General features: G+C 39.9%; 11 protein-coding genes and 1 long non-coding RNA gene across 17 annotated transcripts; 5 read left to right on the top strand and 7 right to left on the bottom strand.

Moving 5' to 3' along the window:
• The first annotated feature begins 3,025 nt into the window (after window positions 1-3,025).
• pcolcea (procollagen C-endopeptidase enhancer a) lies at window positions 3,026-8,157 on the top strand. The gene is made up of 9 exons (XM_085175356.1): window positions 3,026-3,314; window positions 4,954-5,062; window positions 5,150-5,408; window positions 6,491-6,615; window positions 6,716-6,852; window positions 6,945-7,246; window positions 7,335-7,412; window positions 7,498-7,668; window positions 7,811-8,157. Exons 1-9 carry the CDS (start codon window positions 3,226-3,228, stop codon window positions 7,939-7,941), a joined length of 1,401 nt encoding a protein of 466 aa, XP_085031482.1. The 5' UTR covers window positions 3,026-3,225; the 3' UTR covers window positions 7,942-8,157.
• Window positions 8,158-8,789: 632 nt separating this feature from the next.
• Window positions 8,790-12,365, bottom strand: tmem88a (transmembrane protein 88 a). Of its 2 annotated transcripts, XM_085175363.1 has the most exons (3): window positions 11,721-12,365; window positions 10,408-10,733; window positions 8,790-9,955 (listed from the first exon to the last, which is right to left on the bottom strand). In XM_085175363.1, exons 2-3 carry the CDS (start codon window positions 10,714-10,716, stop codon window positions 9,668-9,670), a joined length of 597 nt encoding a protein of 198 aa, XP_085031489.1. In that variant the 5' UTR covers window positions 10,717-10,733; window positions 11,721-12,365; the 3' UTR covers window positions 8,790-9,667. The 2 variants fall into 2 exon arrangements, with proteins under 2 accessions (XP_085031489.1, XP_085031488.1); XM_085175362.1 differs by lacking the exon at window positions 11,721-12,365 and having other exon boundaries at window positions 10,408-11,714.
• Window positions 12,366-15,478: 3,113 nt separating this feature from the next.
• Window positions 15,479-38,477, bottom strand: kdm6bb (lysine (K)-specific demethylase 6B, b). Its single transcript, XM_085175342.1, is given in 25 exon segments — window positions 15,479-18,251; window positions 20,155-20,174; window positions 20,177-20,324; window positions 20,727-20,853; window positions 20,965-21,106; window positions 21,241-21,250; window positions 21,252-21,429; window positions 21,513-21,627; window positions 21,721-21,869; window positions 21,956-22,024; window positions 22,110-22,279; window positions 23,937-24,142; window positions 24,533-24,638; window positions 25,084-25,210; window positions 25,307-27,861; window positions 28,983-29,261; window positions 29,339-29,494; window positions 30,778-30,912; window positions 30,915-31,028; window positions 31,110-31,314; window positions 31,582-31,638; window positions 33,268-33,391; window positions 33,872-33,930; window positions 35,941-36,105; window positions 38,324-38,477. Coding segments are annotated over 22 exon segments (5,211 nt in total). The 5' UTR covers window positions 33,387-33,391; window positions 33,872-33,930; window positions 35,941-36,105; window positions 38,324-38,477; the 3' UTR covers window positions 15,479-18,227.
• A 4,049-nt stretch (window positions 38,478-42,526) lies between these two features.
• On the top strand, window positions 42,527-44,125 carry LOC146509587 (endonuclease domain-containing 1 protein). The gene is made up of 2 exons (XM_085175361.1): window positions 42,527-42,919; window positions 43,120-44,125. Exons 1-2 carry the CDS (start codon window positions 42,614-42,616, stop codon window positions 43,726-43,728), a joined length of 915 nt encoding a protein of 304 aa, XP_085031487.1. The 5' UTR covers window positions 42,527-42,613; the 3' UTR covers window positions 43,729-44,125.
• Window positions 44,126-48,031: 3,906 nt separating this feature from the next.
• Window positions 48,032-114,025, bottom strand: nlgn2b (neuroligin 2b). 2 transcript variants are annotated; one of them, XM_085175348.1, is made up of 9 exons: window positions 113,020-114,025; window positions 89,178-89,925; window positions 81,846-81,899; window positions 75,686-75,835; window positions 58,835-59,020; window positions 56,403-56,668; window positions 55,938-56,091; window positions 55,263-55,629; window positions 48,032-53,355 (listed from the first exon to the last, which is right to left on the bottom strand). In XM_085175348.1, exons 2-9 carry the CDS (start codon window positions 89,692-89,694, stop codon window positions 52,425-52,427), a joined length of 2,625 nt encoding a protein of 874 aa, XP_085031474.1. In that variant the 5' UTR covers window positions 89,695-89,925; window positions 113,020-114,025; the 3' UTR covers window positions 48,032-52,424. The 2 variants fall into 2 exon arrangements, with proteins under 2 accessions (XP_085031474.1, XP_085031476.1); XM_085175350.1 differs by having other exon boundaries at window positions 55,263-55,623.
• A 37,569-nt stretch (window positions 114,026-151,594) lies between these two features.
• Window positions 151,595-186,892, top strand: fgf11b (fibroblast growth factor 11b). Its single transcript, XM_085174329.1, has 5 exons — window positions 151,595-153,098; window positions 171,540-171,650; window positions 172,630-172,733; window positions 183,359-183,557; window positions 183,655-186,892. The coding sequence occupies exons 1-5, from the start codon at window positions 152,906-152,908 to the stop codon at window positions 183,789-183,791; spliced, it is 744 nt and encodes a 247-aa protein (XP_085030455.1). The 5' UTR covers window positions 151,595-152,905; the 3' UTR covers window positions 183,792-186,892.
• A 17,445-nt stretch (window positions 186,893-204,337) lies between these two features.
• LOC146509584 (claudin-7-A-like) lies at window positions 204,338-207,870 on the top strand. The gene is made up of 4 exons (XM_085174332.1): window positions 204,338-204,819; window positions 206,666-206,830; window positions 206,920-207,004; window positions 207,107-207,870. The coding sequence occupies exons 1-4, from the start codon at window positions 204,597-204,599 to the stop codon at window positions 207,273-207,275; spliced, it is 642 nt and encodes a 213-aa protein (XP_085030458.1). The 5' UTR covers window positions 204,338-204,596; the 3' UTR covers window positions 207,276-207,870.
• Window positions 207,871-210,784: 2,914 nt separating this feature from the next.
• On the bottom strand, window positions 210,785-217,499 carry npm1a (nucleophosmin 1a). Its single transcript, XM_085174328.1, has 11 exons — window positions 217,330-217,499; window positions 215,940-216,019; window positions 215,584-215,703; window positions 215,337-215,430; window positions 215,111-215,226; window positions 213,727-213,818; window positions 211,930-211,987; window positions 211,745-211,840; window positions 211,520-211,630; window positions 211,362-211,436; window positions 210,785-211,088 (listed from the first exon to the last, which is right to left on the bottom strand). Exons 1-11 carry the CDS (start codon window positions 217,373-217,375, stop codon window positions 211,044-211,046), a joined length of 933 nt encoding a protein of 310 aa, XP_085030454.1. The 5' UTR covers window positions 217,376-217,499; the 3' UTR covers window positions 210,785-211,043.
• A 5,039-nt stretch (window positions 217,500-222,538) lies between these two features.
• kcnip1b (Kv channel interacting protein 1 b) lies at window positions 222,539-249,191 on the bottom strand. 2 transcript variants are annotated; one of them, XM_085174330.1, is made up of 9 exons: window positions 248,974-249,191; window positions 248,340-248,569; window positions 229,133-229,257; window positions 227,917-227,986; window positions 227,765-227,835; window positions 227,561-227,668; window positions 227,367-227,471; window positions 226,184-226,246; window positions 222,539-225,419 (listed from the first exon to the last, which is right to left on the bottom strand). In XM_085174330.1, exons 2-9 carry the CDS (start codon window positions 248,425-248,427, stop codon window positions 225,372-225,374), a joined length of 678 nt encoding a protein of 225 aa, XP_085030456.1. In that variant the 5' UTR covers window positions 248,428-248,569; window positions 248,974-249,191; the 3' UTR covers window positions 222,539-225,371. The 2 variants fall into 2 exon arrangements, with proteins under 2 accessions (XP_085030456.1, XP_085030457.1); XM_085174331.1 differs by lacking the exons at window positions 248,340-248,569; window positions 248,974-249,191 and adding an exon at window positions 234,631-235,332.
• A 10,116-nt stretch (window positions 249,192-259,307) lies between these two features.
• hrh2b (histamine receptor H2b) lies at window positions 259,308-261,017 on the bottom strand. The gene is made up of 2 exons (XM_085174333.1): window positions 260,176-261,017; window positions 259,308-259,920 (listed from the first exon to the last, which is right to left on the bottom strand). Exons 1-2 carry the CDS (start codon window positions 260,794-260,796, stop codon window positions 259,444-259,446), a joined length of 1,098 nt encoding a protein of 365 aa, XP_085030459.1. The 5' UTR covers window positions 260,797-261,017; the 3' UTR covers window positions 259,308-259,443.
• Window positions 261,018-270,674: 9,657 nt separating this feature from the next.
• On the top strand, window positions 270,675-275,015 carry LOC146509580 (uncharacterized). The gene is made up of 3 exons (XR_014876482.1): window positions 270,675-270,707; window positions 272,611-272,754; window positions 274,749-275,015. It is a non-coding gene; the product is annotated as an uncharacterized LOC146509580 (long non-coding RNA).
• LOC146509579 (uncharacterized) lies at window positions 274,743-287,332 on the bottom strand. Of its 3 annotated transcripts, none has more exons than XM_085174985.1 (4): window positions 285,686-287,332; window positions 281,356-284,665; window positions 279,795-279,869; window positions 274,743-278,256 (listed from the first exon to the last, which is right to left on the bottom strand). In XM_085174985.1, exons 2-4 carry the CDS (start codon window positions 284,592-284,594, stop codon window positions 278,058-278,060), a joined length of 3,513 nt encoding a protein of 1,170 aa, XP_085031111.1. In that variant the 5' UTR covers window positions 284,595-284,665; window positions 285,686-287,332; the 3' UTR covers window positions 274,743-278,057. The 3 variants fall into 3 exon arrangements, with proteins under 3 accessions (XP_085031111.1, XP_085031112.1, XP_085031110.1); XM_085174986.1 differs by having other exon boundaries at window positions 281,356-284,618; XM_085174984.1 differs by having other exon boundaries at window positions 281,356-287,332.
• Window positions 287,333-288,358: the final 1,026 nt, after the last annotated feature.

Below are 288,358 nucleotides of genomic sequence, written 5' to 3'. Positions count from 1 at the left end.
TTTTTGTTTCCGGTAACAGATAGATAATTTCTCTTTTAGCATCTGGTAACCAAGTAAGTATCGAAAATTAACTATTTTATCTTATTGTCGACAATTTTATTCCAAAATCAAGCAGTATTTTACCTTTATTCTCGAATTTTCTACTTAATTCTAATAAATGCTCAATCAAAAAAAAAAAACAAAACGTTATCATCGTCGTTTCCGGTGGCTTTTATTTTGAAGAGTAGCTAAAGCGGTCATATTTCTATTGCTATCGTTTCACTAAATATGAATTTCCTAGCCCACATATGTAATAAAAGAAGAAGAAAAAAGCTCTCCAGCAAGCGCTAGCTCTAAATTAAGCACATAAGAGCAAAGCTTCATTTTGCACATTATTATCATGGCGCTCTCGAGCTGACTCTTTCCAATTGCTTCGTCAGCGCAAAACAGGCTTTCTGACAGAGTGGCTAAATGAACGACTGCACACGCTTCAAATGGAACAACTTGGACGAAGAAACAGAAAATGAGCTGCTATCACTCCGAAGATGATGAGACAGAAAGAGGGGGGATAGACCATTGTTGTTACACGACTTCACCATCTATTTGTGAGGGCGGCGATAAGAAATAACACTGCGCCCAAGATGTAGCTTCACGTTTTCACCGCTGGGTGTCGCCCTGTCCTCTACTTTACTCACACTAAACTACTTGCCAGCATGCAAAAGCATAGATGCTGGCTTGCAACACTTCGTTTATATCACCTCTGCATGCAACCAGCTACATCGAAATCTGTGAGGGTAACCACTGCTCTATTTGCACACCTAGAGTTTTCTTTTCAGATGTTTCCTCATGCAAGCGTCTTGTTTTTGTTTTGATGGTATTTATTGTTTGAACTCATTTCTACAGATGGATATAGTTGGCTATTTTCTAATCTGTCTAACTTGTGCTTTTTATTTCTGAAAACCACATGTCTGCCACTGCAGCATGAGGGAAAAAGCATGCATATGAAAAGGAATGAACTTTTTCTAGCTGAATACTGTCATTACCATGACTCGGACTTACTGGCAAATAAAGATGTCTCCTGAGCAGCTACCATAAAATGTGAGGGAAGTCAAGTATTAGGTGTGACATTTGAGTTGCCGTTAGATCTGACTTCAGTGAGACATCCTGTTATTGCTGTGAGCTTTTTGGCTCATTCACTGGAAAATCCTATTTTCCCCATAAAACGCACAATGAAGTGCATCCAGGAAAAAGGCTATTATGCCTCAACGACTTCCCTCCTGAAAAGTGACAAACTCAGACAAAGCAGGACACATTCATTCCAAGTCACCTCTGCATGTGCTTCCATCTAGTTATCACTGAGATCCTATGAGAGTTGGTCCTTACTGCAACGCACCACATGATTTGAGGAATGTTTTTTTTCTTCTTTAAAAAAAAATGTGCGGAGTGAATTTGTGAGGAACCATATTTAAACAGAACAGATGGCTCTACATTTGCTTTAAAATCATCAGTTTGGATCCATCACCTTTACAGATGGATTCACACAACTGCACGCATTCTGGTTTTGGTTTTTTTCCTCACCTCTGAAGCACAGTGTCACGTTAAATTGTGTTTCAGAGTTTTAAAAGAGAGGGAGAGAGAGATTAACAGCTTGCAAAAGGAAATGTGTGGATGTAATAACAGTACTGTGCTGGCTCAGGGAGGCATGGACGTGACCTAACTCCAGGGTGCGTACCAAAAACAACTTTTCACTTCTCTGGGACTGTCTCGCTGTCAAACTGTTTTAAGTTTGTTTTCCATTTTTCTCAGTCAGCGCACCCCTCCTCTTTTGCCTCAGCTGTCCGTTCACTACAAGTCATCTCCTCCCCCGCTGCTGTTCCCTCTTGACTCCCCAGCAGGAATGTGGGGCCAGCTTGGAGGACTCTTTCAGGAGTTGCAGCAGAAACCTAGACTCTTGCCTCGGATTACGGCTTAAAGGTCACTGTTACTCCCACACATATTGACAGCGGCTGCATGGTTGTGCAGATGCCGTACCCCCCCCACACACACACACACACCCCACCACCACACTCCTGTGCGCCTTTGCATTCCTTCCCCCGCTGACTCTTATCAACGTCTTTGGGGTTAAACACAACACAGCACCACTGGGGAATGCTCATTTCTCTAACTGCAAAACAGACAAGCACCAAATCTGTCAAAAGTTTGGAAAGCATGTGGCACAAAACCTCTTTCAAGCAATCTGGAAAGCCACAATGAGATCTGAGCTATAAAATCTTACTGAACATAAAAAAAAAGAAAGAAAAGAAAAGAAAAAAAAACTTCTTTGTGGAAACATCTTTGTGATTTTACAGACTGTCTGGACCTTTTCCCTCACAGTTTGATCAAGATGTCTACCTTTGTAGTCCATAAAAATTTATCATTTTACATCAGCGTACCCTCCACAGGCCTCACTAACGCAGGCGAACGAGTTGGCTCATTACTGAATCTCAACAGAGAAAGCATACTCCCTCCTCTCAAGTGTTATTCTTGCCTTGGTGGCAAATAAACAGTCCTTGAGTCAATGGAGCCAAAGGAGCTCCTGGGGCTTGGGGAAATAAGAGCATCAGGTTTATTATCATTCCTATTAGAGCTTATTTTGACTCCCACATGTATTTTTGATTCAACTAAGGCTTTTTTTTTTTTTTTAAGAAAAACATTCTGTTTTGCAAATTAAAGGTCTGACATCATGCTGTGGAATGTAAAGATTTACGGGCCTTCCTGTGCACGTACAGCCCATACAGCCTCAGGCTTTGCCTCTACCTGTGCCCCCTCTGTAATCAGGAGTCAGACACAAGCTGGAGTTCATTTTTCCTGAACTTTTAAGCATTTAAAGGTCCAGAAACATCCAGAAACAAAACTTTCCAGACTTCTGATACTGGAGCCTTTTGCTCCTCCTTCCTAGATGCTCACTGAGACTGAGACCAGACTTACTCTGGAAGAAACATCTGGCTCAAATTAAAGCCTTCTCCTCCGTCCCTCCCCACTCACGTCATCCCCCCTTCATGGTTATTTTTTGCAACTTTAGCCCTTTCATCCTTATTGTCCATCTCTTCGTCCATTCTTGCCCCCCTACTCATTCATTCTCTCCGCCCATTCCGAGCCTACTCCTCCTTCTCCTCCACTTCCTCCTCCTCTGTCTTTCACCTCTTGCCTCCTGTTACCATCTTCCTTTTCTGCAAAAGGTCTGGTTTGCTTTTTGTACGCAGCATCATGAAGCCAATGAGCCATATCTGGGGTCTCTCCTTGGTCTTGTCTCTGAGTTTGGGATGGACAAAGGCCCAACAGACAAATTTCACCAGGTGAGGTCGCATTTTAAACCATTTGTGATCGAGAACCTGCAGAAGAAAGGTTCTTCTTGAAATTCACCCTGATCCTCATATGCAGATATGTGAGGTGAAGATACTTTTGTTTGTTTTAACAAATATCAACCGGGATAAAAAGGTTTGAAATGATCTTTACTATGACATTTTAATTCAGTCCTGCTTCTGTACATTCTTTCCAGCTGACTGTTTAATTGGGCACAGAGCTGTCCTGTTGGTTTTGGGCTCATGATGTGTGGCGCACTGAGTCTGCAAAGGCTGAGGTGCCACAGATGTTAATGCTTTCAGCTCTGCCTGTGGGGTTGAATCAGAGAAACTTGGCTCTGACTCTGTGCATTTAAGTTGTAATCAGCAGCTGTCTGACTTTGCTGGGGTTCTGCGGTCTGAGTTCTAGTCTGTGAAAACAACAACGTTATGTTTCAATCTAATTTTAGTTTTAATTATAGTTTCCAACACCAAAGATAACAGATAATGTTAACTAGCAAGAAGAAGGAAACACCCACCTCTTTCTTGTTCATGTAAAGTGTTGTTTTGTCCAAGGAACACATTGGGGATCAAAAGACACAAACATGATAACCAGTTTACATTAGTTATGCTAGCCCAAACTCAAAACTAACCATGGCTGGTTAGTTCAAACTCTGTTAAGTTTGAAAATCTTTTACTGTATAAATGTACTAAGAAAAAGGCAGTTGTGTGACTGGCTGGATGAGGCGTGTATAAGAAAGCCCTTTGAGTGCTCAAATTGAATAGAAAAGCAGACTATAGGTACAAGTCTATTTAAAACACACAAATAATGACAGGTAATTTGGGAGCAATTTATCTTACCAAAATGCTATTCAACATGTGACTATAAGATCTGCGAATGAAACCACCAACCTTTAGATTAGTGGACCTTGGCGTCTCCTATTGGTAATGGAAGTCCAGCTGTGAAGCTTCAACATTAGCAAAAAGCTAATGACTTCAATCAATCAAAAGTTCAGATTCCTATGGGGATGATAATTGACAAAAGAAAATCGCTATGTAAACCCACACGTATAACCATTTAATCAGAAGTCTTTTTGCAATCACAAGATTTTCCTCTTGCTGGACTTTAAAAAGAATGCAAAGTACTTCTGCGCTGGCTTCTGTCTTAAGAGCAGAAAGCCACAGCCATCTTTTATATACAGTCTCTGGCTCTATTTCCTGAGGTACAGCCAAGCTAAGACTATAAATCGATTTATAGGCTTTATAAATGGCTGATATAGAGTAAACAAGGGTCTGTCAAAAGAAGTCATCTTAACTTAATTATGATCCTGTTACAGAGCTCAAGTGCTGACTCCAACTTGATTGAAGTGTGATTATTGTTGTTTTTTTCATGCTTTCCCTGTTTTAGTGTCAATTAAGCAGCAGACTTTAATTAAGAAAAAACATTGCAAAAATACATGTAGCAACATCTGCACCCTGCGATTAAATCATCATATAATGAAAATTTCCATCTTCTTACACTAATTTCTTCCAGTAAATTCCCACAACAACAACCACAACAGCCAAGAGTTCATTTAGACAGCCAGCTAGAGGATGTTAGCCTCTTTAGGACTCTGCTTGAGATTCCCATTTCTCACTGTCTCCTTTACCACAGGCCTGTGTTCTACTGCGGAGGAGACATGGTTGCTGAATCAGGCTTTGTCGGAAGTGAAGGGTTCCCAAGCTTCTACAAACCAAACAGCAAATGTGCCTGGCGCATCACCGTGAGTCAATCTCCCTTCCCGAAGCCTGAGTTCTCCAGCTTTTCCAAGCTTTCTGTGTCTGACTCATGTGATCTCGATGCTTTCCAGGTCCCAGAGGGAAACGTGATAACGCTCTACTTTCGCATTCTTGACCTCGAGGCTGACTCGCAATGCCGCTACGACTATCTGGATGTTTACAATGGACATTCCAACTTGGTGCAAAAACTGGGTCGCTTTTGTGGAACTTTCCGACCCGGAGCTCTCATTTCAACCACAAACATGATGATGCTGGAGATGGTGACTGATGACGAGACGCAGAGTCGAGGATTTCTGGCCTATTTCAGTGCAGTCAGACCCTACGTATCTGGTATGTGGTCACATGATGAAGCTGTTTAGTTTTTTTGTTTTTCATTATAATGCCATGTATGCGTTCCCAAATAATCCCAACCATTCATTATAAACCAGTGCCTGAATGTAGCATATATTTTTGGTCTTTGTATCCATGACCACAATTTCTAATGAGGTCATTTTGCCTTAAATCAAAGTTAAGCTTAATTAAATAGTTAATCTCCTCTTCTTCTTGGCCTCTTGCCTCCTCAGCTTTAAGTGGTGGCAAACCTAAAACCACAGTAATAATAATAATAACAATAATAATAAAACATTTGAAAGCACTGCAGAGGTTCTCAGTACACATTATTTTAACAACATTTATGACTCCTAAAATTTTTATAAATCCCAGTTTAAGCCTGTTTTGGATTTAAACTATTAAAAATGACTATATTCTTTAAAACGATTGGCAAGTGCAGCTTTCATAGTTTAGGAATGAAGTGTTTACAGTGTTAAAGAAAACAGGAAGTTTCCCACCTCACCCAGCTTTCACAGTACTGTAGGGAGCAGAATAATAAGTAGTAAATTTCTTTGCATTAAAACCGTCATTAGCAAATTATTACTGGTAATTAAAGTAACATCTGGCAAATGATCTGAAACATATCATTAAAAGTAACAGGAGGCAGAACCATCGACGGTCTGGATTCAGCAGATAGATGTTGAGTATCAAGCCTGAGATTAGTCTTCAGACTTTTCTTTTTTGTTTGGAAGGGCTTATAATTAAGCTTCAATAATATGCTTCAAATGTGACCCTGAGTCATGCTGCTCCAGCGACCTCCAGCAGTACCCTGGGGGCTCATCAGAAATTGTGTAATAATAGCAGAAGGGGGGCCGGCATAGAGGCCAAAGTATGATGCTACACCCCTGAGCTTGCACAATGTGTTTTAAAAAGTGTTCAAGCCAACAGGCTAGATTATTAATATCAGCTCAAAATGTTGAAATGTATATCTTTGTTATAAATGTGAAATGTCTTATTTGATATTAATGGTGCAGACAGCTTTAAGAAAAATTTACAAGTCTCTTCATTTAGCATCCTAATGGAGTGTTTACGGCTTGTTTCAGACGAACAGTTCTGTGGGGGGAGGATAACAAAAGCCCAGGGAGAGATCAAGACACCCAACTGGCCCGACAAAAAATACGAACCAGGAACAAGCTGCTCCTGGCTCATCACTGTGGAGCCTAATATGGTCGGTGGCAAGCTGACTCGCAGTGTGCAGCCACTGTATAGTCCAAAGTTCCTTACTTTGATTAATTGAATCTTTATACTTGTGTCTCTTTGGATACCAGGTGATCCACGTGAATTTTGATAAGTTTGCCGTGGAGGATGACGCTTATTGTCGCTTTGACTATGTGGCATTCTTTAATGGCGGAGAGAGGGATGACTCACGTCTGATTGGAAAATACTGTGGCGATCAGGTCCCACAGTGAGTGATAGAAATTTCTGAAGCCTTTAAAGTCGTTTTAAAATAGCCATTTCTAATTTTACACCTCATCCTTTTTCCTGTCTCGTTCCTAGACCTATTGTTACCAGCGGAAATGTGCTACTGGTTCAGTTTGTGTCAGACCTCAGTGTGACGTCTGATGGGTTCCTCGCCCACTTTACCAGCATGCCACGTGGTTCTCAGATACCAACAGTCAACTCAGGACAGACTACAAGATACACTCCTCCAGTACCTTCTGTCAAACCTGCACGTCCTTCTACCCCCATAGAAACAACCACCAAATATGTGCCAGCTCCTGTCCCTAGGTCCACTCCGAGCCCCAAACCAGTCAAGCCCACTAGAGACCGTAATGCAAAGCCAAATGGAAAGAGGCCTGGTAGGTAAATGTACAAAATAAAAATTAAAAAGTTAACAACTAGTATCACTAAAAACATATTATTTCTTTTTCACTATTTTCTTATTAGTGCCTCAAAATCCACTCTGTGCCAAAGCCTGTAAAAGAAATGGAACAATCAAGACTAGTTTCTGTGCCAGTGAATTTGGTAAGTTTCCTGCTGTTGACATATATACACACACATGCATTATCAATCAGATGTTGCGTTCTGACTGACCCCACCTTTTTTCCAGTATTAACCGGGAAGGTGACCTCTGTGGCCCCGAGGCCCCGAGGTGCTATTCAGATTACTGTGTCGCTCATCAAGGCCTACAAAGCAGGCCGGCTAACCATAACACAAGTTGGAGAGACCATGTCAGTTAAGCTGATGTCGCAGTGCAAGAAGTGTCCGCTGTTCCGCAAAGGTGGGTTGTTGCTTATTTTTTAATTCGTATTATCCAGGTGCTGGAGATCAGCAGTGTCGTCTTTAACTCAACAAACATAACCTCATTTAATCTTAATGTTTGTGGGGTTGTTGGGTTTGTTTGTTTTTTTTCATTCTCACAGGTGTCAACTACATCATCATGGGTCAGGTGAATGAACAAGGACAAGGTACCCTGGAACCTGGTGCATTCACAGCTCTCTACAAAGCCCCACACCACAAATTGTTAATGAATATCAGCCAACAACCCTGTTAACCTCAAATACCCGTCCAGACCAGAACATGGAAACACAAATCCAGAGATTTTAATGTGAACTGCAGCTCTTTCAAAGCACTATATTACAGGAATACATAACTTCAGTGTTGTACCGCAAAGTAATTAAAAGGAAGGCAATTGTAATGTCTTATTCAAAACTCTGCCAAACCTTATGTTTGTAATTTATAACTGAATAAAGGTTTTATATCTCTTTCATTTTATCTGACTGGCTACTTTGTGTGTGTGTATATATCAACTGTGACACTTAATATTAGAATGATGTCTCTGACTCCACCTCGTGGATTTAAAGAGTAAGAGCAACCTGCACATTATGAATCGGATAATCATGGCTCTAGATGAAGAAAATGTATTGTCATTCATAAACACAGAGACCAGTTTACCTTCAGGAGATCCAGACCTCTCTGAATCTCTCTGCATAAAACAATGTTTTACAGGGAAGAAACTTTTAATTTTTTAATTGGAAGATTCTGAAGCCAGGAATGAAGTCAATTTAGAAAGATATATCAAGAAATTCCTCAATTTTATTAACAAAGGAAAAGGAATTGCTCATTTTTTCTCTGCCGTTTTTGTAGCTTGCAAAACCATTTGAACCACTGAATACTTTGAGGGCCAGGGTCTGGCAGACTGACCTTATATTTGAGACCCGTGGTTCCTATTAAAAATCTCAAGAGGTGATAAAGTCTAAAGTCTCTGGTCAAAGAGTCTAAATCAAGATGTCAAGTTTTTCAAAAAGGTTTCTACAAATTCCTGTTCTGACCTCATATAACTAAAGTGCAACCAAAAAATGTTCTGTACTTTTAGTACGGAATTATAATTCAAAACCTTGCTTTTTTTAATTATTACTGAAGTTTATTAGTATAAATGTGTTTCACGCGGCTATACCAGAGCATCACAAGTTGTAGAAATAACAGAAGGAAAAATAACAGAGTACTTCTACCACCAGTGACACAGCAGGGATGTGGCTTTTTATGTCCAAGTGAGAAGTCCAGTGAAACAGACAATCACCTGTGAAAAAGCTGACATCTCCATATACCCTCTTTGCTTTCCAGCAGCTTGTTATGTGGGTTGTTGATGGCAGTTTGTCCATTAGATCTACTACCCAGTCTTCTCCTCATTCTTAAATTTTATCTTCAGTTTCATCCCTAGCATCCTCTTCTGCCACACCAACACTCTGCATGTCCTCCTTCACCATGTTCAGCATTTGACCCACATTTGTAATTTTCTTTGGGCTACCTTTGGCTTTGACTAATGAGGCTGAGATGCAGTCTAGCTGCCTCAACTAAGCCACAGGTCTACCTTATGACCCCAGACACTTGCCGTATCCTAAGTCAGTCTCAGGTCATACCCTTTGAGCCACATCTGGCCCATACTATATTTTATGTAGCTCGTGTCATGAGTTTTTCCTGCATCTGGCCAAAGGTATATGTCACTGAGTTAACTGAGCTATCAGGGGCAGTTTTTTTTCTGTGTAAAAAAAAAAAGAAGAGCTGAGTGACACTTTATTTTTTTTAAAAAAAACTTTACTGTATAAAAGAAAAGAAATTAAATACATTGAAAATGTATTCAAAAAGACTCTTAAACAATGAATATGAATGATTAAATGTGATGGATTTTTACAATGGCTACAGAAAAAGGACATATAAAAGTAGATTTTGTTATAAAGCAGGAAACTTGATAATATAACCATATAAAGTCCTCCTCTCATCTACACCCAGATGCTACCCTTCCCCTGTCTCTCCATTGCATCCTGTTGACTAAAGCAGCTCCCCGGACCTTGCTTCTGATTGCGTTGGTTGGGCAGGTTCTTGTACACAGCCCGGCTGTAGGGGATGAAGCACAGGCCCAGCTGAAGGTGTCGGGCCAGACGGCAGTAAGCCGCCAGCGCCAAGACCAGCAGAGGGGTGAGCAGCAGAAAGCCCACCACCAGCAGGGCTACGCAGGCTGTGTCGTCCAGCAGGTCTGAACAGTACAGTGATGTTCCATGGGGCTGCACCTGAAGGAGAAGGGATGAAGGGTCACAGAGGCCATTCACACCAAACCATCATCAGCACTAACTCTAAGAAGTGTTTGTGTATTTAAGGTGCTCACACTAGTGATGTACAACACGGTCAGCATGCAGTGTGCTGTTTGTGAGGGCCTAAGTCTCACAGTGACATAGAGCAGCTTAGTAAATGAGCTCTGGGAGGCTCCAGAAACAGCTGAGAAAACAGCGTCAAATCTCCGGATATAAAGGAATTCCTTTCTTTTCTTTGGCATTCCAACATAAGAGTTTGATTAAAAATCGACATCAAGAGGTGCAACTCCAGTGGTTGGTTTTATAAACTGTCATTACCAGCAGAATCTAGTTTTAACCCCTTTCTTTCGATCTTTTAAAACAGAATTTTCTTTCACTAAATCAAAGATAATTATATAAATATACATATATATATATATATATATATTTACTGTGGAGTGGCAGAGAAAGCCGAATACGATCATGGTCAGCGCAGGGGTGAGGATGATGCCGAACAAGATGCTGGCCAGACTGAAATTGATCAGAGCGATGATCATATTCTGTGCAGTGACCAGCACGGAGCACGCCCAGCAGTCCAGAGAGCCCCTCAACTCCACAGGGGGGTCAGCGGCTTCGCTCCCTCTGTGAGAGTAAGGAGGCGGCACCACGACCCCTGACCCCGATCTGGAGGAGAACCGTGCTTCGGAGCGGGCTTGTTCAGACATCGTCTTCTCCAGCGTCCCGTTCCGTGAGAGGCTCATCTTCTTTGTGGTCTGTTCTGCATAAAAAAACCCCCACACACGAGTCATTCACGCAGCTAGACAATCCACAAAACAACCTGGATCAGCATGACTTTGTTTTAATCCCGGCGTTATCGATCTCATCTTGGGTCTCTACTTGTCTTTGATTGTCTGTTAAAAACCTTCCCTCCCCCTGCATGCTCTGATTCTGATTCAGTCTGACCGCTACAAAGATGGAAAGTTACAGAATGTTAAACCATATTATGCAATAGGTCCCTGAAATATTGTGGCGAAAGATATGGAAAGTCACCGTGAGATAAATGCACAGTTGTAAGTGCAAGGAAATTAACTTCCCTGACTCCACCTCCGACCCCCTCCCAAAACAATGAGCCAGGAGCATCTGGAAAAGTTTGAAAAAAATTCCACTACTCACCGAAGTGTCAGAACAATGTCACAATTTTATTCATGAAATGCTGGGCGTGAGCTTTTAATTCCTACATTTCAATTCATTCAAGTGTTTCCACGCGATAAAGAGGAGCACTAACACTACTTCCCTCTGATCTGTGCTGCACTGACAGCTGCTGGTATTCACCAGTGTGAAATCTTTCACTTTGGCATTTCAACCTCACCCTCCAATCGACTGTCCAGTTAGGTGTTAAGATCATTAAAAAATATCTCTTCTAAAACTAGATTATTGTGCATTATATGGAAGTCAAAGAGTACAACTTGAGTAACAACTACCACATAGATTAAAAGGGTTTTTTGAGTATTAAAAAAACATATCAACGGCTTACACAACACTTTTAACAGGTAAATCTTTCCTTCGATCTGGGATGGCCTTTTGGAGACATCGGAGAAAATAGGCTGTTTGCTTCCAGATCAAAATGAACCCTACTGAATGGCACTGATTTAGTGTGTACACATTCAAATAAAATGAGCTGTTTTGTTCCAGCATGTTTTTATTTTTGGAAAAAAAGAAAAAAGAAAGGAAAGCAAAAGTAAAGGATGGATCCTGTCATACTTACTTGCGTTATAAACCTGATGACCTTCCCCGGTGCAGCTCAATAGTGGCAGCAGCAGATGAAGAGAATTTCAAGAATTTCCTCCTGATGTGCGTCTTCTCCGACTAAAAATCCAGATTTGGAACGTATATCCAAGTAAAGGTGGAGTTTCTATCTCTCGGCTAAGTCTTCTTCTGTGCTCAGGGCTAATTATACAAGCTAATAATAATAATAAGAAGAAGAAGACGAATCAGGAATCTGTCAGCAGTTTGGTCTTTAGAGATGTCACAGACGCGGGCAGAAAAAAGCTCTACAGGCTGGTGGCAAATTGTGCTTTCCTACTGGCTTCAGCGCTTCCTTCTCTGACATGCTTTTCCTTCCCTTTTTAAGATTTTCACTCTGACTCCAGTTTTGAGATCTGAGCCAGTGAGCCTGTATCCTGTGTTGCCTCGAATGCTGTGCTAAAGGCTGATGTTAGGTTTGTTGGGCAGAGGTGCAGTGGAGGGGTTTATATATGATAATCCCTGAGAGGAAGGGGGAGGGAGGAAGAGTGTTTATTTGGATGGATTAGAGGAGTTATATGCAGCCCGGTCTGCAACACATTACACCTTCACTGAGCTTTTTCTTCACTGTCAAGTCCCGATAAGGTTCAAAATCCAAAACAGCTCATTTCATATCAATTTTCATACCAAAAGAAAAAAAAATTATAAACTCATTCTGTTAGAAGTCAAACTGAGAGTCTGACAGAAGACTTGATGCAGACCTGCTATATTTACATTTTCACTGAGAGCTTAATTCAACCACTTGGCAATATAGCCTGAAGTAAGATGTTAAAGGCACAGACAGACTTACATAAGGTTTCTTCCCAGTGCGGGAGTGACAGGGGTTTGGCCTTTGACCCTGTGATGAAAAACAGATCTGCTCTTTCAGAAAACATAACGAAATGAGGAAGCGGGGGAACACTTGCTAATTTAGAGGTGGGGAAAGAGGCTATCATGGGACTGATAAGAAGCCAGAGGGGCTCAGATCAAAGGGTGAAATTAGTATTTTGATATGAAGTCTAATTTTATTATGTTTTTTTTAAAAAAAAAGCTCACTGTAGACATCTATGTTTATTTATTTTTTAACAAGGGGTAGATCTATAAATTCCCCAAAGAGAATGAGAGTATTTTAATGGCTGGTACAAAGAGACGACTGATCAAAGAACTCTTGGCGTTTAATCTGTGGGTTTAAAAAAGAAAGAGGGGATGGGGAACAGAGAAGGTGACGGGGGTCAACCAGTGTTTTCGCCATTAGCAGTGCCACAGTGTGTGTTGTTTGCATGTGCATGTGAGTGTATGAGAGGGCTGGTAGAGGAAGACCAGTCTTCCTGTCCTTGGATCCGGGATATCCGCTGCTCTGTCCACGCTCGACACTGTGATGTGCACAGGTCTGGCAATCTCATACCCGTGAGACAGAAAGAATGACACTCTCATTGCATGTGGCGCCTCTTTTCAAACAGTTTCATGTAAGTCTACATCTGTTATATTATTTTGGTTCGTTATCATTGTATAACCAATATGTAGCGTTACTTCTTTTGATCACTTTAGGCACTGACGTCACTGTTTTACTGTATGACTTAGTTGACTTATTGCTACATTTGAATTACTTTCCTGCTGAACTCGAGAGCAGCTGCAGCTTGTAGCTTTGACAAGATGGTATCAGGAAAGTGTTGGAGGGAAAAATAAACGAGCTGTGTGCTCGCCTCCCTCAGCATTAACTCTGAGGGAAGCACAGTGTCCAGTGGAGCCACTCAGTGGCCATAAGCAGACTGACAGAAGTGCAGCTGGCACATTTAAACGCTGGATCAGATCCTTCAAGACCACAAGACCTCATCGTTGCACAGATATGCCTTCAAAAGTGAAACAATTTTGTGAACTTGGAAAACTAAAATGAAAATAAAAAATATTATCCTTTGCTTCAGTATTTGTTAGTTTGGCTTGATAGCTAACACTTTTTAATTAATACTGAGTTTGACAGGAATGATAGTGGAATTTAGTAATTAATGGATAATGGATGGTGCGTAGTGAGATTATTTGAATTATTAGAAAATGGAAATTTTGATGTACTGGTTCTAGAAAAAAAAAAGGGGAATTGCATCACCAATAACATTAGGTTTTATTCTCCTGTAAAACTAATTTTTATTCAAATTAATAAAAGATTCAGACAGAAGCAAGTTGCATGCAGTTCAGTCTCACTTTCTTAGAAAATGATACCATATAAAATAAGTTGTGTTTTTAAATGCTTATAAACTTCTGCACCTCCACACTGGAGTTGGGTTGCAAAGCAGCTTGCCGAGCCATCTACAACTGTGGGCGGGCAAAGCTCTTTTTAAGATTTTCTCATAGTAGCTTACCCATCTGGTAAAAGACATCCGCTCATATTGAGCTAATCTCAAAGAGAGCAGAGAGGGTTAGCCAGTTAAGACTGAAGAAGGTACTCGATGGGACTCCAAAAAAGAAATGAAACGTCGAAAAAAATCATTGTGGGATAATTTATCAAAACATTTTATTTTCTTGAACAACCATACAATATGTCACAGAAAAATCACAGAGGGATTTAAGACAGGTCTGGCTCAGGTTTTTTCTTCTATGTGAGTTCTTTTTCAAACAGTAAGTGCAGCATAAATCAAACAAGTCAAGAGGGGGAAAAAAAAGAAGCATTATTACACCTCTCCAAATAATCCCAATAATGAAGACAAGACACGAAAAACCTCGACGCCATTAAAAGTCACATCCCTAAAAGTCTCTGCAAAAGTGTCAAGAGTTACAACTACTGCTAATGCTCATCATAAAATCACTAATGCCTCACAAGATTATGAATTTCATACAATGGAAAAAAAATGTTAAAAAAGATCTCGTATTTATCTGTTAGATACAGTACAAAGACATCATTCCATTTCTGTTACCAGTAAACTGTGTTGAAATGGTTCTGAGCACCAAATGGTTGGTTTGAGTTGTATCACTGACTTATGTTCATATTTCATTATATGCTGTTTAATGAGGGGGCACTGAGGCAAGGAGGGGTCTAGCACCATGAAAATTAAACCACCCCCCTGATTGCACTTCCCCTATCAACACATTATGACCATACTACATTTTTAAAATACCTTGTAGCCCCTTGTCAAGTGACGTATCCTTTGATATGCAATAAATATATACGAAAACGACAATGTACAGTATAAATAATGTCACAATTTACAATTTTCCATTTTCTCTGTGATCCAAAAAAACGAAACTGACAACAAAAAAAAGAGGTATAAAAGCGGGAAAGATTTCCCATTGCAGTTATTTAAACTACAGTGAAACAAGATATTTTTAGGGTGTGTTTTAATATAGCAACAACAGAAACAAATGACTAAGGTGGACAAGTCCGACCAAAGACGAGTTAAAATTTCTGATTGAGAACAAATCTACAGTCTTCTAGCAAACCTGAAAACAGATACATTATGTACATTGAATGGTGTGCACAGACTAATGAGGGGCAGAGGTATGATGTGGAAGATGTCATTCGTGGGCATTCTATTATAATGGTTATACAACAGTGAGGTTGAACCGCCATCCAAATTCAAAAACAGACCCGAGCCTGTGGAGCGAGCGCTAAAGACAACGGCAGGAAGAAAAGCTGCTGAATGTACTTTGAAGCAGCGCTAGGCGCATACAGCATGGCAACCAGCCTCCCAGCGTCACACTACATTACAGAGCACGCGTGAGATTTTTAGCTTGTAGCTTAGAATTTTTAAAAAAAAGTGTCTGTGACAAAATTAGTTGTGTTCATAAACAAAAAACAACATCATCATAGATTGCATTAATATGTGACTTAAAATCTCAACATGTGAAGCTACATCAACTTTGGCACATTTTGTAGCCAAGTAAAAGTGAACACAAAATAAAAGAAGGTCATATGAACAATAAATGCGCCATTACTAATATAAGCAATAAAATTAATTAATGACAACGAAAATCATTTGATGTGCTGTTAAACAAAGAAATCTGGGTCTTTCCTGACATATTTACATTCAGCCGCTCTTGAACATGCAATACTGTTCAAAAGTTTTGGTGCACTTTTTTCTTTTAGAATAAAAAAGTAATTTGTTTTTGGAAAAAATTTTAAATTACTTAATAATTATTAGTTTAAATTAGACACATTGTAAATGATGATCAGTGACCACCGGAATCGTTAACTATACATCATTAGTAACTATTTTAATGGAGGGCTGTTTTCAGGAAGCATCGTGTGTTCCAGCGGTACACTGTTACCTAATACAAGGTCATTAAGTTAAAAGGCTAAGTGATCATGCTCGGAAGCTGCAGCATTGGCCTTTGTTTGACTGATTGCAGCTGCTTCATCAAGAAGGATTATGTTCTAAATAATATTTAATAAAACAGCGTATATGATAGCTTTCTCTGAACCAGCACAATCTGCTTATAACCAAGAAAAGTCAGATGTCCTTGTGTGCAGCCAATAAAGTATCCAAGTACATCTGAGTCTCCAGTTTGAAAAATAGATGCCACATGGCATCTTCTCTGGCAGCTTCAAGAGCGCCCATAAAATGCCTGTCTGAACATCTGCAGTAAAGAGGCGTCTAAGCAGTGTCACAAAGGAAAAAAGCCACAAGACGGGCAGAAGACTAGCCACCGAACAGCAAAATATGGCTTTTTCCTCACAACTTTGCTTGAAGGCCAGAATCCTCTTCACTGCCGACACTGAGATGGACGTTATGTAGCTGCTGTTCACTGAAGATGCCAGGTGAGGACCTGTGAGGTACCTGTTTCTCAAACCAGTCTTTAGTCAGTGATGGACTTTTCCTCTTCCTCAGCTGTGCACCAGCCTCTCCAAAATCTCTTTCCATTCTGATTAAAACTAGTTTGTCAATTTCTTTTTGGCTCCAACTGAACTAGCCGAATTTACTGCTTCCGTTACTTCAAAAAACATTTTCACATGTACTCATTTAATTTACAAAAACACTCTTCTGACGACCACATAGCCTTTTAGCACGATAAAGCTGTAACAGGAAACACCGCAGAACACAGAAGTGATGGTTCTCTTCGAAGCAATGACGACTTTGTCCATTAATCAGAAATTGTTTTGTAGCATGTGACACGTCTGATCAGCACTATGCCTCATTAGACAAAAAACAAATATGCTTCTATTTCAGAAACAAAAAATCTTCCGAAACCAACCCAAACTTCTGAGCAGCAGCGCACCGTGCTGGACCCTTCAGGACCGACGATACTGACGCGGCCTGCAGTCTGACCTCACTGGTTTTTGCATTATAACATGATTGTGTGTCCCTCCGGACGTTTCACTTCACGAGCACTTCACTGACATAAACCCGAACGGCGACCCCTGCTCTCTCGCACCCCATCTATGCACACCACTGCGTATCCCATAAATTTATTCACAATTTACAATTATTTATCTTCTCTGTCATCTAGAAACAAGAATATTGAAACAAAAGAGGTATAAAACTGGGACTGTTTGCCCATTCCAATAATAAAAAAAGAGAAAAGAAAAAGACATCACAATGCCTTTTTTCCTCCATGTGTCATAGAACCACACCCTAACACCATTTAGACCTGTGAAGAAGCCAAAAACAAATCAAAAAAGTTCATTTTTCTTTCTGCACACTTAATTTTCAAATAAGAACAAAACTGTTTTAGTCCTCTGCTAAACCCGTATTTTTGAGACACTGATAAAAATTTGTGTTTTTTTCTTTTTAATGCTTACATAAAACCTTTGTGTGTGTGTTTAATCTTCTAATTATCTCTCCTCTAAAGTTCACAAGGCCAATGTGGTGTACTTCTAGGCTGGTAAAACTTTTTTTAAGCATCTAACGAGCATAAATAAGATTGGAATAGCACCTCAGAGAGTTTACAGACAGGAGTTACAAATGTCAGAGCTTTTACCTGAATATGAAAAAAAACAAAAAACCCCAACAACAAATAAACAGAAACAGAAACCAGTACGATGCCAAATGTGACAATCAGCTACTTCTCTTGTGAAGCGTTTCCCCTGCTGGTACATTAGAATCACAGCAAATTCATGGACACATAGAATAACTAGATTGGTGTAAAAAAGTTCTACTGAATTTGCATAAAAGTACCTGAATCAATACACAGAACTGGCTACTTGACGCTTTTGAATCACAGCAGTGTCCGTTGAAAATACATCACCTGATTTTCAGTGCTAGCAGTGCTCACATTGTGTTTTTTTTTCTCCTGTCCTTATCTAAAATGCTTCTTGTGAAAAGTACCAGTCTAGTCATTCTATTTCAAAACACATGTCCAATCAGCAGCTGGTATGGGGAAGACGGTGAGCTATATAGTTGGACTGGCTGAGTATCCATACCTTACAGTGTGATGTAAACAATACTGAGTAAACGTGATTGGCTGATTGAGACAGTGTTTGCAGGAACAGATTGCCTTGAAGGCAACATTTGTGCTGCCATTAGAGTTTTGGTTATGGCTGAAAGACACTGTGGAGGAGTCCTTACTTTGAGAAGGGAGTTGGAGTCTGAAGGAGGAGGTGAGAAAAAAAAGAGGAAGAGAGACAGTTCAGCTGGGGGTTTGGAAAGAGCTGTTATCAAATACTCATTGCATTACTGCAGACTATTTTTCAAAGCAGACAAGTAGTATCTGCAAGTATGCGCCAATAAGGATGTTGTTTATTTAAAAGCACCAGGACAGGGAACCTAGAAGACTCCCTTACTGCAGCAAGAAATCATAATGTGAACCCCAATTTTACAAAATGGCCAAAAGTAACATCAATTTTAGCCAAATAACACATGACTTATTTGGTATGTATAATGGTAGATGAGAGCAGTTCTAGGGAAGGTTAACCAAACCCGATAAAAAACAAAAAAAAAAGAGAAATTGAGAGAAATAAACTCTCATTCACACATTTCTAAAGGGAGAAACTCTAAAGGCTGGATTAACATAATAGTGTCACATTTGGTTGGTTTTTGGTTGTGAACTTCACAAATTTGCTAGCTCAGTCTGTTAAAAAGAAAACGTAGAAAGGTAATTTCGCTAAAACAATACCATGAAAAAGTATTTGACCCCTTCCTGATTTCTTAGCTTTTTGCATATTTGTCACACTTACATGATTCAGATCATCAAACAAATTGTAATACTAGACAAAGATAATCTGAGTAAATACAAAATTTTATCTAGACCTACCAAGCGAAAATGTGAAAAAGTAAACTTGTTGTGTCACCCTTGGCAGCAAGAACTGCAATTAAGCATTTGTGATAACTGGAAGTGAGTCTTTCACGTCGCTGTGGAGGAACTGTGGCTCACTCTTCTTTAGAGAATTTGTTTTAAGTGAGCCACATTGGAGGGTTTTGGGGGATTTAAATCTGGACTTTGGGCACTCCAAAAACCTTAGTTCTGTTTTTTTGAACCATTCAGAGGACTTGCTGATGTGTTTTGAATCACTGACCTGCTGCATAAGCAAAGTGTGCTTAAATTTCAGGGCACAAACTAACGGCAGGACATCCTCATTCAGGATTTTCTGGTAAAGAACAGAACTGATGGTTGTACCAATTATGACAAGTCGCTCAGACCCTCAAGCAGCAAAACAGCCCCAGACGATCACAGATCCACCCCCATGTTTGACTGCTGGTGTGATGTTCTTTTTATGACATGCTCTGTTACCGTTACATGATGCAAAAAAAAAAAAAAAAAAAAAAGATAAATCAACTTTTGTCCAGTTAGTCCACAGAATATTTTCTTGAGGGTCATCAAGATGTTTTTTGGCAAACATGAGATGAGCCTTCGTCTCTTTCTTACTGTTGATTCATGAATGGGGGACGTGAGGCTTGCAGTTCCTTAGATGTTGTTCTGGGTTCTTTTATAACCTACTGGATGAGTTGTTAAAAGCTTTATGGAGTAATTTTGGTAGGCCGGCCATTAAAGTTTTCTCCATTTGTGGATAATAGCTTTCACTGTGGTTTGCTGGAGTCCCAATGCCTTAGAAATGGCTTTATACGCTTTCTAGACTTACAGATTTCAGCGACTTTGTTTCTCAGTTGTTTCATGATAATGATGTGTTGCTTTTTCAGATCTTTTAGCCTACCCCACTTTGTCAGACAGCTTTTTTAAAGTGGTTTCTTGATTAGACATGTCTTGCAGGCCTGCGCACAGTCCATGAAATTGAACTCATTTAAAAACTACAGTTTGTATTTACTTGGGTTATTTTTGTCAAATACATATTTTTATGATCTGAAACATGTAATTATGACAAATATGTGAAAAAAAAAATCAAGAACGGGGGAAATACTTGTTCACAGCACCGTAGCTCCAAATGCATGATAGAGATGCCATCAAAAACAAAAAACAGTCTGAATAGAGACATTTAATTCATTCCAGATGCCAGATTAAAAAGTGACAATTAGAGATGATAAAATCATACTAACCAGCACAAAACCATCATAGATTTCATCAGCTCCTCTGTCCGATACTGTTCCAGCACCACTACTCCTGTCAGCAATGGGCTCTTAGCTCTGGCACAGTCCTCACAGTGCACCACGTAGGTCGTCTTACTACTGTTCTCACTGGTCACAAACAGCAAGTTAAACACCTCCACCTGCACAAACACAGTGTAGTCAGCACCACTTTAGTCAAGCAGTTGAAGGGAACCTTCCAGACCCTTCTATATACAGACATATGGAGAGCCAAAGCAAAGCCCCAACACAGGACAAAGCAGGTATCAGCGACTGCAGATATAACATCGCTTATGCCAGAAACAGCATGAAAAGGAGCAGCTACAGCAGAGGAGGGTTACAAAGCAGCTTGCAGGTATGCAGCACTGAGGGAAAGCTAAAGCAGCACAAACAGCATCTTCTAGGATGGATTTGCCAATTGGATGTGTAAAAGGGTGTCAGCTGAGCGACCTCATAGCCTGAATAAACTAACGCCGCGCTCGACTTTTGAAAGTGGGACTCGTATCATGCTTTCACTTCTTTCACACAACAGAAGAGTCACTCACATCACACTCGTTGCAGTAGTAGGCTGGCTCGTCTTTCACGCGGCTCTGGTAACAGATTTTCTTCCCTGCAGCCACCAGCTGGTCTCTCAGAATCTGGATGTGCTTGATGGACTGCAACAGGCAGTGTCTGAGTGTTTGAGAGAGAGAGACAGAGAGGGAGGGGAAGACAGTGAAAGATGTAAACTAACGCCCCTTCACATACACACATGTATTCTGTAGATGCAAACACACATCTTACTTGATCATCTTGAAGGTATCCTGATCTGTGATTTTAATTGTGCGAGCCACATTCCAGGAAACGTGGATCATGGGAACGATTGACTTAACCTTCTTCACCTCGTTCCACTCAAAGCGCTCCAGGGCGAGTTGATATTGGTATGCTGGAGGAGTGAAAAAAAAACAAACACAAAACAGTGGCTGAAAAAAGGCAACCGCATATTTAAGTAGTAACTTTAGACAAAGAGGTTTGAAGCTGCTGCTTTTGGCTTATTTTATTTTTGTCCTTGTAACTCACAGTTGAGCGGGTCCCACATTCCAGGCAATGTTGTTGCACCAGCCCACAGCTTGGACCCAGTGCACAGTCCCTGCATTAATCCACACCAGGTCGCCTGGCCTCTGGATGAAGCGGTACACAGGGATGTTGGAACTGTAGAGATCCTCTAGAACTGGCCACCAGGAGCCTGTAAGGTAGTCTACTCCATGCCTGAAGGAAAGACCAAAGCAATTCAGGCTACAGTAACATCTTTTGTATCATTTTTGTTTCAACTGAATAAGTTCTTAACTCACTTTTCACATAAATTATTAATAAGTTCCCAGTAGTGCTCATGGACTGCGAACCACTCGCAGTCACCGGGCCCAATGTTGATGTTAACTGAGCAGAAGTTGTTGTTCTCCTGATGACCTGATGAGAAACACAAGCAGTCCTTTTAATTTGAAAAGCTTCCCTCATTTGAAACATTAAAAAACACCCTCCTGAGTCAAGACACGCACTTACCTGGTGTACGGCTGCCCGGCACCTTCATGTAAAGCTGGACAGTGTTCATGCCCAGGATGGTGTGACCGACGTGACTCAGCATGTTGTTGCTGGATTCCACTCGCATGAAAGCTGGCAGCTTCAGCAGCTCCTGCAGTTGGGGCTTCCACCTTGAAAAAAATTAAAAGTCAAAAAAAAGAAGAAGGTAATGTGAGACATTGTGGATCCTCGATTAGGAAATTTAACATGATCTTACCTTTTAGGATCAGACAGATCTATGTTGGTCCCGAATTTAATGATCTTTCCAACAGGTTTTTGCTCTGAGCTGGGAAGAGACACAAGCCTAACATGAATATGCTTCGCTGTATGCTTCGCCCTTTTACACGAACAGATCACAGTTTTTCACTAACCTCAGAGAGCTGTTGGCATGAGGAGGCTGAGCTTTGCTCAAGATGGACGCAGAACTGGCTTTTGAGGTATGATTGCCTTTACTGTTGGATAATGTCAGAGCGGCTTTTGTGGCCGCCGATTGGTTTGGAGTCTGTTCCTCATCTTCCTCATCCTCACTCTCCTTCTCCTCCTATAACACATCTGCATGAGCTTAGCTTATAACTGATAACAAATGCATGATTACATAAATTACATAAATTGGAAAGAAACATCTGTTAAGTCAATCACGTTTTTGCCTGCATGTGTTGATTTCCTCACTTCAGACACTTAAATTGTTAAACACAAACTACTACACATCTGCTTACTAACCTACAACCTTCATTTAATGTATTTTATTCAAATAACCTTTGAACAAAATACCTTAAAATACTGTTAGTTTCCCCCTAATGCTTTAAACGATGGACAGACCTGCATCAAAAGTAAATACAAGTCTAAGAATATAAAACAATTCTGAATTATCATTCACAGTGGCACGCATCACACATGTATACTTATTTACAGAAGCATGGATCCTTTCTTGAAAAATATACATCTCACACATCTGAGATGATAAAAACAAGCTAATCTCCAATTTACAAAACATTAGTTTCCATACAACTTTGAAAATGTTTTTAACACACTTCAAATCACTGTTGTTTATTCAAGTAAACCAACATTTAAGTTCTAGTTCATGGACCACACTTCAACCTAATTCCAGTCTATAGCATAGCGGTTAACACATTTGTCTAACACAGAAAAGATCACCACATTGTTTCATGATAAATAAGGTTCTCTTAACTACGGGACAGGACTTTTAGCTTTGAGATAGCTTTGCCTTTCTCAGACAGAAACATGAACTTTGCGATCCTTGGATGCTTTGTTTTATACTGATATCAGATGAACACATTAATAACGTGCCTATAACTGCACCCAACAACCTTCTGTTTCATTCAGACATTATAAACAACACTCCCAAAATGTTCCCGCTTGTCTTATATTCAGACCTATGATTACATTCATTTATGACCTCTTTTTTTGTTTGTTTGGTTTTTTTCTGTGCTGATACATGAAAGAAGAAGCATTCAAGAAGCATAGAGGAGGAAAAGGACGGCTCAGATTTCTGTCCCTGGTAATATATGCAAGACGATCCAAAACACTGCCTTCATATTCAAATCACAGCTGTAATCTGTTTCTTTTTTCAACACCAAAGATAGTGCTTATTTGTTTTGCATGTGTAGCTTCCTCCATATCGGTCACAAAACAGGTGTAGTAAGAAAGCTTGCATTGATGCGCACTTCTTGTTGGGAGGGATTTATAATGCACTCTGACTAAAAGCCAGTTGGTTTAAAATGGAGCTTAATGCAGTGGACAGACTGTAATGATATAGGAGCTTTTTGGAACTGGGTCACATACTGTTGCCCATGTCCTCTACTGGTCAACCCCCTTTCCTCTTTAACAGACAGAAGAAATGACCTGAAGCCACCTGGCCATACACCCTATTTTGAACTTTTTTTGTTTGCTTTATTATAATACCCTGGTCTAGCAAATGCTGCTGAACTTCCAACCTGAAGTGTCCGTTAAAAAATGATATTCAGGGGTGAAAAGACCCCAGCAGGCAAACAACAAATTTAGCAATGTCAGCAATCACATTAGAACATGTGATACGATATTTTAACGTGTGATACGATATTTCTTTAAAATCTATTTAGCCATGAGCTGAAATAAAAGCTGGTGCAACTCAATTATTCAGTCAGTTATTTAATTACCCAACATTAATTGGCATACAAGTAACATGAGAGGATGCCTACCTGCAGGCTCTCCTGAAAGGTGGAGGCCTGGTACTGGGCGTATTTGGCAATGGTGGTGTGTGAGCGGCTGCTCTCGCAGGGCCATGTCTGACTCGCGCCACTTGCATCCCAGTTCTCATCAGCAGGCTGCTGAACCTGAGTCCTCACTTCCACTGCATGGTCCGAATTGGCCTCCACCAGAGATTTGGTTGAGAACAGACCAAGATCTGTGATGGAGAAAGAAACAGAGAACGATAATTACCAGGTAATTACAAAACAAAACTTTTTTTCCCCCTGTTCAATTGCTGAGATGTAGCTATGCAAATGAATTCAAAGCGGCAATCATAGAAGAGTGGTTGCCAAGCCATCACATCGCAGTTGAGAATACATGTTTTGCATTCAAATGTGAAAGATGAAGCAGGAAGTGTTATGTGGCTAACAAAATTTAAATGGGTTATATAGCAAGATACAGCACTATTAAAATATCCACTACTTCTATGACAAACAAGTTTTTTTATCTGAACAATCTGTGCCTAATTTTACCTTTCCTGCTTCTTGTGTGATGATTTGAACAAAACAATAAAGTAAAATAATTTTTTAACAGTAATTAAACTTACTAAGGCGGAGGGAGCCAGCGAGGCCTCTGATGACCGTAACAGCGTTTTTGGGATCAGTGCAGAACTGAAGCAGAACCGGAGAAAAGGCATCCCTCTTGCTCTCCAACTGTGAAAACAGCACGGGGTAAACCATGATGAGATCTGAATGCAGTGTTGGAGAACATTTCTCTGGAAACCAGGGGAAAAGTCCTCACAGTAGGTTTGAAATTTGCAGATTTCTCAAACAAGGTGTGTTAGGTTAGCTCTCGCTTGCTAACCAATAAACGGGCCAAGAAATAGAACTGAGCTAAATGTTAACATGGGGATTTGTTGTATATCCATAAAAACTAATTGAACTGCAATCCATCCAGTTTTTTAAAATTTCCAAGAGATTTCATTCTTAACCTTTCAAAAGTTGAGAATGGCTAAGCTAGGCTAGAAAGGTTAGCAGGTTTTTGAGTTTAGGCTTAGCCTGAGAACATGATCCGCAGAACTAGCCTGTTAGCGTGGCTAAAAACAAGATTACTTTTGAAGTCTGGTTACTTGAGTTCCATTAATTAGCACATACTCACATAGATGCTTGGTGTAGGAGGATTCAGCTTATCACGAGGAATGGGGGTCTCGGCTGCAATGTTGGGTTTAACCGAGAATGCGGGAGGCAAATACGACTCCTTGAATTTCCCTTTCAGACTTGCCCCCCTAGGGAAAAAAAATGATACCAGAGCATTAACAGTTATTAAGAGTAGTGAATAACACTCAGTGAGCTGGTAGCACATTTGTCAGCTTTATACTCACCTGCATGCTCGGATCACATCAGCGGCTGTGTTTGTGATGCTGATCTTGGAAAGTGGGATTGGGATTCGGTGCTCCTGCACCTCTGATATGTTGAATGTCTGCCTTCCGCCGCTCTCCACTTTAACCAAGAGGATCTTCAGCTCCTTAGACAAGCCCATGGACAGCGCTTTCAGTTTCAGTGGGTCCACTTTACTTGCTGGTGCAGGACGATCTAATTTGGTTGGACTTGTCGATACAGCTGATGTTGAATTTGAGGTGGTAATGTCTGTATTTCCGACTACACAGGCAGTCTCATTAACGAACCCTTTCTTCTCATCTGTTGTTGCATTTGAATTCCCAGTGTCCATTTTTTGTCTTTTTATATCTTTGCCATTTGGGGTTTGATTTTCCTGAGGAGTCTGGCCCTTCATGCTGTCTTTGACCGGTCTGGCTGAGAATGAAATAACTGGCACTGAAGATAAAGCATCGCTGTCTTTTACATCGGGTACTCTACTTGTTTTAATTTTACAGCTGATGACCTTATTTTCTTCTCTCTTTATCTTAATCTTGATCGCTCCCTCTCCTTTCCCATCCTTTACCTTCTGTTTTCTCTTTTTCTCTTTGCCTGCACGTTCTGTCTTTGTGCCGTTTCCACTTTCTTCCTTGGTAGAGGGAGCTTGCTTTACCATCTTCATTACTGTATGTGTTGTGGTCAGAGTCAGCTCCGCACTCAGTGCCCCATCCAAAAGAGTCTCCGTCCTCTCCATTGGGATTGCTGCATCCTTGTTGTCTTGTTTCATCACATCTTGTACATAACTCTCATTTTCCTCCGCTTTTTCCTGCACCATTGAGCTGGTGGCTGGCTTACTCACATCTGTCCGACTACGGAATTCTTCAAGTGTGTCTGAGGTAATGTGAACTGGTGATTGATTACTGGGTTCGGAGGATTCTGTGGGATTTGATGTAGGGAAGAAGTCCTGACTCTCGGGGCAGTGGATATCTGGGCCCAGCTCAAGAGAGGAAGAGTACTTCACTCCATTGGCATCACTAGCAGGAGGACCGCCGAATGGACCACCTCGGCACGCGACCCTCTGGCTGGCAAGTAAGGTGGCCAGGCTCTCAAAGACATCATCAAGACCTGTGTCATCATTGTGAAACTCATGAAGGGGAGAGCCAGCCAGCTTCCTGCTGCTGTCCATCATCGCTTCCTTTTCTTCCTCCAGAACTTGTTCAATTGTACAAGGTAGATCGGAGAATTCAGACATGCTGCTGTGGGAATAATCTTCTGCACTCATATGATCAATGCTTTCACTCTCTACAGGAGGGGGTGAAAGACATTGAGTGGGGCTGAGCTGGAGGACAGGTCTGCTTAGTACACCTTTCTCTAGCTCCTCCTCATCATCTCCAAGATCTGATACTGGAGATCCCTGCCAGCTAAGCACAGGAGGTGTGTTGGCAAGGTTGTCTCCCGTTTCCCTTAAATTTCCCATCACAGCCACAGGCTGAAGGTCTGGAGCATTGAGAACTCCTCCCTGCCCACCTTGCTGCTCTAAGCCAGACGAGCACACTGTACTGAGAGGCGCTAAGGCTTTAAATAAGAGGGAAGGGAGTGTGTCATCTGGCTTTGCTTTTGGCTCACCTTCTAGTTGGGTTGAGACGATGGTGGAACGCTTGCTGGCCTGGTGGTGGCTGGTTTTCTTAGGAAGAGGGGTTTCTGGGGCACTGCTGCTCTTTTTGAGCATTTTGTGATTTTCAGACTTTGAGGATGGCTGCTGTGAAGTGGGCCTGGGATGAAGGGTGTTTGTGGATGACCTATGCGTAGTCTTTTCTCCTTTTTCACTCCTGTCCCTGTGCTTGTGTTTGGGTGGTGACTGGGCCTGATTCTCTCCGTTCAAAGTCTGCATTTTACTTATCTTGGCCTCACTTAGACAGGTGGAAACAGAGACGGAAGAAAACATTTCCTGTTCTGTAACTTTCATTTTGAGGGCTAATTTTCGTTCCTTCTTAGATGCTTTATCGCGTTTCTTTTTCTTCTCGGCCAACCTTTTCTCCTCTTTTTTCTTCCGCCTTTTTCTGTCCTCACCCTTTCTGCCCATCTTCGGAACGTCACCCTTCTTCTCCTTTTTCAGCAGCTTATACTTTTGTTTGGATTCAGACTTTTTATCTTCTAACTCCCTCTCAGGCTTGTCCACTCTTGATCTATCGTGGGGAGACTGCAGTGAGCAGAGGAGCTGTGAGGTCTTCCTGTACTTGAGGTCCGAAAGCCTAGATTTTGAACCAGCGTGGGGTGTCGGAGATGTACTTGATCCCCGACTGGGTCTCGGGATGACACTGGGACTTTCTTGGAGCTTTAGCTGCCCACTGAGGCTGGGACAACGCGGCTGAATGACTGGTGAATCTTTTCTGCCATTGAGCATTTTGTCTGAAGAAGGACTGGAAGGAGCACCTGTACTGCTGGAAGTAGAACCTCCATTGTTCGGACCACAGAGTACAGATGAGTACTGAGGAGAGTTTACACCAGATTTCGAGAGGGAGGGGTCCCTTGAATTTGTCCGTTGATGAATGCGCTGATTCTCCTGCAGAATTAATTTTACATCAGTAACTTTAAGCTGTATTGCACTTACACTGCTTGTGTACATTTAAGGCCTTTACACACCAGACATGTAAAATTGGTTAAGTGTTAAAAATATCTTTCAGACTCACTTATTCTTGGTGCACGTGACTGTGCAAGTGACCGTGTAACTTTACTGGACAAACTTGTCATGTATTTTTTGGGACCAAGCTGAATTTTTGCCGATGCAAATAAACATTCTGACCAATCAGATCACTGAATCTGGCAAAAAGTGTGATTGTAGCTCAAAGCCCGCAACGGTACTGAATATGCAATGATATGTAAATAGTAAAATGATACTGTTTTACCTGTTTACACACAGCTAAACACTGTTCAATCTGCTCTCGGAAATTACTTCTCTGCCTCCTCAGATGTGGTCCAAACTCTGTCAACAAGAATTCCAACTACCCCACTGACATCCTGAAATATGTACGAAAGTGTTCGCGATACAGCTTGAACTCCCGGACCAAACCAAGAAATTCTCCCTGCTGCTGCCTTTATGTGAGAATTGGATGAGCTCAGAAGCTCCTTTTCTTGTTTAGAAACATCAAGATCAGCTCATCATCGCTTCATGTCAACTTTTTGCACAGTGGGTTTTTTGAGAATTAATTTTCCGCTAAAATTCAGCGCTTCGACAAGCGGTCGACAAGTTTGCATCGGAAAAAAAGTGGAATGTGTCACTTTTCCGCAAAGTGCTCGTGTGTAATGGTCTTTAGGTTCACAATAAAACTGGGGATGTGGAAGAAAACACAATTATACTGACACTGATGAGAATCATTAATAATCGATTTAACTACAGGGTACTGTAGCTAGGATATACAGATCCCAAACATTCTGGAGGATCCTCAGGATGGGTGGAAAAAGACCAGGTTACTTTTTCTTTCTTCTACACAACAAATAACATCAAGGTCACCAGAGCATGACCCCTTTAAAAACATACTGTCTCCTGTCAATTCTGAAGGTGATAAAGAGCAACATCTACCCACACTTTATGAGCATATGACTTTGCAATAAAAACACTCTACCTGTTTAATATGTGTAAAATAGCATACTGAAATAAAAGTGTGATAATAGTTTATCTCTTACTGTGCTTTGTTTGTGATAATGGTTCCAAGAGTCCTTATCCTCCAGAGGGTGTAGTGGGGCGTTGTGCTGAGGTGCTCTAGGCTGGCCTGTGTGCCGTTGATGGTTATAGTGATGGTGTTGGTGGCTGTAAGGCACACGGGTGTGGTCTGCTGGTGAAGATGAGATTTTCCGTTCGACCTTCCCTCTGCTTCCATAATGCGGTGGCCTCCTGCCGCAGCTCTGGTTGGATGGCACTGGGTCACTGAAGCCGTGTTTCCCAGCTCGCAGTTTAGAGGTTTCCTGGAAAAGTGAAAAACCAGATTTGGAATCAACGGTTGTGCCAAATCTGAGGAATAATACAAATTGTACATGCTCACCTGTTGCTGTTTTGTTGAGGTCCTGTGTTCAGAGTAGTGGCATGGACCCGCTCTGTCACTTGGAGGCTTCCAGTCGTCCTGGTTGGAGCGCTGTTGGTGAGGTGGTGATGGGGCATGAGCAAGTAAAGGTAAGTGCCTGGATCCAGTGTGACAAGCCTAAACAGATAAATATCCTTTCTTTTAAAAACTGCATTACACCAATAGGTGGGGCTGTTACACAGAAATGAAATGCCATGTAGCATATAAATGTGTACATGTAAACATAGTGACAGCAGTTGAAGTTGGCACAGTAAGGTCAAATGAAATTATCTGACTAAGTTTAAGAACGCTGCTGCAATGTGTTTATTGCAAAAATATTAGAAATAAAAAGCCTTCAACAGTCCAGTGCATTTGGTTATCAAGCATTTTCAGGCATCGGCTTCAACCACCAAGAGTAAATATTATTCTGATGTCCCACGTCCAAGTAGGCAGAGAAGACAGTCCATTATCTTTAGTGTTTCCAGTGTTTCCAGAAAAACAAGACTTGTAGTCACCATGATGTACAGGTAGTGTTTAAGTCAGTTGGTTTTTGAGGTTAATAGAAAAAAACAATGTTGTATTCATAAATAAACATTGATTAGTGAGTAATTATGGCGTTCAACAAACTGATCCATTCACGTGAACTTAAAACGAATCCATTAAACATACAGTGTTTGAGTGCCCGAGATGGACATCACCGATCTCGCAAATTGAGTTTCCTGTATGTGGCTAGATGCTAGCTACATATGTAATAGTCAAAGTCCTATGTTTTATGGTCTGAGAAGGCTTCCCCTTCAACAAGCTAAAACACAAGGGAAGGGGATAACACAGCATCTGTATAAAATACCATCCTCTTCTTCCTCACCTCAAGCCTCTGCTCCTGAACCAAAGTCAGGGCTCTAACACACGAAGATGTACATAAACTTTACTTCCAGTTTTTGAGCCACTTCAAAGAAAGTTTCACTGGAGCCAGCTAACAGTAGCCAACACGGTAAAAACCGCCGCTAACAGCAGCCAAAACAACAGCGCATTGTGACAGAAAGCCTTTGGATATCCTCAACAACTTATCTCAGCATAACTGCCATTGAACAGAAGTTTTACACAGTTTTACAGACATGGATACATATTGCACTCACCATAGATGAATTGAGGCCAGAGGTTTTGAGGTGACTTACGGGGTAAAAAACGTAAAACACTTTCCTGATTTCTTTCCGTGTTATTCAAATATGTTAAAACAAAGCGTGTACAAAAATGCTTTTATACACAGATAGTAGAAAAAAAGTTGACCATAGCAGCCTATGGGTTACTGTTTACATTGAATGCTTTTGATCTCTCTTGGCTGACCGACTGCAATCTCCTGACATCTAGCAGTGACAGGAAAAATGAAATACAGGTTGTGTCTCCAAATCAAACACATTTACCTGATCAGGTCCCAAGTCTCTTCTCCTTTTAGCTGGACACTCATCTCGGGGGATTAATGGGTGCTCTGGGGGTGAACTGTGATGATGCGCTTGCTCCCGTCGCTGGTGGAGGGCTGGCCGTTTTCCATGGTCCTGTTTCTGTTGTTCACCATCCTGTCTGGGAAACTCCTGCGGGGGTCCGAGTGGGCCCATCTCTCTGGCGTGGTTCCCTGAAGCTCCCTGTTGTTGCGATGCAGGCGAGGACCCCCGTTCTATTGGGAAAGAAAACATATACAGGTCAAGATTCATTAACTAATGACTTATCGGCAACACCTCACCACAAAGTTGCTGACATTGTTTTGCCAGTTTTGCGTAGCGTTCTCTGGTCCTGGCAGATAACCATTGTTGATGCCATCTCGGATGTGGAACGAATGGATGGAGTTGTGATGCCAGTTCTGGACCTCAAACTGCACCTCTTTACCATCCCAAATTCGCAGCAGCTGGCTATGCCCCTTTGAGATACCTTTGTCCGGGACATGGTTGATTGTTCTGTCACCCCTGTCATGAAAACAACTAAACTCAGGACCACGCTGTGGACAGGCATTAATGGTAATTACACCACAGTACAACAGAAACCTTTCTGGTCAATACTCAAATTCATGAGGGCATCAAGAGCTGTACTGTTCGGTTTCTCAATACGAGTGAAGCCAGCTTAGAGAAAATGACACTGACAAAAGCAGTTTCAGTAACAAATCACAGCACATAGCTCTGAAAGCTGGTCAACACAAACCCCTTTTAAGTGTGGTATTAACGATAAATACTTACCTGCTATAAATACGACTTGACAGAGAATGATATGGCTGTTTGCGCCCTTCTTGCAGCCTATAGTGGGGGACAAAAAAAAAATTGTGTTGTCTTAATTCGGTTCAAAAGAAGTGACGCTTTTACTCGTAGCCTGAAGTCAGATTAAAGCTAATTTCTCAAATGTTTTCTGTAAATGAATGTTAAATGTAGCTCACTGTTGCTCAAAGTTGCTCACAACTTTGGACATACTCAGAAATGAGGTTTTCCTTCACAGCGACTCTAATCCAGTTTTTTCCCTCATGCTAAACTTCCACAGCTTGTTCATCAAAGTCTCTGCAAGAATAATTTAATCCCACTGCTTCTAAAATTTCTCCTGACATGCCTCCTCTTCAGAAAATGAAATAGTTTACGGCCCACACCCCACAAGAAAATGTTTTCAAGGTGTTTTTTTTCTCTGTGAAATAAATGCTATCACCACAACATTAGCAGAATTTTGTTTACTTATGTTAAATAAAGAATACTATATTAGCTTTATGTTTTTACCTACAGCCCTGCAGTGGCTCTATGCTCCACCAGAGGGGCCTGATTAAGAACCACTAGTTTAACCGCACACGGTAACCACTATGACTCAACCAAACTATTTAAACTTTAAGTGGTGGATGCGCATAATAAACACATCAAATAAGTGTCAGTTATCAGTTATCAGTTAGTTCAAACTGCTCTAAAACACTATATTCAGGCAGTATGTTTTTAAACTCTTGGCTTTGTATGATGTGAATAACAGCTGATATCCCTTATATGGTCATCTCATGCACAGTGCTTTGTCTGCAAGAACACACTCTCTACCTACCTGCTGCTATGAGAAGCAACCAATCAGAAGCCAAGTTTGCTTGAAGGTAGTGGAAAGAAAACTAAAATGACTTGTTTCAGACATTAGATGAACTTGGCTGCACCAAGGCTCCATATAAAATGCATGAAGATTATTTTGATCTGGGAATCATGCAAAGCTACTGTAGCAGCTTTACCCTAGAAATAGGAAGAAAACTATGGAGCTGAAAACGAGCGCTTTCCTTTCACTTTTATTATCTATTTCTCGCCAAAAGCCGCGACTGCACATAGCTGCATGAGCGACAGTCGCATTCATCAGCGCGTACCCTCAACTGTTGCAGCTGAATAGCGAGACTTGAGTCTTGTGCCAACTGCAGCTGAAGATGCTGTAGTTTCATTCACCACAAGCCTGTCTGTTGAAACCGCACACGGGTTTATTCCCACAGCTGCACATGAAGTGAGAGCTTTTCATGAATATGCTCATCAGAGTTTCAGTTGATCAGTCAGCCACATAAAGTGGCTCTTATCTTGAGTCAGCCCAGACTACAAAAGGCTCAGGTCTCACGTGCTCAAGTGACCCTTGCTTGAGGAAGTTCGAGCATCGAGTTGTTCCACTACCAACGGCTGCAGTGAGCTTAAACCCAGAATCTTTTTTTAAAAGTCACATTGGCTTTCTTAACTGATGCAGCCTTAGTGGTTAATGTTTTTCACATCAATATGATCAGAGACATGAAAATAGAAAAAAACGAATGTAGTATGGTGAGGCACATGCATAGCACATGTTATCTGCTGCAGGTGAATCACATGTGTACCCCTTAAATGAAATACTGTCCTGCAAGTGTTGCGTTTGTGTGTGGGTTTGGGGACGGTGCTGCTGACCTCTGTGTGTGGCTCCAGGGGCGAGCATGTACAGGAGCCCATTGTCCTTTGTTAGGTCCTCCAGCTGAGTAGGAGTCCCATGTGTTACGGCCAGAGTAGAGCTCTGCTGGGTGATACATGCAGCCTGGAACACAAACACAAACACACGCAGAGTTTAATGTGTAAGTTGTGAAAATGCTGAATACACAAATCAACCTGTAAATATTTAAATACCCTGACTTCATGAAATGCAATTTCAAAATGATGCTCCTTTAAACTTTTAACACAAATTTCAGCATGCACATCCCAGGTATATGAAATGCATATACTGCATACATGCTGTATATGGTATTCAGGGTCCACTGCAATGACTTGTGCAGTAATTTTCATTTGAAGTTAATTCCTACATTCATACCACGTATATAAAAAAGGGGAGCTTTAGTTCCATGATACTTATACCTCAGGTTGATGCAGCTCTGGGTTTTAGTGCAGTAAGGACTTTGGGTGATAATAAACTCTGTACGGTAGCGGCAAATTGTGAAGTATGTCTGCTTTTAAATAGTCACGCACAAACACACCCACACACAGAGAGCACAGAGACAGACAAAAATATTTATGTGGTTACCAGTCTTGGTCTGTGTTTTGGAGGCCCTCCACTTCACACCTGAGAGCAAAAAAAGCAGTCTGTGGACAAAACACGTGGTTAAGTGAAATGTTCCGTTCAAGGCATTTTTCCACAACACTTGCATTTCTTCTGGCGTTATAAGAAGCTTTTTTTTTTTTTTTAATCATGTGGGTTTGTGACTGAACTGATGCCACACTGTCACTCTGTGTGCTCCCGGTAGATTTAATTCTGCTCGCCGAATTTTCTGCTGCTGCACTGTATCTGCTCAGTGGTAATACCATCACTCAGCCAGAGCTGCACTGTGCACTCAGCTTCTCTCTAATCACAGCCACCACTGCCAGTGGTCACCCAGTGATGGGAAAAAAAAGCCCACTGCAGTGAGACCATGGGCCATGGCAACCTCACTTTGAAGACAAAGAAAGAAATAAAACCCATGGTGGCCTGCTGCATTTATTTTATCACCATTCCCTTCAAGCCATAAGTCCCTAATTTACTGACAGAGCTGGTGGTAGATGTGGCTCAAATCAGCAGCAGACATCCACAGTAGGAGTTCATTCTAGCCAGCTTTATCAGCCGCTATTCCAGGAGCTCTGCGTTTCCCTATATTCCTCCTAAGCCACAATCTATATCAAGTCAGGAGCTTGCTGCACTGTATCTGTCTTTTACAGTGTCTTACAGCCTCAATTCTTATTTCCACTTTTGTGATTGCTTTCATTGCTTACAACAGGAAAGTCACACATACGTCTTTCATTAGCGTGGACCGAAAAGATCACTTACTGCCTCTAATGATGACACACTTTTCTTGCTGAAGAAAGCTTTGCTGTTATGGTGAGACATTGGCTTCATTTCTCACAATGAATGATGAACTGGCATGCAGCGTTTCACCACTTCCCTCACTCTGCATTAATTCTACTATAAGTAGGGTTTTTTTGTTGTTTTTTTTCATGGTTCTGTGCGTGGTGAGACTGTTGCAGCTGTGTTATATTAACCTTTCTGTGAGTGCTGAATGAGTGAAGTAAGCAGCCTCTTCAAGGGACCATTTCCAACCAGTTGCTAGAGCAACTGAGGCCAGACAGTTCCTAATGCTGTAGCTCCAGGCTTTTCAGACTCAACTGCATTTAGATGTATTTTTAGAGCACACTGAGAACACAACAGGTCTTTAAGCGTGCACACAACGTTGCACTGCTAGCATGCATTACAACAACACTGCATGCTTTCACTTTCACATACAGAGCTGGGTGACATCAGTCATCGCTGGGTTATGCTGTGCAGCAGATGCAACACATCTGGCGACATCCACCCCAGTCCTGCTAAAAATCTGCTGTTTCAAACGTACGCAATTCCACTTTTATCAGTAAAAATCTCCTTAGTTGAGATATGGCTTGGTTCTGTTAATGTATTTTGAGTGTTTGTAACTGATCCCAAACAATTACTTGCATACAGCAGTTTCTACTTTTTTCCTACTTTCACAACATTTGCGGACAAAGTGCTGCGGTTGCTGTGCTTGCAAGTGATGGGGCAACGGTATGCAGACCCATCTGGTATAGACCCTCCCTGCTTACAGTGTTGTAGGGGGAGCCGTCAGTCAGCACCAGCTTGCATTTGACTCCACACAACAACGGCTCTGTGGCTTCAATATTAAACCCATGTGTGCAGGAGTTAATTCAAGACATATGGGCTGTAGCTGCGAGGCCACATGATGTCATGTGCAGAATGGGTTAAGTTGCTGCAGGTTAAACTCCCTTCACAGCAAGGTAGCCCAAAAGAAAGCGCACGCAATTCCAAAAGTGTAGTATGTAAGAGCTGACTGTATGAAATGCCAGGTGCATTCAATTACCACTGTACCTTTGGCCACTACAGTCCCCTCTTTGCTTTGGCAGTGTGTAACGTTTGTGCGCAGACAGGTAAAAAGCCTTCATTTGTTGACGCCTACTATTCACTTAAATCCACCATCTCCTTTCTCGTTCCATGCCACCAGAGAAGGACAGCCATGTAAACCCACATCTGGCTATTTGAAACCAAACGTAGAACCCATGTGTGTGTTTGTGCATCTCTTACACAAGTCTTACCTTCAAAATAAATGCTGAGAGAACAGTGTTGTTGGTGGAGTTGGGGGTGAGCGGGAGTGGGGACTTTCTGGTCCAAATTAGATGATGCTGTCAGGCCGGAATAGAAAGACAGCAGACCCGCGGAGTCTCGGATCCCTCTAAATAGACATCCTCATCCTTGGCTAGCTGGTAAACACATACACACAGACAGACACACACAGTAAAAAAGGACTGAGGAAATACCATCGCCAGTTGGTGCACAGATGTACAAGATAAGGAAGGTTTTGTTTGTTTGTTTTTTTAAGAAAAAGGGCACTTCCATCTCATCTGTCCCCTGGGTACACCTGCCCATTCTCTTTCTTTCTGTTCTTGTTTTTTGCAAAGATCTACATTGCTGCAAACCTGATCCCCTCTAAGACAAAGAGATAGAGAATTAAATGAGCTGTGAGCAAGAGGGGAGAGGAAGCATGGTTTGACAAGCCGGCAGGCATTCTTTCCTCCTGCCTTCCCCTCCTTGCTGGTCTGCCCTTTTGCCTTTGCTCTCTTCCTTACTTGTTTCAACAAGGCTCTTTTTTTTTCTTCTCCCTCCCTCTTGATATCCAATATCCCACCCTTTCTCTCCCAGGCAATCTGTACAGCTCTGCCCATGCCTCACCCTTCCTTTTCTCTGCACGCTGTGTCCTTGTATCCCTGGCAACCAATGATATCATTTAGTCCAGAGCTGGGAGGAAGGCCTCGAGCAAGGAGGGGAGTTTTTACATTTGTGTGTGAATTTTGACATGGAAAGAGAAGGGGGGGGGGGGGGGAGCAGTAGGATTTAATGGATCCTGCCACATTTCTCTGTTCGCTCTCTTCAGGCTTGGGTGTTGTTTACACAGCAGCTCTGTCAGCTCCTGAGATCTCCGGAGCTTCAGAAACAAGCTGTCAAATTCATGCAAATCTTCCACCACGCCGACTGCAGTGACCCCGCTGCAGATGTGCAGATCTTTTTTTCCACCGAGGCTCCATCATGTGCATGTGTGTGCGTGTGTGTATATGTAGCACAGCTCCTATACCATAAAAGGAACGATGGGCTGCCTCTGGCGGTCTCCTATTGCTAAGCTAACACAGAGCAGAGACGTGAGGAGAACAGATGGAGGAGAGCAGACAAGCAACAATGTACAGACGAGAAACAAGAGACTGGGCAGGCACTCGTGCACATGCGTGATTTTATCGGACGCCGGCCTTAAATAGTGTCACCATCGCAGAGAAAGAACGTACAGTATGAGGCGAATATCAATCACATTTCTAAAAATAACCCCCAACACACACACGCATACACACATACACCCCTTCTTGCTCTATCCCCCTTCTCCCTTTCTGTAACAGCAGCTTCTTCCCAGTGTATGCTCCATAAAGCACAGCTCTCCGAGGGGGTGCTGGAATGTACCAAGGCAAGGTCAAGAACAAGAAAGAGGGGTGCCTTTTGCAAACAATGCAAAAAAAAAGAAGCTTTTTTGTACAGCTTTCCCCCCCCCCCCCTCTTTAACAAAAGACTATGAACCAGGAGTGAAGAAGACGCTGGATGCATGCATGAATGCGTGTGACAAACAGCTGGGTTTGTGGGAGAATGGTAACCTAGAAATGCACGTGCAGGTGGTTGCTTGCACTGATCCTTTCAGCTGAAAGCATACACCAGGTTCACATTACTGACAGTAACGTCAGACTGCTGCTTTTCCTTTCAAAACTCACAAAAAGGGATTGCTTCTGTTATCAAACGTGACCCAGATATTTAGATGGAGTCAACGCATGGCCAAAGAACCACTGTGTGAAACATGTTGAGGGAAGTGAACTTTGAGAGGAGCCCAGCAAGTGACACAGTTCAGACCTGAGCTGAAGCCATAATTACAGCACTTGGTTGCACTAAAGAGCCTTACTACTGTACGCCTCTTTCCCTCCCTCCACGCTCACACAAGAGGATATTCAACAGTTTAAATGTGCCGGAGAGCACCGATGTAGCCATAACAAGAGTGTAACTGCAACAGTTCCCCTATCTTCAACCTCCCCCTCCCATCACATTTCTGTTCTTGCGCATGCTGTGTGTCTGCACGTGAGCATGTATGTGTGCATGTATGTGTATGTGTGTGTGTGTGTGTGTGTGAGAGAGAGAGAGAGAGAGGGAGCTTCATGCATGAACGTGCGGCAGTCTGCAGACACCACACACACTGCAGTATGCTCATCCAAGGCAGATTGTTCAGGCATAGTGACACAAATAACAGCAACAATGCACGGGGACAGAAAACAGTTACACTTCTCCTTCCACAGTGCTGTACACAAAGCGACACATTTCCACTCAGACATAAATGCACATCCAGTCCCCCCTCCGCCTCCCTCCTGCCCACCCGCCCGCGGTTCTCTCCTTTACCTTCTTTTTTTTTGTTGTTTTTGTTTTGGTTCTCTCTCGTCGCACGCCCCTCTGTTCCCCTTTTTCCTCCCTTTCAACTCCTGGCCACCTCGTCTCTCGCACGATCCTCTCCTTTCTTCCCTCTTCTCCTCCTCTTCCTGTTTCCACTCCACTCCGATGCTGGTTCTCGCTCTCGCAGCAGACCCATCCATGTGCACAGAAACGACGGGGGCGGGCCGGTCGACTGTCAATCACGCGGTGCGAGCGAATGAGGCGCGCGAGCTTCTTATCAAACACACTGTGCAGGATACGCGAGAGGAGAGGGGAGGGGAGAACGGCAGACAGAGAGAGAAATAAAGAGCCCCTCTTTATTTCTCCTCCCCTGTGTGTATGTGTGTGTGTATAACCTGGAACACTGCCAGTACAGTAGAGGAGATATTTAAATCTCTCCACAGCTGTAAAATAATCTTCGGAAGCAGAGAAATTGGTTATACATGCGTATTTATGCATAAATAGACTGGTAACTCGTTTACCGTATCATGTCCCCTTTTCATATATATATGATCTCTCTCCATATATATATATATGGAGAGATATCTATATATATGGAGAGAGAAAGAGGGGGAGAGATATTACACCAGTATGACATATCTCATGTGTTCTTGTTACAACATTTTTCCTCCCCCAAAACACTGAAAAACCCCCGCAAAGGCTCACAGAAGCACAGTTTCAGTGTGTACCGTGTAAGGGCTCAATACCCGCGGTGTTGTCTTTCTGGGTGCGCTGGAAAGTGAAGCAGAGCGAAATGGTGACAGAGAGGCTAGCCAGCGTTGGCTGAGCTCAAATGTCAAGTGACAGGATAACTGAGGGGAGGTGGAGCTACAGTTTTTGGTTCGTGAAGGGAGGGTCTTGTCTTTGTGGCTTTAACAATGCAAAGCCACCGCTCACTCCTCTCCGCTCGTTTCACCCGTCGGCGACCAATAACGAGCAGGCAGACCTCTCAGCTGCGAGTGAAAGTGAGAGGCAGAGATGAAGAGGACGAGCAGCCAGACAAATGTAAAGAGTGAAAAGGTGGAATCAGACTGCTGGAAGATTTTTTTTTCTTCCTTTTTTCCCCTGAAGTGCCTTAGCAACAGTCCCTGATCAGCTCAAAGTCTATTGGTCAGGGCTCAACCCCATGTGGGTGTTTGGACCAATGAGCGGTCTTTGCTGCAGAACTAAGCGGGGAAAGTCTCACAGGCTAGCAATACCTGCTAAATTGTGCCCCCTGGTGGTTTAATGAAGGTCTACAATCTGTTCTCAAGTGGTTGGGAGCATAAACTCTAAGTCCTGTAACTTTTTTCTTCTTTGCAGTCTTGTCTGTCATCTTCAAAGTAGTTCGTGCAAATGTGGATGTAATTTAAACTTTGTGATGCATTAGTTTACCGTGACTATAACGGAGCAATAATACACTGATGCACAAAGTGGAGAAACAAAAGCAAAGACTGGAAATTAAAAACAGTTTGTCATCATATGACCATATATATAAACGTGATTTCATGCAGTTATCATGAGAGAGGGCACGAGGAAACAAAAGAGACGAGTCTGTAGTGCCTCCATGTGGCTAATATGTAGTATTGCATAATGGCAAAACTGCTGTGCGTTAGAGCAGATTGGTGCTATAAATGCATTATCACTAGTAAATATATGTGTGTCTATGTTTTATGGAATCACTCTTGTTTTTAATATGATTGTGCAAACATTTTTAACTACTTTAGTCTTGTAATTTATTTACGTTTGTTTAAAAAAGGTCTGCCTTGTAAATGAGACATTGAGTCTCAGTGGGATTACCTGTATCATAAAGGTTAAATAAATATGTATTTAAAAGTGTGTCATACATTGAATTGCTTTAATGTACTGCATTATATATTTATTCATCAATAATACGGCATCATAAAGCACTTCATTTGTAATTAAATTGCTCAACAGCCATGCACATTCTTCCTGTATTCTGATCACATGTTCATTGCCTGTCTGAGCATCATTGAAACAGAGTGATGCTTCATGTTTGTAAAGAACTTTGTATGAAAAGTACTCTTGCCCTCTTTGATCCACCCCAAGAGACACACAGACATGCAGTCAGGCAGGCGGAAGGATGCCTGCTGGCTGAGATCTAGCACTGTTTCAAAAGCTTTTTATTTTTTTTTAACAGTATCATTTTTGGCTGATAAGATTCTCTGTTAAATGGGTTTCTCTGCTGAACTAGAGCCTTGTTCAAAATTCACAATCTGACAGCACAGTTTCATCACACTGACCATTTTTCTATGAAGGGAACCAGACCGGTACTTTGTAGTTTCTGTTTCTTTCGAAGAGCAGCAGAGGGCAGTGGAGCCGGGACTACACACTTGGTCTGGATTTATAATTTTAATTGGTAAAAATGCTGACAGCTGAAAAATGTCCGTTCACATAACTGCATCATCAGCCCCGGCTACATAAGTTATGATTGTCATAACTCAAGATTAGATCAGAGAGGCAAGCTGGTCCTTCAATGAATAACAACACTCGGTCACTCAAATTGACTTATTAGGGCAGTGAAGGATTGTTGCTCCGGCTAATCTGACAGTTTCCATTTGCATAACACCGACTTTGGCAGAGGGCAGTATGGACAGCTCCACAAACTCCCGTCGCTGATGTGTAGCTCCTTTTATTTGCTTTGCATCGCACATTATTTATATGTGTGGTTCCCATCACTTCATATTGGACATACCCCGAAAGCCCAAGTGTGTTCATTTGAACTGATTTTAATGAGAAAAAAAATCAATACACTTGTCTATATTTAAAATATGAATATAACGAACATTTTCCATGAATTGCTCTTTTTGTATGCTTTTGTATTGCTATAACAGAATCCGTCACCATCTAGCTCCTTGGACTGGTATTTTGAGATTATTCAAATTGTCATAAAAAAAAGGCAGCTTACAGTAAATGTCAAAGCTTTTAGATGCCTCAGCTGCACATCCATAACTTTGAGCTTTTCACACACTTTCCAGTTCTTTCCATCTGCAAAAGGTGGGTACAGGTAACCCTGAATCAAATGTTAATCTTCATCCTAGCATGGTTAATTAAAGCAAACAACCTCTGACAAGACACATGGGCGGTGGCTTGATATGTTTATGAGGTGGAAAACAAGCTCAAGTGAGCTTGATAAGAAGGAGAGCCTGTCATCAAATACTGGCTGACAACGAGTTGGATGAAGAAAAATATACAGTAAAAAATAAAGAATATGCAATATAGGTTCAAAAGTTGTTATTATAAGTGAGAGGACAAAGAGGAAAAAAAAACTTTGGAAAAAGGACGCCGTCTTCAGATGGATTACTCGCTCTGTACACAGTGAGCTGCCAAAATAAGTGCCGAAGCCGTTTTGGCAGAACACTGAGCCATTTGCTAAGAAATACTTGCACTGTACTGCAAGGGAAGTTTCTTGAGTTGCTATGAAGTACTTTTGCTCCAGTGTCCTCACAAAACTTGCATTTAGAATTTTTTATTCTTGGCTATATGTATTAAAAATACCATCATTGGTACCAAAGCTTATAAACACTCGATTATCCGTGTCCAAGTCATTATGCTCTAGTTTAACTATTGTTTTCAGCTATACAGGAGAATGACATAGTTACCAAGTGTCACTATGTAGCTGAATTTCCATCCTTTATCTGTTCATGCCTCTGGCTTATCCTTGCTTCACGGTGAGTAGTACTTTACTGCAAAACGTGTACACGTAGTGCCTTTTTCTGGACTGTGAGCCTTTTGTTCATCGCCAACATAGATTAGATGGATTTGCATTTTAGGATTCCTCCAGTAGCATCTTCCTGAATACATTCCAGTGTCCTCTGTTTCATTATCGTTCAGCAGACCTCGGGCTTATGCGAGAGTGAATACCAATTACAGTTTTTCTTGTGAAAAATAAGTCATTGTGACATCCTAGCTATCCTCTTTGAATTTATTTGATTATGCCATCAGTATGATATTGGCCTCTGCCTCAAAAACCAAGCCACGACCTCATTAAGAACATTAAAAAAGTTTTGATAGTTAGCTTAAAAGTCAATATAGCTGATGCACTTAACCTAACCACAACAGGTCCATAAGCTTTAAATACTGTATGTTTGAACTATACTGCAGCAAACCTGCATATCAATGCCACCATCCATTAGGAGGCCTGTCTTTGGCGCACACACTTCCTGCTTTGCCTATCTGCTGTGTGACATTTAAATCCTAACCGTACACCCTACGCTGTCATAGTTCTGCAGAGAGCACAGTGTGAGACATTGAAGAGACATGTTGACCATGGAGATCCTGCAGCTGCCTTTAGTTTGTGCTCTTATAATCAGTAGTCTCACATCAGCAACAGTTGTTCAAGATTTTAATCATGTGGAGAGATGCAAGGACTCCCTCTATATGGGGACTCCGCCACGGGGTTTTGTCGACACCAAACTGAAGAAGATCTGCCAGCGATATGCTGACAAACCCCGTTACGTGACCTTGTACGATCCTTCTAAGAGGATCCCAGTTTACTCAGCTTATACTTTCAAGAAAACTGAAGGAGACAGACGTGTGGACTACCCTTGGATGTACGAGCCACAGGTTAGTCTTTCAAAAATACTTGAATTTTAACCATTGCCATATGAGATATTCCACACTTGTTAAAAAAAGAGGCTTTCAAGGAAGCCAAAATTGGAAAGAAAAAGGGACATAAAGGCCTTGCATAAAGAACTTTTATTGGGTATCTTGTGCTATTTCTTGGCATGTTAAAGACTGCTTTAAGTTTTATTTCATTTCCCCAGCTGGCAGAGCTCGATGGCAATGGGAACATGTTGCCCTTCCCAACTGGCTACCTGCACATGAAGTTTGAGGACAGCCAGGCAGTGCTGGATGACTACTCTGATGTGGTTCTTTATGAAAGAGGTCACCTGAACCCAGACCAGCATCAGTCCAGTCCGCACGACCGCGCTGCCACTTACACACTGACCAACGTGGTCCCAGAGATACGAGAGTTTAACATCGGGCCTTGGCGAGAGTACGAGGAGCGGATCCGGGTGCGCCTTAACAACTTCTGCCGTGGCACTGCCTACATTGTCACCGGAGTGACCACCAGGGGCAACATGATTCGTCGCAACAATCAGAACCGCGTGGCCATCCCCGAAGATGTGTGGTCTGCTTACTGCTGCACCGAGTATGACCGCAACGCACCCCACGACGTTCGCGTTCTCTTCCCATCCCATGCAGCCCTAGCCAAAAACGCCAAAGAGGGCAACAGCATCCACGAGATGACAGTCCTGGAGCTTGAAATGTTTCTGAGAAATAACATCGAAGTCGACACCAACCTTCAGATCTTCTACGACAACTGTGTCTCTCCCTCACCTCTTCCTCTTTATCTGCAGCACACCATCTGAATGCTATCTCAGCTACATCCTCTGTGTGCATATGGGTTTATGTAGCCTAACAGCAGCCATTAACAATAATAAAAACAATGATAGCAGAAGTAAGGTAATTCAAATTTTGTCCTGCAAGATATTATCTAGGAAAGGAGTCCGTATCAGAATAAAATGAAATGAAATGTTCTTCATTCAATAAAAATGTTCTGGGTGATGGTTTTCAGGCTTTAGAGGAGGACTACTCTATTTAGAAAAGGATTGCAATACTGTTATGTAATCTTGTGTGGAAGGCTATGGGAATTGGCACATTTAATAAATTGTCCTGATCTAATATCCCAAACTGAGTTTGTGTTGCTTTTGTGTAAAATACTAATCTTTGAACCACACTTTCAAAAGTATATGGACACATTTGCGTTTGTTTTCAATAAGGCTATCATGAACTTTGGCATTAATCCGGATGCAGATACATGAACTTTTCAAAAAGGATTCTTTACCCAAATCCTAACACTGAACACTGCATGTCATATCCAACTGCAATAAAAACAACTGGAATACATGATTTTGATGTTCTCAAGAAATATAACACAAATATCTGCTCCTGGACAGCCTCGTAGATCGCGGCACTCATTCATGGTGTAGAGGGAATTTTTCAGCTTTTGCAGAGGCATTCATTATCAGACTGCTCTTGTTTTAAAGGTGACAGCAAAAAGAATCATAAATGTGCTTTCAGACATAAAGGCTCCTCTTACACTACAACAGCTGTCCACTGGAGTCATTTACTTGAAATTCTTGTAAAATGCCAAAGAAAGGGTGTTGTTAGATCAGAAATAGCCTCCCTGTGGTATATTGTGGAGTAAGTTTCATTGTCTGTCCAGATATAAAAACTGGATTTAACTTTTATGGGTGTCTGTTGGGTTTTAGTGTCTTTAATCGGTTAGTTAACCTACAAATAATAAAAGACTTTTGAATCTATATATGTTTTTTTTAACCCACATTTGTAGTAAAGTTCTCAAATTGAAAACCAGAACTATAACAATCTAAATTTGATCATTCTGAGGACATTCAAAAAACAAGGCAATGCTCTGTCTATGTGTTGGTAAAGATATCCTCGTACAAGATGCCCTTTAAAAAAAAGTTTTGATGTGTTCTCTATAATTTCTAGCTCAATGCTGCCATCTAGTGTAGAGGAAAAAAAACGTAGGGTTCAGAAAACATCGTCCAAGACAGTATATTCAGAGAGCAAAAGACCTGACATTACATTAACATGCATCTAAACAGTTGTGATATGTATTTATGAATTATACTAAACCTTGTGGGGTGTATTCATTAAAGCAGTTGTTAAAGTATAAATAAGGATGTGGTGTTTCAGATAAAAGAAATGATGAAGATGATGTTTAGTAAACCTGTTAAATATATTGTATACCAGTTTGAGTTCTCAGGCTTTTCATTATATTGATCCAAAACTGTTGAACACGGAAGCCTGTACACAGCTGCAGGAAGCATTATGCGCAACAATGATCTGTCCTTTTTGTTTGTCCACTGTAAAGATTTTGAGGTCTTTCACGTAGAGTGCCAAAAGTGGAATTGGAAAACAGATGATCAGTTGATTGGAGTATAAATCTGACTGCGGAGATGTAAAATAGAAGCAACAAGTTCTTAAACCATTTACTGACCGCTGATCCCAAAGAAATTTACCTTTGGCAAAGGAGGTTTTATTTTCACATAAGGGACCTGAATGAATGGAAAGCGTTCTGCTAGCTTATCCAACTAAAGTAGTGCATTAGTCTAGTGTATTTGCTGTAATAAACAAATTATTGTGTACTAGCAGCTGAATAAACAGATGAGAGGACAGTTCCTAGCATGAAACCCTCACTGCCAAGTTCTACCAGGCTTTGAAATTAGAATTATTTGGATGTGAATGAACTGAACCACAATCAGAGCTCAGTTTGCGTTCATTCCTGTTTATTTAACATAATGATGAGTAGCCTTATACTTTTAAGAAGAAGGTTTCATCAGCTATTGATGGTGTGGTGAGACTGGAAGCATTACTGCAAAAATGAATGACTTTTTTTTTTTTCTTCAAATGGCGGATACCAGTAGGACATTTTCACGAGGATCTGAATATTACACAGAGCCATATCTCTGCTTGATGAGCATTCTGCAAAACCAAGCCAGCGAAAGGCAATGGTTTTTACACCATGTGCTGGATAAGCATTGGTTTATCTACCAGAATGCACAGAATTAACTGGAGCTCTAATTTTGGTGCATGTGTGGCACGGCTCGGGAGTGTTGTGGCAGAGCTAAAACATGTCAAAGAATTGTGTTTTATTTTTCGACTCGGGTACTATTGCTGCCACACACTGTAATCTATCATAATGAAAATCTTCTTTGCAACTAAGAAGTAATATGATGGTATGATAGTCTCATCATCATTATGTTTGAATAAAGCAGAAATCAGGGGTTGAAGAAATCAGGTAGAGGCTGTGTGATGTAGTTGGGGAATGAGAAATGAGCAGGGAGGGAGACACTGAAGGTTGGTTTTAAGGTATAAGACGAATAAAGAGTCCTTAAAGTTGGAGACACTCCATTCTATGTCCCCAAGGGATGGGAAAAAGCACATTACCCTCTGAGGTGAAGTTAAATCAAGCATATTGAAATGGCTCTAGGCACTTATTTGGGCAGTTATTTTGAAGCACATTTTTAAATGAACTTTGTCACAAACTGACCACACAGGCACGACAGAAAAAGAGATGCATACAAATGCCAATTAGCAAACTGCTCCTTTGAAATTAAAGAAAAAAATGAAAGAACTTCAAACCAACCATGGTGAGTGATGTCAAATACTGCAATGATGTGAGTGGACATTCTACATATATAGAATTACCTGTTAAAATCTTTTTCGAAAAATGCTTTAAAAAATTAGCTGACTTCATCATCTTCCCCTATTTGGTTTTATGCAAGTCTTACTTATCTTACTATCTAAAATTCTAAAAGTGCTACTACTTTTCAATTCTTCTGCAGATTTCAATAAGAATTCTATGAGTGCAACATCTCTCTGCTGCAATACCCCTGGCCAAGATCACTAACACTACAGTGTAGAAAGGGACATCAGCATCATCAAGTGCAGTGGAAAACAGGACTGTCGTCAGTATGTGTCACAAATGACTCACTGGAGAGGCAGCTGAATGACACCGAGGACAGTTTACACCACAGAACTGGCCACCCTGCAAGTACAAAAACACGAGACAGGGAAACAGACTTGTGTCCGAAGTCTTTAAATAAAATACTTACGTAACCTTGAAAACACCCTAAAGAAAATCAAGTAGTTTCTTGGTACCAGAAACAGAAAGGAAACAATGAAACAAAATATAGCTAAAAGAAGACATAAAATGCTAGGTGACTACAGATGAAAAACTAGCCGTATGCTAAACCTGATACAGGGTCACGAATGGTAATATTATGTCCAATATAGATATATCATAATACAATAGAATCAGAAAATAATGCTTTGCATAGCCACTTTGATAAGCTTAAAGAATACAATCAAAATGTTGGGACTGGAAGAAGTGAGAAGGCAAAAGACAATGTTTTTAAGCACATTTCTTACATTCAATTCATCTTAGATGTAGCTTTTCTTACCAAACATACATTTGTTTTCTCCTGATTGAGTCCATTAAAGATAAAATTATATTTATCCACCCTGGTCTTGTAGGCAGTTCTTAAAACCTACAAATGACTGCAGGACCCAAGTGAAGTTCTATAGGGCATGTTTGACCTGTTCCATTTTATTGTTCTAGTGGGACAACACATGCCTTCAAAAACACTAGCAACTAACTCTGTAATTTTTTTCTTTCTTTATTTTTCTTGCCTTCTTAACCCCTTTTTGAAGTTTTACATTAGTCAGATTCTTTGCATTGTCAAATTCTTTCAGCAGGAGTTCTGCATCTGTTAGCAAACATTAAGTACTGTAAGCTAGAAAACTGAGCTAGCTAGCATGAAACTAAGCTAGCTTACTAAATAACTACTAGCTAAATAGCTTTCTTTTTTTTTTCTTTTTTTTTTACCAGACCAGAGGTACTTGGCAGTGACTAAATCTGAAATCCAGGAATTAATTTTTACTCACTCTAACCATAGATGATCTAAAACGTGGACGAAACTTTGAAGTTGAAGTTCAAAATATGAAGGCAATGAGGAAGTGCTTTAAATTCGCATTTTATCTGAAGGTCAGCAGGTTGCTGTGGTTGCAAAAAACAGCTTCTGGTCCTTTCTATCTGACTACTATAAAACTCTTTCCGGGCAAATTTATTGGCTCATTTATTCATTTGGGTCAAACCGAATAAAAACAAACAAAACTGCTCATGGTCTACTAATTTGTAAACCATAAACTGGAAGCCAATGAGAATGCAGATTACAGTTACACCCTGCCTGTCCTTGCCACATCCAATTATTTTTTACAACAGTGGAAACAATAGCAGAAATGCTTCTCTCCAGACTTCAAAATGGACTTCGGAAACTTCACATCAGAGTAACTAACATCTTTTATACACTAAGGCTAAAATGACGCCATGTTTTGTCTTTCTGTAAATTAGAATTTGCCTGCTAACGCGATACTTAAATACTTAGGAAGCCAAGTTTGTGTTCACACGCTGCAGAATTCCTCTGCCACCTGGTGGCCAAACCACAAACACCTTTTTAGCAGTACAAAACCCAGCCATGTCATAAAAGTCGGGATGGCACAGCATTTGTTTAAGAATGTCTTTTAATGTTTTCCAGTTCAGATACACAACATACAGTGTGTAATAGCCTCTATTTGAATAAGAAATATTAACTTTAATTCTTTCAACCCCTTCTGGTCATTATGCTCCTCACAGTCTCTTGAGCCTCAAGCAGGTTTTACTGAATCAAATGAAACAGACAAACAGGTGCAAGCCTTCACTTTACCTTTCTGGCATTAAATCTTATATAAGAAGAAAGAAGATATTTGGATCAGTGTGGTAATACTTCTTCTCCCTTACCTTAAGCCAACATCAAAACTGTAGTGTAAACATGTAAACTTGGTGAGTGTGCTTCCGTTATCTGTTGGCTCGTCCAATCCCTTGTTTCCAAAAAAGAAGGAAAAAAGAAAGAAGGAAAGAAAAACACACATTTTCTTATGCTGTGGCTAACTTAAACTCACTAAAACATAACAGCCTTGATAAATCATCCCCAAATTACAATGTGCAGATAAGATTGGCAAAAAAGGTAGCAAAACAACCACCGTGGTTACTAGAGTTTGAAATTAGCACTAAAAGAATACAAAGGATTTCACAACTTCCCAATTACAGGTTATACTGTAATGACAATGCCCGAGGACAATGTGAGACACTAACAAGTAAATTCAACAGCATCACAAAGAAAAATAAAAAAAATAATCTTTTTTTTCCTATTTTTGAGCATATTTAAAGAACTAACATGTTGTTTTTTCCAAGCCTCATTTCACAAATCTTCTCAATTTCCTCTTTTTTCATGTGTTCTCCGCAGCTGTTCTTTGGCTTTTCTTTTTCTTTTTTTAAACCAATGAAGGGATTCATTTCACTCAAAAGCTGCCTTCATGATTGATGGAATAGTGTCAGGCCTGTACGTCACATTTTAGGCAAGACTATTTTTATCACAATCTATGCGAACCTGAGCCGTAGACATTCCTTTTTCATGTTCATGCTGCCCTCAACCACGCTGTGCCCATACAACCTACTAGAACCTGACCTTGAGTTCAAGGAAACAAAGGAGAATCGAACATATTTGAAAACCATGTAAGTCACCGAAACTTGCACCTGTTGTCACAAAGAAAAGATCCGGCCAGTCAGTCAAACCAAACGACAAACATAATATTTACAAATTCCAGTTTTGTTCGCTTACACTTAAAAAAATGTACAGTTTGTTTTTATGTGTTGTTGGGTTCTTTTTTTCCTTTTTTTGTTTTTTTTTTGGGGGGTTCTTTTTTTGTTGTTGTTGTTGTTGTTCTTTTGTCCTCGCAGCTTGCTCCAGTCCAGCGTGAGGGATGGCAGTCTGGCTCCAGAGTGTGGTTATCCTAAGCAGACGGGACATCACAAGGAAGGAGGGGGACAAGAGAGAAAGAGGACGGGGGATCCTGCTCACCTTGCGTTCACGGTTTATGTTGTGTGAGTAATGTCTGTTAAACTGGGTTTTCAGAATGTATCCTCTGCGCACTGACGGATCGTACTGTCGCTATTTTTGTCATCTGCACCGTGTTTGTCCAGCGTTTGTCCTAATGTCACCGTTTCTGTTTAGTTTGCTTTGTTTTTTTTGTTTTGTTTTTTCCCCCTCCTCCTCATTGTCCAGAGTGTGACCCGTGTCCGTGTTGGATTGTGCGAAAGATGTGAAATGCGCATACAAGGCTCTCTCACCTTTTTTTTTTTTTTGACCATAAATACATCTCATCCTTTCTCCTGCCTTTTGTAAAAGCCAGAAACATGGGACAACAAAAGAGCAGACGGAAAAAAGATAACTGTCGGGCAGTCCTCAAAGACTTTGAAGCAGGAGGGAGGTTAATGTCCAGTCACAGACAAAGACCTTATTTAGACTCTCTGTGTAGTAGTCATTTCTTTTTTTCCCTAACTTTAAAAAAAAGTGCTATCTTCAGGTTGATTCAGAGACAGTGACTGTGCAAGCTCAACATTGCAAAAGATAAAGAGAAACAGCAAAAAAAAAAAAAAAAGGAAAAAAAAGGGGGTGGGGGTTAAAAAGGCTTTCATCAGTCTTTCCTGTAGTTTTTGCAGCACAGCCTCGGTGTGTTAGGGAATGAAAAAAATAAAGAGGAAATATTTACTCTCTTTGTTATAATCATAGTTTTACACAATATTCATCTCTTAATACTTTAATACTTTCTGAAGTACCACAAAGTGCAGCTGATATTGAAACGGGATATTAAAAAGAAAAAAGAAAAGATTTTCAAAATAAAATAAATGGCAAATCATCAAAATGACAAGCTAAGGGTGATGGAGAAAAAAAACAGAAAAAAATCCAAACATGCAACAAATATCCCACACAGTAAAGTTGTTAATAAAACTCCTTAAAAAAAAGAAAAAGAAAAGAAAAAGAGGATATATTGAATCTGATTTCCCTTTAAAGGAGAGACCAGCCACAGTGCAACATTGAGTGGAATTAAAAGAAAAAGTTTTAAAAAAGTGTGTGGTTCAAAACTAAAGATGAAGGGGTTGGCACTTTTTTTATGGTAATTCCTTTTGTAAGATACAGTCAGGGTGGACCTCTCCAGGCGGTCCACTGGACGCCAGTAAAAGAGGAACTTTATCACAGTACTTGGCACCAAGAATGCTGGTAAAAACGAGATATCAGAATATCTTTTTTTTTTTCATTCATATCCTTACAATTTATTAATAATACATCATTTACACTTGTGTTTTTGTATAAAAGACTCCAAAAGGAAAAAGAGAGTCTAGAAGTGATTGCAAAAAAAGAGGAAAGGAATGCAGATGGTTATGTCGATGGTTTAATAAAAAGAGCTACAAGGGCAGAAGATGCAGAGCGAGAACGAGAGAAGCGGTTAAATGAGCTGAAGTGGAAACACAGACAAAAAGAGATTGTGGGTTATGAAGATAAATAATGTAATGGATGTGATTAGAGTGTGTGTGCTGAAATGCAGCGACTTCTAATGGGGCAGCCTGGATTCCAGGTTGCATCCCACAAAGTGAGTGGGATTCAGTAATTTCCTGTACCCCCGCCCCACAGTTGAGGCCTCAATCTGGAAATGTTTTGAAAGCAGCAGTGGTGAGTTATGCACTTTTGTTTTTTGGTTGGGTTGTTTTTTTTTTAAGCGTGAGCAACTTAATCTCCATGGGAATGCTTTATGTTATTCAGCTAGCATCACAACCAAAGAAAAAAGAAAAACTCAAACAAACAAACCAGTAAATATATGTCTAATTAATAAAATCGCATTTTAAAATTAAAAAGTCGTGATTCTCTATCCAGTGGATTCCACCCCTTTTCCTTCTAGGCCCGCCAAATACATTTCACGCTAAACAATAATCCCCAAAAATCACAATGGAGGGACAGCTGTTGGGACAGAGTGCTAAACACAGGGTGCCAAATTTCACTTCCAGATTGGGCCTTTAAAGCTGCAATTTGTAAGTTTCAGGGAATCAGCGCTTCATGACAGGCAGCTTGTCGGGACATATGTTGCCTCAAACAAAGCTGCTCGCTACTGTTTTATCTTTTTCGCTAAATGAGTGAAAATGAATATTTGCATTCGGCGTTAAACATAGTTTTTACACTGACACAACAACACATGCGCAAAACAACCGAGCTACCACAATACATGTCTGACTGATTGTTGATGAGCCTGAGAACCCTCTGCGAGAGCTACAAGCTTAAAGCTGCGTGTTTGGTGGCTCTCCAAAGCACCAGATGTTGAAAGCGCGTTGACGGGGAAAAGCGGTATGCATCTAGTATGACGGTGTTTTGGCAAAGGACCTTTCTTAATCAAGTCCCCCCCCCCCCCCCCCCACCACCTTGAGTTACGGTTACAGTTTAGAGGTATTTCACTGCTTCATATCTTACAAACTGCAGCTTTAGTTGAGGGCTTAATGAGAAAAGAGAAAAGTAGAGTAAAGAAGAAGAGAAGGTGGAGTTTGGATGGAGCAGTTTGTGTGGTGCATCTCTGTAAGCCCAGAGTGGGGTAGCAGAGCTTGTGCCTGGTCCTATACACGGGTGGTGGAGTGTTGGTGTGGCAGAGCATTGTTGCTGTGGCTGGGGACGGGTGTAGTAGACGGGGCTGGGACAGGGGGATAAGTGTTGAAGGGGTGAAGGGGCTGCATGCTGCTAATGGTGCTGGGGATCATGGTAATGGTGTTAGCTGTCATCAGTGGCACATCTTCGGGCGCTCGCCGCAGGGCCAGCGTGTAGTCAGGTGGGCACACGGGAGGCCGCAGCGGTTCCAGGTCGCCGTGGACACCGCGGGACGGTAAGGGGGTCCCGTGCTCTAGCTCCACCCTCTGCTGTTTCATCTGCAGTGACATTAGCTCCTCCTCCTGACTCAGCGCTAGGTCGTTGTGCGGTGGGGCCCCTACGACTCCCATGCCAACACCCATGCCCATTGTCGTGCCGCGTTGCGGAGAGAGCCGGCGGTGGCGTCTCTGCATGAGTTCATGGCGCTTGTCCCGCTTATAGTAAAGTGCAGCAAAGGCCAGCACGTTCAAGAAAAGAAGCGAGGCGCCGACAGCTACCGTTACGCTCAGCTCGGTGGAGTAGTCCCTCGTCTCGCTGGGGAAGGGAGGATAGCGGGGCCTCTCTGAACTGTCAGGGTCAGGTTCCGGCGGGTAGGTAGAAACCACAGGGTGCCGTGTTGAGCGAGTGCCAGGAGGAGAGGCCTTCCAGCGGCTGGTGCCTCCAGGTGGCAAACGGGTGGTGATGGAGTTAATGATTTCCTCGTGAAGGCTGTGGAGGTGCGGTACCAGCTCCAGCCAAAAAGCCACCTTGTTAGCGCGGTAGTTATCTCTGACACGGGGCTTCAGGCCAATATGCAAGTACTGCTTGTCCTTGGAGCTGAACTTGGTCCAGATGACCTCCTCAAATCGGTTAGGCTTAGTGTGGATGAACGTGGTGTCCTGAGGAACTGGTAGGTTAGGGTCTCTGTAAGACACAAGACACAATTATTAGGCTATAAACCTAACCTTATATTTGCTTTGATAAAGTCAGTCAACCAAAACAAAGGAACTGATATGACATTTGAGGGTAAAAGAGGAAGGAATAGCAAATTACTAGGCACTCTAAAACCTTCAAGTGTTTTACTGCAGGTGGTTTATGCTTGTTGTTGTCATCCTTGTGCTTTTGTGTTGTCATGTACCTCCTAAAGTTTATAACCTGCCATTTTAGCTGGGATGGAGGCACAAGTCACCAAGGAACTTGGCCTCTACAGGCATCTCTGTGAATCAGTGCAGGAGCTTAGGGATTCCAAAATAGGCACACAGGCAGAAAAAGTTGGATAACATGATATTCTGCAGAAAACTTGTTTTGACATCTTCCTTTTGGAGAGGTGAAGTTGTGATTGTAGATGGTATTCTTTTGGGGCATTAATGCATAATGTTTTTGGGGGGTGGTGCCTGTGCAGCAGACTGGTATTTATATGGTGATCTAGTGATCGCTCTGAGCACTTTATGGTGCTGTTTTGTATATACTTCAAGCATTCTATCTACCTCACATTCATGGCCAGTTTAGAATCACCACAAAACCTATCGTGCATGTCTTTGGAGAGTGGGAGGAAGCTGTAGCACATACAGGACCAAGAGACTACATACTAGAACCTTTTTTGATGTGAGCCAACAATGCTAACCACTGGGCTGCCACAGTTTGCAAGAGCAGTGAACAAAGCATTGATTATAATGGCAGCTTTACAAAAACAGTAGTACTAGACCCCAAAAACTACCCTCAGCACCTCACAAGCCTGGTATTATGACTTCCATGATTTTTGAAAACATTCCTTTGAGATTTTAGTCCTTGCTCACATTCTGACTGCATAATCAGTTTCTTGCAGTGACGTCCCCTGAACTCACTGCCATGTTTATAACAATGAGTCTGATTTGCCTTAGCTAACGTTTGCGTGTGAAACAGTCTTACCATAATGCTGGAAATAGCAATTAAAAGATGGTAAATTGTGGCTACATGGGCTCTCTATTGATTTTTTATTGCGACAGTAACTCCTTGTCCTTCTTGTTATGTGACAACGGTACTAACCGGTGCCCTCCCCACATACAGCAAAATATGATGCTTTTAACCAATTAAGAGCATTTGCAGCATTTCAGAGCTCAGCAATGCAATGTGGGGCCAAGTGTTTTCCCCTCCAATGGGTGTGATTATGACATAGTGTTTCACATGGTCTGCAACAATACTCAGGCAGGATGTGGCATTCAAACCATAATTAATTCATAATTAATTCTTATGGTGTGCCAAAAAACATTCCCTGCACCACTGAACCACCAGCAGGCTGGACTGTTGACACAAGGCAGGGTCAATGGATTAATGCTGTCCTCAAGTGTCCTCAACTTCTGACCCTATTATTTAGAGAAAGCAACGATCAGTTTCCAATTTTCGGGTTTTGATGATCTTGTGCCCTCTGTTGCTTTAGATTTCTGTTCATGGCTCACAGAAATGGAAACCCAGTCTCTTCCACTGTGGGGGATTCCTCTGTGTCACTATAGGTTTTGTGACAACACCAATTCTCCTCCAAACTCTTTTAAGGTGAATTTCTGTGAGTTTCTAGAGATGGCTGTGTGTGAAAATTCCAGGACGGCAGTAGTTTTAGAAATGTCATGTTCTATGTTAGCGTTTACTGAAACTCTTGTATGCTGTGTGTCTTTCAGAATCTCAACACAGAGGACTGATCCATAAAGCTTTACACACAAAAATGTTTCATCTGTAAAATCCCCAGAAATATCACTGGGCTTGTCTTTTAAAAGTTAGTCATTGTGTAATATGTGACAAATATAATCAATACTTTATACACAATTCATAATTCACTTGAAATTAAGTGTTATACTGACCCTGACTTGGCAAAGTTGGTCCAATATGTCATCACAACAGCACTGAGCATTACGTCATTCTTGGAGAAGTTACAAGGAAACAAGTCAGTGGCCCCCACCATGGGAATCCCAAACACATAGGGGATCTCATCTCCATGGGCAGCATCTGCCCAGTCTGGCCTCGCCTCGGTCTGACAGTGGTGGTGGAAGGTATAGAAGTAGACGGGTGACTGGAACTCAGCGTGGAGTTTGGCAGTGGCGACAGCTGGGGCCACCCACTGGTGGTCTGTGAACAGAGCCAGGAGGGTCTTCCTGCGCATGTCGCTGTTGTCTCTGTCAGCCCAGTCTGTGTACATGAACTTTATGGTTTCCCTGAGGATATCTTTACCTTGGAAAAAACAGAAGTTAATGTGAGCATTTATGCCGTGATAGAGTCCATGTTTGTCTGCGACATTATGTGAAAGCATGTAAGGCTGAAATCTTTTAGATTTTTTGGTCAAAACATGTTTTTTGCCACAGGTTCCGAAACATAATTTACTGTGAATACTGTTGACCAGCCTGGCTTACGAAGGACTGTAGTCTCTATTCACAAGCAAATCAATGTCATTTTTATAAATGCTTAGTGCTGTTGAGGCCAACAACATTTAGAAAGAAACACATCGTAATAGTCTAGACAAAATAGGGATAGGATCTGACCATCAGGGTATCCATACAGATTGTCCACAAAGTTGGAGATAGTATAGTCAAATGAGGCAGCTGATATTCCATCTTCTCCTTCACTGTCATCCACAAACTTCAGGCCCTCTCCCTGGTTGACACCCAGCAGTATGTCGTAGTTGAGGAACTCGCCCTGGTGTCACGACAAACACACACAAAGCATGACATACAAAACAGAACGGAGCAGTAATGCTTGTCAGGAATGTATTATATATGTATATGTATAGTATAGGGGAAATAATTATTTCATCCTTTGCTGAAATTGTAGGTTTGAATTTCTGATTTTATGTGATTTTCATTATAATGGAGAAAAATGAAATTGAAAAATCAAAGTCAGACTGTGGAAGCCAGAATTCTGTCTGGCGCAGCGGATCAAATACTTTTTGATATTCTGTCTCTCACAGTATCACACAGTGTACGGTAATTGAAGAATTCAAAGCCGACCTGCTGCATGAGGATCTCAGGGTCATCAGGTACCACGTCCCCATCTACCACAGGACCAAAGGCGATGTGGTATCGGGCAGGCTGGATGTCTTGGTCCACCAGCTCCCTGAAACTCTTCCTACGCAGACAGTCCACCAACTCTGCATTGTCCCCTGTGGTGCAGCCAACCTTCTTGGCCAGGATCTTGGTGTAAATCTGCGGTCGGTAGTTCACCGACCAACTGGAGATGGCTGAGCCACTCTGAGCAATGGCCCTCTGGAACAGCCCTATACAAAAACACATATACACCAGATGTATTAAAACATACAAACACTTATTCTCCATCAGCTTAGCTGTGTCCCCCCCCGACACACTTTTGCTAGCAGCTGATGGTGCCTTCAAGGCCTTACAGTGAGAGCACGTTAAATAATGCATATGTTAGAGGAGGAGCAATTGTAGAGTATTACAGGGGCAAGATGAAGTAGATATCCTGGTGCACTTCTTAGCTGGAGAAAATCTTTATGAAGACCAGAGTAAAAAACATTAAGTGTTTCATTTACATGCAACGAGAGACAGCAACAAGAAAAATGGCGGCAAATCTGCGCACGGCTTGTTGGATAAAGCAAAAAGGACTGAAAGAGAAAGAAAACTGCTCGCACTGTTGCACCGCTGCACTGTTATGTAAAGTGGCTTGCTGTCCCTCTGTTTTATCTGCAGATTCTGTCATTAATAATTAAGCCCCCCCATATTCTGCATGTGCCCCGCCCCCGCTCCTCTCCCTGTGAAATCAATTAAGAAGCCTCTCAGCTGCAACTCCAGCGCCTCATCTCATCTCTCCTCGGCATACACACACACATACAGACACACGCACACTGTACCTTTAAAAACTGTTCAGCCTCCAACTTTTTCTTGACTTTGCGTTGCTTCAGCCTGCTTTCAAAATGGAGTTGGGCTAATCTATGCAAAACAACCAGTTGTGTTTTTCTGATATTGCACCCACTATTAAACCTGCCATAACACTGACCAACAGTCACGTTCTACAGAAGAAATTCTCAGCAATGCACAAAGCACATAAAGGAAAGTGTGATCAGTGTTGATGTAATATATGTGTTTTCAGTGGAAAAAGTATATAAACTGTGTGAGCCTCTGTTCAACCTGGAAACCTGGACTATTAAAGTATCCATGCAATATGAGCTGGTATCATAGGAACCTTAAAAACTTAGCAAATGACCTCCTGACTTTTTTCCTGACTCAATCCCTTGCATCAACCGAGAATCTGCTTCCTACAGTACATGCAGTATTTTTATTTGTTTAATCTGTCCAAGATTAGTCTCTCTGTGTGAAGGTTAATATCATAATCTGAATTCTTGGTAAGGAATGAAACGCTATTTGACTTCTCAGCTCCACAGACCAAAATCATAGAGAGTATTAATGACACAACATCTGGCGAGAATTTAGAGATCCGCCATTCAAGAACTAAACGGTCCTTTTCTACTGACGAGGTGCAGATGCTAGTGCCTAATCCAGAATCTGTTATGTGGATGGTTACAGGTCCTACAGAATGAGGAATCTAAATTTCAAGTTTCAGGCTCAAATCATTTTCATGGTTTGGGGCTGCATCTAGACACTTGTGTTGGGGGGCTTGTCAAAACTGATGGGGAGGGGGAGGGGGCAGCCAAGAGCCAAAGAATACCTTTAAATGTCCTTCAAGAAGCCTGGAGAACTATTCCTGAAGATGGCTTAAAGAAATTACAGCAACATATAAAATAAAATGTTGGATGTCTTAAGCCTTATATAACATTAAAATCACATTAAATAATAAAGTACACATTTATTACACAGAGCTTGCACACAGGTGCATCTTAGGCCATGCTTATGACCATGCTTTCTAGCAACCACCTATCAATGGGCTATGTTTGGGCTAGTTTATGCACCTATAACACATAGTAAAAGTTTAGATTCACAACACTATATGTAACTCTGTAACATTTAAAAGCCCAATTTGACAGAAAAGTGATAAGAAGACACACTCATTCATCTCAGTGCTTTTTCAGTGACTGTAGTTTCATGTGGAATGATGTTATTTGGAATTACTAAAGGGTTTTTGTCCCAAGGGGAGTCATGGTTTTAGAGCAAAAACCTACTGTCTAAAACCATTTGTCAACTCCAGAACTCACAACCTCGTTTTCTTTCAAATTACTTGATCTTTGGAGTTTTGTCCTGCTTATTGAAATAATACCATAGTGCCCCAAACTGTAAGTGACTCATCTCTGAATCCCTTTCTTCGTGGGAATAATACTGCAGTGCATTTTTATCTGCTTTAGGCTTTTCACTGAAAAGCACCAACATGCTCTGTAAAGAAATACATTACCCACACACTGTCCTGAAATATTAATCCCCATTGAGTGGAGTATGTGACTACTAATCGGTCAAGGACAGGGAAAGAACCTTACCCTCGGAGTGGTGGGAGAGGATGAGAAGGTTCACACAGGCGGCACCAGCTCCAGAGCCAAAGATTGTGATTCTCTCTGGGTCTCCTCCAAAGTAGCCGATGTTTTCATTGAGCCAACGCAAGGCCTGGATCTGGTCCAACAAGCCATAGTTCCCCTTAGCAGACTGATCCCCGGTGCACAGAAACCCTGCAGGGCAAATTAGAACAAATACAGACAGGAAAAGAATGAAAAAACATAGATTTTCCCAAATGAAGGATCAGGGCCCGATTTAAAGAGACGGGATATGTGTATATCTTTTTCCGTGTCCCACACAAACAGAAGATGGCATCCTGTCATTGTCAGGAACTTCTAAGCCTCCAACTCACTTCAAGTCTGTGGAGATTTCACACAGAAAGCTTGCCAAATTACTAATTTTTAATACCCACGCTGAAAATACAACACAGTTAAGAGAACTTGTCAGCAGAGAGAGGAGGAGAGCAACAGAAGGCATGTTTCACCTACTTCCAGGACACACATTTACACAGTTGGTGCACACCCACAACAAGATAAAATAAACTGAACAAAATGCCACACACACACACACACACACACACACACACACACACACACACAGCTCTGTTCTTATGAGAGTGAATTAAAGTACTTTACATGTGTTTCAAGCAGCTTCACTCCGTAACAAATGTAGCAGTTCAAATTTTCCACTGTTTGGATGACTTCAATACCCGTGAAACAACTAAAAATGATTTCAGTTAACTGCACACTTCTCAGAGCTGTGGCTGTAGAGGTGGAAGATGTACTGAAAAAGAAAATCGTGTTCAAGCATGTTCACCCGACTTTGATTTAGCCAGCTCTGCTTAGCAGTATTTACTCAGGCGCTTCCTGTGAATAAATACAATTTCCTATCCGGTCGTTAAGTCTGACGTCACTAGCCGTGTCTGGGCCTAAACTCCGCTGCAGGTCCATATATCAAACGATCACTATGGCATTACTGAGAGTTGAAAAACTGTCTAAAGTCTTTCATCTTTAATAAAATGATCAGCATTCTGCTCTACCAGGTGTAACAATTGAGTTTAACATCCAGGCATCCATGAAAACGGAATTTATGACATTTAACGGAGTTAGAAGTTAGCAGGAAGTTAGCTCGCTAGCTTCTATCTAAATACAATATAGCATGTCCTGACTGCGGGGTTTTGGAAACAAATTAAAATGTACAGCTCTGTTATCACTTCCAACATAAATGAAGACAGAAAACTAAACAGCAGTGACATTTTGTAGGGTTACTGAAGTTTGGCTAGCTGGTATATAATGATGTGCTACGTGACCGCTAGTGACACAGCTATGTTAGCATAATATAAACAAGCTAACTTTTTTTCCACTCGATACAAGTTAACGTGAGTGTTCTCGGTGGTCAGGAACAAATGTAATCGCATGGCAGGATGCTGTAAAAGGACCAAACTTCAGCCAGGAGAACAATTGAGATAATCCATCCACAATATGAGGTTAGTCATTCATATACTGCTGCATGGGCTGGGCTGTAGTTACATCTTAAGGTTTTAAAAACTGAGCTTAAATAAATGATTAGCAGTAATAAAAGCCGAGGGAGGTCAACAGTAATCACTGACTGTTTTAGGAGCTTTTTGAGATTAAATAGAAGAAAATACAAAACATTAAACATGTTAACAACACGAAAGCCATATTAAACGCAGACTACTTTAGGCCCGGAAGTAGGATTCGTCACGTCATCATTTAAGGACCGGATTGTTGCCTATAACTAATACTGGGGGGCAAGATTTATGGAGAGAGAGTTTTATTATGGCTTAGATCTAAGGGTCATATAAGGCACAAGGCTGTTTTGATCTCAATTATGTAAAGTGGAGTGAATTTTTAGGGGAAAAAAGGACAAAAAATGGCTGACCGTGCAAGTCGGTAACCTGCGGCAAACAAAGATGCTCAGCTATCTCGTCATGCTAATGTGGTCGCTCTCTGTTCTGACTGTTTTCTCCACAACACTGTTAGCAAACAGTAAATTACCCTGTAGGATAATGTAGTTATTTGGTGCCACTGGTCACTCTGTGTCAGTGACTGTTATCACTGAAACATGGATCTCAGTTCAGGCTGAATCTGGAAGCCAGCTTGCTAACTTATTAGTGTTAAAAAAAATCCTGTTAGTGCAATGTTATAACTTTTTAAATAACACTTAAAAGCCACTTTGCTAAGACTTCACGATGCATGGAGACTGCACTGTTATGATACCTACTGTATTATATACTCAGTGTGAATACACTGACCTATCCACACTGAGCCTGGTACAGCATCACCACCTGCCTATATGCACTGTGTTAACTTAGAGTCTGTAAACAAAGCCAATGACAGCTTAATGGGCTGAACATGGTTCCCTGTTGGCAGTGCCTTAGTAGACCGTAGGGAGCTATGGACAGCCCGTCTACCTGCAGTGAGCATCTGCTGCCAAAACAGTGTCCAAAGTTTGTGGTAAAACCAGCCTGTGGGCTACTCTTACTTGTGCTGTTCAAACATGTCAGGAGAAGAGCAAAGTCATAACATATGAAGAGCTGAAGTGAAACTGAGTGTTAAAAAACAATGAAAAGTGTCCACTGCAGCCATCATCTGTGCTCTGCTGTATTTTTAACTTTTGATGTTTTGCTTTAAGCTTGTCCGATTACTGGTGAACTCCCTTCCCTGCTCCAGTCCACTTGTCAACCACTCAGCATCTCATCTACGTACAGCTGAACTATGAGGTGTTGAGCTTTTGGAGGCTTGCATGAGACCATGTTTGCAAAGGTTGAAAACCCCTCACTCTGAAGGCAGTCTGAAGGCAAACCATCACTACAAAATCACAATATGATGCATAAACATGTGTGAGATGCTTTGCATTGATGGTTTATATCTGAATGTATATTTTAACATTATATATTTTTGGCGTTCTGAACCCTGTGCTGCCTTTCTAACGAGGTGACGAGGTAAAAACAGCCAATAAGATGTAATGTTTAACTGGTAACAAGTTTTACAATACTTGCAATGTGGCAAATGTGTTGGCTTTGATATATTAGAATGATAATAACCCATTTTCAAGCCAGGACTGTTCATTCAAGAATTAAAACACCAGTCTTTGAAAACCAGGCCTGCGACATCAAAGCAAAGCCTTGCCTGGCTAAACTAATCAAAACGAGCAGGTCGATCATCTGTAGGCGGGATCTTTAGTGTCCACCACTTTAACATCAATTGTCAAGGAAAGAACTCAGAGGGAATAGCTAGACTTGGAGCATGAATGGGGCAGTAAAGCTCTCATGGCTCTAGGCTTTTCCGATTTCCAATTGCAAGGCTCAAATTGTCACTTAAAATGCAACTTAAAATGTGAACGTGAAGACTGAGGAAGCTTTAAAAAAGACTTTTAGAGTTATCTGTGGGCGATCGTGGCTCAATAGTTGGGAGTTTGCCTTGTAATCGGAAGGTTGCCGGTTCGAGCCCCGGCTCCGACAGTCTCTGTCGTTGTGTCCTTGGGCAAGACACTTCACCCATTGCCTACTGGTGGTGGTCAGAGGGCCCGGTGGCGCCAGTGTCCGGCAGCCTTGCCTCTGTCAGTGTGCCCCAGGGTGGCTGTGGCTACAATGTAGCTTGCCATCACCAGTGTGTGAATGGGTGGATGACTGGATATGTAAAGCGCTTTGGGGTCCTTAGGGACTAGTAAAGCGCTATATAAATACAGGCCATTTACCATTTTACCATTTATCTTTCTAATTTGGCAACCCTCTAATATGTCAGATGTTCTCTGTCATTAAGAATGTATGTACCTCTGTTAGGTCATAGCCAGCTCAACACAGCCTTTTCTACAAGAAAGTGTATCCCTTCCAGATTCACTATTCAAATAGTTATAATAAGAGTTATAACAATAATAATAGAGCTTTAAGGTATGGGGCCAAGGGCAGTTGGGGCACAAGCACTTGGGAAGGGACAAAAGGGTCAGAGGTCAGGGAGAGGTCAAGGAAAAGCTTTCAAAAGCTCCAAGGTGCTTTATTCTAGTTAGACCAGGGGTTCAAAACATAAGGCCCGGGGGCCAAAATCCACCCAGCAAAGACTCCAACCCAGCTCCCTGGACTGGATGTCTTTCACTAAACAGAGCAGCATTTCTCTTCATTTCTGTAGAAAAACTGTAAAAATTCACTTATTTTTCTTATATTAGGATATCTAAAGATTAAAGTTCTTTCCACTGACAGAAAGGGCGGCTTTACTGGTCTGGCCCGCTTAAGATTAAAGTGGGCTCTATGTTTCCCACAATGTAAAATGAGTTTGTCATCCCTAAATTTGACTAAGTGAAAAATGAAGGCTAGCATAATACTAAAGGGTAGTCTAAATGAACTAAAATGTGTTCCCAGAGTTTTTGGGTCACTTGGCTTCATCCAAACAAAAGTATGACATTTGATTTACATTTTAAAATGGTATGACTTTGCTTACACATACAGCTAGTCATTGAATGTGCCTATCTTAAGCATTCAAGTATTCGCACATCCACAGGAAATCTTTAAGGAAAATGGAGATCTCTGCTTCTATCCGACAATAATTTGTGACTTCACCTGCTGGATTATATGAAAGCAACCATGGTAAATGGTAAATGGCCTGCATTTGTATAGCCATCAGACCTAAATAACCCCATCCGCTGGTTGGCTTTCCAGATTGGCGCCTGCTTTACACTCTGAGACAGTCCATATATAGTTCAATAAAGATGACTAGTTTATGACCACATGCTACTTTACATAATGCAGCCAAGTCTCAAATTGGTTTCTGAGCAACATCATCAAAATGTACCAGGAGGTTGAACACAAATCAAGATGACTGGGAACTTCTGGGCTACATGTAAAACCCTTTTTAGTGGTTTTAAACTGCACAAAGTGACCAGAGCAAACTACTAGCCACAATCCTGGACTTTGTACTGAAATTAGAGGAATATGTGCACATTTCAAGTCAAGACAATGAACCTTGTTGCTATGGGGCTTTTTTCAGGGGAACAGTACAAACATCGTTCTCTGTGATCAGTGTTTCAGTAAGCAGTCTGATGTGCAGTGTCACTCCAGTCATCTTTAATAGAAGACAACAGTCTATCTGGCCTATTTTTGAGAAAAAAATCTTTTCACAGATGTTACGAACAGAACAGCTGTTATTACATATTGTTGCTTCCTGGCTTTTGCTCTGATTTAGGACAGAGCTCCAGATTTATTACTAATTCAACGACAAACTGTGATACGATGCTCCCAGCATCAAGTTTCAAATTATCTTACCAAAAACCGACAGACGACTGTCAAAGGTGAAGTGTAGTAAACCGTGAATTGCTTTGGATAAGCCACTGGTGACTGTCACACCCAAAATAATTATTTTTCTGGTTTCCAGCAACTGAACACTGAAAATAACCATTGTTGGTTTCATGACATTGCATTGGCATGTTTTCCACCTCCCTGCTGCACATGGATCCTAGATTGTTTGTACAGTATGTCACCTAAACGTGCATAGTGGCTGAATAAATGTTTACCGTCGCAGGGCAATGCACAGCATAACCTTGCGTATGCAACTATATACAAGGTCACAGCCTCAGTGTGTCTACATAAACTGTGTTATAATTCTTTCTCCTGAAGCAGTATTGTTTTGTGAACTAAATTCCCATTCTAGATGTTTTCTCGTTCGGACAAAAGAAACACACTGTATAAGAAACTGAGTTAAAGGGCAGTTTGTAAAAAAAAAAAAAAGGGACAGATGGTAGGAACAGACAAAGCACACTTTCAAGTGTGTTAAATAGCAAATTAAGTTTTATTGTTGATGATTATTAATGAAAGTGATGGCGATGCTGATGAAGGTAACAGCAGCCATGATGACAGTGGTGATGATAACCTGCCAAATTGACCTTTCTACTACAGTCAGTGTGACACAACACAACTCTCATTCCACACTCTTCACTGTACTTACACTACAGTCAACAAGCACATGAAGCCTGGAGTGTCGTGTTGGGTTAACCCGGCTTAATTGTGATTCACATTACAGAGTGCACAGTTATTTTGCTGACTTTTGGGGGTTTTCTTTCAATATGACTGTTTGCGTTGGACAAAAAGTGCAAATTCCAGCCATGATGACAGCTGATGTGTCACTTTATCATAGCTTAAAAAAAGTAAAAATCTACATTAACTTAAAGTCAACATTTGACTTGTAATGAGGATTAATTAAAAAGTTTTTTTCATTCATTTTTATTTTTGAATTTAATCCTCAAATGCTGTGACAGGATATTTCACATTCAAAGAAAACATGTAGAAGCCACTGCAATCAGCAAAGTAAGCAAAGAATATGCAAACTCAAAGAGTGACCTCGTCTTGAGCAGGCAATAATGTTTGTTATGAAATGGCTGTAATGTGATAATGATTTTGAAAAGAAAAAAGTATGATTAAACTGTAATCTAGAGATAATTGGATTACCAAATTTATAAGAAACCACAGCTGCTGCCTGTCTCTATAGTGCAGTGTTTAGTGTTGGATGGATTATTAAAAAACAGAAATCATGTCTCAGTGGTGTAGCAGAAATATTACTTTGAAAGGATTAACTCCACTAATCAAGATATAGTTCACATGTTACTATGTAATTGTATTATCCTTGCATCATCCCAGCAATTGACTGGTTCTTAGCCTTATGTGGCTCTGACCTGGTAACATATTACCACTGACCTGTGCCGCTTATCAAAACCATGGGCATGTGGAAGTGTCTCCTGCCCAGCCAAGTGCTGAGCTGCCTGCCACAGTTGCCTGGCAACTGTCTAGGACTTCAGGCAAAATGAAATGGACAGGCACTCACGAAGGCACTCGGATACCCACATTCAAGCACTTCCATATTCAAGTACGCAAACAGCAGCATGCAAATGCACGTGAACTCCAAAGTCAGTGCATGCACATGCAGGCAACTTCACAGTATGTGCTAGCATGCTAGCTCTAGTGCCGCTCTCTTTGAAAGGCCGACATGAAGGGAGGGAATTCGGTTTATCTTCCACCATTGAAGATAAGTCAAACAAGTTACTTCCTCTCCTTTCTTTTTCTTTCAGTAAGTTTTCTTTCTGATCCACCACCCACACCCCTCCCATCTGCTGAGTTGGGTTTCCTACTGACTTTAGCGCTGAGAACAGCAGTTTATGAGGCTGAACTCATGCATATTCAACACTTGCTTGAGGTAGCAGCCAAGGAACTGTGAGGAGAGTCATCAACCTCTAAAGATACAGGTTGAAGACAGTGAAGTGAATGGATGAAAGAGAAACAGAGGAGGAGTGAGGAAACCATGGAGGGAAATTTAAAAACAAACTGTATGATAATAACTGGAGCTTCCAATACCTCTGGGATTGTTACCAAAAGTTCTTTCCATAATGCACCTACTCTTTCTCTAATGTATGCCAATGAGGAGAGTCATTATAAAAGCTATTATTCCCAATAGATATCGTATTGCATCTACAACAGGATGAAATATTTGCATCAGCTGGACTTTTATTCATTTTGGGACAAGATACAAAAAAAAAGAAGACCAACACAAAGATATTGTTATTGGTATGTTGTGTCTTTACTCTAATTCTCTCTTAGTGAATTGCCCCATTCAGAACATCCTCTGTTGTCACCCATATTTGTAAAAGTCATTCACACATTTTAGCCCTAAAACTACGCTCAGCCATATTATCGCTTTGCAGAGATAGGAACATCTGCAGAGTAATTTATAGGACTGAACGGAATAACTGTAGTAGGTCACTGAACATATTTCTGTGAACAGAGAAGAAAGAACAATAGGAGAGGGAGGGGGATGGAGTTGAGGGTGAAGGATTAAAAAAGGGGAAAAAAAAGAAAGAAAGACATGAAACAGGTATTAAATCAAATATTGCCCAAAGCTACTGTCAGATGTTAACTGACAGACAGTAGAGAGGAATATAGTGAAGGACGAATTATGTAATTTCATTGTGACGTCACGCAGGAGATGATCAGAGATGTCTACATTCAGAGGAAAGATGTTGATTTTTTTTATACACACAGGAAAGGTGATTGAAAAGAGGAAACAAAGCGTTCTTGTCTCTGTATGTGTGAGTCACAAAATTAATCAAGCACAGGTAGAGGCATTATTATACAAAAAAAGGAGCGGGGGGGAAAAAAACCCTTAGCAGATGGTGAATGTCTCTTGCACACTGAAGACTCTGTTTAGATGAGCAGAATAGAGTGGATTGGATCACTCAATACTGTGCACCGGAGTCGGGGATTATCTGCTATGTGTGTATGTAACAGTAGATTAATATGACAGGAGAAAATCACAATAGAAAATTCTTTAACTCAGAGAGATGCTATTGTAGTTCACCTCTTGCACATTCTTGCTGGATTATCTTTTTTTTTTCTTTTTTTTTTTTGGTTACACAAATCTGTTAAATCTCCTTGTCGGCACCAAGGGTTTGATTTGAAGACTAGCTGGCAGGTCCGTTTCAATTATGCATCATTCTGTATGTCAAGTATACCCAGAAATGAAATTATAACGCAATTGGGCTCCACTTCCACTGAACTAATGCTATTTCAGTACACCGCCCATAGGCCTCTGATGTCATTGTATTTATTACCTTACTTATCTCGTTCAATTTTTCCTCACAACTATCCACTCAAATGGCACCGTGCCGTGCAATAACACCAGGCTGCCATGCAAATTTGAAAAGCAGCGGTTCAAACATCATGTTGCCTCCCAAGACTTTTTAAAGCTTTTCAAAGTTCTGTTTCAGAAACGCCTGATTGCTCATGACAACTGCAGCCTGCCTGAATAAAAAATCAAGTCAAATTAAACCTCGTCTGCAGAGGGGACGCAATTTTAATCACAGGGCTAATATTTCAGACATGAAGCTATTTTAATTAATGATATGGAGTCATTAATCATACTTGTTACATGTATCCACTCAGCCTCTTAATATGGCAGTTCAGGTGCCCAAGTGATTGGCAAACATTTATGTAATTTTACATTTACTTACGCATAATGGTATTTAAATGTGGATATTTCACTTTAATCACTGCCTCCACTATTAGGTAACAGTCAGATTAAGGCTTTAGCACTGAGTAGATGACACAAATGAATGCTAACACCAATTATGGCACGAAACGGGAACAGATTCATCAAGCTGAATGAAAAATCTTGCCATCAACCGAGATCTATCTGTCATGTAAAGGGGCATTTAAATTATTTAAATAAATGAACCTTTTTTACATTTCGCCAGTATTAAAAATATCTCAGTTAGTTTTACAGTTAATTCTGTCCTGAAATCACGAGTTAATACTGATAATAGACACTGGAGCAAAGTTTTATCTGAAATGTGTAAATCGCCCTGAAAAGAAAAAAAATGTGTGAATAATGTCTTTCACTGCCAGAAAATGTTCCTCTTTTCTTACTTGTTGAATTCCTCCAAGGGAGGAGAGACGCACAGTCTTAAAATCTCAGATTTAAATTCAGAACAACTGTGAGCAAAGACACAGCTTGAATATCTCTGATGTTATATCATAAACATCTACGGGATACAAACAGAGGAATGGATTTCAGCTGCATACACTGGAAAGCAGCGCACAACAGTGACTGCCCACTTTTTTAAGCGCTCCAGTTCTGTAAGTGAATTTTGTCCTGGTTTAAAAAAACAAACAAACAAAAAAAAAACACGTATAAATGTCTTGAACCAAGCCAATAAGCTACGAAGTGAATTATAACCATAAAAACATTTGATTTGATTGTAAAATAAAATGTAAAAAAAAAAAAAAGGAAAAAAAGAAAAGGGCAAAGACACATCATTACTGTGTGATTGTAATACGTGTGGAAGAAATACTCATCCCAAAATACATTGCAGATGCTTTGAAATCCCACATTACACAGAAAACCACATTTGAGCTTCTGGAATTTAATCGTTTCTCATTATTGTAGTCCTGTAAAATAATATGCTTGAATATATTTGGTAATATGTGTAGGGTACACCGCTCTTGTGGCTTCTAAAGTTTCACATTCACTATGTTTGCAGCAATCAGAGATGTAGCTGGATTCTGGGTAGATTAGTTCTGTAAAAAAACAAAACAAAAAAAAAAACAAGCTTGATGTCATACAGACCTGTGGTTTTTACAGGAGAACATGCCATTGTTTTACAGTGTTGTAGCTCATAGTTAGTCTACTTTGGATGATTACAACATCACAATCAGTCATAATCGACTGAAATTTAGGTACACTTGAGGCCTGGACAATTTAAGGTCCCTTATGTGTGGCATGTAGGTTGTATAGCATAGAGTAAGGGGAGCTGCATAAATGATCCTTCTGTTATTTGATTGGTGCAGCTGTGTATTTGGCTACCAGCCTGCGACACAGATTGGTGTCAGTTTCAGTCAATATGCCTATAAGTCCTTAGGGTTCACTGAAAACTGTCTCTGGCTACTGATCCATGTGTCAAGAGCCTCATGCACGTTATAATACACATTATAAATGATGTCCGCAAAGCATTAAACACACTTTTGCAAGGAACAAAAATAACACGAAATGTGAAATATTTAAAAATATGTAATTTGTAGAGTGTAGATAGAGGATTTTATAGCTGAATCTACTCACAAACAGATAATGTTAGTTTTTGATTCTGTTATTACAGTGAATGCATCATCACCAGGCAAAAAGAAAAAAGAAAATGAGGGTTGTGAGAAGACTTTGTCTAGATGCAAAGAGTGGGAGGTGTGTTTTATTTGTATTTAGAGAGGAGCTGAGTGGTGAGAAGGCAGCAGGCTGAAGTTAATTGACAGCACTGGCTAAAAATACTGTTTATGTCATATTTAAAAGGATGTGTTTGAAAACAACAGGCAACACAATGTAAAGTGATTCCGAAGGCTGACTGAGCTAAGCACTATTTATGGATGCACTGACACTGTTTGACTTGACTTTTACTAAAAATGTTTCAATGCACAAGATTTTAAAATAAAGCATATTAAATAAAAGATAAAATGATAAAATTACAGGAGTGTCACAAACAGAGTACATGAGCACATCATTTTTAAATGCGTCATTTTTACCTACCAGTCTCTAATTAATGAACAACTCAACTAAGCATAATACAGTTGAAGACATTATGAAGGCTTTTCTCTGCATTTTGTAATTATAAATACAAAGTAAGGACATTCTTTTCATTTCTGGGTAAGATTAGTAGAGCATTTTAAAGAGTTAATTATACTGTTATCAATGGTCATGACAATTTGCTTATTAATGATCAAGGAACTGACCTCACAACCTATTTTATTCATTCTGTGGGCTAGTTTCAGTCATTGTGCAAATGTACTATTTATAAAGTTGGGGAAACCTGCAGTCAGCTGAGACCGAAGAAATCAGTCGGATGGGTGACATAGTGTTTCTCCCACTGAAAATGCTATGTCCAGATGAACAGAATCAACCATTTGGGAGTTAATTAGAATTTTTTTTGTATTTAATACACATGCAATTCAAAAACGCAACAGATAAAAACATTAGTAAAGACTTGCTAGCTTAAATTGTAAAATGACTGATTTGATGCTACACTACTGTGGTACTGTAAGTGGTTTCAGATATCTCTCTTTGAGCACTAGTGTTCAGTTCAGTGTCCATTTGTACATGTGTTACCAATTAAATCTTTAACAAGCAACCTTTTCTGATGCAAAACACCAATAAGCTAATGAACTGTAACTTTAAAATAGCAAACATTATACAAGCTAATGTAACTAGCTTGTAGTTTAAGCTAATGTATACCTCGTACCAACTCTGTTCTAACATTTCAGTCTGTCCTCTGCCAACAAAATATATTGGTAACATTTTAAAAAATGGTCTGACGCCACTGTGTCAGGAATTTAAAACAATTTTGTTATATAGAAGTTTGTGTTTAAGTACATAGGATTTTTTTTTACTGTGGTATCAAACTAACGTATTCAGAATCCATGTAATTCTACAAGTACTACTAGAGACGCCTACATTTCTGCTATTGTGACAGCCCAAGCAATATGTTGAACTTATCTCAAATTGACATAAGTATATGATATATGATGAGTATATGAAAAACTCGAATGTTTTTTTGTGGCAGAACACATAAAACACAATTTTCAGGGAATTTACATCAAATTTACCATGTTTTCAAGCAACTTTAAATCATATACATACAACATTTTTATGCTGTGAATAAGATGATATTAAACATGGTGGAATTTACTCCTAAATAGGTTACTTGCTTACTTGCAAGTAAAGAGCTGAAATTGGGAAGAGAAATGTTTCCAGAAGAAGCGTTTCATCTCTCTTCCTGCGGTGAAAAATGTTCTCACTCTCAGAGCCCACGATGGTGGGCCTTTCCCCAGAGTTCATTAATTAGTTAATTAGTTAATTAGTCTAAACAGATGGCTATGCAACACAAATCAGAAGGCTCTCTGGGCCTGGAGCAGGAGGAAGGTAGGAGAAGGTGAGCTGAGCCGCGATCTCAAATCACAACTGTCACTGAACCTCTGAACCGGGCTGTGTGCTGCAGACATTTTCTTCTGGTTCACTCATTTTATTCCACCACAACGAGGCGTATGATAAATTAATATTACAAATCCATAAAGTATATCATTTGCTGGAAATTGACAGACGCACGTGTTGTACTATAATGAAACCATTAAGTCATGTGCAAGGCTGCTGCGGTCACAATGCAGGAGGGTTTGTTCGAATGAATACTTTGCATCACTGCAGATTTAAAAAAGCATTTCTGAAGGTTTATTTTTAGACTGCTCCCATCTCCCCCCTTCTGTTTCCTTTTCCCTCACTGTCTCTCCATGATTCTCCCTTGCTCATCTGTCTCTGTTTCCTGCACTCTCTGCTTCCCCTATTTCTGACTCCCTATCACTCTTTTAAAGGCGCAGACATTGTATGAAATGAGGTTGGCATGTGTAAGCTCCTGCGAGTGTAAGTACGGGATAATACTTAAGACAAGAATGTAAAACTATTAAAATACCAAATGCCCGTGTTTCTCACTGTGACTCAAATGCACAGTGTCAGTGAGGAGTGCTATTAAAATTGCAGATGGATGGTGCATTATTTATATATATATTTTACGCATGGCACGCAACCAATTGCCTACACACACTCTATCACGTGCAAAAGAAGGACTTGGTGTGCACACAGACAAAAATGCATACATGCTTGTGCCACACAGAACATGCAAAAAGACACACACGCACACATACACACAAGGATTATCGCCTTAGTACAGTAACCCATTTAAAGCATATCTGAGAGTCAGAGTGAGAGAGCACACATTCGCCCACATACCGAAATTTTCAACAACATTAAAGGAATCGAGGACACTGCGTCATAATCACTCAGCAGGATCTATCTCCACCTCTCTCTATGTGCATCTTGTATACATTAATGATTATGTGTGGAGGTTCTGTACAACACATGAGTGCACTCCACACATCTCTAATGTTGATCACAGCAACAACGTCAATGTAAATAAACTACCTTTACGGTCCGGAGCCAAGGTCGAAGTGAGTGTAAGGAAAGCAAACGAGGATGCCAATGAAGAGCATTTGGAATAGCTTGTAATTTTATGCAACAATATCAGTTCCAAATTGTGAACTCAGTCTTTTGGCTCGGCTTTTTAATGATCGTGATTTGTCAGGCAGCTGCAAAGAAGAACGCGCAGAAAGGTGAAACTGAGCCGGGTAAAGCAGCAGGTCCGGGCCCTCATTTCGCTAACTCTCAGTTTGTCCTTGTCCCTCTGCCTCTCCGCTGGCATTGTCAATAACAGTGTGGCTCACGTTACCCTCTGCTAATACTTGCAGAAACTCTTGGACTCCATCCTAAACTACTCCCATTTCTCTGTTTATCATTATCCTGATATGTTGAAACAGGCGTGATGCAATAAACAAGATCTGATTACCCAACCTGGCAGCCGCAATGAATGACACGGGGAGCCTGTGTGCAAACACCTCCAAAAGATGACACCAAATGTAAATACTTGACTCCACTGATATCCAGCAGCAAAAAGGGTTAGGCGTACACATGCACACAGCTCAGCCCACACTCACTGGCTCATGAGCTCTATAAAAATGAACAAACAGAATACCCCTTGATACAAAAATACAATGACAGCAACAGACGCAGTTCTGTTTTCTGTTGCTGAATGTTACACCAAAGGCGCTAAGTTGTTGTTTGTGTCTTTTGAAGTACAGAGACTGTGATCCTGGCTGTTGTCTTTACAGAAAGGCATGTTAATACAAAAATTAATGAATTACTCTAAAAAGGAAAAGCCAGGATGTAAGAAAACAGAAAATACACCTGTTTGTGTTTTAATGCAAAGTGCCTGCTGCAGGAAGACATAGAGTCGCTGGTGAAATGTGAGCAACAGTAGCCAAAATGATACCAAGATTAGCCAGAACATTTCAAGACTTGTGGAAACACAATATGGCTGTTTAGGGATGAAAAATCAGTGATACACTTTGCTTAGGATAGTCTATAAGATTAGATTAGATATCTTATTGTTCTGCTACATGAGCTGATACTTCATCAGAAACTGTGGATATGTTTGCATGGAGTTCTTTTAAGCTATAATCTGTCAAAAAATATCTCCGACATTTTTTCAGGCACAGTTTCCACATAGTGTAGGCACTGCATTGCTAATTCCATCATCTGCAATAGATGAAATTAGGCTTTAATGCTTGAGTTGGTTAAAGTTCCTAGATTTAGCAGTACCAGTGAGGCACAAGAGGGGGGGACACACAAAAATACTGCTGCTCATGTACCTGTCAGGATGATCCAGGTTAAACCCTAAAGACACTGGCATTTTGAAGTAGTAACGCAGAACACTTAAGTCACGTCTCTGAGTTAGGACATGCTATTTAACTTTATTAGATTGTTTCCGGAGCCTGGTTCCTTCTGGATAAAAAAACCCTCCAGAATCCTCTTTCCTCTACATCCCCAAACATGGGAAAGCCCTCTACACCACACTACACCACAACTCAATTCAACTAATAAATGTATTAATTTGTAAACTGCAGTTTTATGAATTAGTTTCGTGGTCTAAAATTTGATTACACGTTTCAATTTGTTCTGGGGGCATAGTCGCGCATAAACAGAGCATGAAGTTGCTATTCAAGTCAAAACACCACTTTAATCTTATGAACCTTCCTAATCTTAAGAGGTGCTCTTAAAAATGGCCGTAGATTAATAAGTACCTCCTACACAAGAGCAGATGGCTCAGAGAATCTTAAAAGATGCAGAACTTACTCAAACATGACTTGTATGACTGAAGCTTTTTGCCCGGTGTACTTATTTGCCTGCACTTTTTAAATAAGCGCTAATGGTTTCTATTAAGCATGAAAAAAAAAAAGTTAAAGGGACAATAAGAGCTTTGTTTTTGTTTTTTAATTTGTGCTCAAAAGATGTTTTCTTTATCAATTAATTAAGAATAAAACATACTTTTAATTATACTTTTTGTAATTATGTGTTCTCATGTTTGGATTTTAGCCACATGTCTGTTTTACTCTTTTTATGTTTTTCATAATTTTTATATTTGTGCGTCTTTAGAAGAAAATACAAATAAAATATGGAAAAAACAGAATAAAATATAAAGACAGAGGAAGAAGTGTGCTATTTTACTTTTTATGGGACACTGTAGCTCCTTTGAGATAGTATTTATATTTATACCTGCCTCTTTTTCACACATGCTGCCATCATTTTCCCTGACATGTCTTTTCTACTGTGGCATGTCAACACTGCTAAAAGAAATAAAACTCAAATGGCATCTTTACAGTGTATGACATTACTGGCATTAATAGGAATTCACACACCTTGTGATATTAACTCAGACCATGCAAGGACTTCTTTAGTGCACACAGGAGTACAGTAACAGGAGTTCTGATTTTTTCAACAGATTTACAGTACTGGGCAAAACTATTAAGCCAAAACCCATGTTGTTATGTTTTCCTAGGAAAATGGCACATATGTGCAGGGATTTATTAAACATGTGCAAACACAAAAGAAAAGATGGCATATAGTGCTAAAACAGAGTTCGCACAATTCTAACAAGCTTGAAAGTCAGTATTTGTTATGACCAATTTTATTTTTCAACATACTCCATATCATCACTCCATAAGACCTGTTGCCATGGGTTTTTAGGCCTGTCACTTCTTTGGTCCTCTACTTGTCTAGTTTCCTTAATTTTTTTTAACAACATACTTTACACAATGCTGAGCAATGCCAAATGTTCAGTGAATAGCTCTATGGGAATCACTTTGCTGGTGTAAAAATCTTATTTTATGCCTGTTAAACTATGTTATCTTTGGCAGTTCTCACATGTTTCAACAAAAAAAATGAAAACTAAGGGTCTGCAGGTAAAGGAGACAATGAAAGGACTTCTTTAGCACACACAAGACTACAATAGAAAGAGTTCTGATTTTCATTCATAGGTCAGTGTTGAGTTGCTTAACAAAAAAAAACCCCTCTGAAAATGGTCAAATACAATAACTGGACTGAAAATAAGTGAAAAAGCAAAGAAAAGACTGTCAGAAAGCCTGGAGAACTACTTGTTATGACTACTTTCACAGATTACAGTACATTTTGGCTCATAGGAAGCAAAATATTTTTTAAAAATGGGGTGTAACTCAAGACGTTTACACAGTAAAGTATGAAGAATTTCAGAATGTTATTTTTCATGCATGTGAATGCTGTCATATTTAAATACAGTTTAACATAACACACAAGGCCTGGTCTAGCTGAAATGAGGCAGACCAAAACAAAGGTTGTAAATGTATAAACGGTTACATCAAATATCTGACACATCAAACTTACCGAGCACGCCAAGCCGATAGTTCATAGTGACCACGATGACATTTCCATAGGCAGCAAGGACACTACCATCAAACATGTTCCCTGAGCCCTCCATGTAGGAGCCTCCATGGATGAAGAGCATCACAGGCTTCTTACGGCGATCCCGAATATCTGCATAGCACAGATCAATGCAGGTGTTTGTTAGTTTAGAGTTGATCCACTAACATATGTTAAAGAGTTGAAATTCAACTCCATTAATCACTGGCTATGGTTTGAAATTTTCTCCTGAAATAGCATCTCTAAAATCAGTCACTAAATGGAAGAATCAAATTGTCTATATATAAGAAACAAATCTAACCTAAAAACAAGTAACAAGGATAATTAAGTTCAATTACATTTTATTTATTGATGACTATTTAATTTAGTCACCTTAAGGCTCTTTATATTGGAAAGTAAAGATCTTACAATAATGGAGCGTAAACCGCAGCAATCATAAAACCACTTGGTGCAGTTGGTGACAGTGGGAAGGAAAAACTCTCTTTTAACAGGAAGAGACCTTTAGCAGTACCAAGGTGAGGGAGGGGCAGCCATCTGCCATGACTGGTTGGGGGTAAGGGGAGGAAGAGGTGTCCTTGTCCTTGTTATTAGTTCAGAGTGAACAAAGAACACTTCTTTTACCTCTTCCTTGTAACAGTAAAGTACAAATCCACTGATAACAAAGGATTTATCTGTTGTGGTTGTTCTAGTACTAGGTATTTAAGTTAAAAAAAAAACATCCACATGCAAACTGTGGAAGAAGGTGAAAATACAAAGCACAAAACACTTGTGTCTGGGTTCATCTTCTATGTTTTATTCTGTGATGTTTGTTTCCCCTGTCCTGAGCCCTGATGGTACCTTCCCAAACTGTTATACCCCTCCATGTTTGGAGCAAATGGTGCAGGCAGTTCTGATGCCCTCACTGTTATTGGTGTCTTTGTGTCCATCAGTGTGTTGCTATGGTTCACTCTGTCAGCCTCTGTGCCTCGCCACCACCCCCTTCCTCGTCTGTGGTACGGCCTGAGTGTCTGAGTGTGGATGAGGCTGAGGGAGCTGCCAGCGCAGCCCAGTTAGGCTGAGCGTCTGCACTGTGCAGGGCCTGTAGATAATTTGTATGAAAGCCAGACCAAGTGGAAACATAAATAACAGCCACAGCATCTGTTTACCCTGATGAGCTTCAGCACTCAGAGATGGAGGAGACGGGGAGATAAGAGGAGAGAAAGAGAGATAAAGGAGGGGGGGGGGGCAGGAAAGAGACAGAGGAAGGAGATGAAAATAGGGCAGCATGAGAGAACTGACGGGGGTAGAGAAATGCATGAGAGCTTCACACCAAGAAGAATAAATAAATAAATAAGATTTGATAGCATAGATGGAAAAGAAACCTATGAAACGTTACAAAGCAAGTCATACACAGTGAGGTGCGTTAATGAACATTCACACAGGATTCACACAGACACACACAAGCACACATACACACACAAACTCTTGCATAGGCAGCTGCGATGTTGAGTCGCTATGGAAACTGCTTCTCGCTAATAGAACTGCACCAGCCATTCCATCGCACCGACTCACTGAATGCCTGTTGCCGTGGTAACAAATTCCACTCACGTATTTGCACACCCGCCTGCATCACCACCTGAATCTCAGGTTACACATGCACTTGGGTGCGTCACTCACAGTCGTGCGTGCAGACTCACACACACACATACATGCAGACAAGTGGATGTGGTAAAGCGGCACGTATGGCTTCAAACACGCAGATATGTTTTATAGATAGCACGCACGACACAGGCAGGCTGGCTTTAATTTAAAAAAATTTAAAAAAAACTTTGAGTTGCACACTCTGATGTGCTGCTCTTTTTCCTCTCTCTTCTCCGGTGTATTCAGAACCTTGGCTGATTTCCCAGAAGATACGTAAACAAGTTCAATTATCTTGGCGTCACGAGGACAGTAGAAAGGAGTGACGTTTCAGCCGGCGTCACGAGCAGCGCTCACAGCCACACTCCGTATCTCAAGCAGAGAACACATGCAATGGGATTTATCTACATTTTTTAAGTCCCATTTAGCAGTGTTAAGTTTTTACAGCTTTCATATGTGACTTTCAGACCCACAGTGGGATCAACCACCCAGGTTCTGAAAAATTAAACCAACCCAGAAATGCCAAAAACTGCAGTTTTTCACATGGCCACTTGAGGCGAGCTCCAAAAGTGATTTAGTCCCCTTAGACTGTCACAGTAAAGTGAACAGCACAAAGAATTCGATTTATAGCCTTGTAGGAAAAATATATTTTGCCTGAATGGAGGCGAATTTATAACTCAAAGGTGGGTGTACATTTTCATAACTCACTGTAGTTATACTAGTAAGGCTTTAGTTTAGAGTCCATGGATGCTTTGATTGATAGGTGTGCTAACATAGGGACCTGTAGTTGACTGTTGTGTGTCTTAAGCCTCACCTCTGTCAATAAGTCACTAAACTGTATCTTTTGTTAATATACTTTGATATTGGTCCCTTTTTTTGCTATTTTTATGGCAAATATGCAACGGGATAAAACCCATCTAAGAAATCTGTGCTTTAGTTTTGATGATTGAAATTCTACTATTTTAGTTGTCTCTTACATTATCGCTGATTCTGATTAGCAGACATGTGCCTGTGCATCTTGTGCACACATGGTAACTTCTGTCAATGGTGTCAGTCAATGTAATCGTGGCACCAGCTAATGTAGCCTAATGTAGCCTCGAGCAGAGGTGAAAATTGCAGAGGTCCGGTAACAATACAGTTTTTAGCCTCAACAGACACTAAGTTGTGTCTGTGTGTTAAACTGCTATTCAACATCTATCATTAATCCCTATTAAAGTTTTACTTTTCTCCCTGTACATAAAGCATGTTGACCTATCTCTGTAGATATATCAACTAAGATAAGATAAGATAACATCAAATTACATTTTTGGGGGTTGTGTAAGGACAGATTCTTTTCTTTCTACTTGTGTCACAGATTACATCTTTAATATTACATCTTTTTTTTAATAGAAAAAAGGCTTAGGGATAGTTATGGGGCTTGGTAATTCAAAATACTGCAGTGGTACTTAAACCACAAAATAGATATATGTGGGCAGGTTGCAACCATAATAAATGAATATTGTTAGTATAATAACTGGAGCTACAAAATTCATAACAATACACACTAATGCGCAAGTATGTATCAGAGGAATTAAAAGGTAAAGTACTATAGATGGTACTGCTAATCAAATGCACTTGATTAATTGCGTGAGCACAGTGTGAGGACTTTTATAAAAGGAGAAACATCCCAGTAAATAAACATCCACACCAAGGTCAGACTCTGCAATACTCCCCAAAACAGCAACAACAACAACCCCCCCCCCCCCAAAAAAAAAAAACCCAAAACAAAACAAAACAAGAGCTACATCTCAGACTCTATAGGCCTCAGTTAACATGATGTTAACGTTTATGAGAGTATAATTAGAAATAGACTCAAATATATCTTGTTGGGTTGCCAGGAGAAAACCTCCACTCTAAAAGGAACTGTAAAAAGAAGATGACAGCGTGGCTTAGATTTGTGAAGCTGCATCTAAACAAACTACACGACTTCTGGAACAACTTTCCTTTAGATAGATGAGACTAAAGTAGCAATATTTGACCATAATGCACCACATAACAGCTCATACCAACTGTCAAGCATGGTGGTGGATGGATAATGATTTGGGCTTGTTCTGCAGCCTCAGGACCTGGGGCACCTTGCAGACATTGAGTTGACCATGAACTCCTCTGCATACTAAAGTATTCTAGTCAAATTTGAGGCCACCTGTTTGAGAGCTTGAACACAATTGTGTCAAGCAACAGGACAATGATTCCAAGCACAGCAGCAAATCTATATAAGAAGGGCTGAAAAAAAAGAAAAGAATCAATGGCTAAGACCTCAACCCAGCTGAAATGCTGTGACAACCTTAAGGTCTCAATAAAGTGAAGCAACTATGTATAGAAGAGAGCTCCCAAATTCCTCCACAGTGATGTAACAAACTGATAAAGTCATACAGAAAATGATTAGGTCGAGTTATTGCTGCCAAAAGTGGCAGTCCTGTGAAAACCTTCTTCTTCACATGACTGTATAACCATTTTTGCCGATCTTATCTTGTTTTTCTAATAACAACAAAGGCGAGAAAATATTCACTATCCTAATAAAGCTAAAATTTAAAAAATAAAGATAACAATGAAAAAAAAATCATTAATTTTGAATAAAAGATCATACGCGCATGCACAGTCACAATTAAAAGTGTGCATTTGCATAATTTGGGGGGGGCTACAGGCATACAAATGCCTAGCTATGCATTCTCTGGAGATTTTGTCACACAATATTTCAGTTTTAAAAAGCTGGAATATTTGAATGTGTTTAAGAGAGGGACATGTCGGAACAATTGAAAGAAGCTCAACACAATTGCAAAAATGATGAGACGATGGAGGGTGATCCACTCAGTCCACATTTGAGCCTATAAAGCCAATAAGGAGCTGGCTGTCTTCCCTTCCTCCCCCCGATAACACTGGCACATTATTCGCTTCTCTCATTTCCACCTAACCTGATACTGTCCTACTCAATATCCACCTTTGTCCTGCACAGACATTCTCACATTAATGTCTTACTGTTTCCAACAGATACTGCCCACTTTCCACTTTTCCATTCCTCCGGTCCTCTCTCATTCATTCCCTTATGGAAATCTTCATTGATTTGGGTGTAAAAGTTTTCAGCCTGCCTCAGCACTTGAACAATTTTCGTACCCGGACCCACAGCCAAGACTCTACACTTTCACAGAAAAAACTTTCCAGCAACAAAACGCTAATACTACTGTTTTACAACAATGTTTAAGAAACTCTGTCCAATCCATACCTAAACAATTAAGGGAGGAATTCAGCCATGCCCTAGCCCTCCTGATCCTGTCAGGATCCATCAGGTGTCGGCATAAATGTCAAGCTCTACCAGTCTCCTACTCATCCACCCTCTCACTCTCTCCTTCTCCACATCTCTTTCACTTTCAAAGCTCTATAAATGTCATTTCATAATGCACTTGTCTTCATTATGACCGTTTTTTCCCCCTCCTCTCCCCCACCGGTGCCCTCACCAGTGCTCTCGCGGTGTTCAGCTTTTTTCTTTTCTTTCATCTCTATTCAATCATTCTGCTCCTCTCCTTTACAATCCTGCATGGATCCTTCCTTCTGTTTTCACCGTTAAGAAACCACACAATTGGATTAGCTACATCTGTCTCTTTTTAAACCACAGCAATTAGAAATGCAAGGAAGGGAGAATTCAATACTGAAATAGCACAGAGCCTGAAATACAAAAAACACACAAACACACACTGAGGCGCAAACTGGAGCACACGCGCTCGTGTGTTGAGTTGCACATGCGCTGTGCTCAAGTAGACACACGTGCACGCACACACACATGCACAAATGGAAATGTGGAGCACTGTATGTGTGTATAATACTATGCAATATACAGTAAGCCTGGGCACGTGTACAAAAACACACGCACTAATTGTCTGCACAGATTTTGGTGCACCAGTAAAGTGTAGTGCGAGCATCTCCCCTTGTCTGCAGTGATCTTGAAAATATACTACAGTGGCAGAAATATGCAGAAGTCCTTCACTTTTTCCCACTTTAAAAATGAAGGATTGGGTAGAGCCCAATAACATTATGAAGGACGATAATTTAGCCGAGCAATTCACGAGAACTTTAGTCCAAGAATAAAAGCGCAGGTGAAGAAGGACTGAATATCGATTTTCAGTGATGCGTCACGCTGGATAGCCAGAACATCAGAGTGTGGTTAATCAACCACACAGCAACCAAGCAAGGAAAGTTAATTAGCTCCCCGTGCAAGCACACAAAACGCAGCATTTGTGACAAGGGCGGAATAAAAAACAAATACTTTGTATGTGGCTTTTATACGAGCAAAATGCGTGCCTGTGAGAAGGAGTGACAGATTTGTATGCTAATAAAGGCAGTTAACACAGGACAATGTAATGTGCACATAGGGTGATTACGCTCAGATGGTTATTAACACAGATGAAAACACCACAACCCCCCATGGAGTTTGAAAAATAGAGCATGAGGGGAAAAAAACATGCAATTAAAATACCTTCATCCCTGGGTCTGTTCATTGAAGACTCATCGTGTTTTTTTGTGAGCGGACCTGAGGTTTAGAAAAAAGACAAAAGACAAAATTCAAAAAGGTTGCACTGGTACAAAAAAAACAAAACAGAAAAAAAAATCAAGAAAAGGATTAAAAGAGAGGAAAAAAATATGCTGTTTCTCGGTTTTCATTTCAGTGGCTGTGTACATGGATTACACACTGTTTCCTTTAAAAAGATAACCCCCACACTCATCTGTTTCATCTGCTTAAGATCTAGTCACGGACTGCCTCGCAAATGACCCCAGAGGCCACTTCTCCTCAACCCTTCTCCCAATCAGTCTTGACACACTGCTGCTTTGTAAAGAAAAATCAATAAACAGAATCAAGCCATCACTCTTTTGGGTCAGAAAAAGCAAAGGAATGCCAAGATGCTGCGTGTCCTGCTCTCAGGACTCAAAACATAAGGTGCATCCCTACACTCCTGTATAAATGTGACTGAATATATATTAGAAACACCAGCCTAAACCTAAAACATGACTTAAAAGTCTTTCCTACCTAATTTGCCAAGAGGAAGTTGGGGTTTTTTTGACGGTTATGCCACCTGCATGGGTTTGTGACAGGATTGGCCTCATCAAGGTCAAAGAGGAGCTCTGCATTAAGCTTTAATGGTGACACCAGTTAAATGCACTATAGGGGAGAGCCAATAACAAGCATTTATCACCGTGACCAGCCAACGCCCTGGCGTGTCAACCTCTGTAAGTCTTAACTGATAAGGATCCCATTAATTTGTTTTTTTTTCTGGGCTTCTGTCAGTGGGGCTTTTTCATCAGCAAACACTTAATGCTGCATTTTGTGTCGTCTAGAGCTGCCGCCTGCCCGTTTGGAAGAAAGTCACAAAATACACTAAAACACCTGCAGTCCCACACACATTTAAATCACACGCCACGCAAGGAATGTTAACAGTTTCCGTATCAACTTGTGCTGTCGTCCTTGTACACACCCAGCAGCAAATTTCCCTCTTTCCAATGAAATATTGTTGCAGTATTTTAAATTTGCTCTATACTGGATTGCCAAGAGGGTTATCACTCTGCTTCTGTGCTGCTGACATGCCTGTTTCTACCCTTTTGCTGAAAACCTTCTTGTAAAGTTATGGCATATATACCTTTCACAGTACTTCTCATCTATTGACAAAAGAAACACCCAGCACTCCACTATTATAATGCAGCATTTTCACATCTCTATCTGTATGAATATGGTTTCCTGGTATAAAATGTTTATCTTCCATTTAAATGGGACAGGATCAATGCTGAATGGATTTGCTGCATCCTATGAACACTATTATCAGGCGCCTGATCCAGAGAGCACTTAGTGCCAAAGCGGGAGATGGTATAGTCGTAGGTCCTGGACTACAGAGCAGGCAGGTAAGCAGACCAGTAATGGATAGAAGGGCACATTACTACCCTGTCTTGTCGGCACTTCCTCACTACTTATCACCACTCTAAAACCACACCTTCCCACTTAATGGATGGACTACTCGGATTTCAGTTCAAAGTCCTCATGCCTAATAAGACTTAAACTTTATGTGAAGATGAGCAGCACATCGACACTTTGTCATGGAGCAGATATCGTCCAAAGATATCCACAGTAAATTGGTTAAAAAACAGAAAAAACACTGAAGAATCTTTTCTTCTTTAGTATTATTTTCACTATGAAATAATCAGTTTAAAAGCCTAGCACAGCTAGCCAAAGCCCAGTGTAATGGCTACAGCTATGCTAGCAGTTCTGTAACAGTCCCCAAAGACTGACATTTCAGACATCTCAGGATGTCTGAAATGTCATTGAGAGTTCATTGAGAGCCGCACTGTGATGGTTTGGTGTAAGATATCAAGTTTGATGCCTGGAGACTATATGACTGATAATACCTCCTGAATCCCGGGGTACATTTATGCGCATTTATGAATCCTTTGCTACTTGCAAAGGACAGCTGGATAGCAGCTGGATGTTGGACTACTGTTGTGGAGCCAAAACAGAAAATTATCCAAAGTTGACCAGCACAATTCAATTGTGGTGTGTGTGGTCATCTTTCATCTGCACCAGCCCAAAATCACCTAAGTTGGCTAAATTGGTTTAAGCTACATGTCAACATGCTAGCACTGACAAGCCTAACCACAAAGCACAGTGCAGATGAGGTTGATGGGAATGCCACTGGTTTTGCAGGTGTTTATTCATACACCAAATTACTTGAGTAAAAAAAACGAGTCACCAAAATGACTCAAGTCTGAACTTAACTTCACAACAATCCATCAAAGAGATGTTGAGACATTTATTATACACTACAAATTCCACAGTGGCTCTATGAGAAACATCACTAAATTATCTAAGTCACTGGATAAATCATTTTAGTAATGGTAGTGTATTTATTGTAGCTATTTTTCATCACCGTTAAATGCTACAGTGGCTGCGCTTGTGTGTTTAATATACTGAATTTGCACTAAAATAAATGCTCATGGCAGTATCTAGGTCTTGCCTGACTTGACTAGGGTTTGAAGAAATACTACAATGGATTACACAAGACAAAAAGTAGGACCTAGCCAAAGGGAAAAACATACGCTTTTTGGGTCAAAAACATCCATCCCATCTGCTTCCCATCAGCAGAGAAGCCTGCCGGTAGGCTGAGTGCCACATGATGTAATGGGCCACTGGTCAGTGAAATGCTACGGCCTATGCAGGAACATTTAGCTTGGGTTGTCCCAGTACTGTTTGACCTAATGCAGCTCCATCTCTCAGTCGACAGCGTTTCTGTTCGGTTCAGTGAGCTAGTGGCCAGTACGCAAGCTGTCTCCCGTCCCTCTCCATTTCCTCAGTGCAGTAATCGGGATGAAGCTGCAGTATGTCATGTCTGTGGTGGCCTGTCTGCTTGACAAGGTGTCAGACACAGCTTCAGATCAACACCCCCACTTCCTGCAGCTTCTAGCACATGCAGTCCTATCCTTTTGCTCTCTATCTCTTCTACTGTGGCCCCAGCCCCCAGCTCCATTCTTGCCTCCGCTGTCCTGCCTCCTGAAATATGGTTTTTAATAAAGAGCACGGTAAATGCCTGCTCTAGCGGTAATAAAAATGAAGAATCTCAGGCTTTTGGCTGGGGAGTGTCTTGGGGAAATAGGAAATGCGATGAGACAGTGCTCTTGCCTGACAGCCTGACCAAATGCTAAGAGTTAGGGTGGAACACTAGAGAAGGTGGTAGAGAGCAAAAGAGAGATAAAGTGAGAGTACAAATCTCACTGTTCAATCGGGGAAAACATTTGTGCTATTTACATGGTACTACAAAGTTGAAGAAGTAGCAGGCTACATAGTGGCCTGTTGGGGAAGGGCACCGAGCTCATTTGCATTCAGAACAGTGACCTCTTCTACCGCCATCTGCATAAAGATGGAGGAGTGAGGAGAGCAGAGAGGAGAAGGGGTAGGGGATGGTTTTAGGGAGGAGAGAGAGCAGGACGGGTGAACGGATGCAGAAAGAAAGAAAGCTTCTTCATGTCCAACCAATCACATGACGAACATGGTCAGAAAGAGTATTTCTGGGTATGAAATAAAAATCCCAGTCAGAAGGTGCATGACTAGAGGATACTACATAACACTGAACTCTAAAAGCTCTTTATGAATTTGTGCTGCCAATTCATTTTGGCCCACCTACATCCGTTGTGCGTGGGAATGCAACTCCTCGTTGCCAAACACAGCACAATATAGCCCCAGCAGCCAACCTTTATACATGCTTGACCATCACTTTAGAAAACAAACCTACTCCTGTAGATAAAAAGCTCAGTCTGGCTGAAACATCACTAAGAGTCTACAGGAACAGATGATCAGTGAGGCCAATGTGCTTCCACCAGTAAATCTTAAAACTTAGCTTTAAAATGCCTCTGGGCTCTTATTTGGGCATTTGTTTAAGGAAAAAACGCAATCAAATTTAACTTTAATTTCTGTGGTTACCAGGATATAATACTGCATGTATATAATCACTAGTCACATCTGATAATTCTGACATTTCTTTGTTAATTTTGACCACAAATAACCTTTTGTTAGGCTTTTTTTAAACAATGGAATGCAATTATTTTAGTCTTTTCTGAAAAGACTTTCGGTCCTTTGAGCGCGATGTCCCTCTGTTGTATTTACAAGTAGTATAAAAACGACAGCTGATGTCAATATAAACCAAATTATCACGGGAACCAAAAATCAGGGCCAAATAATAGCACAAAAATCTAAAGTGCTATTGTTCCAGAAATCCTATTCTAAGCTATAAATGTAAATCCAGTGGAGGCCCCATGGGATCACTAATGAAATGGACATGCACTTTCTTGGAAACATGACAACAATTAATTTTACCGAGGTCGACCAATTATAAATGTCTAAAGGAAAACGTTTCGTGACATCAGGATGGATGCTTTGTTTGTGGTTGATCTTTCTGTTTTAAAGTTTTTGAGTGAGTGATCCCAAAAATTTGATCTCAGATTATAATAAAACGTTAAATGTCATAGTGAAACACTTAAAAAAAAAAATCTGCTCCATCCGATAAAACCACCAGTTTAACATCATATAAGCAATTTGAGAGATTGTGACAGCGGCAATATGTGAAAAATGTATCTGATTCCTGGGGCATATCACTCTCCTCCCGTCTCTATTTCTCTCTCACACACACACAAGGCAAAACATATCCTTGGGGAAGGCATTGGCCTTGTGTAAGTGGTGACCCGTGACAATAAGTGACAGATTCTGACAAGCAGACAAGGCTACATGTAAAATCTGTCTCACTCATTTGCACACCTTTCCCCATGGGAATAACACAGAAAAGTCTAAATAATCCTTTCTGTAAATACATGTATATAGCTTAGATATTCCACACCTATGACCACTAATTCTGTCTTCATATGCACACTTTCCGTCATGTTAAGAGGAATTTAAATCACTTAATAATCTCTGTCATCGCTTTCTACTACGCTAACGTAGTTTTCCACTTGAAATTAACATTACCATCTTCTCTGGGAGGGGGGGCATGGGAACACTCATCAATGATATATAAGTTTTCATTCCAGCTTCATTGTTGAAACAAGAATGTTTTACACCACTCTAGACTAATCCTCGGGCTAGGCTTCATATATTTGCAACAGCTGTAATGCATAAACATGTGTTTTGCTTGAATACTCTCAGGTAAGTCTCAGGTGAACCCATTAATCATAGGCTTTTTAACATTTTATCATTAGCCTTGCTCACTATCATCAGCAGCATATGCTTTGCCTCCGAAGTCAGACTTTGATCCTGTGTTCTCTTACCTGCCCATCTGCTTTCACAAACGCTCTCCGCTGGATCATTAATGCAAGAACTACACCCAGGTAGCCCATGTGGAGTAAACAAGGTTATGCTTGGCAATGTATTGTATTTGTTATATATTTTAATAACCTAATAAAAAAAAATCACCATATTGGCAGCGCAACTTTGAGGAGACAGTTCCTATTACTGCATGAGACAGTATGAATGTCAGTCTCAGAGCTCAATATTATACAGGCATATTTTTGACAATTATAAGTCAATCATATTGTCTTTATATGTAAACTCTTAACTGGAGCAACCTATAAAGGGATAGACAGCAAATGGGACATGAGCTAAAAGCTCAGTCATGCTAGAGTAAAAATATGGAACAAGCAAAAATCAATGATTGTGTTAAATTTTTTCGCATTCGGCAATAAGACCCAAACAGTCACAGTGACCCAAATGTTGAGTATGAAACACCCTCAACCTCTGGGTGACCACTTTCGATGGCTTGCACAGGTTGCCTGGTGGAAGGCAAACTATTTCCAAACAGTTGTGGTTAGACTCAGACTGTCTGCAGTCGCTCTCAGGCAGGTTGTTAAAGGTTTCCAAATAACTGCCATCTAATACATAAATGCAGACAGGTTGAGAACACGTTGCAATCATTGTGAGTTACTCTGTGCCGATGAGCGCAACTCATTTGTGTCTCTTTGCAACAGCGTACTCGGCTTGATCTGTGGGGTTGTAAACCTATAAAATGCAAGGTCATTTTGCAGTTAAATCGCTATCCTGCAGTAATTATGTCACTATTCGTGTATTTCTGAATTTTTAATTCAAATACATTAGGTTCTGGCATGTTACAAACTAAGAGCAGACTGACTCTGTCTTACTGATGTTTTATCACCATCTTAACACAGGTTGAGATGTGGCGGACCTGGTCCTTGTCTTTGAAATAACCATTTGAAAGCTAACGAGACTGCAAGTTCACTGCACATGGTTTCAACCACTGTGGAAATGGTTGCAACAGTGTCATTTGATGTGATGTGATGTCACGTTATGTTATGTTGCAACCACACTCGATGTTTTTTTTAAGACATTAAGTAGGAATTAACCCGGCTAACAGTATTGACAGTACTGTCATAGTCATAATTGCTGGTGAAGAGTTGGTAGAAGAAGAGAGTTACCTTCCTCTGAAAACACTTGAATGGTATAAAGTCATAGTGTGAAGGACAGTTGTGTGGCTACAGGGGTTTCTTTGGTTTGATTCTCTTAGCAACATTGCTCTACACTTACAAGTTTGTCAAAACTAAATGGAAAAAAACAAAAAAACGTGAAGTTTTCATAAACCTTTAGACTGTAGAGTTTGTATGGTTTCCCTGTGCATAATGGGTTTCCTCCCACACTCCAAACACATGCATTTAGTTTAAGTGGTGAAGATATGAATCGGTCTGTTTGCGTTAGCCATGTGATGGACTGGTGAACACTCCAGGGTGATACCCTCCTCTCACCCCATGACAGCTGTGACCCTATGTTAAGAAAATGGCTGGAAACAAATGAGCACCAGTCAAGCTAAATGATATCATAACACAGTGCTGTTAAAAATAGCATAATAAGCAGCTAAAAATGTTTTGCTGTCATTTTTAAAAGTCTAATGATATCCATCCATCCATGTTAAAATGAGTTGCATATGAGCAATAAAAGTAAAACATATAACTTTGTTGCAGCATTAACATTTCTAAACAATTAGGCCCAATCAATAGTAATTTAAACAGACCTTCTTTGGAAATCTCCTGATTGTCTTTTGGCTTATCTTCCTCTGAATACGATCCAGATAAATTTATCAAACTGACACTATTTCATGGAGTACTTACACTGAGTATAAAATGTGAAAATGACAAGAAAAGTACAATCTGTTTTTTCTCTGTGATACAGTTGTGACACAAACCGGTGCAAATTATTAATTCGCCGACAGAGACAGTCAATGCAAGAATTTCCACTTGCATGTAATACAAGCTACGCCTCACATTACGGACTCACCATCTTCAGTGGGGACATAAATGTTGAGGTAAAGGCAGTCCTCACTCTGATTCTGAACATAGGTGGCTGCAGCATCCAGGTTGTCTGTGAACCACACTGGCAACATGATCTCAGGAAGCACCCCGTGCACATTCTGAGGACACACAGGCGCAAAATGAGTGGCATTGCGAATCTCTTGCCAGGAACCTGGGGCTTCAGGAGGCTGGAAGCGCCTCTCGCCAATAGGTGCGGTGGCATATGGCACACCTAAATACTGTTCCACTGGGCCCAAGATTTCATTGTTGAGCTCTTTCCTGATACCACGGACCTTTCCGTAACTCGTGGATACTATGGGGTGTTTCAGGTCAACTCGTTGACACGAGGAAATCGTCAGGTGCAGCACTAGTCCCAAGAGCCACACCAGACAGTGATTAGCGACCTGCTGAGTAGAATAGTGATGCTTGCCGCCATAGCCCTGGTGGCTGGCAGCGCTGAATGGAAAAAACAACATGTCCAAAATAAAAGCTCTTGTACTCATATCAAAGGGACTTCAGCTGGGAGCAGAGAGGGATCACAAACTCAGTGGGATATGGGGGATGACAAAGGCAAAAAGAGGATTGGTGGAAGGGGGCACGTTAACGGTGTTCCTAGAGCGCCATGGTGAGGTTGAGGGCCAGACAGCATTCTCCAGTAGACTCTGTGGTCTCATATGTCTTCCTCTTTGGAGCTCCTGAAGGGTCCAGAGCTGCAGCTGGGATACCAATTAAACCTGGAAGACACAGACAGGTTGCAGGTTTGAGTAAAGACATGTGAATAAAAGCTCTGTCAGGTCAGGCTGTTTTATAAAGCTGCAAGAGACATAGCAGGACAGAAGGATGCACTCTTGTGCTAACTATCTCACCAAACTTAAACCAGATATTATACAGTGTGTCATGTATGTATTTAAGTCAGAGCTATTTAGCCAGTCTATGGTATCACAGTAACCAAGTATGTTTGCTATAATAACAGCTGTATTTTCTACACATTAGCATGACTTAGCTCAACACACTGCTAGCAGCTAGCATGGCTATACAATTCATGTTCTGTATTAGAATAAGTGTTTATAAAATGTTGTCATGCTAGCTCAACATTTAATAATTCTAGTCAGGATGAAAATCATTAAGCACCGAACGAAACTGTCATGTTAGTCACCTATTTAAACTTAATAAACATTTGGCTAACATCTATTTAAACCCTTTCCTTATATTTTAAGGCTGCATTTTTACCACTCTGCTAATAAGATTGGAGAATACTGTGTGTAGAGTGCACCTCATGTTGTGTCATCTGAATAGACTTTGAAAAGTCTCAAAATTATCTTGGCAGTTGCTACATGTTGTGCGATGGCTCCCTAATGGATTTAGGCTGTATTTAGAATTCTCTCAGGGTTTTCATCATGTTAAAAGGAAGTTTTCTCCTCACTTTTTCCAAGTGCTTGCTCAGTGGGAACTGCGAGGTTTTTGTCTGTCATATTCTAAAGTCTTTTGTTAACAGTACAAAGTGCAATGACATTCACCGTTGCGAATTTGTGTTACATAAATTAGCGGCACCTTTTCAAATTCTTCATTCTGTATTTGGTGGCGACTCGTTGACTCGTTTGGTGACCGTTAAGTTACGTGACCGTTAACATACGTTAGACAGGACATGTGAATCAAACACAAATTGAGAAAGTAACATTATTTACAGAGTTACACCCCTTTGCTGCTCTCACATGCTTTCAGAAATACTAGAAATATTTTAAACTTGAACTCTAAAATGCTATGAAACGCCGAACCTTGGGTTTTTGAAAACAGAAGTTTATAATGAGCATGTGAAGCCAGGGTTATTTCTGAGAATATTCAACGTGGCTTCAAAAACATTTACATTTCATACCAAAGGGAACATTTTCAATCACTATTGTGTAATGCTGCCGCACTTCATGTTTTCATCTTCCCAATAATCACAGGACTTTGAAACCTAAAACAAATAATTGTATGATAAGCTAATAAATAACAAAAAAGTAAACACAGGCTCACGCATGATTTTAAAGCATGAACAAACCCCACTGGCCCTCCACCCTTTTCAGCCATGTGTCAGAGTTAGCCTTTTTCTCACAAGTTCAGTTCCTTCTTGCTTCCACATCATTACAGATGAATGGGCAGTGCTTATCTCACTGTGGCTTTGGGAGACAGAGCCGTTTAGGTGTGATAAAGGCTTTATGTGGTGCTAACTGTTGGTTGAACGCCACCTCATCCCTCCGCCCACAACCCGACAGTATCCACACTCTACTGCCAGTCAGCAGGCACAGGGATTGATAGTTAAATATAGCACGGAGACAGGGTGCAATATCATAGGATGTTTAAAGTTAGTGATGTACATAATGACAAAATAAGGAGAAGCTGTGTGGAAAAAATATCCACATGATTAAAGCCTTATTACGGCATTTCATGGAGGAGGTACGATTTGAAAGGACACCCTGAATCCTCATCAGAAAAGTTGGTGTGCAGACATAGTCAAGCTGAAACTCCAACTTAGAAAAAGATTAATGTGAATTATACACAGTACATGACTCTAAATTGTGCAGGAAAGACTCATTGTGATGGGGTAAGACTGCGTGGTTGGAGAAGCCACTAAAGTTGTGGAATAACTCTGAGAAATGGATGAGACGTGTTCATTCCCCAAATTGCTCATCTCATTTTGGTATTAGCATTTTTGACTAAGCAAAGCACACTTAAAGGAACAGTGTATCATTTTATTTAGTCTTTTTTTTTTCTTATTTAGAGGATAAGTATTGACACTGCACTTCTACCTGTCTCTTAGAGACATGCCTGCCACTTCTAAAGCTAGCTGAACCCCCTTCATAATGGATAAAAAACATTTTAAATATTCACAAACATCTGTCCTTTCTTTTTAGATGGAGAGATTACTATTGGCTAATAACTACAGTGGTCATAACTGCTTTTCTTATTTTGCTAGGAGCTAGCTCAGTGGTTAGTTAGCAAGTTCTTACAAACAATTTCCATGCAAATTACAGGCGAAGGCAGAAATATGCCAGAGACTGAACAATGACAAAGAGATCTTAGGTGCAGAGCCCTTTTTGTGAATCATTTTACTTGCCAACCAGTTGTGGAGTTCTTATTTTTCCCTAGCAACCAGAAGTTGCCAGGAGGTTGCCAACTGGTCTCTAGTCCAGTGTGGCTGATGTCTTAGATGAGCAATGCTGGCAGTAAGTGAAGTAGTAAAGTCAATGCTGAAGCAGGGGTGAGGAACAGCCTTCTTTCTAATTCTAAAAGGCCACAGTGTATATTTTAATATATGTAGTCTTATTTCCAACTAACAGTGACTCGGTTGAGGCAAGCTGTCAGACTTCTGTGAAACTACAAATGGTTTAGAAGCTTTTTTTGCACATATGTAGTTCTAGTCACTAAGACCTCAAAACAGACTTTGATGTACAAACCCAGTCGAGTTTTCCATTTAATTTGCTTTAAAACTGCAGGGAGATGGATTTTCCAGATGCAAAAAGATGGCTTCAAACAAAAAAATCAAGCTTCAGAAAACACAGAAAAAAAAAGGAAATCCTGACAACTGGTCTCAAACTACAAATGATCAGTAATATTTGAAGTTAGTGAGACCAAGAGAATAAAACAAAATGCAGACAGAAACTGAAGTACTACACATACACTGGCTCACACACAAATAAATATGTATGCACACTGTAAAGAACGCCTTTGTAAAGGTTGCAACTTTAAATAGGGTCTGATTACACAACAGATGCTGTCACTGCTCATTGCTTACATTTTCTATATTTGTCTACACATGTTGATTTTTGAACAGCCGTCTGTGTTTGCATTCTGTCGGTAAATGTAACTTAACATATAGCACAAGCCCAAGGTCAGAGCACCTCTTAGTATGCCCAGCAAGGATGCACACAGAGGTATGTCCTTTCTGGGAAGGATTGCATAGGTGGGTCGTATGTTAGCAGCCCGCCAGATTGTTCTTTATATACTGTCTTGCCTCTCTGCACGTGCTAGCAATGATATGCACACATGTGCACACAGATGTGTAAAATCCAATGAGGCATCAGATGTTGCATGCAAGAAGAGACTACTGTAAGTACATGTCTCACATGTGGCTTGAAAATGGTAGTACCCTAACATCTAACATCTGTTCGTGTCAACCATCCGTGAGCTGGAACGGCATCGAGCGCGCATCTCCACACATAAAATGAGATAAACTGACACACAAATCACCAGGCTGATGTAAGCTGTTTTCTCTTCTGTTTTATATAATAGGTAGTCCTGTCAGCTGAAGCTATTTGAGAAGGTAATGCCTCCCTGCCAGTGGGACACTTTTATGGGTATGTTTTAACGAAATGGTCCGAGTGGTTTGTGAAAACTTTCGCTGAATGGTGGTGTTTGAGGAAAATGCTTGCCTTGGGATTTTTTATTGCTTTGTTTCCACTTTGACTGTTAAAACTACATACACTACTTCAGCTGTCAAGCTGCTCTGCTCTGCTAGTCAACATCTGTGGATGACAAGCAGCTTAGCAAGCCAGAAACAGAGTGCTGAGTTTTTGACTAAACTTTCTTATCTCTTATCTACTGTCTCTGTGCTTAGAAAATGAACCTCTGGTGGCCGTGTGTTGTCTTCACTTGCATCCAGCAATATGTAGATACAGCAATCTGTTGTCTTTTTTTTTTAATGCACCATTATTTGATGAGAAAGAGAAGTCCTTTTTCGCAGAAGTGAGGCTTTTGTTTATTCCCTTCAACAGCATGCTACATATACCAGAGATTTTGGGTAACTGCTTTGGGAACTTAAGTGGTAATCTAGGCTTGAATAATCTACATTTGTAGTATTTAATTACTTACTTGGTTCTACCGATATTAGATAGCTTACACAAAGCTGTTTTATTAATGCATACATATTATTAAAATTTGGGATATAATTGTTGTATTGATGGATAGCAACTTGAAATGCTCCAAATATGCTACTACAGTATGTAATAATGTAAAGATAAGCTCTGGCAGACTTGGCTCTGTGCTTGGCTTTAAAGGGTTAAAGGAAGTAGAACTCGACTAAACCCAAGCTACAATGCTAAAGCCTGTGCACTTAAAGATCCTGCACATGTAACCCAAGAAAACTTTCACCGAGCTGGGAAAAAGATATACACAAAACTGTTTAAGTAATTACAAAGTATTTCTTATATAAAATCTTTATATCTTGGGAACTGGGTTCCAACTGACATCATTGGCATGATGTAAGGTAAGAAAGCAGGTGACTCATGCATGCTGTCTGCCTCCCCATGTTTCTTGTTCTTTTCTGATAAAACCAGATGATTAGATTGCTTAATGTTCTCTTTAACCTTAAATTGACCGGGGAAGAATAAGTTGTCTTGTTGATGAATTGAGAGGCTAGAAGATTAGACTTGTCAGACTGCATATGTAGGTTGAGCCAAAGAGCCTTATCCCCTTTTCACATGTGGTCCTGAAGCTACCCCAAATCCACTCCAGTTCCTCTGTGTACAGCCTGCCAGGGTGCACAGGGTAATTCAGGGTAAATAGACTATGAGGGAAAAAAGAGTTGCAACTTCCTGGAAGTTGCAGCTCTTGCTCTTCCAGGAAGTTCCAGCTCTCTCTTTTCTAATGGTGGCTTTTTAAAATCCACCAGTAGAAAGATTAATTTTATTTGACAATTCATTACTGAAGATGTTAGTCCATTTTTAAAGGTCCTTACAGGTGAGTTTTATGCTGTTCTTGTCATCTACAATTACGTGTGATTCATCTGCTTAGAGACCCAACTATCAATCGATTTTCTTAACCGCTTATCCAGTTTAAAGCCCTCTTGGTGCCGCAGTCTATCCCAGCTGAACTGAGCGGCAGGACAGGTTGACATTACATCACAGGGTTACCCCAGAGAGGCAGTCAACCACACACTCACATGCAAACTCTACACAGAAGGGTCATGCCTAGGCTGTTTTTGTTTTTTAAAAAACAGTTGGTGGTGAAATGCTTTAATTTATTGTATTAATCCTAAAATCTTCTTTTTCTCTTCATCTTCTTAAACTTATTAATATTTACAATGCTAATAAACAATAACCAGAATAATATTTTTAGATGTGCCAAATACCAAAACAGTATTGGTACACTTTCAATTTACCAGTTAACCTAGGTTCCAACTCCGGTTAGTGACAGAAAGAAAGAAAGAGCCACAGATCTCTTCAGGTTTGTTCTACAGAACCATCTATGAAGTTGGTCTTAGCAGCTGTTGTAAGATGAATCATGTTTCCATCTCTGCCTATCACAACTTGAAATCATTATAAAGACTGCAAAAAAAAGGAAAAACAAGCCTCACTTGGAGAAGCTTTGCAAGCTAGGAAGTTCTCAATGTAGCTAGCAGGCTCAATATTTAATGCCATCTCAGTAATGAAAATTTTCACATAAAAGACACTTGTAGCCACAGGCATTCACTTCCAAAAAAAATTTGGACAACCAATAGTTGCAACACTTTTGGCAAGTATTTCCTGTAGGATGACCGTTGCTCTGAATCAGGTGTGGATAGCTAGCTTGCTAGCAACAAAACAACAAAGGTTGCTTTACTTTGCTGACTCTAAACTTTAGCAAACACGTGTCCCTCTTCTGGATGGAGTGGTAAATGGACTGGTTCTTATATAGCACTTTGCTACTCTGTCTGAGCACTCAAAGCACTTTATACAACTAACTCATTCACCCAATCACTTCTTCTAAGCTCTTAAGTGCTCTATCTAATGTTCATACTCCGATAGATGCATCGGAGAGCAACATGGGGTTAGTATCTTGCCTAAGGATATTTGGCATGCAGACTGCAATAGCCTGGGATCGAACCACCACCCTTCTAGTTAGTGGCTGACCTGCTCTACCACCTGAACTACAACCTTGAAGATTTGAGCAAAGACAATTCAGCTGCATTTTACAACTTCTATTTATATAGCATTGGTTCACAGAAAAAAGCCATCTCAATACTCTTAATGATGCAAGGTAAAAACCCCAACGGTGGCATCCCATGAGCAAGCACTTGGCGATGATTAAGGAGCAGATCACACCAAATGACAACTTTGCAACCGTGCCAATCCTGAGTATTCTCATGCTGCCAAGGGGATCAACCCTTCATTTTTAATAATCAGATGGCATTTTCTCTAGCAGAACCCTAAGAGAAAATGACATTGTAGCAACTTCTGAAAAAAGCACTTTGTTTTTGCGTTCATTACAGCAGGCACAAAATTTTTACAGTCAGTTGCTATAATGCCTTAGCATCACTGTCATTGACTGAAACATATACACATAAGTGGGAAATAAATGCCATGTAAATTAATTTCCCCTTAAGCTTTTGTGCACATGTTTTCATAGAAAGTCTGCCATGATTTCAAACTAAATCACTCTGTAACAAATCTGGTCTAGAGAGCAAGATCCAAACAAAGGTTAATCTGTCAGAGAAATATTTTAGGTTGTAAGTTCTTGTCACGGTGTTAATTTTTATAGCGACCACATAATTGCGGAGAACTGCTGCAGTTAGTGCTGATGGAGGCTTTGAACTTCATCCTAAAATTTATTCCATTTACCATAAGCTCTCCAGACTCCAACAGCAGCTCAATCAGATACCATGGCCGCTCCATCTGCCACTGCGCTCCCATCATCATCCCACTGCAGCCAGAAAAATCAGAGGGATATCCTCAAGGAAATATCACTTTACACTCATTGTAATCAAACCAAGATATAACTGCAAGTATCCATTTCAAAAGGGAATAAGGCTTTCTGGACAAATCCTGACAGGCAAAGAAAGGCCAAGCTCAATATAGCCCTCAGATCACAACAAATTAAACACCTCTATTTTTCTTCATGGACTAATCCTGATAAATAATAGGAAAACACAGGTTAAGATGAAAGAAAATGTTGACAAATGATCAAGGAGAAGTCAATTAAAGGGGCCTTAATGAAGAATTGATGCAGGTTATTAAAGCTGCGGTGAGGATCATCAAGCAGCAGGCAGTCGGAGCAGATAGGAGATGGTAGGCAACAGGCCCTCTGTCACCGCTGGACCAAAAAATCAATATGTTGCTGTTGGTAACAACAGTTTCTCTATCCGCTTAACACATGTGGATCACATGGAAATCCATTTATCTTACAGATCTACAACACAACACAATAAACAATCAAACAGAGAACGATATCTTGACATCAACTGGCAGCGTAACTTTAGAAATGTGTTATAGTAGAACGCTGTTGCCTCTAGGGGCTGTTACTTTTTATTTATCCGCTTTTTTTAAAAGTGTGTTTGGGGGAGAATGTGCCAAATTGAGGCCAAGTAGTGAGCACAATCTGGTGACACACTAATTAGCGATGATCTAGGTGAAATGCTAGCTGTGTTAGCATGTGTATAAGTGTCTGTGGGCGATACACACAGTTTGAAGGAGCAGTCTGACAGCTGCTTTGCCTCCGGCTTAAAGCTCATTCAAGAACAGAATGGCGAACTAAGTTAAATAGAGAAGGCCGCTTAACCATGTTAAAAATGACTGTCCGATCTTGCTGACACATGGTGCCTGGAGATGAGAAAGACGATCGTTTTCAAGCTCAGAAAAAAAAAAAATACAGTCGCAAGTTTGAAAACAGTGCAAAAGAAAATGTGTCTAGAGGGATCAAATTTACAAGATGTTCAGAATGAAATTGAATTAACTATCCTACATTCCTCTGGGCATGCATGTTCAAACAGAACAAATCTACAATCAGCTTTCGTCTTGATTCTGCTGAAGCAAAGTAAGAAAACAACTTCAGAGTAGCAAAATAAGAAACTCAAACTTTATCAAACTCTGAATGGGCCTGCAATTACTTTGGCCAAATTAAAATGTGATCATTGAATGTTCATGTAATGTGTCAGCCTCTAGTTTGTAGACCGGCAAGCTACAACCCATTTTATTATTTCCCAAAGTATCTGACTCCCAATGAAAATGCTGCAAATGGTTGTCTCATGCTCTTGATGTGGGTGTGTTAAGAACATTTTACTGGCAACGTGCACGTCTGACTAATTCATCACCCTCTGTGACATCCACATCCAACTGACAGGCAAATCCCTTTCCTTTTATTTGGTGAATGTCTGGATGGAATGCGTAGCAAGTTGGTAAAACAAACTGCCATCAAAGCCTATACAAATCACTAATAATATAACAATTATAAAAATAACATTACATGAGAATAATATTCCAAACTCACTGTTTAATATTTTGAATACGTATTTGTATTGTATCCAAATACATATTACATATTGTATCAATTGCACTTGATTTAATTTAATTCAATTTCCTTTGTATAGCACCAAATCACAACAACTTTCACCTTAAGGTGCTTTATATTGTAAGCTAAAGACCCTACAATGCTGGAGAGGAAAAACCCAGCAATCGGACAACCACTTTGAGCAAGCACTTGGTCACAGTGGGAAGGAAAAACTCCCTTTTAACAGGAAGAAACCTCCAGCAGAACCACACCGAGGAAGGAGCAGGCTTCTGAGCATGACCAGTTGGGGGGGGGGGGGGGGGGGGGGGGGGGGGGATGCAGTGTGGGAAGGACAAGAGACAAACTATAAAAAAATAAATGTTTTAAAATTATTGGTAATGATTAAATGTAGTAGTTCTACATAAACACACAGGAAAAGAAAACAGATGAGTGAAGAAAAGTCCTCAGTGCATCATGTAAAGCCAGGAAGAATTCAGTGTTACCTGATTGAGCCCTAGCTATAAGCTTTGCTAAAAAGAAACGCTCTAAATCTCAATCTAAAAGTAGAGATGGAACCACAGGAGGTCCACAGTCTGAGAGCGAAGAGGTCAATTTGGATAATATGGTAGTGTGAGGTTTTCAGGACCTAGCCAGTGAAGAGAAGCTAATATGAAATAAATAGTCTAGGAAATATCATCCAGAGTAAGTATCTGGTTATAGACTCTAGGATTTCTATTTAGTACAATAACCTCAATTTGGTGGAATTTACAACTAGTAATGAAAAAATTATAAGGCATTCACCGGTGGCCACCAAAGATTAGTATCACTAATTCACTATCTTAGGGCTGTGCGATATAAGAATTCTGTCGTCCCGATAATGATGTAAATCACAAAAATGTAACATTTTCTGTAAAATTCTGTGAATCTCGGGCAGCTCGACTTGCGGGAAGTGTTTCCAGCTGCGCGTCATGTAGCTGGAGTCGAGTGTTTTAACAGATGCATGAAACTATACATTTTTAGACATAAGTTGTAACAGCTGCCGTTTTCTTTGTGAGTATTTATTACACAGCGTGCTGCGGGGAAAAGCCTGTTCTAATGTTTGAGTCTAAGGTTTCTAACCCTAACCCCTAGCCCATTAGCACCTGGCGGCTCTTTTTTACTTCTCATCCGTAAATAATCTGCTCTTTCACGTGATTCAGTTTATTTTGAAAAGTCTCAACAGGATCTTGAGCTTTATTGTGAAAGGCTTATGTGGAACATAAACAAGCGGACACGCAATGGTGTTACCGTCGTTGTTGCTAACCACAACGCATAAAAACAGCCGCTTGTCCGTCCGTAGTGTGGTTATATTAAATATAAGAGAAAGAGAGAACTTTAAGAAATTAATATAGCCACTACAGTGACCATCAAAATGATGAAAAAATATTGCTGTAAACAGTTTATTTTGCGACACCACGAAACAAACGATAGCGTAAAATTAAAAACGATAGATGTTTTTATATTGTCATCCAATATATATCGTTATATCGAACAGCCCTACACTATCTTATGAAACATTTCTTTTGTTCCTATGTTTTTGTGTTTAATCTGCTTTCATATTCATATATTCAACATCCTTTGTCTAATATATTCATTATCCCTCCTGGACATGTCCAAACCATCTCAAGCTGCATTCAACCTGATACATCGTAGCATGTCACTAACATCTCACTCTTGACCTTTCCACCTGTCGCCCTCTGATTCACAGACATGTAATCTCTCATGAAGAGAACCTGGAAGTGTGGAGGTATGCACTGACATACCTCCACATTTCCAGGTTCTCTTTATCAGTCTGCCCGAGGGCAGCTGTGGCTACAACTGTAGCTTGCCTCCACCAGTGTGTGAATGTGAGAGTGAATGGGTGGATGACTGGACGTGTAAAAGCGCTTTGGGGTCCCTAGGCGGGACTAGTAAAAGCGCTATACAAATACAGGCCATTTACCATTTACCATTCTTCTATCTGCTCCTTACTTGGTGTTAGCATTTCAAACCCGATGCAGATAACTAGGACACTTCAGTCCATAGATTAAACAACACCATCAATAGCAACGCTATTTTGAAGTTGTCTGCAACAAACAATAATACAAAACAAAAAAAGGTTACAGGTGGGTACAGTTGGCTGATAACATTGGCTGCCTGCATTGATATTATTGTTTTTTATAAAGCCACTGCCTCAATGGTAACTTAAGAGATGGATAATGTGGCTATCGAGTAAATTGCTAACAGTTAAACAGCTAACGCTTACATGGGTACTCCGCAGTTATGATAAATGTTTAGTACTTGTTCAGTGTTACTGAAATCAAAGTTTTACTGGCCTCTTGTTATGAAGGTAGATTACTTGGCAGCTAGTGAGGGGAGGGGCTATGTGTCTTGTTGTTGACATCAATGGTCCAATATAATTTTTTTGTTTCAATTATTATTTCAATTAGTATCTGAGTGTCTATTTTTGGACAGCCCTACCGTCAAACAACACTTTTGTTTTGTACAATTTTACACAATTTCTGCTTGAAAAAAGGCAAAGGAGGGCAAAGTAAGAGAAACATAAGACCTCACTTAGCTTGTTCAGTCTATGCTATATCACTAGTCATTAATAAGAAAGGCCAGGTGATCCCATTTTAAAAACTTTAGAAATACTCCTCAAATCTTGTCCCAACAATCAGCAGCTGTGCACCTCTAAACGGTTCCCTCTCATACTTGATGGGAATGTGAAAACAAAATAGCACTGCATTTTTAGGAAGCTCTTCCCACTGAAGATTTATTAAGAAATAGAAGTTAACTGGAATAGGAGGTTGAGTTGGCTGCTCATCGGATTGCTAGAAAGGCAAATCAAAACCCCTATTTGGCTCAAAGAAGACCTTTAGGGAGGTTTAGCTGGCTCTGGAGTGGTGGTGCACTGGTCTACTGTGCAGCAACACCTGCACAAGCATGACCTTTATGGAACATTCATCAGTAGAAAACCATTCCTACAGGAGAAGGAAGGGTGCAAAATGTCATGAAAAGAACGGCTCACCAAATGTTCCACACGGGAATGGATCAATCATGCTTTGGGCTTGTGTTGCAGCCAGTGAAACAAGGAACATTTCACTAGTAGATGGAAGCACAGGCTCAGTTAAATACCAAGCAAGTCAGTGTCTGTCAAAAGGCTGAATACACAACAACTCAAAATACTAACTCAAAATCCACAACGGACTACCTAAAAAATATCAAATAAGTTGAAGGTTTTCCATGCCTGTGACAACTGTGATTACAAAATATGCACAAAGTCTCGGGAATATTAGCGTAAGTAGGTTTATAAGGGTGAACTGCAAGTCTCTCTACTGACAAGCGTAGTGCTTGCCAAAAGGGTGGTACTAAATACTAACTTTGCAGTTGTTTTTTAAAATAAAAATATATATATATATCAATTACAAAACTAATCTGAATTAAAATATTAAAGGTCTTATAGTTATTAGCTGTTTTTATCTTAAAAACACTGTTCACCGGATTAAGAGCATCAACTTAAATAAAATAATAAAAAACAATCTGTTCTTTCTTAAAAGGATTCCAGATGACGTGATAGTTTTTCTGCCAACAAAATTGAGAAAGGGAAATAATAATAATAGCACAAGAAAAATATCCCAAGGAATAAAGATGAAAAGAACAAGATATGAAGCCAAAGTTAGCACAAAGGGGAAGGCTTGGGAAATAATGTGAGGAGAACGGTGGAAAGGTAAAATCAGCCATGGCCACAATACAGGCAGGTGCTGGTAGTAAGGGTAGAGTGGTTTGCTGGCTGTCATGTTAGAGCTCTTCCTCCTGGTCTTAAATCACACTGATAGTTTTTGAAGACAGCATGTCAAACCATAGCTATGAAAGAATTATACTCTTAGCATAGGTTGAATAGTTTCCGTCTGGTCTGGTTTCCTCTATTGTATCTAACCAAGGATTTACACATCTAAAACAGTGATACAAACCCTGTTGCTGTACAAACCTACTGTGGACCTCAAATGCCCCTAAAGCCAAAGGCCAGCACTTTTACATCACAGTCATTGCTTCATTTCACTTTACACATGGCGGTCTACCTTCATAACACGTCACTCGTCAGTACTTTTCTGCCTGCGCTGTTCATATTTTCAAATGGCCATTCTGCCATGAAGTTTCCCTCGCAGCTCATTTCAAACCAATTCAATTTCAGTAGTGTCAAAGGAGAAGTAGCATGGTTGTTAACTGTGATTTTATAAGCCACGGACGAAAAGAGAGAAAAATCTCTTTCTAGGAGGCAACAATCTTGACTTATCTGAACCAGAGCAGTATGTTATTGCACATTTTTAAAATGTTCCTATTTACTTTAGAGCATTGGTCAGTTGGTCATGCAAGTAAACTTAAATTTTGCTTGTCAGGACTAAGCGATAATATTCAAATCTACCAAGCAGCCACAGTTCTGTTTGACTCTTAGATAGACTAGTCTGTAAAGTTTTAATGAGTTTTGAATATTATTTTAAAAAATTAATATCAAACTACAGTGAAGCCCATGTTGAAAAGAATGAAAGAAAATGTTTTTCACCGATCATAATTGTTTTCAGTCAATTAAACACAGCCCTGTATTAAGATGTTAAACATGTCACATCAACAGTGGTCTACTGTATGTGTGACAGCGGGATATGGGGATAACCTGGTAATAACACCAGCACTCCAGACACTAGTCATTTATGTTTTTGCTTAAACGTGTACTTTTTGTCAAAAGGGTTAGGAAGGATTTGACAAGAATTCCCTCATGGTGTGTTTGCAAGGCCGACAAAATGGAGCTGTAGTACCGAAAGCCCTCGTCTTTTTTGATTGAATGCTTTCAGGTAACCTTGCGAATAATGAGACCTCGCTCAAAGAAACAACAACAAGAAGTCAGGCCTGACATTTCTCTGTAATTCCTTGTCTATGTAAACTGTCCCCGGTCTAACTAAACATACCCCTGCTGGGTTGAATCACCTTAATGTGAACTGAGCGTATGCTTAATTGAACTATTACTGCAATCTGTGTTGTCCCAGTAACAAGCATGGCCTTGCCTTTTTACTATCATATAATCAAAGTCTAGCCACTTATGTTTTGAACATTACAACAAAAATGTGATTAGGTTTTTCTTTATTATGGATTTAAAATGATATTTTTTAATGGGTTTTACAATTTGAAATTTAGTTACACTCCCAAGGGGAAATAATACACATAAGGAGCATTAGGAGATTGTGCGGTTCTTACTTGTGTAAAAACATGTCAGTTTAAACAAAAAAAAGCTATGCTACAGAGATCACATATGCTGACAATGCAGTGTGTATTTGGAGAGAACCAGAGGTGTATTGGAAGATTTGAAAAGACATAACACGAAGTGCAACTGGAAAAGCAGGAAAATTGAGCTGTAATGCTAAGACGGGGTGATAAGTAGATGTAACACTGTGCACAGAGGATCCTGTTAAAGTGAGACGAAAAGAACAGCAGCTAGCCATAGTTTTATGAAGAAATGTTACCATGTCAAATTTAAACTTTGATTTAGCAAAATCTATTATTTTTTGTTTCAAATCTTTTTTTCCTTTTTTTTTTTTTTTTTTTTACCTGAGTTGCTTTGGTTTCCACACAATGCTCGTTTAGGTTCAAGCACCAAAAGTACTTGATAAGCTCTTTTCTCTAGCTTACAATAGCATTCTCACAGACGTCATACAACCACTATGTCTCCTTCATAATCTTTCATAAATTATTGATTACAACAGATGAGCAGATAACGTCTGGCCTTATTTATAGGTAATAGTGGGAGCCTGCTTACTTGTAATATGTATGTTGGGCTAACATCTGATAACAGCATTGCAACTGGGCGGATAACTTCTTAATAAAGTAGTGGTAAAGAGTCCAGCATGAGTAAGATTTTACTTACACACAACACAATTTATAATACTATAGGTACAAAAACATATATTTTGAACTGGATAAAACACGGTAATTTTGTAACCAATTCAAATCCAAAACCATGAGTATCAATAAACCTTTTGATTCAATACTGAATGAGTCTTTACACTAGCAAAGGTGCTTGTTTAGTTGCTCAGATGCTTGGAAACATTTGATGCAATTACACCAGCGTGTTACTGTCTCTCTGTTTGGAATTCAATGACTGTCTTGTGTTTTTAAGTACATGGCATTCATTCTGTTCGCATGTTCTTGTTTGTGTAGTTGGAGTCTTTCAGCGCTGCTGAAACCCATCTCCCTAACTGCTGTGGTAATGCACTGTAGTCCAGTTGTGTTCTGCACATCCAAACAAATGAATAATTAAAATGTTTTTTAAAACAAGGCTGGATTGGATAACCTGCGTAGCGTTTTCTCCTCTTTGGCAACGCGGCAGCCTTTTTCCTCTGAAAATTAAACCAGACGAGCTCTATAAGTGTGAATGCAGCTACTCCTGCAATATCAGCAAGGGATCCCAAGAATAACAAATTGAGTCTTTCGGGTTGTTTTTTTCTTACCCTTTATTACACCGAAAAGGGAAAATAGCATTGAAAACCATAAATATCACCTCCCGCATTAATACGTAGCATTTTCATACTGTTCAGAAAAGTCTGAAAAGTTAAAATACATACAATAAAATACATTTGCCTCAAAGGAATTAAAAATACACTCATCTGATTGGATGAGTTGGCATGGAAACTGATATTAGGTGGACTGTGTATCTGCTAAATAAGGTTCTTGTATATTCTGATTGTTTGACTGATATAGGACTTTTAGGACGAACAACAGTAGCGATATTTCCTGATAATTCCTTTTTCAGACACACAAAACATAAACACAACAAATCTAACATTTGTTACATGTAGTTATTTAATTACTCATTTACACTATAGGCTCTGCCCAACTGCTCGGATCAGCTGGTTGTGTTTGTAGGAAACACTTGTTGCAAACAGTGAATTTGCATAGTGCCCTCTGGTGGACAAGCTATGCAACATTGACACTCATAACGTAGTTGAAAGATCTTTACTTTTTTAACCATCAGTTATCCACCCTTAGACTTAAATAAAAACTGAAATAACAATCACAACTATGAAAGCTGTCTCTGCTTTTAACCAAGTGCTTTCACTGTATAAGGCTTAATGTAACTTAAGTTACTGAAAGGGAAAATGTTGTGCATTAAAAGAGCAAGCAAACAACTCACATTGTTATAGAAAGGATCCAAACAAAAATCTGCTTTTTACGATCAGGCACAATCACGATCTGCTTCCACACTGCACATGGCACAAGTAGGTTTTTTCACACAACAGCAGGAGGTCACCTTGCCGAGGAGTTGAAAATGTACACCGGTCCTTAGCAGCTCCTCCTCAAACAACTAAATATAGAGCCAATGCTTCTGAGCCAAAATTAAAAACGATCTGAAGGGAAAGATCTCCCATTAATTACCATTATCTTGTTTAGCGGAGGGCTTTTTGGTGAAAGACTGCTGTCAAAGCTAAATTCATTAGTAAATATATTACTCCTGTGGCTTTGCTGCAATAAAAGTCACAGTGTGTTTTGCAAATTGCCCGCAAATCTTTTGCTGCCCTCAAAATAGCACCGTAACAATGACCAGACACTGAAAGATAAATCCAGATTGTGCAATCTGGACTTCAACATATTGAGGAATCATTATCAGTAATGCACAAGACCAATCGGTGACGAAAGAAATATGCTTTTCTTTTGATCTTCAGGAAGCCATTATCATATGTTTTACATCTATATTTTATGAAAACTCGCTGCCAGGAGAATCTGTAATACTGTCTGAGATGCAACACTGTAGAACAAGTGTTATTACACTCTGGCATAAATCGATGGATACCCAGAGCGCATCAATATTATAATAACTTGTCTACAGCCATTTTAAACTCATCCATTAAAGAGCAGCTATTATTTGGTAATGTAGATGTGCATCATATTGGAAATGTGACAGATTTTAAAATAGATTTACAATAGAAAAATAAAAATAAAAAGCAAAATAACATCACACGATATATGCGTGAGAGAGCAGGTGCATTATATCTGATCATCAATGAGCGTGATAATGGGCAGGACAATCGTCTATAAGTCGTGCAGCCGGTCCCACTGAGTTCAGCCGTATGGAAAGCGGGCCTGCTTCATCGTCTTACAATGGGGCATCCTTCATAGTAAATACGCTCTGTGCTATTTAAGGTGACACGACGCAAAACAGCTACAGAAAGTTAAACGCTCACTGTCACGTTCACTGGAAGGTGTACTCTTAACAGATGGGATGGCTGCAGTCATGATCTTCTGGGTTAGCTTACATAAAGCACTGAGACTTGCTCTATGTGATGTATTCTGCTGGAATGATTTGTATGCCCAAAAGTGTTGAGAGGTTTCCTGTACTCCAGGTACTGCTGTGAGGTCAGCTGAATAAAAGATGGGGGTTGGGGCAATCTGGGTTTCAATGCTGGTACTGACTTTAAAAATTTAAATAAAAACGAGGAGAATACGAGTAGTTAACTGGATGAAGATTGTTGTTTACTAAATTTGATCTGCTCTTCAGATTTTTCAGTTCTCTCCTTTTGTAGTTTGCACACCAGAGAGACTCCGCCATGCCACTTGGCTTCATCATCATTAGCAGAATAACACAGAGCGGTATTCGCACAGTTCACGTGGACTGCTGTTTCTAATAAAACTGCCCTGAATCCTTTGATGTAAGTGTTTGACTGAACTACCTGACATACCGTAAGGGTGCATCTGAACTCCCTATGCTACCACAGTGGTCCTCGATGTTCAATCATTTCAAGTGTCCTGAGCCGTATCTTGTTATTCTGTACTTTTGCTGAATTTATTTTCAGTTGTTGAGGAAGTCCTAAGATTAGTAATGCAAGCAGAATATTCTGTTCCACAGAAAATGATCGTCAAGGTCAGCCTTTGTTCTTCTGGTAAAACAATGGTCACAATGCAAGCGGCATAGAGGGTGGCTTGTAGAAAGCAGTAGCACGCTCTGGAGATACAGATGATCAGGTGAAAATATGGATGGTGTAATATAATGCAGATTTAGGTGTTTACATGAAGCTGAATTACCCATAAATCACTATGTACAGTAGAATTCCAAGCATGTGTAGCACATCAGCAGAGCAGCTTCTCCTACAGGTGACACGCTGAGGAACTGTATTTACGAAACACTGAAATTTCATATATACCCACTGTAGATCCCTGGTGGTCTAGTGGTTAGGATTCGGCGCTCTCACTGCCACGGCCCGGGTTTGATTCCTGGTAAGGGAACACCTTTTACTGAATTTCCCGGGGGGAACCCACCTGAGGGATTAATAAAGTTTCATCTGATCTAATCGAATCTATATATTTTGTAAAAATACACACAAAGTAACTCAAAGTGTAACAGAGTACATAAATAGAATTTTGGCTGTATTTTGTACATCTAACATGGGTTTTTACACCAAGTTGAGCAAGATACAGCATCTAGTGACTTAATGTATAATAAATAAAATACAACAAATCATCCTTGTGGGATGACAATTTTTACACAGGGCAGCAAGTTTAATGTTCAGGTATTTAAATGTTGTGTACAGTGCATGTTTTAGGTGAGAGACCAAGATTCGTCCATCCATCCGCTTCCACTTATCCTTTTCAGGGTCGCGGGGGGCGCTGGAGCCTATCCCAGCTGTCATAGGGCGAGAGGCGGGGTACACCCTGGACAGGTCGTCAGTCTGTTGCAGGGCCAACACACAGGGACAGACAACCATTCGCACTCACACATTCACACCTAGTGGTAATTTGGATTATCCGGAGGAAACCCACGCAAACACGGGGAGAACATCACCAAGGGAGTGGCACTCCAATTTCGTTGTACTTGTACAATGACAATAAAGGCTATTCTATTCTATTCTAACATGCAAACTCCACACAGAAAGACCCTGGCCTGATGGTGGAATTGAACTCAGGACCTTCTTGCTGTGCAGCAACAGTGCTAACCACCGTGCCACCGTGCTGCCTTGACCAAGATTCAAAAGAAGACAAAATTTGAAAAAGTTCCAATTTTTACATTAAAGCTCACCACTTAAAGTGATGCTTCAAAGCTTGCTCTTTTTATCAAATCCACACACAGGGGTTCATATTTTTCAGCAATGAATGCAAAACGTCTGCAGCTTTTGTCCGAATTTTGAAAAACATTTTTAAACATCGCTAGTATTCGGTATGCCGTTCAGCGCCGGTCAGAGTTTGATGATTGCTGTTCTGTATTTTAAAATGAGATCGTATTACATTACCTAGCATCTTTCTATTGGCCACGTTCTCACATTGTGCTTAGCTTTAAATATTGATTTGGTGATAGAGACAAAAAGGACAGTGGACACACAACGACTTCTTAATCACCGCATCAGTTTTCAATGACTTCCCAAATTATGACTTCACCTTTGTTGGGCTCCTGTAAAGCAGTGATTGAACTGCCAAGCACCAACTGACATGAATCACACACTCTTGTGTACTTTACACCGAGCAACAGTTCAATCCTGCAGCAGTGGCAGAAAGCAAGTGGTTATCTACAGTTCCTGCAGTTCTGCTGTATTTCACACTTGTCGTCGGTGTCCTTCAGCCGATGAGACTAGCGCTCGCCAGTGTCATAAAGCAGATATCAAATCCCCATCTAAAAATGTAGATGCTGACATTTAAATAACAGCAAAATGGGCTGCCGCCCTAATAAAAAGTATCGTGTCAAATGCGTCTCATTCATGTCAACACAGCCCACAGCTCCATAATAACCATCAGAGGAATATTTATTATAATATTTTTAAAGATGTCATATTTCAATGCCAGCTGGAGTTTGTACACCACTGCAAAAACAAATAAATAAAATAAAATAAATCAAATATTACAGCTGCTTAATGGATCACGTGCGAGGAATTTAAAAGGTGGATCTTTGTGTTTCAGGAAAGGTCACGTGTCCCTTTTTACTGGGCTTTTGCTTGTGTCACTAATGAAAAGACGCATTAACTTAGTGCATATTTTAATGGGTTTTGCCGTGATATTCGTCTCGGAGCGGGCGAGACAGGATGGCCCTTATCCTGGCTTATCTTATGGATCACTGTTATGTGATGTTGTTTCAAAGGAGGTTGCACAAGACGGTTACCATGGCATTTGCACAGGCGTTTTCTCCAGCTTTACTTTGCTCACAGATAATGGGTCAGGTCAAGCTATTCTACAGCTTCTCCTCTCTGTGGTCGTGATATGACTGAGAGCTGGGTCATTTTAACCTCCCTTTCCTCTGACTCGACATCTTCGGGCAGAAATTAAAATCTCCGAGCCTCCATTACAGCAGCTACAGGTTTAAGCCCAGCATACAGTAAATGTTTTATATCAAGAAGGGTTAAAGACACTTGGCTAAGGTACGGGATACGATGAGCGGATAGCAACAGCTCCCACAATTCAAATATAAACGAGCTGCAGATGGGTTTTAGTGCTGTTTTGTCCTGCTTTTTATTGTTCAATTTTTTTTAAAAGCCCCACCATTAGAGTGTTAAAGACTCCAAATGTAAGAAGTGATGTCCTATGTGCAGCTTTATGGACAGCTAGTCAGTGGTATTAAGTGTACTGCAGCAGTGACTATGGGTTACATCTAATCCCAAAGTTCAGAACAACAAAAATAACAGACTTGTGAAGAATGTTCTTGATAAATCTCTAAGGGCTCAGGTCAGTCCCACACAGTACAATTGTAAACGGCATGAGGGCTCTTTTGTGGAATTTTTGGACTCTTGATAAACACTTTCTCTAAGTGCACAACCCTGAAGACTCTCGTTGTGGAACTCACTCACAACTGAAAAAAGGACTGAGAGTCAAACCCAAGAGGTATCCATGGAAATATGAACATTAAAATAAGAGCATGTTAACTCTGCACAAATAAAATCAGTTTAAGTGGACTGGGTGTGCGTTACTCTAATGAAGGCGATTTCCTGTTGGGTATTTCTAACAGAAACAAACTCTAGCGTTCACACTAGTGATCAAACCTTCTCTGGATTAAAACACGATGCTGACTTTGCCATAACCTGAAAACATACTGTTTGTTTTGGAAGTGTAAATCTCTTCCACCTCTTCTTCAAGGTCAGCTTGGAGCACTTTGAACTGGATTATATGAGAACATATAAATACATTAGGAAATATAATATTTTTGCACAATTCAAAGTATCTTATTTCAAAGTATCCCCTTATTAAGGCTTTTCCCCCCAGTGTGTAATGTCTTTAGTTCTCTAGTTTATGTTTTTTTTTCTATTGTTAATCTAAAATACAATTTTGACACCAAAAATAATCTAAAGTTGCTCTAAAGTGAGAATTATAGCGAAAAGTAAACCCAGAAGGAATTTGAAGAAAATTGTCTGATCCAAGGCTTAGTCCCTGATAGTTTTCTTTTTTTGTGTGTGTTTTCTATTTCATCAAAGACAATCAAATGACAGTGATCACAAACTCCTGCCTTGTCTCTCACAGTGCAATAACACATGGAGTAACATGCAGGTTCAAACTGAAAAAAAAAAGAAATATAAATGCAGTTGGCTTTTGGTCTTGTGCAGCCAGATGAAAGCAATCTTGTGTGTGTGTGTGTGTGTGCCAACCTCAAACATGAAGTAACAAATGACACTTCATTTTACCATCGCTTATTACCTCAATCTTACAGTTATGAATCCATAAACCATAGAACAGCTTGCAAGGTCAGGATGCTAACGTGCATGAGCCTGTTCACCAGCTGCCATGTTCTACACGCTACCTGTTATTTCAAGACATGCAGTGACATCACTTAGCAGCAGTCACACAGGAAAGCACTGATGAGGAAATTCAGCTAAAAAAAAAAAAAGACAATATCCTGAAAGTATTAGAGGTATGAAAAATAATAATTAAAATCATATTGCTTTAAAATTCTGGGCTATGATGATGGAAACAAGCACTGATATGCGACAAGGCTGCATCATCCAAACAAACAAATACACCTATACAAACAACCCAACAGCTGTGCTGCTGCAAGAAAGCTCTGACTTTACGAGAGGAGAGAGAATATTAAAGTGAACACTTCTGAGCACTTCACCTTCCTCACCCAAACATACTTCATTAAACATTAAGACTTAACACGTTTTGTTCCAGATTGTAAGTCCCCCACCTTGTGTTCTCATTCAATCCATTAAGCAGCCGTTCTTTCCTTTTCGTCCCTTTTATCTTCACTTCTAGGCCATTTTCTCTCTAGAAACCGACTGACACCGAGCTTGCCACAGTATTAACTTTATTGGCCCTTAACTGTAGTTTATTGGATGTAGTGCTCTGGGAATGGTGGCAATCTCTGTATGTTCTTGAAGATTAAAGAAAAATAAACAATCAGATGAAGCACACGTATTACCTGCGGTGTATATGAAGAAGAATGGTCATGCTACAATTCTGCCATTCTGCCGTGCTTTTTTTTTTTTTTTTAAATTTTGTCTGATATGTAGTGAAACAAATTCCCACTAAAAGATGAAGCCCAGGGCTTCCCAGTCTTCAGCTCCATTCTGCTGTATTTGAGTAAGCCTCCTAAAATGCCAGCGCCGAGGCTGACGTTACGCAGGCCTAAGAAAAGCAATCACAGCTATTTGAACAGCACGCCAACAAGAGTAATACGAAATTCTTCAAAAGTCTACAAAACCACTTTATTGGTTTTCTAATGGATTTTAAATGTCACTTCTCCGTAGCTACAGGCCCCATATCTGTGTGTGTGTGTGTGTGTGTGTGTGTGTGTGTGTGTGAGAGAGAGAGAGAGAGAGAGAGGAAAAAACAACACACATTCACTCCTTTAAAAATGAAAATATACCATTTCTCATGACCTGTCAGAACAGAGGTCCTGTTGTCTTCCATTAACTGAGCACTGCCCAACCACCGCTGAATATTAATGGAGCCTTCCCTGGATCATCAGCATGTGCATTTAATTCACAATCCTATCTGCATCTTCTAGGGCACAGGCTTTTTTTTGACTCTGTGTGTGTGTGTGTGTGTGTCAGAGCTGTTGTGAATTTGTTGATTAGAGAAGACGTCTTCTGAGTTCAAGGCCCGTCACACACTGTGCTTGAGATGAGTTGCGTTGCAGCACAGAAGCATAATTAAGCTGTCATCAATAAGTGTAATGGAAAAAAAAACGGGATCATCAGAAAATAATCAATATCTCCACAATCGAGCGGGATCGGCAGCCCCGGCTGAGAATAGCAAGCCGGTCTGATTGACGGTCCCCGTGCATGATGAGCTGATCTCCAATTAAATCGCAGCCGTATCTCCCCGCTAGCCGCGCGGTTAAAACCACTTGGATACGCAAAGTGGACCGATCGCGTTAAGATGCCACAGCTTATCAACAGGCAAGGCCAATAGAAGGCTCCCACTGAAAGGAAGAAAATGTGTGCTATAGCAACAAAGTGGCTCGAGGATTTTACATGGGAATCTCATTCCTCAGTATTGACAGTGCGTCAGGACGGGCAACGTGCGCAATGTGCGAAGTCACCAAACATATTGCGCACACATGAAGCCCGCGGTAGACAGCAAATCTCCAGTCACGTTTGGGTGCTGGTGGTGAACATATGGCTTACCTAAAAGACGCGATGCAAGCACCGGAATTAAGATGAAGAAGAGGATGATGATGATGATGGCCCGTCCATCTAAGCACGATTCTTCTTTTCTATCCTCCGTCGGCGTGTCGATGATCTCCTAACTAGGCCATTTCTCCCCGGCTCGCAATTATTTCTCAGGAGAGCAACGCAGTCGCAGGCTTCCGCACATCAGCACACCTTCTCGGTGTCCGTCTTTCTCCGGCTTTTCCAAAAAAAGCACACCTCATACTGGCCCCCTCCTCCTCCTCCTCCTCTCATCCCTCTCTGACAACACCCCTGCTATGTTTCCTTCTCCACGGAATATTTGACTTTTTCTTTTCTTCTTCTTTTTTTTAATCAGGCGGAGACGCAGCAGCGAGTGCGACCCAAACACGGGAAGGAGAGAGGGAGAACGAGAGAGGGGGGGAAATGAACTCACAGGAAAATAAATGCGTAACGCTATAGCGTCAGGACTCGCGCGTCGCTTCAAAAGTCAACGCAGCGATCTGTCCTCTTTCTCTCCCCCCCATTTGCCCGCGCTGATAATAATCCGCGGTGTGCGTCCCCGCTGTGCCGAACGGCCCCCTTTAAAGAAAAAAAAAGATTACAGGTTGACTGACTTAAAACACGAAACAGCGCTCCAGCGAAGACACCCCACCGAAATCAGGTGTCCAATCTCTTCTTTGCGCGCTTGCGTGGTGCTCTCTCTTTCCCTCTCTCTCTCTCTTCACTTGGTCTCTGATGCTAAGGAGAGAAAGCTCGGAATGAGAAAACAGAACCCGCACCTTCCGATTAGCCCTGGTGCTTTTGGAACAACACCTGAAAGGCTGTGAATATCAGGATGATGCAGTGGTATTTATTTTTGAAGCCCGCACTGAAGGAGATCCCACTGCTTTTCAATCTCCCTCTCTCGCTCTCTCTCTGAGCGCAGTCTCAATGACTCTCGCGCAATATTTCAGTCTCACTGCTAGTTGTCATGACGAGGAGGCGAGACGCATAATTCGGCGGAAAAGGGCGCTCGATCTGCTGAAATACTCGCGTGGAAAAGCAAAACGCGTTTGCTTCCAGCGTTTATAGGTGATGATCTGTGCCAGGCTGACGTCAGATTTTTGTTTTCTTCTTTTTAATTTTTTAAATTTCTTTTTTGTTACTTTTTTGGTGGGTGAAATATGAAACACCGTAATATACGAATGCACGGGTTACATATAGAGCAATAATAATACAAATAACAGCAACAATAAATACTTACTTATAATTTCTGCTTCCTGGTTGAGTATATTATTTAAGGAAAATGAGCATGGATGCAGAGCTCAGCTGGTACACAGTAAAGACTACCTGCATTGATGTGACCACTAGGTGGCAGCACAAGCACAACATGCCAGCCAAACGTGACCAGTTAGTGTCCCTAATAGCGTATTCAAATTAAATCGTTGGGGTTCACCTCTATGCCGTGAATTGGCGCCATATGAATACAACTGAGCTGAATCAGTCCTGTTGGCAATCAATTGTTTGATGAATCTTGCCACGATACTAACTTTCTATTAAGTTCTGTTTTGTTCTTCGCTCACCCTCGAGGGAAATTCAGCTGCTGGATGCTTTCTCTGTTTGTCATTTGGTCCTCGACAGGTAGCATGAAGCAGGGGGCTTTAAAGCTGTTTTTGATCAAAGTAATTGCGGCTGCATCTGGAAGCGATGCCGATAGGAGCATTGAGGAGGGTAAATGGACTGCACTTACATATATCACCTCTTTACCCTAGCTCTTTACAAAGAGCTTCAGCATTTTTCTCTCTCATTTTAACCACGTAGACACCAAGACGACAGGAGGAAACTTGCTGAAATTTTGCCCAAGGACACAGTGGGCCCTAAAAGTAAAACAATGAAGACGGGGGCCAAAGGGAAGAAGTCAAGCAAGTCAAGTGATGATTGTTGGTCGATTCATGACTCATTAGTGAGTCTTCCCATACAATCTGTGAGGTGTATCATTGCACAGTGTCATGTAATTAATATATCCTTAGTGTTTATTTTCTTTATTATATTGTTTTATGTACTTTAATAATGAAGGTTTGTAAAGCAAGGCCACTTTTGACTCATAAACTAAGTTCAGACAGGTTGCCCTGGTAACAGACCTCAGAAAGGGGAAGTTATTGCAAGCTGCACAGGACGTTTTAGTGCACAGGCATATTAATAAATCAGACAAATAAATCAGACACAGAAAAGAGGAACTGAGTAGAAGGAGTTTGTTTGTAATGAAACTGTGTGTGTCACGTGTGACGTGTGTGACGTCTGAAGTACCGAAATAACACTATGTAAGACACATGTTGAGCTAAAAATGTTAGAGTTTCTGCAACTGGCTTTTGGGGCTGTGCAGGGCTCTCTCTTCCGGAAGATGATTGAATAAAAAGAAATATAAATGTTTTGACCACTATGAGTCGGGTTTTCTCTGTTCTATCATGGGGACAAAAGAATCGGGGTTGATAACAGCAAATTTTGGGTGTTATCAAGCTGTGGTCAGAAGAAGCAGAGTGTGAAGATGACACTCAGTATGCTCGCTTTGAATCCACAGTTCAATCTTACAACCCTCATGATGGAATCTTTCTAGTCACAGGAAAAAATGAACCAAGACGTTCTGTAATTTACCCAAACAAGCCTCTTTCGCTGGATGACTGAGTTTAGACTTTCAGACAGAGGTTGATGCGTCTTTACGGTCAGTGAGTCAGGCGAGGAATTCAGTCATTCGATATAGTTTGGAGCCCGGGATGACTTGTGCAAGGTCTTCGGGGTGACTGGACGTACAATCAGAACACACTAGAGGGATGAAGTATCCCATTTTGCCTTCAGAAGGCAGCTTGATGTCTCATGGAAAGAAAGATGTGGCTGGAAGTATGTCTGAGCCACTTACTAAATGCAGCTAGGTGGCAGGAAATGAATAGATGGACGGACAGATAGATAAATGCACACTAGATTAGCCTTCAATTATGATAGCCATTAGTGCAGAGGAAGTGCACCGTGACCCTGTAACTCACTTAAGCAAATGTTAGATGATCTTAGCAATATGTCTTTGCTATGTACAAAAATGATGCCTGCTCAGTGCAGTGAAATACAAAGAGCACTGGACTCTTTGAGTAGTTTAATTGTGAAGTGAAGAGGTCTAGCTAGTTTCACCTGATGTAGGATGCAAAACTGTGACTTCATTACTGTTAGTTTAAACTGACCCTGCATTTTTAAAATCCCCTTTTCTGCTTTCATTTCTTAAATGTGTGTACAGTGTTTAATCATCCATTTCTAACCCCTGTGAAACAATACTGTCACTTAGAAGTGTTCTGAAGTATTCTGACATATGAAATAAAGGGGGCTGATATTAAAAGGGCACGATTTCCAAGGTCAACATTTCGGTATGTTAAATGTGTCTTATAAAGACATAGAATGCACCAAGGAAGAGTAATCACACACCGTTAGCAAAGTCTTGTTGTCAACCTGGACAGAGAATCTAGAAAAGGGAGCTGATACTATTTCTTCTGGGCCGGTGCAGAGGGAAATCTTTTTTTTTTCACCATTCCTTGCGCAGAGGGCAGATCTCAGGTGTTTTGTTAAAACGAGAGGGGAGATACGGTAGGTACAAAGGTCCCTGAGGCTCTGGCCTCTCATCATAGGTCAGGGAGGAGATTAAAGGGAGTCAACAGCTGCAAGAGTATCATCTGCTTACCAAATATTATTAACTGCAACAACAAAGCAGTATGTGACCAGACTGGGAGCTGGAGCCTTTGCTGTCAGAAACTGTGAGTGGGAGAGAGTTTTTTTTTTCCTGGATTGCATCACAAGCGAGATTTTCAGGGGAGAATAGTGAAACTCTGCACTGCTGAATTAAACTGCCGACTGGCTTGGATTGCATTCAGCTGGGGTACAAGCCTATTGTAAATCAAGGCTGTGCATCCTGATCTCCCATCCATGGGTTGCTAAAGGTGGTATATGACTGGAAGAATTTGTAAATTGCCCTGATGTTGATTCAAAAAGGTACAAGAAAAGATAACTTTGTATCCAGCGGTCAGGACTGCTGCAAAGTACACATTCTCTCTAGTCAGATAAAATCCCATTTATAACCTGTAATCCTGTATTAAAACGCTGCCGTGCTCATTAAATAGACTCTGAGCTTCCCATGCTAACTGACTGAGCAGCATCAAACAAGCACACAAGAGAATTAGACAAGCCACGGGATCCAGTTTATGAGGAGACAGCGCATTTCCTGTATTCAGATGTTGTAGAACACCTCCCTCTGCTGGATAGATGCTGTCATTGCATTTCTAGACAGTCAAAGTTCATTTCTAGACATTTGAAGTGCTTAAAGTACTTCGAGGGTACACAATTCAACTCGGCACCCCCGTTTTGTACTTTAAAAAAACTACTAATGATCTTAAGTAGTGAATGTGTGTGTGAATGGGTGGATGACTGGATATGTAAAGCGCTTTGGGGTCCTTAGGGACTAGTAAAGCGCTATACAAATACAGGCCATTTTACCATTTAAGTAAGTACATACACTCATAAAAGACTTGAAAAGCGCCAGTGTAGTAGGACAGCACACCATCATCAGTGGAAACATTTTGTGAATACTTACATTTCAAAATGAGTTAAACAATCTAATTCACTTATTACAAAACCCCTCTTTTCAATTAGTTTTTACAGTGTCTGCAGAGAGTAATCAGTAAAGGAAAGCAAGCCGTGTCCTTTGGCTAGCAAGATATGCTTTATAAAACTCTGGATGCGCTGTGAAAAGAAGAAGGTCATAAAACTGCATTGTAAAAATGTAGAGCCCACTCTCATTATGTTAACGGCTGTACTGCTGCTATAAATGCACTGCTGTGGAGCTCAGGTCCTTATCCTGCTAGCTGTTTAAGAAACAGGGAGGAACATGTGATCAGCGACTGTGGTTGGAGTCAGAGCAGCCAGACAGAAACTTTGGAGCTTTAGGTTATAAATGGGAGTGAAAAATACTCATAACAGAGAGAAGGCTGAAGGATGGTGACTATAGTTTTACCATTTCCATGTCCATTTAGCATGTCATCAAGGATCTAAACACAGTAAGTGTTAAATATCCAGGATGGATGTCTTCTCTTTTACCAATCCATTATTCAGTGTGAAATATCCAGATGACCCTGTCATATCATAAAGGTAACCATGAATCATGTATAGTACTGTGAAGCTAATTAGGCTAATATTAAAATAATGATAATGTAAAAATAATCTTACTATGATGATCAGAGCATATGTATATGATCTGTATGTGCCTTATCTCCTTCTTAATGGTTGGGACAATCCGAATAAAACTTTGCATGAATATGCATGAGCAAAAATTCAATTCAATTCCATTTTAATTCTATAACGCCACATCACAACATCAGTTGCCTCAAGGCGCTTAGCATGCATTTTCAGTATATGAGTGCACCTGCTGCCAAATGCAATGGTGAGATCTGTTTATTCCCTGAAAACTTGGAAAAATCGAGCTTGGTTGATTTAAAAAAATAAACGCTTCTGACTCATCCGGCAAAATTATGAGGACGGTGTGAACAGCTTTGTTAAGAATAAGTGAATCCACAAAAGATTTTTAACGCATCAAACAGTATCATGCATTTTACACATTTAGTACTCTGAAGGTTAGTTTTCTGCTGTACCTCAGTATTTTTACTTTCTGTTGTTTTTTCCTTCTGTGAGAACGTCAACCCCATCCTACCTATCGTCACCTGTACCAATTACTTTCCTGTTGTTTAATGAGACAACTATCTGTTTGTATCACTTCTTGTGCCCTCCTGTTCTTGGATTTAGTCCCTGGTTTCCAGACCTCACCCTTTTTTCTCCTGGGTTTCTATTCCTTTATTTTTTAGACTTTGTTGTTATTGGATTTTTTTGTTCACATCAGCCATCAAACCTCACTTTTTGCTAAAATATTCTGCCTCCTGCATCTAGGTCCTCACTTCTACAAGCCCTTAAAACAAGCCCTGCAGCAGTCTGAGGCTTACAAAAAGTCTTGAGAACAAAAGTGCAGGGCAAAGATTGAGGCTGGATGATGGGAATTAATAAACAAACTGCGTACAAACCAGTACTGCAGAGTGACATTGCACAGGGAACACTGGCAAGAAGCAAGAACAAGACAGATGGATGACCAATATTAAGAGCCGAGGACTTTAAATCTAAAACGAGACAGATGTTACAGAGACCAATGACAGCAGCGCAGCTAAATACTAGAGATGGCACGATACCACTTTTTTATGTCCGATACCGATATCATAAATTTGGATATCTGCCGATACCGATATGAATCCGATATAGTGTGTTTTTTAATCAATAAAACTGTTTTTTTTAATATCTTGCTGCATTTTGTATAAGTTTATACTCAAGTTTAAATAAATAACAACACTAAAGCTATTCTGTTATACCTGTATGTAAAAAATACACTGCGCCCAAAATATTTCATAGTTCAGCAATACCAATCTAATAAACTTAAACCTGCTCCATCCTTCCTATTCTGGTATTTTAAAGAGTACTTAGCAGAAATATTAAGCAACCTAGCTAATAGGGTTGCAAACTCCCAGCAAAAAAAATAGGGAACCACCCACATCCCCCACCTCATGATGCTTAATCGATGTAAATTCAAATTTAATCAAATCAAATTTAATTTGATGCAGGGAGGAAAATGCACAGAAATAAATTCTTTTTCAAGAATAATTAAATAGATTCAACATCTTTCTTCAACAGAACTGCACAGATGGTATCTTCCCAAAGGAAAAAGTACTATAGCTTACTAGGGTATATTAGACTTAACAGTTACTATATACAGTAATGGACTTCTATACATTTTACATCAGATTAAAACTTTGGGTGTAAGAGTCAGATAATTATTTATTAAAAGCTAGACATTTTAAATGAGAATAAGAAAGAAAAGTATGTCTTTGTGCCCCCTTTTCCCTGTTCATGCCCTATCGGCCCCCCTGGCTACACTTTGCTAGATCCGCCCCTGCACAGTTACGTCAGCTGCGTAGAAAAAGATCCTGGTGTAGAAAGTAATATTAAATAAATTCTAACAACAGCTCATCAAGCTTAATAGTGCTGCTGTTGTTCAGCCGCTGGTTTCCTCTTTCTGGTGCAAAGTGGGCCAAAAACTAAGAAGAGAGACGGACTCGCGACAGAAAAGCCGATCAGCTGATTATTGATCAGTTTCACGTTTGAAGTAGCAGCAAGAAGAGGCAGTCGCTCCATATATCGGTTGTTAAGCTTAACGTGGGAATGCTTTACAAACATTCAGAGATGAACTTACACACTTGCTTTACTTCTCTCTGGGAAAACTTCCTCGGAGATGAAATGCTGGTTTGCTAGCAGCCGCTCTATCACGTGACCACACGGCTCCAACGTGCTGCGGTTATGAGCCGAGTTACGCCGTGTAGCAAGTTTTGAGAGGTGCTTTTTTGATATTTAATGGATCGGATTACATTTTTTATTTCTCGCCGATATCCGATCCAGTAATTTGGGTCAGTATCGGACCGATACCGATACGTAATATCGGATCGGTCCATCTCTACTAAATACAGGAAGTAAGACCAAACAAAAACCCCAAAACATAAAATGACTAAAAACAGACATGCGCATGGAAACATGGAAGGAAAAATGACAAAAATAAACACAATATTAAAACAATTAAGAAGGCCAAAATACAAACCAGACCAAACCAGTGTTGGGTGTAATATGCTACTGCAATCACATTACATTTTTTATTAACGTAAAGTGGCGTGGATATGGACGTCACTTTTATGTTTTTACTGCATAAATTAATAAAAGCACAAAGATGAAGCACAAACTACTTCTAGGAGAGAAACAATGGCATTAATGGTCTTTGTTAACATCTGCACAGATAGCATGCTAACACAAAGCTAGCAAAAAAAAAAAACAGAGTTAACAGCTGAGCGGCCCAGTAGCCAGAACCTGATCTTCAAGAGGTAATGAAGGCAGTGATGAGCACTTAGACTTTCAGCATTGTAGCCTCCATTTCTGCCTTGATACTTTTTTACATTAGAGTCACTGGCGATCACTTTCAAGTTTCTTTGTGCTCATTGGGAGAGGGGCTTATGTTGGTGTGTGGCACTGTAGGCTAATATTTACATCGTTAACTGCTAATTATGTGACAATGCGTTTCAGGTCATTTTACGCAGTAACGTGAAAGTAAAGTTTAATGAATTACTTTCTCCTGTGTGTAACCTACTGCATTAGTTTGAAGAAAGTAACATGTCGTTATTAATAAATTACTTCTCTCTCTCTCTCTTTTTTTTGAGTAACAACCTCAGCACTGCCCCAAACCATAACAACATCACACAAATATCATATTGACTCAGGCTTTCTGTTTTTCTGTATAACAGTTTCTGACGTTTAGCAGTTTAAACACACTAAAAAGGAGCTTAATTGTGTCATTAAGTTTTTCCTTCAGTGTGCAACACAAGTATTAACATGCTGTCCTTGCGCTCCTACATAGATGCCATTGTAACCTCCTAAAAAAGGGGTTTAAAATTGTTCTTTAAAGTTTGCAGTACAGAAAAAAATAAAAGCCACATTCTGACAAACCCTAATGGTAAGGGGAAAAGGCTATATTTAAATCACTATGTGAAGAAAAAGAAATTATATTTGAGGAAGACAAATAATTAAAAGTCATCCAGTCCAATCTACAAGACATGATGCTGAGAACATTATGAGCCGGATTGCAGATAGAGACAGGGCTGGAATGATGATTTGTTCCCTATATTTAACACCCATTTAATCTCTCTCCCTCTTACTTCCCTTTCACTCTTTCTCACTCAGTCCCCCTCCCGTCTGTACGTAACACTTTACAGTCTCCATAGCCACAGCTACGTCTTTAATAGGATGAGCAAAATCATGTTAAAGGATTTAAAACCTCTGCAGTGAAACGCTGTAGCGTTGCCAAGCTCACTCTCTGTCGTTCAGCTCCTCATTTTGTCTCCCCTCAAACACTCTCCCTGCTCAGAATTACTTAGCACTGGCTCACACCGTTCACTCCCACAGACTCCAGACTAATGAGAGAGGGCCAGCAAGGACGCAGCAATAAAAAAAAAAAGAGCAATAGTAAGTGGTTGACTATTTGTGCCACCGTGTTTTTCACACTTTTATGTTCAGCGCAAGCCACATTAAAAGTTCAACATTTTAAAAAGAGCTCTGGTGCAAGCGTCGTTTGCAGGATCTAAAAGAGTATTAAATACTGGCGAGAAAATGTTTCAGTATGAATGTTTGGAAAGGGGCGGGAAAGGGGTGAAAAAGTGTCTGGTATCGAGGAGCACGACTTGAGGCTGCTGTTGGAATCAGAAATGTGAAACACAGAGGGTACAGCCTGTCCCAGTTTTCCCATCATTGTATCCAAATTTGCCAAGGATCTTTTAAATGAGTTGAAACCCATTCGGAGTGGATTAAATAGGAGAATCACATTACAATATGTAGCTGCTGGAAGTGCTATGTGTTATAGTTAATGGCTGTTTTAACACAACACTGATGGGACATAGGACATGTGGGTCATCCAACATCCCCCATCCTGCTTAGCAAAGTAGATGAGACATTTGATTAAAAATGTTTTGCCTTCCTTCATTACATGGTGCTAAAGTAAACCTTGCCTTTTTATAACAAAAAATTCTACAACTCCTTACGCACTTTTGGTCAGCATCTTCATAAGTAACCATACTCACACTAAAAATGGTCCTGCAACATAATCAAATATGTTAACTGTTTAAAGATAAGTCAGCTTGTGTCACTTCCAGTGTTCACCAGTCAGATGAGGATGTTTCGTAAGACTAAACAGGACGGCTAGGATTATAGTCACACAGATGTTCAGATGGGACATCATTTGTTATTCGCAGTGGAAACCATGACATAAAATCACCATAATTATACTGATTAAGTATATCCCTCTTTTTAATGTCTTTTGCACATGAGCACAGGCATGCTGACATGTGCACTGAGCTTATTGTAAAAAAAAAAAAGTGTTAGTGAATGAACAAAGCAGCCAGGGGAATGAGCGAAGACATGCCCTTGCTGTGTTTTTCAAGGATGCAGCAGACCTGCGATTCAGTTGCGTTTTGTGAACAGCAGGAGGTGCTGGCTGACTGCGCTTGGCTTTCCTCATCGGTCTCTAATCCCGTACCGGCTCTGTCAGGGGGAGATAGTCACGGTCTGCGAGTAAGAGCATCAAGGAGGAGAGGGAAACCGGGATCGAAAAAAGGAAGATGGGAGGATACACGGGGACCGGCAAGGCAAATGGTGCTTTAGTAAGGTGTTAAGATGAAAAGTGAGGGTATAGGTGGTGTGGGGGGGAAAAGTGTTGTGAGTACATCCACAGATGCGTATTTGGAGTGTGTGCGCAGTGCTGGATGGGTGATCCTTAAGGACACGGTTTGGTTCAGCAGAACCACTCGGTGGCTGCCTCTCCTCTCCCTGTCCTCTTTCTCTGTCTTCCCTGACTGGCTTCAGACCAACACTTCTTCTAGTGTTACAGCCTCTCCCATGCCCCCTACGTCCACCTTCTCTCCCTTTTTCATCCCTCCCTCTCGTTCTCTGTTTTCTTCTTATCGCTCTGTGAAATACTTCCTTATCGGATTCTCTCCCTGAGGCCCTTTGTCTCTTGGAGTTGCAGGTGAAATTAGAGGGTATAATTTCCTACAATCAGCAGAATCTGGTCCACGGCACCCCACCCCCTCCCCGCCTCTTCTGCCCTTCCGCCGTACAACCACCCCCTTCTCACAATCCTCACCATGGCCAGGGGCAGAGGAACACCAGCAGACTCGGTGAGAAACCTCACTTCGTTCTGGGGTCACTTTGATCTTCTGATCGTGGGGAAAGCACAAACCGACACAAAGGAAAAAGGGGCACTAATGAGCGTATTGGTCCAGTGTGTGTGAGTGTGTGTGCTGAGGTGGAGCGAATGAAGGTTAGACTCAAACGCATGGAGGAAAGTGGAGGGAAATTAAAAGACAAAGAAGGAGCAGTGACGAAGGAGAAGCAAAACATTTAATGCACAGACGTATCTTCACACATGGATGTGAACATCACACACTGAAGCAATCTGCCACACTTGAGGAGATTATACCGCTGAGTTTCCTGGATTATTCTCTTCTGTAGCCGCCGAAACATCCACCTCCCATCCCCCACCCACACAAAATACTGCCTCTCTCCATCTTTCTGCACTGGTCTGGGGTCTAGACTCAAGCAAGGATGCCCCAGTCTTCCACTGCTTACATAAGCATGCCCCCATCCTCTCTTGTGTCCCCAAAGCTGTCCAGTGAACACATGATCCCATCACTCAAACACTGATTCCACTGCTCTGACACTGCACAGCCTGCAGGAGAGCCTGTCTGCAGTCAATTAGCTTCATATAGCATCTCAGCCATTTGACACTGTCTTAGATGCCGAACAACCTGCTTTCGTTAACTATGAACAATGCAATTCCACAGGAATGTTTTTCCCTCCAGCTAATCGTGTTCCTTTCTCTAGTTTTACAGAACAAAGCTTTTTTTACCCCCTTTGTACTGTATGTTGTGCTGCACTTCACCATGCAATGATCACTCCACAACACTGAGAATGGACAGTAAACTGTAATTATCTGGGGAACAGCTTGCGTACAAAGGTGTTTTTCACCTCAGAAGTTAGTGTATCCTTTCCCCAGACTAATGAAATCTATCCATCTTTCACTCTGTCCTTGATCGCACCCACTTCCAGCGGGCTGCTCTGTCTCCACCACCACTCATGATGCTTTTTCTCTTTTGCTCTTCTATGTCTGTTTGTTGCTCGTACCCATTAATCTCCATTAACACAGTGAGAGTATTAATAGTTTCAGGGAGAGGAAGGAACATGGGAAGCTATTGGGACTTTTGGGGAAAATTACACTGGTCATTAAATGACTGATTTACAGTTTGAGCACTTCCTTACTTTGTATGCATTTGAGACTGTCCTCATTCCTGTTCAATCCTCCATGTTTGTTATTAGAATCTGTTAATGCCACTACCATTAGTATACTGTATTGATGCAAATGTTTTGCACCAGTGACTTATGTGTTTGATTGGTACATTTCTGTTAAAGCAGTTCTAATTGACCAAAATATGGAGAATATAAGAAAAGAAGGGGCAAAAAAGCTTATAGAACAAACTACACAAAAATCTAGACCAACGTATCTGCAAGCTAATCTAATGAAATGTAATGAAATGCTGGGTATATCGATGTTAATGCTGTTTTCTGTGTTGCCACCAAAGGAAAGCAGGAAGCTTGCAGGATTAATGTTAAGTCAGCCATTTAATCATCCTCCACATGTCTACAAAATGAATATCACAATAAAAACAAACAATTCTTCTTCTTTCCTCTAGCTAATCAAGATATCGGGGTTATAGTCGTTTTAATAATCAACTCTATCAAAGTTTTAAATGATTTGTTGCCCATCAAAGTCATCTCCCATTGTGGTGGCAAAACCCACAAGGTTGCCCTGTAGAGAGTCCAACAAGGACATACAAGAGAAATTCAGGTTACAAGTGTTGTCTATGTCAGCACAACTTTCATTGTGAAGCTATTTTACAATCGTGACTTAAGGTCTAGAAAGGACGGGCGACTAATTGTTATACAGTGTTGAAATATTTTCTAAGTAGCTGCAACGTTTGCAAAACTTGTCAGGGCACATGGCGGCACCTCTCTGCTAGAGGTTTCTTCCTGTAAAAATTGAGTTTTTCCTTCCCGCTGTTGCCAAAGTGCTTGCTCACAGAAAGTCATATGATTGCTGAGGTTTTCTCTGTTGTATTATTGTAGGGTCTACCTTACAATATAAAGCGCCTCGGGGCAACTGTTGTTGTGATTTGGCGCTGTATCAATAAATTTAATGTGTGTAGTATAATATAATGGCACCTGTTACCTTAGTAACCATAAACAAGATTTGTGCAAATTAGGCAACAATCAAATTAAAAATGATATGACAAAAATGAGTAAAAATGGTAACTCTTTGCAGGGCATTTTGGAAATATGCTGGAGCTCTCCATTCTTTCCAGGGCTTATGTTGAACAGCACTTGTTTGGATTTAGTAACTAGCTGAAACATTTTTTGGCACCGACTTTACTTGATTAATTAGTATTCCCTTTGACATTTTTTTTTCTCAGTTTCGAAAAGGAACACTTGGATGCAACAAAATTGGCTGTGGCTCAAAACCTTTGAAGTAAAACTGCCTGGGTGAAGTCGACTATTGTAAACTGGATTAAGAGTCAAGGGGGTAATAAGTAATCAGTTTTTCATTCTTCAACAACTTCTGGTCTCCTGCTCTTCTCAGACATCCACTCTCCTTCTCCCTGCTTGCGTCATGTCTTTTACTCTGTCCTACTATTTGCTCAGCTCCAGCAGGAGACTACAGCAGTCTGTGGTGCAACATTTTTTCTCATTACTTTGTGAACTGAAGTGCACGACCAGAAACAGATTAATTCAGATAAACTTGGTGAGCTCTGCATCAGTTTTAGTTCATATAAGGATTTGCACCGTGACAGCTGCTATGGCACAATGATAAATGAAGAGGTGAGTCTCAAACGTTCATTAGGTCCTAATTAGTAGAATTGCTGTCTGAAAGATTACTACAACCCACAGACGCAGAAAAATGACACACACACACAGATGATGACGCAAAGAAACACTTTGACGAGATGGAAAAAGAAAAAAAGCAGACTGCTAGGGGAGTGTGACAAATGATGCCTTAAGCCATGACGCACTAGATGGGCTGCAGTCCGAAAAACAATCAGAGAAAAAGGCCTCTCCCTCTTTCCACTCGCTATCCGGTAAGAGTAGCATACTTCTAAATGTGAATTTAGTCAGCGATACTCAGAAGAAGTAACTGAAGGCACATATGGGAGCAGAAATTTAATGAGCATTGCCATTGCATCAGCCAGTATAAGAACAAGAGCACTGTATGTTTATGGTCTGAATCCACTGCTAGTTTTAACCGACGCTGAACTTGCTGTCTTTAGGTCTGTAAAGTCCACTGTACGGTCTTCAGTGTGATGCATTTTATGGGCCCTCTCTCCAGTAAATTTGTGTCTTAAAATTCATCTCCGTTTAAAATCCTTATTGCCAAAAGCTTAGGCTGTCTGCTTTAAAGGCAGATACAGTGGCCTATTAAACCCCCACATTACCAGGATGTAAATTTTTACTACTCAATTTTTAAAGCAAGAGCTACAACATGTGCTGTCCTCAAATAACAGCATCTGTTCGGCACACGGAAATGACAACGTTTTAACATATTCGTCTTGGCTTTCCAAGGCTTATTGTGCCAAGCTCCTCGTGTGCCGCAGCACCTCAAGTTAGAATAATAATCGGTGAGTAGAAATCTCTGAGGAAAATGAAAGCTATTACTCATTATCATATGAACAGATATGTCAGTCCATTTTTTGGAGTCAGTATTAGCGTTATCAATCACAGTCAAGTAGCGAGATGGCATGTGGAGTTTGCAGGACTAAAAAGTTTCATGGTAGCTGTTTTTAGCCCTAAAGCAACATACAGTAAGAAGGTTTCTCTTCCAGTGTCTAGGGTGGTGGCAGACATAAATCTATGCTGCTCTGTTGTTTGTTAATTGCACCTTGGGGATAAAATTCTGATTCTGATAACACATGCTCTTCTGAGACTCCAGAAAGTAAACACAAAACAACATAGCTCCTGCAATCACTCGGGGATGCAAAGCCTTCCATGACTGTAAAGTGGCAATCATGGAGAGGCTCATCCACACTTGTGTGGGTAGTGACGAAAAGAAGAATTTTGCAGATGTAAGCAGCAGAAATCAGCTTCCTCCTGAGGGTGCTGGACTCACTCTCAGAGCCAGGGTCACTCGCTTAGTCATATGGGAGGGGCTTATAGTAGAGAAGCTACTCCTGTGTATTAAAACGAGTCAGTCGAGTTGTTTGGGCATCTGAGTAAGATGCTTGCTAGCTCAGGCTTTTCAGGCAAATGCAATGGAGATAACATGACAGGGTAGACCCAGGACACGCTGGAAGGTTGCGACTCTCAACTGGCTTCAACTGCTGTCCATCTTTTCCAGAACAATCCGCCTGGAGGAAATACTGGACTTTGATTGTCTTCATAGGTTCTCAGTCATGAGTCAAGGTCATGGTGGTCCAAGGAGCTTAGAAAGAAAGCAACTGGACTTCTTTAAGTTTCTTGAAGTCTAATCCAATAAGCTTCTTGATTTATAAAACCAAAAGGTGGAGAGTCTGAGGTATTTAATCCTTAGTGGTTGTCCCTTACCAGGGTCATTGACCCACTATTGATCTTTATTTGATATACCTTTATTAGTCCCACAAGGGGAAATTTCATAAGGCTGCCGACCTATTGCACGCAATGGCGGCACCATCTTACCCTCCGACTATACATACATTACACAAAACATCACATGGGGAAGACAGGTCAGAGAGGTATAACAATGGAAAAATGCACCACATGAGGAAAGATAAGGAGAAAAAAATAACTCCCTCCAGACTGAGCTCCAACAGGGAGATCAGTTTGAGAACAGAAAAAAACACCTCTGCACATAGCACATGAAAAAACTCTTAATACACCAAAGAAACACATGACAAGTAACAGGGGTGGGTAAAGGGTGAGAGACAGCCGATTTAGACAGTACATCCGGGCCTGCAGCCTGTGTGCTGGTCTCCTTGATCCACCGTCAGCATCGGAAGGGAATAAGCATCGAAGGCATTTGGAAAGGGAGGGGGGATGAGTGTGTGCATATCAGTAGGGATGGGTACCGGTATCCGGTGCCATGATGGCACCGGTTCTGACATAAACGGTAGTAACCAGACCGAAAAGCAGCGCACATTTCGGTGGTTTATTTCGGTGGTTTATTTCGGTGCTTTTTTTTCCTGAGCTGTGATACGCTTTAGATTCTAGCCAATCATTTTACGTTTCCGAGGATAGTAGGCGGGTCCAGGTGCGTACGTTCTTTTAGAGCAGAGCTACAGGTTAAAAATGCCCAAGGCGAAGCGGTCAAAAGTCTCAGCAGCCTGCAACAAGTGCTTTAAGCTGATACTATGATACTGTCAAAGGAGGTAACACCTCAAATCCGATGAAACACCTGGCGACACATAGCGTTTTTTTTAAAAGCCGAAAAATACGCCGTATTTGATAGCTTGCTGCGAGACCTCACACCGAGCACATCTACTGCGGGTGTGGTGCCTGTTATCGGAAGTAGCAACATCCCCCAAAAACCCGAAGAGGAGAGTCTTGGCCCCTAGCCCTGCCAGTGTAGCAGAAATGATGATGGATGATGATGGCAGCAGCAGCCGTTCTTCTCTGCGTGAGTAGCTTAATGTTGTTCATGTTTAATTTACGTTGAGTAGGCTAACCACGTTATTAAATTAATGCATATAAGGTGAACTAGCAAACACCGTCGTAGTTGCATGCGGCTGTCTTCTTGTTTGATGGCAGATACTCCCTTCACCCTGGCCAAAAAGGCTAAAATGACCAAAGAAAAAGTGGAAAACAGCTAAACATGAGAGGTTTTTGGACAAAGTTTGTGTTTTTTCCATTGTTTAAACACTGCTTCCAGCCAAGAGTGATACCATATATGCCCTACAGCTGCAGAAAAGGCTAACATTGTTTTTTTTTTTTTACAAAAAAACAGCTGAACATGAGAAGTTTTTGGACCAATTTTGTGTTCTCCATTCTTGAAGCACCGGTTTGAGCACCGTTTAAGCACCGGCACCGTTTCAAAAGTACCGGTTTGGCACCGGTATCGGATAAAACCTAAACGATACCCATCCCTACATATCAGTGTATATGTATGTGTGTGCGTGTCTAGAGTTCAGCTGAGACAGTGTCCTTCGCCCTGCTAGGCTAAGTAAACAGTCTTCTAGCCAACCCAGGTGGCCTTGCATGGAATGGGAAGGAACAGACTAAACACAGTCCCCGAGATGTCATCCAATTTGCACCCAGAGATGCTATTCCGAGCTATTCCTTCCGAGATGTAATCCAGTCTGCAGTCAGAGATCTTATTCTGAGTATTCACAGCAGCCGTAGCCTTTCCAAGATCTTATCCGTGCTGCACTCAATGAGCCCATTTTGAGAACCTCACGCCTCTTCCCATCGTTTCAATCCCAGCGGGCAGCCTTGTGGGGGTTTGAACAACCGGTTCCGCTTTCTTAATTTTTTCGATAAGTCAGGGCCAAGCCAGCTCCGACCAGCCAGAACCCTGTTACCATGGTTCCGAATAGGTTGACATCTTCAGCACTCAGGCTCACCCAAGCCCAAACTTCTCGTTGAGAAAGGGGTGTCAATTGCATTTAGGGACAAGTTGATCCAATCCATAATTCCTCTTTTAGGTTTTAGAGAACAGACTGTGAGAGAGTGTTCCAGGGAAAAGTAATACAAAAAGCACGAGACTAGACAAGGACATAAGAGGCTAAGCAGGGAAGCTAAGGTAGAGGAGGAGGAGAGGAGAAAAGTGCGACCGCCTTCGTCAAGAGCAAGAAGATCATGTGCCCAAGGTGTGAAAAAAGGCGTCGGGTGACATCATTGTGAGACCTTGCCTCACCCTATCAAGTGAACCACTGAGATCACCTGACCCAAGATGTGAGTGGGGGTTGAGGTGGCTGGGAAGGGATCTTAAAACTTCATTGTAGGTGGAAGACAGTCGGTGTCGTAACCCAGCCTCTCTGTTCAATGATGGTTGTTCACAGTGGACGTAGATGGCCTCCATCTGTCTTCTCTGTCCAAAATATGAAGAATTGGCATCCTCAAAAGTGTGACCTTTATCCTATAGATGCAAATGTACAGCTGAGTCTGTTACTGTCGAGTTATTTTTCGCTAAACCCATGGTTCATGTGGCTAACAGTACACCCACACAGCATTTCAGCTATGTTTAGTGCAAGTCTGACACTTGCATTTTAGTCTAGGTAAACCCACCCAGGTAAAGAGTTGATTTTTCACTTGCAATATAAACTCTTAAACTCAACTCATTTTTACACTTCACGTCTGTGTACCATCTATGATAACGTCACTAATAGGTTTCTTACTACTTTCCAGATTCCTCCCACTTCACAGGATTGTCAAGTGAATTTTCTTAATACAGCCAGTCTTACATTTCTTTACTGTGGACATTGCTCAGCTGGTTGACACAGAGATAAATAAACATGGTGGATTTAAGTGTCAGTGAGAGTCAGTCAGGAGATTTACATCCACACATCAGTCTCATCTGATAAGCTGACATAAATATCCAGTACACTCATCACCCACTTGTGCCAGTGTGAGAGAGTAACATGTTTGGAGAATAGTGCTGTGTGTCTAATAGCGTGAGTGAAAGGTATCATGTTAATATTTTAAACACAGGCAGTGTCAGCGCTGTTGAGAGACAGGCTTAATTTTGTGACAGATGAGGGGTTAGGGGTAAACAAGGCTTTGGCTGTCCTCCATGGGAACTGAGAGGACAGAGTTGGTGGATTAAACCTCAGTTTTGGCCGAGAAGCATCTTGCCTGTGGCGGCATGTATGCAAATCCATGAGCTGATTACCGGAGGCATGTGCATCAGGCACAATATGCTGGTTCACTGTGCAATCTCAGCAATGAAATTTCACATTTTAGCTCATCATACATGTACATTATACATGTATAATGTCTGATTAATCCAACAGGATTGGAGAGAAAATTCAGTTGTTGCCACAAAAGCGCGTTTTCCATCGGCAGGTTAAAGCACAGGTGTTAATTAGTCTGCATTTGAAATCGTTTGTAACACAACAGTGGGTCACTGACTTGCTCTGTTGCCTCGCAGCAAGCTGTTTCCTCAGAGGTGAGAATGTGACTGTGATGGTGTTAATCTGTTTTAGCCTTCTGATGGACAGGCATCCAGCCCAGGGCATGCTAGGATAAGCTATTGCCCTCTGTGAGGTAAAGGTAAGGTAGGGTTTCAAAATTTTACAACACAGCACTATAACTGATTTATCAATTTTTTTTTTTTAAAAAGTACTAGAATTGCACAAGTGGAAGTGGCACAAGCCTCCTATGAATTTATACATGTACAGCTGAGTTCAAATCATGCCCTGGCGTGTACCTCACTGCTTCTAAAGCCGGATTTAAATTTGGTTCACGTGAGATAAACAGCAGGCTCTGACCCCTTAAATTAAACTTATCAAGACTACTCCTGTGCAGTGCCCATCTCTGAACACAGCACATAGAGTAGAGCACGAGGTCAGGCTGCTGAGAGTGCATTTTAAACTAAATAAAGTTGGCATGTATGATCATAAATACTTGCTGGGTAAAACCAATTTTACCCAGCAAAATTAAGCGCCACATAAAAAACCCTTACCTTATATGATGAATATATGCCCTTCCTCAAATTTGTTACTGGGCATTCAAATGAAATATCCATAAAAAACAATCGATGTTTTCTTTAACTTTTAAGCGTCCTCTTGTGTGTTAGTTAATTGTGCTACACAGGTGGGGCAGTGCTTGTTCACTGGCTTGCTTCGTGCAGCAAATAGAAAAAAATGTTTTTCCCCGGTCTCTATGTGTGTGTGACGGTGCATGTGTGCTTGTCTTCATATCACAGCAGGTGATTAATTATCATATGCTGGAGGATTTCCATTAGAACTGTCATGCTTTTTGCGCGTCTTGGTGTTAGATGTTAGATTTTCAGTTTTTCAAAGCCCAGTGGCAAAATTCATGGGGACGGATGATGGTAAAGAAGGGATAGATCCGATCTAGAACGGCTACTATCAAATAAGTAATTTGCTGTTAACTTACAAAAGTTGTAAAAGCCCATAGAAAGTGAAATACAGAAATCTACACCTCATTATTTATGGTCACTCTTGGCATGACCATGTCCTGCATCAGCCTTTTTTTTTTTTTAAAACAAATATAAGATCCCATGGCGTTGCCTCTGGCTGGGGCATATGCGGGGCATGACTTGTGCTAAGTTGATAATAACAAAGATCTGCATGGTCTGTTCACAATAGCGCAAGCAAGCCCCCAGCAAGAGACTTGACTGCAATATCCATTAATCCACTGCAGTTTCCCACTGGTTCAAAGGCTGTCTTGCAGCGGAGCTCTACAACATCAAAGAGAGCTCTCTTATGAAGGGTAGCAGTAAAAATGTGAAACTCAGCTATCTACCAAGCTGCAGAAGATTGTTTGGAATCCACCAAGAGATGCAATTACAGCTGGTTTTGATTGAAATGACCTCTGCATGCAAAGGGAGAAGATGCTTTCGTTCTGCTCATAGCCCTCTAATGATGTCAGCAGTAATTTCAGCATTAATTTAACGGTACAACTGCCTCTCATTGAATATGACATACGGTTGGTGATTAGGTCATCGACATTGCACTCTGTACATAGTTTAACATTAATGATGAAGAAAAAATATAAACAGTCGGATTTTGATTACAAATACAATTTTTATATGATTCAAATTATATATATTTTTTATTTCCAACATTAATATCTTCAGCTTCAGCTGGCGTATGACATGCCGTATTGATCTTTGGTAGAAGATCTAGAATTTGTGACTTTTCATATGTTGCGCTCTCAAAGCAGTTATAAAACTTACATTTTCTGAGACTATTCTATTCTTATTTAATTGTGTTTTACCTTTGGACACATTTCTGGTTAATACAGTGGGGCAAAAAAGTATTTAGTCAGCCACCGATTGTGCAAGTTCCCCCACTTAAAATGATGACAGAGGTCAGTAATTTGCACCAGAGGTACACTTCAACTGTGAGAGACAGAATGTGAAAAAAAAATCCATGAATTCACATGGTAGGATTTGTAAAGAATTTATTCGTAAATCAGGGTGGAAAATAAGTATTTGGTCACCTCAAACAAGGAAAATCCCTGGCTCTCACAGACCTGTAACGTCTTCTGTAAGAAGCTTTTCTGTCCCCCACTCGTTACCTGTATGAATGGCACCTGTTTGACCTCATCATCTGTATAAAAGACACCTGTCCACAGCCTCAACCAGTCAGACTCCAAACTCCGCCATGGCCAAGACCAAAGAGCTTTTGAAGGACACCAGGAAAAGAATTGTAGACCTGCACCAGACTGGGAAGAGTGAATCTACAATAGGCAAGCAGCTTGGTGTGAAAAAATCAACTGTGGGAGCAATCATCAGAAAATGGAAGACATACAAGACCACTGATAATCTCCCTCGATCTGGGGCTCCACGCAAGATCTCATCCCGTGGGGTCAAAATGATCATGAGAACGGTGAGCAAAGATCCCAGAACCACACGGGGGGACCTGGTGAATGACCTGCAGAGAGCTGGGACCAAAGTAACAAAGGTCACCATCAGTAACACACTACAACGGCAGGGAATCAAATCCCGCAGTGCCAGACGTGTTCCGCTGCTGAAGCCAGTGCATGTCCAGGCCCGTCTGAAGTTTGCCAGAGAGCACATGGATGATACAGCAGAGGATTGGGAGAATGTCATGTGGTCAGATGAAACCAAAGTAGAACTTTTTGGTATAAACTCAACTCGTCGTGTTTGGAGGAAGAAGAATACTGAGTTGCATCCCAAGAACACCATACCTACTGTGAAGCATGGGGGTGGAAACATCATGCTATGGGGCTGTTTTTCTGCCAAGGGGACAGGACGACTGATCCGTGTTAAGGACAGAATGAATGGGGCCAAGTATCGTGAGATTTTGAGCCAAAACCTCCTTCCATCAGAGAGAACTTTGAAGATGAAATGAGGCTGGGTCTTCCAACATGACAATGATCCAAAACACACCGCCCGGGCAACAAAGGAGTGGCTCCGTAAGAAGCATTTGAAAGTCCTGGAGTGGCCTAGCCAGTCTCCAGACCTCAACCCCATAGAAAATCTGTGGCGGGAGTTGAAAGTCCGTGTTGCTTGGCGACAGCCCCAAAACATCACTGCTCTTGAGAAGATCTGCATGGAGGAATGGGCCAAAATACCAGCTACTGTGTGTGCAAACCTGGTAAAGACCTATAGTAAACGTTTGACCTCTGTTATTGCCAACAAAGGTTATGTTACAAAGTATTGAGTTGTATTTTTGTTATTGACCAAATACTTATTTTCCACCCTGATTTACGAATAAATTCTTTACAAATCCTACCATGTGAATTCATGGATTTTTTTTTTTCACATTCTGTCTCTCACAGTTGAAGTGTACCTCTGGTGCAAATTACTGACCTCTGTCATCATTTTAAGTGGGGGAACTTGCACAATCGGTGGCTGACTAAATACTTTTTTGCCCCACTGTATTTGTAGTTCACTAGCTGCAAGATGTCAGATTTCAGACGAGTGATGTCATCCGTAAGTGCAGAAAAAAAAAGGAAAAAACAGCGTCTGAGACGTGAGAGCAATGTTTTGCTGATGATACGCTATGCTGCCTGTAAACTCCAAACCTGAACTGAGGAGAATAAAGTTGCAAAAAGGAGAATGGAGTCGTGTCTCTCTGAAGGTGCAACACATACGTTTTTAGATTTTTTTTTAAAAAATACCTAGCCAAAATTAAAATTCCACTAATATTGGGGTTTTTTTTATAAACAATACTCATGTTTGGTGATGTCACTTGATATATATTTTTTCAGACACACATAGCATAAACAGCTTTCCCTAACATTTGTTAGTGAAGTCATTTATCGACTCACTTAGGCTACGTTCACACTGCAGGCAAAAGTGCATCAAATCCGACTTTTCTGACCCTATGCGACCCATATGCGATCATGGTATGACAGTTTGAACAGCACAAATCTGATATTTTCAAATCCGATCTAGGTCACTTTCGTATGTGGTACTGAATCTGATACATATCTGATGTTTTAGAAAGCGACTGCTGTTTGAATGGTTATGTCGCATTAAATCTGTCTATTACGTCACTGACACAAAACAGACGGCAATTATCAGCGCTGGAGAAGACATCATGAACGCTTCCTGGCCATCCCGTGTAGATGTCAGTGAAACTGTTGGGAAGACAATGTTGGAGAAATGTGAACATTTTATTTGTACTGTATAATCTGCAGATTCTGACAGAAATCTGCAACTATCCTTTGAAGCACCGCTCATCTCTAAAACAGCAATAAGGATAATTATTAGGCCATATGTAAATAGCAAAATAAGCTCATAACTTAAAGCAAAATTGGTAAACGTAAAGTCCGAACCAAGTCTTTATATTAAGGGCCATCAGTCCAACAATACTGTTTGGTCCGGGTCTAAACAGAGAGCGTTGTGCGTGACGTCTTCTTTTGCACATGCGGGCTGCTTTGAGGACTGTGAATGGTTCACACTAGAGCGCGTTTGCTGTCACATTTTATTTGTAGTGTGAACAACCAGACAAAAAAATCGGATTTGATCAAAAAATCAGAGTTGAGCATTAAGACCTGCAGTGTGAACGTAGCCTTACTGTAGATTATCTGGTTGTTGGGTTGTGTACCAAAGTCATCAACAGTGAACGTGCAGTGTGCCCTCTGGTGGACAAGCTATGCAGCGTCAGTATTCATGTTTGAAGGGTGTTTTCCCTTTACTTTTGTTATTTCATTGATCTCTCATTATAAAAGCTCACACTGATAAATCGGCAAATAGCCAATATTGGCCAATAATGCTAATCAAATTTAAAGCACAGCTGTTATCTCTAACAATATGATTGTTATAAAATAGCAAGACCATCTGCAGACACTTTTCTGTAAGAAAAACGTTAACTATTTCAGCCGGTCTGTCTGACATCCCTCACATTCAGCACATTGAGAATCATGCTTTTGTTGGTGTTTGTGTGAGCTTAAGCTTGGTGATAGGACACTATGAAAATGCTATGCTTTTCTTTTTAACATCGAGCAGTTTATAATTTGTTCTAATGACTCAACACAGCTGGAATTGTGTGTATTTAAGCCATAAATGTTCTCCACCTGTGAGTCATGCAGGCTCTTTCCACATCAGTGTTCTCCCCGATGATCCATACTCATATACCTTAAGAGAAATCTATCTGCAGTGTTTACTTTAAATAGCTTACATATCTTGCAATACATTACATGGAGTATATGTTGCTGTCTTACTTTAATGCCTATTTGGCTATTGAGCAGAAATTAATTGATGTCTCAAACTTGAAACTGAACAAACATCATGATTCGAATGATTTGTTTTATTCTCTACATTCATCTAATCTCTATCTCGAATCATTATCCTAAAAAAAATATGCAGTTTATGCTGACACCTTATAAATGTGGTGCTGTCAGTCTAATTTAATACAGTTCATACTATCCATTTTTTAGATCATTCTTGTCTCTTTAACGATCAGACACAATCATTTTCCTCTTAGTTTTATCTCTTTCTATCATTGCAATGCCCTTAAACCGTTATCTGTACATCTGTAAAGGTCATGCTTGTTTCATGGATATTTTAGACATTTCAAGCATCTTACAGCTTCGTTACTATATATATATATATATATATATATATATATATATATATATATATATATATATATATGTATATATATATATATATATATATAAGCTTTTTGTACTGTGTTTGCTAAATATGGAATATAAATTGCTTTAACTTTGAAGATAGATGACGCTTGATAAAACGAAATAAAGTACTAACTTATTGAGAGATAGGGTACAGATAAGTGGGGAAAGTGAGAAAACACTGCTTACCTCCCCCACCTACATTACCACGCTGAGGTAGCTTTTAGCTGTTCTCATCTGCTGCAATAAAGTTACTCACTGGTGAGCAGATAAGTCTAGCTGTGCTGGACATCCTCCAGGTGTAAACGTGTGCAACTGCACGAGTGTGAGCGTTGTTGCTCTAAGAGATATGCAGGTATATAAAAGATTAAAAACTTAATAACACATCTACTTTATGCCTCCACCTTGCATCGCTTTTCTCCACTCCACCCAAGGAATATCAAAAGTAGCACAAGAAATAATTACATCAGAATGGAAGGCTTTAAGTGGATTTGTTTGATGGCTGCTGTGACCACCGGATAAGTGTGACAGATGAGGCTCACAGAGGCTGGAAATAAACTGTATCGTGACTCTAAACAGAAAGCTATACACCTTGGACAGAGATCAGGGTTGGAAAAGGAAACTCAGAGCAAAATTACACTGAAAAAGGCTGTGGCATGGTTAAGATAATGTATTAAAATAGGGTTCAGTGAAATAGCTCTTATTGAAGGAAAATCTAGCTTAGTTGGTGTCTGGAATTTTGTAAAGCTTTTCCTTTCTGTAATTTTAGCTTCTCAGAAGTTAAAATACTTACCTTCTTTTGCATATGGCATCACATTTCATCATGTTACTGTCACAATTGATTCAGACATCCCAAACCTTATAGAGCCATTGCAAAAAGCATTTTTCCCTGTGATTCTGTAGCAGGAGCTGAGAAAAAAATCAAAAAGCGGAAAAAGCTAAGAACAGGGTTTTCGGAACATCAGCAATGAGTGATACTGGTGCAATAATGCATGTGTAATGTTTGAGCATATTAATACCGCATCTTTAGGGCCATTTTCACAAGTGCAAAAAATCTCACACTGACATTAATACTTTCATTAATACTTTCAGGTTTACTAAGATGTGTGGAACTAATGTTAAGCCCAAAACCAGTGCATCTGTATTTGTAGGAATAAATACACAAAATGTAGGGAGGGGCGTTTTTAAATGAAACATAAAAACTGATTTACTTAAGTTTACTGTGTACTTCAAATTTCACTATCAATTAAAGCCCCTAAAAATGTGTGACTTTTGCAACACTCCCAATGGCAACGAGAACAAGTAGTTGTTCTCGTTGCCATTGGGAGTGTTAAAATATGTGGAAGGTCAATGCAAGACGTTTATCAGAGCAGCTCCTAAGTGGAACAAGCGGACTGCTCAAAGGTGTGAATACAGGGCTTGATCTGTGGCTTTATTTTACAAAAACATCAGGTGTTTTTAGTCCTCAATAGTGGTATTTTTTGTAACAAAGTAGAACTTAACAAGTACCAAAGGGAAAATATAAGATGCATACTTATTAAGATAAGATAACCTTTATTAGTCCCACACTTGGGAAATTTGTTTTGTCATAGCAGGAAGTGGACAGTGTAAAAGTTATGTAGCAAAAATTAGAATATAATAAGAATAAATACAGTACACAATTGTACAGAATATAATAAAAATAAAATACTATATACAGTAGAATAAAATATACAATAGGATTAAAATAGAATACAAATTCTATATACAACTGAGTAAAAATACAATAAGTTAACTTAGTGTTATTGCACGTGTGGATGTGTGTGTTTGATCAGTTGGAGTCTTCGCTGTACAGTCTGACAGCAGTGGGGAGGAAAGATCTGCGGAATCTCTCACCGTGGGTGCCACAGCCTGACACTGAAGGAGCTGCTCAGTGCTGTCAGAGTCTCCTGCAGGGGGTGGGAGATGTTGTCCAACAGGGATGACAGCTTAGCCACCATTCTCCTGTCACTCACCACCTCCACTGGGTCCAGAGGGCATCCTAAAACAGAGCTGGCTCTTCTGATCAGCCTGTTCAGTCTCTTCCTGTCCCCAGCAGAGATGCTGCCACCCCAGCAGACCACACTGTAAAAGATGGCTGAGGCCACCACAGAGTCATAGAAGGTCTTCAGGAGTGGGCCCTCCACTCCAAACGACCTGAGTCTCCGCAGCAGGTACAGCCTGCTCTGCCCTTTCCTGTAGAGGGCGTCTGAATTATAAGTCCAGTCCAGTTTGTTGTCCAGATGAACACCAAGGTACCTGTAGCTGTCCACAGCCTCAATGTCCATACCTTGGATGTTCAGTGGTTGCAGTGGAGGATGTTTGTGCCTGCGGAAGTCTACCACCAGCTCCTTGGTTTTACTAGTGTTGATCTGGAGGTAGTTCAGCTGGCACCAGTCCACAACGTCTTCGGTCAGTCCTCTGTACTCCTTGTCGTCCCCATCAGTGATGAGGCCGACTATTGCAGAGTCATCAGAGAACTTCTGCAGGAAGCACTGGGTGGAGTTGTGGGAGAAGTCTGCAGTGTAGATGGTGAAGAGGAACGGAGCCAGAGCCGTTCCCTGTGGGGCCCCCGTACAGCAGATGACCCTGTCCGACACACAGCCCTGTGTTCTCACATACTGTGGTCGGTCGGTGAGGTAGTCCAAAATCCAGGTAGTGAGGTGATGGTCCACTCCTGAGTTCTCCAGCTTGTCCTTCAGGACTGTGGGAAGAATGGTGTTGAAGGCACTGGAGAAATCAAAGAACACGATTCTCACTGTGCTCCCAGCGGTCTCCAGGTGAGCGAGGGAACAATGTAGGAGGTGAATGACGGCATCATCCGCTCCAATGCCAGGCTGGTAGGCAAACTGAAGTGGGTCCAATGATGAGCTCACCAGGTGCTGAAGCTGAGCCAGGACCCACCGCTCCAGGGTCTTCATCAGGTGGGATGTCAGAGCCACCGGCCTGTAGCTGTTGAGGTCCTTGGGGCGTGAAGTCTTTGGCACTGGTGCAACACAGGAGGTTTTCCAGAGCTGTGGGACTCTCCCCAGCCTCAGGCTCAGGTTGAAGAGGTGCTCCATCACTCCACACAGTTGGTCTGTGCAGGACCTGATGACCCTTGAGCTCATGCCATCTGGACCCGCTGCCTTCTTGGCTTTAATCCTCCTCAGTTCCCTCCTAACCTGGGTGGTTGAGAGAGACAGGCTGGAGCCTTGTGTTGACTGTGTATTGGATGCTGTTGGTGGGGGTGGGGAGGAGTGAGCAGGGTGAGTAGAGGAGGTGTGAAGTGTCTGAGGTGTCAGAGGTGGAACAGCAGCAGTGGGGGTGGGTGAGTCTGCAGCTGGTGTTGAAGACTGCCTCATGGACGAATCAAATCTGTTGAAGAAATGATTCAGTTTATTTGCCCACCTCACATCCCTCCCAGGCAGAGAGTTCTGATCATAGCTGGACTGGCCATCGGGCATACCGGGCATTTGCCCGGTGGGCCGCTGACGATTTTTTGTTTTTATGGGCCGATCGATTTTTTTTTTTTTTTTGGAAGGGTATAAATAATGAAAGGTGTTGGATTGGCCAATTGGTCATGATCAACTCTGGGCTGGACCAATTACAGCCGGGGAGGTCGGATGCACCCTCCCCCTTGTTTAGCAATCTTATAGGCCATCCATCGGCTCTTTGTTACTTCGGAAACATGGCTTAAACAATTTCCACGACGTAATCCGATAACAACCGATCTCTTTACCCGTCGGCTTCCCGTGGCTGTCATGCAACAGGTGTTGTGCCAAAAAGTGATTGCCTGCCAAAAACTGATTTCCAATGTTTGCGTGTATTTTTATGTGTAATATCTATGTTGGTAAATAGACTTCGGTGAACAGCGTTTACAAAGGGGCTATATATGGAATTAAAAAATTATCTGTTTTTTCAAGTATCTTTACAACTCTGTGTTATTGTACTTACATTATAACCAATCCGGTCCTTTATCCCCACTTTAAATATTTTTACAGAACTATTGTAATATTTGAGCCATTTCTGCTGTCCAGCTACTTCTTACAAAAGACATTTTTAATGTTAATTAGACTTTTTTTTAACGGCATAAATAAAGGTTCTATAAAAGTCACTGCCAAAGACTGATTGCGGCTTCTACCTTGTTACACTAATGTTGTTTGTAGCTCAATATGACTTTATGTCATCCATGAGGGATGCATTTGACATATGTTTCACATATTATAGCCCAACAAGTTACTTATAGCAATATAAATACGAGCAATCAGTTTTTGGCAAATACCGGAAATCAGTTTTTGGCAGACAATCACTTTTTGGCACAACACCGGCTATTGCAGTTAATAATACAACAGTTTCTTGCCATTTTTTGTGTTTCTTTTTATCGCTGTGTAACTGAGTTCAATTGAAAGCCTGCATGCGCTAGTACCGCTTGCCACAAGTTCCCAGAATCCTTTGCGGTTTTACCCCTGAATGACGTCACATTTTTGGTGGGCCGGTCTCTAGTCAAAATGCCCGGGCCGATTTTTTGTCCCAGTCCAGCCCTGGTTCTGATGTTTGTGGCCTGAAATGGTTCTGAGGCCACTCCAGACTTTGCCAACGTTGTTTTGCTGAAGCTGGTTCTCCATCTTCTGCCTGTAGCTGTCCTTCCCATTCCTTATCAGTCCCCTCAGCTCTCTCTGCACCCTTTCCAACTCCTCTTTGTCTTTGGATTTGAAGGCCCTCCTCTTCTGCTTGAGGACAGCTTTAATTTCTGGGGTAATCCAAGGTTTGTTGTTGGAGAAACACCGGACAGTCCTGGTAGGTACGGTGTTATCCACACAGAAATGAATATAGTCAGTAATGCATGTAGTAAGGCTGTCGATGTCCTCTCCGTGGTCGTCACAGATCACCTCCCACACAGTCGACTCAAAACAATCCTTAAGAGCCTCCTCGCTCTCCTCCGACCATCTCTGTACTGTGCGGGTGGCTGGTAGCTCCCTGCGCACTAAGGGCTCATACACAGGGACAAGGTGCACCAGGTTGTGGTCAGATCTGCCCAGGGGAGGGAGAGGTGATGAACTGTATGCCGATACTCTTCAGCATCGGCATACAGTAAGTCCAGTGTTCTATTGTCTCTGGTTGGGCATTCCACTTGGATGTATTGCAAGTTATTTTTTATAGTGAGAAGAGATTAGTCAATAATGAAAATGGCAGTGGGCACAGAATACTTCGTGTGTCTTTACTTAGCAGCAAGCACATACAGAGCTCTGCAACATCAAAAATCATCTTCATGTTTTTTTAATTTCTCTGTTACCAGATCTATTGCATAAAATATTTTCAAAATACACATTATTTTGAATTTTATCTCAAAATACGTCATCTGCTGAATGTCAGTCAGAACAAGAAGCACTCTGAGAGCGGAAGGCTAAACTCACTTTTAGAAGTTGGTAGATTAAGAAGTAGTAGAGTAGCTTAGTTGGTAGTTAGATTAGACAGTAATTAATAGATATAGATTCACATGGCATGGAAAAAGAAAAGAATTAAATTTTGCACATGTACACATGTGGCACAACAACAGTAACTTCATTAACTTACAAGCTGATCAAACTCTGATGTAAAAACTGTTTTTCATCCCACAAGTTCACAATTATACACAGATTTCAGGTTTACACAGCAAACATGTTTCTAATGAAGCAGCCCTTCTGTGGGTAACTCTGGCATTCTGGGATGATTCATCAGTCGTTCACCCTCATATCAGAACACAGCAATTCTCCTTCAGGTGCCACTCATTGATCTGAACTGTCATGCTGTTTAGTGCTTGAAACCTGCACTTACACTGTTATTTTGATAAGTACACCACTTTCTTCTTCATCAAGTCGGCTCATTTGAAAATTTTAATAAGATTCATCATGTGGTGTTCTTGAATATTGCAAAAAAGGCGACCCATAAAAAATTCTTAAGATATTTCATTCTTAACCAAAGTGCTGGAACGATATTGCCATCCCCGGAGTTACTAATAGGAGAATGCACTTAGCATTTTCCTGCCATATTTCCTTATTGTTATTTTTTGCATTCTTAGAAATACAGTTATAAAGAAAACTTCTTTTTAGTTGATTAAGGAGGTGGGGTTCGTGCTCTTCACACTATGTCTGTAAGCAGCTGATATAGCTCTGGCTCCATGTGTGTTTGGACAAAATGTTCAAGAACCATATTAAGTTGTAGGTCACCCACATCTTGGCAACCTTCAGAGCCCAACACAAATCATTGAAGTTATCAGTGTAACAGAAGAAAGTAGATAAGGAGGGTAGAAATAAGCTTCAACTTCATGAGCATAGCAAGTCAGTGTAAACCATTGGATGGCATGTCTAAGATGATCAAAATATGCTTCTTCCTATGAGACATAAATACATTAATTAATATGTAGTCTGTGATTTTTATACACCCCACGTCTGCCTGCTTGGTGCTTCATGGCTCACGATGCAGTGTGGTTTGGGCATTGTTACTCTTGAGGACTTGCTTATTAATACCATAAGTATGATTAGAAAAAAAACAACATCAACAACAAAAAAAAATGAGATAATCAGTGCTATTTTTTATAATAGTAGTATGATTATATTTTCACATATATGCCTTTTTAATGAGAATAAAGAGTAGAGAAGAAGTGCTGCCATCTGATTTTACATTTGAAGACTATTTGTAATAATAAACAGAACAATCTACTGAAACTGAGTTGAGAGCAGGTGGGGTGGTCCTGGTTAGTTTAGAGCCTTCTAGAGACGTTACGATCCTAATTCATTACATCTGCGATGGGAGGTGCCCATCTGACATGCCAGTTTTCGCCTACCGCTTCTCTCTTCAACCACCTTAACTGGATGTCTGAATCACATTCTTACAGCTAAATGAATAATGCTGGTTACACGGCACTGTGTGTAAATCTATACCAGCGTCACATATATATAAGGTCATTCTAGTTTTGGTGAGTCAATCACAGTGAGTTATTCTCAGAATTTGCAGTCAGTGTTGTGTAGTGAAATGCCAAAAAAGACTGATGGGACACTTGAGAGATCTCCAGAAGCATAAAATCAATATTTATATTGAACACACAGCCAATCTCAAAACCCACTTATTCGACCTCATTTTGCTGCCATTTCTGTATTCCTACTTTGAACTGATTCTCTGTGAACGCTCTTCATAAATGCGAGAACACGCAATAAAAATAAATAAATAAATATCTGCTGTATCACCTCTGGTCTGTAAACATGTAAACACACCATGATTGCATTTCTGAGCCGTTTGTGTTCACTAAAAAAAAAGAACCCAATCCTTTGGGGATGATGAGAATCGGCTGTAGCAAGATTGGTTCATAAATCAGGAGTCTTTATTTAAACCCAAACGTTTCATTTCCATTCCTGAACCATGAAATGAAAGGTCACCCTAATCTGGTCTATTTCTGTTTTATAGAAACTGGAGGATAAATATTGGGAAGCAGGGAAAAAAAGAGAAGTAATAATCATCCCCAGCTTGTATTAATGACACTAAAACATCGCTGTTGCATGCGAGCGTTCAGTTAAATTCATATTCTACCAACACATTACACTGACTGTAAACAAAACAAACAAAAGCAATAGAGATGTGTCACAGTTAACTGGTTAAAAAAATGATTATTTGTAGACTGCATCTCGCAGGTCTAATGCTCACTGACAGAAAATTTAGTTTGGGGGAATTAAACAGCATCTCACTTTGTTCTGAGTGCCCTGACATTCAGATGAATGGAGGATTAAAATCAGCCACACAGGATCTCCTTCTTGCTTGGTTTTCTTTAAAAGTATCCAGAATTAAAACTGTAACACTTTTTATATATCTCAATATTGCAAACACAATGTTCCCTCTGCAAAAGCTTTATAACCTTGCTGTTAAGTACCTATCTGGCCTCGTCCCACCCTGTACTCCATCCCAGTGTCTGAAGTCCTTGGACAACTGAGTGGTACCTACCATCCCTTAGAATTCTCCCCCTGCATGGACCTATTGTCACTTTCAAAAGACTCCCACATTGCCACATTTTTTGTTCTAGGGCTATATCTTCTGCCTCTCTTTCTATATGCCCTAAGTTTCTTGAGTCCCTCAAAAGTGGGTACATAAATGCAAATTTGTAGCACTGTCAGACTTAGTACGGAAGGATATCACACAGGACAAAGGGAAGGGCTTTAGTGTGGTGATGGCTGAACCAGCTGGGGTGAGAGCAAACTTTAAACACAGAGGCTTTCCAAAAATCTATATTCACCATGAAATCTTTACTTACTCTGAAAATGTCAAGCTTAATCTTATAGATCTACCTGCTAAGACTTCACCTCAGGCAACGGTGTAGACAAAGACAATGAGAAAAACATCACGTACAAGTACAAAGACTATGTAGAGAAGATGGGTGTGTTTTCCTTTTTGTTAATTCTTGTGGTTTACTGACACAAAAAACTTTAGAAAAGTTGAATGTTTCAAAAGAATTCTAAGCAGGATTTGCAATTCCTGTAAAGAAGTGACGATAGTAATAAGATCAGTAAGATCCGTGTTTCAAATAATATTTTGTAGTCTGCTTGGAAACACTAGCTTGCTGTGAGAGTGTTCATGAGGGGTGCAAACAGGTTCAAATAGAGCCTTAAGATGGCAAAATTCTCTGTCTGCATGGCTCTTGTAACTTTAGCAGTTTTATAGATGGACAACATAAATTCTGAATATGTTTTCAAGTAGCTGTTCCGTTTAGCTAGCTACCTGATACCCATGCCAGTGCTGAATTAGCATGCAGAATAAAAGAGGAACAGTTATTGAGTGAACACCATAGAGAAACATGGATGTAGCCAACACAACACTTTGAGCATTTTGCCCATTGCCAACCAGCAACTAGGAAAACACTGCAAAAACACACAAAACACGATGAGAGTTGAATAAAATACAACAGAAATAGAAAAAATGCTGCAAGGCTTAAAAAATATATAAAAAATTAAAAATCATGTAACAAAACTGATATTTTGTTTTTTGGGAGACAATATGTGACGGAATAGCTGCAAAGTGACAAGTTAACAGAAAATGGATAATGGCAAAAATGCCAACATGTGATGAAAACACATTAAATTACATTGTTTTCTTTCTTACAGCACTGATGAATCCTCTGTTTCTTTTAAGCTTGTTTCAGTGCTAGTTTACATGTTTTGGTTTCTGTTGCTTTCGTAGCTGGTCCGTCACATTTTCATATCCCCAGAAAGTCTTCCGTTGTGTTTTTTACTATTTCTGTTGTGTTTTGTGTGCTTTTGCAGAAAGTTGCACCAAAGTTGCTTTCACCGTGTACATAAGGTAAGCACCTTTCTCAATTAAGAAATTGGGGTAGGTGAGTGTTATCATTTTGATATTATAATTTATGGCTCAAGCTTTTGCTAGGTAGCTCCAGTATTCTGCACATGTCCTCACTGAAAGGGGATCATTAAACTCAATAATGTTGCAGACTGTTCTGCCCACAATGTCATGAAATATTTCCATTAACACCACACAGAGATATTTCTGTCTGGACCAGGACAACTGAATGACAGATTGGCCAAATGACAGGCCAACTAGACATATCTAGAGCCATGGCATTAACATGGTTACAAAAACAATAAATACATCTAAGCACACGATGTATGTAGAAATTAAATTTTCATTAACACAGTCACACAATAAAACATACTTACACTATCCCCAAACCATAAGCATAATACAATTCTGAATAAATACATAATAGCCATAATTTATAAATTATAAACATAGTAAAGTTGTGGTAGTCATACTTACATTGTTGTGTTGATGATTGTTCTTGTGGGAAACTGCATAAAGATGGTACTCTATCTGATAACAGATGACTGTTTCCTAAATAAACTTTCTGTACACTGGGAATATATTGGACACAAAATTATCAATAACATAACTACTTGAATGATTTAAAAAAAAATCAGCATAATTAGCTTTAATCAGAAACCAGGCGTCTGCAAATGAAACTCAGGAGGTGTTGCGTACATAAAAAACGAGATTCCGCATCTGTCCGAATAATCAGTATTAAAAGCTAATTACCAGACTGGTCTGAACACTGTTAAAAAAGGAATGAAACTGAGAATGATATGTGCAGCTCAAAGCTAATGGGCAACTCACCCGTGGGTCATGAACACAGGAAAGAATATTTCTGTATGCAAGAAGCGGGCCTCGGATTCTACATGGTCGCATAATGGAGGGGGATTACGAAGAATACCTCCTGTCATCTGTGGACAGTATGATGAGCTGAGAGAGGATTGAAGGAGAGAGAGTGATGAAGAGAGGAGGGAGAAAGAGACAGAACTGGGCCAATTGTTTTGATGTGCTTAATTCTTTCTGGCTGTGTGTGTGTGTGTGTGTGTGTGTGTGTGTGTGTGTGTGTGTGTGTGTGTGTGTGTGTGTGTATCTATGTGTTAACATAAACATGGGCGCATGTCTAAAGTTCAGGGTAGCTATACTCCATCACAGTTCAATAAAGCAGCGTTTTCAAGGAGCACCTTGCAGCAGCTTTACTGTCTGTATTTCCATCAGTATATAAATCCCTATCAACATTTCTTGCAGTTCTTTAATAAACAACCAATCATCAATTAAATAATTGCTTTGGCGTTATCAAGCTTACTGCTTTTACTCGGGTCTGAAAAAGACCTTGCAAGACAAAGTGTCCGATGAGCAATCATACGTTTGAGGAAATGAACAAACATCTTATTTCCAAATAACTTTTATAATCTATACTGATAAGAAATCCAACATGCTCAGCTGGGATGGAGACTTCTGTCACAGTCTTCTGCTCCTTGTCAGCCACCACAGTGTCTGGTTGGTTAGCCAGCATCTGGTTGTCCGTCTGGAATTTGAAGTTGTTGGTTATTTTCAACCACTTTTAGATATGTGTTCCATCAGGACTTTGGGGCTCCTACACAAATGTGGCAATATGCTATGCCATCCACCTGGCTAAGGCTTTCAGGATTTGTTTGGTCTTACACTCTGTTACAGTGGACAGAGTGGACAGAGAGATAGCTGGACTATCTCATTTGGATCACCACATTGGGTTCTGGCTGCTGTGCTCGACGCCTGCTTCTGCGGATCTGGTGCTTAGGACTTGTTCTTGTGCTGTCGTGATCCGAGACTCTGTGCTATTCTTCAGGGTGGCCTTTTCTATCCTCTGGAAGAATATCTTGATGTCTGCCAGTATCTGCAGATGATGCATTCATGGAGGGGCTGGGTCTTCTATTATATTTTATCTTCCTCCTCCAGGTCATCTGTCTTCTGCTCCCTGAGGCAGTCATATAGCAGTTCTTCACAGAGGGACTTTTTGATGTATTTTTCTTGTTTCGTTCTCAGTCGTGATTGTGACACACACTAATCCACATCCTCCCTCTTTTGATTGCACGTAGACCCTCTTCGCATGGAACAGTGAGAAGTTTTCACGTCTTGACGTCAATCTATTACCTCTTATATGGCCAGCTTAATTAATGACTGATAGGACTTTTCATTTGCCCTTTCTTTGCTATCATATAGATGTTGGATGGATTACTGTGTCAAATGTCTCATTGACTCCTGCCATATGGCTTGATGTCATCCATGTAGATGGCTGATGGTCACTTCACTTCTGCAATAAGGTGGATGACATGTATGGGGCATCAGTGATAGGGTTATTTATAGTCAATCAAGGAAGTGATTATGTTGATTCACCTATTAGCTGGTGCTTTGATCTCCTGGCGTTGCTTCCAATGCCATTCTGAGCTTCAGGCATGTGTCAACTTATGTGCCTACTCAACTTACAGGAGATTCCATCCTACGGAAAGGCAAGTTACTGGCCAGTAGCTGGAAGTTAGCCTTGTGTGAATCCTCATCAGCATTGTTCTGCTCTGTGTTAGCAAGTCTGGGTGTGCCTACTCTTTGTAGCTCATACAATTGTTCTGCCAGCTGATCACAGATATCTGTTAGGTGTTTCGGCCAAAAGGAGTTGGATCGTACTTGGTCCAGGCAGTGGACCACCTTTGTGATCTTCTTATTCTTGGTAACTACTGTATATCTTAGCTCCATCCACCAAAGTCAATGGTATTGTGTAATGTCTACTTAGTGTCATTTATGGATGGTTCAGTCTTTGTGCTGCTGTTCCCTTGGAGCTGGGAGTAGGCTCTTCATGACACCTTGGACAACATTTGCAGACCATTTATACTCTTGGCTTTTGCTTGTTCTGATGTATCTTTTCTGACAGCCAAGCTATCAGTCTGATCGTTTCAAGAGTCTTACTTATGGGGTTTTTTGCAACCTGGTGCACTTTTATTAGCCAACTAATAGCTTTCCAAGCTACGTACTTTTCACAACTGTAATTACTTTTCAGGATGAAGATGGATAAACAATCCCTCCTTTCCATCTATCTTTCATCCATCTGGCTTATCTAGGGAAGATTATAAAAGACTGTTAAGTAACATGAGAATCATTATCCTTGGAAAAACATTTCTGTAGAAAGCCCTTTAAAAGAGGATATGCTGTTAATACCCTCCATTTCCATGAAATTTGATATGCATGCAGGGATTGTGCAATGGATTGTTTTTAGCAAAACATAATTTAATCCTCTTTTGTATATTATTCAGATGATGAGAATTTATACATGTACATTTATACATGCTCAATTGCTATTTTTATCATTCTTACTTTCATTTAGATTTACTGTTTCTTTCCTTCCTGAATAAAACATCCTAAGGCTGGCAGAGTCTCCTGTGTGAGCATTTGTGGGTATAAGAACCTAGCTAGGTGTTTGAGGCAAAAGTGATATGGTAATTAATTGACTCTAACCAGGATATTAAAGTGTTCTGGCATAATGAGTGTTTATTTTTTTTAGTTTGGTTTTGTGCTGATACAGTAGGTCTTACAAAGAAATTAAAAAATGCTGGGTCTTAATGAGTCCTCTAAGTTTATAGCGTGATATTTCATTCTAATATTGGACACATTTCTTAACCTTGAGACAGTATAATGTCCCAAGAATCCCCACTTAGCTTTCTTTTGGTGTAACTTGGCATGTACTTGTGACTGGGAAAAGCAAAAAGAAGAACAACCTTTGGCAATGTGTGTAATGCAATGTCCATTAAGAGATTGATTCTTAACCCAGAGTAAGAAGACTAGGGAGTGGCTGGGGATTGTTGGAAATGGTGGGGATTGTTGGAAGGGAGGGGAGGGAAGGATCATTAGAAAAAAAAAAATCCTTTTTTGTTTTCACATCAATACAAAGTGCATTATCTCATGCGTGGTTCTCTCTCCTCTGCCCCAGGCATGCCCTCGTCCGTCGCTGAGACTAAACATCTGCTGTCACTTGTCAATCAAGCCCTGAGAGACAGTGACCTTGCGTGGCATTGTTAGAAACGATCTGAATTGAGCTTGCATTTTGAAGTCGCCTCTACTGCTGGTTTCCCCAGCGACTGGCTTGTAAAAAGGTGCCATGTCAAATAAAACTGGATTGATTGCCAATCAGATAAGTTAATTTATTGGCTCTGAGTCTGAGGGGTTGGGCCAGAGATGTCTAGTGTTTTTATATCCAGTTTTGCTACAGATTCATTGATGGCTTTTTCAAATTATGGCCCAAATCTTTTAAGATAATTTATATATATATATATACTTTTACAAACAAATTCCTGACATTTCATGTAGAAATGCAGTCAAATGCATGGATTGTTTTCATTCCATTCAGTGAAATAAAGGAAAAACTTTAATCAGACCTGCTCTTTTTCTAAAATTTCAAACATAAAGTCTGCCTTTGGAAGAGCAGGACAGTATGTGTGTGTTGGCAGGGCTAACTGTCTTACTCAATCTGTCCTAACTCATGTTTCTGTCAGGGTTAGTGTAAGCCAGCAGTCGGCTATGTCAGACACTAAATGTCAGTTTCAGGGTACAGAGACACCCACCCCACCCCACACTCAATTGTATATGTAAAGCTGAAGGAAGCAAAGAAGAATATGGAGATTACTATCATGTAAGTGAGTTTCAAAGAGGGAGATGAAGAAAAACAGAGACTAGAGACAAGCAATTATACAGCAGGGAAGACTCCATTACAAAATATGCTGATTTGCTCTGTGTGTGTGTGTTGGGTGTGTGTGTGTGTGTGAGTGGGTGCATGTGACAGGAAGGTAGCACGTGGTGATGCTGCTCCTCTCGAGGAGACAGAGAACTGTCACAATCTGCACCTCCAGCACTCTCTGGTGTCTTTCTCCCACTCTGGCGCTGTGTCTCTGTTTCAGGGGGGCTCCAGTTTGTTTTTTTAGGGGGATGTTTTCTGTGAAATAACAAAATTGTAGCCTCGGTGAAGTGGCTGTTAAGACGTCCTTCTCCCACATTTTCCTCCGTCTTCCCCGCCAAGCTCATTCTTACACATCACAGCCTCTGCCTCCCCCTCCCCTCCCCTCCCTCAGTCTCTTTTGCTGTCTCTCGCTCCCCCCCTTCCTTTCTCTCTCTGTCATGAATGTCACCTCTACTGATGGTGGCTGCTGGAATTCACACACACATACTCTCACAACCACTCGCTGACTTTGGATGGGAGGAGGAGGGGGGGAGGGGAGGAGGAAAGAGGGGGCTTTCGGTGAGGTCTGTGGGAAAGAGGCATGCCATTGGAGGCAGAAGAGGAGTCTCTGCCTGTCTGTGTCCATGTCTCTGCTCCGTTCCCGGCTTCATTCCGACAAAGACCGTCAGTGTCCCGCCTGCTGTGCTACCTCTGGATTTAAGTCAGCTGGATTACTGCTCGGACTCTCGGCTCATTATTCCACGCTGCCACATTTAAATGGGAGGCAAAGTTGGACCGCCATGGAATGCACGAATGGTGAAAAACAGTTTGGTTTTTCTTGCGCTTTTAAGAGCTTCCTAGCATTCAAAATGAGCCCACTTTTCTTCTTTAAAAATGTTTTTATACGTAAATTAATTTGAGCTCTTTCTCTTCTGTATCGCCTGTTTAAAGTAGGTTAGTTAGTTTGCAATATAACATTTTGTACTTGGCTGCCAGGCCACATTTTGATGTGAAAGATGAGTGGGGAAGCGGGATAGAATCATGTCTTGAGCGTAACCTTTTGGAAAAGTCTGTCTTTTTAAAGCTGGTCTCAAAGTTTTACATTGAAAATGTGACTGTATCGCTTAAAAAAATTTTTTTTCCTGGGATCTGTTACTGTCAGATTTTTTTTTTGTCCATTCCATTGGGCTGCATGTGAACTTGCATCTTATCCAGTTCATCCCTCTCCAAGGGAACCCTCAAACTAAACTCTTCCCTGTTAACCCACTTAGACTCCCGATCTCCCCTGTGGGGTTTTCTTTATAACATTCGTCCTATTCTAGTGTACTGAGGAAAGCAAAAGCCAAACCAGCAAAGGGGGTACCGGGAAGGAAGTCACCCCCCTCCCAAAGGTGAGAGGGGGGGAAGATGGCAGCTCTCGCCAGCTCTCTCATTAGACAGAAACGGGCGGTCAAGGACGACCAAGCCAACCGACCGGTAGCCAGCAAGCGCAAGCCCTGTCCTAAGAGCAACAAGTCCCTGTGCCAGAAACAGATCCTTGTCCTGATCTCCAAAGTACGGCTATGCGGAGGTCGAAAAGGGCGAAATGACAAAAGACCAGGTGAGTCACTAATATCATTTCCATCTTGTTTCTCTGTTCACTCATATTTTGGGATATTGTACCAGAGGTGAGAGCTACACCTGTTATCTTAAAACTGGGCTAAAATTACTTTTCACACTTCAAAAAATTTACCTATGCACTAAAATGAGATAAGTCACTTTTATACAAAGTTTTCCAATTCAACTTTCAATCTGAAAGAAACTCACAGGGTTTTGTTATTAGTCCTTTTTCACATTGTTTGGTCCTCTTTTATTCCCTGTCCAAACAATGATGATCAACACTTCAACAAAATACCTTGTAGCTCCGTTCGCACTTGATCATTCACGCTTGTCACTGTAATATTTGAGTTTTACATTAGCAGTTATTCTCAGTGCAGCCGCCTCCTGCATCCTCGCCTCTCCCAATGGTAGCCACAGCTTAAGGAAATTTTGCTGAACAAACATCATTCATAAAGAGGCCACATACCTTCATGGCTGATTGGAGAAGAAACTGTGAATTCAGAGTGAGAAAAGTGATGAGAAGTAAAAATTGATGAGCAGAGCTTAATGCTTGATGTGGACTTTCATTTCATTCTGAACGCCTTTGTTTGCATATGTCTATATTGCTTCAACGTGATCCTCATTGCCAAAAGGTTTATTTACTATATTTATCATAGTTCACACAATTTACTACATTTGGTTGTTTTAAGTCTCAGAGCTTCTTAAATTTTGCCGCTGGTATTGTTTAATAATAAGAATTAATTGTGCTGGATCAATACATTTAAGCCCCCATATCATTCAAAAGGAATAGCTTCCTGCTAGTCACACACACACATTTTAGTGCAAAATCAATGACAAAGTAAGCAGTTTTAATGCATTTGTATTTCTCAGACCCACACGTTTGTTTACTAGTTTAAGAGTTCTTTTTTTCAGTCCTCATTTATTTCTAATGAACAGTGAAGCTCACACCTAACCATTCACACTTGTCATTGTCATATCTGAGTTTCACATTAGCAGTCATTCTCAGCTCAGCCACCTCCTGCATCCTCACCTCTCCCAATGGTTGCCACGTCTCTCAAGTCTGCATAATAAAAATAAAACAAGTCAGGCAAAACTCTGACATGAGTTTACATGCACATAACAGAACTTTTGCATCTCCAGACATAATTATGCAGACCTGCACAAACAATAAATTGTCAAAATAGCTAAAAACCACTGCAATCCCAGTGCAGGCTTAATTCTGTCAGGTTGTCTGATATGCTTGGTCTTTGAAAGCAGAACTTCAGCTCTGAGTCTCTGAACAGAGATTCGTGTGATGTGATGCTAAGATTCCTTTCTTTCTTACCATTTTAAGGATGCAAAACAAAAACTTTGTAGTACTAGTGCTCATAATATAGTGCTCGTTATATGATGGCTTGCTATTTTTTTTAACATTTCGTACAAAGTAAGCATCTTTGCTTTTCCTTATATGTTTACCTTTGTAGGCTTTGTGTGTTTTAATTCAGGAGAAAAATCATGGTTTTTAAATTTATTTTCAAAGTACTTTTTTCTTCTTTGGTGCGACTGCCACAATGAATTGATGACTTCGAAATGTTTAGGCTTATTGGTGCACAAATAGTGACAGTAGTATGCTAAAGAATATGTTGATGAACAAACATCATTCTTAAAGAGGAAACATACCTTCACGGCTGATTGGAGAAGAAACCGTGAATTCAGAGTGTTTCCCCCACATGTGAATCAAAAGCGAAGAGCAGTGCTTCGTGCTTGACGAGGACTTTCATTTCATTCTGCATCCCTTTGTTCACATATGTCTACATTGCTTCAACAGGATCCTCATTGCCAAAATATTGCTTTGCTGTATTTATCTTAGTTCACACTATTTACTACATTTGGTCTGAGCATCTGAGTGTTTTACTCTTGGAGTTTCTTTAATTGTGTTGGTGGTATTGTTTGATGATAAGATTGTACTGGCTTAATACATTTAAGCCCCCATATCATTAAAACGGGAATAACTTCCTGTCAGTCACATCCAATGCACTATTCAGAAACCACGTCTGTTTTGACAAGACATTGCTAAAATTTTCAGATTTAACAGATGTGACATAACAATGAAAAAAATATTGCAGACGTATTTCTTGGCATCCCTAAATTCCCCTCATTATGCATCTGTTCAGTGTAGCCTAAACGATTCCTGTTTTCTATGAAATGGGTTGTAAATTGTTTACATAATGAGTTGTCTGAGCTGCGGTGGCTTGTGATTTGATGTGGACATGAATGAACCGGCTATGACCACATATAGTACAGTTAATCGTGTTTTCAGGGAAAATCACCAGATATCCCATCTGCTGTCTAAGCTTTAAGCTTTGTGTGACATTCAGTGTTGGGGTCGTCATACAAAAATAATGCACATAATTATGAGTTAAAAATACATACAAATCCCTATGCTAATGAAGGCGCACACATTTTCTTTTAGTGTTTAAGTATAAACACAGAACCAGCAGCAAAGTTGGTGAAAAACAGCCCAAAGAATACCTCTACACTGACAGGTATGGGTAAAAATGGATGCTACATAGCAACAACGCTTATTACTGCTTTTGTTTCCTGTTGACAATCAAGCTAGCTTTGTGTTAGCATGCTGTCTTTGTACGTGGTGTGGTAAACTGCAATGATAAGCTGTTTCTGGCCTGCACACTCACATTCTAGTATTTTTTTTGCAATAAAAATGAAAGTTATTTCCAAATCTTCACTCCTCAAAAGTTAGACTGTTAAAATGTATTTGCCTCCTCTCTTCACATGACCTGTCATCTGTCAGAATTCACCTCCGTAAGGGCACAGGAAAAAAAGATAATTAAAGAACTTATATAACCCGAGTAATAACAGTTGCTTGAACAGTAGCAATGTTAATACAGTTAGTACTGTAATGAGGTAATATTAAAGATGTAATAGAAAAATGTAATGTGATGGAAAGCTTTACAATCCACCACCACCTTTGGTGGTTTGAGGGTTTTTTGACATAAAAAATTAAAACTCTCAGGAAGTAAAGCAGCTCATTTCCCCAATCAGAAGGTGAGCTGTTCGACCCTCGGCTCCTCTAATCTGCACATGATTCTTATCCTTGGGCAAGATACTGAACCCTGAGTTCCCCTGATGCATGCATTGTAGTCTGCCTGATAAGTTAAAAATAGTACTTAAAATGCATGAACAGGGCTTGTAACAAGGAGGTGTTTTGAGTGCTCAAAATGAGTAGAAAAATCCCATATGAGCGCCATCGTCTGATCTCTGGTCTTTTTGTGCATTTACATTTAAACAATTAAAATGAATAAGAATGACAGGAGTGCTCAGAAATAAGGCCAACATAAAATGGCCACATGGTGGAAGCATCAAGATTTCACAAAGCAAGATTTTTAAAAGATTTGATGAACAGATAAAATGAGAGTAACTCTTAATAGACCAGATGAAAGCACAGTGGAGGGTATTGGTATTGGTTGCTTCCTTTAAGGATGAGCTATTTGGACTGTCTACAATTCAAGCAATTGGACATCAGAGAGTATATAGCATTTAAAGCAGAGAGAACAATAAGGCGGGACAATGCGGCATCACATACATCTAAGTACTCTACTGCCTGATCACCCAGGAAAAGCCTTAAGTACAACCAGTTGTCCACCTTTTTAGGCTGGCCAGCGAGCTCACAGAGCAGAATAAGCACTACAGTTAACAGCCACAATCCGAAAGGTGAAGCCAGACTCCCAGTACGACCGCATGAAAGTCACTGGAGAGTTAGCTGAATAATTTCAGAGCCACAACAGCAAAGTGTCCACCCTGCCAGTAGGGAAGCAAAGATACTTAAACTTTAGATTGCTTTATTGGTAACATTCCCACTCATAGGCAAGGAAAGTAATATCTGCAAAAGTGTATGCAAATGGACTGGGGGGGGGGGGGGGAGAGAGAGAGAGAGAGAGAGAGAGATTACAGGCCTTTATATAGCATTGTGTGGAACATGGGGACATTGGAAGGATATGCAATGTAAATATCTTATATAAGTTCTATGGATTTTAAAAAAAAGGCTTAGAGATTGGAGATTAAACTTTCATTATATAACACAAGTGCATATCTTTTAAAAACATGTACATATAAAAGCCATTTGCACAAGTTAATACTCTGATGCCAGAAAATATAATTATATGTTCTCTCTCTCCACATGTAAATTCTCTTCCTGCAGTGTTTTTGAGCCGCGAATAGTTTCACTTGTCATTTTAGCATCACACCAGCAGACACAAGCTAAATTTATTACTGCTACTGCCCACCACTTGTAAATGTGGCTGGCACAAATCACAGAAAGGATGATCATCTACCTGATTTTACCGCGTAATCACCTTCCTCTGGGTGCCCTGCACAGTCCCTTACTGTACAGAAAACCCTTTCAAGTGGTTGCCCTGTCAGGGATCTATACTCCTGCCCTTCTTTCAGATCAGTTTGGCTCATTAATGTATAGCAATTAATCAATAATCTCCCTCTTGGTTTGTTCAAGGTTGAATCTGACTTGAAAAGTGAAAGGATATCAAACTCCCTGGCCCTGCAGATTAACTTTGGTACCTTTTTTCTAAGTTAAATCAAACAAGCACATAGACAACAGATCTGGAAAAAAAACAAGCACTAGCAGGTAGGTATAAAATGAGATACAGAAAAAAATTTGGATAAACCATATATCTTGATTTTGGTGGACGAAAAATGTTAGTAGGCTTCAGAGAGGTTTTACCACAAACATATTAATACACATTAAAAATAGCAACACTATTAGCTGAGTCATTAGACACTAATGCATGCAAATATTGTGCAGACCTGGACATCTTGTAGCATTGAAAATGCTGTTTGGCATGGAGGTGCAGTAGTATGTTGTAGGTGTAAGCACTGGAGAAGCCAGTCAACAGTTGGAGCAGAAATGTAGGGCCTGGCTGGCAGGCAGCAGACCAGGTTACAAGGAGAGATCCAGCAGAGGATAGCATTAAGCTGACCCCAAGAGATTGAGGCTGCAAACTCGCTTACTCAACAACACCTGATCAGACAATGCAGTGTTAGGTAGCTTCTCATCAGAACTTTACTGACTGTGACAGGGGTCAGAGAGAGAGACAGAGAGAAAGAGACAGTGAAGCAGGGCAAGTCTGCAGAGGTAAACACAAGCTTAAAGAAAAGAGTAGAAGATATTACTAATGCCACAGAAAATTGTTTTTGGGGGTGGATGGTGATGACGGGGGTGGACTCAGATCCAAAGATCAAAAATGCAGAAGAGTAAGGAGAGATATCGGTGGAGAGATTAAAGGGGAGGCGGGTGGGACAGCAGAGAGCTGTGAATCAGGCTGTCATAGCTGCAGCATGTGGAGAAGAAGATGAGATGGGAAACCATGGGGTTGGATATTAAGTGCCACTGCAAAACACTTCTTCAGTTATCCTCTTAATCTGTTTAGAGAGTAGTCAGTCATGGTTCGAAAGTTGAGCATTTTTCCTGAATTGGAATGAAGGTTTGCGGGCCTTGTAGTGGGTTAAAGGTGGTTTTCAGTGTGGTATGGGTTAAATGGTTGATTTTAGTGGTAACCACAGCAATTTATTTTATACATTATTTTCTCTCTCATTCACACTATTGATGTCAGACCATCCGTGAAAGGTGCTCACCTGCCATTGGGAACAACTTTGACTTTAGCAACATGCCCTGGCTGTCAAACAAACCCTCAACCTGGCAATTAGAGGACAACCTGTTCCACCAGCTGAGCTCCAGCTGCCTGCTGCTGTTGAATAAGAATCCTGTCACTTGGACCAGGGATGGGAAACAAGGACTGATATAACTTGGTCTTGTGCCAGACTGGTCAGTACCAAACTTTTAAGTGCCAAGACAAATGCTGTCGCTACAGTAATTCATTCGGACATGCAGAAGTTAGAAACTGCCTCCTCATAGTGAAGCTGATGGTTTCAAGTAATCATGCCCTAGATTAGATTTACTTCCAGTAGGCTCACTTTACTACATGTGTTGAAATTGCGGGTAAAGGCAAATCGAAATGGAATAAAAACAGCAAGCTCAGTAGAAAAAAACAGCATCTTTATCTGAAGCTGTGCAGCAGGTTTGAGTGCACCTGCTATACCGGCACCTTCAGTGCATCCACCCGGCTCCCAGCTCTGATATTGATGGGATTTGCTAAAATTTTAAAAAAAGAAGAAGAAAAAATGCAACTGTCCCAACCTCAAGTCACGGAAACATTAGCAATCGTCATCATATTAAACCTGTAGTTATTAACTCTGGGCACCGTTTGCACTGGGGCTTTAGCACTTCTTTAAATGGTCCTAATTAGTTTTTGGACAAGCAGCAGCAATAGCTTCATCAGTGGAGAGCAGTCACACACTCAAGTCAAATCCCTTCTTAATTGCTAGTTGAGGGAAAACAGGGAGTGTTGGCAAGTTTATTTCAGATTCAACAGTGTTACCATTTCAGTATTATGCATGTACACAAACTGCAAGATGTTTAAAAAACACTCAAAGGAAGTTTAAACTAGAATTTACTACGGACTGTCCTGACATCACGAGGTAACAAATGTCTTACTTTCTTTAGTTATTAAAACTTTTACCTGCAAGAAGATTGCTGTACATCCAACCCAGAGGCATAGTACCAAAAACTATTTCCTCCTCATTACGAATTTGAGGTGAAAACATCATTGGTGAGTGTCACAACTTACCTAGGTTATAGCTTATTTTGTGCAAAACCTTGTAGAATAACATTAATAGGTTTTATTAACTTAATGAATTTCAACAAGACTGGCTACTGACAAGCAAGATCAATAACAGCACTCATTTCTAACTGCCCAGCTGTTACCAGATACATTATAAGTGTCCTGTTGCCCATTAAGTCTGGGCAAGAACAGAAAACTCAAGACTTACTTAAGACTGACGTCAAATGCCTGGTCGGACTTCTAATACTATCTATTTTATTAGACAGCTATTGGTTTACATTTTAAAGACGAAATTAAAATTTTGCAGTAGAAGATTGTTTGTCATCATTGCAGGAAAGTTGTAATAAGATTAGCATTCATCACAATTTGGCATATTTAGGTGAGACAAACAGAAGATTAGTCGTTGGTTGCTGATGAGGTCATCCCACCAACGTCAGGAGATTTCCAGCACGAAAGAGCCCGCGATATTCCACAGCCATCTAAACTATCTGGCACCAAATGGTGTGCCTTGAAAGAAAAAGTTTTAAGCTTTAATCTTTTGCAGTTTCTTGTGTAAAGTAAAAAACACCAGAGATTAAGAGATTTGGTTATTTCAATTTTGATTGTTTACCTAACTTTATATCTTTAAGTTACCTATGTCTAACAAATAAAGTGAGTGGACGTGACAGACTGATCTCTTTTACTTTAAAGTAATACTACAGCTAGAGTTTAGGAATTGGCTTGTGGAAAAAGATGCTGCCTTAGAGAGCTTGTTGACAATGGCTTTAAATCTTATTCAAAGTGAGGCAGGAGGAAGGATGTGTGTACAAAAAAGGCCTCTTTTTCTTCCTGTCCTACTGAAGATGCCACCTTAACCTCCCACACATGCCTGCTAAATTGAATCTGTGGGTGCTTTGATTAAAGCTGACAAGGGGAGATTGAATTTACCTCTAACAAGAGAAAAACTGAGAATAGAGGACACCTACTGTAAAGAGGTAATGATGAGAAGACAAGTGGAGGGAAATTTGGAGAGTGTAAGAGGAAGGCAATCATAAATGGAAGACAACCATGGGATACTGTGATGGGAAACCAACAAATATATATTTTAGGGACATAAAAAGAGACCTATTACACAATTACATACTTACATACTTCATATATATTGTTAAACTAGTATATTCCAGTCGCTTCAGACTGCTCTTTTTTTCTATTATTGGCTCTACAATGTCACGGAGAGCAGATATCCCTGATCATCTCAGGCACACGGCATGAGCTGTGAGTGAAGAAGCCCTCAGTCCCATGGTGTCAAACCCTTGAGTTTAAAAGAGACAGCAAATGAGAAGAAAGTTGGCTTATGGCTCAGTGACTGATTGCTAGTAGTTATATGGTAAATGGCCTGTATTTGTATAGAGCTTTTTACTAGTCCCCCCTAGGTACCCCAAAGCGCTTTACACACCCAGTCATCCACCCATTCACATACTGGTGGAGGCAAGCTACAGTTGTAGCCACAGCTGCCCTGGGGCAGACGGACAGAAGAGAGGCTGCCATATCGCGCCATCGGCCCTTCTGGCCAACACCAGTAGGCGTCTTGCCCAAGGACACAACGACCGAGACTGTCCGAGCCGGGGCTCGAACCGGCAACCTTCCGATTACAAGGCGAACTCCCAACTCTTGAGCCACGATCGTCCCCATATAGTGACCAAATGGTTGCCCAGTGGTTGAGCTTGCAACACCATCAGAATCTGGACAGCAACTTTCGATCACAAGGCAATTGTTATGGTCACCTGGTGGGAAGCAACCTGTCTCCAAATAATGGTGGCCCATCTTAGGCTGACGACCATCACTATCACACTGGTTGGTGAAAGTCTGCAAAGAGCTGCAGTCTAATTTATAAGCGCAGACAGATTACCAACACATTGCAATCAATCTGAGTCAGTCTGTGGGGATATGCGCAACTCGTCTTGGCACTTCTCTTCACAATAGGAGACTGGACTCAGCTGGTTGCCAGTTTTCTGGATATGTTCCCATATAAAACCAAGGTTGTCCCGCACCTATATAATTTTGCAGTTAAACTGCCATCTTTTTTCTTTTCTCCAACAATTGTTTTACCTATTGTGATTAAAGAGCGAGGGAAGTAGCTAAAAGGACTTGTTTCAGACAGATGATGAACTAAGGGACTGCACCAAGGTCCAATGTAAGATATCCATCCATCCATTTACTATTACTTATCTGGGCTCGGGTCATGAGGGCAGCAGTCCAAGCAGAAAAGCTAAGAGATAGGACCAATTAAATGATAATGAGGTCTTTAACCTAAAATAGGTATTATTTCAATTATTCTGTGATAACAGAATTACTCGCAATGGAATATATACAATATGCTCTCCTAGTATTTTGTCCATGTTAATGTGCAATATAAATATGGTACTGAAATGTCACAAGTCTGTCATTTCTGATACCTTACATGTTGATTAAGCATCAATACTTGTGAATAGAGACTGAGGAGGAGCTTCTTCCCGCAGGCGATTCGGTTTCTCAATCACACCACCACATAGTACTGACCCACACATATGGTTCTTACACACACACTGGACATTCTGGACTTCGTTTACACTAATTCGATTAGATGCGTGGTCATCTAATCGAATCACTTCATCACTAAATCACTTTAAGCATATTTGCACTGCACAAGACACTTAATAATGTGGATTGCACAACACTGGACATTATATTTCTTCATTTCCATTTAATACTTGTACAGCTGCTGTTATTATATATATATATATATATATTTCTTCATACATTCTTATATATTTCTAGACTGTGTATTTGTGTATTGTGTATTTTGTTGTACAGTTAATTTATTTTCAACTTTAATTTATATATTGTATCTTATTCTTCCCAGTTAAATTTACCCTGCATTCTAATTTGTTGTTGTACAGTTATTTCATTTTTAACTTTAATTTTTATATTTTATTTTATTCCTTCCTAGTTAAATTTACCCTTTTTAATTTTCATATTTATTTTCTTATTTTCTTATTCTCTTTATATCTTATTCATAGCCTTTTTTTTTCTTTAGGTCACGAGCAGTTGTGTAAGCATTTCACTGCATATCGTACTGTGTATGACTGTGTATGTGACAAATAAAATTTGAATTTGAATTTATTTGAATATATGCAAATTATTCCACTGGAAATGTTTGTGGCTGTTTCCTTGTTTGTATATTCTGTCTAGGTCTTTTCTATTTCCTATTTAAATGCTATATGTGTGGCAGCGTCTGCTAAAGTTAATCTCAGCCAAAGCTTGGCAGAAAATCTACAATGGGTGAGAAGCTGCCTTTAAGCATCTCTATGCATGACTTTCCTCTGCTGTGCGGGGACCTCATCATATAAGTGGTTCAGTAAAGAAAAACACTGCAAACCACACCTTTAATGTGTAAATCCTTTCCTGGCCCCAATCACACTGTTTAGCGCAGTCGCATGTTCGCTGGCGTGATCATCACACATTCTGACAGAGGTCTGGACCCCTGTGGGAGTTCAGAGGATGTTTGTCTTTCTTTGTTCTGCATATATCAAGTGCCTATTTGTGTCCTTGCTGGCGGGTCCATTGGAGAAAAAAGGATAGGTGAGGCGTGAGCTTGAGCACTTTTCCACTTGTGTCTGTGTGTGTTTTACGTTTTACGTTTCAACCTGAGGAAACTTGCAGCATGGGGTCTGCCCCACATTACTCTGAATCCCCTGAGCTGAGCATGTTGTTAACTGTCACTGATACGTTTCTGTCATAATGCTAATGAAGCACATATGTGAATATTGAATGTGTGTCAGGCGGTGTGAGTCCTATTTGCTCGTGCTCGTGTGTGACATGCTCTTGTCAGTGCCATTAATAACAAGCAATAACTGTGCCTCACTTATGTGAATCGTTGCCATTGTCACAGGAAATGATTTATGAAGCCTTGAATTCAAATTAAGAGGCCACTCTTGAACTCGCTGCTGATGAGATACACCTCATTCGTTCCTATTCTTTCTTTAACCTCGCCCCGTCCTCCTATCCCTCTTCTACAACATCCCTTCCGGTGCGTCTTCCCATGTCTCCTCTCCCTCCCCGTTATTCTTGTCGCATCTTTTCACAGCTCCATCGCTCCATCGTTGCCCTTTTTTGTGTCGCACTCGCTGTCCTTATCTCTTTTATTTCTGGACATACACAGAGCATTCCTCACTCTTGTTAAAGTTGTTAGCTGGGTACCATGACTTCAGGCTTCCAATTCTCCTCTCCTTCCCTCCCCTCTCCCTCCTCTCTTTTCACAAGGTTGATAATTACTAGCAGCGCTGTACTGTAGACCTGGCCCAGTTTAGAAAACGAGAAACTGTATTCTCCTTTTATTACACGCAGAATCAAACACACATGCGGGAGGCCGACTCGTTCTTTTTTGTGTAAAATACAGTAGAGTACATGCATGCAAAAACACAGAGTGGAGTATTTTCACGCAAAAGGGTGAGAGCGAATCGGGGACTCCTGCAAATATAAGCCAAGGAAAACCCCCGTTGTTCGATTGGGTCAAAGCAGAGGAAAATGCCCTTGGCTGCTCAGTCATGCAGGCCCCCAGTAATTACCTCCAACCTTATCGAGAGGAGCTCGCCTTTGGGGAGATCAGCCAGCAACATACTGAGCTCAAATCAAGCCAGATAAATACATTAGTGTAATGATAACCAACACTGAGCCATACACTACGCTGATTAGAGATAAATCTCAACCGCTGCTTATTTTTCAGAGCAATTACATAGCAGCGAAGGGTTTAAGTGTCCTTGATGGCAGCCGGGATGTATGAAGTGATTACCTTGGGTTCTTATGTGCATTGACCTCATTTATACAGAGACCCACATAATTGCTGTGTGTATGTTTGAACTGGAGGGCTAGGCTCCATTCTCCCCCGTGCGATTCTCAAAATGATTATCGATGTGGAATGCAAATTGATGAGGGGCGTCCCGGTGTAAACCTAGCAGCGGCTTCTGCTGGGATTAGAGGAAAAGTCAATTTAATAAACAAACTGCTCTCGACAACTTACCTAACTTAATAATGTCTCCGTCTCGCCGTTTGAAAATTGCGTTATACTTCGTGCAGCAAACGGGGGACTCGTGTTGTGTCACATTTATGCAGCGTCTTTTAAATCCACATCTCTTAAGGGGAGACTCGCTACACACTTGCCTTTCTGCTTGTCATATTTCCTCTCATGTGTGGAGAGGTCACTTGAAAATGGGCCGGCTGATGAGTCAACATGTTGTCGGGTGAGCTGACAACACCTGTGTTGATGTACATAAACAGACAAGGAGCTCTCTTTGACCCACACTCCACTGACCTGGATCAGCGAATGTTTCCTGTCACTCAAGCCCACACATGTCCCAGGAGTGATGAATGTAGTCTTACACACACACACACACACGCTTCCTCTCCATGGGAAATACCCTGGACGGTGGAAGCTGCACGTTGTGCTGCTGGCATATTTAGAGAAAATTCTGCAAGGCAGATGTAGATGTGTTCACCCTGAAAGAATGTGTGCACTGCCTGCTGCTCGTGTAACTGCAGAGCAGGGTTGCAACTGACTCTGGATGAATCACAGCAGATAAACATGGTAGGATTAATGATGATTATGAGCTTTTTTCTTTTTTTTTTTTTTTAAATATGTGGTCATGTTTGAGTGCAGAAACACTGATTACCAAAAGCTTGTGTTATCTATTCACCAGTATCTATTCACAGGTTCCATTTTCCAGCACACTTTCAATGTCATGCGTCTGGTCATGACCCAATGAAAAATACATTGTTCTTCTTTTCTACAAAAAACAAGGCTGGTTTGATTAATGGCCTCAGTTTCAACCCCCCCAAAGGAATAACCGTCTCACGTTATTGTGTTAGATAATGTGTGCATAAATATATAAAGTTGAAACAATTGGCCAACTAGTGAATTTATAGAATTGCAGAGAACCTGCAACCACTTTGATAAAAAAAAGTTCAGTTTCTGAATCCAATTAAAGTAAGCAAACTGGATTTGCAAATATGTTTCAATAATCTCTCACAGTGTATATCACAGGCTGCAGCCCTTCATTACAGTTAATGGGACTGTAACTGCCCCCAAAACAGTAAACTGATCTTAAAACACTCTTAGGAAAAGTCCTGCTTACTTAAGTAAAATTCCAAAAAGCTGACAGATAAAAGAAATTTTAAATATTAAAAAGGCATCTACAGAAAGTCCCCTGTCACTTTATAATACTGAGTAAGGCATTATATCATTGGTAATGCTTACGCAACAATGTGTAAATGCCCTCTTACAGAAGCGTCTGGCTGAGGCGGAGCTAGTTTTAACTACTTTAGACACAGTTTGGAAATTTACTCTGCTGAAACAAGAGAAGGCCCTAACTAAAAAAAGCTGCACAAGCTAAAACCACACTGAATCTTTAACAGGACATAAAAGTAACAATTAACGAGCAACTAAAGCTGGGACTAAAGCTGTGCACGGTGGGCCACATTCAGACCCCTTAAGAGGGCAGAAACCAGTGAAACTCCTCTTTATGTCAGTGTAAAGAACTTTAACTAAACATTTAATGCCTGATATGTTTAAAAAAAATTACTTCACTAACACACCTCAGTTTTTCAACATGATAACGAAAACTCTGTCAGCACGACTCTTTAGGCTTAATTAAGAAATAAAGGTGGAAAATTACATAAAAGATTCAATTGAATGTTATTATTTTTGTTTTTTTCTTACTGTAAATCCATTTGTAGAAAGCATACATTTCCATAATAGACAGTGAAAATAGAAACTTTGTGTTTATCTATTACGTATTTACTTTGTTGTTGTATGAATGGGCATGGTGGAGCTCTTTATCATTGATTTAACAATTAAAATCCATATTGGGCCAAATTGCAGTCTTTGGTCCGTCTGTGACCCCCTGGGCCTTATTTTTTTTACACTCTGAGCTAGAATATTTGTCTTGAATACGGCTAAACAGAACTAAGAAACAGCGGAAATGACAACCCCATGTTTTACTTTTGTACCTGTGTACTTTCTATCACTCCATTATGCAGTACTTTGACTTAGAGGACCATAAAATGGTCACTGTTTTGTCCCCTGCAATAGATCAAATATGCTTTTACTGTTTGAGAGCAAGTATGCCCTGTTATGCCAAAATCAGTACACATGACCTTTGATCCAGTAGCTCTCCAAGTTATCATCTTCTCTGTTTACCCCTGTGGAGCAGAAGTAGATACTCAGTGTGCACACTAAGCATGCTCATGATACAAACACAGGCTTTTTGCTCATGTAAACAACTCTGTGTGCTAATCCAGAGGTAGACTGCTGTCAGACTGTGTCACTATCTATCAGAATGCTCCTCCAGGGCTTATAAAAGCAGGAGAAGTTGGCTTGCCTAACAATGTGCGCTTGCTATACTGTGGCATGTACACAAACTAGTTTAGGGGGTAAAGCACCATTTGTAACTTTAAAAAAATGAAGTCAGTTTAGTTAAGTCACTCAGTTTTCTGCAGATACAGATTCTGCTTATTTATTCATGTTATTGTTCTTCATTATATCGCAATATAAAGTCAGATGGCAAAAATGGCTGTTTATACACACCAGATAAATTAATAATAAATACATATATTTTTAATTTTTCTTCATTCCCATTGATTAACAAGTCTAGGAGGAGTTAGGGAACAGACACGTGTGCATATGATACAATCATTATAGTAAGATATTTATTTAGTTTAAGCCTTTAATCTAAATTGTTCTATTTAAATGAAACAAAAATCTCTCAGTTGACTCTTTAACAAAGTGTTAAATGTTCTTTACATTTACAACACAGCTAGCATATTTAAACAGGTCAACATGGCTATTACTTTTAAAAACTGGCTAAAGAGAAGCTCACTCTTAGCTGAATGAATGAACAAATGTTTACTTTTGTCTTTTACATAACCTGTACTTCCCGAAATAAGACATATTACCCAACAACAACAGACCAAACATGACAGCATGTTTCCCACATGATCTAACATCAGCATATCAGAGTTGTATAATAACGTAAACATAAACAGAGACCTCCTAATAATGTTCCAGAAGATATTTTACTATGGTTTTCTAACCAAAGATGTAAATGCTGCATGTGCATATTTGACACAATATGCCATATATATAAAAGTCTATAATCCGCATGGAGTAATATGAAGAATTTGTCTAACATGTTACTGTTGTCCTCTTTACATGATTTGGAAAGATATATTTATAAAATGAAAAAAAAAATTAATAAAAATACATTTAAATGAATCTTCAATATCAAAGCCTATCCAAATCAGGAATGTGAACTTAAATAAATAAAATATAAATAATTTCAAAATAAAATGAAGGGAATTTTCCTGTATCTTCCACCTTTAATATGTAATGACAATATTCCCCATCTTTAATGTGCACAATAAGAAAAAATATATTTAAAATATTTGTGACATCTGTAATCTTTCTTGAACTTACTTTTACCGTTTGTTCAGATTTCTTCTCCTCATGATTTTGTGAATTTCATTCAGTTTGGTGTTTAAAAGGACTCCAGATTCCAATTTGCTTTAAATCCCAGAGATATATTACACTATCCCCTCTTTTTGGACGGTAAACACAACAACCTATTTGCCATTCTCACCATGTTGGTCTGAAAATCTAAATGTTTGGCCAAACTCCTCGTCTTCATTATCCTTATGAAGTCTGCTTTTTTTTGTTTTTTTAATCCCTGGCACAACCATCCTCTTTTTTCCACCTTATTTATTTGTCTCTCCAATCCATTAATACAACAAGCAACTACAATATGGCAATAGAAAACATATTTATTCCATTTTACATAAGCCATTGGTGCCCTATAAAGAATTAGCTGCCCAGTGAAATTCTTCATAAAGCCCTATTTCATCAATCTTAATATTGCGAGCCCACATAATCAGAGACCTCTTATTACCAGGAAGAATTAGACGCGAAAGACAGGACTACTTCTCATCACTGTCGACATTTGTTGTGCGGATTCGGCCTCAGTTGCTCCACTAATCTTCTTTTGGTAAAAAGAATTGAAAAGGTTCAGAAACTGCACTACCTCAGCTTGAAAATAGCCAACCAAAAAACAACTAATCAGTTCAAGGCTGCAGCTAATTTGACTAATTAATTATTAATCAATGGATTACTTGCTTTATTAATTCATTCTTTTAAAAATATGACAAGAAAAAATATTCTGGGCCAAAGTCAGAGAGTAAGTGTCGATCTGCCTGACTTTTAGACACACACTGTACATAAAGGATGTAAGAAGCAGTATTATTATGCACTATTGTATTCAATAAGATTTAAATGTGAGTGCAAATATTTGTCACCTGTCACCCTATGCTAGTTGGGATAAGCTCCAGCCCTCTTGTGACCCTGTATTGAATAATCAAAAGAGAACAGTTTAATAGATGGTAATTAAGAAATTGACTAAGGATATAAATGTTCTAAGAATTATGGTCTTTCTGACTTTGTCTTTGCAACTGCAAAAATACTGGCCATTGGAAAGAACTTGAAGTTATAAGCTAATATGCTACTATGAAAGTTTAAGTCATTTCCAAATTAGCTTCACTGAGGCCTTATCCATCTTTTTTTACAGAGTCTTTTATTCTAGAGCAGAAATATCTCCGAAGATCAAACAAATTTTTACCTAAAGATCCTTACATTTCTGCAGGGCACATTATGTCAGCGTCTCACATCCTCACAAATGGTGACGTGTGCCAGAAATGGTGGGACATTTGGTTTAAACTGCACTTTGAAGATACAAGAGTACGACTGAGCTGGTTTCTGCCAACATTTCAGTGACACACCATTGCAAAAGCTCTGACATTCCCATATTACAAGAGAAAGATGTTGCAACAGCTGGAAAGTGGGAGACTTGAAAAACCTTTACTCTTACCCCCCCCTCCCCCCCCCAGTTGTGACACATATCATTTAGGAGACTATTTCAGCAATCTGGTGCCTTGATCACCAGTATAAATGGTGATGGGACTGTGGTGACATCAGTGTTTTCACACGACGTGACCAATGCGCTGCCCACAATGAACCCTCAGTGCAGCTGTGGTAAAACACAGCTGTCGTGTTCTTTCCTGGGAGCCTGCTCTCATTATGCTGGATCAAAATCTAATGTGTGCTGGTGCTGTGGTGAGGACTGTGGAGTCAGAGCCAGCTCTGCTAAGTGAAACATTAGTTTTAGTGCGCCTGACACCAAGCATGGGAGTTTTGATTGCAGCTATATTGCACAAGCTGTCTATTGAATTTCTGCATAAATGTGCTTTTTTCCCCCTCTCCTGCACATACAGCCGTCACTCTTCATGAAATGTCAGTGTCATCTCATTCACTGTTCCCTCGCTGTCCCTCTGCTCGCTTCTGTCCTTCCCGATCCTCCCATTTCCCTTTCTTTCTCTCTGTCTCTCATCTCTCTCTTTTGAATCTGCGGGGACAACTAATGAACGGCTTCCCTGCTCTGATTGGATGATGCATGATGTTATTAGGTGGGATGAAAGCAAATATAACTCAGAGGGTATGGAACGGAAAAGGAGAGGAAAGTGAGAGAGTGGAGACAGAGAAATGTTTTGACAGGAGACTTTGAAAACAAAAGGACGTGCAGCGCCGCAGATGCATGCGTGTAACAATGGGAGTAGGTCACAGTTTCACTGATGTTTCAGCCCTGGCACACTTCCTCTGGGAAATAGTCCTACAGATCTCATCCCTGTATCCTCTGCCTCGCTCAGGCTCCTTGCGCTATAGTGTGAAGAAGACGGGCAGATTGCGCAGTGCCCCAGGTCATTCCCAGAGGAGTGTGTGCGAGTGCATGTGAGGAGTATAGTGGAAGGGGAACTCCCAGATGGCCCTCCAGAGGCTCCACCATAAACTGCTCCTTTAACCATCTTTCATCTGCCTTATTAAAGCTGGAATGAAGGGGGCTGATCAGGTCACTAGTCCTGACTGAATAAAGCACTCTGCTATGAGCAAAATCAGGGGAAATGCAGGGTTATCCTTGTTGGAGTAGCACGACATTAAGGTGCTGAGCTCAAAAGAGAAATCACAACAAAGAGCCTGGTGCTGCAGAGATTCAGTTTGTTAAATGGACACAGAGTAGGCTGTGGGGACTCCGCTCATGAAACATTCAGCTCCTCTAGTCAGTCACATTTAGCACCCAGTCCCCTTGATTATATTGTTTATTTAGCAAGAACGAGACTGTGAAGTATCTCACTTTACTTTATTTGCTCATGGCACATGGCTAAAGAAGAACAGTGAAACAAACTATGCACTGTATATAAAAAAGATGGATGTTACTAGCATGACATCACACACTGGTTTTCCTACAGAGAAATCACTGTCTTGTAGAAAAGAAAAAAAATAGCCGTGTAATATTCTTACACGTTATTGCAAATTGCTTTAAGGTTGTACAAATATTCTTCTATTATAATATTAGAGATCTTCCACCGCCAATAAAAGTTTATAAATGTGTAATGCTGATGCCCAGTTGCCCTTCAGCATACATGATCATTTTAAATGAGTTCATACCAGAAAATTATTAAGGTTACGTCGCACATAAACCACATTCTAGCTTCATATAATGCACTTCTTAATTTTTCTCATTGGTGCCTTTGTTTAAAATTACATATTTGACTAACCATTCTTTTATTCAGGGCCATTAAATTAGTAAATGTCACATCTATCTAATGCCACACTGCTTTATGGTCCTCCCTTGCAGAGCCACAGCTGAAAGGCATCGTTACCCGGCTGTACAGCCAACATGGATACTACCTGCAGATGCAGCCTGATGGCACTGTCGACAGCACAAGGGATGAAAGCAGCTCATTTTGTGAGTATCGGTGTACAGATATCATGCTTATGTTGTAAGTTTTTAACAATTATTATAAATCTAGCCTCCAGCATTGCTTCTATCCACTTATATATATATATAACTGGAAAATGGAAATAATCGTAATTTTTTTTGCCAAAGTTAATGCTGTAAAGAACTAAACCGAACAACAGCAGGTGTCGTGCTGTGCTGTAAGGGCCCATGGCTGAAGAGTGGAGGAAAAAGTTAGGATTTTGTCAGCTCACCTGTCAAAATTGGTTCAATTAGGACTGTTATTTTTGTCTCTTAATAGGAAGCACATCATGTCGCACTGCCTGTCAAACCTTGGCAATTTAGTGTGTTCGGCTCTCGTGCAGAAACGCTTGGATCACAGATTCTGATTGGATCTGCAGGTCACTATATGCACTTTATAAACCAGAGAGAGCAGTGACATATTGCAACCGTTGAGACGATGTGAATGTTCCTCCTGACCTTTCGCAAACTAAATCTGGCCATCAGAGCGGAAACTATGCAGTGCTCTCTTATCATTTCTTTGTTTTTGACCTTCAAGAGTCAGACATGGGCCTTTTTTCAAGCCGAAGTCTGAATGTGGCATTTTATTTACTCTCGATGTAACATTACTTCTTGGTGAACTGTTAACTAGCTTACTAGTGTATTTTACCAACACTGCAATGCTGTCTTTACTCTAAGCTGCAGTTGGCATGGCAGAACATTTCCATTATTGCTCAGTTTTAGAGGCAGCACAAAGCTCAGTGAAGGTGACAGAGTGTTATGTTTCCATAAACATAAAGTAAGAGGTCACTGCATTTGGGCTTAAGAGAGAAACCGCAGGCAGCACTGACACTGGAGCTATTCACCCTGCAAATATGAATACAGAATAGCAGAATGTGTTGTGATATGGTATTGCAGTTTGATTTTCTGACTTTTTCCCCTCTGTCTTTGTCATGCTCTCTATCTCTGACTTTATTTCCCAATTTAGCACAGTTCAACTTAATTCCAGTGGGACTGCGGATTGTGGCAATTCAGGGGGCAAAGACAGGGTTGTACCTCGCCATGAATAGTGAAGGATACCTCTATACATCGGTAAGTATACCCATTAGGCTTATACAAACAAAATACTTCCATTTCATGACATATCTGAGATATGTTGCTGTGACACTAAATCCAAGACGATTGTTCTGCTTTTGGATTAGAATGCATCCATTCAGGTTTGGATAACAGCTGCGGGGTCCTGATATCTTTCCTACAGAAAAGCTAATGCCTACTCACATCACTGACAAGGAAATCAAAAAGGAAAGAAAACCAATCAGGGCGTTATCATCAACTGTCATATTGGATTTAGAGGTTCAGTTGTCTGTCACTTAGACTTCAGTTTACTGTCTCTTCTATTTCAGCATTATTTGCATGGGTCTGATGATGTATACATACATGCATCACAAACCTCGCAATGCATGTATATACAGAACTGTAAAAATGAGGGTAAATCCAAGATATCAGCCCACTTACCACAAAAGCTTGCATATTTTTTGATTCTTGCCTCGCTTATTTATTGCATTGAAGACATAAATTCAATTTTAAGTCATTTTTCTAATTCATGAACTTAGAAAGGTGTAAAATAGAAATAAAGTAACATAAGAGTGAAAAGAACAATATATTTGTATGGGTATTAATATAAGTTGATGTATTACAGTTTGTAAAGCTATTTGAGAACACACTACTAAATAGGATGTCAATAAATAATGACAATTTTCTCCCTTTGGGTTGCATGGGGTTGGTCAACTAGATTGTGATCTTGTATGCTAAAGTAATCTTCAACGTCTTAATCACAGCTTTGTAGATAAAAAATATTATTTAGCTATAAGTTCAAGCGCTTCAGAAAGGACCTCACAAGTATGAATGGACCATTTTCCCTACTGCCATTGGTGTACAGATTACAATCATAAGGTGGTCGATGTCTGTTGTGACTGCAGTGAGCCCAGAAGCAGAAAGTGGACACAGGAGATGAGTCCTGTCAAGGCTGGATAGTTTAGGAGGCAACTGACAAGTACTGGAATGCTAAGCAAAGTGTGGTTCTAACAGTAGCAGAAGCAAAAACTGGAACCACAGACCATGACTTTCAGTCAGCCTTGAGGTAATTCTAGCAAACTGTCAGGTGACACAAGGAGAAAAGCAGCTTCCAACTCACACTTTATTCAGTGGAGATGGAGAGCTGCTAACTTCAACAGAGGATGTAGTCAGACAGTGGAGTACTTCGAGAATCTCTTCAATCCCACTGACACACCTTTTGTAGTGGAAAGAGAGACAGTGAAGAGAGAGGTCAGGAGGTAGTTAAACAACATTTTGGTGGCAGGGCACTAGGGGTGGATGAGCTTCACCCTGAGTTTCTTCTGCATTGCAGCTATAAGGGGATCACACTACTCAGCTTGACCAGTAAGGTCTATGCCAGCATACCTGAGAGGAGAGTTCAACCATTAGATGAATCTTGGATTCTGGATAAATAATGTGGTTTTCATCCTGGTCATGATATTTGAGGGTGTATGGGAGATTGCTCAACAAGTCTACATGTGTTATGTGGACCTGGGTATTCTGCAGGGGATGCCTGTGGTGGTATTGGGTATCAGGACTGTTTTTATCTGGTCCAGTTACCTGGTCCCTGTAAAACCATAGTTAAAGCTTGACTTTCATTGCCAGCAATAAGTTAGCTTGATTCTAAGTGGGCTTTAAATTCGACCAGGCCTTCTGTTTGTCACCAATTAAAAAGGGAAGGGAAAATTCTATAAAAAAGTCTGTTTTGGGCTTTTTTAGTTCTAGGTGCAGCCAAGGGGTGGAAGGTGTCGTGCTCAGTGGTTTCAGGTTCTCGTCTCTGCTTTTTGCAGAAGATGTGGTTCTGCTGGCTTCACCGAGTAAATGACCTTCTGTTTGCACTGAGGTGATTTGAACCTAAGTGTGAAGTGACTGGAATGAGAAACAGTGCCTCAAAGTAGGGTTTTGCTGTCAACTATCATTCATTGAGGACAATGATTGTGATAGTAAGCAGAAGAACGATCCTTTCTGAGCATGCCTAGATTGCCTACATTATTATGGTCACTGTTGTTGCCATTAAAATGTTCAGTCAGTCTATGGCTATACTGAACAAAGCTAAATAATTGCAAATATAGACATTGATACTAGACACCTTACAGATCATTTGTACCAAAACAATTTAACCTATCTTTATGTTGCAGTATTTTTTAAAAAAAAACATTAATTTGGGGACTTTGATGTAATCATCTTCTTGTCCTAGTACAGCTAGAAAATAAACAGCTCTGGTTACGTGAGTTATGCTAAACATGTTACGCTACACATATTTTACTGAGATAGTTTATAATTCAGAAACATCTTTAGAACCTTTTAACTGTTGATGTTTTATTTTTTTATTGCAACCAATGGAATATAATGAGTTGCGTACTTGAAACAGGGATAAAAGCCTGAGGTATGTCAAATTACACAAGAACTGGACTGAAAGTCAGAGGTAATGGGTCTTAAGGAGTGATGAATCCAAGTTGATAAAAATTTGGTTTAAGTTGTTGTCAGTATGTACAGTGGAGGTCAGGAGAGTGGTACAACAGTGAGTATGTACAGCCATCAGTAAAACACGGTGGAGGCTTTGTCGTGTTTTGGGGATGAATTTCAGCCAGTGGTGCTGGGGATCTTGTCAAAACTAATGGAAATATGAAAGCAGAAAAGTTCCATCAGATTGTGATCCACCATGTAAAACCATCTGGAAAGTATCTGATGGCCAGCTGCTTCCTTTGCAGCACAAAAGTGGCCCCACTGATATGCCTTCTGTAATGGAAGGAAAGTCTGGGAACAATAGGGAGTGACCTCAAGAGGCCAGACCTCAAGAGGCACCACAAAGGTTGGTGGAACCCTTCAAGGACCACCACATCTCAAAAACTAGTGGTTCCTTTATTCAAGAAAGTGAACCAGAGAGTCTGCCCCAACTATTGGGGGATCATACTCCTCAGCCCACCTGGGAAGCTTCATGCCAGGATACTGGAGAGGATATTTAAGCGTATATCAGAGTTAGCCCCACAAGTCTATGTGCCTTGTGGACTTACAGAAAGCATTCAATCATGTCAATTGCATGGTAAAATAGCATCAGGAGCTCATTCATTTGATGTACACCCACCATTCAACGGGTGTCTAACTTCAGTCCCTACTCCAAAACAGCCGAATCAAATGATTGGATTTTCTCTTCAGCATGCCATCAGGTTTGGCAAAGGCCTGGTAACAAGCCATTCATTTGATTCAGGTGTGTCGGAACAAGGATGCATCTAAAAGGTGCAGGACAGTAGCTCTCGAGGACTGGAGTTGGACAGCCCCGCGCCATTTCTTCACATTGAAAGGAGCCAGTTGAGGTGGTTTGGAGATCTGATTTGGATGTCCAAACCACCTCCTTCTAGGTAAGGTGTTATGGGCATGTCCTACTGAGAGGAGGGCACACTGAGAGTTTAAATCTCTCGATTGGTTTAGAAATGCCTCAATATCCCCCGGTAGAGCTGGAAGAGGTCAAGTCATGTTTATTTCTATAGCATATTTAAAAACAACTGCTGTACATCTAAAACAATAGCCAGAGAGAGAGGTTGGTGTTACTCTGCTTAGACTGCTGCACCCCGCAACCTAAAGCCAGATATGCCACAGCAGATGAATGAATGAACGGATGGATGGATGCTCTATTTACAAATTTCAATACATTGCTACACCCTTTTCCAATTTTCCAAGTTAAAATTAGAGATAGCTCAACACTTGTACAGTTTTGTAGTTTTTGCTCCATAGTAGTGAAATAAGTCATCAGATGTAATTTCTGACGTAAAAGTAGCAATACTCCGCAACAAAATAAATATCCTGTCAACTTAGAACATGCGAGGCAAAGCTTAGTAGCAAAATACAACAATTTATTTTTCAGAAATGTGTCCCAGGTCTGTGTTTTATGTATATATTACATTTTACCACTCTAGATATTTAAGCTTATTTGAAGTCATTTATATTCTTAAAAGTCGACCTTTCACTGTTTAAGAAAATAAAATGTTCAGGCTTTGAGACCAAGTATATACAGTACCAACTCATCTGAGAGTTTTAACTAAATAGTTTATACTTTAAGAAGTGAAGGAATGGACAAAAAGGGCAGATGGATAGTTCCAATGTCGTCTGTCTCAGAACACTTGACTCTTTCAGTCAGCACCTTGGACGGCTTTGGTGTCACTTCAAGAGGATAAAGTCTGATCAGCACTCTGGACAGTGCTCGCAATACTGCTTACATGCGATTAATGTCAAATCACTTAACCATGGCTACATGCTTAAAAATTTATGACTACTACAGGAAATGTTGACTCTTTACACCTTACTGTGACAACTTTGTTTTCTATGAAATCCTGCATGAGATAAAAATACCAAGGTGATAAAGTTACATTTGTTGCTATAAATAACAAAGACCAGGTTATCTTAAAGTCACTAGAAAGTTAGACTGTGCACAGCTGATCATTTTTCACCTTGTGTCAATATCCTAGCTATGAAAAAGTACAAATATTGAATCACTCATGCACCCATTTGTAAAAACACATTTATTTATTCATATATGCTGTATAACCAGGATCTTTTCTCTCTACTGATTATATGTGCTGCTTTCAAGAACGGAAAATTACATGCAAAATCAGTGAATGCAAGTGTGCATCGATGCATATAAATGCGAGAGGACCATCTGTGCATGAAAGAGTCAAATCTTGAATATTGGCATATGGACTGCAACATCTCTTATTATCTTCTCAGCCCCTGATTAGCATGCATTAGACTTTGGTGCCTTTGCTCTGTGCGAAGAGGAGAGAAGGGATTTCCTCAGCAGCAGTCGATAGCTGTAGTACATCCCAAACTGACCTCTTTCGGAGAGATTCCTCTCTTTTACACACAGTTATGGGCTCATATAGGTGCAGTACAACAGAACATGATTTTCTTTTGGCCATAAAGCATGTTCTAATTTCTGATACATTAGTAGTCTCATTTTATTTAATCTTAGTTCTTTGAGGGAGTGCGTTTGGTAAATGTCTACATAACTTTGTGCTGTGTTTAAATGTAAATCATCTTTTTCATTTAAAAGATGCCAAATTTATTTATTTTTTTACTCAGACAGCATTCTATGTGATACATATGCTTTTGGCTATCACAACAGAGCTGAGGTGGCTAACAGAGTGTTTTCTCACTGCTTGTTCTGCCACTTATGTTAGTTATTAGAAGGTTTTGCCTCTGCATGCTCAAGGGAAAATTTTCTCATGCCCCTGCCTCATGCATATACAGTAGTGTGTGGCTGTTGAGCCAGACTTAAAAAAAAACAGGGGAAGGAAGTCAACAGTAGCGTTGTCTCAGACATTAATCTCAACCTCACTACCTGTGTGTGACAACAGGAAAAGGCTGGTCCCGATACAAAAATAGAGCTTGGCTCGTTCCTGCCCCATTTTATAATCTGTGTGTTTTGGAAAAACTCCTCATGGACACTGAGAAAAAGAGAGAGAAAGAGTGTGTGTGTATGTGCTAGGGAGAGAGCGAGAGAGAGAATGAGAGGGAGGGAGAAAAGAGCTTGTGTTAGTGAAGGCTAACATGACCATCAACAAGCAAGTTTTGGCCAAAGATGTGCTGGTCAAAACCAGTCAATACACACACACACACACACACACACACACACACATATATATATATATATATGTAATTAAATAGTGTGGTGTACAAGCCTTTTAATTAATTAAAAGATACTAAAGTATTGATGGGTGTGTTTAGAACAGACCGGCACCAAGAGAAACGAAACATAGACAGACACAGGAAAGGGAGAAGAAAAGTGGAGAAGGTATTGATGAAAACCCGTGTCCTTCTTATTCTTTTTCATGAAAGGATTACATTGAGATGCAGGACAGCACCACTGCTTGATAGCATCGCTTTTATCACAGGACAGGGGAAAATGTGGACATTAGAAAAAGCAGCAGGGAGAATAATTGGCCAGTGCCAAAGAAAAGAGGCGGAGTGCAGAAATGTAACAATAAAGCAGGACATTTTTCCAAGGCAGCCAATTAGGAGCACTTAGGAAAGGCAAAAATCCTATTCTTTGTGATGGATTCATGAGCCGGCCTGTACCGTGGCTCTCCTACCAAAAAAGTCAGGATACATTATCCAATTTGCTACTGTATGGAATAGCTATTAACCACAGTCCTGCGTCCCAGAATATTTAAAGCAGAGGGTTTTCTGATAAAGGCAGCGGGCAGTGCGGAGCAGTCACCGCTGTCGCCGACGGTGGAAGAAGGGAATGTCAGCGACAGCTCCACTCTCAGCAGCATTATATTGACAAGGGACTTCCAGCTATCAATCAGCACTGCAGAGCCACGAGTCTCAGCACATTATCATCCACTCTATTCTTGACTGCATTAGGGACATATCATACATGTGTGGTGCTAGACAGTATTCTCATCCTCTCTGAATCCCTCTTAATAAGCTTCTGTAGTCTACTGACTGTAACTCGTCGTGTCATAGTGCATCCACATCTGGCTTGACAAACAACATCAGCAACATGCCCTGCTGGGGAGGGGGAGGTGGAAGGCTTCCTGAACGCAGAGAGCATGTATGTGTGTGTACTAGGGTAATGTTGCATGGATGAGCTTTACATTTCATGTTGTCCTGTGAGTGGGCTGCTGCAGCAGTGATGCAGAACTATGGGAATGTGGTGGGATTACTGGAGCTGGGCACATTTCACAGCTTCCCATAGATTACACAAGGAGTTGATGGGCCGGTTAATAGATGCAGGAAGTCTGCATGACGCTATGACCCCTGCTGTCTAAATGGGGAACTGCAAATGTTTTAACATGATAAATGCAAATGATGTTTTGGCTTACAGAAATAGAGCTATATTTTCAGGGGCATCAGTTCTGATTTCATGCTTGTACATGCATGATGAAATTAAAGTGAACAAGATATTACATATCATGCATGGAATTACTCTCTCTAATTAGTCACAACCTCACTCCTGTCCCCTATATCCTAATTATCTACAGTGTAAGATTAGGGCCCTGTGAGTGTGTGAGTGTGGCTTGATGCACTTCCAGAGTATGGTCGTGGTGGAGAGCAAAGCTTACTGAAGCAGGTAGAACAGATGTAATCAGACACAAGGAATGAGGAAGGAGGTTGCGTGTGTGGGCGGGGAAGGTCTGGATGATACTCTGCATCATAAAAAGGTTCTACCCATCTTAGGAATTCTCCGCACGGACCCTACAAATTATCTTTCTCATCTGCTTTCATTCGCATTAATTTTTTGGCTTGCTACACATGAAGGGGGAAGCTAGCTAGCCAAGTCTCCGAATAAGTCACGGTTAAAAAAGGAGATTTTTATTTCGTTTTCAGTCCAAGCACCCACCACTTAGATGGAAATATTCCCTCGTCGCTCTTTAAAATGTGCAACGCTCCACAGATCATTAGCAATAATTCATCTGCAGACGTTGGTGGCTTGAGTGATGTTGTCAGTGGGAGCGGAAACTATTGTTTTGCTAGGGTCTAAAGGTTACCTCAAGGTGAGTTTGAGAGATGGCGATAATTACAGTAACATATTTGTATCGGTTAGGGAGAGCAATAGAAGCCACTGCGGTAGGTCATCATGAAAAATCCTTGTATTATAAGGATATTTTTTGACTGTCCTGTCTGCTCTCGCAGAATGGTTTTTCTTTAGATCTTCTGAGACTACTTGAATGAAGTACAGAAAACGTGAGTTCTATCATTAGACTAATTTCAGGGGCGTGATTATGAAGGGTAATTATAGGATGACTTGGGAGAGGGGTTATCACTGGTGTCATTTCAGAGGTTGAACTAAGGGGCATTGCGCTGTAATAATGGGTTCTGTTTCCAGAGGAATGTGAGTGTTAGATTGTGGGGTGCTGACGACTAAAGCCCCTGTCAGCTCAGCGTGCGCTCCTTTTGGTCCTGGGGGATAATAGGGATCTCCCTTTCTCTCAGTTCTTAATCTCCTTTATTACCCACCAACCCCTCTGTCCTCTCTGAGTGATCTTCTGCTTTCTTTCCTGTCTCCCCTACCTTTCCCCTTCTGTCTCCCGCACTTCCCACCTTCTTGCTCTCTGGTCTGATTAATAATGAATGAAGCAGATCATCTATCGATCCCATCCTCTGTGTTAGCACAGCAGAAGATATCAAACCTGTCAGTGGATCTTAAAATAGCTCTGCAATGTGGTGGTGGTGGTGGTGGCAGCAGGAGTGTTTGTTGAGTTAAGGGTAGAAGCTTATTTTGATATGGTAGGAAGGTGGCAGTGAAATGGACATGAACATTGGTGGAGCAGTGGGTCAGAAATAAATGGAGGGAGGACACACAGTCCTGAAATACCTTGCTAAAGGATAAAACTCCCCTATAAAGCAGAAAGGTGATGATCTGTGATAAGTTTGAAACTGAAGGTCTCTTATATCTCTTTATTAAAACTTGTCTACGCCACGGTTGATGCTGCTGTTTGTCCCGAGTCTCAGAAATTCGCCACTCAGCCATTTCTGGCCTGCTGCTCTCACTTAATCAATCCAGCAGATTGGCTTTGGTCTCTGACAGGGGACAGACTCTGTCCAGACCCTGATGGAGACTAAGAGTGATGTATATCTGTCACAATTGGTTAATCTCACCAGCCAACATTATGCAGTGTTCAGTAGCCCTTACACTGAGTACAGAGAGAGGGAAAGTGCTGCAGGGACATGATCACTTACAAAGAATGGTTTAACTGTTGGACATGATCCAAGTTCTTCTAATTTGATTTTCTGTTGTCTATACACATTTGGCCAGTCACGGACAATTGGCATTACATGAGATTGGCCTATATTAATAATCTCATTTAGGGGATTGCAGGGTGATAGATCTTTCTGTTGTTTAATTTGAGTCTGGAAAAAAACCAACAAAAAAAACCAAACATGTATCGTAAATATAAATGTAATGCTAGTTTGTGACCCTTAAAATCTAGTTTGTTTCCAACCTGTTTTTCTAAGATTTAGAGGTCCTATAGATGTGAACTTTCTCACACCTCAGCATTGACTCTGCCCACAAAATGTTTTGTTTTAAGTCAATTCATTAATTTGGGCCACTGAGAAACCACCCCTTGGTTTAAACGCTTAACTTTGGTATTTTGGCTGTGCCGTTTCTTTGCTTGTTTCTGCTGTAGCTAATGCTAGCAATTGCTAGGTAGCGTGTTATAGCCATTATGTTCTACGCTCAAGAAATGGCACTCACTATATGTCAAAAAGAAAATGCTATATTTTTGTCACAACAGGTTAAATTTAACTACAGAAACAAAAACTATTTTCACCAGGCCTTTAACTAAGGATGTTCCTAGCATGCTTTAAATATACAAAATTAAATATTGGTCAAATGAGTATTCAGTCTGCATTTTAAGAGCTGAAACTGTTAAACACGTTTATCGTTATGTCCCAGTCTAGCTGTCCCCAGGTGCAAAAGGGTGTCCCCATCCCTGTCTCCAAAGCCAGACCTAATAGCTAATATAACGTTACCGTTGTTAGAAGTGTTGCTGAATTGTGGAGAACTTTACACAGCGTCAGATTAATTTGGCCTTAGCAGTGCTAGCAGCTGTAGCGTTAGCTTCTTCCATGCTGGCGTTCACATCCCAGTACAGAATATAGTTACACTTGACTTCACTGATTTTTATTGTATTTTTTAAATGAAATTCAGCCATTTACTTTACATCATGTTACAACGTCTAATTACAAAGAGAGCAAAAAAGAGGGTTTAAAGAGAGGCGGTGGTGCAGCCATTTGTCAGGGCTGAAATTTTGGGTAGCGGACTGTGGCTTCGTAACATCTTACTGTACACTGTACATTGATAAAATAAGAATAATAATTTTAACCAACTGCAGTTGGGTAATTTCCACATAGGTGTCTACTTTTTGGAAACTGCGGTGTTTGGCTCTGCAATGGGCGTCTCTGTCTGTGTAACTTTTATTTAACCAGGAAACACATTAAAAACAACTTCTTATGCACGATGTCATAATTATAAGCTTAACACAAATTAAATGTGGTATGCATGTCATAACCAATTATGGCATACATATTGCAGAAACAGTGATTCCAAGCACTGGTAAACTTCACCAGTATTATCCTCACCCCTTTAATCATCCCAGGCTCAGCATATTGTGATGTCTCCGAAGCAGTTCCTGCACTTTGATGTCATTTATATGTACACACAGCAATGTATGTGTGCACATTGCAGTGTGTTGGTGTCATTGTTTAGGTGTCTTTCATCTTCTTTTTCCATCTATGCATTTTCCCTTTGGGTAGTTGTTATGTTTAGCAGAGATGTTAATGCTTTTTCTCACATCTATATTATAGTCTGCACCTTTTCTTGCTGTTCTTAAAAGACCAGAACATCCACGCTCTTAGAGAAACACAAGTTCAGATCTAATTCTATCCTTCCTTTCCCTCCGGAAACAGCCACCTCATTAATGTGTATGCATCCCATATTTTTCTTTTTGTTTTTTTCTGTTTCCTTTTTAGTCTGGGCTGACATGCAGTGTAGTCCAAGTTCAAAGACTTGCGATAATTTTGAAATATTCTCATCACATTTGCAGATTACTTTTTCTTGTTGTGTTCGGTTTGACAATATGAATGCAATTCTTCTCCTATTCCATATCTCGTTTCAGGAGCACTTCACTCCTGAGTGCAGGTTCAAAGAGAGCGTGTTTGAGAACTACTACGTTACGTACTCCTCCATGCTCTATCGCCAAACCCAGTCTGGCCGCTCCTGGTATATCGGTATCAACCGTGACGGTCAGGTCATGAAGGGCAACCGGGTAAAGAAGACCAAGGGAGCGGCACACTTCCTGCCTAAAGTTATAGAGGGTATATTAAAAAAAACCCTATATTGAAATAGTTTATTTCTCAGTTATTAATCATTAACCTAAATTGCTAACTGACAACTCCTATCTTTGTTACACAGTTGCAATGTATAAGGAGCCATCGCTACACGAGCTAGTCAGTGAGCCAGTGAGCCCACCTCGGAAGACGGTGAAGACATCAGATTCACCGTCCCTAAAGAATGGACAGAAAGAAGCTCCCAAGGCTGAGGCCTCATAGCACAGGAGAATGAGGGTGGGACAAAGGGTAGCAGTGACACTTGAAACAAAGTTGCCCACTATGCACTGAGGGTGGCTGGGGGAATGGTCCTCAGTGGCCACCTCATTCCAGAAGTGCACTCCAAGATGCTGAGGGATAAAGAGTCAGCAGTCCATCAGCAGCCAAGAAGACCTAAGAGAGGAGTCCCCCCTCACCTGAAACCACAAAAGGAAAGCCCAGGGTCTGAGCCAGAACTCCTACCACCCCCCCCCCCCCCTACCCACCCACCCACCCTTTCTCCCAGTGTCACTTCTTTCTGTACCTGTTGTGATTTGCTTACGTGCAGCCCCATTTATTTCTCCATCAGGATCAAGCTTCTTTGTCTGCTGACAGTTTCATCTTTTCTCATATGCCTTCCCCATCATCAGCTCTATTGTACTGTATAGTCACCATACACACACACACACATCCAGCACTGACTCCGCAGGATAATCCTCACCCATGGGCTCCCTCTTGAGCCCTAAAGTTGGTGACAGTGTGGCTCAGCCAGCTTTCCACCCACCATCTGCCTACCAGCTAATCACTAAGGTCAACTAAAGCTCAAAGTGAGATGATATGGCTTAGAGACGAAAGAAATCTGCAGGAAGCTTGGGTCGGGTCAGGTCAGCAGCAACTAAAAGCGAATCCTTTTCCTCTTTTGTTTGCTTTCTTTGCTAGCTGTGATAATAACCGGATGATGCTAAAAACATTATATTGAATAAAAGCAGAGAGGTGGGGATGGTTGCTTCAGTCCTGCTGGAGATAAGAAAGAGAATATTTGAATTTCACAACAAATGCTATGAAGTTCAGGAGCAAGGAACTGCTCGCATAGGTGTAAGCAGTGGTTCCCAGTAAAATAAATTAATAACCTGAAGCAGCTACTCTTCTTGGGAAGATGAGCCATAAAATATAATTTACTTTCATGTATTTTTGTTTTTGTTTTTCCAGACTCTAATGGAAAGGGTCAAAAGGCTTGAGCAATATTTATACCAGCAAAAACAAAAACAGGGGCAGCATAACTAAGTGAGACAGTGCATGACACCCTCTTTCTACTGCAGTAATCTCTAACAGGTGATTGCTAATTATGGCGCTCGCTCATTAAAGGCTACAAATGAAACAACTGGCTCATATTTTAAACCCAGGGTGGATCAGTCACCTGAAAAGGCACGCTAGTGTACACTTTGCTCGGCATCTGCTGTCAGAGTAAAGCCAGGTTTGAAGCCCAACATCAAAGCCGAAGGAGCCTCTGAGTTGGAGCACTTGTTATTCTGAGGATGTCTGGCAGCTTATCCACTCACTAGCTTTATCAAATCACCTTGGAAGAATTGCCCTCAAAAATGTAGTTGTCTGAGTGAACGTCTTGCTGTGATTGTGTTTTAACCCCCTTATGTGGCTGTCTTTTAGAGTATAAATGTTAGGTAAGATTCTCTGTGAATGAGTGCATGCACAGAGGATAGAAAGAGGAACTGTGGGTAACCTCTACTGTGTCCTTCAGACACAGCACAATGTTGCGTCTTTGACATGTCTGTGTCGTGGAATAGGTGATACTTTGTACCACACATCACATCTTTTGTGTGATGTGTATATATTTTAAATGAATGAGTGTCCTCAAAGGAATCTTCATTAAATGTAACTTTTTTTTTTTAGTTTCAATTAACTGGTATTTTGATTGCATCGAGACTGAACTGCATGCAATTTTAGAATTGTATGCAACTGACCTGATACAAGGTGTCTAAATGGGAGATGTCAGGGATATTTCAGTAATGGCTGCTGTTGGGTGCTGTCTGCTCTGGTAAGTCACTGAGGGGAAAAACAAATGTCACCACAATGTTCAGTCAAAGTGAATGGTGCATGGATACTACCAACAAACACAGACAGCGTTAAGTCCCTCGCTATGACAGGAAAGAGCAATGTTGGGAGATGGGGAATCCAAACGGGAAAAAAAATGCCTATTAGATGGCTGCTAAAAATTCCCCGATAATTCTAGGAATTTATGTGCATTGGCAATAGCGTTTAATTTGAATGGTCACATAATGTGCAGACATGCTACAGAAAGTGAAATAGAGGCTTTACGAATGTGCCGTATTGAGGGTGAAAAGTAAGTCGGAAATTGTGTGCGGAATTGTAAAGAAGTCATCACACGGTGGTGGTTATTTAGGAAGAGTGACGGATTAGGAGGTGTATTCTTGAGGAATGTTGATAAGGAATGTGTGCAGTAAAGTAAGCAAGAATTTTGGCAGGATTGCGCGCGGCATGTGGGTATGATAATGAATGTGAGACAAAGAGGCACTGTGTGCTATTTAGGACAGAGGGTCTATGGAGGAAATTAGTTGGAGGGCTTTTCATTTTTTTATCAAGTCTTTCATTTTTCTGGGCTTTTCCAGAGGGAGCTTCACTCAGTTTAAATTTGGATATTTTGCCCTTGCATTGCAGACCTACAAATATCTATTTTGGAAACCCAATGTTCTGCCTCTCGGAGGAGTCTGGTACAGCCTTGTAGCATTTTTTTTTTTACCAGACTTGCAACTAATAGGAACTTTAAAAACACAAAAGAGTATAAAAAATGTATATTTCTGAAGCTCCAGTTCATTTTTTAAAGATTTTAAGAAATAACCCTCAGCACCCTTTGTCGTTTGATCCAAATTCCTCCGTAGATTCCTTAGTCCCAAAAGCCAATCAGTCCTCACCTCTGTAGTAATGACGAATGCCACAGTAAGTTGTCTGATGGTGATACTGCAAGTAGACAGCCTAGAACAGAGAATGTCAGGTCTGACGTGAAATGAAGAACAAAGTTGAATGCTTTACCAGAGGGGATAAATGGAAAAGTATGGCTTTATGGCCATGAAGCTATGTTCTGCAATGTAGAGAACTTAAGCAATGCAGCTGTTAAGTGAAACTAGTAATGCTCTTGAGTTGAAAAGTTAGGAGAGGAAAAACACATGGTGGTCCTAAAAGTAGAAAAGCTGTTAAGAGGATCTTTGTTATTGTGGTTTAAAGTCTGAATTGTTCTGCTTTGCAAGTGAGAATACATTTATGAATACAGGTCTCGCAAAGCTAACAGTAAGGTGGTGACACGGAAATTTTTTTTAAAAAAATGTTATAGTCTGCGTGCCCACACATGAGAGGTTTAAAGTCGTAATCCCTATCCCACACAGATCCCTTAACCGAGTACCTACAGCCCATTAAGTTTCTTCTCAACATCACATTGCCTGTGTAGGTGTGCATACCTTTAGTGTCTTTATAAGGTCTCTGTGTGTGAGTGTGTGTATCTATGACTAACAGTATGGTAAGACAAGACAGAGAGGCGAGAAAAAAGAAAGGGCATGAGACTGAAACAATGATCGATAGACTCAATAAAACGCAAATGAAAAAAACATCAACCCTGCAATAGGTGCAAAAATCTCCCCAAGGTCTGCCAAAGACAGGGAAATCCATTTGATCATGATGAACTCAGAGGGCTGTTGTTTGATTTCGACCTGTAAACTCAACAAAGGAGCCACATGGACAACCCCCGGTGGAGGAGGCTTTTACACTGGATGATGAATAAATAGTTTTCTCTCATTTTGGAACAGTGTGAGCATCAGTAGCTGTAGTTAAACCAAAGGTAAACTGAACCTTAGAAGCAGCAGTTTTACTGCACTGTACAATAACTAACCAACATCCAGGGAATTCTTTGCAGCAAACCCGGGTAACATTTCATTTGACATGCGCAAAAACAAAACGGCCTTTTCAGGCATAGCATTTATCCATGCGCTACACAAATTCATTCTGAGCCATGCACCTTTTTGAGTTTTACATTTTACAAAATGTATTTTACCTGCATGCAGGATTTTCTTATTGCTTTCTAATGAACACTAATGATCCTCAAAAATCCACAAAACCATGAACCAACTCAACCTGCATTCACAGTACAGAAATGTGCGCCATGGAGTTTGTCAAATTAAAGGGGAAAATTATGTTTAACTAGCACCCTCTAATGGATGTAGTTGGTTGCTAAGAGGCAGAATTTTTAATCAGGGGCAGAAAGCCGCAGTGCTGAAGGCATAACTTCAAGAGTTTTTTTTTTTTCTTCCACAGAATTTTAATAAGATGGCAATATATCATGACATTTGGCTGTTTGCATCATACCCTAATGTGGTTATAATGTGCTCGTCGTGGGTTCCTAATGTGGTTTTGATGCCACCGCCTTGCTATGCTGTAAGTTTAAATAGTCAAAATGCAGCATCTCACTGAATTTGATTAATGCTATCCCAATGAATTATTTTATCTATTACAACTCACAAACAATCACTAATGGTACATGACAGTGGTCCATACACAAGAGATTTAACAGTATAAATTGGATAACACAATATGCACACCATTATAAAATACAGTTTTCTAAAAATCCTTTCCCTCTTGCATAACCTAAGTGGGGTTCAAACTGATGGATCTCATTTTTGAAGGCAGTTGTGCCAACTAAATACCTCAAAAACCATCCTAAATAAATTATAAATCAGTCCTGGAATTACAGCAGTACAAAATGGATGTGTGCCACGCTCGCTGTTCCAAGCGTTTTAAATATTCAAAACAGGACACTAACAGAAATTGAGTCTTGGCTGCAACATTGTTTTTTTTTTAATATTTCTTTTTGAATAAGGATTTGTTTAATGTGCAGAATGCACAAAGCCAAATATGCTGAACCTGTGGAGTATGCTGATATTTCTGCTGTTTCAGTGAGTGAATGGCATCTTTCAGGAATGCCTGAGCATGTGAGGAATCTACACAGGGTAGCAGACTGCTTCCAGACAACAGAAGATGTCTGGATGGTTTATATGTGCGGGATGCTGTCAGTTTACATATATGTTAATACTAACAAATATTGTATATCTGATCTACTAACACATATTTTCATTTTCTTAAAACTGTACTAACTGTGTTAGTGTTGTACTTTTTTTTTTTTTTTACTGCCTTTCTGTTGTTATACCTTTTCATGTTTTTCGTTGATGTTGTTTTTATGAAGAATTGTTCTTATTTGGTTGGACTTGCTCGGTTTTATTTGTTGTATTTGCTCAGCACTGTTGAACTTACACCGATGGGGAAACTTCCCCCAAACAGAATCTCACTGTGTGACCGAGTCAGAAAGATAAAATAAAAACAGCAGAACAGTTTCTAAAGCCAATACGTGTTCAGCAATGACCTTGGTGGCATCAGACTTACGGTCACACGAGTCTTCCAGACGGTTTCCCACTCTTGTTCTTACAGACTCTTAACTTCTCTCTCTCAAACTGATCTCGTTGTCTTCCAAAAAACAAACAAACACTTTAAAAAATTAAAAAGATAAAGAAGCCATAAATAACACTGGGCCTTGGCACTGATTATCCACAGAGGGCAGGCCTGACTCCTCAGGCACCTCCTGAGTGTCACCAGGGATTTAAACACGGACTCCTTGCACTAAGAGCCCAAAGAAGCATCAGAAGCAGGGACGTTCTGGCTTTTCTGGATATGCCAAGAAGCAGCAAAGCAGGAGTAAAGACCAGCAATATGCAACCAGAACTACCAGCCTGCACTCAAGGAGGGGAAACAAATCTAACACGCTAACTGCACTCACAACTTGCAGGCTATAATGACAGTCTGCAATAAGAATGACTAATTGTCCAGACTGACATGGGTTGTTTTTTTTTTTCTTAATTTTGTGGTTTTTGCAAAGCATGCATACTTTAATGTTCTTTGGCTCCTTACGGATGACTCCCACTCAGTATCCACAGACACGTGCCCTCAATTCACCCTCTCTCCATGATTGCCATCAGACCTGTGTACATTTCTACAATAACTCCTACATGATATGAAAGGAGGTGTCTTATTCTGATATAATATTCAATAAAATAACATATATTTGTATGATTATAAGCAATGTTCTCGGATTTTTCTGTGTGATTTCTTTTTGTCTCAGCTTCCTTCTAAATCTTTCTTAAAGGCATTAGCTAGTAACAAAATGAGTTTCCCCTTTAATGCGCTGTAGGACATTAACATTTTTCCTTTTCGTTTTATTTGTCCTTGCAGTCACGTTGCTTTTATTATTCCATAGTCTCATCTATGTAATGTCAAAAAATACATAAAGTAAAAAATGTTTTTGAGCCAAGTTACAATTATGTTAGAAATAAAGAAGTATGTCATTGTTTGTTTGTTTTTTTTAAATGTAGGTCAGAGTTGAGCTACAGGAGACAAATAACAGAGGGTGGCAGCTCAGGATGAATCAGCTGACCTGCCCCTATTCTTCCCTTTGTTTCTCTAAAGAGCATGTGAGACTGTACTTCGTCCCTCATTTCCTAGTCAAATAAACTGCACCTTCATGATAAATTTTAAATAGTAATGTTGACAGCGCTGGGTCAGAATATGTTGACTACAGCAGTTATAAGACAGCATGGGTATTTCAAGTAACAGTTAAAATATGGGCAGAGGTTAACCAGTCTGCAAAGAACAATATCATTTAGATAATATTTACATAAATCAATTAGGATACAATCAGTAAAAGGAGTAGAAATAGCAGTAGCATGAGAAAATCACAACAGGCAGAGTAACGTATGCTAAGCACAATGATAACAGGAGAACAGTTTTGGTTAGTTCCTAATAAGATGCTGTATTTACAGTGCAAATTAATGGCCTGTGTCAAACCTGAATTAACACCTGAGAGCCCGTAAACTGCACACAGAAAGTCACTTTCCATCTGTAGTGTACTGCTAGCTAAATATTAGCAGCAATCACTGCATAAAAGGGTGGTTGTTATTTGAATCGTGTAGTATCAACAGGCATGTGCTGATTTTTATATGCCACCTTACTTTATCAAAGCTTACTTAGCTTACCCAGAATCAACTGACAGTACTGCAAGATCTTATCAAACCCACCTGCTAACTGCTCTTCTTCTCTTAAGAGTATAAGTAAGTGTCCTGGCTCAAATTAATGATACTAATAGTAACATAGTTTAGTATCATTTTCTGGAATTATTTTCAAATGTTATATTTTCCTAACTTGTCTATTGAGGACAATACAGGATAGAATGAAAACAGGTTTTGTGGCCAGTGTTGATGTCATGATGTTGCAGTGCACTCACCCAAAAGCATGGCTTGCTATTAACGGTTGCTGCAGGAGAAAGAAGATGAAGAGGTAATTTCATGACACACATCAGTGATGTAGATTTAAAACACACTTTAACTGAAATACAGCAAAAGTCACTAAAGGTTATTAGCTAATTGTAACCTTCTGATCCACTGGTCTGCTGGTATCTCATGAGTTGCCAGCCAAGGAGCTAATGTGTTATTATTTCAGTCTGTTAAAACATTTCTATTCCTATTTTGATCAAATTGAGCTTCAGTGTTTGTTTACAATACAGCTCCAGATCCTGGTGATAGCAAGTCAAAATGATGTTACCTGTCCATGTCCAACAGCGGCCTGTATTCAGTTTGAATATTGCTATAAACTGAAACAGATCCGTTTATGTCTTTTATTCACTGTAACATGTAAATTTACCAAAAATGATAAAGCTGTAGCTTCTGTTTTACTCACATTCATTGATGATGATTTCACATAAGTAAACAGTGTGCTGTCCTGTTGTCGATTGTGGACGCCCCACTTGCTCTTATAATAATTATTGTAAGATTATATTTTTGTCATTTTCTAGTTTCTACTTGAATGAGGAGGGTGGAGAGAGAGGGGGGGGGGGAGGACAGAGGTTGCACAAGAACAGGAAGAACGAGGGACCAAATAGTGAAGTTAACTGGAAAAACAAAAGTTATTTTTCACAAAGTAGTTTTTTTTTCATGTATTTCAGTGATGCTCAGTGTGCTTTCCAGTAGCACACTTAAAAAAAAGCCAGTGGACATTGTAAACAAAGCCTATTGATATGTATGACAGGATTTTACAGGATTCATGTCACTCTAAACATGGCTTGAACAGGATGGATGCCATTACATTGACGTGGACTATAAATGCATTCTCCACTCATGAAATTGGGGTACATGATGCTCTGTGCTGAGTCTGCTTAATAAAGGGAGGGTTTGTACTGTATGAATTGAAAAACTTTAATATAAAAGAACTCTACTACCAGTTTGCTTTGTGTACATGTCTAAGGAGTGGCAGCGTGATTTTCCAGTGTCTGTACTGAATAATGCCACTTTAAGCTTGATGATTTGTTGGACTTATCTGCTTTGCCAAAAATGTTTCTTTAACTTCTTTAAAGACTTAGCCTTTGCCTTGTGTTTAATAACTAAAGGCTCCACGCTAAAAAGGGTGGATTAGATTGAAATCTCTGATCATTCACTCTGAATTACACTCAAAAAAGAACTATTTGAGTGAACATTAAAAAATAATGGAAAGGATTTCCATGTGATTAAATTGCTTTATTTTTAGCATTATACAGTTCTGTTATTCCAACTTAATGTACTTGAGTGTGACCAACTTAATTAATTTATGATGAATCAACATATTTACTTTAGTTGAGTTCAGCTTAATTCAATTGAGTTGATCTGACACATGCAAATTATGTTAGTCCAAAAGTACATAATGCTACTAGAAAGGCATTTATTAACATGGAAATATTTTCTATGAGTATTTTAAGTTCATTTAAAGAATTATTTTTGGAGTGTTCAACAAATCAGAGTCTGGTTAACATAAAGCTTGTCTTTGTAATATTGCGAGTCCAGGCTACAAACCACTCTTATTAGAGTATATCATGTCATCACAACAAGAATTTTTTTGTCCCTAGCTAGCGGTTAGCAAGGTAGGCTGTGCACTGTGGGTTCTGTAGGGATTCCAGCTTGGTCAACGATGCACTTCCAGTCCTTGCGATTTGTGGCCTTAAACTTTACCTTAGATGTCATTGTTTAAGATCATCTTCAGTTCAACAAGAACAAATTTAACTAGTTTTAGGTTGATTTAATTACCGTAGAAACATAAAATACTTTTGTTCAAATTACATGTTAGACTCTTGTAAATGTAACTAATTTGGTTGCTTTTGAAGGTAACATAGTAATGTTTATCCCACTGAATTGAGGTTTGCAAATGTGAAAAGGGTGGATGACATCTGGAAACAGCTTATTCCATTAATGTGAATTAACCTAGAACTGCCCCTGCATTGAAACACTTTCACTTTTAGGTAAGGCCTAAATTACTTTAGTATAACAATCAACAGAAGGCGTTATTCAGTTAGGCCAGTATTTGGTTGCTGGCAGCCATCGCAGCTGTCATTCAGAAGGAGCAAATATCTTCTCATTTTACTCCACAAGTAGAAAAGGCATTCTGGTGGGCCAGAAGGAAAATAATCCCTGTAATTGCTCTTCACTGATCACCCTTACGCTAGCTGGTGGAATAGAGGCAGCTCCTTCATGGTGACCAGTTGAAAAAGACCAGCAACCAGATGGCTTTACGACTAAGCAGAGAGTGTTTGAAGAATAGTGTGCTGCGAAACAATATTCCTTTCCAGCGTCCTATTAATGCCAAATATGAAATGTTATACAGCTAACGCGCTCTTAGCAGCTATTCCAGCTTTCATGCGAGTTTTAATAGAAAAAAAGGAGAAGCATATTAGTTTGTTATGTCATGAAATGGAGCATGGACACTTACTTATCTTGATTTGAAGCTCTTCAGATGTTGCATTTGCTCTCGAGGCCCTCACCGTCCCTTTGAACTTCTTGAGTGCAAATTATATTTCTTAGAGTGCTTTGCCGTTCTGTATTAGTGATGTTCTGACACGGTCAGTGCAGTGCGCCTGTATGTGGATCACCCATGAGAATACTGTGTTGACAAATGTGTCTTTTTCTGTAAAAGTTATTAGTCCGGGTTCACCTTTACCTTAACTGATAGTTGACAGTGTAAAGCCAGACAGAAACTCAGGTCCTGGTCTGTGGTCAAAGGTGCGTCCCGAAGACAAAACACTGTACTGGTATGGATTGTAGAGCTGCCTCTTGGCATTGCACCATTCCGGCCTTACAAGTTAAATTAAAGCATTGTTGTGCCTTCTTCCTTCTTTGTGTGTATATGTGGAGACCAGTTGTTTATACTGAACACAGCATAAGTTGCCAGACTGTTACAGAATGTGCCCCAAATCTCCAGCTTGACCTCTGAGGTCAGAAGTGGAGGTCAGAAGGCAAAAGTATTTGCTAGAACAACTCACTTTTCTTCAATTTTCTTCAAAATTGCCCCTTTATCCAATTGACAATAATCTACATTCAAATTCAAGGAGTTTTCATGGAGGTTATTGAAGTAAAATATTATGATGTTTAAGATCTGAAAGCTCAAGACAGCAGCTGCCAGTCTTCTTGTGTGTCTCTTCCTTGCTCAGCATTGGACTCTCCAAGTGTCTCAGACAATAAGCACAAGCAAATCAAAACAAAGTCTGTCAGTTATTTGCAGCTCTTTGGCATGTCTGTAGTTTCTGCAGCCTGATATATATTAAGAAAAAAAAATGTCTGTTTTTTTTCCTCCTCTTTGCTTCAGCATCCCTGCTGTCAAATCTGTCAGTATAAATCCAAAAGACTGAGCAAACAAGAGAAACAAATATACATATCATGTACACACATACATACATACATATTTCTTTTCTGATGGGGAATTAACAAACTAACATCTGTCTGATCTACTAAGAAGCAATCTGTCTTTTCAAAGACCTAAGATTATTTAACCAAAACATATCAGACGGATGAATAGCTGCAATTACGTCTCTCGTTCACGACCCAGCAGTCAGTTAAATATTACAATCTGTCAGCGATAACTGTGGTAAATTAATGCCTCGCAGACTTTGATAATTAGACTACAAGTTATATTCTGGAGCAAGCCGAAGTTGAGCAGCATCTGATCGAGGAGATTATTGTGCACTCTGGTCTGTCACAACAAGTTCCCCTTTGAGATGTGACCTCAGTCAGGGTCAGACAGCCCGCTTTCTTCCTCTGATCCTTCTTTTGCTTAATGGGAGCATCTTAAATCTCATGGAAGCATGACTCGCGCATTTATATAAGATTATTCTCAGTAAACCCACACAGAGTGAAGCAGTCTGTGCTCAGACTGAATGGAGCTTTATATTTCTTAATGTAACAAATAAGGATTAAGGCATTAAACCAAATATAGTTCTCAGGGTTTCTGGAGGAACCAATTACCCTCAGCATGTGTATGTTTCTATTATAGGAATCTACATGCTAAATTTGAACAAACGTGGGAAAATCACAACCTTGCACCGCGTTTAATTATGTTTTCCCAGTGAGTGCCAATGTTCTCCCGACTGCACGCAATTCACATGGTCTGTCGTTGATTTTCCTGTCAATAGCACAGCATCAAACGGATGCAGAGAAATAATAGAAAGATTTGAAAGAATTGCATGTACATTATGGGAATGCATCTGAAAATCATGCTTTACTATTTAGCATCACTTCTAAATATAAAGCAAAACAGAACATTTAACATTTTAGTAAAAGTTTGCTTAGAGGAAATAAACTAAATATAAATCATATCAGTAAGTAATATTCAAAGATGTTGAGTTATGTCAGTGAGACACAGTGTCTGTGTTCCTGCTTCATTCTTCTCAAGTGTTGTCCAATGCCCGAGATGTAAGAGGGCGATGAAAAACATTTTCTAAAGGTACAAGTAAAGCCTTTTACAGCTGCTGTCGAAATACAGCCAAATTTAGATAGTTGGCTAAAATTTAATATACTATGTAAATTTAGGCATTAAGATGTGGTCAAGATGAACTGCAGAAGTTAAAGCTGATCGTCAGAAGGGACAAAATGGTGATTTCAGTGATTTTGAACATGGTATGGATTGATCTGAGCATTTCAGAAATTGCTGATCTACTGAGATTCAGAGATGGGCAGTATCTGTAATCGGATTACTTTTTTCAAGTAACGAGTAAAGTAAGGGATTACTATTGCAAAAATGGTAATTAGATTACCGTTACTTTACCGTAGGAACGCTGCGTTACTGTGTTACTAAAACCGTGATTTTTTTGCGAGAATGTCTCATGACAGTGACGTAAGCAAGTGCGACGTTCGTGACAACAGTGTGCAGATCAACAATGGATAATATATCAGTGCTGGAGAGCGTATGAGCATGCAGCGTTTAAAGCGTGGAAGTACTGACCTTACTTTAAGTTTGATTCCATAAAAAGTGACAAAAACATTAGTGTCCACTGTGCGTGGGAAGAAAACTTCTTTTTACAGCGAAAAAAAACCCCCTAAACTTCCAAGCAAGCACCGAGTGCGCTACGACGTAATGGGAAATTCACAGAGAAACTCGCGGATTCTTCCACTGACCGCTGCGGCACACCTGCACCAGGGTAAACCTCCGCCTACCCAACTCCTGCTTTACAGGTGAAAATAGAGCAAAAGGACTGCTAGTCTTTGACTTTATTTATTTTCTGTTGTGTTTTACTTGCACCTATTTGAAAGAGTGAGTGTAAACACAACAAAAAATATATTTTATGTGCTGGAATGTGCAGAAAATAGGTTTAAATATTAAACAAATTTCTTCCAGTCAGAGAATGTTGCATATAATTAAATTTTTGCTTGATGCATAAAGGTAAAAGATTAAAACTAATAAAACAAGTTTTAAATAGGGATTTTTCCATTTGATTACATTTTGTATGATGGATTATGCAGAAAAAGTAGAATTGGGCTGAAAGATCTATCGCTTTATCACCTATTCAGGTTGTGAAGTGTTTTTAAAAAGTAACTAAGTAACTAAGTAATTAATTACTCTTGAAAATAAGTAATCAGTAAAGTAATGGGATTACTCTTTTGGGGAAGTAATCAGTAATTAGTTACTGATTACTTTTTTCAAGTAACTTGACCAACACTGCTGAGATTGTCCAACACAACCATCTTTATGGTTTATAGAGAATGGTCAGAAACTATCCAGTAAGCAGCAGTTCTCTGGGTGAAAATGTCTTGTTGTTGCTAGAGGTCAAAGGAGAATGGCAAGACTGCTTCAAGCTGAAAAGTAGGTAACAGTAACTCAGTTAACCATTGTGGGGCACCTCGGCAGCCGGAGGTGATGGACGAGGGGCGCGGGGGGTCCGCGCCTGCCGGAGGAGGAGGAACAGCCGGGTGAAGGGCTGCTCTTGCCGGGAGTGGTGGAGGAGCCGCTCCAATTTGAGGCGGCGGACGAGGCGAGCGAAGGTCTGCGCCAGCCGGAGGAAGAGGAGCCGCGCGAGGGGCTGCTCCAGCCGGGAGCGGCGGCATTTACAGAGGAGCTGCGCGAGGTGACAGAGGTCCCCGTGTTTTAACAGGCGGGCGTGTTTGCGGGTGCCATGCAGGTGCGTCCGCACGGCACGGCAGACCACGCCCACCACAACCATTCATTACAGCCAAGCTATTCAGAAGACCATCTGTGAAGAAGCAGATTGTTATAGCACCAGAAGACTACTCCGGTCAGCTTAGAGCAGGAAACTGAGTCTGCAATGCAAAACTGGACAATATAAGATTTTTTAAAAAACGTTGCATTGAGTGCATTTCTGATGTGACACTGTGATTGTATGGTCAGAATTTTACATAAACAACATAAAAGCATGGATCCATTGTGGTGTGTGTGTGTGTGTGGGGGGGGGGGGGGGGGCTAATGGCGAGGGTGATATTTTCTTTCCTCTCTTTGGGCCCCTTACTACAGCTTGAGCATCATTTGAACTCCACAGCCTGCCTGTGTACTGTTATGACCACAGCGCACCGATCTTCTGATGGCTGCTTCGAGTATGTCACAAAGCTCAAATCATCTCAAACTGCTTCTTGAGCATGACAGTGATTTCACTGTACTCAAATGGTCTCCACAGCCACCAATTGCGCACTTTTGAGATGTGGTGGAATAGGATGTGCATAGCTGTACGTCTCTCAGGGATGTTTCCAGCACCTTGTTGAATCTATGCCATAAAAAATTTAGGCAGTTCTGGAGGCAAAAGCAGGGGCCATTCCAGCTGTGTATCTATCTTGTTTAAGATCATAGCTGATTTCTCCACCGCTTTATGGAACAGGAATGACTGCTGGCTCTTTCATTTTTTTTCCCAAAATGCTTGCTAGAAAATAGCAAATAAGAAGTAGGCTTATAAAACACAGTTTGTGATCATCAAGATTAAAATTGGCCCAACAGCGTCCATTTGTTTTACCTGTGTATATGTGACCCCATGACTTTAAATGATGAATATAAGAAGTCCTAACATACATCGTGTCCTTAAATATTCAAGCTCGTCTAAATATATGAACATCATCATATACTCATGGATGTTTTAGTAAAAGAGTGAGCTAAAATGGCTGTGTATAGAACTGCTTTGTGTTCTATTTGCTTTAACCATTAGATGGCAGCATTTCACTTCGCATGTCTATTTGTTTCACCCCTGTGTAACCTTATGTCCTTTATCCTGCTTCCAAGAATCATAAAGAACAATTCTGGGGAAAAAGACCTCAGGTGAGTCATTATGTATGAGGAAAAGTCCTACGTGATATGCTGAGGTTTCATGCAAACTATAAAATCTGTGATTAGAGAATTTTTGAAACTATGTTAAAATTTCAAAGGTATTTGTTTCATTTTAAAGAGTTCCAGTGAGTTATTTCCTTACGTTGCTCTATGAAATGAACTAAACTACAAAAACTTGTTTGGTTAGTTTGTATGTATTCTGAGGTCAGTAATGTTGATTATAAACCAAACAATAAAGGTGTGATTGATAAAAAAAAAAATTTGGATTAACTGTTTAGGAATTTTTATACATAGTACCCACAACCTAACATAATTTTACAGATGTAATTTCTTTTAAATCATAACCAAATATTCACTTGAGACTTCTTCACTTTACTGCAGCCACCTTGAATTACTGCTTCATTGTGGTGCAGATCTCACTTTAGTATTTAATAACTCAAAACCATCTGTTGGATTGAGATCAAGTGACTGACTTGACCATTGAAGAATATCACATCCCACACTTGACCATCTCTTGGGCTGCTTTGGCGGTGCGGTTTGGGTCAATATCTATTTGCGCCGTCCGATCAGTTTTGTAACATTTGGCTCATTGGCTATATACTCATTTAACATATAACATTTGGCTCATTGGCTATATACTCTCTACTCATTCTGAGTAGAGAGTATATAGCCCTGTTGATCCTGCTTACGTCTATCAACAGGCTGTGGTCCTCTTTCCTGTTTCAGATTGAGAGATATGACTATTGTGTGATATCATGGTACTTCTGTGTCCTTGGCTTGAGGAAGTAATCTGCTTAAATGCACATTGAGTCACCTTTTAATGAATTAATGTATAAACCACAAGATTTTACATGTTCAGGGTTTTTATTCAGCTGTGTTTCTGATGATTTTTAGGACTCACGCACATTTCAGCTGTGCTATTGAGGAGTTGAGGAGTGGAAGTGCACAATATTCTCTTTTTAAAAATATTGTCCTCTTTTTTCATTTGAGTGCACAGCAGAGGAGAGTCTGTTCAACTGCTGACTGCAATGTTATAGCATTTTTTTCTATATAAAGCTTCTTTGATTTCATGTTATGACGGCAACAAACGCATTAAAAGCATTTTTTTGGGTTGCTCCTTTGTTTCTCAAAAAAGTGGACTGCTGTCTGTTGCAGTAGATGGTTCTGTATATTTGAATTTTTAAACCAGATGCAATTCCTGACGCAATGTTCCCCAGAGGCTAGGATTGTGTTTCAGCCCAGTCACATACCCTAGAGATAGAAGCATTACAACAGCTGAATACATGTTATAGTAGTTTTTTTTCTAAGCCTTTTGCTAATTTCACGTTCTCATGAACACAAATGAATAAAAAAAGATGTTCAGCTGAAGGGAGCAGTCGAATGGGGGTGTATAACACGGTGTCCGGTGTCTGAAATCTACACCTACTGCTTTAACTTCAGTTAACCGTGTTAAACTGTTTGGAGCGAGCTGTGAAACCAAGCAGTTGAAGAAGAGTGGTAAGCACTACGTTGGTAAAAGTTTGACTGCAGTGCCAAGATTGATTTTAGTCAGTTTTATGGTCATTCAGCCAATCAGCATTTTGTTTGTTTGTTTGCTTTTTGGTATTGGAGTTTTTTTTTTTAAAGTATAGCCAAAGATCTGAAGGCCATCAACACAATTCATAGAATTCAGCATGTAGAGCAAATACAGATTAAAGGACATGAACCTATTATTTCTTTCATCCGTTCAATTTTGTGTTTTTAACATGCTCGACACTGAGCTTTTGTAAAATGTTCCATAGAAATAAAATCAGTTTGAATCAGGTGAAGTTCACTTGCATAGTTTTGCTTTCATTTTTGAGTATGTGTGGTTTTTGTTTTTTTAAATCTTGTAAGAGCATCGTAGGCAAATGATGGGGCATACTGGGATATATAAAAACTAGCTGCTTCCACTGACTTGACAGATTGCTTGTCTGGTTGGTGCAATTTGCTAATAATTACCAAACTGGTTATACACAGTCCCTCCGCTGTTGTTATATACTCACTTTTCTGCTTTAAAAAAAACAGTACCTATTTAAATCTTTTTAAGCAACACACCCTCCCTTTGCTTGTTTTTCTTTTATTAGCTAACCTGTTCAAACCCCTGGCTTCCATCCAGCTTCTCCTTTTCAAATCTTCCAACGACAGGAGGAAATGGCCTGTTGTTTAGGCTCAACCAACTAACAATTTGAGAGGGAGTTGTGGGGGAGGGGAGCTTGTCAGGCGATGGCTTTAATCAAAGCGCTATACAAATGCAGGCCATTTACCAGGCCATGTGCCATGTCCCCCCCCCATGACGTAGTTCACTGTCACAGAACGTGGGGCACGTGGCTACGTTTACTACGGTTAACTAAAATGTAATGGATAAATTGAAAGTTTAACATATCTGTCCAACAACAGATAAGAGATCTACCGGCAATCCTCCCGAAACTTCCGATGAAAGGACACGCCCTGTGAAGCAAAATAAAAACATTTTAGTTGTTCCGTTTGCTGCCATCCGCGTCGAGTCGAGTCGATGAGTCATGTGACTGACCAAAACTCAAGAGACAAGTCAAAAATATTTATCGTTTACTTTCTGTATGATGACTCACAGTGGTGACATCAGATTTAAAGTGAAAAGTCTCGGTTTCATAGTAGAACACCTCTGCTCTACAATTTACTTTTTTGTTAAGATGTTACACACCGGCGCAAAAGCAGGAATAAGAAGTCCACGTGCCTAGCCTTATCGGATTTACTTGTGTATGGAAATTGCATTTGAATGTACAATTTTATGCTTTCCATCAACTCTAGCAGATCCTTAACAAAACCTGTTTGACTGCTGATTGAGTTGGCGCCCACTGTTACCACACAGTTGGCAAACAGAAAAAAGTCAAAAGAGAAAGAGAGCCCTATTTTTCATTCTTTCTATATCAAATATATATTGATTTATTATATCTATGTAATCAAAATTCAGATTTCTCAGTAAGGTACATATTTAAATAATATGAAAATCCAGTTATTGAAAAAAAAAAAAAAAGAAAGACAATGACACAAATCAAAGTACTGGATGTCTATAGACTTTCTGACTGATAACTCGCATTAAAATCTCCAGCATTTCCTCATCTACACTCATGTTGTTGTTGTGAAATGGTAAAGGCACACGGTCGTGTTACTCACCCTCAGGGTGTGTAACACTCTCAGTCTAAGCTTCCTGAATTACTCCCCAGATCTTCACTTTTTTTCTGTCTATAATTCCAGCAGTAAGACATGTGCTTGATAAAGGAATCTAGGAAAATACTTATGTAACAGAGATGGTGGCAATGGTTTGGCAATATTCATAAGTAGTGAATATAAATACCCAAAGACAGAATGTACAAAATTAAATAATTATTTATTATTTGATAATTATTTTTAAATATTACAGTACTGAGGTAAGTTCATAGTCTTGAAGGTGAAGTTTAACATGGCTTGTGATCATACTGTTTTACCCATGTGTCTCAAAAACAAATAAACAAACAAAAACACTCACACACAAAACTTATAAACTTTTTATTATTGTTACTGTGGTATTTGTATGAAACGTCATTTCCCACATTACTTCCAGGTATGTTACTGTCACTTCCCACTTTGGAAATTTATTTTGGCTAATAAAAAAGAAAGACAGTTTGTATTCTTATAATACAGCAAAGAGTAATATGAATGTTTAACAGAATGCCACCCTCCAGCTCCCCAAGGAAAAGGGAGGATTGGGTCTCCTGGAGTGGCTGAAGCTCAGGTGGCAGAGCAGGTCAGCCACTAATCAGAAGGTCGGTGGTTCGATCCCAGGCTGCCTCCTGGCTGCATGCTAACCCCATTGGGCAAGATACTAACCCCATGTTTGCCTACTGGTGGTGGTCAGAGGGCCCAGTGGCGCCTCTGTCAGTGCGCCCCAGGGCAGCTGTGGCTACAATGTAGCTTGCCATCGCCAGTGTGTGAATGTGTGTGTGAATGACTGAATGTAGTGTAAAGCGCTTTGGGGTCCTTAAGGACTAGAAAAGCACTATACAAATGCAGGCCATTTACCCCTGCCTCAGGAATTATTTTTATGCTGCTCAAATAACCCCCCTCTATTGGTGCAACAAAACATACATGGCTAGGTGGAAGGAACTGGAGTCCAGCCTGTTGGACCGATTCCCTCTACAAGCTGTAATGGCAGATAAGGGTCTAATGTGTCGGCTGGAAAAGTTGGGGAACCCCTGGCTAACCCACACCCTCCAAGTTTGGCAGAAGGTAATCAACATTTGTCCTGAAAAATGCCACAACCATGACCCCTACTAAATCCATTTCTAAACTATACAAAGCTCTCTCTAGTGCCAGCGAGGATAACACTTTATACACTACAGATAAATGGGAAAGGGAATCAGAGATTGCTATTTCTGTGGGGGAGTGGGAAAATGTTAGGTGCTGCCAGTGATCCACATCCAGTTCTATGAGCTGGAAGGAACATGGCTGGAAGAATATTATTAGATACTTCAAGACACCATATCAGGAGAGATATAAAGGGATATATAAATATATATATATATTTATATATATAAATATATATATATATATGCATATAAATATATGCAATGCTGGAGACAATGCGGCTCGACTGTTGCTAACCATTTTCATGTCTTTTTGGACTGTCCCAAGTTAAAAAAATTTCTGGATAGGTGTCCAGGCCTCCTTAAGCGCAGTCTTTAACGTTCAAATACCTTTAGATTTTAAGGTCTTATACATGGGTCTGGTCCCTTTTCTGGAATGTAGGAGTGAGATTAAGTTGGCGCAATTACTCTTGGTGGCAAGTAAAAAAACAATTACTAGAAGATGGTTAAATCCAGTCCAGCTTACCCTGGATGACTGGTTTGGGATCATTTTAGAGATATTTAGGATGAAAAAACTGTCATATCTGTAAAGAAATCAAAAGGCCAAGTTCGACCAAATTTGGAACAATTGGATCCTATTCATTACCCCCACAAGAGCTGACTTCACTTGATCTCACTGTTACTTGTATTTTTGTAATCTACCTATCTAACCTGACCATTGTTAATTCACTTTGTTTTTAAATTTACTTATATTACTATTGTTTATTTATTTATTTATTTATTTATTTATTTATATGTTTACCAGCAGCATGGGCATCCCCCCAGTTCGTGTTTATAGTTCCATATAATGTGTTGTGTATCTCCTTCTGGAGAGCATGTGAGCAACTCTCCTAGTAATAGCCAGTGGAGGATAATATGCACCTGTTGATCACTGTGTTTATCATTTGCTCTCCTGGACTTAATCTAAAAACCTGGAAGGACTCTGTTCCCATGTTATTCATATACTGCTATGCAGATGGATTTTTCTTGTCCATTCCGAATAAAGATATAATAAATAAAAAAAAACAAAAAACAAAAACAAAAACAGAATGGCCCCGTTATAGAAGGCCGAAGCTGCAGACTCTTTCTGGTCAGAAAAATCTATCTCCAACAGATGCTGTCTGTACAGCTCAGTGGATAGCAATATTTTAATACTGGTTCACAAAAGTACAACTGAAAGTGCTGCGAAATGTTGTGGTTGTTACTGTTAACTGGTTTCGTTTACTCAGCGTCTTTCTGTGGTAAGAATTGCGGCACTGTGTTGTTTATCACATTCTCACCATGTCAAGGTTTCTTAAAAATATCTTAATATATATAGCTGAACATAAAATTAAGTTTTTATTATTATTTTATTATGTGTTAATTTATTATTGTTAATTTATTATAAATAATACAAAACTATTTATCCAGAATCTTCATTTTGACTGTCGAAACAGTTCAATTTAAAAGACCTCACTATTTTATAGCAGTAAAACAATTCCCCGTCTGTCTTTCTGTATTTCTTATCACTGTGTCAAAAGCGGGACAGGAAGTTGTAATATACATATATATAATGTGTACAGTTTGTCATAAACTATTTATGGGCATATGCGTGGCATCGCAGTGGTCTGGTTCAGGAAACACTTACATCATGAAACTTCAGGTGTCCGCTGCTACGGCAGACGAAACTACGTGCGCGTCCCCGCCCACCTGTGAAACCGCCTAAAAAAGCTCGCTCCCGTTATTCCCTCTCCATTCAAGGTGCGGTAGCCAAGCAGGTGCGTGAGGAATCGTCGAGAAATCATATAGCTGTTGTTTGCTAACTTTATTTTTTAAAGCTAAGGAAAACGTGCCTAGATAGCAAAAGACGAGCCAGTTTTTTTTTCTCGCAAGGAAGCAGACTTGTTTTTTAAAGAAGAGAGAAGTCTGTGTCTTGAGGAGTACCTGAACAGGTGAACAGCGTCCTTTGTTGTTTCAAAGTCAAGTCGGAGAAGAAGTAGAAATGGCTAACTCGGGTCTTCAGATTCTGGGATTCGCCCTGGCTCTTCTGGGTATGATTGGACTCGTAGTTGGTACAATTATGCCCCAGTGGAAGATGTCTGCCTACGTCGGGGACAACATCATCACTGCGATCTCCATGTACGAAGGACTGTGGATGTCCTGTGCGTTCCAGAGCACAGGTCAAATGCAGTGTAAAGTGTACGACTCCATCCTGCAGCTCAACGGTAAGTAACACAGTTGATGGCTTTTAAATAAGTACGAGCGTCCACATAATTTCTCTCTGTAATGGTCCAAATAGTTTAAAAGTTTAACGGCAGGCTCCGGCTTACTGTGAATACTGCGGTAACTTGTTGTACTGTCATTGTTCTTAAGATAGAAGAGGAAATTTTAATGTCTGGTAGGAAGTGACTTGCAATCTTTAAAGAGAGACTTTAAATCTTTCTGTTAACTTTTTGGCGCAGTCTGTAGCTTGGTTCTTGGTTTCCTAGAACTGGTCTAACCGGTTTAATCAGTCGTTCTTTAATTTTCCTGTTTAAACTACCGAGGAAGGCTACACCTGCGCAGAGCAGCTCAGGTTCATAAAGGCTTTTAACGGGCCAAATGTTTAAACTTATCTTCTATTTTACACACGGGAATGTCTGTGCACACCTTGGCAATGATTACCTATAAACCATTGTATGATATAGCACTCCCACCCACCCACATGTGGAGCTTACCTTTCCGTGTGGGAGTTTATTTGACACCATTTACTCATCTATGTCTGAAGGCCATATGCAAAACCCTTCTCTATAGAGCAGAGCCACAAATGTTTCTAACAAACACCCAATGGCAGCTCCTTTTCGACTATATTCCAGGAGGAAAACAAAAGTATAGTTGGGTCATGGAGCTGTAAAGTCTAGGTCATTCTTGTTGACCAAAGAGTTCTTCCTGTTGTATTCCAACCATCTTTATGGCTCTTATCTCTTATTATAAATCAGTGGCAAAAGTAGGTTAATAGTAGCACGGCAGCTTTACTTCCCGTGCTTCAAATTCAGCTGATCGAAGCTGTGCCCTGGGGTCAAACTGCCTGAAAGTCACTGTGGGACAGATCACAAAGCTTGTAGTTGTGAATAGCTAATTCACTTGATGGTTCATAGACCATTTCTTTCAATGAACAAACACAAACCCATCTGTATCAGTTTTTTTTTTTTTTTTTTTTTTTTTTTTTTTTTTTTTTTTTTGTGTTATTTGTCAAAACATTTGATTAAAATATCTGCCGTATCAAATCTTCAAACATGAACCCAATCCAACTCTGATAAACACTGTGTGATTAAACCTGGTGGTTAGATATGGAGCAAGTGAGTAAATAATAGCCTGTTGTTCAGAAATGAATGCTTGAAATTTCTTTACCAACAATGGATACCAAAACTGGGGAAGGAAAAACACTAATTCAGAAGTGCCAACAAGTTGTTTCTGAGCTCGTTGTCTGATTTTTAGTGAAACCCAGATTCTGTCAGATGGTGGGGTTTTTTGTTTTTTTTAAACAAAGTGTGCACCTGCTTAAAAAGCGACCTGTTAGTGGCTGAGGTTGAGAGCGTCTTCCTGAAATGAAACCTGAAACCTGGTTAGACCTGTTTCAGACTTTCACGCATGTACTGCCAGGCTCCCAACCTCCCAACCCCCCAACCCCCAACCCCTCCCCTTTGAGCTTTGTTAGACTTCCGGGTAGAGCCAGTTTCTGTGTGTCGTTGTTATAGGGAGTGGCAGTGAGACACAAGAGACGGGTCTCTCTGTTGTGTGTTTGTGTCTGTATTTCCACCACCTTCTTCCACATAGAAAATCTAAACACATAAGTCTGCAAATATAAGTGACAGCTTAGTATAGTTACCAATAAATTGCTGCAGGAAAATGCTGCTGTTTTGCTTACTGTTTTCTTTTTACCTCCTTTTAGATTCACGGTAGTAAATCCTACAGCCTGTCACCACACCCTTGTATTCCATGTAACATATTACAGAGTGCTTCATGTTTGTCATATTAACTGATGGTTTAACCCTGGCCCTTGTGTGCGTTTGTTTTTTTTTTTTAAACCAGGTGCCCTTCAGGCAACCCGCGCCCTCATGATTGTGAGCATTATTGTAACGCTGGCTGGTCTGGGTGTAGCTTGCATGGGAATGAAGTGTACCAACTGTGGCGGAGATGACAAAGTGCGCAAGTCCCGCACTGCAATGGGTGGTGGAATTATTATCTTGATTGGAGGTAAAGAGCGACTTGGTTGTCTAATATTTTTTTTATTTATTTATTTTAAGAGGTTAACAGTTTGAAGAATGTTGTTTATTCTGCCACAGCTTTGTGTGCCATTGTTGCCTGCTCTTGGTATGCGAATGACATCATCCGGGCCTTCTACAACCCTTTCACCCCTGTCAACACTAAGTATGTACATTACGATCTCAAACTGACCTTTGTGTACTCTGAATATCGAGTCATCTTGGCATAGTTCATCTGTTTGACTGACTAACTTTTTTTTTTTTCTAGGTATGAGTTCGGTGCTGCCATCTTCATTGCCTGGGCTGGTGCGTTCCTGACCGTTGTGGGAGGTGGCATTCTGGCAGCAAGCTGTCCAAAAAGCAAAGGGCGTCAAAGTGGACCAAAGTATCCCATCTCCAACCCCAGATCCAGTGGTAGCAACAAGGATTATGTATGAACAGGAACGTTCCTGGTTTGATGCTGAAGGAACACTTTAACATTTACACTCGTCCAACTCAGAGATTGAAGCATTGCAAAGATGTATCGCAGGAGGTGGAGACCTCACTTTTTATTTTGTATTTTAGTTTCGCCAGTACTAACCTGTGATGTTACTCTATTTTATTAAATTCAGTAAAATATTTTAAATGATGGCTGTTTACCTGAGACCAAGGTTATTGGCTTTGTTTTGTCTGGATCTGTACCTACTGCTTGCGTGCTTATATAATGTACACCACACCACCACCCACGTACTATGTCGGTCCTGCCTCATTCTGCCAAAATGCTGTATTGTGACACTGGCAGTAGACCCTTTAGATCAGTTACAGGTTTGGTTCAGTGAACCTCTGCAATGCACTTTGGTGTCTGAAGAGCTTTGGGGCTCGCCAGTTGTAAGCAAATCCAACCCCCTCCCCCCCCGGAACTAAATTCTTCTCATTGGCATGTGGCTGTGTTATCTTGCTGCTGCCATCAGACAGTGCCATAACACATGAGGGAGCATAGTGGGTCAAGTTGCCAACAATGTCAACAATTGGGCAACAAATCCCGCCCCCCCCCCCCCCCCCCCCCCCCAAATAAAATAAAAAAAAAATATTTGTGAGGACTGAATGCATAATATTTAATCTGCCATCCAAGATGAGAAGCTCTGTGCTACCAATATTACACATTTTGTTTCCCCTGTGTAAACACACAAATCATACAACCACAAACTATTATAGTTTTTTTTTGTTTGTTTGTTTTTAATCATTTGCAGGAGTGAATTTGGAACTACAAATACAGATTTTTCTAAATTTCTAGTGTTTTGCTGAGAAATGTTGTGACCTTGTCTTTGACTTTGTCTTGATTACTGTTGTTTTTTTTGTTTTGTCACAATATCTGTTGCATACAATAAATTTTCAGTTTTTAAAAAAGATTATTTTTTGTTTTGCTTTTTTATTTGTGAATTGGTGTTGTACATTAAAAATGGAAAGAATTTCTGGCTTTTAGATTTGTGCCATCTCAAAATGAAGGCAATGAAAATATGGAGGGGAAAATACACTTCAAACAGTCTAACCGTAAACTGGCCCAGAAAACTGAAATATAAAAGAGCTGTGTTAGCGTGGAAAAGTTCGTATTTGATTAGAATGCACATGTGTTGTACTTCATGTAATGGTGCGCAGAAGCCAGCTTGTGCTGTAAGATATCTGAACCCCTTTGCGTTACACATGCATGGTTCTAGCATTTAGCAGTATTGGAGTGGAGACATATCAGACTCCAGCTGCAGATAAATTTCTTATTGAGGAAGCTGAAATCATGAAGGCCACACAGTTCTCCCTCTAAAGGGAAGCCATCTTCCTTCCTTCGCACATCATTTAGCTGGCTGCTTTGCTTTGCCTTTAATGCCACCTAGTGGTGTGTATCTCTCTCTATATATCTATATATCTATATCCTCCTCGCTGTTTATGAGGCTGTAGTGTCTTGCTCTAGATCTCCTTTTCTTATTCTGCCTGCTTTTCTCTAATCATTACTCTTTCCTCCCTCCAGGCCAGATCATAACCCTACTTATGATACTGGTTTTTCTTAGAAGGGTCAAACCTTTAACGCCTCTCTGCCAGTGTCCCACACCCTCAAAAAAAGAAACATCTATTGTCTTGTCCTGTAAGAGTCTATTCAATTGCTTTGGGTTTGTCATATATAACAGATGCGTTCATGTGGAATCCATTTTGTTTTTAAAGTTGGAAAACATTTGTCTGAATTCTGAACACCATACATCCCCTACTCTAATCAGCCAGATAGCACTGCTAATCAGAAACGTACCTCGCTGAATTGAAGGAACTTTTACTATACACGTAATAGAAAGCCACATTGATACATAATACTTGTTAAATAAACAGGGTCTCTTGCACAAGGCTTCTTGTGTTATAGGAGCAGTTCAACTCACAGAGCTATTTACCCACCTGCATTGTTTAGGCATAGGCATGTGTACCCTTTCTTTAACACGTCAGATCAACCTTGTGGGACTCAAAATGTAAAAAAAAAAAAAATCTATAAAGCTTGTTATAAAACAACATTAATCGTACTTCTACTGAACTACATCCACACACCAGAAGAGGGAAGCCATCAGTGTTTAAAGCATGACCACAAACCCATTGTCACACTTCCCTCTGCAGTGTGAGTTGGCAGGTGTGGTTCAGCAAAGATGTACTTACTGCATGAAACTGCATTTTTTTTCCTTTTATTAAAAAAAACAAAACACATCCTGTACCAATTACCATTATAATCAAGGGAAGGCAGATGCTTAACATCTCCCATAACAGGCAGCTTATGCGAAGAATCTAGATAACCAGTAAAATATGTAAACTTAATGTGGGGGTGAAGGTTCCCTTTCAAGCTGTACAATCATTCACATGGTAAGCCATTTGCAGGTTGCTGCAGCACATCTGAATATTTGAGTAAAATGTGCTGACACCGGAGGGGTTCTTTATAGTGGCTTGATAAAACAAAATCAAAAGGATCTTGCTTAGAAACGTGGCCAGCGTACACTAAAGTGGCCTTGGCATTTAACAGCATTGAAAAGAGAACTTTACAGCCCATCTGCATTTCTGTAAAATGGTTCCTTTGTCAGATGACAAAACACCTATAAAAAGTTATTTGTTCAAAGGTCACATGGAAACACTTGATTTTGTTGTTTGCCAGTCTCATCCCTTCTGTCAATGAAACACCAAGAGGAATGTTGTAATAGCTCAGAAACCTGATTTTAAATAAACAATAACAGAAAGATAAACATTTATTATTTTATTTTATCAATTGAGGGACAGTCTGTTGAAAAGTCGTAAAAACTTGACAGCATGGAATGGTCTTGTTTTAACAGGCCTCATGCACCGAGAACAGAATAACCACAGTTGGTCAAACTGCATCTTCAAACTTGATCCCAGTAGAAATTTCTATGAAACATTACACAATTCATTTGCAAATTAACTCACACATACAGTTACTGAGCATGTAACCTTTGGCCGCTGGGCTGTCAGTAGGCATGGCAACACAGAGCAAACAGTTTCACAGAGCTGAAATGTGTTATTACTCCACTTCTAGGTTTATTGCCCAAACCGATTGGCTGAATCGTTTCCCCTTGGACGGTAAAAATACATCTCCAACACGCTTTGAAAGGAGAGAAATTGCAGTCACAGGATTATGATGCAACAAATCTAAAACAATGTTCTAGAAAGAGTGACACATGTTCCTGTTCTTAATTATACTAACCTAAACAAACTTCAGAGTATTTTCAGTATTAGATCCCTGTTGAAGCTTGTATTTGTTTTTAAATTGTGTAATAGGTGTATTTAACCGTTTCTTAATAAGAACATATCAAACTTACCAAAGTGGGGAGTGAAAAATAAAAAAAAATATAAGATAAAGAAACAACATAACATCCTCCACTATCTGGTGCCAGAAATTATAACTTTAAAACAATGCAAAGATTTATTAAAAAAAAAACAAAACAAAACAAAAAACAAAACCTAAACCCTGTGCTCTTACAAAAGGGTGATGGAGGTGGACTATGCACCAGCACTCCACAGCCACCGCCCATCACTACCTTTCCAATCTCTTCATCCAGGAGGGCAAATTGAAGTGGACTATATGTAAAGAGCGATTTAAGGACAAGTGTGAGGCACTCAGTTTGGCTTCAGAGGGTTTAAGAGGTGCTATGGGCATAAACAAGTTATAAAAATAGATAAAACTGCAACGTCTGTTATTCCTTCAATGCCTGCCTCCACTTCCACAGCTCTGCAATGACCTGAGGAGAAAAAATAAAATAAAATATATAAACAGCTGACTTAAAATGTTGTCAAAAACAGCAGGTTCATGCAACATGGTCTCCCATTTACTGCAACACAATTTCCTCCTTACTTATGATTGGAATATTTGGACTTTGATGCCCCCTAGTGGCATGACAAATAAATGTCAGTACACCGCCTCCATTTAAATCAAATTACAGCCAGTAGCTACATTTTCACAATAATCTAAGAAAGAATGCTATAATAGCAGGCAATAGAAATTTGTTGTATACCTTGGGCTCTGTGACCTTGTGACCATGCTTCACAAAGTTCTCAAACTTGGGCTGGGCTTTAGGTAACGTTACTCCCTATAAGGAAAAATATAAACAAATGTAATCAATTTGCAACTTTAATCATGCCAAACAGATTCAAAGGACATCCAAGAACAAACCTTTTTCACTGCCTCCATCATCTTGGCTTTGATCTCTGGCACACTCAAAGGTCCTTTAGGAGTTGGTGGGGTTTTGGGAGACTTGTCACCTTTTCCTTTAGGTGTCTTTTCCTACATTGGGCAAAAAAATAAATTAAAAGTCTAGACATTAGTAGTGTTGAATTAAATTTTTAAATATTATATTTGCCTTTGCTCGCCATTCTTGCTCATGTAAACCATTGTTACCTGGTTTTTGGCTGGAGTGTTCGGTTTTGAACTCTTGCCATTCTGTGCAGGTGCTTTGGGTTTGGATGGTGTAGGTTTGGCTGGAGCTGCCTTGGCCTGTAACAAATGGGCAGCTGTCAGTTGCAGAGTGAGCATGTGTAAATTAAGCTTCAATTTAAAACTCCGCGATAAAGATATCTGCTTGCCTTAACGGGCGATTCTTCTTCAATGCTCTCCTCGTCGTCATCAGCTTCATCATCATCCCTGAAGAAATGAGAAAGATTAAAGCAACAGCAGTTCAACTTTTTTTTTTTTTAATTCAAATTGACCTCTTGCCTGCAGCAAGGTCAAAGCTTGATTAAAAGCAACAGTGCTCCAAACTGTTGTCCTCACCATCCCAGTAGAGAAATGCAACTTAAAGATGCACACAAGTCATAAGGCACTGTAGCCATTTACATGAGGGAGGAGTGAGGGAGTAGGGCTGTTCGATATAATGATATGGGATGATGATATGAAAACTAGGGGGTGGGGGAAAAAAGAAAAAAAAAAAAAAATCAATCAATCAATACTGTGTAGTATTGTGATATTTTGTTTGCTAGTAATGTATCAATACAGGGACAGCAGAAATCGATATTTTGTTACAAAAAAGGTTTGTGCTCCGACATGTTGATCCTTTTTCTGAGCGAGAATCCTGACATTCCTTCACTGTCCAAATGTGTTTAACTCTTTTTTGGCAGCAATAAACATGACAGTTTCCTTATTTTAATTTAAGACCCGTTTTATTTTAATTAAGTTTAAAACTTTTTTTATTTAATGTAAAATTATATTTTGTTTTAATTTACTTTCAAATTCTTCAGTTGCTGAAGGGGCTGCATAGTTTTCATAAATTGCATAGTTCAGAGTAGCTATAATTGTACCAGATGGTTGCATTCAGTTAAGTTGGACTTTTGATGGTAACTGTAGTGGCTAATTTCTTAAAGTTCTCTTATATTAAAATAACCACACTATGGACGGACAAGCAACTGCTTTTATGCGTTGTCGTTAGCAACAACAATTGCTCCACCATCCGCTTGTTTCCCCCCCCACATAAACCTTTCACAATGAAGGTGAATATCCTGTTGAGATTTTTCAAAATAAACAGAAACCCGTGAAATAGTATGCAGAGTGTTTACGGACGAGAAGCTAAAAAGAGCCGTCAGTTGCTATTTTTAAAAAAAAAAAAAAAAACACAAACAAAAAAAACAAAAAAACAAAAATGATACTCAAGAAAATTGTGGCTGTTTCAACTTATCTAACACTCAACTCCAGGTATACGACACCCAGCTGAAAACATTTCTTGCAAGTCAAGTTGCCCGAGAATCACAGAATACGTAGGATTTTTGTGATATTGTTGTCAGGACGATAAATGTCTTATATCTGGATATGAGATTTTGGTCATATCACACAGCCTTACGAAGGGCTACCTCTGTAGCATGGACATGGTTTGGTTTTGTCTGACATGGACCACAAAACTTTTTCCCTAGTTTCAAAATAACAGTAACTACTATGCACACTGTCATGGCTACAAATATAACCAGTTTTAGATTGTTTTGCTTTTATCATGTTATGAAGCAAGCTCCATTAAGCATTATTTCCACGCTATTAGCGAGTAACAAATGAGCTCTTATAAAACATGACAGAACAAGTGTTCAAAAGCCATCTGACCTTTGCTATGAATTTTATTTTCACAATTTGAGTTGGTTGGGAAAAAAAGGGGTCATTTTCAACACAAGCCTGCTACACATGCTGGCGGCAAGATGAGCAGAGGTATGTTCTTTTACCAGCAATGCAGTGACGCAAATATGAAATAACGCTTTGCCCAGAGCTGGCCATCTTTAACAACTGATCTCCTACAGTCATTGGCTCTTCAAAAGGCAGGAGGAGGAAAGATGTAAAGCTACCATCTGTTCGCATGAGGACGGCAACTTAAGGACTTCACAGCATTTGTGTGGTCAGACACTCACTCATCCTCCTCATCTTCATCGTCCTCATCATCATCATCGTCGTCTTCCTCATCATCATCATCATCATCCTCCACCTCCATTTTCATCTTTTTCTGTGTATGAGATTAAAAGTCAGTCATGCGATTTACAGCGACAAGTTTACACTTTATACTGAAACTAGGTTTTTGGTGGGCGATATAAACGATATACGATAGAAACGATATAAATTTGGCCAACGATAGAGATTTTGACTATATCGCTCTATCGCATGTTGATGATGTCATCAAGCTGCGCCTGTTTTGGTCGAAAGCATTGCAGCGGCTAAAACCATTATCATCTGCAAATTATGCCGACAGTCATAGCAAAGAGATGAAGCACTTTTGAAATATGGGGAAAGCCAAAAACTGCACTTCCTCCACTTCCGTAACATTGATTCATTAATGTTGAATTCTCTCCCAGCTGCTCTATTTCCATGTTGTTGCAGTATATTAATAACTAACCTCGTATTGTGGATGAATAATCTCAGTTGTTCTCCTGACTGAAGTTTGGCCCGTGTATAGCATCCTGCTATGCGATTGCATTTGTCCCTGACCACCAGAATATCTCACGTTAACTTTTATGAGGTGGAAAAAAGTTGGCGTTCATCCTCCAGCTTCACTGTGCTAATGTTATGCTAACATAGCTGTGTTGCTAGCAATCATAATATACCAGGTAGTCCAACTTCAGTAACCCTGCAAACGCCACTGCTGTTTAGTTTTCTGTCTTCATTTATGTTGGAAGTGATAGCAGAGCTGTACGTTTTAATTAGTTTCAAAAATCTGTCAGAACATGGTATGTCATGTTTAGGTGTAAACTAGCAAGCTAACTTCCTGTTAACTTCTAACTCCGTTAAATTGAATAAATTCTGTTTTCATGGATGCAAAACTTAATTGTGCAACCCGATAAAGCAGCAACGCTGATGATTTAATTAAAGATGAAAGAATTTAGACCGTTTTTAACTCTCAGTATTCGTTTGACTTTGGGACCTGAAGGAGATGGAGTTTTGGACCCAGATTACTCCACGAAGCTCCTCACTACGGCAGCCGTAATACTCTGACAATCCATCAAGCATTGCAGCTTACCAAAGTTGTACTAAAACATTTAACAGATTCGCCAAAAAATCGGTTCGAGGTCAGTAAGCACAACCAGAATTCATACATAAGGCACACTCTCGATTTTTGAGAAAATTAAAGGATTTTAAGTGTGCCTTAGTGTGGAAAATACATTATACAGAAGAAAAGAATATATCGTGATATAAAGTGTTACCGCACGTGCTTCAAATTATATCGTGATATGGATTTTAGGCCATATCGCCCAGCCCTAACTGAAACCAATTTAAAAAAAAAAGAAAAAAAACCAAACAAACCTGAGACTTTGCAGCAGGGGAAGTGGCAGGCCTTTTCTTTGATGTTTTGACATCTTCCTCCTCCTCTTCATCGTCATCCTCATCGTCTTCATCAAAAGACTGATCTGCATCCATCACTGCGGGGGCAATTTACAAGGAATTTATAATCAAAAACTACTCCGTCTGCTATGAGGAGTCTTGATTGTGTGAGGGTTATCGCCACATTCTCTGAATTATGAATACTCACTGACAAGGTGCTGTCCACTGATATGGATCGGACCAGAACCTGCCTTCAGGCGAAAAACTGCTGGGGGTGTGATTGTGTAGCCGCCAAGACATGCCTGCAGCAAAACACAAATAAGCCAGCTGCTGCAAAACTATACAGCAGTTTTTCCTGAGGCAGCACAGAAGCCCCTACATGTGAGGCTAAGGAAGAATAAAGCATAAAATAATTTGGTCGCCAAGGTGTGTTTTCAAGTAGAACGTTTACTTACACTTGGCAAGGTAGAGGGCTTAAGTGAAACCAGAACTGCCTTGACCTTCTGACCCTCTGCGTCCTGCCCTTCTACCTCCACCATATGAAGTTCATCTTTTGTGCTGGGGTCCACACACACCTATAGACACAACAGAACATTTGATGTTTTGGTGGTGGGAAATTTCAAACTGAAAATGTTAACCAACGATTTGGCATTCACTGTACCACTTGGCTGCATTATTCTCCTCACACAACCAATGTGCTCAGTGTGTGGGACACAATGACATTTTGTGTAAGTTTTCACTACATTTTCTACACTGTGTGGTAACAGCTTCAAGTATACAGGGATGAACAAACTGCATGAAAGACACACACCATCCTCAGATCCAGCTGATGCTCCAAGTCATCGTCGTCAGGATTGAAGACCACTTCCTTTCCAGCTTCCAGCACACACCCTGATGAAGAGATTAAAATAAAATTAATTTTAAAAGAATACAAAAGTAGAAAATGAGTAGAACCAATCACTTAGGTGTAAAGCGCTACATATAAGCTGCACACAAGAGGGAGCCCTACAGAACAAGGGGTGAACATTGCCACATGGCAACAGCAGGAATTCCCCTCAAATGAAGAAGGGGGAGAAGTGAAAATCACTTCATCAAAACTTATGCTAAAGTTCTGAAACACCTAGCAAAGACACGTGCCATGTTAATATTCCAATATGCATCCTCTACAGCACAGGTGTCAAACTCCAGGCCTCGAGGGCCGGTGTCCTGCAGGTTTTAGATGTGTCCTTGATCAACACAGCTGATTTAAATGGCTAAATACCTCCTCAACATGTTTTGAAGTTCTCCAGAGGCCTGGTAATGAACTAATCATTTGATTCAGGTGTGTTGACCCAGGGTGATATCTAAAACCTGCAGGACACCGGCCCTCGAGTTTGACACCCCTGCTCTACAGGTATGACATTTCAATTAACCTGGGTTAAAAGCCAATTGCAGAGCTTTGGACAAGCATCACCAATCTGGAGACAGTCTATTATCAAATTAGGACGATTTGGCTTGGTTTCTGTGTGTGAAAAAGACATTTAGCTCTTGCTCTTTTAGAACCACCTCAGAATTTGCAACATTAAAACAGTACAATGTAACCGTATCTGCTGTTTAAACTTTGTCTGAAGTCCATCCTAAAAGAGGTTAAATTTTAGTGAGTAAGGGGAGCAGAACGACAGATGAAGAATAGAAACACTCTTTAAGATCTGGGATGGCTTAAAATGCAGTTGCAGGAGGAGGAGGGGGAGGTCAACGCGGTCCGCGTGTGTTTGAAGCCACGTTGAGACCAATTTCCCCGGCCAGCTGAAAACTGTCAGCTCGAAGAAGAGCTTCAACGGGACAGATCATCTAAAAAAAAGCAGGTGCTTCAATAGAACAGCAGCGCTAACTCTTTGTTTAAAGAAACTGATCAGATATAAACTCTGTTAATAAATCACGGGGGCCGCCATGTTGATAACCAAGCACGTGTGTGGCAAAGTGGTCTGGAGCACAGCAGCTCAGCAAGACTCATTCAACCTCTTGCCACGACTCATAACAACCAACACCACAAGACATTTTAAATGTTTTAAATGCAAATAGGTCCACTGTCTTCGTCTGGGAGAAGGCACGTGCAGCTAAGCATGCTACGTGTAATTTTTTTCTGTTGCTAACGCCAAAAAAAGAGAACACAGAATATAAAACAACCTCAAGCCACACATAAAACAAAGTCGTGCTCTCACCGTAAAGGAAGGTTTGTGGTGCCATTGGTTCATTTAGCCCGTTCATGTTTGAGACGAGGACGCTGACAAACTCCTTATATGCTGTAGAAGAATAACCAAATGGTACCAGCAGCCACTAACTAACGTGCTACAGCGCTCCCGCTCTTCTTCTTTTCTCAATGAGGCACGGAGTGAAAAAATCAGGCCACACCGCCACCTACAGGACCGCTGCAAAGAGCGTCTTAAAGCTAGCTCCATGGTTTGTGTTGGAAAAGTGTAAACCCGCATTGACTGTTAGGAATTACGGTCATTTTGAAATACGGCTCAACGTTATAGTCCTTCATTTCTTTCCGAAAGCATACTACAGTCATTTAAGATGTTTTCTTTACATAAACCTTTAATTTTACGATCCCATCAAACCTATTATGTTCTTCTGTCGCTGAAAATCTGTCTGTAGGTGTCAGCAGTGTGAAAAAGTCTCGAGCTCTTCCTTATTTCTTTATAGTTTACTTCCAAGTAGCCGGCCTTTCTTGCATTCTTTTTCTGTGTATCTTCTTCTGGAGAAGTTTCATGTTGAACATTGACTTGTTGTCAATTTTATTTATGTAATGCCAAATTGCAGCAACAACAAGGTGTTTTATACTGTAATGGAAAGACCCTACAATAATAAAGTATTAAAAAGTAATTTTTTATTTGTTAAGCCACTCAACACTGATCTATCAGTCATTCAAGAATGATTGAATTAGGACGCATAACTCAAAGGATGAACCTTGAACCAATTTAAAGAAACAATTTTAAATAGTCTCTTTAAGCACTTTACTAGTAGCCCGTCGAAAAATCACATCACTTGTTTCCTTTTTCTGGGTCAATCTATGAGAAATACCGAAGATAACACAGTTTGATAGGCATAAAACAATATTTTTGCATCACAAGGTAATCCCTAAAGAGCTATTAGCCAAAAACTTGGCATATTGTGGTATGGTGTGCAGTGTGTCCTTAAAGACATAAAGTGAAGGACAAAAGAAGTAGCAGGTCTAGAAAAATAATCTCCTGCACATCGACACTATTTGAAAGTAAAAAGTAGAAAAAGAAATCCAACAAAGGCCTGACACAGGACCTGAGCGATGCAGCTAACCGTTCAGTTGATCTAACTGCTGTTTGTTGATGCTTCATTACTCTCAGGGAAGTGAAACAGGGATAGCAGTCTCAGGTGTGCAGAGTTACAGAAGAACTGGACTGAAAATCTGTGGCAACAGGTCTTATGGAGTGATTGATACAAACCTGAAATTTCACATGTGGAGACCCAACAGTGACTCTACAGCCATATGTAAAACATGATGAAGGCTTTGCCATGTTTTGGGCTCGATGCTGGGATCTTGTCAAAATTGATTAAATTTGGAATGCAGAAAAGTACTAAGACTCTGATCAGAATCAGAATCGTGTTTATTGGCCAAGTATATGTGCAGGCACATACAAGGAATTTGGTTCCAGTAGACGGTGGCTCTCAAGCACAGCAATGTAAAACACACACACACACACACACACACGTGTCTATTAGGGGTGCAACGATACACAAAATTCACGGTTCGGTTCGGTTCGATACTTTGGTGTCACGGTTCGATATTTTTTCGATACAAAAAAAAATGTTCATGCCTTTTTATTAATTTGTCATTTATTAAATTTTCACGGCACATTCTGCACCACATCTCTGTGCGTTCATCATTTGTTTGAAGCCAGCTCACCTCCTGCAACCACTTTTCCGAGAATACGTGCTTCTTTTGTGGTTCGGACTCCTTCTGACATTTCTTTGGAGGTGGAGGAACATCACAATAATTGCTTAAAGGAGCTTCTTCGACATCTTTAAGAGTTCTAAACAAATGTCTGTCCTCCTCCTGAAAATCTTATGGACGCAAACACGCGTTGCAACTTCTTATCTTGTGCGGGTTTTTATTTTGACAGCGAATGCGCACCTGCGGACCACTTATGTGCAGCCCTGGTTATTTAGCTCGTCATATTGCAGCCACAGAAATTCTTTTGTCCATGAAACCATAAAGCTGCACTTTCTTTTTGCCTTATAGTCTGATTTGTCATAACTTTTCCATTTTGTCACTTCTTCACCCTGACCTGTCTTATTTGGCTCAGCAGAACTAAAATATATATCCTGCTGCTTTTACACACGCACTAACATAACGCTCAGCGATTCTCTGCACGATCAACCTCTCACATGTTTAAGCTGCGGGAGATTTCACTTGTCATGTTTGCATAGTAAGCTAACGATTGATAAGACGATGTCAGAGGAATTGGTGCGCAAATTATCATCACTCACCAATCAGTGCTGTCGCTCTCTATACACAGTTCACGCAATTGCAAAGTGAAAGCAAAAAACAAGCGCAAATTCAAACGCGATTTCAGTATGTCACATATTGACAGTGGCCGATGCCAATGACATAATTACCCAGCTACATTTCCGAAAGAATGCAAAAGCATTGACATATATTTTTCCTTCCTACGATAGGCCGACGGGCAGGGCAGAGATAGGTTTTGGTAGCCCGACTGGAAAAAAGCCCCAGGACGTCGGGCTAGCGATTTTGCGAGCCCTGTATCTGATTGAGGAATCACTCATCTTTGGAAAAGAGAGTTTATTATGGAGAAATGTCTCTTTCCAAAATAAAAGCTATACTATACGCTTCTTCTGGGCTATATTCTCAGCAGCATATTAAACATATCAGGTCCCCATAAGGAGAATCATGTGCTAACGGCTGTCTAAATGACTCGGGTAAAGTTTGTAGCATGCGTGCTTGTTTTTGTCTGCTTCCACTTGTCTTTGCACTAGGATGATGTCGGAGTAAATGTGCAGTCATATTGGTTGTGTTCCCACTAGTGCTGTCAGCGTTAATCTGAAATGATGTTAACGTCACAACACGGCAAATCTCCGTTAACGAGCTACCGCGGATCGCCTCATGAGTGGGGCTGGAAGACGTCAACACATTAACAAGCTAACTGCGCTAACACACTAGTTCCCACCAATTGAGCATTGCTGGCACATCCAACATACTGTTTTACTTTTGTCCATGACCATACCTTCAGGGTCATATGTCACATAAAAACCAAAATAGTTCCAAACGCCAGATCTGAATGAGGGTGGGGGAGGTTCAATTTGCCATGTTGCAAATAGCCTAGCTTCTGTCTCGCTAGCTTGCCCTGCGCTCAGTGAATCTGTGTTCGACTACTCCGCCTAGGCTGCACTGTCGAGCGCAGATCCACTGAGCGCTCAACACAGACAGCACCGTCAGAAGGAAAGTTGATAAAATAAATTAAAAATGTTGTATTGTTCGATACATATGCGTACCGAACCGAAAGCACTGTATCGAACGGTTCGATATCGATACGAGTATCGTTGCACCCCTAGTGTCTATATATACATTACACATGCGTACACATACATACACAAAGCTGTGTAAACCAACTATAAATAACTAATCTAAACTTATATACATAAAATACAGAAATGAAATGAGGTGGAATGAATACTACAGAATGTACATAAGGTGCAGTTGCGGTCTGGCAGTGGGAGCTGTGTGACAGGTCAACTGTTTAGAAGGGAGATGGCGAGGGGAAAGAAACTGTTCCTATGTCGGGTGGTCCTGGTCTGCAGGCTTCTGTACCGTCTGCCAGAGGGCAGCAGATCAAAAAGTCTGTGTCCAGGGTGTGAGGGGTCTGTGATGATTTTCCCTGCCCGTTTCCTGGTTCTTGAGAGGTACAGATCCTGGATGGAGGGCAGGGGGGCGCCGATGATCCTTTGTGCTGCCGTACAGTCCGCTGCAGTCTGCTCCTGTCCTGTTTAGTGGCTGCACCATACCAGACTGTGATGGAGGATCACAGGACAGACTCAATGACCGCAGTGTAGAACTGGATTAGCAGCTCCTGTGGAAGACTGTACTTCCCCAGTTGTCTCAAGAAGTACATCCTCTGCTGGGTCTTTTTGAGGATGGAGTTGATGTTGGTCTCCCACTTCAGGTCCTGGGAGATGGTGGTACCCAGGAACTTCAAGATCTTCACAGTCGACAAAGGGCTGTCTGATATGGTAAGGGGGGGCAGAGTTGAATGATGTCTCCTGAAGTCCACTGTCATCTCTACAGTTTTAAGAGTGTTATGTTATTATCACCATGAAGAAAGATTAAGAATTCAAATTTTGCGCAGAATTGTACTCATAATATAAAAGCCAAGAACTTAGCAGCAAATAGTTGATAGATGGGCAATTTCTTCACCAAAAATCTTTTTTTCAGATTTTTCCCCACAGTTTGAATAGTTGAGCTAAATGAATACAGATGGGTAAGAAGAGAGAAAAAAAAAGAAGCTAATTAACATGACCAAAACAGCTTCAAGTCTGAGGACTTGCAAATGTCATGGCATATGATTCGCAGTTTTCACACTTGTTACGTCCCCACGATGAAGGTCTAGGGGTGTGTGTGGCGACTGGTAACAGAACAGAATGAAAGGAGAGCAGAGTAAATAAAATAATTTTTATTATAGATAAAATTAACATAAAGAGCCGGCAACGCCGTTTTACCAATAACACTAGAAAAAGAAAAAGGTTGCAACAACAAAGAACACAACAACCAAACAAACTCCACACGAGAAGGCACTTCCAGGGGCCCACAAGCTCACCCTGTCACTAGCAGCAGCTAGCTTTACTGCTGCCGAGGCCCACGAGACCACACTACTCATATGAAGCAGCTACACTGCAGACTGCTTCCACAACTCCACACTATAGGCTCTCTCCCGACACCTTCAACACACAATGTGGGAACACCAGAGAAAAAACACTCTCTCACATCCAGTTCATCCCCAGCTTATATGACCTAGGAGAGGTGATTGCTAACTGGGCCCAGGTGGTAAATGAGGCCAATGAACAGCAGCTGTGTCCTGGGGAGAGAGAAGAGCAAGAGAGAGACAGAAGGGTGGAGCAAGAGAGGAAGAGGCGGAGAGAAAACACCACACCCACACAAGGGAAGTTTCAGGAGGCCCAGCTAGGGCCGTAACACCCCCTCCCATAAATACAAACCAGTGGTTTGGCACAGGATGTCTTACACAAATCTTAAATCTATCACCTACCATGCACCATAGTAACGGTTAGGCATACCCTGCCAAATCTGACAAGACCTTTTTGATGGGTTGAAAACACTGAATGGGGTTGGCTCAAGTCTCTCAACATAGTGTCCCAAGTGACAGCCATCACATATGGAGAACCCAGGGAATCGCTAAAAGGCCTTTCTGAAACACAAAGACGCTTCTTTGCTAGCTCATGGCGACAGGCATGCTGGCTAGCCAGAGGTGCAGGTTGGAATGGTTGTGTCACACACAATCTGTCACACTATAGGTCATCTGGAAGATGGTCAACAGGTGGCAGCTCAGAATTAGTCGACCTCTGACAGTGACCAAAAGACACCACTGAGCAATTATGCTCCAATTGTCGTCTCGGACTGGCAACTTTGTCCGTTTGTGAACCACGATTGACTCCTTTCAAAGCAGAGCCTTTTTGCTTTGAGTGGGCTTTCAAACAGTTAGCAACCAGGTGGCCAGGTTTGTGGCAGAAGAAACAGAGCTTTGTTTTGGCTCTTGAAATCACGCTTGTATCAGCTTTGCTAGCTGGCACACTCCTAGCGCTCGAGACCAACTGTTTCTGTTTGTAGGCCTCACAATTTGCTATCAAATGGCCAGACCTGAAAGAGAAGAAAAACTTTATCTTCACCTTGGGACGGGACACAGGTACCTCACTCTTTGGGTACTGCACAGCTGGCACATTGCTAACCTTCACTGAGGCATCGCGTCAGTCATGTTTAATGACACTGGTTTTATGGATGAGGGCAAACTCATCAGCCAGTGTTGCAGCCTGCTGTAATGAGGAAACCCTTTGTTCGCTAAGGTGTACTGCGATGCACTCGGAGACGCAGTTCTTAAATTCCGCTATCAGCATTAATTCACGCATCGACGCCAGGTCTGCAGCTTTGCTGGTGTGAGTACAAGAAAATAATTAGTATAATATGATGTGTTAAATTTGTTTAGATCAGAGGAATAGGAAAGGATTTGTTTGTCTGTGTTTTAATTTGGCTTAGTTGTAGGCCTGAGAGTGTGTAATTGTTTAGAGAGAAAGGAATTTATGGACACTGGGGGTCTGCCTGCCATAAAAGGAGACAGTGAGAAAAAACACTCTCTCACATCCAGTTCATCCCCAGCTTATATGACCTAGGAGAGGTGATTGCTAACTGGGCCCAGGTGGTAAATGAGGCCAATGAACAGCAGCTGTGTCCTGGGGAGAGAGAAGAGCAAGAGAGAGACAGACAAGTGCAGTTTCAGGAGGCCCAGCTAGGGCCGTAACAATACTCATTAAATTTTTCAGTGACTCCTTAGAGCCTGTCCTGTGTTTTTGTGCTCTTCACTCATCTATTTAGGTTTCTGCTCTAATAATCATTACATTTTTTAATAGCATACAAAAATATACACACCAGTATAAAGTAGCACACCACTCAAATGTAAGAATGGACACATTTATTCATATGGCTTAGAATGAACCTATTGGTGAGATTTAATAATCTGATTCCAAAATAAGATCTCCAAGGCCTGAGGCTGCGATGTCACACGGTCGCACGGTGCAGCAAAAAGAGCCTCTCTGCGAAAAAGAACAGCAATTAATATTTTAGTGCCTAAACTACGATAGTCTCGCGAGTTTTCTACTATGGTGGCGCATTTAAACACACCACGAGTAACAGGAAACCTTCAGTGGGCTACTGCTACAGAAAAAAACCTATTTTCGGTGTACTATGTACGTCAGTGTGACATCACTGTCCTCGTTTGAATGGAGGACACAGTGCCAAATGTTCATTATTACAAATGGAGCTGTCCTCAGTGTCATATCACATTCCAAAGCTGACATTCAGCGGTTTTCCCTGCAAGATTATCAGAAGCTTTCTCAGTTCTTTGCTGGAACGGACCAGCAGCAAAATCTTGCTTTTTCTGACACAGTGATGTCTTTTGGACAAAACTTCTTCTGTGGTATCGCTGTCTCCATCTGAGAGTCACATCTCGATTACTTGTCATCTGTGCAAATGAACATCTAATAAGCCTCTTCTTCAACATCTTTGATTTGTGGGCATTTCATAATTATGTCTAAAATTTATTCCTGTTCATTTTTCTATCTTTTTTTAAAAAACATTTTTGACAATACACCAATTTGACCACAAGCAGAAAAACAGCAGATGAAAATATGAAAAAAGAATGAATTGGTTTCTTTTTCACTAAAAAAAGAAAAGAAAAGATAAGCACACACATACCATATAAGACCCAGGAAATGTGCTGCTTTAAAATTATTTGACTTGTACTGTAAGTTTTGGACGGACGAGCATAACACAGACTCAGCACACAAGCGACATCCAGGTCAGCACAAATTTACAAGGGTCACCGCATCAGTGAAACCAACGTACAACGTTTGCAGTGTCTCATATCTGTCAACCGCAAGATGGATGAGACACAAGTATAGATTTACTTATGGTAAAATCTGTCAAAAATTTGGAAATAAAACAAGCATGCAATCATACTTTGGTAAAAAAAAAAAAAAAAAAAACAATTAAAAAAAAAGCAAAAAAATAAACAAACCCCAACTGTTTCTTGGCAAAAAAGAAAATAAAGCGTTCAGCTTCTTGAGCACATTGCCCTTCGCTGGTCAGGAGCAGCCTCATAATGGATGAGCAGCTTTATCTTTAACAGGCCAATCTTCATGTCTTCATGACAGAACAGAGACAAATGTGTTAAAATCCATGTCTGTCACATCAGTCACTTTGTGTTGTGTGTTGAAACTCGTCAGGAGCACTAAAGAGCATCCCAGTCCAGTCCCTTCATACAAGTCATTGTGGGGGATTCAGCCTATATCCTGACCACAGCTGGATAAAACAGGAGGAGGAGGAGGAGGAGAGACTGGATGTACCGCACATATGCATCCACACACACGCACTCACATTCAGCCCTCTCATTTTTCCATGTGGTTGTCTCCACCCTCTCCGCTTGTTCTACATCACGTTTTCAAACAGCTGCATGGATCTCATCATAGTTTCATCCTGTTGAGAAATAAGACAAATGGTGTATGGAATTATTTTGAATACCCGTGTCTGTGAAATGAAATCATCTGATCGATTGTGGTTTTTCTTATGCTTGACTTTTGACATAAAAAAAATTAAGTAATGGTGAAATTATGTAGGCCTATTTACACTTTACACTATTTACACTATTAACACTGCATGTATTCAGGCTAATATACACCACTGAGTCCTTCTCTAAAAAAGGGCCAGATTTAACAATGTCTGTGAATCTGGAATAAAAAAAAGTGTTTAAAGTTTTTATAACATGTATAGTGCCATCTTGCACCAGTACATAACATGATGTCAGTGCTTTAGTTGGTTGCTGCTGATCGCTAATATAATTTAATGTAAGTCCAACTACTCAAAGAACCAACAACTCAATGGAAAACAAAGAAACAATCTAAAAAGCAATCTAAAAGAGTCACTTTAGTTTTATGTTTAAATAACAGAGGATATACTGTTCACATTCACTCTCTATCTTTCAAACAGTAAGTGGCTTTTAATTGTTAGCTAGCTGCACTGAAATGTGAAAATCCACCTGTTAGCCGTAATGTTAGCGTTCGTAGACCACTTTATGAGTGAGGACTGTGTGAAGGAGAGGCTGTTTGAGTCAGGTGTAGTGGTGGTTTCACGACTAGAATAACAAGCTTAAGTAAGAAACTAGTTGCTTTTTTATGCATATTATATTTTAATTCTTTAAAATATAATTCATTTGATAAAAACACATGAAGAAGAATACTGACCTCTTGGCAGGCTACAATGAACTCCTCCAAAGTCACCACACCATCTTTGTTCTTATCCATTTTCTGTAGAGAAACAGTTATTTTTATTTTGTTGTTTCTGTTCTGGTGGCTTTGCCTTGCATCCTAACCCTAATGAAACTACCTAATAATGACTACAAAGCTGCTATAAACCAACAAAGGTTTCTTGGGAAGTTATGGGGTTATGACAAGTGACATTAAAAGTCTGCTTTCCTTTCATAATGTGTAAACACTAGGGTTTATAAACCTCACGAGACTGAAAAATGTAGTTAAGTTGAAAGTGTGAAAAAAAAACTCCATAAAAGGAGTTGATCCAATTTAAACAAATAGTATGGCTTGTTGTGTGGTAAAGCCTGCCCAAGATGTCTGTAATCTAGTTTTGATGAGTCTACACTGCTCAAAAAAAAAAAGAAAAAAAAAGAAAAAGAAAAGAAAAACTGAAAAAGAAAGAAAAGGAAAAGAAAAAATGAAAATACATCAGATCTCTTGGAATCTTGTACATCCTCTTGAGACTTTGATGAGACAGCAAACCTTATGGAAATGGCATGTATTGATGTGCTGTCATGACGTAGTTTGACTACCTGTACAACTTCTGTCAGCTCCATACCTGGTACCATCTAATAACTCCTGGTACCAGTAGTGACACTGACCCTAGCCAAATGCAAAACTAGTAAAAAAAAAAAAAAAAAAAACCCCAGAAAAGATGAAGAGTAAAAAAATGTCAGTGGTCTCTGGTCTCTACCTGTCTGGGAAGCGCTTCCGCTCCCTTAAGACCAAATGAGAGAGAATGAGGAGGAGCTTCTTCCCCCAGGCTATTCTGGCCTTGAACCAGGTGTAGGACTGGACTCTCTCACACTCATCGCATCACCGCACACACTCTGTTTATTTGCACACTTGTTATAATGTATAATTTCTTTTTATTTATAATTTCTTTCCTAAATTATTATTTACACATTCTTTCACTGTAAATTAAAGTTAAAGTTAAAGTTAAGTTAAGTTAAAATCTGTAATTTTGTAGTAATCTGTAAATCTGTAAATCTTATTGTCAATTGTTACTGTCATTTAATGGTCGGGCATTGCACAGCAATAAGCATTTCACCACAGGTCATACTGTGTATGGTTGCGTGTGTGACAAATAAAATTTGAATTTGAATTTGAAATGAACCTGAAAAAAAGCATCCACATGCTGCTGTGGAACGTCTCCCTTCAGTGCAGGGTAGGTGTACTTGCCCATCATGTCATATATGGCCCTCACAATCTCAGTCATTTCCTGCAAGAACAGGAGATTCGTGTCATGCTTAGACAAAGATTTGAGATAACAAATAAAATCCAGTTAAAACTGTAACAACACAGTCTCACCTCTCTGTTTATGTATCCATCTCTGTTGATGTCGTACAGGTGAAACGTCCACTCCAGCTTTTCCCTTAGTGTTCCCCTCAGCAGAATAGATAGTCCCATTACAAAATCCTGTCCAAAATAGATCAGGGAAGAGGGAAAGCATAAATTTAAAAAAAAATAGCAGAAAATTAAAGAAATAACTAACATTTTGTCCATTTTTTGTACCTTAAACTTTATGGAACCATTGTTTGTAGTGTCGAAGGCGTTGAACAGATAATGCGCATACATGCTTGCATCTGTAACACACACAGAAGAAAAGTGTAAAAAAAGAAAAGCTTCATAGTGCAATAAAAAAGATTAAAAACTATGTGGTTTACCTCCATGAGGAAAGAACTGTGCATAAATATGTTTAAATGTCTCCTCATTCACAACTCCACTTGGACATTCCTGTGGGAGAAATGAGACTCGACAGTTATTCTGCTCAATGAAAATTTGGTTGCCTGATTCTGTGATGCACACATACACTATATTGCCAAAAGTATTCACTTGTCTCCCTTCACATGCATATGTACATAATTGACATCTCATTTTTAATCCATGGCATTTAATATTATGTAGCAATAGCAACTTAAACTCTTCTGGAAGGGTTTTCAACAAGACTTAGGAGTGTGTTTATGGGAAGGTTTGACCATTCTTTCCAGAATTGCAATTGTGAGGTCAGACACTGATGTTGGATGAGGAGGCCTGGCTTGAATTCTTTGCTCTAATTCATCCCAAAGGTGTTCAGGCAGGTTGAGATTAGGTTGAGATACAGACCAGTCAAGTTCTTCTACAACAAACTTGCTCAGTCTTGTCTTTATGGACTTTGCTTTGCGCACTGGTGCGCAGTCATGTTGAAACAGAAAAGGTCATCCCCAAACTGTTCCCACAACACTGAGTTTCTTTCACTGAAACAAAAAGGATGAGCCCCACTCCTGAAACCCCCTCCCCCGCAAACTTTACACCTGGCACAATGCAGTCAGACAAGTGCTGCTCTCCTGGCAACCGCCAAACCCAGTATTATCCATTGGATTGGAGATGCATGATTTCTCAGTCCAAAGAACATGAAGTGCTTTGTGCGCTTTTCTTGAGCAAAGGCCACATGAAGCACATGTGCAGTTGATTCCACAGAAAGTTGGCGACCTCTGCTCAATATACACCTCAGTCTCGCTGACCCCACTCTCTAATTTCATGCGGCATACCACTTAATGAGTTGCTGTCATTCCCAATCTCTTCCATTTTGTCATAGTACCACTAGCAGTTAACTGTGGAATATTTAGTAGTGAGGAAATTTCACAACTGGACTTTTTGCACAGTACCAGAGCTCCTGAGAGCAACCCATTCTTTCACAAATATTTGTAGAAGCCGTCTGCATGCCTATGTGCTTGATGCTATACACCTGTGGCCATGGAAGTGATTGGGACACTTCAATGCCTCAGTGATTTAGAGAGGTGTAAGAATACTTAGACTGGAATAGAACAGAGCTTTGGCAATATAGTGTATTTCAAGTATGACTGCATTTTTTTAAAATAACAATATCTGGTGTGTGCTTACATTTTTAAAACCACGATAGAGGATCTGCAGTTCCTGTTTGGTGAAGTTTGTTTGGGCTTCGAGTTGCTCAAGTCCTTCTGGTCTGTGGCACACCATCGTCATCTCAAGCTCATCATCTGTTTTATCTACAGGGAAGGGTAAGAGAGAGGCAGTTTAAAAAAAGAAGATGTGTATGAGCCTCAAAATTTACACATTGTCTGTTTAACAGTATGTCCCACTCAGGATTTAGAAATATGATGGCTATTAAATACAGGAAAGAGATGACTCAGCAAAGCTTGAAAATGTAAAGTCGGCAACGAATGTTGTGGGATCAAAGAGGATACAAAAGTGCTTCTGGGAGTGAAGCAGAAGAAAAATAAGGGAGGATGAGGGAAAAAGAGAACAAAGGAAGGATTTGAGGAGAACTTCATCTACTTGACAAATTAGGTTTCCCCTTAGGAGCTGAAGCATTTTATTAATGGCAACATGGTGCTCAGTGCCCAGTCCTGTGGAGATGGATGGTGGTTAATGATCTGAAGAGATGCTGCTGTGGGCAAGTGTTTGTCACTGTGACTATCTCACGCTACAGGGCAATGTTGACATCCCAACATCCGGCAGCGGCTTTACAAACATGGACAAATATCCAGAAGAAAACGCCCAGTGGCTGTTGTGGGCCCCGGTGAAGAAAAATCTGAAGTCCGACGCTTTGTGTGAGGTATAGAGATGGCCTATTTACAAAGGGTGGTCTGTGGCTTGAAATGCATTGTTGAGACTGCAGGTATTATTAGATGATATGTCCTTGAATGAATTGTTTTGATACAAAAGTGTGGACAAAGCACACTATCAATTCCCAGAATTTCTCAGTCACCTATGTTATTAACTTGAAAAACACACACGTGAGAACAAATAAGCTTCCTAATGGATTCAGACTCAGTTCTGATGATTAGACATGAAGAAAAGGAGATTAACATGACTACATTGTTCTTCTTCTCTTTTTTTTTGATGGTAGTGATGACTCATTCATTTCAGCCCATTTATGAGTGGTGTCAGGATTAATCCTCAACAATGAAACTGTATCAAGTAGCACACATCATTATGCCAGAGGCCATTGTGATTAAAATTTTATACAGGAAACAGGAGAAGAGGCACAGCTATAGAACTGCCTGCAGCCGTAAGTCGTAACAGGTGCAATCTTCATTTAAGTCCCACCTACACCAGGGGGGAAAGCAATTATTGGCTCTTCATTGACTTTTGAGTGGGACAGATGATCCTTGTCAATTCTGTCTGCTAGTAAAAAATAGAAAACTTACTTAAACGTTCTGTGTGAAATGGACTACAGACTGATTACAGAACCCAGAATAGGTTTTTATGAATTTCTAAACTGAAAAACTGTGACTTTAAGGAGAAATAAACTTCTAGGAAACTCCTGTGACTAGGAAATGTAGTGAAACTGTGGGATCCTAACAGTCATATACTGAATGAATATGTCAAATTAGTCGATAATGCCAAATTTCCAGCTTATGTCCATACCATAAGCTAAGCAGGGTCAGGCCTGGTTAGTAGTTGAATATGCAATGTGTTAGTTAGTGCTGTTGCCTCATAGCAAAAAGGTTCTGGTTCAAATCCACCATTTAGCCAGGGCCTTTCTGTGTGCTGATTGCATTTTATCCCTTTGTTTGTGTGGGTTCTCTCTGGGTACTCTCTGGCTTCTCCCACAATCCAAAGACATCCAATTAGTGGGGTCAGGTTAATTGGTGCTTCTAAATTTCCCATAGGTGTTAGTGAGATTGATTGTCTTTCTGTCTGTGTTAGTTCGGTGACAGATTGAGAACCTGACCATGGTGCACCCTGCCTTTTGCCCTTGGATGGCTAGGATAGGCTCCAAGCTCCCTCCCGACCCTGAATTAAATAAATGAAAAGATGGATGGATGTCAGTTTTAGTCCACTACATTTCTGCAAAATGAGGTAACAAACTTTCAGAAAGCTGTAACATTACTATGCATGTAAGTGCTTTAGCTAACAACAGTGGCTTGCTACTGTTGTTAGCTAAAAGTTTTTTATTTAGTTCAATGTTTTTATTCTCTTGTGTCAGAAAGGAGAATTATTCATGGTATGTTCATTGGTAGAGGAAGATTGAAAAGCTGTTGGCCAATCAGTGTGCACTTTCACAGTGAGATCCATCCCTTGCTTGTCACTTCCAGTTTCAAACAACAAGATGGTGAGACCAAAAATGCTCATCTCAAGGCTTAAAAATGGATGTCCCCGAAAGTACACCCATCTGTTACGCTGTTTAGTATTTCTAATAGATAGCTAACATTAATTTTCTAATAGCTATGTAGATACCAGGTGCTAAAAAAGACCTAGATAAACAAGCTAAATCTAACATTTTAGCCAGCTAGTTGCACTTGTATAAGCATGCCAGCTTTCTTTTTAATATTGTGATGCTAACTTTATTCTCCTGTATTTTCTCCTGTGTTTCGTTTAGTAAAACCATGCACTAAAGGTTTAAATACTGCTTACATCTGGACAGGATGGTTGATACAGCTATAAAAACTGTAAGGGAGTAGTCATTTCAATGAGATTTTCCACATGCTTGGGAAACTATAGCAATAAAATGTTCACCAGAGACGCACATGTTGCCTCTTACCCCAATCTGTCACTTTTACATGGCCTACTTGTCAGTGGTGAGATATCATGGTGTCCATTACCATGCAAACATATAATGCATTACTTTCTCTCAATCGCCCTTCCATCTTCCTCTGAGCTCCAGTTCCAACCCACTGACTCATGTTGTCATGGAGATAGATAGCCATAATAAATGTGAGCAGTGGTGGTATACTGGATGAACTGATTTTTTTTTAAAGGTGTCAAACACAATTTGTACATATATTTTCCCTGTGACTAAAAGTCTCTCGGTTACATGAAAACAGAAAGACAAAGGTGCTGTTAAGACTCCACCTATGTGGAATAATCTTTCCTGTGGGCTGATTTCTCTTTCCTGTTAATGTGACAGTGTGATTAGAAACAGATGAAATGGAATGAGGGTGATGAAAATGCAGAGGTGTTGATTAGAGAAAGCTGAGACAGGACTGGGGGGAGAGGAAGGAAGCGGTGGCAGAGCGTGAAGAAAAACAAGAGACAAGAAGGAGAACAGCAAAGGGAAAAATGGGAAAGCACAGAATAACATCGAGAAGAAACGAGAGCTGAACTGGGCTCAGAAGCACAGTCAGCAAAAGAATATGTTGCCCGAGGGTTTCAAAAACCTGTTGAATATATCATATCATAAAGCAGAATGATTTGATCGGCAGAGTAAGACTCAGGCAAAGAAATGCTGCAGACTTTTGCAGTGAGTCTTGTTATAAATGGTGCAACAACTGCTCTGCATGTGATCACTCATTAGCATATAATGGAAGAAGGTGGGAGACGCTGAAATGGTGCTGATAATTGAAAGTGCGTGTACATGCTTTCTTACGCAGTCAGTGGCAAACACTGCAGCACTAATGAAAATGAAGGTCATGTAGAAGTCGATGGGAAAATGACTCTTGGTTTTCCTTATAAACTTATGGTCTCAATCACTAGTTTCAAGTCATAGTTGAATCTAACATGATCTATCACATCATCTTGTAAAGTATGTCCTATAGGCTGATGTTATATTTTGATTAGGAAGTTACTACCATATGAGTGTGCAGTGTCCCTCAGATCTGCCTCCTTCTCATCACATCTGGTTTTGGAAACACCAAGATCAAGGCAAACACTTTTTATATACAGTTCTGCATGCTTTGACTTTGGCATGATCTTGCTTTCTTCTTCCCTTTTTTCTTCTTTCGTCCTCTTAAATTCACGCAAGCAGCCGACCGCCCAAACGGCTAGCCTTGTTCCAAATATAATCATCCTACCAGTTTATCTAAAGCCTGCTACTTATGAGATTATATCTGGTTTCTTTAATCCAGCAGCCTTCTGGTGTATGTAGCCATGAGGACAAAAGTTGAAGAAGTCACTGAGCCGGGTCAAAATCATAGTCCCCTACGTGATTCCTCACAAAACCCACAGCAGGCTGTTTGGTTTTGCTTTGTACAAAAGCCGACTGGGCTTTTGTACAAAGTGCTGAATGCTGCAGGAAGAGTGAGGAGAACTGTTTCCCCTACCGTGTTGTGTGGACAAGCCCCCCCCAATTCTAAGAACACATTTTGACCTGAATGTTTTTCTTGATTTGCAACAGCAATTTCTCTGCGCGTTTCAAAGTTTTGTTGAAAGTTTATACAGGACCTTTTTCAAGACAAACCAGGTATAGCACATTGGCTATACTGGTCAAATATATACCAGTTATATTAGGGCATTAGAGAGATAAAAACAACAAGCCCTCTTCCTCTTAAAATAAGTTATATGATTTTGTATATAAATATATAGCATTTATGCATACTCAGTGATGAGCAGTATTGCTAGATAAAGCTATATTTGGTATCCTACTTGTAGCTTACCTCTGAGTCTCATTTCTTGTGTGGCTGTGGTACCTGTTTATCCCCTACAGGATCAGACTTTATCTATTCTATCTTACATACCTCCTCACAGCTGGCACCACAACGCGTTTTTTAACAGACCACTTACTTCGAGCTAAAAACAATCCCCAGATGACCTGCTTTGCTGAAAGGTTATTTAAAGGCTCCTATCAAAACACAAACAAGCGGTTTCATCTTATCTGCATTTAAAGCATTACCCTCGTACCGTGGGCATTTCATCAATGTCTTTTTAAAAAGTCATTATTTTGCTGCCTTTTCATGGTTCTAATCTCGATCTCTCGCTGCCATAAATTCATCATTCACCCTGGTGGAGTATACGCTCACACTCTCCCTTTATGCCCCTACAACCCAGTCTCCATGACAACAGGCATTTCAAGCATAAGGCCAGGGAGAGGTATGATATGTGAGCTGCGTGTTAATTCAAATGCCCCAAACCCCGCTCCCTCCGTGTTTCTGTTTCGCTCACTCACTGGCGCGTTCGATGGGCATGCACCAAACACACACAGGCATAATTACAGAGACAGAGGAGTGATTTTGCTCTGTTGTTATTTTCAAGGACATCTTACTGCCATCCTGTTGTCTCTTAATCATTATCTCCACACAAGTGCTGTACCTCGTCACTGAACGTGAGTGAGAGATGCTTCACCCTCCACAATACTGCTGCCACTTCTAGAAGTAAACATTGTAGATTTCTGTTTGAGAAAACAGAATCAGCACTACAGGCTTTTCATTAAACCTATGTAACATTTCCACGATTCATTATCCATTTTTCCCTTTAACTTCATAGTTCAATTAATTAAATCACTTGGCAAAAACAGGGTGAAAGCATAAAGTCTCTTTGCATTGGATAAGCAAAGAAAATAACTAAAACAAACACATATCATGATTGGCAGCTGGTGTACAAACACTACGATCTTAGTGTTACTGTCAGTTTGGTCTAGCTTTCTGTTGCTCTTTTTGTCTCGTCTCCGTCTCTTCTTTTTGTGACTAACATCGACGTACCTCTAGATGGTCTCCTCTGTTTGGTTTGCATGGTCAAAGTGCCCACCACTGCACCCATGTTGTCACCGTGGAAACCAGGCCAGCCAAAACAACCCAGAGAGTAATAGTCCCTCTATTTAGTTCACGATTTTGTCAGCCTGTCGTCCCGTCGCTGCCTCCCTCCACGGCTCTGTACCTTACAGGATTTTTTTTTTTGCCCCTGTCAAGTCCTTTCACTGGGTCCAGATCTGGCACCGGGGGGACGCTTCTCCTCTTTGAGCTGACTCTCTTGAATTTCTGATCCCTGTCTCCAAAGACACACACTCACATGCACAAGCTGCTCCTGCCTCTTTGCGCCACTCCCTCTGTTCTGTGCCTCACTCTACTCATCTGTCAGCCTTTACCCCCCCACTCTTTCGAGCTCCCTGCCTCCTCATGCCCTTGTGGTATTGTAGAGTGGTGTAGTCACTAATAATGCTTACTGACATGTGAAGTGTGTGCATTTAAAGCACACACGTGTATTTTCTCAACCCAGTGGTTACTACTCCAAATGAGCAATTTGCTCCCTGAAGTGTGTACCATAACGAGGATGTAGCTATATGTAAGACTGCCCACTTGGGATGGAATTTGTGCATGCCTATGTTAACTCACCACAGGATAAAGGAGCACATCTTTTTCTCTATCTAGAAAGAATTAAAGTTAATTGTGAGATTTTGAAGAAATATTTTTTATAAAAAACACAAAAAAAACCCCAAATCAAATGTGCTACAAACAAGAACATTTGTATTAAATGCCAACGAATCTTTGCAGAGTGGACTGCGTGTAACGTGGGATGGAAAGCTGTGGGGGTGAGTGATGCTTGTTTTCCTCCAAACTCAGAAAATAAAGCAGGGTTGCTGGATTGCAGCACAAACAAGACAAGCAACAAAAAATAGCTAATGAGTAAAACATAAAATTTAGATTTCACTGTGGATTTCTGCAGGAGAATTCAAATGGTCTAAGTTTATGGAAGCTACTTGAAGGGCAGTTGGCTCAGTCTTTGTAAGCTGCTTGTAAAAACCTTGAGAAGAACACAGAAAAAATGTGAACGATATTGCATCCAATCAAATATTCTACTGGCGGCCGACCAAAAAATGTATTGCCTTTGTCTCGCTCCTTGTTTGTGTACGTGTGTGTCTGTGTTTGTGCACGCGAGGTTCAGAAAACCCTCTCACACTTTAAAAAATTCATTGAGGGCCATTTTTTCAGTGCTGTTTCAGCTTTCTTGTTTCTTGAAAGTTGACATCTATATGTTCTGTTCTGAGTATTAAAAACAAGATCCATGAGCAAAAATGATAATGATGATGATCAAATCCACACTGTATGGGAGTACAGATTATTTTTACAACCTAACTCTGGAGCCTGACCCTAGATCAGCTGTGCAGTTCAGTTTCTTTGTGTGGGTAGTGCTGAGAAAAAGAACTTAACATGGACTAAATAATTAAACATGAAGTCATGCATAATTCTAAAATAATTTAAACTTCTCTCAACTTAGATATTATCTGAAGTTACATGGATGTAGCCGCTGGATCTGAAAAAGTGAAGCAAATTTAAGGATTTTTTCTTAAGGTTAGAAGGGGGCAACTATTTTGGTTCCAAAAATAAGTCTGATTGCATGGCGGTCAATGAGAAAACGACCCTACTGCTTACTTTACAACCCCAGTAACCAGATTAGTAGCACCAGCTTTTAGAGAATCCACAGTGATGTATGTTTTGTAAACTGTGATCTAATTTTGAGTAAAATAGATGATCATCATTGTATAGCCAATAAGATAAGTGACTGTATAGTGAATGGGGCTGGGGTTATCAAGATCTACTGCTTACTTGGTGTCTGAAATCAAAAAAGCCAAGATGGTGAGAGCTGAGCGAGGGGCATTCTGCAAAACATGTTCATATCATGTTTTATATCAAGTGTCTGTCCTACATTTTTCTTGCATCCCAGTTTCATCTATTCAAATATAGTCACTGTGTATAGTGACTTTCATGTAATGATTTCTCTGCCTTCTTCAGTGCAGTAGTATTTATTTTTCCTTCTTGGATAATTCAGGAAGCATAAAGAATTCGTAAACTGTGTCACAGATGTTTCTCACTCGTTTATAATCTTCACCAAAAATAACCTGCTTGACATACAGACAGTCACACATGGGAAATTAAGTATTCCGATTACTAAATAACCCGGTGTAATCCCTGTGACAGATGTTTGCCATCTGGAACAGTCTTAGTGCACCATATCACCCTGCACTATGACAGACATTCAAGGACACTGCATTGCAGTCTGGCTTCATAATCTCTTCAGAATCTTTTCTCTAATTCACATACAACCCCTTCTACAAACAGTGGGAAAGACACACTTGGACCTTGTACACTAATCAGCCATTATTTATGATTTTATCAGTCATGTTGTTTTCCATTGCTACTTTGGTTAGTGTGTGTGTGTTTAAATAAAAATATGAGATGAGAAATGTGTTATCTTTAGTTCTGAAACACAGCTGACACAACTGTTTGCTCTTTCTTTCATAGTCAGTATGCCCTGAGCAAAGCAAGAGGCACATTTGTGCACTGCCTATACTGTGTGTTTAGATTTAGTCGCTCCTGGTTCCAGTAAAAAAAATCCCTTTATGCTTTTGGAAAATTACACGGTTCCCTTATAAAAAACCCAACATACAGGCAGCAAAACCAAGAGATAAGTATACACACCCCTGCATCTGGTCTCTAAGATTGGAATAGAGTCCAGCCTGACATCCAGAACTAACCTGGGCATTGAGTTGCATCCCACTATATCTAGCCAGTACCTTTCAACTGCAAGAGCTCAAGCTCCTTACCCTACGGTGAGGTAATGTTCCATGCCCGACAACAACAACCACTTTCAACAGCTGGGGTTTGACCTGCCAGGGGCTCTGCCCTTGACCGCCACACAGCATACACACATTGCAGCCCAACATGGGCCAGTCCTCTTGAGGATTCATCAGATATCAGACATGCTGTAGGGATTTGGTGCATTGTGTGCTGGGTGGCTGGTTAAAATAACACATTCACAAGAGATCCTGTAATCTGAATGCAAATAATGATAGTGCACATGAAAGACGGTTCTTCTCACTGCCACATGTCCTTTTGTTTCCCAAAGTGTTTCATTGCTCCCTCTGCTTTTGGTATCCTGTATGAATGCATGCTCATGCACGTATTAAAGGCAGCTCATTGTTATCATTAAACTCCTCTTACTACTTCCTCTAACAGTTATTTCAACCTGCAATTGCCATGTAAATCAAGTGAACCAAATGATGATTGGAGGGGAATCACTTTCCCTCCAGTGGGCTGAGACAGCAGTTTCAGACCTCATGTGGCTTTCTAGTCTGACTATGCAAGAACTTGCATCTTTAAATTATTTTGTCTCGTCTTCTTTCTTTAACCTGACATTCAGTTGTGTCCTTTTTAGAGCTACTACTGAGATGGGAATTATTACACAACAGCTTTTGAAACTAGTATAGCAGCTTTCCGGAAAAAATGGGGACATTCCTGGAGTTTGTGGTGCTTTTCACTGTCAAGTAAATTTGTGTATATTAATTACTTTTGTTTCTTATGAAATACAAAACCAAATAAACTAAACATAAATGGGTCATATATATTTTACTGTTAATACAACTACATACTACTTATTATTAATGCCATTATTAATATAATAAGCTGAATTACAATGATTCTTTAGGATTCCATAAGGAACGTTTTAATAGAATAATCTCAGGAAGCCATCTCATACAATTTCAAAGTCAGTATGTTTATTTTTTTATATATGATAATACAAATGTTTAAAAGGAGATACTTTTACAATTAAATCCTATTTTCAAAATGTAAGACTCTTATGAAAATTAAGAATTAGAAATGCATTTGTTGTAAAGTAAAATTAAATGGATGGATGGACCTGTACACATGCAGTACCTTCATGGCCCACCAGATGCCATCAGCTTACACCTTGGGAATCACTGGTTAATTGCGTCATATAAAGATTAATTGGATGGTATCATTTTCAAGGTTTGACTGATGATTAAAGCTTGTTTTTATTGTAATAACTACTTATTAATATAAGAATACAAATTCAAGCTTTAACTTTTAAAGTTTTAAGAAAAACCAAGCCTGAAGACCGTGTCTTATTAGAAAGCTGTGGCTCAACCTTTGTGTGTCTGTGACAAAATGATGCTAATTGTAATCCAAACACTGAGACTGGAGTCACTTATCTGTAATGAATGCTATATAACAAATCTCAGTAACATTTGAAAATTGTTAACAAATTCACATATAGTGAATAAAATGTTAAGCATGCCAGTGTCATCTAGATTTAAGTGTCATTGTTTGTTATCAGGTGTGATAACAAAGATCAGATTGGTAATAATAAACTAAAATACATGATACAATTATTATTGTTGAAGACTATTTATCATATGTACTAAATTTGAATGCATTTTTATTAATTGTGGTTATTATTATGCATTCACCATTAATGAAGCTGCTTTGGCTTCCATCACATCTTTTTGATTTACCTGTATTTGATGACTTTTGAATCTTTAGGCGAGTATCCACAGCTCCCCTTTTTGCCACTTTGAAATGTGTATTAAGTTATCTGTGAGTGCAAAATGATGCTTTATTTCAGGAGGCTAGATAATAATAATACTAAAAAAACGAAAATGCATCAAGCATCTTAAAAACAGACAAATTTAGTGTGAATGTTCTTACAAAGTGTTTTTAACCATGCAAGACAAAACCCATCAACAATTGCCAGAAAATTCTGATTTTTTGGAACTGAGATGTTTAATAACCCCATAACAAAATCCACAAAAATCATTTTGCTATATCATGTTGTGTGAAATTATTATATATTATATTTTTTATATATATCACATTTGATACATTGGAGATTTTTGGCAACTTTTTGTTAACAACAATGTTAATTTTAGACAAAAAAAGAATTTTGTCCATAACGTTTTGAATTTCTGACAAGTATTGATCATGTTGATGAGATAGAGGTCTCAGAAACTCATGTATGAGATATGATACAAAGTGCATAAGAGGGTTAAGTTTTCTCAGCAGAGAACTCTAACACATGAGCTCAAGTTTCTAATGCTGTGGTGTTAATTGTTAAACGACAGATGGCAGCAGAGCGTAACAGTTCCTGATGCAAGCAGCAGCTCATGTCGCCATTCAAAACAAGTTTTGCTCCCGATTTAATGCACCACATGCAAAAACCCTCAGGGAACTACTAAATATGAACATGAAAGATGAATTCCACAGAAGTGTGCAAACATAACCTACCTACTGTGCAAACATAACCTACTGTTCGCTGGATCGAGTAGCCATCTAACCGTAGGAGATTCTGTATATAAATACCAAGTAGTAAAACAACGTGGCTGGACAGGAGTAATGGTGGGGCAAAACATGTACACACCCACAGAGGAGGAAAGAGCAAGAGATAAAAATAAATCTAGAAGAAGACGGTTACATAAAAGTATGTAGTGAGGTGATGTAAAAAATTAAAAGCAGAGACACACACTGTCAGCTCCAATCCACTGATTCTACAGCCACATAAAAAGGGAAAGAATCAGAGGAGAAAGATTTTTTTTAAGGAAAATGGTTATAAAACTGGAGCTTAATGCCAGATAACTCTTATGCGGGTTTTGAACAAAATAGATGCTATGTTAGAAGAGCCATAGATTTGAATCTATCTCTGCAGTGTGTGGTGACAGAACCACTGCTGCAAGGTTATGCTCTTAGAGGACACATGTGACTTGTAATAGTGAGAGACAGGTGCAGCATGAGGTCGGGTAGGAAAGGTTTCTGTCTTTACCTGCACTCTTCCTGTTTTCAGGACATGGGTCTACACAAAAGACAGTATAAATCTATTGTGTTTGTTGAACCATGCATTTTTTATGTGCTTCCCCAGATGTGTCTCGTTTCCCGTATCTAAACAAAGATGATTGTCAGTTTGCATGATTGCATGATGTGAACTAAATTTTAAAAGTAGATGTTGAAGTTGTGATAAATCTTTACCTCATGAGTTTGAATATAATGGCAAATTTAATTTTATGGGTATAGTTTGCTAGGTCCATAGTAAGCTGTGGCTATAGTAAACTATAAACTCTGTAGTTTATTGTGTGAGTGTTGGCAAACAGTTACAACATCAGACCTCATTGAAAACATGCTTACAGGGAAGAAGCTGGTTGCAAATGATCCATCCATCCTTCCATCTATCCATCCATTTTAGCTCCTACCTAGGGCCGTGGAATGGGTGGAGTCTATTCCATCTGTTACGACTGTTGTCGTAATTATAATATGTAAATTTGAGTGTGCAGGTCCTCCTCCATGATTGGTGCATCCAGGGTGGATGGATCGTACCGATTGGCTAACGACCGGGAGGCAGCGCATAAGAAGACACTGCCAGGGACTGCCAGGTCATTCATCCTCAGTCCAACCCAACCGTGTGTTTCACTATGTTGGTTTAATGTAGGAGCATGTAGGGGTGGACCGCCTTTTTGTTTGATTAGTTTTCTCCTGTTTTTGTTAGGTAGGAAGGAAAGTAATTGTCGTTTGGTTTAGTCCTTTTGACTAAGTAAGTTGTATTTACTTCTGAGATAGGCTACCTTTTGTTTGTTGTTTTGGCTTTGGGTTCACCCCGAAGTTATAATTCGCTCCCTTCCTTTGTTTAAATTCACTCATTGTAAATAAATCACTGTCACAAAGTATTAATTGTGTGAAGTGCTGCTTGGGGTTGGACGGGGATGGATCACCCTTTATGTTGTCGTCTGGCCGCGCCTAGACGGGCCATAACACATCTTAAAAAAAAACAGACAAGCAACCACAAACCCACCTACAGCCTACATCTACACGTTAACTGAATTTCAGGAAACGTGATAGAGATGGATCATGAGCAAAGGATGGAAGTTTTAATTCTTCCAAGCAATCTAAAGGTGATTGTTTCATAGGTACAAAACTTTGCTTGTTTACAAAAACAGCAGGGACATTTCAGACATCTGCTTTAAGCAACAATGCCACAATTTTTATCTTGAAATAGAGGATATATATTTTCATGCAGATTGTTAAATCTATTTTTTTTACCATTCAGATTTGGGAGTGGTCTCTGTTTTAATTGTGAAATTCTTTTAAATACATTCAACGTTAAAAACACAGACATTTTTTTCCTAAAGCTAAACTGTATGTCTGCTGTTGTGGTTAAACAACACATCACAAAAATGTTTGGAATAGTATTTGTTAAAAGTTGTCCTTAATAAAATTAAATGTGTGTGCTGTTCCAGTTTCCTTGTCAGTCATTCTGTCAAAGTCCCGTCAGTTCAAAAAGAGGTTTTTCTTTACTTTGTCAGGTAATGCACAGCATCAGATTTCCCATTAGGTTTGACATTCAGATTCCCTGGATGTTGCACTACAACATCAGTACGTCACAGCAAAATAGATATAACTCACTCAAAATATACCTCACAAGTCCCTCCCTTTGTCTGAGGCCTTTTAGCTGGTTTCTCACGTGCTGTAAAATTCGAAAAAAGTTGCCTCTAGCTGAATGTTTGAGGCTGCACTCTGCCATCTTGCTTTTAAAATGTGCTGTGAGAGGTCACTGTCTCTTTTTATAACAACAGGGAGGACAGCCATTTTTAAATGCGCACTAACATGAATGCAAGGTCAGAGCAACTGTCAAAACACTGAAGCTTGCTGTAATAAGGTATAGTGCTACTCCTTTGTATCTTTACATGGAAACTATTTTTTTTTTTACAATGAAAGCACTATGTAAAGAGCATAAAGTACAATGTAATGTTAGAAACAGGAATAACAGTAAGTCAGCTACAGCCCCGAGGCATATCATAACTACTGTATCCTCACTTGGTTTGCAATGTTTAAAGGTCTGAGGATGAATATGCATGCTGCTGAACTTAATAAGACTTAAGGCATAAGACTAAAGATAAGACAGTTCATTTTTGTCTATAGTGTATGCAAGGAAAAATGCAAAAAACAACATAGCAAATAGCTGTTAAAAAAAGTCTAAATAGCTTGCTTGTGTGTTAATGTTTATGAGAACATATGTGCATGTTTTCATGTCTTCATCCATGCATACTTTAGCATGCGGTCTTCCTCTGCTGCAATCTGGAAGCAAGTGCTTTTGAAATCTGATTATAATTAAACTGTGCAGAGGAAGGGCTCAAAGCTAAACAAGACATTGTTACTTCATGCTGTAACCGCACATTACAAGATCAACCCTCTCCGTGTAAGCACCAAAATCAAATTAATACCAATGATGTTTAAAACTTTGAATAACATTTTGTTATCATTCCTCCTGTGACCCTGAATTGGATACGTGGAAGACAAATTATGTTTGCCTGTGTTTTTGGTTGGATAGTTGTGCCTGTTCATCTTGACCTATGGCAATGAGAAACTAACATTGCATAAATGTAAAAATTCCAAAGGTTTAAAACCCCCACAGTGGCATAAAATCATAGATTTATTAAATCCCAGTTTAGACCACTTGAATGTATTTTGACCAGTGGCTCTTAATTAACTCTGTGGCATTTAATTATGAAGCTAAATGAAGACTCGGCCCTTATGCTGCCCAATGCACACGCATCTTAACTTTAAGTCAGTAAAGGTCAGCAAAGAACAATAGAACATTTTGGACAGAAGCAACAAATGTCCAGATGCACAGTATCAAGCAAGTGGATGCTCAACATAATTTACATTACATTTGATCAATTATGCATCCTTTAAGAATGCAAAGAAAAATATAACTAACGTCTACAAATAATGAGAGAACCAGATATCATCTTGATAACCATTTCCTCATTTAGTCTGCTATAAACTGTAATCCTTCATTCCTTTGGTAAAGGATTAACTCCAAACCATAAAAACGTAGGTTTGGGATTGTTTCAGTCAAATAGCTACGGTATGCGATTGTGTTGCATGACCTAGATAGTCAGCCTACTCACTGCCATGAGTTGGTTGGATAATTTCTAGAATAGCTCAGCGGCTGACTAAAACACCATTTTATATCACATAGGTTTATGCTACAAAGGATTTACATACAATTTTTTCTTCTTTTTTTTAACATTGCAGATGAAAAAACACTGGACAAACACTGCACATGTAACAGAGCAAGTACTTTGTAAGATTTTGGTTAGTTCATTATTATAAACCTAAGTCTGGCTGGATTCCTGCTTAATTCAATGCAAAACATTGAGCTTGTTGCTCCTGTAAATGCATATTTGCATTTGTAACACAAGCTGTGGGAAATGTGTAAACAGATTCATCCTTCATTATGCATGATAGTAGCTGTTTATGTGTAAAAACGTACAGTTCAGGCATCATGCTGTCATTGCCAGTTTGTTGACAGTATCTGATGTGTTTCTCAGTTTGCAAGTTTCTTTCTTTGTCCTGTGAAAAATCAATTTCTCAGAGTGCTTATGGCTGCAAATAATTTAGAGGTAGATAGTAAGAATATCCAAATGCTTCTAGATGGAAAAGTCAAGAAGTGGTAAAAATACATAAATTTGGAATTTGTAGCCCACAGCGAGTGTTAAAATGAAGCGCTGCCTGCACCTGCACAAATATTTTATGCTCCATACATGTGCGTAGGGTGAATTTTAAATTTATATCAGACCACAGGTTCTTCTGAAAGTGAGAGCAGTACTGTGTTTGTGTGTTTTTTTAGTCGTGACAGACTCGCAGCTGCACTCTGACATCGTGACTCAGCGTTTGATTTTTGCAGCTTAGGTGAAAAGTAACTTTTTAACTATGAGATGAGAGAGGGGCAGAAAAAGCAAACAAGCACTAAAGCATGATGAATAGAAGAAGTTTAGAGTACACCACAGCCTCAGCCTGTGAGCTATGTGTAGATGAGAGTTAAATGACCTCATCATCTAACTCAAGGCCACTCAAAGCATGCATGTCATACAAGAATTTCCTGGCGTTTTCTTTTACTTGTGTTTTTCTGCACATGTGAATCTCTATAGCGAAGCTTACTAGATATAGATATTACATGTCCAAATGAAATATTGACAGTTTTCCACAGTTGAAACTGTAAATGTGTACAATTCTTATTAACACGATTCCATCAATGGTGAAAGTAAATCATTATCTTGGATTGGAATATGTTAATTGACCTCTCCTGTGGTGGGTTATAATGGTCTTAATTTTCCTCCACTTGTACACATTAATGGAGTCACTTTAGAACTGGTTCTGTAACCTTTTCTAGCCTGAGGTGCTCAGGAATTAGTTCAGGGATTAAAATGGAACTTGGCAGGTGGGGGAAACCTTAGAGCACCCGGTGATCTTATTAGCTAAAGATAAGTTACATAATTTATGGAAGGTCAATTTTTTTTGTAGGTGGTCCTCAATAAATTTGAGGTCCAAAAATATTTAATCATTATTGGTTATTATCTCAAAATTTTGGGTTTGCAATCTCAAAATTTCAACTTTTTCCCTCAAATTCAAAATGTTGATATACCTAACCCAATACCAACTGTAAACACATGCAGTACTGTGGTGACGTTTATGCTTCAGCACAGTAAGCTAACACAGTAAAAAACACAGCATTTACATGCAACCTATAAAAAACGCTAAATTAGTATCATTCAGGTTTTTTTGCAAGACACTTTACAAAAATGTAATTTAGCAACACATCATACATAGATCAAAGATTGAAGAATGATTTAAAAACAATGAAGAAATATATGACATGTAGGGCTAAATGAGTAAGTTATATTTCTAGTGTATTAGTTCCCATGTTCCAGACAGTTACATAAAGCTGTGTGAATAAATAATAGCAACATTCAAAATGTTTGCATTATTTCCTTAACTTGGTTTGGTTTATCTGCTTTTACAGCTTTTATGCTTAGGTCATATTAACGCAGAAATTTAAACACAAAAAAGTACAAGGGATTCATAAACTATTTCCTGCAACTGTAGCAAAGCAAATGCTCTGTAATTTTTAAAGACACAGTGACAGAACATGTGCCTCTTGCTAAATAGACCACACAATGGCTCAATTGTGGAATTCAAATTAAATCTATGTGACAAAAACAATCCTATTACAGTCTTAATATGAACTTTCAGCAAATGAATGATGGGATCATAATTTGACAGATTTCTGCTGCTAGGCTTGGACTAACAAGCACCCCTTTCTTTTCCTGTTTTTCACTCGGTGTGCATTTATGCCATCATCGCATTTCAATTCTGTGTTTTCTCTCCACCGCATTTTCTCTTTGTACCTTTCTACAAGTATCTCTGGCTTCTTGGCTGTAAGTTTTGGATCTGCAGCTACTAGCCTCACCGACCTGCCCAGTATTGATTGCTTGTTGTTTCTCCCTGCTCTTCTTTTCTCCTATAGGCCTTATTCCAACACTTGAGCCTACAACCACTTTCACATACGCACTGCAGGCCTGAACCTTGTTAGGACTATGGCACCACATTTGGGTAGGTATTTGGCTATGCAGTGTGAAAGATTTAGGAAACCTGTGGTTGTTTGCAACAAAACAAAACAAAAGCCCCCACCAGGCTTAGCCAAATGGCTCAAACATCGCTTTTGCAGATTCTATGGGAAAGAATTGCAGACTTTTAGCTACATGCTGTAGCTGTTTTCTGTCACCAGGGGACAGTGTCACAAATAACTGATCTGTGGGCTACACACAGCGTCATCCGAGTTGTGCTGTCTCCGGAGCAGTCTATTCGGACGGCTTCTTCAGAACCCACACAAAGTATTTCCAGTAGTATGAAGCAAGCTATTTCCTGTTGTGTTTTGCATGTGGCTATTGAATTATGTTTTGTAGGTGCGCTATAACCATAATCCTTTCTGAAACCCTGCACCATAACCTACAGCGTAACCTACTCTGTAAGCTGATGTGCCCCTCCTCAGGAATGTCGCTACATATTGCATCGACTACACCTGCAATGTGATCTGTACTGTCACTTTGTCCCGCTCATTTCTGGATAATTCTTCTTCTGCCACCATTTCTGAAATTGACTGGAGAGAATGGATCAACACCAGTGTTGGTCAAGTTACTTGAAAAAAGTAATCAGTAATTAATTACAGATTACTTCCCCCAAAAAGTAATCCTGTTACTTTACTGATTACTTATTTTCAAAAGTAATTAATTACTTAGTTACTTAGTTACTTTTTAAAAACACGATTTACAACCTGAATAGGTGATAAAGAGATAGATCTTTAAGCCCAATTCTACTTTTTCTACAATCCATCATACAAAATGTAATCAAATTGAAAAGTCCCTTTTTTAAACTTGTTTTATTAGTTTTAATCTTTTAACTTTATGCATCAAGCAAAAAATTAATTATATGCAACATTCTCTGACTGGAAGAAATTTGTTTAATATTTAAACCCATTTTCTGCACATTCCAGCACATAAAAAAAAAAAAAAATATATATATTTTTTGTGTTTACACTCACTCTTTCAAATAGATGCAAGTAAAACACAGCAGAAAATAAATAAAGTCAAAGACTAGTGGTCCTTTTGCTCTATTTTCACCTGTAAAGCAGGAGTTGGGTAGGCGGAGGTTTGCCCTGGTGCAGGTGTGCCGCAGCGGTCAGTGGAAGAATCCGCGAGTTTCTCTGTGAGTTTCCCATTACGTCGTAGCGCACTCGGTGCTTGCTTGGAATTTTAGGGGGGGTTTTTTCACTTTAAAAATAAGTTTTCTTCCCACGCACAATGGACACTAATGTTTTTGTCACTTTTTATGGAATCAAACTCAAAATAAGGTCAGTACTTCCACGCTTTAAACGCTGCACGCTCATACTCTCTCCCGCACTGGATATATGATCCACTGTTGATCTGCACACAGCTGTTGTCACGAAAGTCGCACTCGCTTACATCACTGTCATGAGACACTCTCGCAAAAAAAATCACGGTTTTAGTAACGCAGTAATGCAGCGTTCCTACGGGAAAGTAACGGTAATCTAATTACCGTTTTTGCAATAGTAATCCCTTACTTTACTCGTTACTTGAAAAAAGTAATCGGATTACAGTAACGCGTTACTGCCCATCTCTGATTAACACCATCGTCAGCTGATGTTTTGGTGGTGACATTGCAGTGCAAATGGGGCCCACCGCGGCAACAGTATCTGTCGCGTTCATAAGCTATGTTAAAGGCTCTACGTTAAGTTTAACACAGAAGTATAAATTATGCTTGAGAAAGGTAGAGGCAGTGGCAGATGGGTAGGCTTTCTTCAATATATCTTTAGGAATCTTTGAGCTTCTTTAATTAAAGCAAAACTGAGTGCTATTAAAACGCAGCTGAAATCTGTCACTAATATAAAGTACAACAAACAGGATTTCAGAAAATAGGGACACTTACTAGCAAATTATTTTAGATCAACTGCAGGAAGACAACATTAAGCTGATCAAAGCATTGCTTTGTAGGGGGCGAGAGAGAGTGGTGGTGGAAAATGTCCAACATCCATACACTTTTTGCCAAGTGCTTGGTGACAGGGAATAATTATTTTTCTATATCAAGTAAAGTTTGGCCTAACTGTTCAAAGGCAATAATAAACTATCTTGTGATGTGCTGCCACATAAAGAAAAAGGAACTGAACTGAATTCACATGCATACACAGGAGTACCCATAAGACCTCACTGTATCTAAATTAGCTGACACTCAAGAGGCTCAGAATATGTGAGTGCATCAGTACAAAGTACCTTTTGTGAGGGTTCCTGAGACCAATCTCTGCAGGGACTGGATTAATTTGAGCACCCCCTGTCTGCAGCGGCTGGTACAGCCAGCCATCCTGAGGTAGATGCGGTGGCAGATGGGTAGACTTTCTTCAATATATCTCAAGGAATGTTTGAACTTCTTTAATGTTGCCCGTGATTCTTATCACAAAAACGAATCTGCTTCATGTGACATCATGAGGTCCTTCAAGTGGCTCCTTGTGAAGAAAAGGGATACGATTAAGCCTTTGCTCCACAGCTTATGTGCAAGACATTGAATTTTACTTACAATATGCTTCCAAGCTGTCACACATTAGTACCTAAAGCACTCAGGCGTGTTCCACTCTCTCATTCAGAAAGGCATGCAGAAACACTCAAAAGAAAAACACACAAATATACACAATAGTAGCCAAACAACTAGAAAATATTCAACATTTCCTGTTCTCTGGCTTCAGACCTTTACGTTAAACTTTTTAAAAAGCAAAGTTGCTTTTCACAGACCAAAATAAGTGAGAAGATAAATAATTAAAAGGACTCTAAAAGTAGAACGCGAAGCGCTTCGCTCCCCTGGAAGTTCTGTCGGTCCAAGAAAGAGCAGAAAACCTAATGCGGTGCTTCTTACCTCCTCTGTCAGTTTGTCTCATCACTTCTTTTCTTGTCCTCCACTTTCCTTTACCTTCTGTCCTTTTAGTTGTTCTGACTGACTATTATACCCTTGTATAATATTTTGGTGTAAGGTTTCCCTCTAAACTGCAGTGGGAACCCTGCGGCTGTGATCTGTCGAGGAGCTCTGCTCTGGTGCTCTCAGCAGATCTGTACTGCAGAGAGCGCCAGCAGCCACCACTATACCCACCCTGCCTCCTCGATGCTCCCTCCTCCTGTCTCACATTCTGCTCCTAGTCTGGTTGATGTGCTTTATCTTACCTTTTTCTTGATCCTGTATATTTGCACGATACACCAACTGGGCTGAATCAATCAAAAGAAACAAATGAAGGTTAAGCATGGTGGATTATAACTGGAGCACTAATTCAGTGTATAAAAGGTTCCATACAGATTTTCCAGATCCTCTCCATGTTGCAATAACAGAGCGCTTTATATTAAAGTGGGCACTCTTGGTCCTCTGCAGTTACACTCAGTGTATTAAAATGTAACCTTTTCCTAATAAAACATCAGGAATGTGTTTTAAAGCACACGTGTGTTTCATGAAGCCAAGTTTTAAGCCTGAAATTTTAACTGTATGTGAAATACTATTATTTTGACCTTGCAAACAGCTGATTTATTTAATTCAGTTATTTGCATTGAGCTTTTTGAATTCTTAAAAAAGTGATGTTTTTTATTTAGCATAATAAAGTGTTTAAATATTATTATCATAAACCTTGTCGTACCCATTAAAGATTTTTTTTTGGTGTAAACAGGTAGGAAGATGAGAAGATGATATTGTGCATTCACATGTTATAAGGTTTCCCAGAATGTATTAAATTAAATAGCATGCAACCACATGAAATAAATGGAATAAAACTAAATTAGGAAATGACATTAAATTGTATAATAAAACAGCAGCTATACCAGAACACTATTACCTGATCACCTTCATTGTGTTTATCATTAACCAATATGGAGAGTAACATGCACAGACTGCATGCACGTTTTTGTCACTTTCTTAATCAAACTTCTATCAGAAATGAGACTAAATCATTGCTGAGACAGAACCACGCTCTGTGCCAAATTCACTTTCAAGCAAGCAACACACGGTAGTCTACTCTATTTCCAAATGACTCCAAAACAGGTTATGTAAGCCTGGGAGTTTGCTTTTGGAGACAGAGCTTTATGTTTCTCACTCCAGTGACCTGGGGAAATGCTCAGGGAGAGCATGACGCAGTACTTCCTCTGTCTATGTTTCCCCCCCCCATCCTGTCTCGTCTTTATTTAATGTTTACAGATTCTATTTATCTTCCAAGGTCAGTGGAATATTGTCGTGAGTCTCTGTCTGATACTATCTTCATACTAAATGTCATCATCAATAGATTCGTACAATAAAGAAAATAAATAAATAAATAAAATAAAGGAAGCTTAAGTAAGACCATAGCTTTCGTGACTTGAGGTGGTTGTTCGCACAATTCTGCTTTGATCCCATGGGAGGTGCACTTTACTCAAAGAGTGGCATGGTAAAAATAGAGGCACAGAGCTGGCCACATTGAGAAAAAGAATATGTGGAGGATATCGGCAATCAAAATTCAATTAGAAAATATGAAAAGGCACTTTTTGCAGTATCATAATGCGTTATTATAACAAGAACACACATAACAGGACAGGGTTGTTTACATTTCTGCCATGAAAATAATTGAATTTTACTAAAGGGCTAACAAGGGTTAAAAAAAAGAATTGTGTGTTGTGACTGGCCAAACAAATAACACTCAAGGGCTGACAACACTCAATACAGAAATTGACTACAGACTTAAATTACACCTTTCTTGGCTGCTACTTCAAAGCACATTGTGCGCTGTCTGTCCTGCGTGCTGCACAACAACATTCAATATTTAGTATTTACTGCTGTTTACACTTAGCTAGATTAATGCGATGGTGTTGTGTTTAGTATGTTGCTTTGTTTTTTTGTTTTTTTGCTTGTTTTCTATTCTTTCTCTCTCAACAGGTGATCCAGGAGATTCTTTTCCCCCTTTCTCACTGTCCCTCTCCCCTTCTGTTTTTCTTTTCCTTCCTCTTTCTTTCTCCCTTTCCTATCCCTCACTCATGTCTGTCCCGTCTGTAACAACTGAAAATAAAATAAAATAAATAATAAAAACCAAGGTCGATCAAATGGACCAATATGGCAATGCCATGATGATCCATTTGGCAAAATAAATCCATTGGGTATCCTTGTCGGTCTTCAGACAACAATTCTGATGGCTAAAGAACCAAATGGGACAGGAAAAACAAATAGAAAAAGTAAATCAAAAGTAAAGCACTGTTGACAGTTGATACTGTTCTAAGTAGAGGGATAGAATTTCCAAACAAAACACAAATAACAAAATCCAAAAAAAGGAAAAAAAAAAGAAATTGACTACAGACCACTACAAGACAGGCAGTAGCAACAAATTAGAACAGAACAGAAACTTTTTACCTACTATTTTCATGTCAAAATGGCTGCAAATGATGAGGAAAAAAAACTAAACGCTTGGACACTGCTAGCACGGAGCGCCCACAGAAACGCAAAGCAGGAGATGAAGCATGTTTCCTAACCAACTTCATTCTAAGCCAAAGACTAGACACAAACACTTGTTGTAATGATGATCTACTCCTGACATTTTGGAGATGTTAGCTTTTTATACAGTAAAGTTACAGCGGGATAAAACTAATATCAGACTGATCCTGCCACGATTTGTTCCCCCGGTTCAAATCACAGACAAACAGTATCCCACAGTTGTTTATGTTTTTAAACCCATTTTGCACAGAGAGGCTTTTTTTTTAATGTATTGATAGCAATGTTGAATATTATTACACAGGAAAAAAACAACTACACGTAAAATAATCACACCGTGAGGCCTCTGCCTTTCTAAATGGAGGGACAGTAACTGCGTGTAAAACCTGAAGACAGATTAACAGTAACAGTATTTCGTCTCTATCTGCCATTCTGCAATCCATCTCATGTAAACAATAAAACAAAGGGGGGCCCAGCAAAAAAAGTTTGGGAACCACTGGATTAAGGTGACCCAAAATGTCACATTTATTAAAAAATGTCAGATTTATTAATTCTTGATTATACTATCTTTCACAATGGAGGATTATCCATGGCCATTGGCTAGCAACTTGAGGTTGACAAGTCTTCAGGAATGAGAAAAAGTTTCACACACTGCTGGTCCAAGATGGAAGTGGTGAAAATGCTAATCCAGCATCTAAGATTTGATGTGTCCTCCCCATTATTTCTGTGTACGCTTTTCTTGCTTTAGTGCTAAAAGAGTTATTAAAAGCTGCTTATGGTACACTTCAGCTCTTCTTCAGTGTCTTCAGATTTATGATTAGCAAGAGACAACTCATCAGTTAAATCACAGGGTGACTTGCAACTCTCCTTTCTACCACGTTTTGTGCCGTCTGGAGATTGTAACTGTTTCAGAAACCTGCTTCTTTCCCTTCAGTCATTCAGACTGCAGCCTTATCTGTATGTGCAAACAACAACTGCTCCTCCACAAGTTCCAGCCTTTGTTGCATGGACACTTCTGTGAAAATTACAAAAAGGATATGGAGTATTTATTGGATGGCACTCAAGCTAGCTGTCAGACACAGTAGCCACAAAATTGCAGTAATTTCCAAGCTGAAAAGAGAAGTCAGCGTAAAAGTGCTTTAAACGTGCCGTTCGTTTTAATGGGTAGACTGGGACAACTCAGCTCGTTGCAGAAACACTTCTGATTGTATGGGAGTCTATAGGGAAATAGCCCTCATCTTCATTAATCATCAGAGTTCAGTCAACACAGTGGGTTATGTCATGGTGGCTATTTCCATGTCTTATATACAGGCTATGAAGCCAGCAAGAAATAAAAGATATGTTAAGTTCATGGATTTCTGTTACGAGATGGAGACAGGACAGGGAGTGACGCAAGCATTTCTTTACAGGTTGCTTTATCATTAGATATGCTTTCCAACAAAGCTGCAAAGCACCTTGCGAATCCAGAAAGTCACCCATTGGCATTCTCATCTGCTGCTTCATCCACATACTCATTGTAATCATGTCTGCCCCGCAGAGACCATTAGTAGCCATGGCAATGTCAACACACACAGAACTTGGATAATTCACTGGTCTAATTTCTGCACCACTTCTAGAGAGTGTGCTCTGTGGCATAGTTATTAGTGTAGCCCTTCATCAACGTCATAACCCAAACCAATTATTTGATCTATCATTGTGTACCAGGCAAAAGGGATATTAGTCATAAAAAGATGTTGGCAGCAATATTCTACAAAGATCACTAAAAAGAAGCCAAAGGTAGTTGAAGAGAAGAGAACTGGTTTGTTCATAGTATCCATGGTGATGTATGAATCTGAATAAATGAACTGATGAAATACTTTGTCACATATTGGCAGAAAATATTGTTGCCATAGTGAAACACATTCCTCAAGCACAAAGAAGGCTTTTTCAAATAGTCCATATTTTGAATCAAATTGCTTGAAAGTCGAACCCCCGGTGCTCTTTCCTGCACTCATTCTGATGATCCTGGCGAGGGAAGCTACAGATTTTTTGCCATTTCCTCGGGGTTATCTGTTCAGTGCTGTCAGTATGAAAACAACTGCTGTTGGGTGCAGGCATCCACACAGCTGACCCCTGCAGCAGCAGTGTGCTGCCTCCCACACTCAGATGTTAAGTCTTCCAAGCCCCCGCACTGAGCATGCTCAGACAAACCAGCTCCTGGATCTGTACAGGAGTTTAGCTTAGCAGTCATCTGCGCATGGAACGATGCGAAGTGACAAGAACAGTGGGAAGCCATGGAGCTGAGTTAAGAAGCAGAGCCAAAAGCTAGACCGGCATACAAAAATACACACAGGCCCACGATGGCAAATGGAGTATACATAGAAAAATTGATTGATTTATTTATTTTTTGCTCTGTCAACGCACAAGTCAGTCAGAAACCAGAAACATAAAGAAAGACGATCTTGTGTAAGCTACTACAGTAAGAAAAGAATGTTGATATAGCGTAAGAAAACACAACTTTATTAATAACGTGCCTTTATCCCGTTTTCAGTACTTCTAAACTTAAAAGCAAAACCTGTAAAGTTGTACAGTTACTCCGGCTCTTCCACAGAGCTGCAAATCTGTGCACTTCCTCTGCTGCAGCTGACACTTATGTAGGTAGAACAGAAGTGCTGACTCCACAAAGAAAGCCTGTACTGCATCAGAGAGGAAGGCACAGCACAAACACGTGTTACAACCTTTTCAGTGCAAACGCAAAATATCTCCAGATTAGGCTCCAGACGCAGAGTGCGGATGTTATCGGAAGCGTATAGCGTAGAGTAGTTCTTTCACTTTTATGTGTTAATTCTAAAACAATTGTAAAACCTCCGTCAACTCCCAGTGCAGCCTGCGGAAGAAATTTGTTTAATTATCCATGGCAGCTGCTGTCCTGTTTGGGTCTACTGGGGACAATTAGGACGTGCGACTTAACAAACACCAGCCAACAGCCTCCAATCACATGCAAAGGCAGTATTAGCAAGCGTATGCAGACTTTCATAATGGCACTGAAACCAGAAAAGGAATCTTATTTTAAGTTCTTTTTTTCTTCACCTCACCACCCACCTTCTCCTCCTACTCCGTTGCATAATGCATGAGGATATTTAAATGCTCTTATCACATTCCCAAGACAATAAACAGATAGATACCAAATAAATGAACAAATGGCAGCGACTGGGCACAGACTATGTGAAAATTAGAGAACGCTTTTGAATTTTTAGACTCACAGAAAAAACAAAACAAAACAAAAAACTGTATTTATGAGCTGATATAATTTCTATTAGTTCTCTTTTCTTATCTTTGACCTAAGGAGAGTCAGTGTGGACTGAGACATAACCTTCAATTCGGATCTTAATTAAATAATAATAATCATAATAATAAAATACTCACTTTGTCTCTTTCTAATCCCAAAGCTGCACATTGGGTACACTCCAGAAGGGTTCTGATCTTAATGACTCGAGTGGTCTCTAATGAATCCTAAAGACCTGCTAAACTCTGCCTCTGACTGCTGTTCATCGTCCAATGCATTATGCTGTCAGAGTGCTCTTTTTAATATGTTGATATTAGTTATTGCAGAGATATAACCACAATCAGCAGACTGTCCCTTGATTTACTGTTATTTTAATAATCCATAATTATTGATTTCTGCTTGTTTGCTTTGTTTTATGTTTGTTTTAAGCAATACATGCCACATGGAGAAAGACTAAGGCCTTGAAAAGCACATACACTTCAGACGTTAAACAAGTCATCAGAGAGAAAGCTGGCTAACACTGCCACCTGCTGGAAATACATGGTTTGTTCACGGATATTTTCACTGATATATGGGCATCCAGAAAAAAACACAAACAAACAAAAACAAAAAACAAAAAAAAGTTGATCTTGGTGAATCATCTCTGAAAACTATTCCCATGCCTGCTCAGCCACTCAGGGTGAAGCTATGAAATATACTCCTATGGAAAGAATTAATCCACTATAGGATTATTTTGGCCCAACTAATCCAATAGTGGATTAATTAGAGACTGATCCTTTGGCAATGTAATGTAATATCAGGTCATTCAGAAGCTTGTGTTGACACATGGTTCCACTTCTGTAAATGATGGGTTCAAAAAACTACATCTTGCTTGATGGCAGCAATTTGGCTAAATTCAAGTTTATTTGTGTAGCTCCAAAACACAATAGCAGTCACCTCAAGGCGCTTTATTCTGTAAGGTAAATGCCCTACAGTATTACAGAGAATAAATTCCCAACAATAAGATCATCCCCTGTGAGCAAGCAGTAGGAAAAAACTCACTTTCAACAGGAAGAAATCTAAAACTAAAACTAACAGTTTACTCAAGATTCCACTTCAAGCCAGAATCACAGCATATTAAATTGTTTACTTTAGTTATAGACTTTTGTTTTGAAAGATCATTACCAAAAAAATAACTGCAATTAACAACAACTCAATCTTATTAAAGAATTTCATACTTTCGCATGATGGTTTTTGCATAGTTTCAGACAAATGAGATTTAACATTTTGTGCCAAAGTGAAACTGACATGAGACACATTTCTTTCTTTCTTTCTTTTCTTTTGTTTTTACTGTATGCCCTTAACCCAGCGGTTCATCTTAAACACTGGTAAAAGAGAATTTTATTTACAAAGATAACTGATGCTGAAATGGCAATCCTCAACAGCAGACCTGCTGTTACGCGTATGTGATGTGACATGTATGTGCGGTGTTGGACAAATAACCGTTCGCACAGAGACACACTCCAAAGCTATAATAATCAGGCTATTGACAGTTAGATTAAAGTGCTGCTCTTTGGACAGCTGATTTAATTTTATTTATCCTCGGCCCTAGAGGTGTAATGCTGGAACTGACGATGCACAGGTAAACAGAGATAACCAGAGTGAAAATAAAGGACTCCACATCTGAGACTATAAAAGGTTTCAAATGTATCAGGCCTGAAATAAATAGTGAGGCAAGTAAAATTTTGGATTAGTGCACTTCTGAGCCAACGATGCATTTTCATAAAGGCCATGATGACGCATCGGCTTTTTCATCAGCTTAATCACGATGAAAAATTACAATTTGGTCCCATCATGTATGCTGATGACTAGGGATGGGTATTGATAAGATTTTCACGATTCTGATTCCATTTTCGATTCTGTTTAACGATTCGATTCTTTATCGATTCTCTTATCGATTCTTTTTAAAAAAGGAGAACACTAAGGTCTAATAGCTTAGAACTTTGTTTTATATCTTCTCTTTGAACAAGATAGAAATTTAGGAGTAACATGGCCTTACAAACCCAACAGTGAGATCTTAAGAGATCCACAGCCTACGGCTCTTCAATGGGGTGTCACAGGGTCCCCAGGAAAAAAAATTGTAAATGTAAAATAATAAAATAAATATTCTTCTGTAGCAATAACAAAGTATAACATCAATTATTCTGTAGCAATTACACAAGAATATCCAGTAATGTCCCTGCCTACAATTAAACACATTTACTTACCGAAAATCATCTGCTGTGGCAAATGGGTGCAAACCTTTGACCACAAACTTAGTCACTGCTCGGTGACATTTGTCTATCCTAGCCTGAAAGGAGACGCTACCGGTAGACTGCAGTGAGAACTGCCAGCATCTGAGCCAGACTCTGTCTGTCTCTCTCATCATGGTCATCTAAATGCACAGTAATGGCAGGTTTTGTAATAAGGCAGATCGCGCTAACATAATATGCACTGTTAGTTGATTATTTACTTGCCGCATTAACGGGAGAGGACGTGCAAACGTTACCGCTGCTGCTGGGTTGAGATTCACGAGTCCGGAGCGGAATTAAAAACACGACATTCATTTAAGGTCATCGTGTGTTTTGTGAGCAAATGCTTTTGTATATTTGTAGTGTTTCCTCCCTTAAATGAAATATCTACTTTGCAAGTATTGCAAGTTGCCCTGTTGTCATCCATTCTCGTAAAGAAAAACCAAACTTTTGAGCGTTTGAGCCGCTTAGGCGCCGTGTTTCCTGCCAGGTAAATGACGCTCCGCAACGTGGTGACGTCATTCGGGGCGACTGGAATCGATAAGGGAATCGTTTTCAAAAATGGCAAACAATTTCAAGGAATTGAAACACTGGGAACCGGTTCTCAACAAGAACCGGTTTTGGATACCCATCCCTACTGATGACTATAGACAGCACTCTTGTATCTTGATTGTCTTTCTGACCTTTATATACAGTCTGGTTTAGTTAATCTGCAGCACAGACAACCCAAGTTAGATTTGTATATCATGATAAAGAATGGAACCTGTTGTTTGCAAGTTATTTGTACTTACTTATAATATGTATTTTTTTAAGCAATGCAATATACATTATACATACAGATACATATCAGAGCTTAAAAAATAAGGATCAGTTCATTTTTTTTTCTGACGAATGATGTTTTCAACTATCATTTTTTCCAATTAAACACACAAAGCAAACAAATATTGATTATAATCAACATTCACAAGAGCATATCTCTCACTTCACTCACTTCAGATTTTGAAAAGACAAAGAGAAAGCTGCATATTCTGCAGTTGCAGTAATAAATAAACAGTTTAATATAATGCATAGAAACAGATGTAATGTCCAGGAAATCAAGCCCATTTATTAAATGTTCATGAGTCTCTGTTTATGTTTCTCCTGCTGGAAGCTCATTTGTCCTTCTGAAATGCCAATGAAACCTCCCACAGCAACTATGTGCAGGAAGCTGTACATGCAACACTCACTTTGAGCTGTGTTTGGTGCAGTAAGGTCCAGCTTGCCTTGTTAATGAGTTTTGTTGAATTAAGTTCCCACTGACAATCTTCTTCATACATTCAAAGACACAAATAAAACCAGGTATGTTAGAGCATTATTCAGTATATAGCACACTGTCTGTAAAATATTCACAACATTCATGTCACAGTTTACTTTTGACTAATGTTTGATTTGGTAGAGTTAGGAGGTAAATAATAAAAGTACTTTTATGGAATAAAAATAACAAATATAACATGAAATAAGAATGTTTCATAAATACACTGAATGCATTAATCTCTTGCTGTGCTAATTTCATTATAAATTAAAAATGTAAACAGAAATCATACATTTTGCTTAGATTTATGTAGATTTCATTTTTACAGTAGTCTATATCACCACTGTGCACAAGTTTCACATCTGTCTATAATGGCAGATAAGTGATCTCATCTGTTGATGTATTTATAATACATAAAGCCAGCATAGCTATAATGATGTAGCTCATGTCCATTAAGATAAAAGAAAAGAGCTGGCTATCATAGCTTAACTCATATTTTTTTTAAAAAGGATATCTTGTTCAACTGCAGTTAATCTGTAAAAGTGTCCAGGAAGTCCTTCTGTTTGTCCTATTTGGGTTCCTACACATATTGTACATATCAAATGAACTTGCTGGTCACTTATTTACTTTGAATAGCAGGGCTGGAGGTTTCAAAAATAAACAATTTGCAAACATTTAACTACACATGTCTCCATGCAGCTTTCTGGGAAGCTTACTGAGTCATCTATTTATTCGAGTCAGATCAACTTCACCACACTGAAGACTGCAGTTAAAAACATGCAGTTCAAACTTCTGTCTTAGTCCAACACTATTATAACCAAAGAAAAATGTGCAACTTAAAATAAACATGTAAAGATTTATGTTATTTTCCAATAACAGTGTTATTAATCATTAATAAAACTTTTATGTAACATTTATTGTACTGTGCCTGGAATTGCATAAACTTTGGCACTATCTACAAATGAGTGACAGTGTAAACCATTGGGTAATCTTTTACTTTGAGTGAGTAATAGTAAGCAATATTTTGCTGGAACTCTAGATTCTATTGGGGAGACAACATCCATAGCATTTCATCTTGGCTCATCAGGAATACTATTTCCCATTTGTAGCGTGAGGGTCTTCTCCTCTGTGTCTTTTTCTTGTATGTCTATCTGTCCCTCACACTGTTGAGAAAGTCTTTTTCCATTAGTAAAGGTCAATCGCTTATTTACCGATACACCGTTAAGGTGCAGTTTTCTTTGATCTAGTCTTTTGCAGTGAAGCAGCTCTCTGTAGGCTCTGTGGAAATCCCTGTTAAAGGCTGGATAAAGTATTGGATTAAGGGTAGAGTTAAAATAACCCAACCACAGGACTACAGAGTGAAGTGTATTAGGCGGGTTTGTCTTTTCCTTCATTCCAATCCAGGTGAAGTAGGTGAAGTAAGGGAACCAACAGATGACAAAAGCCCCAAGTACTGCAGCCAGGGTCACTGTAGCTTTGTGCTCTCGGGCCATCACTGCAGTTGCTGTACGTGCAAATGATGGCAGGGTAGCACGAATTCGCCTAGCCTGAAAAGATTGGTTAAGAGAAGGAGACAAAGATAATGAGATCTTGGGACTTAACCAAGTCACTGGTTTGATAGTCAAGGATTTACAATTACAAGACAATATGAATTTAAATAAATCCCATTTAAATGTCCACTGAAAAAACAAAAAAACATCTTTATTCATATATGTATTTCTATAGCAGTTGGCCAGACATCTTCAAAAAGAAATGTAAGCCTTGAAGTAATGACCTTTGACAAAATCATAATAAACACTGACCTGTTCTCGTGCCATCCTGAATATGCAAAGATACATTCCACACATAACCATCAGAGGCAGGTAGAATGAGCCAAAGGCATAAAGAAGAACATAGTTGTTATTCCATCCAAACTGACAGTAGCAGCCCTCTTTTTCATCATCCCCCATGCCCCAGTCTAAGTTTTGAACCCTGTAGTCCGCTGTGTTCCACCCCAAGTGGATAGGCAGAACGGACACAGCTAGTGACGTAGCCCAGATGGTGATGATAGCCAATGTCACCCTTAGAGGTGTAACTCTCCGGGAGTGGCTAAGGGGTGCTGAAATAGCAAGGTATCGGTCCACACTGATTGCCAGGAGGGTCAGGATGGAGGCCGTGCACAGCATGACATCTAGTGAAATGTAGATGTTGCACAAGGCTCCTCCAAATGGCCATTCCCCGCTGCGCAGCTCCACAGTGGCGGACAAGGGAAGCACCAGCAGGCCAAGGAGGAGATCTGTCACTGCCAGCGAAACCACGAAGCAGTTAGCAATTCTCCATAGTCGACGGCTCATTCCTACAGCCAAGCACACTAGCACGTTACCACCAATGGTTAGAATGATGAAAAACACCAGGATGAGCCAGCGCAATGTTGTGGCGATCATGATGCACTCCTTCTCTGGCACTGGAACAGTGCTACTGCCAGTACCTCAGTAGTAAATATTGAAAATGCGTCATCCACTTATCTCCAAAGTTTCTCAGCTGTTGTCAGTTCCCTCAGACTGTCTTTTCTATGTGCATAGAAGCAGTCTGGTTTAAAAGTTTATCTCTGTATGGAAAGCCCTTCATAGTCTTCTCTTGTTTCACATTGCCACAGCCTCTGAAGTAAACATGACCCTGGTGAAAAACAAAAACAATGGGGTTACTTAAAAAGCTATAAAAAGGAAACATGTTTATCTCTCTGTCATTTAATGAAAAAGTCCAAGTCCAATACTGTTAAAGGTCAATATACCACAGATGGTCACTGAGAAAATGACAAATAAGCAAACTATGCACAGGGCTGTATACAAATCCTGACAGTATGTGTGTATATGTAGATATAAAATAGTGTCACTTCAATTTGTTTTTTAAGTAATAAGGTTTCCATAAAAATATAAATAATTCAATATAAGAGAGTGGACTACAATATTGACAGTTTTGGCTGACTGAAACTGAAAATAGTTAAACAGGCGATCATATGCTACACGCTGAATGCAGCATGAGCTCTGGACCTTTTCTGCATGTCTTTCTCTGCGTGCTCTTCCTACTTTCTTGTCTCCTCTTCATTCCTCCACTATCCAATAAAAAATGAATCTTCATAAAAGATTTGGTTTTTGATTTTGCATGCTACTAATGCAGTTCTAAGACCAAATGTTCTCAGTTGAAATCAGAAATGAGAAAATTGATCTCTACACTGACTTTGGATTTGACCTCCCAGGGAATCTGTAACACTGCTAAGTAAATTTACATATTTTTTCAACACATATTAAAGCATTCCACAATAACATTTTCCATTTTCTTTCACAATATCACGTTGAATGTACCGTGACTCATAGAACTTAGACCAGAGAAATGTATACAACCCTTGCATTGTGCCTTCTATTGTTAAATAAACAAATACATCCAGTTGAGGAGCCCTCCATAGACAGAAATGCACCCAAGTAATGACACCTACACTGACATTTTCCCATAGCTGCCAGATCTGCTGTAAAATATACAACAAATAGAAATAAAAAAAAAAAACTGTCCTTAGATGCAAATTTTTACTAGCTGCACTATATTATGCACAACCAGCAGCGTAATGCATATCAAGATATTAAAAACAGTCATAAAAGACAATAGTATAAGTCTAAAGGTATAAGAAGACATAGAAACATTGAAGCTCTTTAAGCATGGGAGGACTTATAAAATCAAATCAAAAACATCAAATTTTACAGTATGAAAATATAAAAACCCTGAATGAACAGACTCGCGCTGTTTTTCTTTGGCTTGTTTGACAGCTGCCCTGCCTTGAGCCAGTGCTGATGGATGCAATTCATAGTTTAATAATAAGCAACATAAACCAATTTCCTGTAAGAGTTAATTTAATTTGATCACATCTGTATAATGTATGTTGTCATGTTTCATGTGTTGTCCATGCATCATTTTTTAAATTTATTCAAAATAGAAATTAGACACATGAAAATAGCTACAATTATAGACTGTTTCATCGCTAATGTTTTTTTGGTTTTTTTTTGACTGGAGGCACATGCAATATTTAGTGAGCATGGTTTAAACAGAACGTAAGATACCAGAGCCTCCACCTTATGACATGTTTACCAAGACAAACTGTTCATTCATGTTTAGATTACAGTTGTGGTAATTTTGTTTTGTGACACCAATCTGGAGCCTCTTCAGGGGTTTCACAAGAGAATGTAATTCATGCTGCGACAGCAAACATGCAAAAATGATAAGAATAGATATCGCGTTATTGTGTTTATATTGGGGTGGAGGAAATTATGGCTGTGTTCCAACAATAATAGAATGATAAGTAATGATAACAGAGTAATTTTTTTTTTTTTGACAACCGTGTTCAAAGATCCTATTTTTGGAAGAGAGGAGATGGGATTAATTTAGCCACGAGGTTTTGTCTCAGGAACATGCTAGGTACACAGACTAATCAGGTATAAATGTAGGTAGAGCTAATTAAGTTTTTCAATTATTTTTTTAATTATATTTTCAGGAAGAAAGTTATTATTTCTAGATACAGCCATAGTCTATTATAGCCTATAGTGAATGGCATCTCTAAAACATTGTAAATCAAAACTTTGACAGTCGGCATTCTTCAGAACGGTTCACTATGGTACACACTTCTAAATGAAACCAAATTGCTCAAATCAAATTAAATTAGCCAAATAGAGTTTTTCACAGTAAACCTCAAAGTTTGGTGTAAAATAAATCACCGTTTTTTTAAATTAATTAGATTCTAATTTAACAATTTTTTAACATTTTTTAATCATTATAACGTATGTATAGTTGACTGTTTTTTGTCATTTCACTTTAATTTTCTGCAAATTATCTAAAAAGCATCATCCCTGTTGAATAAAATAGATTAATGTAATTTAATTAATTAATCCAGATCCATATTTCTGGCTTCACAGGCAACAGTTGTGAACAATACTATTCAAAACACTAAAGCCCTGTTTTTTTTTTCTCTCTTTTCTCTCTTCACATACTGTTCTGCTAACAGTGTTCTTTCTAAAAAAAGCACACAAAAAGCCAACACCCCTCACCTAAATGTTCCTCCATATGATGATATGCATGATGGATATTCTGTGATTTGATTTTCTTTTAAATTTACTAGTGTAAATGTGGTAAGTCTCAACATTTGCAGACTTTGGAGATCTCATAATGATGGAGCAAAGTCTAAATTAATTTTTTTCTTCCACAAATACTGTTCAAGCATAACATAACATAAGAAGAGTGTACAGGAAATGAGTGTCTCCTTTCCTTTTACAGTAAATACCTGAAAGTTAGGTAAAGTGCAGTTTATCAAAAATGACAATTTTCTTAAGATGTAAGGTGGTTTATTCTTCACACAATTACAAATAAATTAGGCAATACTTAAAAATATTTATGCAGTACTTAAAATTACTTACGGTATAATTTGTATCTCCTTTCCTGCAAAATTTGGGCGCTATTATTTAATCACTAATCAAATTGACTTACAATGTAATTATTTCTTCTTTCCTGTAAAATATGTGAAGTTAAGAACTACTTATAATAATATAATAATATAATTGTATCATAATAAACTCATAACTAGGCCATTATTTCAAATGATGACATTACCGTTTGTCTTCTCATGCTTCAAGTTAATGAATTTAAAGCAGCCTTTGTTTCAGCTGTACTTGGCCATTCAGAGGATCGAACCTTTTAATGTTTTTGATCATCTCAATGGATTTCCCTCAGGGATAAAAACGTGTTGTTTCCATGGGGACTTTGTTTGTTCAGCACAGACAGAGTTTTAGTCATCTGGCTGCCGTCATTTACAGCCATAATAACCAGGCTTTACTGAGTATCGGCCATAAAAAGTCAGGGAGGATTTAATAGGAAAAAAATTCAAATAAAAATCACTGATGTTTGTCTCTATTTTTTTGCACTTTTGCTGACTTACAAACGCACAGAGAGAACCGGTGAAATGCAACATTTTATTTGCAAACAAATAAAATAAAAATAAATAAATAAATAAAATTTTCAAACAATTTTTGATTTGTTAAACTGTCACTTAGCAAGAGGTTAATAAAAGGAAGAAAAGCCTAAAGATTAAAAAAAAAATAAGCTTGCCAAGTAATACTTACAATAGTCCCCTGCAATGTGAATAGTTGGATATAATCTGTGGTCACCATGTTTCAGTAGGGCACGTGCGTGTGTTTATAACAAACGGATGTGCAGATTGATGTCAGGCTAACACTCTGTGCGTGACTGCAAACTACATGCCACAATTACTAAGTAATGCTACCTCTTTTAGCTCATCATACTACATTGCTTACTAACAGTTACCACATGAAAATTCTTTCTTCAATTCCGCACTCCAGACTATCTCATGAAAATAATGAAATGGTAATATGTTTCTGTTCAGCAGCAATCGTGCACACAGTGGTCAGAGAACCTGAATTGATAATGGAACTAACGAAGGTACCAAAAATCAACAATGAGAGGGAGTAAGATCTTGGCTGGAATGGCAGAAGAATGTAGTGAGTAGGGGGAGGGACCATTATAGTTCAATAATTTAACAACTGAAAAAAGAAACCACGAAGAGCAGTCTGGTAAATCATTTGGGAATTTGCCAAAGTGAAATCCTAGAAGAGGTTATATAATTTTTGCCCAGCGGCACTGGGTTCTTGCCTTGTTGTCTGAAACTCTGGTTTTTGCCTTTTTACTACTTGTTTACAACTTGTTTAGAGTAAATTGATTTCATTAGGGACACGGCTCATGTATTTTCAGAGACACAGACTTAATTTCATGTGGCTCATTCGGAACAACTCCTACATTTTTACTGCAATATCAGCAAGCCCTACTGTCATTTACCCAAATCTGAATCTGAAGTATGAAGTCAGCAAAATCAGAAAATAGAACCCATTAACTTGATAATCCACATTTAAAACTCACATGTGACATGCAAAAGCATGCCTGGCCACAGCTTATCTCTGTGTTGCCCTATACATATACTGCCAGCTGCCTACATGCCAGCTAACATCCTCTGAATAGGAATAAAAATCAAATAAATCAAATCCCCACATCCGTTTGGTATAAACACACACACGTGTCCTACAGAAACATCAAGTTTATCTTTTTGCGAGAGCCTTCATCTCAGCACTGTCTCATTTCAGATAAGATCACAACAACAACCACAAAAGAGAAATGTTTATTACCTCACCTCACGTGGTTTGTCGTAAACACCTGTCAGATCCAACACTTCTTCCTTGAACATAGATGTTCTGATTCCTCAGACCTGGCTGTGTAAACGTATCTCTCTCTCTCTCTTGCTCTCGCTCTCTCTCGCGCGCACTCTGTCTCTCCCTACTGCCCACTCTGTTTTTGTAGATGTTATTAGCACATGCACTTCTTGCAGTTCTGTGACATCATTTCATTTGCTCCCTTTAAAGTTTATTTCAGCCCACATCTTCAGAAGAGTTGAATGCTTATCCCACAACTTCAGCCTGTATCATTCTTTCTTATACAAGACAGAGTTAGTAGGTAATATAATTAGTGGGAAAAAGTGAGCCGCTATTTATTTAATTATAAACAATATGTCTTTAATTATATAACTGTATAACTGTAAAATTTGTTATCATGTACAATGTTGCAGTGCAGACCACTAGTAGTCATTATATAGCAGTAAGTGCATCACCTGCAAGATCCGCACCCTGCACATGTGTGATGCATTTCATAGAATCAGCATTATACATTCATGTTGGTAAACTGATATGGCAACTTGCTGATATTTAGCACATGATCCTTGCTATCTGTCACATTTTGACTTGTTTGCATGGTAATATTGATTTAATAATGCAGAGCAAAATTTAAAGTGCAGTTTGCTAACAGGATTTTTTTAATTCTAGGGAATTAAACATGCAATTAAACAAGCTGACTGGACTCGTGGAGTGCAGTCAGCTTCTTCAGCCAGTAGGTGTGAACCATGTCGGTGCCTGGTGCTGTCCAACTCTTCATACTGGAGACCCTTTCTTGGATATCTGCCACTGTGATGGTTACTGGACCCTGTTCAGGGAGGTCGCTATGGTCTGCCCTCAGATCCACTAGCCACTGAGCATTGCCGTTATGGGTTGCGTCCTTCTCCCATATGCTCTTCCAGTATTGCTCCGTCTCCAGCCTTGGTGGTGCTGTTTTCATATTGTTCCCCTGTCACTGAGAGTATACCTTGGCTGGTTCTGTGGAGAACAGCTGGTTTATTCTCCTGCCTTCAATCTCTCTAGTGTACCTCTTTAAGTGGCTGGCCAAGGCTGCCTCGGGTATGGACAGCTTGCTGTACTTCTTAGGCACCTTCTTTGTCGCACCTTTCTGCAGCTCCAATAGTTGGCTAACATCTCTCCGTGCTACCTTGATCTTAGCCTCTAGTCTCCTTCTCCATGGTTCAACTTATAGCCCAGCATCTCACTGATCACTGCTGCCGTGGTGTAGATCAGCTTGTTAGAGTTGGTAATGGTGGCTGTAGGTATCATCCGCAGTGCTGCATTAACATCATCTAGCAGACCTTCTGAGGGTACTTCACATAGTCTTGGTAACCAGCTACGGGTGATCCAGGTTTTAAGCTTGGCCATGATCCTATCTTTCAGTTCCTCTCGCACTCAACGATCCTGCTTCTATTGCACTTGGGGCTTGGTACCCAGTCTCAGGCGGGGGTGATGATATCTCTCCCCTGACCTGGCGTCCTAGCTCCCCCTTGCCGTAGCATTTGTGTTGTACCTCGTCAATAGCTGTGAGAGCAGTCACTTCTTTTGAATGTTGGAACACTGAGCTGCTAGTTGTTTCGCCGTCATTGTGGATGTTGGGTGTCGAAGATTCCATAGGTCCCTCATCCTATTCATGTAACCTATCTATCTATCTATACACACATATATATGTATATAAAACAAGGAAGTTCAATTTCACTCTCAGTCATTGTCACTTAACAGGCATTTTATTTATGGTCTGTGAGCTTCTATATATATATATTCAATAAAAATGTCTCTTCTCAGCAGCAAGTCCCGACTTAAAAAAAAAATTCTCCGACTGTTTGTTGGTATTTTAGCTTCAAACCTTCTAGTGTGACATGCACTGTCTCTCTTGAATCCTAATATTATAGAACTAATATTCAGGCTCTATAATGACCAGTGATCCATTATAAAACTGTACCTCCATTGCAATAAGACTCTAAAAATAAATGGTCATTTAACAAAATAAGTTAATGGTTTCTTTCAAACGAGGTTCCGGAGTTGACAGTACGTGCTCAAATCACCATACTTGCCCATGAAGGAAAACAAGTTAACGATTAAAGAAAGTCTGAATAATCCTGCAGGCTCAAGGGATTAAACAATAACTCATGTAACTTAAGAGTTATGATACCTAACTGTACTGCAAACTCTAGATGATATAGGAGGCTTCATTTTTTCAAAGATGTCTGTCCTGGGATCCTTGTCACATGTATAGTAGTGCACATATTTGGATGTGTACACATGCAAGATAATCTCGCATGTGTACACATCCAAAATAAAATCAGAAATCCTGCTAAAAATGTAAATATAATTCAGTTCATATATATATATATATATATATATATATATACTAAAAAAACAAAACAAAAAACATTTCCTTTGCAATGAAATCTGGGTACATACAGTGGCTTGCAAAAGTATTCGGCCCCCTTGAACTTTTCCACATTTTGTCACATTACAGCCACAAACATGAATCAATTTTACTGGAATTCCACGTGAAAGACCAATACAAAGTGGTGTACACTTGAGAAGTGGAACGAAAATCAAACATGATTTACAAATAAATAACTGAAAAGTGGGGTGTGCGTAATTATTCAGCCCCCTGAGTCAATACTTTGTAGAACCACCTTTTGCTGCAATTCCAGCTGCCAGTCTTTTAGGGTATGTCTCTACCAGCTTTGCACATCTAGATACTGAAATCCTTGCCCATTCTCCTTCGCAAAACAGCTCCAGCTCAGTCAGATTAGATGGACAGCGTTTGTTAACAGCAGTTTTCAGATCTTGCCACAGATTCTCGATTGGATTTAGATCTGGACTTTGACTGGGCCATTCTAACACATGGATATGTTTTGTTTTAAACCATTCCATTGTTGCCCTGGCTTTATGTTTAGGGTCGTTGTCCTGCTGGAAGGTGAACCTCCGCCCCAGTCTCAAGTCTTTTGCAGACTCCATGAGGTTTTCTTCCAAGATTGCCCTGTATTTGGCTCCATCCATCTTCCCATCAACTCTGACCAGCTTCCTTGTCCCTGCTGAAGAGAAGCACTCCCAGAGCATGATGCTGCCACCACCATATTTGACAGTGGGGATGATGCGTTCAGAGTGATGTGCAGTGTTAGTTTTCCGCCACACATAACATTTTGCATTTTGGCCAAAAAGTTCCATTTTTGGTCTCATCTGACCAGAGCACCTTCTTCCACATGTTTGCTGTGTCCACATGGCTTGTGGCAAACTGCAAACGGGACTTCTTATGGTTTTCTGTTAACAATGGCTTTCTTCTCGCCACTCTTCCACAAAGGCCAACTTTGTGCAGTGCACGACTAATAGTTGTCCTATGGACAGATTCCCCCACCTGAGCTGTAGATCTCTGCAGCTCGTCCAGAGTCACCATGGGCCTCTTGGCTGCATTTCTGATCAGCGCTCTCCTTGTTCGGCCTGTGAGTTTAGGTGGACGGCCTTGTCTTGGTAGGTTTACAGTTGTGCCATACTCCTTCCATTTCTGAATGATCGCTTGAACAGTGCTCCGTGGGATGTTCAAGGCCTGGGAAATCTTTTTGTAGCCTAAGCCTGCTTTAAATTTCTCATTAACTTTATCCCTGACCTGTCTGGTGTGTTCTTTGGACTTGGTGTTGTTACTCCCAATATTCTCTTAGACAACCTCTGAGGCCGTCACAGAGCAGCTGTATTTGTACTGACATTAGATTACACACAGGTGCACTCTATTTAGTCATTAGCACTCATCAGGCAATGTCTATGGGCAACTGACAGCACTCAGACCAAAGGGGGATGAATAATTACGCACACCCCACTTTGCAGTTATTTATTTGTAAAAAATGTTTGGAATCACGTATGATTTTCGATCCACTTCTCAAGTGTACACCACTTTGTATTGGTCTTTCATGTGGAATTCCAATAAAATTGATTCATGTTTGCCGCTGTAATGTGACAAAAAGTGGAAAAGTTCAAGGGGGCAAATACTTTTTCAAGCCACTGTATCTTCAAATCCTCTAGTCAGTTTAGTAACTCTTTTCTCCCACCTGCTGGGCATGAGTGGGTACTGTAGAAGGGGCTCCTGAACTATCAGAAATGGATAGAGACAGAAAGCAATTTCCTAATAAAATTGTGCATAATGTCCAGAACTGTACTTTATGGAACTATGTAAACATGTAGTTATTCTGTTATAATTATTATGTTTGTCCTATTCTATAGATATAGATTTGCTTTACTGTATACAGTATGTTCATAGTTGATGATATTTAGTTTGCTGTCATAGAGAACAGTGAATTTTCACATTTGGAAACACAGTGAAGAACCTTTTAAAATATGATCTTAATTGCTACTCAGATATTTTAAAGTTTTAGATAAATCAATAAATTATATTATGGATATATCGATATATGCAGCTAACTCTGTTTCAGCTTCTACCTATTGTAACTATATTCTGAAGGAATATAAAATGTACATAAAAAACAGGTAATTGTTTGAAACAAATGCGATAGAATAAACTAGGAGCAGTGTAAATCATTAATAATCTGACTTATTATGTAGTTGTTACACTCAGAGTAGCTTTGCTGAGTCTTTTATTGCAGCGGTTTACAGTGCATTAGCATTCAATGGTGATGTCGCATTCAACATAAATGTATGCATGAACCCAGTTTGCATATGGTTTTCTTTGCCTTCCACAATTAAATTTGCATAGCGCTGTACTTTATAATGTGTTCATGTAAGAATGTTTGCATTTTTGGAGGGAAATCTGCCAAGCTGTTATTATTGCTTATATGCATATTTTCTTGACTGAACACAGGACTGATGAAGGGCTTTCAGCTATGTTTTAGTCATTCATCATTATTCAAACAGGTGTGCTGACAAGATGTAAGCCTGGAGTGCTGTGCCTGACTAACAAGCTTTCTGTCACTCTCTCCGAGGTGTTGAGTATGTCCTGCTTGGTGTTGATGCATCCCCAAACCTTAGCTTTCATCTATGACAGCTGTTCTATAAAGTTGAAAAAACCCCTAACTCTAATTTCTTTAACAAGCAGGTTTTCTACACACACAGAGATTCACTAGGTAAGTTCTCTTCAGTTGTGGCTTCTTCTTAATTTGCTGATATGTAACATAAGCATTTGAACTAAATATGGATTTAACAAATGAGCAACCAGGTAATTATCTTTGAAATTTGAAAAACTAAAGTACAAAATTTCCAATATCCACACTGCATGCAAAAGAGTATGTCAGATGACTCGGGTGTTTATGTTTGGGATAGTCTGTCAACCTGTCTCGGATGTATTAGGCCTCTGTCCATATGAAGCTAGGCTACACTCCAGCTCCCCCCAACCCTAAACTGAATAAGTGGAAGAAAATGTATGAATGAGTAGATGTCATGCATAGAGGGAGCACAGAGGTGCTGGAGGCATTGTTACTTCAAAAGAGAAAATTGTGGTTTGAACATCTCATAGTCTAAAGTTATATGTATGTTATATGTAATTCCATAGGTGTGAATGTGAGCATGAATGATCCTGTGACAGACTGGTGACCCGAAGTGAACCCTGCCTTTGTAATTCTGTAATTATTAGACAATTAAAAAACAGATGTCATCATCTGATGTCCAAAAAATGCACAAAAAGTCTTAATTCAATTCAATTCCATTTTATTTATATAGCACCAGACCACAACAAAAGTCACCTCAAGGTGATTCACATTGAAAGGTAAATACCCTACAACAATAAAAAGACACCCCAACAATCAAATGATCCCCTTTGAGCGAGTACTTGGCCACAGTGGGAAGGAAAAACTCCCTTTTAACAGGAAGAAACCTCTATCAGAAATAGGCTCAGGCAGGGGCAGTTATCTTCTGCAACCAGTTGGGGATGAGGGGAGGAAGACAAGGCAAATGACATACTGTGGAAGAGAGCCAGACATGAATAATTACTAATGATTAAATGTAAAGTCATCAGTGAGTGAAAAAAGTAGAAATACTTAAAGCATTATGGGAAGCCCCCAGTTCCAAGCTTGTTGCAACATAACTAAGGGAGGATTCAGGATCACCTGATCCAACCCTAACTATAAGCTTTAGCAAAAAGGAAAGTATTACGCCCAGCCTTAGAAGTACAGAGGGGATCTGTCTCTCAAATCCACTCTGGAAGCTGGTTCCACATAATGGGAAAGTGTGTGAATTAATTTAGTTAATATTTTACTAAATACGTAAAAGCTTTTTAGATGCTGGTGACATAAAAGCCAGGGTATTGGTTCTTTTTTTTTTTTTTTAAAGATTCAGATTATGTATTTTGTATTGTTCTATCACAGAGGAATGGTGTAAAACATACAGTCCAAAAACCATCAGTCTGACCTAAGTAAACTCAAATAAAATTAATGACAAAGATATTCTAACTGCAAACTAAATTACCTTTTAAAAAAAAGTTTAATGTGTTTTTTAATATTTAATATGCATTTAAAAAAAATTCTTGTGTTACATGTTTGTGTATTCTATGTGTGGATACGTGTGGTAGTCTACTTGTCAGTCAAATAGATTAGGCTCTTGGGGAAATGAGGGACATGTAATGTCTTGGTTACTGTTAGTCATTTTCTTAAAGAGACATCACTTCTATTAAATAAAGCAAGCATTGCTTCTAAGCTCTCAAGGTTATCTCTGGTGATTATAATTCACACTACAAATACCGCCTTAATGTGGTGTGATGTGGCAAGATCACAGGTTTCACACATCCCTATTCATTGTTTTTTATTAATTTGACCTCACACAATATTTAACATGATGGTGTAAAGTCATGAAAAAGAAAAGTCAGACTAAAGTGGGAATTGTCATGTTTGTTAAACAAGACTGTCAAACCACATTACATCATGTTCAAGACCATAAAATAAACCCCAGTCAATTGACTTGTCTCTTATGGAAATTTAACCATTACGCTCTCCTTTCTCTTCCATGTCATTTTTTCCATTTCTGCTCGGGGGAAAGCCGATATCTTCCATCTCTGTGGATTACTGCTCCTCTAAAACCCCTCTGGAGGACACTCGACCCTGAGAGGAGCAGTGAGCTTAAACCCCAATGTGCCCTTTTCTGCCCTATTCCACTCCTCATTGTCCCCAAGGAACACTGGCAGTGAGTCTCCACGTCAGAATGAGTCATTAGCTTACTCTGTGAATGAAACCGGCAGCAATGTTTCCATATATAGAGGAGAAACACAAGAGCCAGGGATATTTATCTTTGGTAAAACAGCAAATAGGCCACATTCTGATCAAACAATCTGATTTAAACAAATAAATAAGCAAATAAATGAAGACATATGAACTGAAATCAGCTTTACACTCTTATGGCTGATTGGAAACCTGGTGCAGTGATTTTTTTGCTACATATTAGATATTGTCCACATTTTGCATTTTGTCCACATATAATGAGGTCAAACTTACATTTTTTGAATGTAATCATATTACTGTACAACCCTAATGCTGTCTTAATGCATTTTAAGTGCATTAAGATGGCACTTAAAATTCAGCATGCAGTTTCTTGCGTATAGCCCTACTAATACAGATATTTACTAAATATTTACACTTAACACTTTCAAATATAACAGCGAGGGCAGGAGTACCTCACTGTGTAAAGCATCCTCATGATGACACTGTCAGAGTGAATATGCAAAAAAGAAGAAGCTGACATTCTTTTTAACATTAATTGTCAGTAGAGATATAGAAAGAGATTGAAAACTATGGCTAAGATGACTCAAAGTCTTCAAATTTAGGCCAGCTCAGTTTGACTAGATTTTGGAAAATACATTCATTATAGCATCCTGCAGGTGTAGAAATCCACCGCTCACTGTGCTGGAAAGAAAAACAACAGGGCAATTTGCACAGAATTTCAGTCTAAAAAATATCTGTCAGGGCACAGCAGGCTGCCCTGGGAGAAAAGCACTGCAGTGGAAATGATTGTCCTCTCTGAAACTGTCTCTATTGGGACAGAATCCCCGCCTCCTACAAAAACAAAAACAAAACACAACATGTTAAAACACAAAATATTAAAATCTTAACTTTTATTTCAAAAATTGCATGAATGGTAACTTTTTTTCTTATGTTCCTAAATTTCCTAAAAAGAAGGACCCTGCCTTCAAGCTATTTAGGAAAATAGCTTCATCTGTTACTCATGCTAATGTGTGCAAGTACTGTTTGTGCTGTACTGTGCTCTTAAAAAATTAGCATATGTTATACTGGATTAAAAGCATTCATGAATCATTGGTGTCACATAACACTCACAGCGCTGTAAAAATACAAGAAAATGTAAATCAGCACCAGCTTACCTCGGTTTGCTTATTTGTGGTACGCTTGCTTCCACTCTTAAGATCATACAGTAAATATTTTGGAGAAATCCATGCAAATCGGGTGACAGATAAACATAGTCACAGATAAAGTCATAGTTTTGTCAAAGAGTAATGGAGAAAAAACATAGTATGGCTTATGAATGACATACTAATATATATATATATATATATATATATATATATATATATATATATATAGGATTGTGCAAGCAGTATCCTGTTGAAAGTCATTGGAGTGAAATGATTCCGAGTTTCACTTTCTTTCTTGGAAGTGTGCTTTTATCACAAGATGTGTGTGTAGCACATATTAGCATGAGAACTAAAGCTTTGTTGTGCGTTTTGTGGATCTGACTGTCTGAAAATCAGCATATCAAGGCAAGTTGAGGCAAGTTACAAAAAGAAAGGAAACAAACATTAAAAACTAAAATTACTCTGACACAGCATCCTACACTATGTTAGCTTGGAAATATTTCCACGTTGCATTAACATTTATCTCAAGGCACTGGGTATTGCAGTTGATATTTCATTATTTTTTTTTATTTTTTTTTAATAAAATCATTGATTATGAGAAAACTGGGGCTAAAGAAGGAATATCAGCGTTTACTCTGAATTTTGGGGGGTGGCTACCCCCCCCCCCCCCCCCCCCCCGGTGGCACCCCTGCTAACTAATCTGGCTGTCACTATGCCTCATAATCAATGAGTTTTTCATAATTAATGATGCTGTCTGCCTTTTTTCACACAAAAAGGCACCAAAACAGGTAGCTCCGTATGTTTGAGCTGCTAGGGCTGATGGAAGTCACCGGAACTAATCCAGATGGACCATTGAACCAAAATAATGAAGTGGCTGAGAGATGCATGGACCTGCAGACCAGCTGCAGTGTTGTAATACTTCACCTAGAAGGCAGTAATCTGATTTGGAGGTAATATCATCTATTATATGATGCAGACTGAAGGTGGTGGACTTTTTTAGTATTGCAACAACTGTAAAAGGTCAATTAGCACTTTATATGTAAACCCGGTTTCTATTATTTGATTATGTGCAGCAAAATGATTTTTATATGCATATGTATACATATGCATGTATACATATACAAAAAAATATGTATACATATGCATATACTGCAACAAATGTAAGCTGTGTGTTATTATATATTTCTGTGGTTTACAAGCTGCGTTTTGTAGCTCTGACTATCCTCTTACAAATGTGGGAATATTGTTGAAAATCAGCGTATCAAGGCGAGTTACAAAAAAAACCCACCAAAAACTTCTATTAAAATTCAAAAGAAGGAAGCATATATTAAAAACTGAAATGACACTGACAAAGTATAATATGATTGGAGAATCTGGTGAAAATGGCTCACAGAAATGTTTGGAAACTAAACTCCTGACTGTGGGAAAGCAAATGAAGATAAATGCTGTTTTAAATGCATAAAAGCACAGGGGTTTAGATAAACAATCTCCACTTAAATAGAAAATGGCTTCTTAAAGAATTACTTAAAGACTTTATTTGTGCAGTTCCTCAGATATGTATGCTTTAAGTACAGCAGACATTTTAGCATCGACGATTTTTCCCCTCCAAATATCTGCCTCCAGCTCTAACCAATTACCTCACTTCAAAGGAACAACAGTCATATTTTTTGCAGTGATTGTCTATGAGACACGTTAAATTATTTTTCTTTGCCTCTTTGTGAGTTACACTAGTTGATTTACAAGCACAGTAAAGGTTGGAAATGACACTGTAGAACTACTTGTCGAACCGCTTTAAAATGTAGCACTTGAATTTGCACATAGATGACACTGGTTTAATTCACAGTGAAAGATAATCTCTGATGTGGATATCAATAAAAATTTAATATGTGGTCTGCCCTGTTTAAATTAATTTTATGGACCCATTCCTCTTGTCTTCTAGGGCGTGGACTTGCTGTGGCTGCAATATTATTCAGCAGTACCACTTTTCAAAATTAGCAGGCCCCAGATAGTACACAAACTCAGCAGAAGGCTCCTGCACAATTTCTATTAGCCAAAGTTTATAAAACGTTTTGTTCGTGTTCTTTTGTGTATAGTAAATTTAAGTGCAAATCTCTCTTTGAAATGAATCAAATCACGTATTACATTTGACTTAAGTTTAACTTAATGTTTTGCTGAACTGCCTCATGCAGAAATACAAACATTCAGAAATACAAACTCTCCAAAGTGTCTCATTACATTAAAGCACTGACATAGTACAGACTCACACAGGAGCTTTCTTCATAACTGACATGGCGTAATTGAAGCAATTAAAAAATGAATTCTGAAAAGTTCTCCTCCTGCACAGCTTGTACCTACAATCCAACCTGACAGCCAGCAGCTATGTGAGGATTTCAGCACATTACGCTATCAACATGCAGGGGGGAAAAGGCTAAAGAAAAGGCTACAAAAAAAATCAGTTCAGTCACTTACCGAACACGTTCTCATACCAGATGACAATGTAATCAAGATGTTTAGAGGGAAAGTGTGTTTTTAGGACACTCAAGCCTACCACTAGCTCCAATAATGTTAGCTTATAACCAGCCGTTGTTGTTGTTTAGCTGGCTTATTGTCAGATGTCCCGAGATGAGAGAGGGCCACATGTCTAATTGCTGTGTTAAAGCCCTGAAGATGAAACTTGAGCTGAGGAGGTAGAACTGAGGGACGCAAGACAGCAGTGGTGGAGGAGCCAGACATAATGAGAAATAAGTGATGAAGTATACATGCACAAATATATAGTTTGAAAGAGCTATTTAACTTCTTAGGCTGGTTTCTAGCCACATAAAATGTGATTACATGGAGCAGTGATCTTGACCAGTGTATATATTATTCATATAGCATCAAATCACAACAACAGTTGCCTCAGGGTGCTTTGGACAATCATATATTTTATTTATATATTTAGTATTTTATACCTTTATGCATTTTTAAGTCTGCACCTAAAAGTCAATGCAGAATCTTTGGGACTTTAAGTGAAAATTGCACCTTTGCATGTCGCATTACTTACATTTAAATGTACTGAACAGGGCTACTCGTATGAGGCTTCAAGGCTTTCAGAGGTGCTTTGAGCCCACATGCCTTGTAACAGTGTTACACGACTTTCATTTTCAGTGTGCTTTATTTCTTCTTAGAGGGGTTTTTAATTAAATCCCGAGTATCGCCTGCTAAGAAGGTAATATCACAATCTTTGTTTGACATACTGCTCAAATAAAGTTTGCACGCACTCTTAAACACAAGCTTTCATCCAAAATTCCCCTCACACTTTATGAACAGTTCTATGAAACTACAAGGGTCTGTTTCACGTTGCCAGTTTGCTTTTTATGTCCATAAGTGTGTGTCCATGAGTGTGCTCATGGGTGTGTGCATGCTTCATTGCAGCCTTTCGTCATTTCATTGTTTTACTCAGAGACCTTTTATGAAGTTCAGATTGTTCGGGGATTTGGAGACCATCAGCACAATTGGCAAAGGCATAATGAATGCTTCTGTATTTTGTGCACCCTTGTGGCCAGTTTGCAGTTGTGAAAAGGTTTAGATGCATTGAACGTACATGTCCTAAGTGGAAAAAAAATCTTTATTTCATTCATAAATGACCAAAAACAGTTTAGCAATTAGAATGAATCAAATTAACTAATTTATAGACAAATAAACAGAGGTTATATCAAACTACTTAACGGTAATTAATAGGTAAAGCGACATTTAAAACAGGGAATATAGAATCAAATGCTTTAATTATAACAGTGCAAATAGAACAGAATCTCATGTACAAAATTAGATATAGAAATCTACATTTTAATGCAAGCATATTGACAAGAAAACATATTTAACTTGAGAAAAAGTGAAAATACATTTTTTATGGATGGTACTAGTTGAAGGTCACAAAGATCAGGTTCAAATTTGAGAAAATCCTTCATATAGGCTTTGACAGTGTGCAGAAGAGTGGAACTTTACTTGGGAAGAACATAATTCAAAGCAATCTCATTCTACGGGCAGAAAGGGAATAGTAAGAGTTCTCTGCAAAAGGCTTCTGCTGGTCACTTGTAACACAGGATAATGGCTATTAAACCGCACACAGGGTCTGAAAAGAGGTCTAGACTTTGTGAGTTTTTCTTGGAAGCCATTTGAACAGAGTCTTGCACAGCTTTTTGCTTTTCAGCTTTGTCTTTGTTAAGTTCTTAATGACGACATTTTGGAGCAGGCTGAAGGTTAAAGGCTGGGACAGGTGCGCAGTTGAATGATTCAGAACCTCCAAGAAGCGTCTTTCCTGCTGCCTGAAGTCATACTCTACACTGGAGAGACACACACAGCCCCAAATTAGTCATTCTCCCACCTGAAGAAAACACACATTACAAAAAACAAAAAGTGTGTCAAACCTGAAAGCTTTCTCCGAAGATGCAAATGAATGTTTTAGTGTTTCGTATCTGCATTTCCAGCTCATTTTTACATAATGCAAAAGCTTTTCATGCCTCAAAATTACTATAAACTGTGTTGCTACATTTCACTTTGCTTTGTGTGGTCTCCTCATGTGGGAAGCACTGCACTTGTCAGGTTTCAAAGTGGCTGATTGGTTTGGGCAGGTAGACATTTCCCAGCAGGATATCCCCTTTTTTTGGAGGGTACACAAGTCTGGTTTAAATATTCTTATCTTCCCACTTGGCCTTTTAAGGACCAGATGCCCACACACACGCGCGCACACACACTAGTCAGCAAATCAACTTATGTAACACTCTTTTTGTCATACAAAAGGGGTTTTGGAAAATAATGAGATCAACAGGAATGTTTTGAATATTTCACGATGAAGACAATTTAAGGTTTTGCTTTCTCGAGCTTGAGGCGTTTTTGTTTTCAGAAAAGATGATGAGAAGAATTTTAGATTTTCCTCGCCCCACTTAGTAATATTTTTTATTCTCCATTGCTTCCACCTGATGCAACATTTTAGTTATTAGGTGCAAACTATACCAGTGTTGGAATATGAGAACTAACCAATATTCCATGATAAGTCTTACAGGCAAGGGATGTGAAAGCTCTTCTCAGACAGCAGACAAACAATTCCTTTCACTGCTTTCTTTAATAAAGGGGAATTAGGTTCAGTTTGCAAGGCACTGAAATGCAACCGCTACTGCTGAATTGCTGTCATGAAAACTAAGACAGTAATAGCTCAGTTAGCTATAACTACTTTTGATATATTCTCCTGCTTCCTACGAGTCATCGAATCTTCTAAAACATTTCATTTTAATACAGCATAACATCAATTAGTCTACAATCCAACTGACAATGCAGATTTTGACTTCATAAATCAGTATAAATCAGTTTTGTAGGCTGCTTGAACCTGACTCAGTTCTGTCTGCCTGCTTACATTTCCAAATAGACTGTGCTACATAAAGCAAGTGCTTAAATTGGGCAGTTTTTCCATAAGATTTAACGTGTTCTCTGACAGGAAAATATAATCCTTCCGTTACTTCTGAGCAAGAAACTGCTTGCTAATGACAGTAGGTCATTAATTTTTAGAGAAATGAAGTAAACAGACTGGCAAAGAACTGCCAGCTGCAATGGCAAAGGTGCTGACCCATGAACTGAACTGTGTGCCTGAAACTGTAAATCTGTTGTCCTTGAATAAACTGATATGTGTTCCTGTTACTGTGCATGCCATGCATGTTGATTTGGTTTAATTGGTTTCTTCATCTCTTTTATCGAATGAACACCAAAAGGGAAACAAGTAGCAAAATTAAGGTGTATTAATTATACTGTAGAATTGTTATGGTACATTGCAGCAGATTTGATCAGTTATGTGTTCAGACTTTGCATGTAGGCACAACTGTCATCTCACCTGTATACAACACAAGCAGTTTTCTGGCACGTTGAGCAGTCTTTGAAGTTCTGTCCTGTTTTGTGGGATCGCCGACTGGAATACAGATAAAGCACATTTTATATGACAAATATTGTGAATAACTGCTTAACTCTGTAACCCTTTAGTGCAAGAGAGTATGAGCTATTAAGAATTCTGACATAACTTGAATGGAAAAGGAAGGATGAATTAATGTATGATCCTATCAACTATCAGCAGCTTACATGAATCATTGTGTCTTATGAAAGAAAAATAAACAATGCAGCTGATGTAACAACTAAGGTATATGATGTATTTTTAACTCATGATAAACCATAAACCCAAATGTGTTAACCAAATCATCCTTTTAGATTTACAGTGTAATCATCTTTCCTATCACTGTATCCATCTGAGACACTTTCAGTCTATATAACATAGCGTGTAAGACATCAGTAGGTTATTAGGAGTTGGTTTTTCTAAAACATGACCTTAGAGACAGTCACAGCTTATTAACACAGCACACTGAATGAGAATGATTGACAGAGACACGTTGCCAGAGGCCTGTTTTAATTCCTGTTATTTGTCCCAGAAGAATTGCGTGGCTATATAAATCTCTGCCCCCCTGAAATGCCCAAGTAGGTTTCTATCATACTCAGGAGCATAATCACGGACCTGTTTTTCAAACTTGCAACAATGTTGCAATGCCAGATAACTACAATTCCAATCAGATTTTTTGCACGTTTGTGAAACAGACTTGATAACATGTTAGTAGTACTGCCTTCAAATTGATTTGTGCAACTTAAATCACAGTGTGTGAAATTATTTACACGGCTTAAACTCGTTTGGTTCAAATGTCATTGAGGTCTTCCAGTGCAGATGCTGGAATATCTTTCTTCCTATTATTTACTTTAGTTATGGGACGGAATGGGGAAATATGTGAGAAATATGTGAGAAACACGTGAAGCTCTGTGCTTTTGAAAAAACCCCCCCCCAAAAAACAAATAATGTTAAGAAAAAAACTGACCCTGTTTTGGTTACTGTACCCTTGCTTTTGTACAGTAATAGATAGAAACATCCTACACCCTGGTTTTCAGTATCATTTTTGTCCTTTGCAATACAGTAATTAGTAGCTAATTAACTGAACAGTGGGTGAGTAAAACGTGTTTATAAAATTTAACAAATGCACAACTGTTTTCAGTCTAAAAACAATGGTGTTTGCATTGATATTCAATGCTGCTAAGTGTTTCCAATCTAAGTGATGACTCACTGTAAAGCCAGAGATCAGCAGAAGCAGGAATGCTTTTAAAATAATTCCTAGACAGGATTCTGGCAGCTGTACCTGTACTGGACTGAATATAAAGTATTACAGCAAAGTATTTACAACTCATCTCTAACAAAGCATGTTAAGTACATGCCGTTCACAAATGTGTAAAGCTCTATTGTACTAAATATTAGACATTCAAGTAAAAAATGATGATCCTGAAGTGAAAAAGAAAACTCAACACATTCCTTATTACACTTCCACACACACTCAGAGCCCAGACACACACGCACATTTACTTACCCACTGGTGGGAGCGTGGCATGTCTCTAGGTCATGGATAATGTTAAGCAGAGTAGTGATCCTGTCCTTGTTGGCTGCCAGGCTGGCCTCCACAGTCTCGAGTCTCTGCTGTAAGGCTGCTGATTTGCAGCACTGTGAGGAAGATGGCAGCAGCAGGGCTGCATCAGCTGGGTGGGAGTGAGCCAGGCTGGTGTCCTCTGGGCACGGCTGAGGAGGAGCGGGGTTGTCAATTGCCTCCACTTTCTTAGACTGGAGGCGGAGATAGGATGCCAAGGGCTTTGTTGATGATAGCAATATGGAATTGCAATCAAGGCCTGTGTGCATACGGGGTTCTCTCTCACTGCTGCATGGGGCTGGCGCAGTGAAAGAACGCTCGGGACGTGTGAGTGTTTGTGGCGGTAATAATATGTCAGAGTTTTGCTGGACTGAGGATTTGATGATGGGTTTGACATTTCTAGTTGAGGTGATGGGTCCACAGTTTGTTTGCACTGTTACAGAGGGTGTTGAGTTGATGGGATGTGTCTCTTTAACTACGTCAGTTTTAAGCTTAACATTTGCATGACTGGCTGATACACCCAAGGCAAACCGTCCTGCATTTGAATTCTTTTGCTGGGCTGTTGTTACCGGTGGGCATGTTGCACAGTGTCCCTCATGTTCTGTTTCTGCACATCCTTGATTATGTGCAGGCTTTTGTTGTTCTGTTTTTATGAAACCCTGCAGACAAGAGCTGTTTGACTTAATTAGGGAAATGTAATTCTGGAGGTTTGCGACCTGCGATGGATTTGAATTTTCATGGTCTTTTGACTCATGCACAATTAATTCATTGGTTAGATTAGCACTGAACTTACTTTTATCAGAATGCAACTCCTCGCTGGGTTTATTGGTTGATTTAGGGTGATTAGTGCTAGCATCACTGCCCCTGTTATGATCTTTTGGCACAATTTGAGGCTTAGATAATGCATGCGGAGGTGCTAAGTTGCTTTCCTGATGACGAACAACACCACATTTACCAGGTTTGTTACTGCTTTGAGTTCTGATGTCTGGTCCTAGTGTGCATTGAGGTTTGCTTTTGTCGGGGGCTTCATTACAGCTAACTACCTGTGCTGTGCCTATTGATTGAAGCAAATTTGCACTTGATACAGAGACATTATTTTGTTTCTCTGTCAAGGCAAACAAATGCGTGCCAGCTGGGGTTGCAGATTTTTTCGAATTGAATGCGGTGTTCCTGAGAGCTATATTTTTGTTCAGGGTGCTGTTAAATCCAAGTCTGGAGCTGGAAGTAGTACTCACAGGCACCTTAACGTCCGAGTCTAGGAGATTGGATGCACTAGATGTTGTGTCTAGGGAAGATGTACAAGCGTGAAGCAGAGGTTCAGAATTTGAAGAGTTAGGGTGAATTATTTGTGCAGGCACAGACTTATCATCACATGCAATTTGATCTGAATTAGTTTTATAATTTAAAATGCTCAAATATAGATGTGGTATAGCTGGATGCTGTGGATTAGCAAAAGCTTGAATTCCAGTTGAGCTTATTCCTCTGTCAGTAAAAGGTATTTTAGCTAAAGATGTGCTAGCAGCTACTGTGGATGCCTTTTCTTGCAGTTTATGATGTTCAAGCAGAGCATGCGGTGGACCTGAGGGTAAAACGTGTGCAGGTGACTTTGATTTATGCATTTGGTTGAATGCATTGCTGGCCAGTGATAATGTGGGGCATTTAGGGCTAATTTGTTGGTTATTAGTTGTATTTATTTGACCTGCATGCTTGGAGTGTAGAGGTTTATGCTGAGTATTGACTTTAGCAGCTATGCTTTCAGTGGACGTTGGTGCAGAATTAAAAACTGTGGTTGATATGAGTGTGTTGGTACTGGATGTATTTCCAGTCCCTGTGGCTACTGTATATAAATGCAAAGGTGGTGACAGTGTAATCTCAGGTGCAGCATGTATAGACACACATACATTTTGAGATTCATTGTATTGTGTAGAAATGTGTTGTGTTGTCTTAATGCGCTTGGGGTAAGTGTGCGAATGTGGGTTGTTGGCCTTGGTAGCTATGGCCAACTTGGGGGTCAAAGGGAGAGTTGTTGGACGAGAGAGCTTATGGTCCTGTGGAGGTTTGGCACCAAATTTTTCACTGGAATCATCCTGTCTGGTTTCTATTGTTGCTTTTGTGATAGTGATGGTTTTAGCATGTAGGACGGTTGTAGGTTGGATTGATGTTTCACCTCTGGCAGGAATTATATTTGACAAAGTGACTTGATTGCCTATAGAGTGGACCGGGCATGCAGGGTGTGGTGTTTTTCGATACCTTAGTTCCTCATTAACGTATAATAATTGCGGATTGACTGTAATTTGGGTCCTGTTGTCAGTATTATTAATGCTGTCGGAGAGTTGTTGGTTTGCCGTAGGGTTTTTTTCAGTGTGGGATATTTGGAAAGGCGTAGAGGTCGAGAGTGAGGTGAAGGATGAGTTTAAAGAGTTCCCTCTAAGGAAAGCATTGGGAGTAGGAATTTTCTCCCCTATAATAACAGCTCTGTTGGTTACAGACTGTCTCCCTCCACAGTGGTTGCATATTTTTTGAGGCATACCAAAAGGTCGGGCAGCAGATAATGGCAGCGTCTTCCTACACAAATCTGTATAATGACCTTGCAATCTGGTCCGGTCTCCTCCACGACAGGTTGCTCCTTTTACAGGCTCGGCCTCATCACTGTGTACGGTAATCCCACCGATTGCCTCTGAGTCAACCACACTGCCATTAGTGTAACGGTTACCAGATTTACAATTAGACCTGGCATTCCCTGCAATGTGTGGATTTGTCTTGATTGCCCTGGTATAGCAATAAGTCCCTCTACTGTTCCTCTGACAGCAGGCCACATCCTTTGAGGCCTTACCTCCAAGTGCTTTGAAAGTCACTTCCTTTTTGGTCTTGGATTCGCCACTTTTCTGTTTTAGAATAGCCTTTTTCTCCTTGTCACTCTTTGTTAGCAGTTTCTCCTTGTCTTCCGTTTCCTTGGTAATATAGCTGTTGGATGTTTGACTAACGTTATCTGAGAGTGTATCAGTTAGCTGGGTAGGAGGTCTACTTATCGCAGGGGATGTCTGAACACCAACACTGCACTGAAGTCCCCACAGGGCTCCTCCGGATCTGTCTCCTCCTGTTGCCTTCCAACCACGCACGCCAACCAAGGCAGGGACTCCTAAAACCGGAACCGAAGTCGTCAGGTCAGCTGCTCGTCTCCCCATTCTTCGACTGGTCGACTCAAAAGTCTGATAATTCAAAAAGGGGGTCAGCGTTTCCACATCATTACATCCATCTAAAAGTAAAAGAGGAACACGTTTAAAGCGAGAGACATTTTAGATGGAACTGTGAAGGAAATCCATGAGTAAGCAGGAAACAATGCACAGAGCTTGGGCTGAGACAAGGAAGCGCTTTAATAGTGCAAAACAAAAGGAGGGTAACTAGAGTTGTCAAGAATTGTGAGGATTGTGCTCTTACTTTCTTGGAATAAGACTGGAAAAAGCAATGACAATGTGCAAATGCTGATAACAAGAGAAGTGTTGTATATTATATCAGCACTTTGAACATAATGCAAAGATCCCACCCACATTAATGTTTCAACATAGCGCCTGGAGTAAACTCTAATGACTTCTTTCATTACAGTATTTGCCATAGAAGGCAGCTTTCACCCTATTACCCTTCACGTTCAGCTCACCTTGAAAAAGAGTACCATACACTAATACTATAGCCTTAATTAAGGTCTGTGTGCATTTAACCGCAAACACCATTTCACGAAGGGGACAGCCTGTCTAAGTGTGTGTGTGTGTGTGTGTCTATGCGTGCACACAAGTTTTCTCATGTGTAGAGGAGGTCATTTTAATGACTTATGCAACAACAGTTCAGTTGTCAACACCAGGGTGATCATGTGTGGATTTTTCAGCAATTCTTTATTATACAGTTAAACACAGAGTGTGTGTCTATGTTAGCACTTGCATGTATTCATTCATGACAAAAAAAGAACATGTAAATACATTTTGGTAAGGCTTTCTTCACTTTCTCCTGGCCTTCATACCCCTCAAAATCCTGTCTCCAGATATGTCTAAATTGCTAGACGAACATTAGTCATCCACAGGGACTATTATTTTGGTTCTCGTGTCAACTGATGTTAGTTGAGCTAGGTCAAGTGACCCATGTCTGTAGTTGCTGTCTAATAATAAGTGACAACTGTCTTGCCCTGTTAATACACCATAAAAAAAACAAGCAGAGAAAAAACAAGCTATTGAAAAGCCGCAAAATGTTTACATGCCCTCAACTTAAGAATAAAAAACAGACATACCTCAGTCTTTGTATGATCCTGCTGCAAGTCTTGGCTCCAAATGAGTTAGTTTTACGCACTCTCTTTTATGTCCTCATGGATTCTCAAGGTTCTGAGTGACTTTGTTTTCATATGTTTTTATCCCTTGGCTGCACAATTCAAACTCAGTGCAGTCCACAGGCAGTCATCTCGGTAAAGCAATGCTGCTTAATGAGTCCTCTTCGTAACTGCTCAGATTCTGAACTAATCTACCTTTTATTGATCAGGCATGAAGCCAAGCTGTGTCCTCACTGCGCCCGCTTCTTGTTTTGGTCCTGCTGCTCCACACTGCTCCATAGTATGCTACAGGATGCTGTCCTCCAACACACTCTGCCCTACTATGCCTTATCTTTTTACCTCCTCTTCTCACTTACTCTTTCTGCGGTGCTCCCTCTCTGCTCTTTCTGCTACTGTCCTCCTTCCCAGCATTCATGTATCCTGGTCTATAGCTGGGTGGAGATAGAGAGCAGGAGAGAGAAAGAGAGAGAAAGAGAGGGAGAGAGAGGAAGTGACTTGCATCAGTGGGGTAGGGACTGTGTGTAAATTACCATACAAGTTAAAAAACAGGAAATGTAAATGGCAACAAATGTATGTAAACAAAGTTGTAGCAGTCTGAAGAGGCAGTAATTACAAATACAGTCTCTTTAATGCTATTACTAATTTGAGTCTCTAATTTCTTTAATGTATGTTGTTTCTTTTACAGAGAAGGCACTTTTATTCTAGATCGGGCTTAGTCCAAGTAGAAAATAAGCATTCATGTATAGCTAATGTTTGATTTTTCACATTTTGGGCACACATCCTTTTATTATCAGGATGTGTGGCCCCAAGTCTTCAGTGCTCTGGGGGGTCTTCGGATGCCCTGGGTCTCCTGGGCTTTTCTCTGTCTGCATCTAGTTCCCAGAGGCCATTGTTTCAGCTTCTCACTGCTCATTATGTACATTTCATGACCAGTGTTAGGGTTGTTATGTACGTATTTCACATTACTTTTCTTAAAAGCAATCAAGTACTTTCTTAATTACTCACTGGAAAAAGCAATTAAATACACTAAACATTACTTTCACTTTATTCCAGTAAACAATATATACCTTAAGCTAATGTTCTACATACCAACACAAATCCATATTCTAATGAGGACACATCTTTGAGGATGAGGATCTCTCTTTTAGTACTTAGATATGAACACAACATCGACAGCACAAAGCAAAGTTGAAAACCAGTCCAAAGAGAATTCAAAGTGATTGTCACAGTGATTCTACTTTAGCATGTAAGGACAGAAATGGAGGCCACAGTGTTTCAAGCCTGACTCCTTATCCCTTCCTCTGTTACGCCACTGCCTCTGTTGAAGTTCAGGGTCCAGTTGCAGGTCTGGGGCTTGGAATCACTGAGCTTCAACATCACTCTGGGTTTGGTTTTTTTTGCCAGCTTTGCATTAGCATGCTGTCTGTGCAAATGTTCGCAAAAAGGAGCCAAAGTTATGTTAGCAGAATAATACAGATGTTTCTGTCCTGTACACAGTTTGCATTTCACCATCACACCCCGGTCCTTTGGCACAACAGTGGATGTAGACCATGATTCTGCTTGGACAGGACACCCTTAAAAAAGTACTTGTAATTTTTGTTGTGCCTGAAATGAACAAATAAATGAATGAATGAATGAATGAATGAATGAATTAACATATAGTATTTCTATTGTACAGTGTACTTTTCTCCACATTGGCATTTAAAGCACTTCACCACGTGTGTATTCTATCTTACTTTTTTGAATATCAATTACTTTTCAGATTATGATTTTTTCTTGTTTTTGCAACTTTATTATGTTGTTGTGCAAAATTTTTTGATGTCTTCACAAATAAATAAATAAAAATAAATAAATAAATAAATAGATAGATACATTTTAAAAAAAGAGCTTTGAAGGTTTTTTCCTGCTGCTGACATTAAAGCATGGTTTCTACCTTTATCAAGTACTGCAGTTAAGCCCTGTGGAATTCTTTGCTTTTGGCAAATTTCTTTAATTATAACAACAATTTGAATATTGTCTTGGGATAATGGAAAAAAATGATTCTTTTCCATAGCAAACATGCAACATTCCAGTACATGTTAAAAGTTTAATTTAATATCAATTAATGTGTATTTAATGTGTATTTTTAAAACCATGTATTTTTACATCTGACAAATAATTGATGAAACATCAAAATGTTTCTCATTTATGGATTTTAATGTGTCGTATATAAGCCCTTTGATGTATGTCATTTAAGTTCATGGACACTACAGCCCACAGCCTCTAACATAATTTATTCCCATGCCTGCATCAACATGATATTCATAGGATATATTGAAATTATGAATAATCAAGTATGGTAATGTTTATATTTGCTGTCAAATCAATCAGGTTATGCATTATTATGGATGTCATAATATCGATTATAGTCAAGTGATCTTTGTACAATCTCTAAATAATATATTCCTAAAATAAAAAGATAAGAATGAGTTGTTTTATTACTGTATGTTTTGATGTTCACAATTCTTTTGCACCTGAAATGATTTTTTTTGCATTGCATCATCTCCTACAGTGTTATTACTTTCACAAGATTAAATCTTCAGCCAGCGTTAGACAGCACTGCAAATTAAAGGAGAAAAGAAAGGATAAATTAGACAG

Source organism: Neolamprologus multifasciatus, chromosome 10, assembly GCF_963576455.1.
Source record: "Neolamprologus multifasciatus chromosome 10, fNeoMul1.2, whole genome shotgun sequence".
In the NCBI taxonomy this organism is placed as follows: Eukaryota; Metazoa; Chordata; class Actinopteri; order Cichliformes; family Cichlidae; genus Neolamprologus; species Neolamprologus multifasciatus.
This window is presented reverse-complemented; position numbering and strand designations above follow the sequence as displayed.

Excerpts from the sequence above, each read along its gene's own strand:
- LOC146509579 (XM_085174984.1), bottom strand. The coding sequence starts at position 284,594 with ATGGGGAGACGAGCAGCTGACCTGACGACTTCGGTTCCGGTTTTAGGA. Across the intron at positions 279,870-281,355 it reads TGCCACGCTCCCACCAGTGG|TCGGCGATCCCACAAAACAG; the intron begins GTAAGTAAATGT and ends TCTGTATTCCAG. Across the intron at positions 278,257-279,794 it reads ACTGCTTGTGTTGTATACAG|TGTAGAGTATGACTTCAGGC; the intron begins GTGAGATGACAG and ends GTGTCTCTCCAG.
- pcolcea (XM_085175356.1), top strand. The coding sequence starts at position 3,226 with ATGAAGCCAATGAGCCATATCTGGGGTCTCTCCTTGGTCTTGTCTCTG. Across the intron at positions 5,063-5,149 it reads AATGTGCCTGGCGCATCACC|GTCCCAGAGGGAAACGTGAT; the intron begins GTGAGTCAATCT and ends GATGCTTTCCAG. Across the intron at positions 7,413-7,497 it reads TTTCTGTGCCAGTGAATTTG|TATTAACCGGGAAGGTGACC; the intron begins GTAAGTTTCCTG and ends CCTTTTTTCCAG.
- LOC146509587 (XM_085175361.1), top strand. The coding sequence starts at position 42,614 with ATGTTGACCATGGAGATCCTGCAGCTGCCTTTAGTTTGTGCTCTTATA. Across the intron at positions 42,920-43,119 it reads CTTGGATGTACGAGCCACAG|CTGGCAGAGCTCGATGGCAA; the intron begins GTTAGTCTTTCA and ends TCATTTCCCCAG.
- kcnip1b (XM_085174330.1), bottom strand. The coding sequence starts at position 248,427 with ATGGCTGGCTGTACCAGCCGCTGCAGACAGGGGGTGCTCAAATTAATC. Across the intron at positions 227,836-227,916 it reads ACAGTTCTTTCCTCATGGAG|ATGCAAGCATGTATGCGCAT; the intron begins GTAAACCACATA and ends TGTGTGTTACAG. Across the intron at positions 227,669-227,764 it reads ATGGTTCCATAAAGTTTAAG|GATTTTGTAATGGGACTATC; the intron begins GTACAAAAAATG and ends TATTTTGGACAG.
- npm1a (XM_085174328.1), bottom strand. The coding sequence starts at position 217,375 with ATGAACGGGCTAAATGAACCAATGGCACCACAAACCTTCCTTTACG. Across the intron at positions 215,227-215,336 it reads CAGTGGACAGCACCTTGTCA|TGATGGATGCAGATCAGTCT; the intron begins GTGAGTATTCAT and ends TTGCCCCCGCAG. Across the intron at positions 211,841-211,929 it reads AAGAAGAATCGCCCGTTAAG|GCCAAGGCAGCTCCAGCCAA; the intron begins GCAAGCAGATAT and ends CATTTGTTACAG.
- fgf11b (XM_085174329.1), top strand. The coding sequence starts at position 152,906 with ATGGCAGCTCTCGCCAGCTCTCTCATTAGACAGAAACGGGCGGTCAAG. Across the intron at positions 153,099-171,539 it reads GCGAAATGACAAAAGACCAG|AGCCACAGCTGAAAGGCATC; the intron begins GTGAGTCACTAA and ends CCTCCCTTGCAG. Across the intron at positions 171,651-172,629 it reads GGATGAAAGCAGCTCATTTT|CACAGTTCAACTTAATTCCA; the intron begins GTGAGTATCGGT and ends TTCCCAATTTAG.
- tmem88a (XM_085175362.1), bottom strand. The coding sequence starts at position 10,764 with ATGACTCGTGTGTGGGGGTTTTTTTATGCAGAACAGACCACAAAGAAG. Across the intron at positions 9,956-10,407 it reads GCTTTCTCTGCCACTCCACA|GTGCAGCCCCATGGAACATC; the intron begins GTAAATATATAT and ends CTTCTCCTTCAG.
- LOC146509584 (XM_085174332.1), top strand. The coding sequence starts at position 204,597 with ATGGCTAACTCGGGTCTTCAGATTCTGGGATTCGCCCTGGCTCTTCTG. Across the intron at positions 204,820-206,665 it reads CTCCATCCTGCAGCTCAACG|GTGCCCTTCAGGCAACCCGC; the intron begins GTAAGTAACACA and ends TTTTTAAACCAG. Across the intron at positions 207,005-207,106 it reads TTCACCCCTGTCAACACTAA|GTATGAGTTCGGTGCTGCCA; the intron begins GTATGTACATTA and ends TTTTTTTTCTAG.
- hrh2b (XM_085174333.1), bottom strand. The coding sequence starts at position 260,796 with ATGATCGCCACAACATTGCGCTGGCTCATCCTGGTGTTTTTCATCATT. Across the intron at positions 259,921-260,175 it reads TCAGGATGGCACGAGAACAG|GCTAGGCGAATTCGTGCTAC; the intron begins GTCAGTGTTTAT and ends CAATCTTTTCAG.
- nlgn2b (XM_085175348.1), bottom strand. The coding sequence starts at position 89,694 with ATGAGTACAAGAGCTTTTATTTTGGACATGTTGTTTTTTCCATTCAGC. Across the intron at positions 75,836-81,845 it reads GAACAGACCCAGGGATGAAG|ATATTCGGGATCGCCGTAAG; the intron begins GTATTTTAATTG and ends TGTGCTATGCAG. Across the intron at positions 55,630-55,937 it reads TCTGTATGGATACCCTGATG|GTAAAGATATCCTCAGGGAA; the intron begins GTCAGATCCTAT and ends GTTTTTTCCAAG.